This window comes from Pan paniscus, chromosome 19 (genome assembly GCF_029289425.2).
Source record: "Pan paniscus chromosome 19, NHGRI_mPanPan1-v2.0_pri, whole genome shotgun sequence".
Classification (NCBI taxonomy): domain Eukaryota; kingdom Metazoa; phylum Chordata; class Mammalia; order Primates; family Hominidae; genus Pan; species Pan paniscus.
The window spans coordinates 97,877,116-98,090,419 of NC_073268.2; the positions used below are offsets into that span (position 1 = coordinate 97,877,116).

Sequence of the window (213,304 nt, forward strand, 5' to 3'; positions counted from 1 at the left end):
CACTCTGAGTCTGCTGAATGAGCGCGTAGACCGAATGGCTGGGAAGCAGCAAGTGATTCCAGGCTGCTGGGGGAGGACGGCGGAGGAAAGGAGCCCGTGTCTGCAGCACCTGCAGGACCAGGTGTCTTAGAACAGAGGCCCGTTCCTCAGGCACTGGCAGTGCAGCCACCAAGTAAAGCTGTGCCCCACCTTCAGGAGAACAGGAGGAAATGCCTGGGGAAAGACTAATTAAATACGCAGGCAAAATCACAAATGCCTGCGTTCTTTTTTTTTTTTTCTTCAGTCAGAGTCTTGCTCTGTCGCCCAGGCTGTATATGCAGTGGTGTGATCTTGGCTCACTGCAACCTCCACCTCCCAGGTTCAAGCTATTCTCATGCCTCAGCCTCCCAAGTAGCTGGAATTACAGGCTCCCGCCACCACACCCGGCTAATTTTTGTATTTTTAGTAGAGACCAGGTTTCACCATGGTGGCCAGGCTGGTCTCAAACTCCCGACCTCAGGGGATCCGCCCACCTCAGCCTCCCAAAGTGCTGGGATTACAGGCATGAGCCACCGCACCCAGCCCATTTACTTTTATATAAATGAAATGGCATACACATTCCATAACCTCCTTTTTATTATGTAATTTTCATCAAATGTTATGCGTGCAAGGTAGGCTGGGAAACTTACATGTATGTTTTCACAAATAGCAAATACCATGGACCCGCTATTGAGCTTTAAGAACAAAATATTACCAAAGACTTAGATCCTCCCTTTCAGTTCCTCCCCAGTTCCAGCACCTTCTTCCCCTCTTCCCTGCTATCCTGAGACATCACGATCCAGATTCCATCAATTCATTACTTTTCTTTAAAGGTTTACCATATATGGATATATCCCTAAACAATTATGGGGAAGACTATTTGTCTCTTTTTTTTTTTTTTTTTTTTTTTTGTTGTTGAGACAGAGTCTCACTCTGTCACCCAGTCTGGAGTGCAGTGGCACAATCTCAGCTTGCTTCAGCCTTTCTCTCCTGGGCTAAAGTGATCCTCCCACTTCAGGCCCTCAGTAGCTGAAACTATAGGTGTGTGCCACCATGCCCAGCTAATTTTCACTTTTTTTGTAGAGATGGGATTTTGTCATGTTGTCCAGGCTGGTCTCAAACTCCTGGGTTCAATCGATCTGCTCACCTCGGCCTCCCAAAGTGCTGGGATTACAGGCGTGAGCCACCGCGCCCAGCTGACTGTCTCTTAATATTCGTTTATTCCATTTTCCAAATTAATAGGAATTGGCCTGCACGTATGACTACCTAGGATAAAAAAATACACTTCCAGCCGAGCATGGCGGCTCACACCTGTAATCCCAGCACTTTGAGAGGCCAAGGCAGGCAGATCACGAGGTCAGGAATTTGAGGCCAGCCTGGCAAACATGGTGAAACCCCATCTCTGCTAAAGATACAAAAAATTAGCCAGGCGTGGTGGCACGCACCTGTAATCCCAGGTTCTTGGGAGGCTGAGCCAAGAGAATCGCTTGAACCTGGGAGGCAGAGGTTGCCGTGAGCCAAGATCGTGCCATTGCACTCCAGTCTGGGCAACAGGGCAAGACTTTGTCTCAAAAAAAAAAAAAAAAGACTGGGCGCGGTGGCACACGCCTGTAATCCCAGCACTTTGGGAGGCCGAGGTGGGTGGATCACGAGGTCAGGAGATCGAGACCATCCTGGCCAATATGGTGAAACTCTGTCTACTAAAAATACAAAAATTAGCCGGGCGTGATGGTGTGTGCCTGTAATCCCAGCCACTCAGGAGGCTGAGGCAGGAGAATCGCTTGAACCAGGGAGTCGGAGGTTGCAGTGAGCCGAGATCACGCCACAGCACTCCAGCCTGGCGACAGAGTGAGACTCCGTCTCAAAAAAAAAAAAAAAGAATACACTTGCCAGTGTCCCTTGCAGGTAGGGCTGGCTATGTGACCAAGTTTTGGACAATAAGAAGCAGAAATGACAGGAGAAACTTCTAGGTCATTTCTTAGGAGGGGGTCTTTCGCTCCTTCATCATGCTGTTTGGAACCTAGACACGATGGTAGGAAGCCGTCTTGGACAGTGCAGACAAGGGTGATACCGTGGCAGAGTGGAGCACCAAGCTAGAAGGATTCTGGATCCCTGGACAACTCATGGAGCCAAGCCACCATGCCCATCCACGACTGCCTCCTCCCAGCTGCTCTGGGAGGGAGAGACAAACCTGCTCCTTGCACTCACCATGATTTTGGACTCTGTTTCATGAACCCAAAGCTGTAGCCTACCTAGTTCAATAGTGTATTGGGATGGGGCACCTTTGCATTTTGGACTATTGTAAGAATTGAATTACATATATGTGCTATTCTACAACTTTCTTTGTCATTCAACTTTGTCACACTTAAATTTCTTTTTTTGTCTTTTTTTTTTCCTTTTTGTGGAGAACGGGGTCTCGCTGTATTGCCCAGGCAGGTCTCAAACTCCTGGGCTCAAGCCGTCTTCCTGCCTCTGCCTCCCTGAGAGCTGGGATTACAGGCATGAGCCACCACACCCGGCCAATTCAACTTTGTTCACAAGAATTGCCATCATGTTGCATGTGCTCTGAGTCTCATTCTTGCTGCTCTGTGGAACTCCGTTACTTAAATAGCCCAGATCCGCATCCATTCTCCTGCCGAGGGCACCTGAGTTGTGTCCAGTCACTTGCCTCAGAGACAGTGATCCAGTGAACAGATTTGTCTCCTGAACGTGTGTTTGTTCAAGTCTCTCTAGGGTAAACACCTACAAGTGGAACTGCAGAGTATGCGTATGCATACCTAAATGACTTTACTAGATCTTGCCAAATTGCTCTTCAAAGTAGCTATAAGAGCTCTTCCTGGTTTACAGCAAAGGTTGGCAAACTTTCTATTAAGAGTCAGATAGTAAATATGTTTTGCTTTGCGGGCCTAATGGTCTCTCGCAAATATTCAGTTGTGTCATTAGTCTCTCGCAGTGCCAAATGGTCTCACAAATATTCAGTTCTGCCATTGCAGATCAGAAGCAGCCAGAGACAATATGTAAACAAGTGGGCCTCTCTGTGTTCCAATAAAACTTTATTTACAAAAAGAGCAGCTGGCCCAGTGCGGCCTCAGGGCTTAGCTTGTGGGCCTCTGCTCCAACATTTGGTTATTGTTAGTTTGGCTAGTCCGGTGAATGAAATGGAAGCTCTTTGTGGCTCTAATTTGTTCTTATTACAAATTAGGTGAATTATTTATTCATATTTTTATTGTCCATTTTTCTTCTGTGAAATGCTTACTCATTTTTGCTCGTTTTCCTATTTAGCTGTTCTGAGGAGTTTCGGTGCTCGATAATAACCAACTCTGTGTCCTTCGATGTGGGTTTGATGTCTCCTCATTGCTGTAGTTTTTCATTAAACAAATTACCACAAACTAAGCAGCTTCAACAACACAAATTCGTTACGCCTGGGCTCTGGAGGTCAGAAGTCCAGCACAGATCAAGGTGTCGGCAGGCTGCCTGCCTTCTGGAAGCTCCGGGAGACAGCTGGCTTCCTGCTCTTTGGTTGTTGGCTGAGTCCAGCTCCTTAGGGTCGCAGGACCAAGGTTCCTGTTTTCTTGCCGGCTGCCCCCTGAAGCTGTCCCCAGCTTCTGAAGGCCTCCGGTTCCCTGGCTCACAGCCCCTTTCCCTAACTTCCCCATGGAGAGGAGCCAGTCCTCCTGTCCCATCTCCGGCCCAGCTGAGGAAGGTTTTCCAACCCTAAGGTTTTGTGCGATTAGATGGAGCCCATCTGGATAATCTGGGATCATCTCCCATCTCAAGGTCTAACCTTAATCACATCTGCAAAGTCCCTTTTGCCAAGTGAGGTCACATTCACGGGTTCCGGTATGAGGGGTGCACACCTTAGGGGGCCGCAATGCTGCTGGCCACCGTCACGCTGAGATTCAGGCCATGTGTCCCTGTCACAGAAGTGAAGCCTTTTGGACACTGCATCCCATCTGTGGTGCACAGTGGCCGTGGGGCCCAGGGCTCCTGAGCTTCCCGTCGCCTGCTGGGCTAGGCTTCACCGCCGCAGCCACCTCTTCTGTGGACCTGGTGAGTGCTTTGTGGGGATGGGGGTGTCTTCCACGCTGAGTATCCTGGGCCTTAGTGAGCTTTCGGTCAGCCTCCAGCAGTATGGGCTCAGGGTTCCTATCTTATTCTGTGGGTCAGGACCCCTGACTCACTATTGAGATGCTCAGGGTATCCCAGGCTTGGCCTTGTGGGAGCCCTGTCGGCTGGCCCCTGGGTCCTTCCGTGTGTCCCTGATGTGATCCCAGCATTCTTGCTTCCCGGCTCCCTGGGATGTTCTTGTGCTTTTCCTGCCCAGGCTGGGCTCGCCATTTCCCCAGGAGCCCTGGTTTCTGGGAGAGGGATCCTCCTGAGGGAAGGGGAGTTAGCGGCCAAGATCTGGGTGCTGGGTATGCTTGTGGCGCCTGGGTTCCCTCTGGACAGAGCAAGAAGAGATGTTGGGGGTGTGTGTGTATGATGTGTGTGTGGTATGTGTGGGATGTGTTATGTCTGTGGTGTGTGTGTATGGTGCATGTGCCTGTGGTTGTGTGCATGTGTGTGTGGCATTTGTGGGGTATGTATAATGTGTGTGTGTCTATGTATAGTGTGTGTGGTGTGTATGGCTGTGTATGATTGTGTGGTGCGTGTGTGTGTTTAGTGTGTGTGTGGATGGTGTGTGTGGTGTGTGTGGGTGGATGGTGTGTTGCACGCGTGTGTGGTGTGTGTGGGTGGATGGTGTGTTACATGCGTGTGTGGTGCGTGTGTGGCTGGGTGGTGTTTGCACGCGTTGTGCGTGTGTGGGTGGACGGTGTGTTGCACGCGTGTGTGTGGTGCGTGTGTGGGTGGACGGTGTGTTGCACGCGTGTGTGTGGTGCGTGTGTGGGTGGACGGTGTGTTGCACGCATGTGTGTGGTGCGTGTGTGGGTGGACGGTGTTTTGCACGCATGTGTGGTGCGTGTGTGGGTGGACGGTGTGTTGCACGCATGTGTGTGGTGCGTGTGTGGGTGGACGGTGTGTTGCACGCATGTGTGGTGCGCGTGTGGGTGGACGGTGTGTTGCACGCGTGTGTGTGGTGCGCGTGTGGGTGGACGGTGTGTTGCACGCGTGTGTGGTGCGTGTGTGGGTGGATGGTGTGTTGCACGCGTGTGTGGTGCATGTGTGGGTGGATGGTGTGTTGCACGTGTGTGGTGCATGTGTGGGTGGTGTGTTGCACGTGTGTGGTGCATGTGTGGGTGGATGGTGTGTTGCACGCATGTGTGTGGTGCATGTGTGGGTGGATGGTGTGTTGCATGCGTGTGTGTGGTGCATGTGTGGGTGGATGGTGTGTTGCACGTGTGTGTGGTGCGTGTGTGGGTGGATGGTGTGTTGCACGCATGTGTGTGTGTTTACCACACATCCACCTCTAGCTCTGTAACTCTGCATCTGGCTACGTGCACCGAGGCTTCGCGCCAACACCTCCAAATACCCATAGAGGTCCCGGCACGGGGCTCCTCCTGGTGCTCCCCCTTCCTGGTTTGTAACTCCCTCGCTCCCACCTCCCTCGGGCTCCTGCACCCGACCCTGGGCTGCCCCCAACCCTGCCCAGCGTAAATGCTTTGGGATGAAGTGTGAGCAGGAGGAGGGGAGGAGAAAGGAAGCGCCGTGGCCGTCTTCCAGCCAGCACCTTCCAGCCTCAACCCACACGCGAGTGTGATCGCCAGAACTGACGGGATATCACTGTCCCACGGGAGCCGTGCTTGGCTTCCTGAGCACCAAGACTATGTCACCCAGGCATGCTACGGAACCTCCCTGAGCCCGCTCCGCGGCTCCCACCGCCGACATGGCTGCTGCAAGGGCAGCAACTTTCCATTAGCTCACAGGGGATGACAGCTCTGGGCACCGTCTGGGAAGAGGGATGGAGGGCTGGCTCGGACCTCTGCGGTCTCTGGGAACCTCAGTCTCCAAGAGCATGGGTCTGCTGCACCCGCTGCGCGTCTGTGGTGAGGCTCCTCCTCCTCCCACACCCGGCACGCAAGCACCCTCTGCCCCACAACTCCCACCAAAGAAATGCGGGGCCCCAGCTGCGGTGGAATCCCCTACAAGCCCTGGCCTGCTTCAGGAAAGAATGCCTGGGGGAGGTGGGCGGGCTCAGGAACGCCGAGGTGGGCAGAGCTTGGCCCACGGAGCCGCATGGCCCAGGTGCCCTCCACAGCCGAAGCCTGGTTTTTTTGTTTTGGTTTTTGGAGTTTTTTGGGGGTTTTTTTGTTTGTTTGTTTGTTTGTTTGTTTGAGATAGAGTCTCAATCTGTGTGTCCCAGGCTGGAGTGCAATGGCACGATCTCAGCTCACTGCAACCTCTACCTTCCAGGTTCAAGCAATTCTCCTGCCTCAGCCTCCCGAGTAGCTGGGATCACAGGCACCAGCCACCACACCCGGCTAATTTTGTGGGGTTTTTTAGTAGAGACGGGGTTTCACCATGTTGGCCGGGCTGGTCTTGAACTCCTCACCTCAAGTGATCTGCCCACCTTGGCCTACCAAAGTGCTGGGATTACAGGCATGAGCCACCTCGCCGGCTGGAAGCCTGTGTAACCCTGGTGTCTGCCGTGCAGTTTCTGGGAGGTCCTGTGTAGGGGCCCCAGTGAGGACTGGCCCCCCTCCTGAGCGCTGCTTACTGGGAAGTCCTACGCTCTCCCACCTGGGTCTCCAACTTCTAAGCTGGGGGCGTGAGCAAAGGCCAGGACGGCCCCTCGGAATCCAAATTGGGGCCCCAGTGGGCTTGGGGAGCTGGAGGAGCCTCAGGGGGGGCCTGGGCTTTCACCACCCCAGCAGGCAGGAGTTAAAAGTTCACCTGGGCTCGGGTGCCGAATTGTCTAGGAACTCTGGTTCCCATCTCCCTTTCTCAGCAGACTCCCCACCTTTAGAATCACCCAGGGTGGTATCCCATGGAGGGAGGGGAGGGCCCTACCTGGTGGCCTCTCGTCCAGCCCACCCTGCCTCCTGGGGGTCTCTTCCCCCTGTTTCTATAACCCCAGAGCCATAAAACTGACAACAGGTCCAGCAAAGAGACTGGATTTTATTTAGATCCATAGCCCTTCTTAACGCCACAGCTGGGGCACAGCCTGCGGCCGGGGCGCCACCATGTCACCTGACACAGAGGAATCCACCAGCGCCCGCCCATGTCTCATGGCCACACGGGGGCCATCTAGGCTCCCACAGAGGGCTGTGTTGGAGGGGCAGCTGAGGCTCCAGGAGGAGGGACAGACTTTGCAAGGGGCTTCAAGCTGTTCCTGACCCTGCCCCAGCCTGGTGCTCTGGGCCGGGCAGGGGTGTGCTCGGAGCCCATCCTTGGCCAGAGCTCCAGAAGCCGCTGCCCCAGGGCTTTTCTCCTCGATCTGCCGCATCTGCTCCCCGGCACCAGCCTGGCTCAGACACCCTCCAGCCCGTGTGTGTGTTCCCGTGGTGGCACCCATGCTAGGCCAAGGCTTGGGTGGGGCTGAGGCCCAGGGTGTGCTGAGCAGGCCGGGCACCCAGGCACTGCCTGTCATGACTGAAGAGGGCCTGGAGGAACCATGGGGGGCCGGTGGAGTCTGTGCGGGGCGGGGATAGGGGCGCCTTTGAGGCTTTCCCGGTAGGTTACCCCTTGCCTCCAGAGGCCTCTCCCTGGAGCCAGGCAGCCAAAAGACCCTTGTTGGAAACACCACCAGCTGCAGCCCCAGCTCCACAGACTGACGGTCCAGTCCCCTGGCGCCCACCACTGGGGTTTGGGGACTGGGGAGACGGCGCAGCTGAGAATCCTGGGAGGCCTGGAGACCACACCACCGGGCCGTGCATCAGGCTGGGGGACACCTGGCAAAGCCCAGCTGTTCTGTGCCAGCGCTGAGAGACCTGCAGCCAGCTGGCCAAGGTCGGGGGTTGAGCCTCCCCTCCCCAGGTGGCTCCGGGACCCAAGGAGAGAGCCCAGGAGGGCCGGCTCCGCCCACCCTCCCCCTTTCCTGGGAGGTGGGGAACAAGAACAAGGGGCTGGGTTGGGTCACCCGCATCTGCTCCCCGGCACCAGCCTGGCTCAGACACCCTCCAGCCCGTCACTCGCTCCAGATGAGGAGGGCCACAGAGTATTTTCCACGAGGAATTTAGAAACAGCTGTTGGCAGAGCCTTGGTAGGCAGGCTCCCTGTACCCAGGACCCTCACACCCACGTCCCAATTGCCCCACCAAGGGGGCCTGCGACTTCCCAAGGGACTTCCCGCTGAGGGGCTCCACGCCCCCCTTCTCTCTCTGCATGCCAGGGTAGAGTTGTGGCCCCCAAAATTCACATGTTGAAGTCCAGGACCTCAGAATGGGACCTTATTGGGAAATAGGATCACTGCCGACTATACTTAGTTACGACGAGGCCGTGTTGTGTGGTGGGCCCTATCCTCGACGACAGTTGCCCCACAGTAGAAAGGGCAGATCCAGACACCAACATACACACAGGGAGGACCCGTGTGGACATGAGGGCAGAGGTTGGGCGAGGCGGCCGCAGGCCAACAGACGCCAAGGATGGTCTCAGCCTGTGGAAGAGGGGGCGGCCCAGGACAGTCCTGGCTCACGGCCTCAGGGAGCCACCCCGATGGGCTCTGGCCTCGGGAACTGCGAGGCAGTTTCTGTTGTGTGAAGCTCCCCAGTCTGTGGACCTTGTTCCTGCAGCTCGGGAAACTCACACCACACATCCTGGCGCGCAGGCCAGGCCGCCGCCCGGGTTTGAGGCCTTGCTGCTCCCTTGCTGCCCCCAGCCACCCGCACACTCTCACGGAGCCCAGCTCACGACACCCATGTAATGTGCGACACTTTTCGAGAACCACAGGAATGTCCTTGATTAAAGCGTGCGCAGGGAGAAACGTGGCCTTGTTCCCACAGATGCCCACCAGGGTCCCTCACCTGCTCCCCCTTGGCGCTGGCCTTGGCCCCTTCCAGCCTGCCCCACCAGGCGGCCGCTCTGGTCCAGGGGCCTGGGCTTGGTCCCTTCCTTGGGCACTTGCAGGCGCTCTCCCTGGCCTGTCTGCCCTCTGCCCTCCCCTTTTCCTGGCCTGTCTGCCCTCTGCCGTCCCCTGCAGCATCCCCCAGCCCCAAGGGCGGTGGTCCCATGGCCAGACGGGATTCCTGTTGGGCTCCCGAGCTCTGGAAATGCGGCCGCTGCTCTGCAAATGTGCCTTCTCTGGGCCCTTCCGCCCTTCGAGTCCATCTCCCTCCCTGGCCTCCACGGTAGGTCCAGGTGAGCAGGGTCCCCTGTGGCCCCCACAGTCCCCTTGCGTCACCAGGCACCATCTGTCCCAGCCTAATTTCTGGAGCTGCTGACATCTGGGCCGGCCACAGTGCCTTAGAGGGCCTGGTTGGTCTCCGTGGCACGGCATCCTGCAGCTGAGGGCCTTCCCTGACGGCTGTGCCCTCCACCAGCCAGGACCCAGGCAGAGCCCCTGAGGCAGGGTGTACATCCCTGGAGGCTGCGGTTGGGGAGGTGGTTGGATGAGCTGCCCTGTACCGTGGCTGCATGTGGGAAACAGCAGGAGGCCGGGGGAGCAGTGAACAGAGCTGGGCCCGCTTCAGGGATCTCGGCCTAGGGCAGGGGGGTAGAATAAGGGAACAGAACCAAATTTGTCAGGGGGTGTGAAAGCTGCAAAGGGCTGGTCGGGCAGGGAAAGGGGTTCTGGAGGGGAGGGTTTCTTTGTGTAGTGGGTGGAATGGTGGCCTCCAATATGTGATGTCCAACCAGAATCTCAGAATCTCAGAATTGGAGCAAGGGTCTTTGCAGCTGTCATGGAGAGGTTATCTGGAGATGAGGTCATCCCGGATCATCCCAGGGGGCCCAAACCCAACAACCCTCATCCTTATAAGGGATGGAAGAGGAGGAGAAACTCACATGAGATGAAGGCAGAGGCCAGAGTGATGGGGCCACAGGCCGAGGAGCACGGGAACCAGGGGGAGCTGGAAAGGTGGAAGGGCTCTGCCCAGAGCCTCTGGGGGCAGCAGGGCCCTGTGGACACCTTGGTTTCAGGCTCCCGGCCCTGGGAGCTGTAGGAGGACGCCTGTGCTGTTGTGAGCCTGCCACCCTGGGGTCCTCCGTGTGGCAGCCCAGGACCCCAGTGTTCTTTGTTCAGTGGTTCTGGGGTCTCCGAGGTGCTGGGAAGCACAGGTGTGGGGGACCTCAAGACAGCTGGGGCTTTCCCAAAGGAGCAGAGGAGGCACCTGCAGAGGGGCCCAGAGAGCACACCCGGGTTCAGCAGATGGTGTAGAGGGCACCCGGGCAGAGGATGCACGGGCAAAGGCCCCGAGTTGTGCAGGGCGTTTATAGACGTGCATGGAGTCGGGGAGAGGAGGGCCGGCCCTGGGGGCCACCTGGGCAGGGCTCCTGCCCGCAGACCAGACCCAGAGCTGGCCAGTCCACTCTGGGAGAGTCAGGGTCGGGGGAGCAGGAGGGGGATCCGCAAGCTAGAAGGGTCTCGGGGCTGGCCAGGCTGAGGCCGCGCAGCCTGTGATGAAGGGGGCCGTGAGGGGCTTTCTTCTCCTGAGAGAATTCTAGAACCAGTGGGTGCCTCAGGCCCTGAGACTGGGCGTACTGGGGTGTGTCCATCTGGGACCCAACATGGCAGCCTCCCAGGCCTCAGGAGCTCTCTGGCCTGTGCCACGTGTCCCCAGTGCCCTGGTGGGCTCTGTCCCTACACAGCAGCTTCTTGGGTGGTAGGTGGGCTGCAAAGGGATGTCTGAGTTGGGGGTCAGGGGCTGCAGCGACTTGAGCTCAGCCCAGGTGCATGGTGTGAGGAAGCCGTCCCTCTAGACGGCTCGGGGCCCTGAGCTCAGTGCTCCAGGCCTGCCCCCATGGTCCCTAGAGGGAGGCGGGTGGACAGGACACGCCTGGACAGGACAGAGCCTGGGCTGGCAAACACTTGGAGGGGGCTGGGGCTCCCGCCTGCCTCTCCCCAGCACCGTCTCAGCACAGATGAGCAGAGAAACCAGCCCCTCCCCCTCAGCCTGTTGGAGGACAGAAGTGAACACCCCTGTCCCCCAAATCCCTGTCATGCTTTTTTGAGCCCCAGGAGGGGACACGGCATTGTCCTGGAGCCACAGCATTGGTCTGACTCTGACTCGCATTCGATGATGGTGGACCCGTGGGCAGGTCACGCTCCTCCCTGGGCCTCAGGAGCCGCCCAGTGCCAGAGCCGGGGGCACAGCATGGCAAATGTCATTCCCAGCCTGCCTGGCTGCCTGGCAGCTCTCGAGAGAAGCCCACAGCCCCGCTCCTGTCTCCCTGCTTCCTTTGAGTGAGGCCCGGCCTGGCCCTCTGCCGTGTTCAGGCCACCAGCACCGGCTGCACAGCCAGCGCCCACCAGAATTGACTCCTCGGGCCTCTGAGCACCTTCCCACTGCCTGGAGTGGCCGGCTGACCAGCGTCCATGCACTGCCTTCCCCACCCGGAGGCATCTCTCTGTCATTGTTGAGTGCGCAGTTCCCAGCTAGCAATCACCTCCCCATCCTCACGTGCACCGGGCATGGTCCTGTGACTACAACCTGAGCAATATAAGCAGAAGGGCTGGGCCGACTTCATGGCTTGCCAAAAGACCCTCCCCCTCCCCCTCCTCCTTCCCTTTCTCTTCCCCCTTCCCCTTCTCCCCCTTCCCCTTCCACTCCTCGTCCCCTCCCCCTCCCTTCCCCTTCCCCCTTCCTCTTTCCTTTCTCCTCCCCCTTCCCCTCCCCCTCCGCCTTCCCCTCCCCTTCCTCTCTCCCTTCCCCTTCCCTTTCTCCTTCCCCTCCCCCTTGCCCTTCCCCTTCCCCTTCTCCTCCCCCTTCCCCTCCCCTTCCCCTCCCCTTCCCCTCCCCCTCCCTCTTCCGCTTCCCTTTCTCCTTCCCCTCCCCCTCCCCTTCCCCTCCCCCTTCCCCTTCCCCTCCCCCTTCCCTTTCCCTTTCTCCTTCCCCTTCCCCTCCCCCTTCCCTCCCCTTCCCCTTCCCCTCCCCTTTCCCCTTCCCCTTCCCTTCCTCCTTCCCCTCCCCCTTCCCTTTCCCTTTCTCCTTCCCCTTCCCTTCCCCCTTCCATCCCCCTTCCCCTTCCCCTTCCTCTTCCCCTCCCCCTTCTCTGAATCAGGGTCTCACTCTGTCACCCAGGCTGAGGTACAGTGGTGAGATCATACCTGGGAGCACAGGTGCACATGGCTAATTCTTGTATTTTTTGTAGAGACAGGGTTTTGCCATGTTGGCCAGGCTGGTCTCAGACTCCTGGGCTCAAGTGATCCACCCGCCTCGGCTTCCCAAAGTGTTGGGATTACAGGTGTGAGCCTCCATGCCCAGCCCCAGCTGAAAGCTTTTCAGTAGTCTTTTACCTTCCCTCCTTTCTCCTTCCTGCTGCCTGGAATGCAGATGCAATGGCTGGAGCTCCTGCCGTTGCTATGGAACCATCCTTGACATCTCCCTTTCAGTCACACCCCTCATCCAATCTGTCAGGAAATTCTGTTGAGTCCATGTTCAGATATCCACAGCTTGGACCACTTCTCCCCACTTCCTGTGTCTCCACCACGATCCGGGTTATCTCTCTCCGGGATCGTCATGTTCTCCTCACTTCCGTCCTGGCCTCCCCATGGTCTGTTCCCACCCAGCAGCCAGAGGGTGAGACCATGTCAGCCTCTGCTCAAACCCACCCTCAGCCCAGGTTCTCACAGGCACCCTGCAGGATGCGCCCTGCCTCCCCTCGGGCCCTCCCAGCACCCCCTAGCTCACTGCCTGGCAACCCCACTCCTGCTGGTGGGCCTACAAAAGCTCTGTAGCATTTGCTGAAGAACAAATGAAACCTGGACCCCAGGGATGGAGGCCGTGGTGGGGGGGCACTATGGAGAGGGGGAGGCACCATAGAGGTGGGGACACCGTGGAGATGGGGGGGCGCCGCCCCAGCCCGGCTGCCTGCCCACCACCCATTGAGCAAGCCTCTGGTATTTAAGCCACTGTTTGATTTAGGGCCCAATGAACGAAGCCAGCCAATAGCAATCTCTCACTGTTACCCTCTCCATTTTATAGATGGAGAAACCGAGGCTCAGAGAGGCAACGCAGTGTGCTCAAGGCCACAAGACTTCTAGGTGTGGGCCTGGGCTGCATGCAGGGTGAAGGTTATCATGACCCCCAAGCTCAGGGCACCCCAGGGATGCAGCTCTGACCCCTGCCCTGAGGATGGGACACCCCAACCTTTTCTCTTTTTTTTTTTTTTTTTTTTGAGACGGAGTCTCACTTTGTTACCCAGGCTGGAATGCAATGGTGAGATCTCAGCTCACTGCAACCTCCGCCACCTGGGTTCAAGTGATTCTCCTGCTTCAGCCTGCGGAGTAGCTGGGATTACCGGCATCTGCCACCACACCCAGCTAATGTTTGTATTTTTAGTAGAGATGGGGTTTCGCCATGTTGACCAGGCTGGTCTCCAACTCCTGACCTCAGGTGATCCACCCGCCTCAGCCTCCCAAAGTGCTGGGATGACAGACGTGAGCCACCGCACCCGGCCAAACACCCCAACTCTTTCTGCTGCATTGAGTCCAGCAGTGTGCCCTGGGGGACTGGCCCCGGGGACATTTTCAGCCACTTTCCGGAAAAGAAGACGTAATGCTCACACTAACCACTCCACACCCAACTCCAGGCTGGCCTGGCACCTTGCCCTGGGGGTCTCCAAGAGAGGCAGGGCTGGTCCCCACCCACCACCTCCCCTCACCTTGGTCTTGGTGTGTGGAGCCCTTGGCCAGGTCCCAGGCACTGGTGGGTAACACCGCAGACGTGTGTTACGCAGGGCGGCGCCCCGGAGAGCTGCCCAAACACAGAGGTGGAGAGGAGCCTGTCCGGACACAGGGACACAGGCAGCTCCGGCAGTGACCACTTGGGCCTCAGAGAAACTCACAGGTGGCCACCACTCCTGTTTGGAGCTGGAGGCAGATCATCTGGGAAGCCTCGGGGTAGGGAGGAGCTGGTGGGCAGCACACCCCCTTCTTCCCCAGCCCCTCCAGGGGGAGCTGCCATTCCGCAGCTGGTCCACCCAGCCCCAGGAAGGGGGAGGCTCCCCAGGACAGTAGCCCAAAGAGCAGTGGGTCTCCCCGAGAAGGTGCACCCCAGGCAGGGCTTGTCCACATACCACTAGGCTGGGGGCCCTGCTCCGGGGGCTTGGGGTGGCTGGAACCTCAGATGGTCCCATCCTGTGGGGGGGCTTCCTGGGCCGCTTTGCTGCTCCCAACTGTGGAAGGTTCTCTCTTGCCTTCCCTTTCCTGCTGTTAGAAGCACCCGAGCCCCTCCAGGCAGCCCCCAGGGCCTGAGTGATGAATCACTGACTTCTTGCCAGGCTCTGGTCGTGATGCGGGGTGGCAGAGGGATGTGGGCAACGCAGCTGGGAGTCCCGGGGCACAGCCGGGCTCTCTCCAGGCTCCCCATCCAGCAGCTGCGCACCCCCCCAAACACACGCTGGGCTCCCTGCACCCGGAAGCTGCCCGCAACCGGCAGGACAGGTCGGTGGGCCCCGGGGAGGAATGCAGGAATGCTGCGTGCCCAGGCGAGGGGCCCTGCGCCCGCCCAAGGGGCTCTCCAGCTTCGCAGGAGCCGGGGCGGATGGAGCCGGGGTAATTAAAGCTGGTGACAGCTGAGGAGGGATAGAGACAGGAACACAGGTGGGGTCCCAGGCCCCTCCGCTTGCTCCCCAGGCAGAGGGCTGGAGCGGCCCCCAGGAGAGTGCCACCTTCGTGGGGCAGGAAGAGAAGGTTGCAGGGGCACTGGGTGTCAGTGGACATTGAGGTCTAGGAGAGGCCAGCTCTCAGCTGCAAAGGGCAGGCAGAGTCACCATGTGCTGGGCCTGGCCGGGCCCTCCCAGTTCCCATCCAGACACCCAGACACCCAGACACCCAGACACTGGTCTCGTCCAGGCCATCACGTGGTCAGGAATGGTGTCTGCCTTTGATAGGTGAGGACCCGGGTGCTGTAGGATCTGCTGCTCTAAATGAAGGCAGGCGGTGCTGCCCCAGCGGGAGGACAGCAGCTCCAGGCCTGACAAGGCTCTAGGCCTCAGCTTCCTTATCTCTCCCGAGCCCAGGTTGTCATCCCTTCCCCATCTTCCACAGCCAGAGGACTAGACAAGTGTCTTCACCGGAGCCTCGTTTCCTCATCTGAAATATAGCGCTAACCACCCCTCCCTCCCATGGCTGTGGCAATAAATTAAATGAAGCCCACAGAGGACCTAGCACACAGTAGGTGCTTAATCAATACAGAACCCCTCCCCCAGCACTGCCGGCCCTTCCCCTGGAAGCAGCCACGCTTACCTCCACCACCGCCTCTCCAGGGTCATCAAACACTCGTGACAGGCCGGCCTCCCCCTGCTGAGACCCTGAGAGGTCCAGGCCTCTGCTCCTCGTCTCTGCCACGCCTGGTGTCATGAGGGTGAAACAGGCCCTGGGGGGACGTTCGGACTGGCTTCCTGTGATGGCCGCCAGCATTAGTAGCGTTGTTACCGCTGCCTGGACACACACAGACGCCTCACAGAGCGATGCAACACGTGGGTGAAGTTTTCAGATAAAATCGGAGATTTCATAGAATTCCCGCAGGGTGCTGAGCTCCAAACCCAGGCCACGCGTGGCACACGCAGGGCTTGTCAGGGCTGGGGCTGATGACCAGGGCCAAGGGGATCCCAGGGCCCTCCAGCTCTCCCCCAGCTCCTGATGTGGAGGGGAGGGAACTCCCGCTCACCCCCAGAGAGAAGAGAGTCCGCACACTGCATCTGAGCTGGCGGTGGGCAGGGTACCCACCTCGGTGAGCAGCCTGGGGTGGGCCTGGGGTCAGGCTGAGGTCCCGGTGACAAAGGCTGGGGAGGTGGATGCAGACAGCCTCCACTTTCACCATGGCCTCCTTCCTCCGAGGCCAGGCCTGGGATGCTTCTGCCCCACGGCTCCGGCCCACCTGCCAGGCCTGTCCGTCCTTGGTTGAGGGCAGGGAGAGGTGGGGTGGCCACTGGCAAGTAGAGACTTCAAAAGTGCACGGTGGCCCTTCACGCCCTTTGCTTCTTAGCCCCCAACCCTCTGCCAGGTTTTCTCCCTTTTTCCCACGCCCCGCACAGACAGGTATCCTGCTGTCAGCATCTCACAGGGGTGAGTGGCAGCCAGGAGCAGCAGCAGATGCCTGTGGGGAGATGAGACGCCCTCAGCTCCCAGGTCCCGCTCCTGGGGAAAAACAGGGCCCCAGGAAGGTGCCCCAACCGTTCCTGGGGGCCCCAGCCCCGAACAGGGGGTCTTGAAAGGGAACTCTTGTGTGGTGAGTGCCCCCTGAGGGCTGAGCCACAAGGTCACCTTGATTTCTCAGCAGACGGAGGCTGAGCTGGCTAGAGTTCCAGGCTGGGTGTGGGAGGGTCACCCCAACAGGCGATGCCTAAGAGGTGTCCAGGCCTGGCTTTCCACGAGGAAGAACCAGTCCCCTGTGCCATCTGCAGGGCCTGCCACACAATCTGGGGACCCAGTGCAGGAGGAGAATTCCTGGCCACTTGTTTAGGAGGCAGGAAAAGGGCCGGGCGTGGTGGCTCACACCTGTAATCCCAGTGCTTTGAGAGGCCGAGGCGGGTGTATCAGGAGTTTGAGATCAGCCTGGCCGACATGGTGAAACCCCGTCTCTACTAAAAATACGAAAATTAACCGGGTGTGGTGGTGCACTTCTGTAGTCCCAGCTACTCGGGAGGCTGAGGCAGGAGAATCGCTTGAACCTGGGAGTCGGAAGTTGCAGTGAGCCGAGATCGCGCCACTGCACTCCAGCCTGGGTGACAGAGCAAGACTCTGCCTCAAAAAACAACAACAACAAAAAGCCGCAAGTTCAGAGGTAAAATGATTAAGAATTTCAGGACAGCCTTAGCCACAGATGCCAGGCCCTGGGCAACTGCCCTCCTCACCACCCATGCAGCCGGTCCGTTTCTCGGTAAAGACTTTTCTAGAAGTGTCAGCTATGGGTCAAGGCTTGGGAGAGGGGCCAAGAGAAGACCTAGCGGATGGCAGGAAGAGGCGCCTGCTGAGCTTTGGGAAGTTCCCTTAGGGCTGATGTGGGGGCTTCCCTGCTGGGCGGCAGAGACCACATAGCTGTGCGGGTCCTTCTTCAGCCAAGAATCATGCATGGCTCCTGCCACTGTGTGAGACGGAACCCCATGACCAGGGGTGGGGTCTCCTGGCAGGCAGCACACCCCACGATGCCCCCCAGGAAGCCGAGTTTGTAACTCCTCCTGTCAAGGGAGCCCTGTGGTCAGGGCCAGGACCCTCCCTCTTCTTGAAGATGCCAGCAGAGCCCTGGCTTGCAAGAACTTGATGTGTGCGTTCGCCTGACCGGGAGTCAGGCGACTGGTGTGTCCTGGACACCTGCGAACCAGGCAGACGCTTCTTCACCGGGAGCTCCGGCCCCGGTGGGGCTGGGGCTGGGGCTGGGGCTGGCCTCCCACCTGTTTGGTAGCGGTAGCATCATCTCAGCCAGCACTCAAGTACGTGACAAAGTCATGCAGAGCTGGCAGGGGAGGCACAGGAAGACCCTATGGTCCCAGGTTCCCAGAATTCTGTTTGAGGGATATGGGGTCGCTCCCGGCAGAGGTGGGGGGCATGAGAAGCTGAGCTGTTTTCCCTCGAACGTCTGCTGACAGTTTTCGGAACACTTCCATACCTCGTTATAAGATCAGAGCTTGCCAGCTGAAAATGAAGGACATTCACTGTTTCAGGAGGTGGCCGGGGTGGCTGCTGAGGCCTCCGACCTCCCTCCTGCAGAGGCCACAGGCTGAGTGGGTCCCCACATTGGCCCTGTCTGGCCCTGTCTGCACCGGTGATCTGAGGACCCTGCCACCGTCAGGAGAGAACTCTGAGTCCGAGAAACCAAAGTTGACTTAAGAGGTGAAAAACACGATGAAGAGGAAGAGATGGCAGTCACCTCCCTCTAATCCCTGCACCCCGGCCCCACAGCCCCTTCATCCTCACCACCCCGCAGGCTGCCGGCGAGAGGGAGGAGGGAACCAGGTGCAGCCCCCCTGCAAGAAAGCCAGACTGCCCCCAGGCAGGCCCTTCATGTCTTCGCCTCCTTATCTTCATCTCACAGAGGCAGCTGGGCTCAGCACAGTCCCCCCCAAGGAGACCGAGGTGGGGACGCCTGGGGAGACATCCTCGGGCCCTGCAGCAGGGTGGGGGGCCGGAGCCAGGCTGTGAACAAAGACCAGGTAAGGAGATAAATCAGCTGCCCGATCACATTTCCTGCCCTGAAAGCTCCTGTAAAACACGAGAGAAAATTGACCTGTCAGGGGGATAGATGGGCCCAGATAGTGGCCACCCGCCCCGGGCCAGCTTCCCTCCACCCATCCCACCTGCACAGAGCGCCCCTGCCCGGCCTGGGCAACCCCAGAGGGAACCCAGGCCCGGGGAGAGGTGGCCCCCATCCAGGCCTCCTGTGGGGGCTCTGCTCCCAGCCCCCACCCTTTGCATGCCCCTGACAGACGAGGCCCAGCTGCTCAAGCCCATCAGGCTATAAAACGGATGGAGACCAGGGGCGGTGTCAGCAGACAGCTAGAGTACCTTTTAAAAAATGTAATCTCTTTTTATTTCCCTCCCCTGCCCTCCCTCCTCCCTCCAGACCATAACCTCCCCGCCACCCCTCCCCTCTTCCTGCGCAGCCCTGACCTTGGTGCACAGACCTTGGTGTGGGGCGGCCGGAGGCTTCAAGGATGCCCTCCTCAGCTTGAGAAGCATCGGGCTCAGCCAAGCTAGCCTGTGGGGGCAGGGAGAGAGGGAAGCAGAGCTGATGTGGACAGGCTGTACCCCGTCCAAGGTGACCCCACCACCTGCAACTCCCCCAGCACCGGGGTGGCCTGGGAATGCCAGACGGGGCCCCTGCCTGAGGAACAGGATGGGAGGCCTCAGCAGTCGGCTCCTCCACGTGACGGAGGGGCACTTCTGGCCTCCCGGGGCCGCACAGAGCCAGGCCGGCCTCCAGCTCAAATGTACCTCACCCAATCCCGCCGCAGAGCCTCCACTCTCTCTCGGCCCATCTTACGGCTGAGGCCAGGGAGGTCGGCAGGCTCGGGAAACTACCTGGTGTCCTGTTAGTGGACACCATGCAGGGCCTGGGACCCCAGCTCTGCCTGGTCCCCACGCCCAGGCCCTGCCAGCCCTACAGTAGTACCACGTTAGAGCCCCGGCCTGCAGGGGCCATGCTGCGACGGCCGGTCCTCAAGCGGAGGGCTCCCAGCTGCCACCAGTCAGAGGCATCAGGCTGCCTCAGGGAAGTCCCTTCTCCAATGCCTCTTTGGCCGCACAGGGAGCCCCTGTGTGTCCCCCGCCCCCCAGGGTCTCTGCTGGACAAGAGGCTGCAGCAGCCGACAGGGGCCAAATGCATCTTCTTCATCCTCCCTCAGGCTCAGCTGGGAAGGAAGGTGCTGAGAGGAGGGGAGGTGGCCTCTGAGCTCACTCAGGCCTCCCCAGCCACCCAACACTGCCTCCAGGTCCCATGGGCTGCCCAGCTGGCCCCAGGGGACAGCCGAGTCCATCCACTGGCACACGCCGGAGTCTGACCAGTACCCAGGCCTGACCAGCCGGCCCTTCCCCTCCATCTCCTCCTGAACAATGGCTCTTTCAGCACATGGGCAAGAGGCCACTGGCCAGCAGGAGCAGGCAGATGACTGACAGGGCCAGAGGGAGTGGGAAAGAGGCTGGAGCTCCAGCCCAGGGGTGGCGGGCAGCCAGGGAGGGCAGCCACGCGCCATCCTTAGGGCTGGGGGCCGACAGAGGGTCCCTGAGGGTTGGGAGAGTAGGGAGGACCCAGGGCCTGGGGTGGTGACAAGGCACACATTGAGGAGCGTTGCGCAGGGCAGGGTTGGGTTGCACCCACGCTCTCCCCAGCACCTGGCAGCTCCCCGAGGCTGAGGCCTCTGGGGCCCCAGAGCTGCCCAGGTCTCCTCGGCTTCCCGGCCTCAGCCTCCCCTCACCCTGCCCCAGGCATCACTCCCTCTCCTGGGACCTCCCAGACCTTCCTCTGGGCCCCACACGTGGCACGGACTCTCCTGCCCCAGGATCCTCCCCAGGCGTTGCCTGGAGTGAGGACTGTTCTAAGCAGCCTCGCCATCCACCTGGGAGCACAGGCTGGGGTCCGGAGCCTCCCCTGAGGGTCTGGTGCGGGGGACAGTAAGAGTTGAGGGTATATCCTTGTCTCTTACATGTGTGTGTACACACGTACACACACGTACTCACACGCACACATCATGCACGTGGTCTTTTCCCACCTGCCCCCGTCAGTCTGCTGTCCCAGACCCTCACACTGGGGCTAAGGTTGTGCTTGGCTGCGAGGGGAAGCAGGGACTGTCTGGCAGCTGCATGGGCTCTGCCAGTCTGAGGCGCTGTGCGAGGGATGGAGGCTACAGGGGCTGGAGGACAGGCAAGTGGCAACGCGGAGCCATAGCCCTGCAGGAGCCGGCCAGAGGGGGTCCCTCTGCCTCGGCTGCCTTCTCCGTCCTCCCTCACTGCTGTTCCTATAGCCCCTGGCAGGGCCGGCGGCCTAGGGACCCTGAAGGGCAGCCCCGCAGGACTGGTCTTCACACTCTGCCCGGGGCAGCCCCACCCCCTGAGTCCTGTCCTGTGCAGTCCTCTTGCTGCGTTGGTGAGATGTCCCAGAAGGCAGAATGGGGCAGATTTGCTTTCTTCTGTTTTGTGGTTTAAGCTTCATCATGCCAGCCCTGGCTCCCTGGCCCTGAGCCCTGGAGGGGCCCTGGCTCCTGCCTCAGGGTCCCCCCAACCCCACTGCTCAGCCCAATTGTGTACTCTCTGTTCGTCCATCGCCGTTGGGTTTATAGTCTCTGGCCGCTGACCCTGGCCAGGTGGCCCTTGGCATTCTGTCCAGGACACCTGTCTGAGGGTCCCCTCCACACCCCAGCCCTTCCTCCACCTCCACTCTGCCTGAAATCCATGATATTAACTGCTCAGTCCCATGCGGCCCAGATGCAGACTTATGTAGGGCAGGCCTGGGCTCCCCAGGGCCCGGCTGACGGGGAAAAGCAGGTTACAGTCACCACACCTCAGGGCTGGGCACATTTATAGAAGCAGCCAGGAGCTGCGCATGGACTCTGGGATTTCAAGGCCTCCCTGGCATGGGCAGGGTGATCCGCACTTGAATAAGCGTCATGCCCAGTGTCACTTCAAAGCCCCGAGTTCCAGGGACTCACTCTATGCCTGCAAAGGGTGGTATGAAGAATAGGCATCAGGCCGGGCACGGTGGCTCACGCCTGTAATCCCAGCACTTTGGGAGGCTGAGGCAGGTGGATCACCTGAGGTCAAGAGTTCGAGACCAGCCTGACCAACATGGTGAAACCCTGTCTCTACTAAAAATACAAAAATTAGCCAGGCATGGTGGTGGGCGCCTGTAGTCCCAGCTACTCGGGAGGCACGAGAATGGTTTGAACCCAGGAGGCAGAGGTTGCAGCGAGCTGAAACTGTGCTACTGCACTCCAGCCTGGGTGACAGAGTGAGACTCCGTCTCAAAAAAAAAACAAAAAAAAAAGGATAGGCTTCAGACATACCCCTAGGTAGTCCCCCATTCTGATGTGTTTTCATACAACTTTATTTTTCCGTATCTCCAAAAAATTAAGTTTTCTAACTCTAATGGAACCAAGAAAAACTCATGAAGCCAGCAAGGTTAGGTGCCCACATGTGGACTGGCATATTCGGGGCCACCCGTCTGGGGGTGTGGATAGAGTAGGGAACCATCTGGAGATAAATATGTCATGGGGACTTAGGAGCTTGGGAACAACCAAGTCCCTTGCTGTCCCTGGCTGGGCCCTGGTCTTGCCACACCTGGGAGATCCATGGCTCCTCTCCCTCTCGCCCCTCAGGACTGGCTTGCCGGAGCCTGCCCCCTGCACAGGCCCTCGTGGGGGCTCCCTGCCTGCCTACGCCTGACCCCCGTCCCCCGAGTGGAGCCGGACAGGGCCGCCTGCAGCTCTGTCTTCCGAAACACACCTCTCTCTCCCACAAAATAATTTAATGCAATTTAATGCCTTGAAGTTGATGTAAAAATTACAGGCGTGTGCGGGTGGGGTGGGGTGGGGGCCTCGTAAGAAATCCTTTTGAAAATATAATTGAGTTAATGGAGCCATAACTATGTCTCATTTTGGGGGTAATTGGCCTGCTTTTTGTCACCCTGTCCATTTACATACTCCTGTTTTCTTTTTGCTATTGATTTTTTCTTTATAAAGTGGGCCACTTTACTGCAATTTTTAAAGCCCCGGTGATGAATAAAACCTCATCTTCCCACTCATTAAGACACAAGAATTAGCCGGGCTCAGGGCCCAGCCAGTCAATTTGTTTAACAATCCCAGGCTGGCCGTGTTTTGGTGGAGACCAGGGGCTGCCTGCCGCAAGAGGGGCTAGAGCCGCTGCCAGAAGGTGGCCCCAGGCGAGGGGTCCCCCTCAGGGGAGGAGTCTGCTGCCTCCGCCTGCCCCAGGACCTTGACCTTGGGACACCCCTCCCTCTCCCCATCTCCCTCCCTTGCTAAAGGCTTCAGCAGCCTTGGACCCCTCGGAGTTGGCTTCACTGCGGCTGTGATCCAGAGGCCCCACCCACCTGCCTCTCAATGCAGATCAAGGTCACACTTCCTATAGAAAATTTTTTTTTAATTATAAAATCCATGCACACACAAAGCAAATGAAGCCAATGGCACAATGAGATTTAAAGCAAAAAGTAGCAAACCCCTCCCCCTGCAGGCTCCAGAGAGACGCGTATGAATGGCTGGCTCCTTATTCCCCTCCCAGGCACTGTGCATGCGGAGAGGTCCATTCTACACGCATCAAATCCTCACACAGTTCGAATCCTGCCATACCTGCCACTCGCAACTTGGCGTTCCGTTTAATTTCATTTACTGTCACATGGACATCGTCCATAGTAGTACCGAGACCCACACGCCATGTTTCATGACTTTGTAGTATTTCTCTGCCTGTCCACTCTGTAGGGTATTTGGAGTCACCAGCTGCCTGAGGGCTGTAGGGGATTAAGGAGTTTCCCAGTGCCGGCCGGGCATGGTGGCGGGCGCCTGTAGTCCCAGCTACTCGGGAGGCTGAGGCAGGAGAATGGCGTGAACCCAGGAGGCGGAGCTTGCAGTGAGCCGAGATCGCGCCACTGCACTCCAGCCTGGGCGACAGAGACTCCGTCTCAAAAAAAAAAAGAAAAGTTTCCCACGGCCTGGGGTTTTCAGTGCTAATACCGGGATCGCCCTGGGCAAACTGGGATGGTTGACAGCTTATATGTATTTGGCCAGTTGTACTGTTGGACATTTAGGTTGCTTCTAATTTTTCAACATAACAAAATGTCACTGCAAAGCACACCTCTGTTCATGTAGCTTTGTGACCTTATGCAAGTATATCTGGAAGATAAAATTCCTAGAAGAACAAATTACCAGGTGAAAGCTACGCAGATTTCAAATTGTGATTGATGTTGCCAAATGGCCCAGCAAATGCGTGCCAATGTGCACATCCCTCCTGCCCAGGGATGAGAACCTGCCTGTTTCCCTGCATCTATGGCAAAGCAGGATATTGTAAGTCATTTTGATCCTTGTCATCTGATAGGTGACAAATAGAATGTTGGATTTTAATTTTAATCGGCTTTATTGAGATATACTTTATTTTTTAATTTTTAAATTTATTTTTATTTTTATTTTTTGACACGGAGTCTCGCTCTGTCACCCAGGCTGGAGTGCAATGGCACAACCTCGGCTCACTGCAACCTTTGCCTCCCGGGTTCAAGCAATTCTCCCTGCCTCAGCCTCCTGAGTAGCTGGGATTACAAGTGCCTGCCACCGTGCCCAGCTAATTTGTTGTATTTTTAGTAGAGATGGGGTTTTGCCATGTTGGCCAGGCTGATCTCCAACTCCTGACCTCAGGTAATCCACCCACCCCAGGCTCCAAAAGTGCTGGATGACAGGCGTGAGCCACTGTGCCCAGCCAAGATGACACTTTAGATACAAGAAAATGCATCCATTTTAAGTGTACAGTTGGATGAGTTTTGACGAATGTTTACATTTGTAGAACCACCACCACAATCAAAACACAGAACACTAGCTACTTGGGAGGCTGAGCAGGGAGAATCACTTGAGACCAGGAGTTTGAAGCTGCAGTGAGCTGTGATCGCACCATTGCACTCCAGCCTGGGTGACGGAGCAAGATCCCACCTCTAAAAAAAAATAAAAAATAAAAAGACACAGAACATACCCAGCACCTCAGAAAGTCAGAAAGTTCCTCCAGGCTCCTTTTCAATCTCCTACCGAGTTTCACTCCCAGGCAACCATGGGTCTACTTTCTGTCACTATAGGTTCGTTTTGCCCTTTCTAGAATTTCATAGAAATGGAGTCAGGCAGCACACTCTGGCTTCATTGGCTCAGCACTGCGATTTGAGATTCATCCGTGCCGTTTCATGTACCGACAGTTCTACCTCCCAGCTGCCAAGCAGCCCCCGCAGTCTGGGAGCCCCGCGTGTGGCAGCCCCCGCAGTCTGGGTGCCCCGCGTGTGGCAGCCCCCGCAGTCTGGGTGCCCCGCGTGTGGCAGCCCCCGCAGTCTGGGTGCCCCGCGTGTGGCAGCCCCCGCAGTCTGGGTGCCCGGCGTGTGGCAGCCCCCGCAGTCTGGGTGCCCCGCATGTGCACCCTCACCTGCTGGTGGGCATTTGGCTTGTTTCTTCCAGTTCATAACATAGAGCTGTTATGAACACTTGTGTATAAGGCCTTGTGTGAATCGTGTTTTCACTTTGGGGTAAACACCCAGGAGTGGAGTGGCTGGGTCACACGGTAGGTGGATGTTTAATTTTTTCTCTCACTGCCAAACTGCCTTCCAAAGTGGTTGCACCATTTACGTTCCCACCACAGTATGAGAGTTCCAGTTCCTCCACATCCTCACTAGAACCCGACAGTGTCTGCCCTACTGATGTTAGTTACACTGGAAGGGGTGCGGTGGTATCTCACTGTGATTCTAATTTGCATTTCCCTGATCAGTGTGTTGTGTTTTGACGTTTGCTAAGAGTGATCTCTTTTGGCAGGGTGCGTTGGCTCACACCTGTAATTCCAGCTCTTTGGGAGGCCAAGGTGGGCGGATCACCTGAGGTCAGGAGTTTGAGACCAGCCTGACCAACATGGTGAAACCCCATCTCGACTAACAATACAAAAAAGTTAGCTGGGCATGGTGGCATGCACCTGTAATCCCAGCTACTCAGGAGGCTGAGGCAGGAGAATCCCTTGAACCCGGAAAGCAGAGGTTGCTGTGAGCCGAGATCGCACCATTGCACTCCAGCCTGGGCGACAGAGCAAGACTCTGTCTCAAAAAATAAAAATAAAATAAAGGATGATGTCTTTATCATGCAGAAATGTCAAACATTTTGTGTAATACACTTATTTCTGGTTATGGCTTTTGGGTTTCATCAATTTCCTTTAGTACCCCAGTGACGGCCAGGCGCGGTGGCTCACGCCTGTAATCCCAGCACTTTGGGAGGCCGAGGCAGGTGGATCACGAGGTCAGGAGATCGAGACCATCCTGGCTAACACGGTGAAACGTCGTCTCTACTAAAAATACAAAAAAAAAAAAATTAGCCGGGTGTGGTGGCGGGCGCCTGTAGTCCCAGCTACTCGGGAGGCTGAGGTAGGAGAATGGCGTGAACCCGAGAGGCGGAGCTTTCAGTGAGCCGAGATGGCGCCACTGCACTCCAGCCTGGGTGACAGAGCGAGACTCTGTCTCAGGAAAAAAAAAAAAAATACCCCAGTAACAATGGCTTAAGTCCCCCACTTACTTTTAGGAGTTTCCAGTGCGATGGAGCCAGCGCCCAGGCTCATGACCCCCACCCCAGCTTTCTTCACTCTGGCCACATGGCTTGTCTTCAGAGCTTTGTGGAAAGCTGTGCAGACAGACACCTCTGTCCACCTGGGGCACCGATGCCATGCCAGGGCCTGTCCTGCAGCTACTGGGGTCACAGCCCTCCAGGAGTCTGGGCAGAAGACAGTGTTTATGCTGCACCTGAAACCGCTTTGCCTGTTTCTCACTCACAGAGCTCCCCTCCGGTCAAAAGCTCTGGAACCCAGGGCATGAGCCCACATGCAGGAAGCTAGGGCCCAAAGGGGAGAGAGCTGGCTGCGGGGAGAGGCCAAGGCCACCCAGCAGGGAGACAGAGCGACGTCTCACCCTGACCAGTGAGCCCAAGCTACTTGTCCCACCGGGGCTCAGGAGACCCCATTCGTTGTCCTTCTTCCTGGGTGCAGGGCTGCCTTTCCCAGCACTCCCTGTGGCCCAGTGCCTAAGTTATGGACAACGGATTGCAAACCAGTGTGGTGGGAAAGGGGACCACAGGAGCCATCTTGGAGGCTGCTTGAGCACCCGGCCAGCCTGGACCCCCAGGGACTGACAAAGGTGAGGGAAGGGCACCAGCAAAGCCAGGACACCATGGGCTTCTTGGAAATGATTTGATATTTGATGGTTCCAAACAGCATCAAAGTAATCAATGTGGGAGCAGCTCAGACCTGTGCCGAGGGGGTGGGCACCAGTCGGCACTCCCCACCACCCTTGCTGGGACCTCTCCCCGCAGCCTGGCTCCCGGTGCCCACCCACCCTCTGGAGGCCCCAGTCCCGCCTCGCTTCTGCCCATCGCTCTCAGCACAACCCTCCCCGCCCCGGTGTCTCACTCATGCCTCACACCCGGACTCTCCAGTGGGGCACACCTTAGAGGGTCTCACGTGGGAAGCCCCATGGCGGGCCCAGCCGGGTTCAGCACGTGGGCCTCCTGGGAGCCGCCCCACACCTGCGCTTCTCAGGGGCGCCCGCTGTGGGTCGTGCTGTGGGTCTGCAGACCACTTTGAGAGCAGGCTCCCCGGGTGGTGGCCGACGCCTGTCACCCGTGGCCCCGCTTAACCCACCTTTCACCGGCACTGAGTCCCCCCGCACAGACCGCGGGATCCCACCCCCACTATGCGGAAAGGGAAGCTGCACTTGGGGTGACAGGAGCAGCAGGTCAGGGGCCCTGCACCAGCTGCTGCCACCGGCCCCTCCACCTCATCCTAGCTGCCCATGGAGGGACTCCCCCGAATCCGGCCCTGACCCAGCCCCTGACCCTGACCCCCCATCCTCACCCCCATCCCCATCCCCACTGGACGCCCCAAAGATCACAGCGCCCTCTGCTGACACCGGAGTCCCAATGCTGAGAAGGCTGATTGGCCCAGCTCTGTCAAACCCAGTCACGTGATCAGAGCAGGGCCTCCTCTGATTGGCCATCCTGGGGGCACTGTGAGTGGCAGCCTGCCAGGCCTTGCTTTTGGGTGGGAGCCGGGTTCCTTCAGCCCCTGCATGCTAGGTGCAAGCCACGACTCCCGCTGCAAGGGATTCTGGGTGGTGCTGGTGCCCGGGCCTCAGGGGAGCCCTGGTCGGAGCCCTCGGTGGTTGAGCTGGGCCCAGAACACCTGGCCTTGGCAGTCCCCTCTCACTCTGGGGTCACCGGGTCAGGCTCTCCCTCCTACAGGATGCAGTGGACGCAGAGGGGGCTGTTGGCTGAGGAGGGGGTACTTGAGGGACTCTCCCTTGGGGGTAGAGACAGAGACATGCTGAGACTGTCTTGGGGGTCGTCTGTCCTCAAAATCCCACATGGGCCCCCCAGGTCGCCCCCTCCCCACCTGCCCTGGGAAATCTCCCAGCAGCTGTTTTCTGGAACAACTGACGGCTGAGGTCAGCTGGAGGTCAGAAGGAGGGTTTGGAGCCCGGGTGGGGGTGAGGATGGGGAGGCCCCAGGAGGGGTGGGGGTGGCCAGGCCATCCGGGAGCCACAAAGGGCAGAGAGAGTGCAGCGCCACGGCCAGCAGCCAACGGGGCCGCCAGCAATGTGGTTTCAATCTAATTGTCCCAAAATATTGTTACAACACAAACCACGTGCCATCCACTCACCTGCAACTAATCAGCAGCAAAGCTACCGAATAAATCGGTTCCACACCCTGGGGCCGGGCAGCCCAGCACGTGAACCCGGGTGCCCGGGCTCGGACGGAGGCCAGGCGGCTTTCTGCCGGGGCCTGTTTCCTGTTGGGGCAAGAATTGTCAGGACAAGTGTGGGTACGACAGGGGGCTCCTCCTCTCTTTGTGACGCCCCACTTCACGCTGGAGGCAGAGCCAGAAGGAACAGTTCCTCATGTCACAGCTGGCCCAGGCCCGAGAGGGTCAGCCAGGGAGTGGGGGGCCGCGCTGAGGGTCTGTCCAGGGTCTGACTGTCCAGGGTCTGACAGCCCAGGGAGTCCTCAGTGTCCTCTCTCCACCCTGATCATTCTGTCCTGAGATGGTGACCCCGAGGGTCTTCACCCGTGCAGGAACATTTGCACGTCCACCCGCAGTGACAGTAAGACCGGCTTCAAGGCCACCGAGGCCTTTGGTGATTATGATTTGAGTGATTCCTCCAACACTCAGAAGAGCTAAGGAGGAAATGGAAGCTGACTGAAGGCCCTGGAGCCTGGACCCCAGGCCTGGTGCTGGCAGGTGGGGCCTCCCACACTCTGGTCCCTGCCCGGCAGCCTGTACACCGAAGCCCAGCCGGGGTGGAAACAGGCCCTCCTCAGGGAGCTGGCAGCCGGGCCCAGGCCTCCAGGGACAGCAGACACTCCACCAGTAAGTGTGGGGGCAGCAGGCAGCCCTGACTTCTCCCGGAGCCTGGGGGCCCCCATGGCGGCCTTTCAGCTTGGCCTTATGGGTAAATGGGGTGCCCACGGGCAGGAAAGATGGCATAACACTGGTTCCACACCCACATGGGCTTCACATATGGTCACAGATAAACTCCTTGTGAGTTTGAGGATGGCCCAGCATCTCCCAGCATCCGCCATCAGCTGAGGTTGCAAGTGTGTGCTGGTGCCTACAACTTCAGCACAGTCGGGGGCGTGTCGGTGGCCGCTGCTGTGGAGGGGAAGCCAGTTCCAGGCTTTGGAGGGTGCACAGGCCCCTGCCGCCCTTCCCTACCTGGTGCCCGGGCCACCTGTTTAGTGAGTCTCTCTGAAGTCCCAGCACCCACTGGCCACTCAGCAGTGGTGACTCGAGTTCCCGCACCTGTGCCTGGTCCTGCAGCAGTGGTGCGGAGAGTGATCTGTGAGTGCCCTGAGGCTGCCATGACAAGTGGCCACCAACCCAGTAGCTTCAAGCAGCAGACCTTTATTGCCTCACAGGGCCACAGGCAGGATGGCACATAGCTGGTTCCTTCTGGAGGCTCGGAGGGAGATCTGCTCCTGACTGTCTCAGCTCCTGGGGGCGGCTGGTAGTTCTTGGTGATCACTGGCTTGCGGCGGCGTCACCCTGATCTCTGCTGTCCTCGAGAGACCTTCCTCCCTGATGTCTCTCCCCTCTCTTCTGAGGACACATGTCATTGGATTTAGGGCCTACAGTAATCCAGGATGATCTCAACTCGAGATCCTTAAGTGAGGATCAGAGATGTGAAGCAGCCTGCCCCGAGGAGGCTTAGCTGGGAAACAGCCGAACAGTAAAACCTGAAAGGCCACAACAGGTGCCTCATGACAGCGGTCAGATGCTTTGTGGCATGGCCAGGGACCTGTGCTCCAACCAGGAGCCGCCACAGTCTGAGACTCCCCTCTACAGCGGCCGGCCATGCTGCCCACCCGACTGTGCAGAGGTGGTAGGCACCAGGCACACCCCTGCAACCTTGGCTGATAAGGCCCCTGCCTTCTGGGGGACCCTGAGATGCTGGGGAGACTGAGACTCTGGGCCATCCCCAAACCACTGCTGTCACTTGAGGCTTAGCATCGCAATGCCTGGGCATCCCTGAGTGCCACCGTGAGCCTGTGTGTCTCGTGACATGTGTGCAGATGTTATTCCCGGCACAGATACTGAAGGGCAATGCATGCACTCAGCAGCCAGGAGGGTTGCAGGGCCGGTGGTGAGAGGACCAGGTTCTGGCTCAGGCTCACACTCTGAGGCCCCCAAAACCTAAACCACGAACCAGGCAAGGCTTCATCCTCAGCCACAGGGGAGGCCACGCCCACCAGCACCTGCCCGAGGCCGGGGTCCACCCCCAACAGGTTTCTGGCGGTGGGAAAAAGTGGAAGATGCAGGCCAGAGGAAGGATGCTGCCTGACCGACCACAGCCAGCTCTGCCTAGCAGCCCCGAGAGCAGGCAGAGGAGGGAGCAGGAAGAGACCACAGCTGATCCCAGCCTTCCTGGCCCTGACGATTTCACCTTCCCCATCCAACCTTTGAATGAGAAGCAAAGTGGGCCAGGCACCATGGCTCATGCCTGTAATCCCAGCGCTTTGGGAGGCTGAGGTGCGAAGATTGCTTGAGCCCAGGAGTTTGAGACCAGCCTGGGCAACACAGCAAGACTCCCGTCTCTACTAAAAATAAAAACATTAGCTATGTGTGGTGACACATGCCTGTGGTCCCAGCTACTTGGGAGGCTGAGATGGGAGGATCACTTGAGCCTGGCAGTTTGAGGCTACAGTGAGCCACGATTGTGCCATTGCACTCCAGCTTGAGCAACAGAGCAAGACTCTGTCTTTTAAAAAGAAAAAAGGCAAAGTACAGAGGCATTGCCTGTTATCCCTGCTGCCAACGGGTCTGGCCCTCAGAAGGGATGGGTTGCCAGATGACGCAGGTGGGCCCCTCCTGGCCTTGCACAGGGTCCCCCCTCCTTTTTTTTTTTTTTTTTTTGAGACGGAGTCTCACTCTGTCACCCAGGCTAGAGTGCAGTGGTGTGATCTCGGCTCATTGCAACCTCTGCCTCCCGGGTTCAAGCGATTCTCCTGCCTCAGCCTCCCGAGTAGCTGGGACTACAGGCGTGCACCACCACACCCAGCTAATTTTTGTATTTTTAGTAGATACAAGCCTCAGGCTTCAGGCCTCTAGAACCACAAGAAAACGAATTTCTGTTGTGGTTTTTTCGTTTTTTTGGAGACAGAGTCTCACTCTGTCACCCAGGCTGGAGTGCAATGGTGCAATCTTGGCTCACCGCAACTTCTGCTTCCCAGGTTCAAGCGATTCTCCTGCCTCAGCCTCCCAAGCAGCTGGGATTACAGGCGTGCACCACCATGCCCAGCTAATTTTTTGTATTTCTAGTAGAGGCGGGGTTTCACCATGTTGGTGAAACTGGTCTCGAACTCCTGACCTCAGGTGATCCACCTGCCTCAGCCTCCCAAAGTGCTGGGATTATAGGCGTGAGCCACCTCGCCCGGCCCCAAAGGACCCATCTTCAAGTGTGTAATTCAATGGCATCAAGTCCATTCACGATGTTGTGCAACTGTCACCTCTATTAATAGTTCCAGAACATTTCATCATCCCAAACAGAAACTCTGTACTCATTAAGCAATATCCCTCCCACCCTCCGCCCCCCCGCCAGTCCCTGGTGACCCCAGATCTTCTGTCTGTCTTTGTGAATGGCCTGTTCTAGACGTTGCACGGAAGTGGAAGCACACACCACGTCCCTTTCTGTCTGGAATTCCTCACTCAGCATAACATCCCTGAGGTCCATCCACGCAGTAGCAGGTGTCAGATTTCCTTCCTTTTCCAGGCTGAACCCTGTTCCGCACGTGGCTAGACCACAACTTGTGTGTCTGTCCACTCATGGGTCGACGACACTTGGACGCTTCCACCTCCTGCTGGCCGTGGCCAGGGCTGCTGTGGACTCTGGCGCTCTCGTGTCTGCACCGGCTGCTGCCTTCAGTTCTCTGGGGTCTGTAGCCGGAGTGGCATCGTTGAGTCATGTGGGAATCCTGTGCTCTGCTTTTTTTCTTTTCTTTTTTTTTTTCTTTTCTTCTTTTCTTGAGACAGAGTCTTGCTCTCTCGCCCAGGCTGGAGTGCAGTGGCGCGATCTTGGCTCCCTGCAACCTCCACCTCCCGGGTTCAAGCGATTCTCCTGCCTCAGCCTCCCGAGTAGCTGGGATTACAGGTGTTCACCACCACGCCTGGCTAACTTTTGTCTTTTTAGTAGAGATGGGGTTTCACCATGTTGGCCAGGCTGGTCTCAAACTTCTGACCTCAGGTGATCCGCCCACCTTGACCTCTCAAAGTGCTGGCGTTACAGGCGTGAGCCACCGCACCCGGCCTATGCTCCACTTTTTGAGAGGCCAACAAACCCCACTTGCTTTTTCAATCCAGATTTTAACCTTTGAGGGAAAAGAAAGATTTTTGTATCTATTCCTGGGCCGGGGTAGGGGGGCTGTTGGGTGAGGAACACCCAGGAACGGCTCAGGTGGGAGGGGTGGCCTCTAAGACCACATGGCCTGGACACAGCCTGGCAGGCAGACCGAAGCAGCCGGGGCTGCCTGGAGGGCCTCAGTTCTGCCCCTCCCCAGCTGCAGGATCTGAGCAGGAGGCCTCCTCACTCTGCGCCTCAGTTTCCTCATCTTTATCTGGGGACGGAGCAGCCTCTACCTCTCAGAGCTAGTTGCGATCATGGCGGCAGCTGAGGCCCAGCCCTGGTATGCAGTGAGGGTTCAACTGAGCCAGCCCCCACTCGCCACAGGCTTGCCTGGGGAAGACAGGCGCATCAGCCCCCGGGTCCATTTCGCAGCGGGGCTGATCCCAACCCACCCTCACCCGCCCGGGAGCCTCACCCTTCACCCCATGCATCTTTTCCCCTGAACCACCCCCAGGGTCTCCAGGGCAGGAGCAGGGCTGGCAAGGGCAGGGCTCACAGCCCCATAGGGAGGACACAGTGCCCGCAAGAGGGACTGGGCAAGAGGTGGACAGGCAGAGGGTGGGGGCATTCTGTGTGCCCCAGAGCCTGAGTTCGCAGGCTCTCAGCAGCCCGTGCTGGGCAGCAGTGTGGGCATCTCTCCCACAGGGCACCCTCTGCACTTTCCTGCAGACCTGCAGCAGCCCTTTCCTGAGGGACACCTGGCTCCGGGCCCGGGGTGGGGGCAGGGCCTCGCGTGTCTCCCCCTTGATTTGTAAGAGTCCAGGGCTGTCGGCCATGGCCACACTGAGCACCCCTGGGAGCCAAGGCAGCTTAAGGACAAGGTGTGTATGAGGACGGCGGGGCCCAGGGAGGAGAGGCTAGCCCAGGGCTACCCAGGTCCCCGGAGTAGGGGCAGGGGACTTGAAAATGAGCCCCCAAGGGGCTCTGATGGGGGCAATTCCAGGAGAGGCGTGGGCAGGTGTGGGGCTGGAGAGAGGCCTGTCCTTTTTCCCTTGCCCTGCACACTGTCTCCAGGGTGGCAGACCCAGGCTGCCTGGCGAGGCTGCTTCTGGAGGCCTGAGGAAGGCTGGGCTGAGGACTCTGCCTCTCCTCAAAGCCACAGCCTCCCTGCTCTGGGGCTGCATGTCGGGAAAATCCCGGCCTGGGTTACCCCAGCTGGGGACTCAGGCTCTCTTTGGACCCTACAGAAAGAGCTGGCCAGCCCCCAGGCCAGAAGGGCCGTCCGTGACCCACAGATGGCCCCAACACACTGTAAAACACGCATGATTTATTTTAGTGTGTGTTAGAAAAATAAAGCCAACACATCAAGCCTGCAATTTCGCAGATACTAACACTTCGGACCAGGAAAAAAGAAGCCCATGACATGGCACAGCGCTGTGGAGCGAGCGAGATCTGGGATGCGTAGGCCTGGACGGCTGAGGCTTGGAAACCCCTCCCCTCCCCAACCTTTCCCACCATGCAGGGGCCCAGCAGGCCCTCAGCCCACTCACCCCGCCAGAGGAGGGAGGAGGGAGGAGGGTCTGGGCCAGGTGGGAGCTTCTCCCCGGAGGCCTGAGGCAGCTTCCCTCCTCTCCCAGGAAGGGGCTGGCCCAGGCCCAGCTAGGATGCTCCCAGCCCAGCTCCTACCCGCCGGGTCTTTCCCGTTTGTCAGGCAGGCCGGCAGGCTGGGCTGGTGACTCATGACTGGCTGGGCCATCTGCCCTGCACCCCTGCCCCAGGCAAAGTGAGAAACCTGACCGGGCTCCAGCACAGACAGGAAACCCCACCCTAGGGCCTGCAGTGGGACAGGTGTGGCCGCCCTCCACCCCCACACAGGCCTCGGGGAGGGTGTCTGAGGCCGGCCTGGCCCTCTCTGCAGCACTGAAACACCAGCTGCCTCTCCCCAGCCCGGAACTGGGGATCCAGTGTCCTCCGCACTGACCCCAGGCTCTGCTCTCCCTGGGAAGCACCCGCTTTGACAGTGGGGCCAAGGACTGGGGTTCCCACCCTCCTCTGCCCAGTGGACTTTGTGGCCCCAGGCAGGTGGCATCAGCTCTCTGGGCCTAAGCTTCTCATCTCTGCAGGGTTCATCAGCTCAACAAGCATTTGTGGGTTCCTGAGACCTGAAGGCTCCACTCCCCCACCTGAGCACACAACAGCCCAGGCACCACCCACATCTCCCTCTTACCTGGAGCAGAGGGGCGGGTGTTCGGAGCCTTGGGGCCCAGGGTCATTTGCACTGGAGGGGGCCAGGAACGCTCCCAGGAGTGTGGCAGTCCCTTCCTAGGGGGCCCCTCCTGGAGCAGCTGCCTTGAGAGCCCAGCCTACAGCAGAGCCTGGTGGGGTGGCCGGGCCACTGCTACCTGGCTTCACTGCTTTCTTCTGCCATTCCTCCCAGGCTACCCAGGAGGACGGGAGGGGCAGGGTACTGGCGGCAGCAAGAGAGAACCCGCCCAGGAGGGCCCAGCACGGGAACTCCAGCCTCCAGAGCCAGCAGAGCCACGGGAACTCCTCCTCATGGAGGAGGCGCTGTTGGAGGGCCAGGAGCAAACTCCCAGCAGAGCAAAATGCAGAGGTGACCAGCCCAGGGCACACCAGCCACTGAAAAACCCAACAATGGGGGCTGCCGTGGGGATCCACGGTTGGGGGACTCTCAGACGGCCCCCCAGGCTCGTCCCCATGCGTATTCTTTGAGCTGATGGGGACGCAGTGTTCACAGTCCTGACAGGAGGCAGGCGTGACCCCGGTCGGGGAGTGGATTTGGCCCTCTTCAGACCCCCAGGGCAGAAAGCCCTGTTCAGAGGTACCAGGGAGCAGGCACAGGCCAGCATCCGAATTCGTAACAAGCATCCGGGACTCCACATGACGCAGGTCTGAGAATCAATCCCGGGTTCCAGCCCAGCCATCATTTTCAGAGAATATGGGCCCTGTCCCGAGCCGCCAGCCATTGCCAATGGCTGCCCAGAGGAAGGGAGGAAGGGGTGCCCCCAGCTTGTGGAACCAACAAGGGCTTGCTGGTGGGGCATGCCCAGGGGCAGACGCTAAGGAAGGAGAGGAGGGGGCGGGGGCTCCGGCCAGGGAAGCCCTGTCCTCTGAACCAGGCAGAACAGGGGGCTGGGCCGCCCTCAGCCTGGATCTGGCCAGGGCTGGGATGTGAGCTCTGGGAACAGGGCCCAGCCCTCACCTGCTTGGTTTGCCTCTTGCCAGGGGAAGGGGCTCAGGAAGGTTTCTGAGCTGCCCCATGCCCCTGCCTGGAGTTCCTGACCCTCAGGGGAAGCTGAGGCTACAGAGAGCACCAAGTGCAAAAGGCCTGGCGGTTGGACCCAGAGCCCCTGTCCCTGGGTCCCCGCTCCTCCCCACCAACCCGTCCCAGCTCTCCCACACTCCCACGAGGCCACATCATCTTCTGCTCCTGCTGAGTTCCCCTTCACGCATTTGAAAAGCAAATTACAGGAGGGAGAAGGCAAACCCGGGATGAACGGGGGCCTCCTGGGACTCCTTGGACCCGCGGGAGAGCCTGGGAGGGCTTCTATGGGCCGACTGGGATCTCAGGGGCAAGATAGGGGCCCCTAGCCCACAGCGGAGGGCGACTCTAATCAGCAGAGATCGCCCAGCATGCCTTATCCTCAGCAGCACAGGGCCACCTGTGGGGCAGGGGGAGGGGGCCTGGCCAGCTGGGTCGGCCGCCCCCGGCAAAGCCAGGGGACGCCAGGAGCGGGGCTGTGTGGTGCAGAGCAACTGTGTCCCAGGGGAGGGGTGGTCTGTCTCCGCTCCTCCCAGCTGCAGGCCCCGGGCAGCCGCAACCTCTCAGAGCCTGCCTGCCCCTCTCCTGAGGTCTGGATTTTGCCAGCACAGAGCAGGGACGTCAGCAATATGCCCAGCCTGGCGCAGACCCAGGGCAGGCCCTCTATCCGCAGGGCATCCTCTGGTCTACAAGTTCTGTGACGACGTGGCTGGCACCAGGGTCTGAGGGCTTTGATGCTGGGGAACGTCCTTGCGCCCCTGCAGTAGATGTGAAAGTCTGTGGAGCCCGGGGACCTGGAGCAGGTGGCCTGGGTGGGGCTGCTGCCTTCTGGGCCAGGACCAGATTCCACTCCCTGGCTGGACAGCCCTGGGCACAGCGTTTAAACACCCAACACTTCAACTCTGCTCTGTGAAACGGGGATGATTCTAACAGCGCTGGATCACGGCACGGTTGGGAGGCTTGGGTGAGGTCATGTGTTCCATGATCCTGTCCACACGAAGGTCATGCAGCCTTGGGGGGCACTGGAGCGGCAGGTGTGGTTTTGGGGACCTGCCATGGGCCACAGCCCTAGACCAAGCCGGACCATCGGGACTCTTTTCCTGGAATTTGAATGCTGAGCCGAGGGACACTGGGCTTGTGCTGGGGCCACTCCCGAGCCGCTGCTGTTGGGGCCTGAACAGCGCCTTCCCCCTGCCCTCCCTGCTGCAAGCTCCAACCAAATACCTGCTCCCGGCTTCAGTTAGTCAGAGTCCACTTCTGGCACCTGCAGTCAAATTTATTGATTGATTGATTTGAGAGAGTCTTGCTCTGTTGCCCAGGCTGCAGGGCAGTGGTGAGAATAAGGCTCACTGCAGCTTCGACCTCCTGGACTCAAGCGATCCTCGGCCTCCCAAGTAGCTGGGTCTACAGGCACACACCACCACGCCTGGCTAATTTTTGTGTTTTTTGCAGAGATGGGGTCTCACTATGTTGTCCAGCCTGGGCTCAAGCAATCCTCCTGCCTTGGCTTCCCAAAGTGCTAGAATTACAGGCATGAACCACCATGCCAGCCGAAAGTGTCTCTGCACATCTGCACAAATAAAATGTATTTCTGTACGTACACTGATTTGTACCCAGAAGCCCTTTTAAAAAATATTGTGTCACCTTGGCTTCCTCTCTTACTTCTTGCTCCCCCTTTATGTAAAACTGCTGAATCTTTTGAGTGTCAGTTGCAGACACCTTGACACTTCACCCTAAATACCTTAGCATCAAATGTCTAAGAACACCTGCCTGCCTCCAGCAGCACGCCTGGGGAAACGCAGTGCCACACAGAACGATGCACGGCCCCGTGGCCCCGCCTGCTGTGTGTAAACTTCCCAGTCAGCTCCACGGCCCGCCAGAGCAGTCCCACCCCAAGCCTCGTTCAGGATCCTATCCAGGGTCTCCCGTTAGCCTCCTCTCATCTATAACACGCACCGCACCCTTTTGCCTTTTTAAAAACATTGCCCTTTTCTGAGCATCCGGAGAGGTGATTCCGAGAATGCCTCCGGATCCGACTCCCCTGTGCTCAGTGCAGGTCAAGCGTCCCAGGCAGGAGCATCACTCAGGGGCTGCTGAGCCACCCGAGGGAAGGCAAGCCTGGGAGAGGCAGTCCCGCAGCCGTTGTCCTGCCACTCGGGGGCCTCTGATGGCCTCTCCTCTGGTGCCATCTCCCACCCCAGAGCTGGACAGCAGGCCTGGGGAGTGGCCTCTCAGATCTGTCCCTTTGGTGGTCTTGGGGCTCCTACGGGGGCACCTTCCTCTTGTTTCTCCCCTAAGCAGGCAGGAGGTGGCTGGCGGAGAGCAGAGGGGACCCCTGATGGCTAGAAGCGAGGGGGGCAATGCAGAGAGAGCACAGCTCGAGATGGAGAACTCTCCCTGGGCGTCTGGCCACTGCCTGACCCTCAAACCAAGGGGAGCGTCCGAGAGTCAGGCAGGAGGGCCAGGTGCAGAGGTGGGCCAGGTGCAGAGGCAGGCCAGGGAGGCATCCGGACGGGAACCAGCCCACCTTCTCCTGAGAAAAGGCTCACGGAGATGGCAAGCGTCCCAGCCGAGGCCCCTTGGGGCATGGGGCGGCCCTGTGGTCCAGTTGGGTACAGGAGGAAGGTGGGACCGGCCCTCAATCCCCCCCGGCAGCCAGGGGTGCTGGGAGACAGAGGGGGAGGCATCACCGAATCCCAGGGTGGACTCCCATCGGGGTGGGTGGAGGAGAGGGAACCCTTCCTCTGGCAGGGCCCTCTCATCTTGTCTTGGAGCCTCCGCGCGGGTGCGGGATCGCCACTTCGCAGCGGGCTCTGGCCATCAGGCGGTCCATGGTTTGGAGCTGTCAGGGCCCGAGGAGGTGCCCCAGCACGTGGCAACAGCAGGGGGCCGTCACCTCCTCAGGCAGGGGGTGAGGAGAGAAGGTGCTGCTGGAACTGGCGAGAGGGGCCTTGAGCATGGGGGCCCGAGGTGAACGTGCATGCCCTCCTCCCTCCCCCCTGCCCTCAGGCTTCCCTCGGGCCCCAGTGCCCAGAAGCCACCATTAGGCACAGGCACAGGGTCAGCCTCCAGGGTCTGAGCAGGGTGGGGACCTGGGCCATGGCCCCTGCCTCTCCAGCCCAGCAGCCACTCCAGCCTGGCCCCTTCACTCAGATCAATAAAAAGTGTAGGAATGAATTCCATTTCGGTGAAAGCATCAAGGAAGAGCAGATTCCCAAGCCCCAGGATTGGGTCCACGGCCAACTCTGCAGAGCTTAGGGCCCCCAGTGGTCCGGCTCTGGCACCTGTTAGGACCCGCCCAGGGGAAGGGGAGGAGCTGTGGGCCTCCGGCTGTCCACCCTGGCTCCCAGGTCACCCTGCAAGGCCAGCACCGCCCTTCCGATCCCCCCAGGGCTGTGGCCTGGGAATAGCCACCCCCAGCCTGGGACAGAGCAGGTAAGGCCCGGGAGGAGGGGACCGCTGACCTTCCCCAGGAGTTTGGGAACTGCTCATGGCTTGTCTCAGTTCTCCAGCTGGCTGTGGACCTAGGATGGATGAGAACAAGGAGGGAGCCAGCCAGGGGTCAGGGAGGCTGGGGACAGGGTGGAGCAGGAGCCCAGTGTGACACGAGAGACCTGGAGCTGGAGAAGCAGTGCCAGCGGCAGGCTCAGCAGGACTTGCTGAACCCCAAGGGTGGGGTGCGGACAGGGAGGCCACCCCGCTCGGGAGACAGCAGCCCCCCTCTGCCATCCACGCCCTCACTCCACATCCCACAGGACCCCTGCTGGAGTAGCTGTCTCTGCAAAATGCCCGTAAGTCCACAGAAACCGCCAAAGCTTTCCTGAGACCGGGGACATTATCTGCAGCAATGGGGACCACATCTGGTGTACCGAGGTCTCCAGTGCTCGAGGGGGGAGGCACGTGAGAGCAGAGGGGACGGGAGCCCTGAGTTCCTGAGCTAATGCTACAAAGTCAGCACTGGACTAGCACATCAGGTGGATCTAACCAGGCCCCAGCGAGGCTCTGCAGAACGTGGAAGGGGTCAGAACTCACTCTTCCCAGCAATGTCCTAGAGGCAGTGGCCCCGCTGCCCTGGCCTGATGTGGGCTCCAGAGCTGTGGGATGCAGTGTGAGCCCTTGGCCCTGAGAAGCTGCTCTCCCCAGTCTGCCTCGTCTGGGAAGCCAGGTCAGCTACCTGGCTGAGGGCCATGGGCACTATGCTGGGCAGGAGCAGGGATCTGCCATGTGCCCTGCGGCATGATGATTTTCATTAATCTGCAAAACTTTGTGTCTTAGATAAGGGTAGGCTTCTTAGTCAGACAAACCTAGTTCCAATCCTGCTGTGTGGCCTTGGGTAAATTACTGACCCTCTCTGTGCCTCATCTTTAATGTGATTTCCATGGCAGGGCAGTCATAGGGACCCCAAGTGCTAATGCTATAAACAGACCAAGTACAGGTGCTGGCCTGTGCCAACTTTCTCTTCCTTTTCCTCTCCCTTCCTACCCCATGTGCCTGTGGCCAAGGGACAAGGTGGTTGGCAGTCTCCATGAGGTGCCTGGGGCTGGCGCTCTTGGCCAGCATAAGCCCACCAGGCTCTGGGAAGGGTTAGCCCTGCTCAGAGTGGGCAGATGGGTAGGCATGGCCGAGGGCCCGAGGTGGTCACAGGTAAGCTGCCGGCAGCAAAGGGCAGCCTCTCACCTGGCCTTTGGGCAGAGAAGCCCCGCCCAGCTGTGGCAGTGAGCTGGGAGCGCATCTGTGGCCTTGCCCTGCTCTTTCCCCTAATGTGAGCTTCACCCCCGCCCTCCTTGAGCATGCCCAGCTCCTCCAGACTCACGCAGTCACATTTCACAAGTAGAGGAATGCTGGGGGGCCGGGGCCGGGCCAGGCTGCACCCAGGGCCACCCACATGCCCCCACCCATGAGAAGCAGCAGGAAGTCCCCTCCCCCTCGTCCACCCCTGTCTGTCCACCTTCAGGGTTTGGCTCTGATCTCTGGCTCTCCAGGGGAAATTTCCTTGTGGAGTTAGTGGAGTCAACTTTGCTGACAACAGTGGGGCCTAGAATGGGCTAAGGATATTATCTCTGCACTCCCCACCATTCACTAGTTATTCATCCATCCACCCACCCATCTATCTATCCACCCACCCACCCACCCATCTATCCACTCCCCAACCCACCCATCTATCCACCCCCCACCCACCCATCTATCCACCCCCCAACCCACCCATCTATCCACTCCCCACCCACCCATCTATCCACCCCCCACCCACCCATCTATCCACCCCCCAACCCACCCATCTATCCACTCCCCAACCCACCCATCTATCCACCCCCCACCCACCCATCTATCCACCCCCCACCCACCCATCTATCCACTCCCCAACCTACCCATCTATCCACCCCCCAACCCACCCATCTATCCACCCCCCACCCACCCATCCATCCACCCATCTATCCACCCCCCACCCACCCATCTATCCACCCCCCACCCACCCATCTATCCACCCCCCAACCCACCCATCTATCCACTCCCCAACCCACCCATCTATCCACCCCCCACCCACCCATCCATCCACCCCCCACCCACCCATGTATCCACTCCCCAATCCACCCATCTATCCACCCATCCACCCACCCATCTATCTATCCACCCATCCACCCACCCTGCTATCCACCCCCACCCATCCATCCATTCACCCTTCCATCCAAGAATTCACCCATCCATCCATCCACCCACCCACCTACCCATCTATCCACCCCATCCACCCCACCCATTCACCCACTCATCCACCCGCCCATCTATCCACCCACCCATCCATCCACCCATCCACCCATTCACCCCACACATCCATCCACTTACCCATCCACCCATCCACGACATCCACTCATCCATCCACCTGTCCACCTATCCATCCATCCACCTGTCCACCTATCCACCAATCCACCAATCCACCCATCCACCCATCCAACCATCCACCCATCCACCCATCCAACCATCCACCCATACACCCATCCAACCATCCAACCATCCAGCCAGCCATCCACCCATCCAAACATCCAGCCATCCAACCATCCACCCCATCCAACCATCCACCCATACACCCATCCAACCATCCAACCATCCAGCCAGCCATCCACCCATCCAAACATCCAGCCATCCAACCATCCACCCCATCCAACCATCCACCCATCCAACCATCCAACCATCCAGCCATCCACCCATCCACCCATCCACCCATCCACCCATCCACCCATCCAGCCATCCACCCATCCACCCATCCAACCATCCAGCCATCCACCCATCCAGCCATCCACCCATCCAGCCATCCACCCATCAAACCATCCACCCATCCACCCATCCACCCATCAAACCATCCACCCATCCACCCATCCACCCATCCAACCATCCACCCATCCACCCATCCACCTATCCACCCATCCACCCCATCCATCCTATCCATCCACCCATCTGTCCTTCCATTCAATAAACGCTTCATGAGAGAAGAGACCCACCCTCCAGAGCTGACCCTGTAGCCCAGCCCAGGCCTCCCGGCACGGTCGTTGGACTGCCTGGGTTAGACCACATGGGGTCCTGGTGGACACGTCGACTCTACTCTCCAGGCCTGGGCCCCGGCATCTGCATTTTCACCGAGGTCCTCTGAGGACCACATACTGATGCTTTTTTCCACAGGCTCTGAAGGCCCAGCCAAGGAGCTGACAAAGCAATGGACGGTGGCGAGGTTCTGCCAGGGGCCCGCCATGGCTCTGGGGGTGCAGAGACCTGAGCAGAGGCCTCTAAGCTCCGCCCGTTTCCCACCAGCCTGACACAAGGCCCGACAAGGCCAGAGTTCTGGAATGTAGGGGATTTGGGGCTACACTTCCTTATAGGACAAGGGAGTCCTGGGGACAGGGTCCCCAACACTGTGCACCCTTTGGTGGGCTGGCACTTGTCTCCAAAAGGAGGGCTCCAAAGTCGGGGCGGGTTGCCTGGGTCCCAGCTGGGCCCTGCTCTGGACTCCTGGCTCTCCTTTCAGGCCCCTTCCCCAAGGGCGCATCCCCCGCCTGGCCTGAGCTTCAGTCAGGGCTCACACCCTTCCCTGTCTCACTCAAGTGGGCCTTTCCAGGGTCAGTGAGAGACCCTGGGGACCCCATCCGGCCCAGGCCACACGGCAAGAGGGGAACTGCTTGCCTAGGCCCAGGTGTGGGTGTGAGAATGGCTGGAATCCTTCCAAGGTGCCCTTGCCTTCACCCTGTGCCCCCCGTGTTCCTGCACCTGGGCACTGGGGCTGCAGAGCTGCTGAATTGCAAGGGGGACCCCTCACCCTTAGATCTTGTTTGTGCTAATGGCTTTGCAGGGGTCCTCTGATGCACCCAGGCCCCCTCCTCCCAGCTGGCCTGATTAGCAATGAACGCAACTCCGAGAAAATTATTAATTTCTATCCCTCAAGTTTACTTCTGGGAAAGTTTGCCAATTAACTTGGCAAGCTGAGGCTCCCAAAATAAAAGGCAAAGGGAGGGAGAGGCACTGGGATGGTCCTTGGTGGGAGGGGCAGCAGGTGCAGACTCCATCCTCAGGAGCGGGGGTGGGGTGGCCTCGGACAGAGCCAGAGCCGGGGCCACTGGCTGGGAGTGGCCTGAAGTGGAACGAGGAGGTACCCTGCAGCGGCCCCGCCCACCATACCAAGGGTGGCCCCACAAGGGCTGCACCGCATCTGGTTGAAACTCGTGAGGTCTGGGGGGGGGGATGCAGGGGCGCCTGGGGGCCCTGGCTCTGACAGTGTCCACATCTGCACGCTGAACACACAGGCTATTGATGGGTCTGAAATAAAAGGGGCTGAGGGCAGCAGGCAGATCCTGGGACCACCACGGCTGGGCATCTTCCCATCCAACAGTCCCCAGCTCTGGTCCTTCTCACTTTCTTCTGGTTTTTTTGTTTGTTTGTTTGTTTTGTTTTGTTTTTTTGTTTTTATTTTTGCGACAAGTTCTTGCTCTGTCTCCCAGGCTGGAGTGCAGTGGCATGGTCACGGTTCACTGCAGCCTCAACTTCCTGGGCTCAAGCAATCCTCCTGCCTCAGCCTCCTGAGTAGCTGAGACCACAGGCATGTGCCACCAAGCCCAGCTAATTTTATTTTATTTTTTGTAGAGATGGGGGTCTCCCTATGTTGCCCAGGCTGGTCTCAAACTCTGGAACTCAAGTGATCCTCGATCCTTGGCCTCCCAAAGTGCTGGGATGACAGGCATGAGCCACCAGGCCCGGCCCCTTCTTTTGTGCAAAGCCAGCCCCCCCCCCCCCCGCCGATGCTGGGCTCCACACTCCCCCAGAAGGCCTTCCCCCTCTCTTCCCCCTCTCTGACCATGCATCTGATGCGGTTTGCTTTGGCTCAGTCACTGGCGGTGAAATGTTGCTGTCACAATCTCGGCTCCTGCCTTGCTCTGAGGTCTGTGTGTGGGTTGGGGAGGGGGCAGCAGGATGGCGCCCCTTCCCAGCCAAGCAGCCTCCGCACAGTGGGTGTGCAGCCTCAGGGAGGCAGATGCCAGGTGCAGAAGGAAGCCAAGGAGACCCACCTGGAGAGGCTTCTGGGCCCTCAGGCCTTGGCACTGACTACGGGGCCCTGGCTGGGCAGATAGCGCCAGAAGGGACACTGGACCCTCCCAAGGCTAGAAGAAATAACCAATCCCCACACAACGAGGCTGCTTCCTCTGTGGCCAGATCGAAGGCAGGGCTCCTGATGAGGGGGCCAGAGGCACTGGGCCAGCTGCTTTTGGACCCAAGGGACCTGCCCAGATGCCTGTGGGGGTGTGGGGAGTGAGGGGAGCCACCGTACCCAAGGTCGCAGCATCCCCGGGAAATGGTCCTGCCCAGCAGGCTTCCGGATGTCTGGTTCAGGAATGTTTCCCCAGGCCCACTCTGTAGTGGCCAGGGACAGAAGGGCAAGGCCACGGCTTTTTAAAAGGCAGCCAGAACATTCGTCTCCTGCCAGAGTAAGGCCATGGCTGTGCCCTCCATGTCCCCAGCACTTCCCGCCACCCCAGGCTCATCTCATCTCCGGTGCCTCCTAATGGAGGCGCTGTGGCCCAGCCCCTCCAGCAATGTCCCAACAGCCCCCATCAAGCCCCAGAAGTACTCAGAAACGTAAATTAAAACAAATTGCATTTAAAAATTACAAATAGGGGCCATTTTATCGTTTTTTATTACATAACAACCATTAATAAAGTGTAGTCCCTGCACCTTCATTGCCTGGAGACTAAAGTTCAATTCCTGTCCTCCATGCAGGCTGGGGATGCCATTGTCACAGCCACGTACCTGGGGTAATACAAGTGTAAATACATTTATGGGCAGGAAGAGGAGCTTAGGAGGAGGGCCCTGCCGCCCACAGGGCAGGGCGGGTCCTGGAGCTCTCCGCTGGGAGGAGCCACTGCCCTCCTCCCAGGATGATGATGGGTTAGGGGATCCTGGGACCAACTGGACATGAAGAGGCCACTCCCACTGGGGTAGAATGAGGTGGGGGCTGAGATCCTCCTGCCTCCCCTTCCTGATCAAGGAGGGCCCATGCAGGAGAAGGAGATGCAGGCGCAGGATTGGCTGTATGGCGCACACACACACACACACATACACACACCCTGGACCCCCGTGACAGGGAAGCAGAACAGGAGGCCAAGACCAGCCACACACTGCGAGACCGGCTGGCCAGGCTGCCCAGAGCCCTTCCTGGGCTCAGCCTCTTTCCTGGGCTTCTCGTCCCACTGGAGGAAGGGCCGGGAGGGCAGAGGTCCTTCCTCTTTCCACACTAAGCACCCACAGTCTGCAGGGATGTGTGAGCCAGAAGCTGGGGTCACCCCTGTGCTAAGCAGCCAGGGCTCCCCAGCTGCCCTTGCCAGACAGGTGGGCCCAGCAACTGCTTCCCACCTGAACCCACTGCACAGCCAGGCAGGTGGGGGCAGGCTGGAACGCGGGCAGCAGCACTGGGAGGGATGGGCTGTGTGCAGAGCCCAGCAGCCACTTGGCTGCCAGGGAGTGGCCCAGGAATCAGGCACCACTTGTGCGGCAGCCCCTTCCCCTCCCCTCCCCCTCCTCAGCCTCCTCTTCTACCCCAGGGCCCAGGCCGGTTAATCTTTAACGGCTTCTGGACTAGCACTGACCCCAAAAGCAAACACAGCAGGATTCCTGGGGAGGAGACATGTCTTCCAAGTACGGCTGGGCAGTGGTGTCTTTTTTTTTTTTTTCAGATGGAGTCTCACTTTGTCGCCCAGGCTTGAGTGCAGTAGTGTGATCTCGGCTCACTGCAACCTCCGCCTCCCCGGTTCAAGTCATTCTCTTGCCTCAGCCTCCCCAGCAGCTGGGACTGCAGGCGCCCGCCACCACTCCCGGCTAATTTTTTGTATTTTTAGTAGAGACGGGGTTTTACCGTGTTAGCTAGGATGGTCTCCATCTCCTGACCTCGTGATCCGCCCGCCTCGGCTTCCCAAAGTGCTGGGATTACAGGCGTGAGCTACGGCGCCCGGCCCTAATTTTTATATTTTTAGTAGAGATGGGGTTTCACCATATTGTCCAGGCTGGTCGCAAACTCCCGACCTAGTGATCCACCTGCCTCCCAAAGTGCTGGGATTACAGGCGTGAGCCACCGTACCCAGCCTGCAGTGGTATCTTAAAGGAGGCACTGGGTGAGGGTCACTGGCTCCGGGTGGGTGGGGTGTCCAGGCCTCTGCCTCGTGCCCCTCAAGCCTCATTCGTGCTGGAGACTATAAGCTTCTCCCCAGTTCAGAGCTGCAACCTTTCCCAGGCGTGACCAGGGGCAGGGACGGCAAGCAGAAGGGGCCCGCAGGACCCCAAGGCCACGTACTTAGGAGCCTGATGTAAGGCTCTGAAGGCCGGGGAGGGGGCTATAGGGCCAGAGCAGGGGAGGAGGTCCCCACTGCAGCTCGAGGGCAGAAGTGTCCCTGCAGAAAGCAGAGGAGGGGGCGCTTCCTCCAGAAATCCGCCAGGCCATTGTTACACTTTCTGAGGCCAGGGAATTTTTCCAGGAGGTTGTGACAACCAAAAATAATAATAACGCCCCTCCCCCAGCAGCAGGGATTCTGGAAAAAACAGCTGCTGCAGTTATCAGGGCCGAGGAAAAAACAAGGTCAGGCACTGCGAAGATTTAATTTCAAGCGCGTCCCCGCAGCCCGCCGGCCACGCACCGCACGCACGCGTCCTCCCCGCGCGGGGTGGCGGCCGGCGGGAGCCACGTGGAGCAGCCGCGGTCCCTCCGGCCACGCCTGGCTCCCGATGTCGCGAAGGGGGTCTTGGGGCAGGCCCCGCTCCCCGAGGCTGTCGCTGCGGCTCCTGCCAGCCGGGAGACGACGAGGGGAAGGGGTGGGCCGCGCTGGGCCTTCCGTCCATCCGTCCTTCCCCAGCTCTGCGGGGGCTAAATCCGTCTTCAACAAACCTCGCGAAAAAGCCGAGTTGGGGACGCGCCGTTGCTGGAGAATAGGTCAGAAGTGACAGCAGAATGGGCCGCTGAGATCCCCGTCCCCGCCCCGGTCCTCCGTCGGCCTGGCGGGCGGCGACGTGGGGAGGGCCGGCTCAGAAGCGGGGGTCGCCCGGGCCGGGGAACTTCCTCGCGCCGACGCCCACTCCCCACGGGCCGCACTCGCCGAGGGGCCGAAAGGGGCTCCAGTGGGGGACGCGGTGGGAGCTGGGTCCCGCTCTAGCTGCCGACGCCGGCGGTGCCCGGGTCTCCGGGAGCGCAGTTTTTGGCACAAAGTAGCGCCGAAGACCCTGCCGGGTGTCCCGCGGCGGCTGCCGCTGTGCCCGCGCAGGGCCGGCTCGTGAACGGGTGCGGGGGCTTTCGAGGGCGCTTCCTCTACCCTGCGCGCCCGGGGGAGCTGTCCGGTCACCGCTGGCAGGCAGAGGCTTCGGGCCCCATGGGTGCCCCCGAGACCCCGGATCGTGCGCTGAGAATGTCGACGTTTCAAACGAGCCAGCAGAGCGGGCCGGAGCCTTGGTCGGGAACCGGCGCCGCGTGCGCACTGGCCGGCGAGGCCTCTGGCCCGCCGGGGAAGGAGCCCAGAGCGCCTGTCTCCCCGGTAGAAACCAACACACACAAATAATTATCCGTATTTCCCACACTGGGGGATTGGGAGTAAGGAGCAAGGATAGGGGAGGGGACAGGGTCCAACCCGCTGGTTTTTTACTTTAAAAATTATATATTTTATGTCACGATCGCTTTTCGTTAAGACCACAAACATCCAATTTGGCTTGGCGTAATAAAATCAGCCGGAGCTCCCTTAAACGGAGCCATTCCGGTGAATTAAGTTGTGAAATCTAATCTATTATATCCATAAAGGAGAATGCTTTCATTGTAAATTCAGGTTATAAAGAAACTATACCTGGGCCGCCGGCCTCCCTTCCGGATTTACTACTTGAAGGCTTATCAAATTACTTCAAAATGCTGGGCTACCCCCTCCATATCTCATGGCAACAAAAATTAAACGTGGCAACATTTCTTTTAATAGTAGGAAAGGTCAAAAACAACCGCCACAACAAGGGGATATAATGTTTAAAAGACATCCTTCCCCACCCCGGGAAGTCTTCTCCGCGTTTGGAAGCGCCCTTCCTATTTTCCCAATTAATTCGAGTTTTTAAAATATCTAAACGCGCCACGACTTCCTTCAGGTTCTCCCCCGCTCCACGAGGCGTCTGAGGCGCAGCTCCCGGGTGGATCGCACGTGGGGCCGCAGACCCCGGGCGCCCGGACGTCAGCCGGAGGCGCGGGGATCTCGTGGCTCCGCTGCGAACCTGCGCCCCACCGCGGCCCGCACACCTGGGCCGAGCCGGGGCCGCCTCGGGAGCCCCTTGCTGGCTCCTGGGCGCCCCACTCGGCTCAGCAATGTCCGGGCCAGACAAAGGAGTCGCCAGGGAGGGGTTAATCCGCCCCTCACCCTTCTCCGTCCTTCCTGCCGCCCCCTTCTCAGGCGGCGCGGAGGAGAGAAGATGCGGCCCCTAATAATGTGTTTGGTTTAACCTACGGGGTGTGGGTATTTGCTGCGCTTTCTTGGGTGAGGGTTGGGCCCCTTCCCTTCCACCTTCCTCCACTCCTGTGCATGATACCCTGGCTGGGGCCTGGGGCGTCCTGCGCTGGCCAGAAGTCAGGGTCACCAGGGACTCTCCGCCCTCGCTCCCGAAGAGGGGAGTTGCGCGGACGGCGAGGAGGATCGATCCGTTCCTGAGTTCCCAGGGAAGCGAGGCCGCGGCTGTTGTCAGGTCGCGAGGAAGATTTATGAGGCGCGGGCCGAGCATGGCCCGGCCCGGCGGAGGCCGCCCGCGCACCCAGGCTAATCTTTGATTTCCATCTAATTATTTTTTTTTCCTGCCATCTCCAAGTCGGCGTCCGGAAAGACGAACAAAGGGAGGAGGATGGGGGATGGGGGCGCCAAGCGGTGGCGAGGGCTCGGTCCGGCAACCTTCCTCCTCAGTGGGGGCCCCTGGGCGCCCCAGGCTCGCGCCCAATGCGGGGCCCAGGAGGGCGCAGTTTGAAAGGTGACCGGGCTGGGGCTGTCGGAGACCCGCTCTGCGGGGTGGCCCTTCTAGCCGCTAGGCCCAAGACAGGACTTCTAGGGAGGGGTCCCTGCAAATGCCCTTGGGCGAAGAGAGGACGGAAAGAATATTCTCCCTTAAATTGCAATTAAGGGTGTGCGGGGCGGGGGTGCTTGGGGGGTGCTGCGGCAGGTCGGGTTCGCTCAACCGGAGGCAGCAGCTCAGCCCTGGGCCGATAAGGCCGAGGGAAACGGGATTTCTTTGCTTCCCGCACGGAAAAGATCCGTCCAAGCGGGTAAGAGGGAAGCGAAGCTTGCATTTTTTATGTTGAAAAAAAAATTCAAAATGGAAAATCATTTTATTGGTCACCACCCATAAGTAAACTAAAAACAGGGATAATTAGAGTGTGGGGATTTGGAGGGACCATAAATCTGCGGCGCCTTTTCCACTGGAATCAGGAGCCTTTATGGCTTGTTGAGTTTTATTTTGAGAGAAATGAGATCCCTGGCTTTGGTGCAGGCGGGTGTGCGCTCCGAGCGTCTTTCGGCGGGGGGGGGAGGGGGGAGCAGGAGGGGCGAGGAGACTTGCGCAGCCAGGGAGCCGCGAACCCCGAGTCTCGGTCCTCTAAGGCGGCAGGAGAAACCGCGCGCTGTGCCCCGACCTCTCTCGCCCCCAACCGCGACTTGGGACGAGCTTGGGGAACTTCCCCCGGGCTCCGGACGCCCGCGCCGAAAACCGGGCCATGGGTACCAAACCCGACTCTAGGCGGTCATTCACTTTGTCCCCACCCAAACTCTGATGAGCTATTTGGGAGTGCGCGGAGACTGGGAAGTGAGGGACTTTTATAACATTCTTCTTTCGACTCCGGCTTCCGAGCCCACTGCCCATCTTGCCTCCTTCGCCTCCGCCCTTTGTTCTAAACTGGGGAGGGGGGAGGGGGGAGAGAAAAGGACACGAAATCACCCCCGCCCCGTCAAATCCTTAAATTTCCAATCTTCCGCAAAATGGCCTGGAATCCATTTCACTCCATAGGGGTTCTATCCCCCACCGGGTGGAGGCCAGCTTTCCAATCTCCCACACAGACAGGATCCTTTCCCACTTCTGAAAGTCTTCAAACCCAGTCACCCCAAATGCAAACATCGTGTGAAACCCCATTAATCAGGTAAGAAAGTAGGGAGAGCTCTGACTCAGCTGCCTCTAATTTTGGGAGGAGAAAGAGAAAGTGAGTTTCTCTTTCATCAAGTACCCCAAAATAACAGCGCTCCTTCCCTTCAGTCCGCTCCAACCGCGGCCTTGCCTTTGTTGAAAGATCCTTGTCCTTCCTAGGAAGGGGGGCGGGGAGGACAGGCTCACATTCCGAGGAGTTCTGTCCCCAAAACTGTTCGAAGATTCTTTTGTTTGACGTGCACATGGGGGAGGGGAAGGAGCCCGCTCAGGCCACCCGGCCTCCTCGTACCCCGCTCAGGCCACCCGGCCTCCTCGTACCCCGCTCAGGCCACCCGGCCTCCTCGTACCCCGCTCAGGCCACCCGGTCTCGGACCCCGCAGAATACCCCCAAAGCCCATGGGCGTCTCCTAACCGTTTAAGTCCGGGGCTCCGGGGGCTAGGAGCGGCTGCTCCGGGGGCTAGGAGCGGCTGCTCCAAGACAAGGAAAGCTGCCCGCCAGATTGGGGCCAATATCGGGCTTTCCCAACCCAAGCTTCCTCCGAAAACAACCCCCTCAAAACTGAGCATCCCTACTAGAAAAAATCCGGATTTTCCAGGAGGACGGGGTGGGGAGGGCTGCGGGGAACAAAGCCCGGTCGTCCCAGCTCTGAGGCCGAGGCAGGGCGCACCTTCTCCCGGGCGAATTCAATCGGAGCTGCAGAAGAGACAAGCATTTCCAAACTGGCACCCGCTCCGAGCCCAAGGTGAGGGTGGAGAAGGGTCCCTGGTGGAAGCTGCAGGAACACCTTGGGCCGGGGTCTACCCCGCGTTCGGCGGCCCCCCGAATCCCGCAGAAAGACACGTTTGCAGCGAAAGGCTCTTACACACCAGCCGGGATTTTATTCGTTCCCTACCGAGAGTGCGCTCTGGGAGCGCGGGAAACAAGGAAAACGCACGTACCTGGCGGCGCTCCGAGGGCGGCCTCGCGGGCCCTCCGCTGGCGAAGGCCCCCAGAAGCCACTCCCCACCCGGCTGCTCGCCCCACGGCCAGTCCCTCCCTCCCCGGCGACGCACCCCGCCGAGCCAGCTCACAGGAAGCGCCAGGAGCCGGAGACCCGGCTCGCCTTTCCGGGCGCTGCGTCCGTCTTCGACCGCCAGGGCCCGCGTCCTCTCCCCGGCCACGGCCCGCCAGAGGGACCCCGCGGCGGGTCCTGGCTCGGGCGCGTCCTTCTGCGTCCGAGTTCCCACGTTCCCAGGTACCCGGCCGAGCTGCGGAGACGGACGCGGAGCCCTCGGGGAAGACGAGGCGGCGGCGGCCGCCGTCCGGGCAGGAGCCCCGGGGCGGGAGGGGTGCAGGGCGGAGAAGGCGGGCGGAGGAGCGGGCGGGATCCCAGCGCCCCGCGGCCGCCGCCCTCCGGGGCGCCCAGCCCCACCCACGTGGAACCGCCCCGCCCCCACGAGGGAAGGCACCCGAGCCCCGCCGCACACCCGCGTCTCCCGGTCCCGGGCCCGAAACACCGCGCCCCTCCCCCAGCGCCGTGCTCCCCGCCTCTCCAGCGCGCGGCTCCCGCCCGACCCGCGCGCCCGCCCCCAACCCCGCCCAATCACCGCCCGCCGCGGCTGCTCCCTTTGTCTGAGCCGCCGGCGCAGGCCAATGGAATCACGCGGAGGCGCGGGCGGCTTGGCCAATGGAAGGCCCAGGGGGCGTGGCTGGCGGGAGGGGCTGCGGGCGGCCGGGGTCTATGCGCTGAGACCCGAGACTGCGGCGCCGGCGGGTGCGCCCAGATCGCCCACCTAGAGCCGGCAGGATCCCGCCGCCGGGTTGTGGGTTTTTGACTCTCCCTCCGCTGTCGGGAGAAGCGCCTGAGTCGGGAGGGAGGTGGGAGGAGGTGACCCCGCGTCGGGGGTGCGGGGAGCGGGACGGCAGCTTGGATGGACACGGTCAGCCCCGGGCCGGAGAGGGTTCGGCTCAGAGCAGCCTGGGTTCGGTTCAGAGCCCTACTGTGCACGTTTCCGCGAGGATCTGCGGAGAGACGTGCAGGCGACGCAGGCCCCGGGAAGGAAGGAGGGTACCTGGGCTCGGACGAGCGATAACGCTGTGTTCTGTGACTCCGTACAAACGGATCCTGGAGTCCAGGGAAAGCGTCCCAGGCCCCCAGCCCGGGCAGGGTTCGTGGGATTGGCGTCCGCTGCCCCAGGCTTACCCCGAATGGAGGAGTGACCCCTGTCCCCTGAGCTGGGTCGCATTGAGGGGAAATGCCAGGACACCCGCACCAGGGCCCAGGCACTGAAATCTGGAGCGGAGCACAGCCAGGCGGCTTGGCCTGTGCCCCGCGCCCTCCCCAGAGGGGGTCTTCTTCCAGGCTGGAGCGCACATCTCCCCTGGAGCAGGGGTGAGGGAAGGGCCTCCTGTGCCCTCAGTCAGGCCCTGTAGGGCAGCACGGGTGGAGAATGCCTGGACCTTCTTATCTTGTTACCCCGATTGCCTTCACCACGGCAGGGGAAAAAGTGACAAAACTGCCTTTGGGATGCCAAAGAGCTGGTGAGTGTCGCCTTCTCTGTAACAGAAACATGTAAAGCGGGTTGTCTGTTTCTAGGTGGAGGACTTTGGTCCGCTGTGTCCTGCATCTTCTTTAAAAGTAACAAACACAGTCTTAATTCACTGAGAAGGAGGCACATATGGGTGTCAGCAGTCCCAGGCCTCAGGGAACGTGCTTTTCACATTTTCCTAAGTTTCCAAACCTTGTCAAAGTGAAATCACAAACTAGAATAAAAACAGAGGCAAAGCAGCCCCTGGCCGTGAGATTTCAAAGGGCCTCTCCCTGCAGGGTCCAGTCCATCCCTGCAGGGTAAGTGGAGCCCTGGGCATAAATAAGGCACAGCATGGCAGAGGAGCCAGCACCAGGGAACACAGTCTTGTCACAAACATCCCAGGATCTGCTGGAGTCCTGCCGGGCCAGCCTGGGCCTTCTCAGTCCCCATGTCCCTGGCACTGTTGTCACCAAAGCCACTAGACAGCAACTTTTAAGACTCCACCCTGGGGTTCCCCACTCCAGGGGTCACCAGAATTCTGAGGCAGGCACCCTGCTGTGTCCCCTGAGGCCCACAGCAGCCGCGGGGTCTGGGGGACTCAGGGAGGACCTCTTAGCATCCTGACCTCCTCCAGCCCTGGTTGCAGCCCACAGACCCAGATCAATATGGCCTTAATGGTGTGGCTCCCAGGGATTAAGCAGCCAAGGCCAGAGACCTGAATGGGTTTAGAGGCTGAGAAGGGATTTAATCAAGGTAGCCCTCCATACAGTTCCTCCTGACACCCTCCTCTCCTGTTTCCAGTCCCTAGAGATGACACAAAAAAAAAAAAAAAAAAAAAAAACTGAGGCCAGGCACAGTGGCTCATGCCTGTAATCCCAGCACAGCACTTTGGGAGTCTGAGGCAGGCAGATCACCTGAGGTCAGGAGTTCAAGACCAGCCTGACCAACATGGAGAAACCCCGTCTCTACTAAAAATACAAAATTAGCCAGCCTTGGTGGCGAATGCCTGTAGTCCCAACTATTCAGGAGGCTGACGCAGGAGAATCGCTTGAACCCAGGAGGTGGAGGCTGTGGTGAGCCGAGATTGCGCCATTGCACTCCAGCCTGGGCAACGAGAGTGAAACTCCATCTCCAAAAAAAAAAACTGTAAGTCCATTACAACCAAGAGGGACAAGATGGGTGCCCTCCGTGGCTCAGAAATCTGGAGGAGTCCTGGGGAGATGGGGGTGGGGACATTGCTCTGGCTGGAGGGAAGAAACGACAGCTTGGTGCCCAGAAGTGAAACCTGCTGGCAGGTGACGGCAGCTCCCCGGGGAGCCAAGGGGCCCTGGGACAGTGGTAGGGGGATGGCTGGGGTGTCTGTGGGAGGGCAGCCTCACCCTTGGCTGAGTACACTCAGCACAGGCGGTGGACAGAGAAGAGATCCCATTGTGGAATAACACCTGGAGGGAGCGGGGAGTCGTGGGCTCCGAGCCGTCAGCCACAGTTGAGGTGTCTGACCACGTGCTGATGGACAAGCAGGGATCCCACACAAAGCTGGGATCACCAACCCCAAGGATGCACCACAAACCGAAGAACTAACACGAGCGAACGAACTAGCGCAGAGCCGGCGCTGTCCAGCGAGATTGGGTGCCCCTCCTCCTTGGCCTGGGCTAGACTGAATCTGCCAGGTTCCCTGGCAAGGGGTGTGGCCGGGTGGCCACCTGCAGTGGAGGTGACAGCAGTGACGGGTGCCTCTCCTGTGACTGGCCCAAAAGGCCCTCCATTCACTTTTCCTTTCCCAGGGCCTGGCAACAACCAGGGTGACACAGGAAGTTTCGCTTGAGGACAGCAGAGTCACCCTCAGCCTGGGGCCCTGAGTGACTGCAAGAATCAAGGCCATTGTCAAACTGAAACCCTGCCATGGTTGTCAAGAGAGAAATCCACTTCTCTTTTGTTTAGGCATTTACACCAGCGTCTATGCCTCAGAGCAGTTTAACTTACAATTCAATTAGCAATTTAATCATTGGTTTTTCACTCCCCCGTAGCAGAATTTTACATCCATCTTCTTGCTGTGGTCTCTAGGTGGTGGGTGGGCTCTCCTCCCTTGACTTTGGGCTTGGCGAGTGACATGCTCTGGCTAGTGGGAAGGTAGCAGATTTGAAATGGGCAAAGGCTTGGAATGTGCCAGCAAGGGCAGCCTGGTCTTCCTGCGTGCCAGGGACCCACTACAAGCAGGCCGTGCCCCAGAGAAGAATGGAGAACGCAGATAACTGACGGGGGCTCCAAGAAGGAGCGAGAAACCTGGGCGGACCTCAGCCCAGCCCACATCCCAGAACCCGGAGGCCAGGGGCTCGGCCAGGTGGAGGTCGGCCCTAGCTCTGTGAGCGTGAGAATCGGCCACCAAGCTTTAAGGTCGTCGTTAAGCAGCACTGTTGTGGCAAAAGCCAACTGATACACCTGCCCTGACGTTTGGGTATACAGGGAAACGGATGTGGTGAATTGGAGATGATGCCACACGTCCCCTGGTGTGCCGAGGCAAAGGCTTGGGAATGCTGGGAAGAGGGAGGAAAGAGCCAGAAGGTTAGCGCAAGGCACTCATTCCCTGTAGCTTGACCACTGTTTCCAGAAAGTGAGGGCCGGTTTGCAATTAAGAGTTACCCCAGAAAGTTGGGACTCCCAGGTTGAAAAAGCCACTGTTTCTGCCTCAAACAGTAGGAGAAAAGATGGTGGCCATTGAAGCCCTGTCACTCAGGCAGCTCAGTCCAACAAAAGTGTGCAGGCCTGCGGCAAAGATCAGATGAAGGCTCAGGTTGCGGGGGAGGGGAGCAGATGGCTTAATGAATCATCTGTCAGTTGGACCCGGAAGACAGTCATCGGGACCCACGGAAAGGCTCTGCCCATCCTAGAGAGGCAGGCTTTGGGCTGAGTCTTCTCCCTGGAGATGATGGTGACTTTTTCTAACACGAGGGGTGGAAGGAAGGGTGGGTCTCACAGATGTCTGGAGGCCAAGGGCTTGCTGGCTGCCGTCCGGCTGTCCAACAGAAGCCGTTACCCCTTCTCACGGGGCCCCTGGCTGGTCTGCCTTCCCAGGCTCCCTCGCAGTAGGTGTGGCTGGGTAACCGGTGGTGTCCGACAGAATCTGGCAGAAGCAGCATGCACCAGTTTCAGGAGCAGGTCACCCTTCCAGGAGGCTTTTAGGGTTCCCCCTTCTGATAGCTGAAATGGGGACATCAGAGAGATTGTGGAAGACAAATGTGCAAGATGACAGGGCAGCCTTCAGCCTGGGGCCCAACCAGGCCCCACCCCGCAGGAGCACTTGCTTGGGCAGGTCAGGGACAAATAAGCCGCTGGCTGGCATGGGCAGCTACGTTTGGGGTCTGTTTGCTACAGTTGTGTAACTTGCACTGAGCAAGAGTTTCAGAACACACAGTGTTCAAAAACAACACCAGTAATAGCTTCAGAGAGAAAAGAGATTTTGTTCTTTAAAAAAAGAATCTGGGGAAGTGAACTCAGATTTTTGCTTCCTTCCTCATAATTTTGGGTATTATTCAAAAATTTACAAGAAGATTCAGAAATAATAACCAAGAAAACCGCATTCATGTGAACAAATAAAAATAAGCTTTGGGGCCGGGCACAGTGGCTCGCGCCTGTAATCCCAGCACTTTGGGAGGCCAAGGCGGGTGGATTGCTTGAGGTCAGGCATTTGAGACCAGCTTGACCAACATGGTGAAACCCTGTCCCTACTAAAAATACAAAAACGAGCTGGGCCTGGTGGCGGGTGCCTGTAATCCCAGCTACTCAGGAGGCTGAGGCAGGAGAATCACTTGAATCCGGGAGGCAGAGGTTGCAGTGAGCCAAGACTGCGTCATTGCACTCCAACCTGGACAACAAAGTAAGACTCTGTCTCAAAAATTATAAAAAATAAATAGAGGCCGGGCGCGGTGGCTCACACTTGTAATCCTGTATCCGGAATTGGTGGGTTCTTGGTCTCACTGACTTCAAGAATGAAGCCCGTGGACCGTCACGGTGAGTGTTACAGTTCTTAAAGGCGGCGTGTCTGGAGTTCGTTCCTTCTGATATTCAGATGTGTTCGGAGTTTCCTCCTTCTGGTGGGTTCATAGTCTCGCTGGCTCAGGAGTGAAGCTGCAGACCTTCACGGTGAGTGTTGCAGCTCACAAAGGCAGTGTGGACCCAAAGCGTGAGCAGTAGCAAGATTTATTGCAAAAAGCGAAAGAACAAAGCTCCCACGGCATGTAAGCGGACCAGAACAGATTGCCGCTGTTGGCTCGCGCAGCCTGCTTTTATTCTCTTACCTGGCCCCACCCACATCCTGCTGATTGGTAGAGCCCAGTGGTCTGTTTTGACAGGGCACTGATTGGTGCGTTTACAATCCCTGAGCTAGACACAAAGGTTCTCCACGTCCCCACCAGATTAGCTACAGAGTTTCCACACACAGGTTCTCCAAGGCCCCACTAGAGTAGCTAGATACAGAGTGTTGATTGGTGCATTCACCAACCCTGAGCTAGACACAGGGTGCTGATTGGTGTGTTTACAAAACTTGGACTAGATACAGAGTGCCGATTGGTGTATTTACAATCCCTTAGCTAGACATAAAGGTTCTTCAAGTTCCCACTAGACTCAGGAGCCTGGCTGGGTTCACCCAGTGGAGCTCACACTGGGGCTGCAGGTGGAGCTGCCTACCAATCCCGCGCCGTGCGCCCACACTCCTCAGCCCTTGGGTGGTCCATGGGACTGGGCGCCGTGGAGCAGGGGGTGGCGCTCGTCGGGGAGGCTCGGGCTGCACAGGAGCCCACGGGGCGGGGGGGCAGGGGGGCGGAGGGGGGAGGCTCAGGCATGGCGGGCTGTAGGTCCCAGCCCTGCCCCGCGGGAAGGCAGCTAAGGCCTGGCGAGAAATCGAGCGCAGCGCCGGTGCGCCGGCACTGCTGGGGGACCCAGCACATCCTCCGCAGCCGCTGGCCCGGGTGCTAAGCCCCTCATTGCCCGGGGCTGGCAGGGCCGGCTGGCGGCTCCGAGTGCGGGGCCCGCCAAGCCCACGCCCACCCGGAACTCCAGCTGGCCCGCAAGCGCCGCACGCAGCCCCGGTTCCCGCTCGCGCCTCTCCCTCCACACCTCCCCGCAAGCTGAGGGAGCCGGCTCCGACCGTGGCCAGCTCAGAAAGGGGCTCCCACAGTGCAGCGGCGGGCTGAAGGGCTCCTCAAGTGCCGCCAAAGTGGGAGCCCAGGCAGAGGAGGCGCCGAGAGCGAGCGAGGGCTGTGAGGACTGCCAGCACGCTGTCACCTCTCAGTCGCAGCACTTTGGGAGGCCGAGGCGGGTGGATCACGAGGTCAGGAGATCGAGACCATCCTGGCTAACACGGTGAAATCCCGCCTCCACTAAAAATATAAAAAATTAGCCGGGCGTGGTGGCGGGCGCCTGTGGTCCCAGCTACTCGGGAGGCTGAGGCAGGAGAATGGCGTGAACCCGGGAGGAGGAGCTTGCAGTGAGGCGAGATTGCGCCACTGCACTCCAGCCTGGGCGACAGAGGGGGACTCCGTCAAAAAATAAAATAAAATAAATAAATAGAAATAAGCTTAGGAAGATACTTTCCAAAACTCCACTAGATATCTTGGGAAATTAAAACTTGGGGCATTGAAACAGGAAATCCTCAGATCGATGGGTCTCAGCTGAGCCCGAGTGAGTGGGCTGGGAGGCCCAGCTGGAGAATTCAGTGGAACACAGGTCACAGGGCAGAAAGGTTATAATGTGTGAAGGAAAAGTTCAGAAACATGGAAAACAGGCCCAGAGTTTTCTCCATCCACTTAAATGGAATTCCAGGGGAGAGGGAACGGGAGGGAGAGAATGTTAAAGGAAGCGAAGAAAGAAAACTGCCCAGGGCCAAAAAGACACTGGAAGACATTTCAGGACACAGAGAAAAAAGAGAAAAGCGTCCAGTGGGGGAAAAAACCTGTGAGTTAAAAAATAAAAAAATTAAAAAGAGACAAGAAGAAGAAGGGGAGAAGGAGGAGGAAGAGGAAGAGGAGGAGGGGAAGGAGAGAGGAAGAAGCCTGTATCTGACATCATGCATTGGCAACCTGGGCTTCAGACACTGCGGAGGGGGCACCTTCACGGTTCGAAGGGAAGATATGGGGGCTCTAATTCGCTGCCAGGCCCAACAGCCATTCCGTGGGGAGGAAGAACAAACACTGTTTTTGGTCGTGCCAGGTGCTCAGAGAGTTTCTTTTCAACAAGTACTATCTGAAATCATTACTAGATGAGGTACCCTAGCAAAATAAAACACAATGCCAAGAGGGAGACGAGGGATACATGGGCCGGCGAGGGGCTTCATGTTGGAAACGCTCACAACTGTCTGCAAGAAGGCTCTGGATGATCCCAGCATAGGCTGCGGGAGGGGAGGAGGAGGGAGGGAAAACCGCACAGCTGCCGCGTCTTTTCAGAAGGAATCATGTAGGACTGAGGAACTCTGGACGGGGGTAGGAAGAGGGAAGTAAAGTGCACATGTTAAACATTTAAAATAACCGGCCGGGCGCGGTGGCTCACGCCTGTAATCCCAGCACTTTGAGAGCCCGAGGTGGGCGGATCACTTGAGGTCACGAGTTGGAGACCAGCCTGGCCAAGATGGTGAAATCTCGTCTCTACTAAAAATACAAAAATTAGCTGGGCGTGGTGTCGGACGCCTGTAATCCCAGCTACTCGGGAGGCTGAGGCAAGAGAATCATTTGAACTGAGGAGGCGGAGGTTGCAGTGAACCAAGATTGTGCCACTGCACTCCGGCCTGGACAAGAGTGAAACTCCATCTCAAGACAAAAAATAAAATAAAATAAAATAAATAAAAAATAAAAAAATTTAATGTCACCACTAGATGAATGGAAATATGTAAACCTTCCAAACCATTAGAGGAAAAAGGTTGAACAGGCCGGGCATGGTGGCTCACGCCTGTAATCCCAGCACTTGGGGAGGCCTAGGTGGGCGGATCACCTGAGGTCAGGAGTTCGAGACCAGCCTGGCCAACATGATGAAACCCTGTCTCTACTAAAAATACAAAAATTAGCCGGGCGTAGTGATATGCGCCTGTAATCCCAGCTGCTTGGGAGGCTGAGGCAGGAGAATCTCTTGAACCCAGTAGAGGTTGCAGTGAACCAAGATGGCGCCATTGCATTCCAGCCTGGGCAACAAGAGCAAGACTCTGTCTCAAAAAAAAAGAAAAAAAGAAAAAAATGGAACAAAGAAGACTTGATGAATCTAACAAAAGCAGGAAATGGGGGCTGTCAGGGGGACAGGAACAGCAAAAAAATGCAGCAACTAAAACCCCAGAGCTAAATGCCAGGAGCAGGCCCCATATGCAGTCATCACAACAAATGTGAGCAAATCAAAGTCATGCATGAAACAGCAGATACACACTGGTTAGATACAAATTCACAATCCACACGCCCACTGTCACTGAGGCTAACCCCAACCACTGCCCACCCCACATGCTGGCCCCGGCCCGGTGTCCCTAACCCCACAGAAAGACCTCAGGCGGGAAGTTCATGGGAGAGCCAGAGGGTACGTGGAATTGAATAGGACAACATTATCATTTTTAAAAAATTATTTGGGGTCTGGGCGCCGTGGCTCACGCCTGTAATCTCAGAACTTTGGGAGGCTGAGGCGGGTGGATCACTAGGTCAGGAGATTGAGACCATCCTGGCTAACACGGTAAAACCCTATCTCTACTAAAAATACAAAAAATTAGCTGGGCGTGGTGGCGGGCGCCTGTAGTCCCAGCTACTTGGGAGGCTGAGGCAGGACAATGGCGTGAACCCAGGAGGCGGAGCTTGCAGTGAGTGGAGATCACGCCACTGCACTCCAGCCTGGGTGACAGAGCAAGACTCCGGCTCAAAAAAAATAAATAAATAAATAAATAATTGGGCTCGTTTGGTTTTGTGGAGTGTTTTGAGACAGGGAGTACAGCAGCAGGGTCACTGTAGTACAGCACAGGAGTCACTGCAGCCTCCACCTCCCAGGGTCAAGCAATCCTCCCACCTCAGCCTCCCAAGTAGCTGGGACCAGAGGGTTTGAGCCACTACACCCAGCTAATTTTTCATGTTTGCTTTGTAGAGATGAGGTCTTGCTATGTTTTCCAGGCTGATCTGAAACTCCTGGCCTCAAGTGATCCTCCCTCCTTGACCTCCCAAAGTGCTGGGATTACAGACATGAGCCACCTCACCCCGCCCCACTTTCTTTTTTTTTTTTCTAATCAGCCCCAACTCATTATTTATTTTCACTGATCTCTAACCAAAATTTGACATTTCCTTCAGTGATGAATGTATGACGTAACTAAAATAACTAAAATGACTCAAATCATGCTGCGATTGTTGCAGATATCTTTTTTTGGAAACGGAGTCTCGCCCTGTCGCCTAGGCTGGAGTGCAGTGGCGCCATCTCGGCTCACTGCAACCTCTGCCTCCCGGGTTCAAGCGATTCTCCTGCCTCAGCCTCCCAAGGAGCTGGGACTATAGGCGCACGCCACCACGTCTGGCTTATTTTTGTATTTTTAGTAAAGACGGGATTTCACCATGTTGGCCAGGATGGTCTTGATCTCCTGACCTCATGGTCGGCCCACCTCGGCCTCCCAGAGTGCTGGGGTTACAGACGTGAGCCACCACGCCCAGCCAGCCAGGCTGGTCTTAAACTCCTGATCTCAAGTAATCCACCTGCCTCGGCCTCCAAAGTGCTGGAATTATAGGCGTCAGCCACTGCAGCTGGCCACAGATATCTCAAAATACTGTTTCTGTTCATCACAAACACATGTATCGCATGTACCAGAACTTTTGTGATGCATTAATATGTATAATTAATATGCATTAATGTGTACAAGTATAAAAAATATATGCAGGGGCAGGGCGTGGTAGCTCATGCTGTAATCCCAATGCTTTGGGAGGCTGCGGAAATAGGATTGCTTGAGTCCAGGAATTCAAGACCAGCGTGGGCAACATGGGGAGCCCCTGTGTCTCTACAAAAAATTTAAAAATTAGCTAGGCATGGTGGTGCCTGCCTGTAGTCCCAGATACTTAGGAGGCTGAGGCAGGAGGATTGCTTGAGGCAAGGAGTTCCAGGCTGCAGTGAGCCGTGATTGTGCCACTGCACTCCAGCCTGGGCAACAGAGCAAGACCTTGTCTCAAAAAAGAAATTAAGAAAGAAAGCAAGACAAGAAAAAAAAAAAAAAATATATATATATATGCAAACTCATATACATTTATTATTGTATTGCAGTGTAATTGGTTCTCTTTATAATCCTATATACTTTATTTTAAAAAACACTTTTCAGAAGGGGTCCATAGACTTCATCAGTGCCAAGTGGGGCCCGGGTCAATCACGGTGACCATGGTCACAGCCAGGATGGGTGGATGTGGGGCAACAGTTGCATGCTGGACACAAGGGCCGTGTGCCCCAGGGCTGCTGAAGGAGATGCTCTCCCCTTCCTCTGGATCCCCCAGGGGTAAGTGGGACGCCTGCCTCTGCCGCAGCGCCTGTCAGCTGACTTGCTCCTGTCCTGAGTCAGAGCTGAGAGGTGGAAGGACTCAGGACCAGGAGGCGCTGGGGCCTCTGAGTGCTGCCCCTGCACCTGCCCACCTCAGTCTTGTGAAACGTTCTGCTTCTTGATCATAGAGGCCCGTTTGAGGCAGAGGCTCTGTGACCCGCACACACCTCCCAGTAGAAGATACTGCAGAAACACTGAAACTGGAAAGAGGGAAAAAGTCACCCCACACAAAGGTCCTGTTTTTTGACCTAGGTGTAGGCTGCACGGGTGTGTTCATTATGTGAGCATTCACAGGGCAGTATATTGAAAATAGGCGTACTTTGATATATGTTTATTATCCTTCAATAAAAACAGACAAATGCTAGCAAAAAAAGAGTAGCTATCGTAATATTAATAAAAGACCCAAAGAAATAAAGACCAAAAACATGGGATGGGTAGAAACCTATATGATTTCCGCTACAACCCTCACAGAGATACGCCAGCTGGATGGGCTGCTTCTGTAATGGACCAGCTGCAAATGACAGAAAACTTCCCAGCGCACGGGTTTGTCTCACGCAGTGCAATGGAAGGGGGTAGTAGTCCAAGGTGAATGCAGCCACTGGTGACATCATCTCAGATAAGGGTTCTGTCTCTTGGTGGCTTTCGGCTTCTGTCCTCGTGGTTGCAGGATGGTTGCCGCCCCCCTAGTTATGATATCCTGTTCCAGAAGAAGAAGGAAGAGCTGAGGCAACAGGCCATCCCCACAAAGCTTCTCTCTTTCTGCCTACATCTCCTTGGCCAGAACCAGGTTATGTGGACACCCCTATCCGTGAGGGAGACCAGGAATCTGGGCATTTCCCTTGAGTAGAGAAGAGGAAGGCAAAGAGAAGGGTGGGAGTAGGTGACAAGCCTCTTTCTACAGAGTTGGCCACACCAATTGTGAACTACTGTGGACCAACCAACATATCTTCAAAACAGAGCAAAAAATTATAGAAGTACACTATTAATAAATCCACATTTGGTCTCAGACATTGAGACACCAAGTGGACCCAAAGCAATTAGGGATATAATAGATTTGAAAAGCACAAATAGGCCGGGCGCGGTGGCTCACGCCTGTAATCCCAGCACTTTAGGAGGCCAAGGCAGGCGGATCATGAGGTCAGGAGATGGACACCATCCTGGCTAACAGGGTGAAACCCCATCTCTACTAAAAAATACAAAAAAAAAATTAGCTAGGCATGGTGGCAGGCGCCTGTAGTCCCAGCTACTCAGGAGGCTGAGGCAGGAGAATGGCGTGAACCCAGGAGGCAGAGCTTGCGGTGAGCCAAGATTGTCCCACTGCACTCCAGCCTGGGCTGCAGAGCGAGACTCCATCTCAAAAAAAAAAAAAAAAAAAAAAAAAAGAAAAGAAAAAAAGAAAAACAAATAACAAACTTGATCCAACAGATCTATATAATGGAACTTTATAATCAGTGAACAGAGACTATATTATTTTCACACATAAATCAGTCCCCAGAATTGATCATTTATTGGACCACAAAAGAAATCTCAGGTCGGGTGTGGTGGCTCACACCTGTAATTCCAGCACTTTGGGAGGCCAAGGCTGATGGATCACCTGAGGTCAAGAGTTCGAGACCAGCCTGACCAACGTGGAGAAACCCCGTCTCTACTGAAAAGAAATACAAAATTAGCCAGGCTTGGTGGTGCATGCCTGTAATCCTAGCTACTCGGGAGGCTGAAGCAGAAGAATCGCTTGAATCCGGGAGGCGGAGGTTGCGGTGAGCCGAGATCGCGCCATTGCACTCCAGCCTGGGCAACAAGAGTGAAACTCTGTCTCAAAAAAAAAAAAAAAAAAAAAAAAAACAGATAAATCTCAATAGGTTACAAGCAGAAACCATACCGTTCACATTCTTTGACTATAATGAGATCACTTGGAAACTAAGAGTAAGAGCCAGGTGCAGTGGCTCACGCCTGTAATCCCTCCTAACACTTTGGGAGGGCGGGAGGACTGCTTGAGGCCAGGAGTTCAAGACCAGCCTGGTCGGCCGGGCGCGGTGGCTCACGCCTGTAATCCCAGCAATTTCGGAGGCAGAGGTGGGTGGATCACGAGGTCAGGAGATCGAGACCATCTTGGCTAACATGGTGAAACCCCATCTCTACTAAAAAACCAAAAAATTAGCCCAGTGCAGTGGCGGGCACCTGTAGTCCCAGCTGCTTGGCAGGCTGAGGACAGAGAATCACTTGAACCCGGGAGGCGGAGCTTGCAGTGAGCCAAGATCACGCCACGGCACACCAGCCTGGGCAACAGAGCGAGATTCCATCTCAAAAAAAAAAAAAAAATTCTTTGAGACCATGTGGGCCTGGTGGCGTTTTTTTGTTTTGTTTTGTTTTGTTTGATGCATGTGCCACCACGCCCAGCTAATTGTTTGTATTTTTATTTTTATTTTATTTTTTGAGATGGAGTCTCGCTCTGTCACCCAGGCTGGAGTGCAGCGACGCCATCTTGGCCCACTGCCAGCTCCACCTCCCGGGTTCACGCCACTCTCCTGCCTCAGCCTCCTGAGTAGCTGGGACTACAGGCGCCCGCCACCACACCCGGCTAATTTTTTGTATTTTTAGTAGAGACGGGGTTTCATCGTGTTAGCCAGGATGGTCTCAATCTCCTGACCTCGTGATCCGCCTGCCTCGGCCTCCCAAAGTGCTGGGACTACAGACGTGAGCCACCGCGCCCGGCCTGTTTGTATTTTTTTTTTTTTTAAGACGGAGTTTCGCTGTTACCCAGGCTGGAGTGCAATGGCGTGATCTCGGCTCACTGTAACCTCCATCTCCCGGGTTCAAGTGATTCTCCTGCCTCAGCCTCCCAAGTAGCTGGGACTACAGGCATGCACCACCAAGCCCAGCTAACTTTTGTATTTTTAGTAGAGATGCGGTTTCACCATGTTGGCCAGGCTGGTCTCGATCTCCTGACCTTGTGATCCGCCCGCCTTGGCCTCCCAAAGTGCTGGGATTACAAGTTTGTTTGTATTTTTAATAGAGACGGGGTTTCATCATGTTGGCCAGGCTGGTCTCGATCTGTTGACCTCGTGATCTGCCCGCCTCGGCCTCCCAAAGTACTGGGATTACACGCGAGAGTCACTGCGACTGGCCAATTATTTGTATTTTTAGTAGAGACGGGGTTTCACCATGTTGGCCAGGCTGGTCTCGATCTCCTGACCTCGTGATCCGCCCGCCTCGGCCTCCCACAGTGCTGGGGTTACAGGCGTGAGCCACTGTGGCAAGCCTGGTGAACATGTTTTGTTGTCAAATTGCTACATGAGGGAAACGTTTTCTGAATTTCTGTCACTCTGCGGCAGAGTCCAAAGCCCCAGGGGCGAGAGTCACGCTGCGGAGACTCCTGTCCACAGGTGGGATTCTTCTGGGAGAGCTCCTGTTAAATTCTGATTCCCAGCCAGGAAATTTGGTTTCTTCACTTGGGGCGGGGGCCCAGGAAGCTGGCAGAATAGGCTCCCTTAGTGATTCTGGTGCAGGTTCCTGGGGAACCTTACTCAGAGGCATCAGTGTAACTTTCTCCTGGTTTTCCCAGTGTGTGAGTGGTCAAGGCAGTGCGGGCTAAAGGGCAGCAGGGGCGTGGTGGAGGCAGTGGCGGACAAAGAGCCACTGCTCCACGCTCTGCTCCACGCGGGGCCACTGCTCGCCTGCTGTGCACTTGAGGTCCCTTCCTGGAGGTCCTCACACCAAGCCTTGGTAAGTGAGGGGTGAACAGGTGATGACTGGAAACTGGATCCCAGGTTCTGGCTGGGTGTGGGGTGATGATGAACTTGGTCTGAGCAGGGGTCCCATGAGAGTAAAAGACAGCCCCCTGCGGTTGTGGGTTGGGGGGGTTGCGAGGCATGGGGGATGGAAGCTGGGGCTGGGGGGACTGTGGTCCCTGGGAACTGGCCTTGCTTCCTGGACTGTCTTTGTGCACCAACCTCGTCTGCGTCCCTCCTAGCCTGGGAGCTGCACGTGACAGCAGGTCCCACCTGCTGTGTATTCCCGGCTCCAGCCCAGTGCCTGGCTCCCAGCACATTCTCAAATAACAGAAGTGGAATTGCAGTGGGAGGTCGTGGCCTAGTGGGGGTGGAGGACTTGGGAAGATACGCATCTTCATCTTCTCTGTAGACCCGGGAGTTCTCCTGAGCATTAAGTCTCAGAATCGACTTGGGAATTTGCCAATAGGCAGAGCCTTGGCCAACAATATGTAGCAATTATGTAAAATCGCACACGCACACACATGCACGTGAACACATGCACACACAAACACACCAGGATTTTTTTGGTAAGCTTTTTCATTTGGAATAATTGTAGATTCACATGCAGTTATCAGAAATAACACAGTAGGCTGGGCACGGTGGCTCATGCCTGTAATCCCAGCACTTTGGGAGGCCAAGGCGGGAGGATCACCTGAGGTCGAGAGTTTGAGACCAGCCTGACCAACATGGAGAAACCCCATCTCTACTGAAAATACAAAATTAGCTGGGCGTGGTGGCACGTGCCTCTAATCCCAGCTACTCGGGAGGCTGAGGCAGGAGAATCGCTTGAACCTGGGAGGCGGAGGTTGCGGTGAGCCGAGATTGCACCACTGCACTCCAGCCTGGGCAACAAGAGTGAAACTCCGTCTCAAAAAAAAAGAAAGAAAGAACTAACACAGTGATCCCACATACCCTTTTCCCCATTTCCCCCAATGGTAACATCTTGCAGAACTGTACTACAATGCCCCAGCAAGGATAGCGAGGATACTGGCATAGGGATCGCCAAGACACCCAGGCTTTCCATTGCCACAAGGGTCTCGGTGTCACCTGTTTACAGCCACACCCACCAGCCCCCCATCCTCTCCTGAGCCCCGTGGTGGGATGGGCTGTTTTCTCTTAGCATAATTCTCTGGAAATCCATCCGGGCTGCGGTGTCAAGAGGCCCGCCCTTCCTTCCTTCCTTCCTTCCTTCCTTCCTTCCTTCCTTCCTTCCTTCCTTCCTTCCTTCCCTCCCTCCCTCCCTCATTCCCTTCCTCTCTCTCTCTCTTTCTCTCTTTCCTTTTGAAACAGAGTCTCACTCTGTCACCCAGGCTGGAGTGCAGTGGCACTATCTCAGCTCACTGCAACCTCTGTCTCCCGGGTTCAAGTGATTCTCCTGCCTCAGCCTCCCAAGTAGCTGGGACTACAGGCACCCACCACCACACCCGGCTAATTTTTGTAGTTTTAGTAGAGATGGGGTTTTGCCATATTGGCCAGGCTGGTCTCGAACTCCTGACCTTAAATGAGCCGCCCGCCTCGGCCTCCCAAAGTGCTGGGATTACAGGCATGAGGCACCGTGCCTGGCCAATAGCTCATTCATTTCTTTGTTGAGTGATATTCCAGGGTGTGGAGGTACCACAGTGTCTTTGACCATTCCCCACTGAAAGGCATCTGGCTTCTTTCTGCTTTCAGCTCTTATGAACAGAGCTGCTGTGTACATTGATGTTCAGGATTTTGTGTGAACATAAATCTTTGCTCTGGGACAAATGCCTAGGAATGCAATTGCAGGGCTGTTTAGTAGTTACAAGTTTAATTTTTTTTTTTTTTTTTTTTTTTGAGATGAAGTCTCACTCCATCACCCAGGCTGCAGTGCAGTGGCGCGATCTCCACTCACTACAACCTTAGCCTCCCAAGTTCAAGTGATTCTCCTGTCTCAGCCTCCTGAGTAGCTGGGATTACAGGCGTGCGCCACCATGCCGTGCTAATTTTTGTATTTTTAGTAGAGATGGGGTTTCTCCAATATGTTTAATTTTTAAAGAAACTGCCAAACTATCTTCTGGAGAGGTTGTGTCATTTTACATTCCCACCAGTAACACACAAGTAATTCGGTTTCTCCACATCCTTGCCAGCATTTGGTTTCATGACTATTTTTTACTTTAACCATCCTGATAGGCATGTGCTGGTATCCCACTGTGTTTTTTAGTTTGCATTTTCCTGACCACTGATGATGTTGAACATCTTTTCATGTGCTGATTTGCCATCTGTATAACCTCTCTAGTGAAATGTCTGTTCATGTCTTTAGCTCACTTTCCAATTGAATTGTTTGTTTTTTCACCTTTGAGCTTTAAGCATTCTTTACATATTTTAGATACTAGCCCTTGGTTTGATATCTGTGGTTTACAGAAATCTTCTTCCAGTCTGTACTTTGTCTTTTCATACCTAAACAGGGTTTTGTTATTTGTAGCTTCATGCTTTTGAATGACTTCCAACTTACAAAAAAGTGGTTTGAATTGTACAAAGAGCTCCTAGATCCCAGTCACCCAGAATCGCCAAGCGTTCATATTTTACCACCTTTTAAAATTCTCTGTTTTTGTTTTTTTGCTTGTTTTGTTTTTTTTTTATGGAGTCTTGCTCTGTGGCCCAGGCTGGAGTGCAGTGGCGCGATCTCGGCTCACTGCAACCTCTGCCTCCTGGTTCAAGCGATTCTCCTGCCTCAGCCTTCTGAGTAGCTGGACTACAGGCGCCGTCACCACCCCCGGCTAATTTTTTGTATTTTTAGTAGAGACAGGGTTTCACCATGTTAGCCAGGCTGGTCTCTAACTCCTGACCTTGTAATCTGCCCACCTCTGCCTCCCAAAGTGCTGGGATTACAGGCGTGAGCCACCGTGCCAGGCCCACTTTTTTTTTTTTTGAGATGGACTTTCACTTTTGTCACCCAGGATGGAGTACAGTGGCATAATCTCGGCTCACTGCAACCTCTGCCTCCCGGGTTCAAGCGATTCTCCTGCCTCAGCCTCCTGAGCCGCTGGGATTACAGGTGCCTACCACCATGTCCAGCTAATTTTTTGTATTTTTAGTAGAGACAGGGTGTCACCATGTTAGCCAGGCTGGTCTCTAACTACTGACCTCAGCTGATCCCACCTGCCTCGGCCTCCAAAAGTGCTGGGATTACAGGTGTGAGCCACCATGCCCAGCCATGCCAAATGGAAGTTTCCTAATTCCATTATTCCTTCTGCTGCACCCCCCATTTATGTATAAATTTTTCTAGGTTTCGCCAGAGGGAAGCCCCTTGAGCCATCTCTTGCCTTTTAACACATCTCCATCTTTTATTTATTTATTTATTTTTATTTTTTGAGATGCGTTGCCCAGGCTGGAGTGCAGTGGCGCGATCTCGGCTCACTGCAAACTCCGCCTCCCGGATTCACACCATTCTCCTGCCTCAGCCTCCCGAGTAGCTGGGACTACAGGCACCCGTCACCACGCCTGGCTAATTTTTTATATTTTTAGTAGAGATGGGGTTTCACCGTGTTAGCCAGGATGGTCTCGATCTCCTGACTTCATGATCCGCCCGCCTTGGCATCCCAAAGTGCTGGGATTGCAGGCGTGAGCCACTGCACCCAGCCTCTTTTATTTATTTGTTTTAAGATGGTCTCACTCTGTTGCCCAGGCTGGAGTGCAGTGGTGCAGTCTTGGCTCATTGCAGCCTCGACTGCCCCAGCTCAAGCGATCCTCCTGCTTCAGCCTCCCGAGTACCTGGGACCACAGACATGTGACACTGATATGGTTTGGCTGTGTCCCCACGCAAATCTCATCTTGAATTGTAGTTCCCATAATTCCCCTGCATGGAGGGAAGGACCCAGTGGGAGGAATTGAATCATGGGGTTGGGTCTTTCCTGTGCTGTTTTCATGAGGTAGTAAATAAGTCTCACGAGATCTGATGGTTTTATAAAGGGGAGTTCCCCTACACACGCGCTCTGTCTGCTGCCATGTAAGACGTGACTTTGCTCCTCCTTCACCTTCCACCATGATTGTGAGGCCTCCCCAGCCACGTGGAACTGTGAGTTCATTAAACCTCTTTCCTTTATAAGTTACCCAGACTCAGGTATGTCTTTATTAGCAGCATAATAACAGACTAATACAGACCGTGCTCAGCTAATTTTGTGTGTGTGTTTGTTTCTAGAGACGGGGTTTTGCCATGTTGGCTAGGCTGTTCTCAAATTCCTGGGCTCAAGCAGTCTTCCCACCTTGGCCTCCCAAAGTGCTGGGATTACAGGCACGAGCCACCACGCCCTGCCTGTTTCCTTGGGTGCTTCCTGACTTTCTGGCACAACAGGATATCCCAGGCTCATCTCAAACATTCCCTGCCCCAGCCCTGGATGTAGCCTTCTCTCCAAAGAACCCCTGTTCCTGTTAGTGGGAAACTGAATTTAGATCTGGGCAGGGCACTGGGTGTGCACATGACTACTGAGACTTCATTGTTTCTGGGTCCTTCTGACAGGCAGAGCTAGGAACTGTGCACACACACACAAACACACACGCCTCTACCTCGCTATATCCATCTACTATATGAAAAAGCATGAAGCCGGGCATGGTGGCTCATGCTTGTAGTCCAACCTACTCAGGAGGCTGAGGAGGGAGGATCAGTTGAGCCCAGGAGTTCGAGGTTACAGTGAGCCTTGATCCTGCCACTGCACCCCAGCATGGGCAACAAGAGTGAGACCCTTAAAAAAAAGAGAGAGAGAGAGAGACTGGGTGCAGTGGCTCATGACTGTAATCCCAGCACTTTGGGAGGACGAGGCAGGCAGATCACAAGGTCAGGAGTTTGAGACCAGCCTGGCCAACGTGGTGAAACCCCGCCTCTACTAAAAAATCCAAAAATTAGCTGGGCGTGGTGGCGCATGCCTGTAATCCCAGCTACTCAGGAGACTGAGGCAGGAGAATCTCTTGAATCGGGAGGCGGAGGTTGCAGTGAGCTGAGATCGCGCCATTGCACTATAGCCTGAGTGACACAGTAAGACTCTGTCTCAAAAAAAAAAAAAGAAAAAGAAAAGCCACACGCATTCGCACCAATACTGTAATTGTAGTCCAGCACCAGAGAGCTGACTCCAGCCTCCTCCTTTCCATGTCTGATTAGGACCCTCATCCCCACTGACCAACACAGCCAGGCGCCTCCTCCTTTGTGACCCCCCTCGCCCATGGGAAGAAGCGGCTCCACCTCCCCAGGATGCCTCCTCCCTGCTCCCCTGATCGCATGCCTTGCTCCCCGACCTCCTATCTCTCCTCCCACCATGCAAGGTGCTAGCTGGTTCCTTGGCTCCTACTAAAGGGAAGGGAAGGGAAAACGGGAGGGGGTCGTATGCATGTCCTGCGGCTGCCATACCAAACCACCACAAACTGAGGGCTTCAAACAACAGAAATTTGGCTGGAGGAGGTGGCTCACGCCTATAATCCCAGCACTTTGGGAGGCCGAGGCGGGTGGATCACCTGAGGTCAAGAGTCCATGACCAGCCTGACCAACATGGAGAAACCCCATCTCTACTAGACATACAAAAAATGAGCTGCGCGTGGTGGCGCATGCCTGTAATCCCAGCTGCTCAGGAGGCCGAAGCAGGAGAATCACTTGAACCTGGGAAGGAGGTTGTGGTGAGCTGAGATTGCGCCATTGCACTCCAGCCTGGGTGACAGAGCGAGACTCCGTCTCCAAAAAAACAAAAAAACCACAACAGAAATTCATTTTCTTGTGGCTCTAGAGGCCTGAAGCCTGAGGCCAAGATGTCGGCAGGGCTGGTTCTGTCTGAGGCTCTGCAGGAGAACCTGGCCCAGGCCTCTCCCCCAGCTCCTGGTGGCTCCCGGCGACCCTTGTAGACGCCACTCCCATCTCTGACTCCGTCTTCACGCAGCCTTCTCTCCCCTCCACGTGTCCCTGTGTGAAAATGTCCCTCTATAAGGATGAGAGTCACTGGATCAGGGCCTTGGTAATAAAACGAAATTCTCTTCCAGTTCAGCTGCCAACACAGCCGCAGGCAGGTTCTCTCATCTTCACTCGGTCACATCTGCAAAGACCCTGTTTCCAAATAAGGCCGCAGTCTCAGGCGCTGGGGATCAGGACTTCAATGTACCTCTTGGGGGGACCCAGGGCCGGTCCACAGCGGGTGGAACCGCATCTGTAACAGGCCCAAGGTGCTTCCTCCTGCACCATCAATCCCAGACACCTGGGTGTGGTGTCTGAGTTCAACAGCCAGGGAGGGGCCTGGACCTGCACGGGGGCAGCCAGGACAGGGGCTGTGTTGGGGACAGGAGGGGCTGCTGGCAGCGCCACAGACACAGGACAGGGCAGGGGTGCAGGAGCCCTGCCCAAGGATGATGCCCCCTCACCTTGTGACAGCTAGGGGACACTGGCTTGGGGACCCTTTCACGACACCACCAGCCTCCAGCCTCAGCCCCAAGAGAGGCTCCTGTCTTGCTTCTTCTGACCTCAGCACCGCAGTGGCCTGAGGTCTCAGGTCCAACAGGCTGGGAAGGCCAGAGCGGCTCTTCCTGGGCTGCCCAGGAGGTCTGCGAGGGGGCTTCCCCCAGTCCCAGCGCTGCCCGCAGTGTGAGCTGAGTAACCCTGAGTGACAGCCAAGAGCTCCCAGGCTCAGTTCCTTCATATCCAGTGAAGGGGTTGACCAGAGGCCCCCACCTGAACGGGTACCCGCAGGCGCCCCTGCCTGGAGGCCGCCGTTCCAGCTCTGTCGCAGCATGGGGCCATTTAGAAACCTGTGCTGGGCTTACAACTTAAAGCAGCAGTCCCCAACCTTTTTGGCACCCAGGATGGGTTTCGTGAAAGGCAATTTTTCCATGGACAGTGAGGGTGGTGTGGTTTCGGGATGAAACTGTTTCACTTCAGATCATCAGGCATTAGAGTCTCATAAGAAGGGTGCAACCCAGATCCCTCACACACGCAGTTCACAATAGGGTTCTCAGGTTCCGCGCCTATGAGAATCCAACGCCACCGCTGATCTGACGGGAGGCGGAGCTCAGGCGGGGACGCTTACTCACCCGCAGCTCACTTGCTGACGTGCAATCCGGTTCCTAACAGGACACCAACAGGTCTGTGGCCCAGGGGTTGGGGACCCCTGACTTAAAGGACACTCCCCGGCCCGATAAGCACCATCGCTGAGCACAGGCTGGCAAGGAGGCCAGGGAGGGCTGCCCCCTGGGTGTTGCTAAGCATGCCGCCCCAGGAGAGCAGCTCTGGAAGCTGCTCTCACAGCAGGGTCAGCTGGGATGCTGTCGGGTTTTAGCAGGACTGGGTCAAAGCTGGCGTCTGGAACTCAGAAGGGAAATCAGACATTGCCGGGCCAATCATGGAAGCGGCCTCTCCCCAGAGAGCTGGGGAAATTGAGGCCCAGAGAGACGTGTGGAGTCACTGGTGGGACATGACCACCTGCCTGTGTCTGCTCCAGACCAGCCCCCGTCTCTGCCCCGGGCATGGTTCTGTTTGGGGCCAGAAAGACACGGGCCTGGAGCTCAGGGGAAAGGCTGGAAAGGGCCTTGGTCCTCCCAGCGGAGTGGACGCTTATCTCCACCGGAGCGCACAGAGGCTGGACGCACACCGCCCTCTGTGCTCACGGGTTCATTTGTTTGATGAATTTGTCATAACTTGAAAGGCTCTGGTTTATATGCTAACTTCCTGTTCCAGTTCAGTGCCAACATAACCACAGGCAGGTTAATTGCATGTCCATCAACACGCCTGGGGAGCGAGCCAAGCCCTCCCTCCCGCCTTCGTGGCCACAGAGTCCTGCTGCCAGAGTGCTCCGACCCGTGGGCAGGGGCTGTGGTGAGTGCCAGCCCCGCAGGAAGCCCCATGTGCCAGGTGCCACAGCCAGGCCTGCCCTGGGCTGCAGGCCCCCCGTCCTTCAGTCCTTCCTGTGAAGTAGTCCAGCTGGGGGTGGGAAGGGAGGTGCCTGTGACTGCTGGAAAGACTCATCCAGCCACCCTCAACCAATAAAATGCTCTTCACCCAGCAATTCTACTTCCAGGGATCTCTCCCACCACCGAGTCCCACCAGGGTGCCACGATGTAGAGGCAGGACATTTGTGGGAAGGTGCCGGTGGCTCCTGGGGTTGGACACATGCTAAATGCCTGGGAGGGGGCGGCTGGGTAAGGGAGAGGTGAGCCGAGGCCATGCAGCCTGGTAGCCATCGAGAAGAAGGAGATTACGTGGACAAGTGGTTAAAGACTTTCTAGGTGCTGCTCCGGGACAAAGGTGAGGTGCCACGCCCATGCTGTGTGTGGGACTTTGCTAAAACCAGATGGGAGGGGAACGGTGCCTGGAGGGTCCCTGCACTGTATAACCTTCTATGCCTTTGAGGTGTAAAAGCAGTGTTGTTTTACCTTCCTAAACTGCTGTCACAAATTTCTACAAAGTTGTTCATGTAAAACAACAAAATTCCATTCTCTCACTGATCTGGAGGCCGCAAGTCCAGAATTAAGGTGCCTGAGGGCCGTGTTCCCTCTGGAGGCGCCCGGGGAGGCGGGGTTGGGGGAATCCTTCCTGGTCTCTTCCAGTTTCTGGGGGCCACAGGTGCTCCTGGACTTGCAGCCCCGCATGGCTCCAGCCTCTGCCTCCACCTCCACGCGCCTTCTCCGCTCTGGGTCTCAGTCATCCTCTGGCTTTCCCTTTCTCCAACGCCTAAGTGTCATCGGATTTAGGGCCCAGCCGAAGTTCAGGATGACCTCATCTGGAAATTAGATGTCAATCAGGAGCTGGAGGTTCATGGGGCCCCCACTCTATGAATGCAGGGTCTATGTCCTGGAAGGAGGTGACAGTCCAAGCAGGACCTGGACGTCTGGACACCTGGGAACCCAGGTGTCTGAACACTTGGAGCCTGGACATCTGGATGCTAGGACACCTAGACACCCCCACAATGCCCCTTTCCCCAAGCACAGGCTTCCCCAACTGGCCTCGAGTCCAGGGCCCACAACGAGGAGGGGGTGGTGGTAAGAAGGAAGGTGGTGGAAACCACCACTGAGGCATCGATGTGTATTTGAGACCTCAGAACCGAGTGCAGCCGAGCGCGTGGACCATGCAGAGACCAGCCGGCCAGGCCATTTGTCCCAGACTGCACCCCTGGGGAGGCCCCGCCCACCTCGTGTGGCACTTTCCCACGTGGCAACCCCAAAGCCAGCAGGTGCAGTGTTTGAGTCAGGCTACCTGGGCTCTGTCCACAGCTGGGGGGCCTTGGACAAGGGACCTCTGGTGCTCATTTGGACAGCAGCATCATGGTGGCTGCCTCAGGGCTGGTGGGATTACCCAGGAGGACAGCCCAGGGCTCACCTTTCTTTCTTTTTTTTTTTTTTGAGACGGACTCACTCTGTCACCCAGGCTGGAGTGCAGTGGTGCGATCTCAGCTCACTGCAAGCTCCGCCTCCCAGGTTCATGCCATTCTCCTGCCTCAACCTCCTGAGTAGCTGGGACTACAGGCGCCCACCACCACACCCGACTAATTTTTTCTATTTTTAGTAGAGACGGGGTTTCGCCGTGTTAGCCAGGATGGTCTCCATCTCCTCACCTCATGATCTGCCTGCCTCAGCCTCCCAAAGTGCTGGGATTACAGGCGTGAGCCCCCGTGCCCAGTCTCTTTTTTTTTTTTTTTCTTTTTTTGAGATGGAATCTCGCTCTGTCACCCAGACTGGAATGCAGTGGCGCGATCTCGCCTCCCGGGTTTAAGCAATTCTGCTGCCTCAGCCTTCCTAGTAGCTGGGATTACAGGCGTGCACCACCACGCCTGGCTAATTTTTGTATTTTTAGTAGAGATGGGGTTTCACCATGTTGGCCAGGCTAGTCTCCAACTCCTGACCTCAAGTGATCCACCCTCCTTGGCCTCCTAAAGTGCTGGGATTACAGGCGTGAGCCACCACGCCCGTCCAGGCCACCTTTTAACAGACGGCCCCGGTGGCCGTTCTCGGGTGGGACTGATCTGGTCCTGCTGCTGCCTTCACTGAGCAGCATCGGGAGAACCAGGTGGCCGCTGTCCAGGCTCTGCGCTCCCGGCCCTGCTGGGTCTGCTCTGGAGTTCAGGGCTCGTGATGGTGTCCCTGTGTGTAGGTCTGCAGAACGAGGTGGTGCAGGAAGGGTGGGCCCTGGGTCCCACCGACCAAGGCTCTGGAACTTCCTTCTCCATGTTGGACACAGGCTCAGGCTGGAGCTCTGTGATGCACCGGTGCCCTGCTGGGGGTAGACAGGGAGCACAGAGCCCCAAGGTCCAGGGGCAGCTCTGCTCTCTGTGCCCAGTGGGCCCATGGCAGCCTTAGCAGGGAGGCAGGGTACAGAGGGGTGGCAGAGGACCCTCGCCAGAGCCCAGGGTCCCTTGCGCCCCCAGGCCTTCTCTGGGGAGACCAGGAGGCTTGGGGGTCCTGGGGCAGCTGTGAGCCCTTTCTGGGCTGGCTCTTCACATGCACAGCCTTGCTCTGGAGCTTCCCGGCCATGATCTGCCTTCACAGAAACCCTGGGGGGCCGGATGAGAAGGCTCCAGAGAAACGGGCCGTCGAGGAGCTCGCATCCAGATGGGAGTCCCTCGGCCGACTTGGCGAGGACACACAAAACACAAGAGAAATGCCCAGAGGGTGTGTCTTGTGGTCCCCAGCACGGGCCTGGTGGACCTCAGTCAGCCTTTCTTTGACCCTGGCGTGGTGGCCGCCAGTGCCTCCTCATGGCTGGCCCTGCTCCCGGTCACTGCTGGGCACCGATGACCCCCTCATTCTCCCAGGCACCCCCTGAGAGAGACTCGTGTGAGTCCAATTTTCTTCTTTCTTTCTTTTTTTGAGATAGGGTCTCACTCTGTTGTCCAGGCTGGACTGCTATGGTGAGATCAGCGTTTAATGCTGCCTCAACCTCCTGGGCTCAAGCGGTCCTCCCGCCTCAGCCTCTGGAATAGCTGGAACTACAGGTACGTGCCACCACACTCAGATAATTTTTTGTTTTTATTTTGTAGAGATGGGGGCATTACATTGCCCAAGCTGGTCTTGAACTTCTAAGCTCAAGCAATCCTCCTGCCTCGGTCTCTCAAAATGCTGGGATTACAGGCATGTGCCACCGTGCCCGGCTTAGTCTGATTTTGTTTTTTTTTTTGAGACAGTCTCACTCTGTCGCCCAGGCTGGAGTGCAATGGCGATCTCAGCTCACCACAACTTCCGCCACCCAGGTTCAGGTGATTCTTCTGCCTCAGCCTCCTGAGTAGCTGGGACTACAGGCACCTGCCACTACGCCTGGCTAATTTTTGTATTTTTAGTAGAGATAGGGTTTCACCATCTTGGCCAGGCTGGTCTTGAACTCCTGACCTCATGATCTGCCTGCTTTGGCCTCCACAGTGCTGGGATAACAGGCGTGAGCCACCCCTCCTGGCCAAGTCTGATTTTCAAATGAGGCTCAGCAGGGCTGGGAGCTACCTGGTCACCCAAGGGCACAGGCAGATCTGGGAGAAGGTGGTTTCCTGTGGGGTCCCGGGACCTGTTGCAGACAGAGCCTCTAGCCCTGCTCCTGGGGAGCCTCGCTCTAGATACCCGGGGAAGTCGCTGAGCCTCAGTTCCTGGGCCCCTGGTCCCTGACACCCCAGAGCCTGCCTGGCCTCCGACCCTCAAGCCTCTTACCCTTTCTTTTCCTCAAGGCTCCTCTCCTGTTTTCTAAACCTTCTCCTTCAAAACAAACCCTCTCAAGGCTGGGTCCCAGAGCAAAGATCCTCAGGGTTGGCCAGGCGCGGTGGCTCATGCCTGTAATCCCAGCACTTTGGGAGGCCAAGGTGGGTAGATCACCTGAGGTCAGGAGTTCAAGACCAGCCCGGCCAACATGGTGAAACCCCGTCTCTACTAAAAATACAAAAATTAGCCGGGGATGGTGGCACATACCTGTAGTCCCAGCTACTCGGGAGGCTGAGCAGGAGAATCACTTAAACCCGGGAAGCGGAGGTTGTGGTGAGCCGAGATTGTGCCACTGCACTCCAGCCTGGTGACAGAGTGAGACTCTATCTGAAAAGAAAAAAAAAAAATCCTCAGGGTGCCCAGGAACCTACTGGAGCCAGGGACAGACACATCTGGATGGAAACTGCAGTGCCCTATGGGGTCAGGCACATGCTAGAGGCAGCCAGGTCCTAGGGGAAGAGGAAGGAGGGGTGGTGCTGGCCTAGGGGGCAGGGGTGCGGGGGACAGGGCTAAGCCGGCCGTCTCTGCCGGAAGCAGGCAGCCCTTCCTGAAATGGACTTTGAGAGTTTGTGATACCATAATTGACGTCGCTGCCTGCCGGAGTCAGGAACCGGCCCAGAGTGTCATCCATCCCCTTCACTCCAGCCTGACTCAGAAGGTGGAATTGTGCCCCCCAAATATGTCCAAGTCCTGATGCCCTCATACCTGTGAATGTGACCTTATCTAGAAATAGGGTCAGCCGGGCGTGGTGGCTCACGCCTGTAATCCCAGCACTTTGGGAGGCTGAGACCGGCGGATCACCTGAGGTTGGGAGTCTGAGACCAGCTGGACCGACATGGAGAAACCCCCTCTCTACTAAAAATACAAAAAATTAGCTGGGCGTGGTGGCGCATGCCTGTAATCCCAGCTACTCGGGCTGAGGCAGGAGAATCACTTGAACCCAGGAGGCAGAGGTTGCGGTGAGCTGAGATCACGCCATTGCACTCCAGCCTGGGCAACAAGAGCAAAACTCCACCTCAAAAAAAAAAAAAAAAAAAAGAAAGAAAGAAAAAGAAATATGGTCTTTGCAGCTATAATCAAGCTAAGATGAAGTCAGACTGGAGTAGAGTGGGCCCTAATCCAGTGCCTGGTGTCCTTCTAAGAGTGAGACACTGAGGACGGACGCAGTGGATCACACCTGTAAATCCCAGCACTTTGGGAGGCCGAGGCGGGCGGATCACGAGGTCAAGAGATGGAGACCATCCTGGCCAACATGGTGAAACCCCGTCTCTACTAAAAATACAAAAATTAGCTGGGCATGGTGGTGTGCACCTGCAGTCCCAGTTATTAAGGGGACTGAGGCAGGAGAATCACTTGAACCCTGCAGGCGGAGATTGCAGTGAGCCGAGATCATGCCACTGCACTCCAGCCTGGGCGACAGAGCAAGGCTCCATCTTAAAAAAAAAAAAAAAAAGACACTGAGACAGTCCCAATGCCAATGAGCCGTGCACTTAAAAATTGTTAAAATGGTAGATTATATATATAACCACAATTTTAAAAATAACCACATAAAATTTTAGGGGCCTGAAGTTATGGGGCGTGTATACAGTGAGGGACCGCACCGCCCGCCGGCAGCTTTCATCTGTCAACTCCTAGTGAGAAGAACACTCACCCACCAAAAAAAGGAAAAATTGAAAATGGTTCTGATTTCGAGGGTAAGTGCTAGCTTGCTTGCAGGGCATTTGAGTATATGAAGTCAAATGGACAAATTCAAACCTGGGCCTTGTTACCAGGCAAGTTACTGAAATACTTCATTCAGTTTCGCACCTGACAATATACAATTTTAGAAAGAATATGTATACAAAAAAAGAGTGAGGCAGAGATTGGAGACCACCTGAAGCTGGGACAGAGGCCGCGACAGGCCTCCCCACAGAGCCTCCAGAAGGATCCACACCACCGCACGTTGGTGGCCAGCTTCTGGCCTCTCAATCCATAAGAAAAGAGCTTCCTGCCATTGAAGCGCCCAGTCTGTGGCCATTTGTTGCATAGTCAAGGACACCAAGGCCCGGACCCAGCTGTGTGTGCGCCCTGGGGAGGCACAGGGTGAGGGGGACTCTCTGCTCCCAGGGTCGGTGCTTGGGGGGGTCTCCCAGGAGCAGGATGGGGGCAGGGCTCCTCCAGTGCAGGTTGGGAGGCCTCAGAGGATCCACCTGCCAGGAATGCCCATGGGCCCAGAAGGCACAGGGTGGGGTTCCCTAAAATCTCTGGAGGCTGGGGCTGGGGGAAACAGGCTGTTCCAGGAAGGGGCCCTGAGGCTGTGGCCACACACGGGCTGGGAGGGATCCGGCCTGTGCCTGGGCACTTAGCCTGAGTGTGGGGGGGGACCAGGGCCTGTGCAGGTCACGTGGCCTCCACGGTGTCAGCTCCAAGGGACACTGCTCGGCCTCCTCTTAGTCAACCCGGGGACGACTCCTTCCTGGTGGGACCTCCCTTCTTGAGGCTTCCAGGAGGCGCTCCTGTGTCTCTGGTCTCCGCTTCCCGGCCCCTCCTCCCTCCTGAAGCTCCATCCTGTCCCCAGCGTCCCTGAGATGACCTCACCCACGCCAGTTTCCCATTCCATGCTCTGCGGCAGGCTCCGGAGTCCACATCTCCAAGCCGAGTAGGCGTCCCTCACATGCTCCTGCTCGAACCGGCCGCCTGACCTCCTTGAGCCCAGCAGATGGCCACGCAGAGCCCTGAGTTGCCGTGGAACCTGCTGGCCCTCTGGCACCCATCTCAGTGAGGGGCCCCCCCACCCCAGGAGTACAGGCCTGTGGCTGTGTTCCTATGTGGCTTTGCTCCCCACACCCACAAGAACACCCACAACAGATCCTGGGCGTCTTCGAAATTCAGGCAATGTCCAGCTCGGGCCTTCCCAGCCACTCGGCTCCCTCCCCAACCCAGCACCTCCTCCCTGGCCCTGCATCCCCTCCACTGGGACCTCCTCTGGTTCCCTCCCTGCAAGCAGCCCAGGCTCCAAGCCCTCCACGGGCCCCCCAAGGCACAGTCCCAGAGCCAAAGCCTTCCCCTCGGCCTTCCAGGACCTCTGGAATCCAGCCACTGGCTCGAACCCTCTGACCCCATCTCTCCTCCCCTCCCCATTTCCTGCCCCCACTGAAGGCCCAGTGGCCTCCTTTCCTTCCTGGAAGCCCCAGGGCCTTTGTACCTGACAGTCTCCCAGTCAGAAATTTCCCCCAGTCAGGGCGCGGTGGCTCACACCTGTAATCCCAGCACTTTGGGAGGCTGAAGTAGGTGGATCACGAGGTCAGGAGATAGAGACCATCCTGGCTAACACGGTGAAACCCCGTCTCTACTAAAAATGCAAAAATTAGCTGGGCGTGGTGGCCGGCGCCTGTAATCCCAGCTACTCAGGAGGCTGAGGCAGGAGAATTGCTTGAACCTGGGAGGCGGAGGTTGCAGTGAGCCGAGATTGCGCCACTGCACTCCAGCCTGGGCAACAGAGAGAGACTCCGTCTCAAAAAAAAAAAAAAAGAAAAGAAAAGAAAAAGAAATGCCCCCAGCTGTATGCCTCCTCCTCGCCCGCAGTACTGTACTCCAAGGTCACCTTGGCTGCCCCGTTGAACACTGCAGCCCCTCGAGCCGCTATGCGCACCCTCAACAACGTAGGCGCCAGCGCTTGGCTCCATGCCGTGTCCCAGCTCCTGTGCACCCATGCTGGCCCTGTGTGCCCATGTGGTGACTGAACCAGGCGGCCAGCTGACCCATGGGGTGCCCCTTCCCTGAGAGCTGCTTCCTTCCTCATCCACAGGTTACTTGGAGACTGGCCCCGGGCTGGGCCCCTGTCTGGAGCGCCGAGGCCTGCCTGTCGGCCTGGGATGACTGCAGAGGCTGCTGTCAAGGAAGCTGTGCTCCGTGGCCAGGACAAGCCAGCTGACCTAGGGGCCCAAGAGACCAAGATGAGCTCTCCAGCCCCACAGCCCGGCCCTGAGCCTCCTCTGCTGAAGCCAGCCCGTGCGCTGACAGCGGTATGGGGCCTGCATGATTGGCGCAGGAATAAGCAAAGAGACCCTGGACCCAAGGGCGGGTCCAGAAAGCGGCCCCTTCCCCACGCCGATTTATAACAAAGGCCCCTGCAGAGCAGGGGGAAGAGGTGGCCTTTCCCTGCCACGTGTCCAGTATCAGTTGGACACTGACAGAAGAAAGTGACCCCATCCCCACAATTAATTTAAAATGAGTCACAGAGCAGGCTGGGCACAGTGGCTCACACCTGTAATCCCAGCACTTTGGGAGGCTGAGGCGGGCGGATCACTTCAGGCCAGGAGTTCAAGACCAGCCTGGCCAACATGGTGACACCCTGTCTCTACTAAAAATACATAACTTAGCCAGGCGTGGTGGCACACTCCTGTAAGCCCAGCTACTCGGGAGGCTGAAGCACAAGAACTGTTTGAACCCGGGAGGCAGAGGGTGCAGTGAGCTGAAATTGCACCACCGCACTCCAGCCTGGGTGACAGAGGGAGACTCTGTCTCAAAAAATAATACTAATAAATGAAATAAGTCATAGAACAAAGTGTGAAAAATAAGCCCCAAAGCTTCTAGAATAAAACATAGCAAAATCTCTTCAAGACACTGTGGTCAGGCCAGGCACAGTGGCTCACACCTGTAATCCCAGCACTTTGGGAGGCCGAGGTGGGCGGATCACCTGAGGTCAGGAGTTTGAGACCAGCCTGGCCAACATGGTGAAACCCTGTCTCTACTAAAAATATAAAAATTAGCTGGGTATGGTGGCGCATGCCTGTAATCCCAGCTACTCGGGAGGCTGAGGCAGGAGAATCACCTGAACCTGGGAGGCGGAGGTTGCAGTGAGCTGAGATGGCGCCACTGCACTCCAGCCTGGGCGGCAAAGCGAGACTCCGTCTCAAAAGAAAAAGAAGAAGACACTGTGGTCAGCAAAGATTTCTAACGTAGAACACAAAGGGACTCGACATAAAAGACTGGGCTTCCTTAAAATCAACAACTTTGAGACACCATCAAGAGAGTCAAAAGGTAAGTTGCAGACGAATGTACCGTTTGCCTCGGTGTGTCTTAATAGATTCTACACTGAGGCCTTCTGCCCAGAATATATCAAGAACTCCTATAAATTGATAAGAAAAAGATAAACAAACCAATTTTTAAAATGGGCAATACACTTGAACAAGTACTTCACAGACCCGAAGTGCATTGAAAGGGCTAAATGCAGTGAAAAACTGGTCAGCCTCATTAGTCACCAGCGAAATAAGCATTTAAACCATAATGAGATGCCACTTCATGCCTTCACAAAGGCTAAAACTACAGAATGACTTTTATTTATTTATTTTTTCTTTTTTTGGAGACAGAGTCTCATTCTGTTGCCCAGGCTGGAGTGCAGTGGCACGATCTCGGCTCGCTGCAAACTCTGCCTCCTGGGTTCAAACGATTCTCCTGCCTCAGCCCCCAAGTAGCTGGAATTACAGGCACGCACCACCACGCCTGGCTAATTTTTGCATTTTTAATAGAGACGGGGTTTAACCATGTTGGCCAGGCTGGTCTTGAACTCTTGATCTCAGGTAATCCACCCACTATGGCCTCCCAGAGTGCTGGGGTTACAGGTTTGAACCACTGTGCCCGGCCCGGCCAAAGACTGCCTATTCTAAACGTTGCTGAGGATGTGGAACAATCACAGCTCTCCTCTCTTTCCAGTGGGAGTTTAACATGGCACAACCGCCTGAAAACCATTTGGTGATTTCTGTGAATTCCTATGCCTTCTCTATGACCCAGTAATTCCACTCCTGGATAGAGTTAACCTGTGATGGTTAATTTTCTGTGTCAACTTGTCTGGGGCACGGGGTGCCCAGATATTTGGTCAGCATAATTTGGGCTATTTCTTCGAGGGTGTTTCTGCAGGAGATGACCCGGTGCTCTGAGTGAAGCTGACTGCCCTCCCCAGTGTGGGCTGGCCCCATGCACTCAGCTGAGGAAATACTAGGATAGAATAAGAAGTCCCAGGAGTCAGAGGGCCAGCTCTCCCTGGGTCTCAAGCCTGCCAGCTTTCAGCCTGGAGTGGTGGTATCACCCTCCGGGGTCTCCAGGGTGCCAACCGTGGCTCTCGGGACTTGTCAGCCTCCATCATCACAGGAGCAGATTCCTTCTCATCGATCTTTTTCTCCAGATACAGAGACGGGTGTGTCTCCTGCTGGCTCTGGTTCTTTGGAGACCCCGGCTAATACACACCTGAGACGGAGAAGGGCTTCTGTGACCGAGGGACACAAACAGGAACCTGCCGAGCAGAGTTCCTCATCACAGCCCGTGTGTGTTTCTTTAGGGATGCCGTAACAAAGTTCCCCAGTCAGGTGGCCTAAAGCAACACCATTGCATTCTCTCACAGTCTGTAAAGCCAAGGCCTGGAATCAAGGCGTGGGCAGGATTGGCTCCTTCTGAAAGCTCTGAGGGAAAATCCTTCCGGCACCTCTCCCCAGCTTCTGGGGACAGCAGCAACGCCCCCCGGGTATCTGTGTCTAGTCTCCCTCCACCTCGCTCTTCTAAGGACACCTGTCATTGGATTTAGGACCCACCCAACTCCAAGATAATCTTTGTAAATGTCATTAATTAATTTGTAAATGTCACCTGAGATCAAGAGTTCACGACCAGCCTGGCCAACATGGTAAAACCCCGTCTCTACTAAAAATGCAAAAATTAGCCTGGCATGGTGGTGCATGCCTGTAATTCCAGCTACTTGGGAGCCTGAGGCAGGAGAATCGTTTGAACCCAGGAGGCAGAGTTTGCAGTGTGCTGAGATCGTGCCACTGCACTCCAGCCTGGGCAACAGAGTGAGACTCTGTCTCCAAAAAAAGAAAAAATAAATAAATAATAGTCTGTAATTAAATGTCATTAATTAATGACATTTACAAAGATTATTTTTCCAAAGAAGTTCCCTTTCATAGGATCTGGGTGGACACATATTTTGGATGCCACCATTCAACAAGCCCCAAACCAGAAATAACCCAAATGTCCATCAGTGGCAGGCTGGGTCAGCGTGCGTGGTTTATTCCTACGACGGAATATAATTCAGCAACAAAGAGGAGCCACTGATGCACGTGGCAACTCGGATGAATCTCCCAGGCATGACGCCGAACTCAAGCAGCAAGATAGGACCAAGGACTGAGGAAGGCGAAGCTGCCAGGTGGGCCTCAGCAGCGGACCCTGGTCAGGGCTTGGAGTGCTGGTTGAAGACCCAAGGGCTGCACGAGAATCTCATGGGTGAGAACGCGTTGAGCTGCAGCCCAAAGATGGGAGCATTTATTTATTTATTTATTTATTTATTTTCGAGATGGAGTCTTGCTCTGTCACCCAGGCTGGAGTGCAGTGGCACAATCTCGGCTCACTGCAACCTCCGCCTCCTGGGTTCAAGCAATTCTCCTGCCTCAGCCTCCTGACTAGCTGGGATTACAGGCATGTGCCACCACGGCCAGCTAATTTTTTTCACCATATTGGCCAGGCTGGTCTTGAACTCCTGACCTTGTGATCCGCCCGCCTTGGCCTCCCAAAGTACTGGATTACCGGCGTGAGCCACTGCGCCAGTAAGTGGCTGAGGGGAGCATTTTACCGCCTGGATGTTGTACCTTGACTGAAAAGGGAACCCCAACCAAGCCCTGAAGCTGGGGCGGGTGCAATTTGAGTTTGGGGAGGGTGGTGAGCAGGTGCTGGTGGGGCTGGGGGAGTTGGGGGGGCTGGGGGAGTCGGGGGATCTGGGAGAGTCGGTGGGGCTGGGGGATTCGGGGGGCGCTGGGGGAGTCGGGGGCTCTGCCTTTTGCAGCTTGGCCTCAGGCACTCACTCCACATCTCTAAGCATCAGTTTCTCCATCTGTCAAATGGGCGAGTGAGCCCCGCCTCAGATACTGCAGAGAGTGCCAAGCCAGGCAACTTCTGGGGGGCTTAACGAGTGTTCGTCTTAGTCCATCTGCCCCGTGGGCAGAGCCCACTCCACAGGGAGGGAGCCGGGCCGGCCTCGTGGCAGGAGGCTGGAAGCAGCACTTGCAGGTGTGTGCGTGAGCAGGCCAGTGTGTGCTGATGCACGTGTGTGTTCACATGAGCACATGCATAAATATCTCAGGTGAAATTAACATCGGGAAGAGTCCACCAGAAATGAGATAATGCACATGGACTGGCTCAGTATTTTTTTTTTTTCAGATGGAGTTTTGTTCTTGTTGCCCAGGCTGGAGTGCAATGGTGTGGTCTCGGCTCACCGCAGCCTCTGCCTCCCTGGTTCAAGTGATTCTCCTGCCTCGGCCACCCAAGTAGCTGGGATTACAGGTGCCCACAATCACATCCAGCTAATTTTTTGTATTTTTAGTAGAGATGGGGTTTCTCCATGTTGGTCAGGCTGGTCTCAAACTCCTGACCTCAGGTGATCCGCCCACCTCGGCCTCCCAAAGTACTGGGATTACAGGCGCCCACCACCATGCCTGACTAATTTTTGTATTTTGGGGTTTCACCATGTTGGCCAGGCTGATCTCGAACTCCTGACCTCAGGTGATCCACCTGCCTCGGCCTCCCAAAGTACTGGGATTACAAGTGTGAGCCACCGTGCCCTGCCAAGACTGTTTTGATGTCAGAAAAAATACTGAATGCCACAATCTGGGCTCATGGTGTGTGGGCGGCTACACATCAGGGTTCAGCATGTATGTTGAGGGGTCTGCCTTGGCCCCTCCATTCCTGGGCCCAAGCAGATGGGGTAGCAGGTGGGGAGGGGTCTCAGTTGTCTGGGTGGGCTTTCTGGCCCACCCCACTCTCCCCCTCACCCAGGAAGAGGCATCCTGCTGGGTCAGGGAGTCTCAGGGCTCCCAGGCAGTCTGAACGCTGGAACTTGGGCATCACTGCACTGGGTCCCCTCCCCAGGGCGCAGCAGGCCCTACATCATAGGGCACACCCACCCTACCTCCCCCTCAACCCCACTCAGTCAGGCCAGGCCCTGCCCAGGCCCCTTGGGGCTGCAGTTTCTCAAGGAACAGCACTGCCCAGAGCGCCTCCCCTGCGGCAGCCACTGCCCACCCCGCCCTAGGCATCCCTCTCTGCGGCCCCGCAGGGGCATGAGAGTGGCAGCATGGCGGCAGGCTCCCCGTGCAGTGTGCTTCCTGCCAGGGAACTCGTCGGCCTCCTGCTGGCGTCACACATCCCTGACCCTCCCTGAGGGTCCTCCCAGGTTTCCCAGGCCCGGGGCAGGGGGCAGAGCAGCAGGAGACAGGAGTGGTGATCCACCAGGCAAGGGGCTGGGCTGGTGAAGGCATCCTCTGGGATCCCTGGCCAGGCTGGGGCCAGGAATGGGAGAGGCTCGGGGGAATGCTGGGGCAGAGCCCAGGAGCTGGAGGGGAAGCAGGCGGGGAGACAGCAGAGCCCCGCTGAAGGGAGCCACAGTGAGCCCTGGGCACAGGTGGGACAGGCCTCGAGTCCTCCTTGGCCAGGAGACTCCCAGGAAGGATGGCACGAAGGCAGGGGTGGGCCACCAGGAGCCTGCGGAGCCCGTCCACATCTGCCAGGCACCGCCCGTACGACAGGCCAGCTCCCAGCGTGGCTGAGGTCCCAGGTCCCTCTGGCGCCCAGCAATGCCCGGGTCCCAGACAGGACAGGTTCCTGCCTCCCTCTTACCAGCAGGACCTGCCGGGCATCTGAGCTGCCTGGGGTGTCACAGGTGAGCCAGCAGTGGCGGGTGGGAAGTGACGTGTCATGGGTGAACAGCAGTGGAGGGTGGAGCTGTTGAGCCAGTCCTGGGCGGCGTATGGCTGGATAGGAGGTGTCCCAGGCCACACTTTGAAAAGGACAAATGGACTGGGTCGCTGCCCTGGACCCATAACATGCACCTGGCTATGCCCCCCGCTCCCCCCACACCCCGCTCCCTACCCCTCCACCCCCCTGCTCCCCCCACTCCCCACCCCCCACCCCCCTGCTCCCCCCACCCCTCCGCTCCCCCCCGCCTCCCCTCACATCCTCCCCACTAGCCCCCATCCCCCTGGCTCCCCCCAGCTCCCCCTACCCCCACCGCCGCCTCCCGTCCTCCCGCTCCACCCCACCCCCCCGCTCCCCCCCACTCCCCCATCCCCCCCACTCTCCCCCCACTCCCACTACTCCCCACCCCCACCCCTCCACTCCCTCCCCCCCTCCCCTCACATCCTCCCCACTAGCCCCCATCCCCCTGGTTCCCCCCCCGCTCCCCCCACCCCCACCGCCGCCTCCCATCCTCCCGCTCCACCCCCCCGCTCCCCCCCATCCCCTCCGCTCTCCTCCCACTCCCACTACTCCCCACCCCCACTCCCCACCCGCCCCGCCCCAGGCAAGCCTCAGGGGTGGTGGCTGTTGACTGCAGGAGCAGAGCCAGAACAGCTGGCGGAGACCAAACCTGGTCATCCTTCACAGGCTGTGTGGCCATGGGCAAGTCACTCTACCTCTCTGGGTCCTGGTCTCCGCATTTTCAGAGTGAGGGCAGTTTCTCTGTGCCCTGAAAGTGGCTGGGAGTCTAGGCCAGGTGACAGCTCAGGGCAAGTTCTCAAGGGCCCCAGAAGCATCTGGGGTGCAGGGGAGGTTCCAGGATCCCCAGTTCCCACCTTTAAATAAGGTGACTCGAGACCCTGTAAGATGAAGGGACCCTGAACGTTGATCATTTTGACCTCCCATCTCTAGGAGCATGTCCAGAGTCTGCCATTCCTTCCAGAAAGGAAAAAGGAGAACTCACATCAAGATCTCCCTTGTTTAGCCAGGGAGGTGGGAGTGGGGTCGGGGGGCAGCCAGGAAACATGAGCACGTTCGTCATGGAGGGCAGGGGCTGCAAGGGCGGCCAGGCAGTGTGAGCCCATGGTCAGCACCAGCGGCGAGCTGTCATCTCCCTGTGCCTCAGTTCCCTTCCCTGTAAAACAGAACTCTGCACCGCCCCCCACCCCATGCCGAGGTGCTGGGCAAAGCTGCGAAGGTGCTGGTGCCCGGCCACCCTCAGTCAAGGCGGCAAGAACCCCTCGGTGAGTGGACATGGCCCCGCAGGGATGTAGAGGATGAGGCAGAACCCAGGGCTCCCCGAGTTCCAAGTCCACGCTCCCCTGCACACGGGCCCACCGCCGCCCTTTCCAGAGAGAAAAAGAAATTTCTGTCTAAAGCCAGTCAGAACACCCCCAGACTCCACACTGGTGACGTCTGAATCCCCCCGGACACCGGTGTGGCCTCAGTCCTTCCTCCCAGCCGGTTTGCTCAGCCCTTGCTCCCTGCCGGCCCCCAGGTCCTGGTCCTTCTGCCACAGGCTAGCAGGCTCCCACAGCCCGATGGCGGCTCAGATGGAGACTGGGGTACTGGATCTCCTGGGGGTAACATCACAGCCACACCCTCCGCCAGGCTGGGGACAGCTGCCCATGGGCCGGGCCAGGCCAGTGCTGGGATTATGTCTGGGGCCACCCAACAAAAGACCACAAATGGGGCAGCTGCAAACAACAGAAGTTTATTCTCTCCCAGTCCTGGTGGCTGGAACCAAAATCAAGCTATCGGCAGGACTGTCCTCTCTCTGCAGGCTGCAGGGGAGGTTCTTCCCGCCTCTTCTAGCATTTGGTGGCCCCAGGTGTCCCGTGGACATGGCCGTGTCATTCCCATCTCTGCCTCATCTTCACGTGGCCTCTGTCGCTTCCCTCTCAAATCTCCCCCGACCTCTGTCTTCTAAGGGCCTTTGTCTCTGGACAAAGACCCTTTTCCCAAATAAGCCTGTCGTGTTCACAGGCTCCAGGTAGACCGATCATTTGGGGGCCACCACTGTGCCCACTGCAGTGGAGTCGGGGACGGGGCCACTCATGGCCATGAGGCCACAAACGGGTGTGGGGTCTGAGAGCAGCAGGCAGGTCACCCAACACCAGACAGGAGCAAGCCCAAGCAGGAGTGGCCGAGAGAGCCGGGAGGGTGATCGGGTGAAACGCCTGCCGTCAGAGGAAGAGACGGGACATGGCCCACGGCGGGGTCTCACCTGCGGCCTCTGGTTCTCCCCATGCTTTGGCGCCACTCCCGCTCCATCCTGTCCCTTCACTCCCCTGTTGGAGAGGGTTTTCCCACAATGGCCTGGACATGGAGGGCTCGGGAGGTGGGTGACCTTCCCGGTGTGCCCAGCTGGAACTGGTCGACTTGGGCCCAGGTCCATGTGAGTCCCGGGCCCCGCTGCCTCCTGAGACCAAGGAGCATTTCCCTCTCTGGCGATGGGCACGGGAGCTCCTGGCAGGACGGCGACCGTCCGGTGGGCCCGGAGAGGAGGCAGCTGCTGCACCCTCGGCGCTGGCTCTCAGGGATGGCTGGGCTGTTAGGCCCGAAATAGACCTGCTGCCGCCGTGTGGAGAAGAGGTGGCCCCAGGAGCCCACTGTCTTGGGTGTGGGCCATCTCCATGCCTGTTCCTGTCCCCATCACACACCAGGCAGTCCCCACCAGTGCCCACATCCTCACCAGGGCTCTCCACGTCCCCTCCTCTGGTCCCCACCCATGTGTCAGCTCCTCACAGTTCCAAGGGGCCACCCAGCATCCCCGGGGCCCAAGCCCTTAGAGGATGTGGTCTGGGAGGGTGGGACAGACACTTCTTCCCCAAGTCTGCCTCTGATGTGTCACCCAAACCTTTAAACTTTGCACCTCAGTTTTATTTATTTATTTTTTTTTATTTTTTTGAGACAGACTCGCTCTGTCGCCCAGGCTGCAGGCTGTGGGGTGTGGCGTGATCTCAGCTCACTGCAAACTCCGCCTCCCAGGTTCAAGCGATTCTCCTGCCTCAGCCTCCTGAGTAGCTGGGATTACAGGTGTGTGGCACCACATCCAGCTAATTTTTGTATTTTTAGTAGAGATGGGGTTTCACCACGTTGGCCAGGCTGGCCTCGAACTCCTGACCTCAACTCATACACCCACCTCAGCCTCCCGAAGTGCTGGGATTATAGGCATGAGCCAACGCACCTGGTGGGACCTCAGGTCTATAATGATCTAAATCACCCAACAGGAGGAGGCAGCAAGACCTGGCAGCGAGGGCCAAGCAGGAAGGCCATCTGCCTGCCCCCTGCCTGTCCCCTCCCCACCCCCAGCTCTCCCAGGCACTACAGCCTGGGGCAGCCCCTCCCCCAGGGCCCCACCCTCAGCCTCCTGTGCAGGTGAGCAGGAGCGGGCAGCCTCACTAGGGCCCAGATGACGGAGCCGGAGCCCCTGCCCCACCCCACCTGCATTTGAGGGGTGGGCTCTGCTTCTGGCCAGGAGGGAGGACAGACCCCCACACTGTACAAAGCCTGCCCCTTGGCTGCTTGGCTGTCTGGGCCAATTCTGGTTGTCCTGAACCAGAGGCCACCAACGGGCCCTGTGGAGGCTCAGAACCAAAATCCCACATTCTCGGAGGTTCTTGGGGTCCTCAGGGTTGGGTAGTGCAGCAGCGTGCAGGCTGGGAGGGAAGCCTGGGATCAAATCCTGGCTCCCCTTCTTCCCGTTTGGTGGCCTTGACGGGGAGTGAGGGCTTCCTGGTGACTGAGCCTCGCTTTCCTCGTGTGTCCTGGGCTCGGAGAAGTCCTTTCTGGAGGAAGGAGGGTCCCTTCCTCTTGGTCAGGGCGGGAAGAAATGTGCCCCAAGGAGGGATGGCAGCGCCCACTGCGCCCCTTTCCTCCTCCCCCCACCCCGGGCTCCTCCTCTGATTCCGTTTTGGGGACTCTTTCCTGCCCCTCAGAGTCTGAGGCTTCTAGGCCTGCGCTGTTCATACCTTGACCCCACCCCAGCCCCCATGTTCGCAAGCCTGTGTCCCCTGGAGCCTCTTGTCACAGAGGATCCTCTCCTGTGGAGTCCCGGGGCTCCACTCGCCCCCATGGGGTTTCCAGCTTGCAGCCTGGGGTCCTGGGACGGGTGCAGGGAGGCAAGTGGCCCCCAGCCCACGGAGCCCCATCATGCAGAAAATTCGGCAAAACCCAGCTTCCTCCGAGTGAGGCGGCTGTCCCAGGGCAAGCTCGGGGAGGGCACTGTTGCCCCGCTGTCCCTTGGCCACGGCAGGGTTAGGCTGTAGCATGGGCAAGACTCAGGGGCACAGAAATCGGAAGGGGAGTCCAAAAGGGGGTCCAGCCCTGCCCAGCAGCCTCACCACCTGGTGGCATCACCCCCACGCTGGGCGAGCTGCCCCCTCTCCAGGGCAGGGCTCCAAACCGCTCTGGGGGAGGCTGGCCTCAGCTGGGTGTCGGGGGGCCTGGGCCCATTTGCCTGGACGCTGCGGGCACCCTGCCCCTCTGGCTCCCCGGGGTCCTGGGCCTCTCGCGGGCAGGAATGCCATCTGTGCCATCTGGCCAGGGCTCCCCTCACTGTGCACCCTGGCGTTTTGGGGCGTGGGAAGGCATTCAAGGCTGGTTTCTGTTTCCCCGTCAAGCCCTGAGTGGAGTGTGACCGGAGGCTGGCCAGTGGCTCCCCGGGCACCTAGGGGAGGCTGGGGGCAAACTGAGGCAGTCTAGAGCCTACAATCACTCCAGGGGCCTGTGGGGCAGGGACAGGGCTGAGGGGGCCTGGCACCCTGTGGGTTCCCCAGCAGTGTGGCTGGGGACATGGGGACAGAGCCCACCTTGCAGCCTCTGATCTCTGGGCCTGGACATTTGTTTGGAGTAGTGTTCACTGGCTTGTTTTGTTTTCTTTTTTTTGAGACGGAGTCTCTCTCTGTTGCCCAGGCTGGAGTGCAGTGGCGCGATCTCAGCTCACTGCAAGCTCCGCCTCCTGGGTTCGAGCGATTCTCGTGCTTCAGCCTCCCAAGTAGCTGGGGCTACAGGTGCCCACCACCACGCCTGGCTAATTTTTGTATTCTTAGTAGAGACGGGGTTTCACCAAGTTGGCCAGGCTGGTCTTGGACTCCTGGCCTCAGGTGATCCACCCGCCTCAGCCTCCCAAAGTGCTGGGATTACAGGTGTGAACCACCATGCCTGGCCTGTTTTGTTTTCTGATTGCAAAATGAATACATTTCAAAAGGGAAATTTGAAAAATACAGAAAATCCTTAAAAAGAGAATAAAACCCACCTATCAACCCATCATGCTATACCCAGGAACACTACCTCCAGCTTCCAGGTCCCCCAACCTCAGCCAAGGGTCTCCACATACTTCTTCCTTCTGTAATTGGGTCTTCCCGCGGGGGCTGGGGCCTGAGCAGATGGATGCCCAGGGTGGGGGCTACCTCCTCTGGACTACCGAGACCTCCCCAGCAATGAGGTGCCAGACCAGGACCGGGGTGAACTCACCATGAGCTTCTGTTGCCGTCTGGGCCTGGGCTGGGAGCAGGAATCTCTGGGGAAGGCCAAGCATGTTTCAGAGTCATCGGGATCAAGGCCACCCTCTCCCTCCCCCAGTGTCTGCAGCCATTTTCATAGGAAAAAAACTGGGTTTAATAAAGCTGTTCCAGACCTCCTGACCTGAAACTGATTTCTACCCTTCCGTGTGGCCCTAAGGCTCCCAGGCACGAGGTGCATAGCTAGGGGAAGACAGTGCCTCTGACACCCATTTAAGAGTTAACTGAGGCCAAAAAGCCGCTCTGCACGCCCCTCTTGTTCAGAGGCCCACTGATCCCCTGGTCCCGTGGTCACCACGGGGTATGGGTGCAGACAAAGCCGTGTTCATGGAAGCTCCGGGCCTGATGACAGTGGCACAAGGACCCCATTCTCTGCTGTCTCCAGCTGCATCCCCTCCCCCAGCTGGCCTGACATCAGAGACAGCGGGTCAGACATCCCGGGATCCCCCACTCCCACCCCAGGGCGCAGGCTCAGCTGCTGGGGCTCAGGGAAATTCACAAGAGGGCCTGTGCTGGGGAGACAGGGGGTGGATGAACTGCCTGAGTGGTGCAGACAGCTGCAGCTTGGCCCAGCAAGTCTTCAGTGGGAAGCTGCCTGCATTTTTACAACTGATTTTTGAACCTGAAAGTGGAGGTTCACATCCAGCCTGTTCAACGTAATCTTGTTGGTTCCAGTCCAAGGTGACCTTTTGGAATCTGGTTTCCAGACTCTTGCCATATATTAGCAGTTCCTCCCGGCTGCAGGCTGCGATCTGCCTTGCTGGGGCCTCATCCCAGAGAAACAGGCTGGCCAGGAGCATTCGGAGGGGCTTCCCAGGAAGAGCTGGACCCTGACACATCTTTCCGTGCGTGCTGTGGCCAAGACGCCCAATGGCTGGTCATGAGGCCCATTTTGTTCTGCTCCTGGTCTACAAGGCAGAAGTCGGGACGCATCATGCCTGCCCCAGCCAGGAGTCTTAGGGTTGTCCCAGGCCCAAAAGTCAGCCAACCCAAGTACTAGTTTTCCAGAAGAATCCAGAGCCTACGCACCCAGGCCCTCAGTGTGAACAAGGGCACGTTATTTGCTCTCACAGTCTCCTTCTGCTCATCTGTAAAATGGGCGTGGCCACCATGCCCTCTGTGTCCCAGGCTGTCTAGAGGGTTGAGCAGGCAGGGTAGGATCTGGTACCCACCATGCCCCCGATGCCCACGCAGGCCAGAGAGGGGAGAAATGGAGTTAGCTGAGGCCTGGCCCTCCAATGCTCTCTCTGGGCTCTGAACCTGGGCTCCGTCCGTCCCCTGGGGCTGCCTCCCGCAGGTCAGGGCTCCTTTATCCTCCCCGTTGAGCACCTGGGGCGCGGGGATGACAGCCTCATTTCCCCAAGCAGCCCCCACAGGGCTCCCTGGATTCCTCTCTGACAAGCACATGCGCCGGCTCTGGTCTTGGCTCTGTGTACCCCAGCACGACAGAACAAGTGCGACAAGACCCAGGCCTGCAGGGCGGCGGCAAGTGCCCGGAGGGGCGGAGGAGGGGGTAGGGGGTATGCCGGCGCCCGGCAGTGTCGCTGTCCCCGCGCCACCGACACCACCCCGGCGGGACCTTCCCTGCCGCGCGGCCAAAGGCCAGCAAAGCAGGCGGCGCTTTTAAGGACGCGGCGGCGCGGCGGGTTCGGTGCCAGGAGGCGCCGGGGGGCGGAGGGAGGGGGCGCTCGAGGCCAGAGGAGCGACCCCGGCAGCCACCCAGGCGCGCCCCGCTCGTCACTCGCTCTCTTCTCCCACTTGCGCCGGCCGGGGGCGGGGCGCGGCGGCGAGGGTGGGGGCTGGGCAGCCGGGGTCCTCCCTCCCCCGCTGTGCTGGAGGCAGCGGGGCGCTCCCTGGAGCTGGGGCGCGGAGGGACGGCCGAGGGCGCGTCGGAGCCTCATCCGGCCTGGGCCCTCCGAGCGGGAGCGACCCGGGTGCGGGGCCTCACTCTGCCTGGTCGCCCCGGGCGCGTGGAACGGGAGCCGAGGTTCCGCCCGAAATGCGGCCGGCGAAGGGGTGCGGTCCGGGCGGGGTCGCGCGCCCCCAGCACGCTGCCTGGGCTGTGGAATCTGGGAGAAGCCTCCAGCACGGGCTCCCGAGCGCACAAACTCAGGGACGCCCTTCCTCCCGTCCCTGGTCCCCTCCCCGAAAAGCGAGGGGGATGGACCTGGAGAGAAAGGGATTCAGTTTCGCTCCGCTCTCGTCAATTTTCTGTTTAATGTCACCGGGCCCCACTGTGGGAGTAGGAAGCGCGTCATCCGGGCCATAAATTTGCGGTGATGGCGCCTCCGGCCGCCTCCCCAGACGGAGGGACAGGGCCGACTCCGGAGCAGGTGGGGCCGCCAAGACCCGACCCCCGCGGTAGGCGCTGCGCGGCTTCTCCCGACGCGGGTCCGGGGCGCGCTCGGCCGCCCCTCCCGCCGCATCCGCCCGCGCCCGGCCCCGCCGCGGGATTTCCAAAGGGCTTTTGTTCCGGGCTTGGATGTAGAGGCTTTGATTTTTTTTTACCACCCGCCTCAGGAGACTTTTTGCTTGGAAAAGTCCTGCTATTAAAACAAAAACAAAAACCAACCAATTCCGGAGGGAAGAAAATGCCTCCAGTGTGTGTCTGCGCTTCCCCCGGGCCGAGGACGGTGGTCGGGGCTGCGTATTGCCCGGACCCCGCGTAGGGGAGGCGCAGAGACCCGGCCCTAATGGACTTCGCTCGGAAAGGCCCCGGCGGAAGTGGCCGGGAGAGCGGGCGGCTGCGTGGGTCTGGGCCCTGGCCCGGGGCAGGCTCCTCTGGCCTGCCTGCCTTGGCTGCTTGGAAAGGGATTTCTGGGGAGTCTCTCTTTAGGGGCACTTTCCCCGAAACTCCTCTCCCGCCTGGGGAATTACCCCTGCAGCGGGTACTGATGCTTCATGAATTGAGATGGAATACGTATTTGTTCAGGCCAGAAAAAAAAATGAATCTATTGAATGATTTTTAATTTAATGGATCAACTGTCCTGTTAACAAAAGAGGCGGTGGCCGTGTTTGGCGCCAGGCGGGAGGCAGCAGTCAGGTGGTCCAGGGGCTGGAGGTGAGGGCTTTGCCGCAGGCGCATGCTGCTCTGTGAGAACTCCGAGGAATAACTCACTGGAGGGCTATAAATGCTGAAGGTAACCAGGCCAAGGACTCCAGTGCCCCCAGAAGTCGCAGGGGAGAGACAGTCTGTCCCCTCTGGTCCAGCCCAGGGAGGGCCTGCAGCCTCCCCATGGGAGCCATGGCCAAGGGGGAGAAAGGTCTCCAGGGCTGGAGGGCAGGTGGGCGGTGGGGCTCATCTCAGGGGCAGGGCGTGGGGGTTTGTGGGCCAGGACCCACCCGAGGGCTGGGTCTGGGAGGTGCTTGGGGAGCCCAGGGCGACCTGGTGTGTGCCCTGCGGGATGCCCCGAGGCCTCCTGCTTGTGTTGCCAGCACCTGCCCTTGGGAGCCCTCAGCTGGGGCCACGATGCTGGCAGGGTGAGGCCTGGCAGGGTCTGGGGCTTTTGGAGGGTGGGGGCTAAGGGAACCCCTGGTGGAAGCTGCCTTCAGGGTTCCTGCCTGCCTTGAGGATGGGTGATAAGGGGCTGGGCTCTGCCCTCCTGCTGCCTGGGCTCTGTAACTGATGCTCAGAGGACTGGTTGGAGTTGGGTGGGAGACCTAAATGCTCCACGGTCCTGTAGGTCTCAGCTGGCCTGGCCCCGCCACCCAGCCCACACCCTTCCCCTAGGGCCCTCACACCAGTGTGAGAATAGGCCTGGGGAACTCTGGGCCCGGGAGGCCCCCTGACCCCCGCTGTCCAGACACCCTGACAGCGACACGTGTAAACACTGCCAAACAGTGGAGACAGGCAGCCCTGCCGCCCCTCCGCCTCTGCAGCCAGGCCTGGTCTGGCAGGGAGTGGAGGCAGGTGTCCTTGCAGGGAGGGCCCGAAGCCAGGCTCTGCCTTGGAGGGTGCTCCCGGAAGGACCACATAAGCAGTGCCCTCATTTGGATTGGTCCTGCCTGAGCATTGTCCCCAAGCAGGGCAGTTTCAGCCACTAGGCCCTCCCAACCCCCATCTGTCTGATCTGGGCTTTCTCTCCTGGGTCTGGCTTCCTGTCCTCATCCTCATGGGCAGGAAGACGGAGGGCTGTTTGGGGTCAACCTCCTGCGAGGAAAACTGATTACTCTTTATTCCAGCGGATCCCCAAAGCGCATCCCTTGGCCAGAGATTCCCAGAGAACCCTGCCCCTCCAGGTCCACCCCCAGACTGGCTGCCTGTGGGGAAGGAGCCGGCCTTTAGGGAAGGCAGCCTGGCATGGTGGAGGTTCCCTGGGCTCCTGGGCCTTTCTCCAGCCCTCCAGCCGCAGAGGTGACAGTGACCAGGAGGCTGGAGGGGCAGCAGGACAATGGTGAGTGGAGGGGGGCTGGGAGGCTCCCTCCTCAGCCTGGGAGTCCCTGGCAACTCCCACCTTCCTTGATCCCCTCTAATAATTGCAACAATAACACTGTCACTAATAAAAAGGCAGGGGAAACCAGGCAAAGGGGCGCTTCTGCCCTTTATGAAAATCACTTTAATGTAACCCAGATGGGTCTCGTTGATAACCTCATACAACGAGCACCCTGAATTATACTCTCCGTGAGAACACACTAGTTATATTTAGCCACAAATTACGACTCTGTGTTTAACAAGCAACTTTGAGAGTGGGGAGGGGGCCGGGCAGCCTCCTGACCTGGTTGGACAAAACCGGCAACTGCAGCAATGGAGACCCCCTCGCTGGAGGGGACACCCAGAAAGCCGTGCCACGGGCTTCTGAGTCTCTCTTCTCTGCTGCTCTGGTTTCTTTAAAACACTTACAACCTCGTCCGAGGTCTGTCGAGGAGACTGTGGCCTGCAGGTACAACCTGAGCCTCCCCCAGGATCCCTGGGACCTCTGCCTTCCCACACCCCCAACCTGGCTCCCTGCTTGGGCTGGAGCCGGGGACCTTCTGGGAGAGCCCAGTTCGACAGGCTGGGGGCCGTGTGTGCCTGGAGGACAATCCTCCTACCCAGGTCTGGCCCCTGACAAGTCTTGCTCCTCTGTGGCCTGCCTCAGCCCCCTTACCCTGGGCCTCAGCCCAGGCCTGGTCGGGAGGGGGCAGGCGCTGGGGACGAGGGTGCGGGCACTCCCTCCATGCAGCCCCCTCCCCTGCCACCTCATCCCCTGGGTCCTGATAAATAATGAAGGGGCTGTGACTGGAAGCTTCGTTTTCAGTGGGGGCAGCCCCCTTCCCTTCGGAACCTTCGCCGTCCTCTTCCCCTCCACAACAGTTCTGCTCCTAGGAAGGGTAAGCCCCCAAAGGCAGAAGCTGTGGCAGAGAAAAGGCTGTCCCCCCACTCCAAGGCACGGACCCTGGGGCTTCCCGATCCTCCCCAGAGCCAGAGGCCACACCGCTGAGCAGGGGAGGTGAGGGGGGAACACACAGACCTTTCCCCCACACCCTGTTCCCTCCAGGCACCAGGCAAGGCCCTCATGAAAAGAACTCGCCCCAGTCGATAGCAGAGGGGCCAATACAGGCAGATGGGTGGGGTGGGGGTCAGGACCTCTTCTGGGAGGGAGTGGGATTGTTCCTAACCCCCTGCCCCCAGCTGTCCTCTGGAACACTGATTCTGGGGTGGGGGTGAGCTGCTGCTGCCCTCCAGTTGAGGGAGGTCTCTGTGCTGTGAACCATCTTAGATCCCCCACCTCTACCCCACCTACCCCTCCTGCCGCCAGCCCCAGCCTCAGGCCTGGCCTCTGGACTTCTCCCCCTGCGCCTCTGGTGGGAAGAATTAAGAGTCAATTTTTGTCGTCAAGAAATTGTTTCTAATTTGCCCTTTGACTAATGGCCCAGGGAACAATGGAGATACCCAACACACGATTACTGGGGGCGCAGCGGGCGAGAGCCGGCTGCTCTCGGGCCGAAGGAGGCATTTATTTGGAGCAGCGGCTAATTCACAATTTCATGGAACTTGCCTGACACCCCCACCCCCTTGTATTAAAAAATGATTATTTATATGATGATTTCAGACAGAGCAGCATCTCAGAGGTTTGGGAGCCGGGAGACCTACATCTGCTGCTCTTTGGGAGCGTGGGGGTGGGAGAGGAGTGCTGGAGGGGGCTCCAGGGCTGGGCCCGGTTGTGGGGGAACAGGGGCCCCTAGGCTGGAAGGGAGAAGGCGGTTCTCGGGAGTGCTTCTGCGTGTGTGATATGCCTCTGCACGCATGTCTTGTGCATGTGGGAGTGTGACATGCTGCACGGGGCTCACCTGTCTGCCCATCTGTGCTGTGGGTTTGGGTGTGTGTACACTTCCAAGTGATTCACATGTGGGCACATGAGTGTGTGCAGGCAGATGTGTGTGCACACATTCAAGACTGCACAAGTGTGTGTGTGAATATAGTGTGCGTTAAAGGGTGATGTGTGAGCCGGCCTGCCAGGTGTAGGAGCGCAGCTGGTTATGTGGGGCGGGGGGTTATCTGCTCCCCAGGCCAGAGGGCAAATCTGGAGTGGTGTCTGCCAGGCCCATGGAAGTGACCCCAGATCCTGCTGGAGAGGGATCGAGGTGGGGTTCAAGGCCACTCCTGGCACTGTTCCAGGCCCCACTGGGTGTCCACAGGCCTAGCCTCACTTGCAGCCCGCTCATCTGCAAAGCTGCAGGAACTTCAGAGACCTGGGCCCTCCAGCATCAACACTGACCTCAGGTCTATTATCCCCTCTCCTTTCCTCCCCCTCTGTCCCCTCGCTGGCCCTCTCCCCAGTGGAAGGCGAGTCTGCAGATCCCCACACCATGTTCCTCTGAAATTAAAAACATTTGTTAGCTCTGGACAGCAGGAAGAGTAAAAAAGGAAAGTAGGGAGGTTTCCTCCGAGCAGATCACCAGCCCGAGCTCCCGGCGGCCCAAGTCTTCCAGGGGAACTCGGGAGCTTATTTTGGTATTGCGGGAGCTGCCCAGCGGCCAGGCGCCTGTGCTGGGCAGCTGCCAGCCCCTCTCCACCGCGTCCAGCAGACCCGTCTGCAGTTATTTGCTGTAACAACTGTTTTGAAACAGTATTGAGAAAAAAAAAAAGCCCACTAGAATTTGCTTTAAGTGAACACTGGGGGAGGAGGAGGCAGAAGCGGGGAGGAAGGAGGAGGGCAGGGAGCTTCCGCACTGTCCTGGAATGCGCACTCGTCGCCTCGGGGCCTTTGCCCACGCGAGCAGCCTCTTTCGGGGACACGAAGGGACCAGCACTTGGGGGATTTGAAGCCAGTGCTCATCCTAGGAATCTGGTGAGGCTGAGCCAGAAGGGTCTAAACCAGCTTAAGGAGATAGGGGCCACACACCCGGGAGCTACCCTCTGCCCTCCCATGTCCCTGGCAGTGGGCATTTCTCAAATGGTGATTGATGACTGGGGATGGGGGTGGGCAAGCCGAGGGCCCATCATTCAGGCTCCAGGACCCTCGAACAATCTGCCCACGGGGGAGGGGAGGCTGGTTTAGGGGCTCTGAGGGGCCTTTCCAGCGGCTGTCCTTCCAACACACTCTGGAGGGGACCAGGACTCCCAGGGGCTTGGGGCCTCCCGTTCCCCCACAGGGCGGTTAGAGGTGGAGCACCTGCCCTGACGCGAGGAGCTCAGAGCAACTTCTGGGACACCACGGGTGGCCACGGTGTTCTTTTTGTTGCATCCAAGATTTTTCTCATATACGTATTTTCCTATATTAAAAAATTCAAATGAGGCTTTAAAAATTAACTTGAAAAAGGTTCCTGATCCGGAAACAGGCTCATCGGAGGCAGTGATGGGAACTCGGTTCCTTAGGAGAGTAGGAAACGCGCCGTCTGCGAGGGGCGCCCTGCGTGGACCCGGGGCCTCGGGGCGCGTCCACTTACCCGAGCCAGGAGAGACTGGGCCCCACGGTGTTAGCCCCGCGCTCGGGCTCGCGCGCCGCTTCCAGCTCGCGCCTCCTCCATCCCCGGAGGGCTCCGCGGGTCCCCGGCGACCGGTCCCTGCCCAGGGTCCGGGAACCTTCCCTTCCCCTCCTTTCTCAAGCGCCATTTCTCCGGAGCCGGGCCGGCCGTCCTCGGTGTACGCGGGAAGCGGGCAGCCTCCGCCTGTACCCGCGGGGCCGGGACCCGGAGGCACCCGCTTCCCCGACACACTCGCTGGGGCCGCTGCTCGCGGCTCCAGCCTCCCGAGGCCACGGCAAGAGCCCGGGGGTCGGCGCCACAAACCCCCAGCCGGCGACCGCGCCCAGGGACCTAATTCAATCGCCCCCAGCCTAATGAATAGCCGCGCGCTAATCGGATCTCCGCGCGCTTCGGGGATTTACGCTTCCCGGCTCTCCCCCTCGGGCCCCGCGGCCCGCCAGACGTCGCTTCCGAAGGCGCCGGCCTGGGGCCTGGCCCGGGGCTCGGCCGCGGGGGGTCCCGGCCGCCGGAGCCGGGAGACGCCGGAGCCGGGACCCGGGCCCGCGCGACCGCCACTCCCGAGCCAGCCGGGGTGGGCCCCGCGCCTTGTCCTGCGTCCCCGGCCCGGCCCGCGGAGCGCCGGCGCTTACCTGCGAGCCCCGGGCTCTCCGGAGCTCCCCTCCCGGCCGCGCCGCCCGAAGCGGGCGCCGGCGTAGGCCCCGACTCAGGCAGGCGGGAAATCCCGGAGTCCCCGCCCGCGGCCCGCAGCCCCCCACCCCAGGTCGGCGTGGCCTGCGCGGGGGAAGGCCGGCCGGGGCCGGCCGCCCGCTTCCCCTTTCTCTCCAGATTCCTTTGATCCGCGGGCTCTCCGCCGCACCTCGGCTCCCGGGCTGCCCCGGTCGGCCCGCGGGGATCCTGGAAACGGTCCCCAGCTTATCTCCTTTCATCAAGCGGCCTTGGGCCGCCTTGAAACCGCGGAGCCAGTAATTGCTTTTTTCAGGAGGCCCAGTGCGGACTGGACAACAGCCAATCAGCGCCTTGTTTACACTCGGTGATGGACAGTCCGCTGGCGGAGTGCCAACCAATCCCAGCGGTCCCGCGGGAGCGGGAGTGGGGGCGGGGAAACAGAGAGACAACAGGCTTTGAGTTTAACTCTTTCGTGTCCCTGCCGGAATGAGACGGTGGAGAATTTCGAATGCGTGTGAATCTGTCAGTTGGCTCCCAGTTTAAATATCCTTTTTTCCCCCCGAGGGGGAGGCAGAGATTCACATGGAGAAAGAGGAGCAAAAATAAATGTATCCATCGCCACTAAGACATCACCTCGACTCCCTGAGAATAAATAGCATTTGGGTGGGAAACCAAATTCTAACAGAAATATTTGTTTGCGGAATATTTTAGAAGTGGTTTGCATCTGATTACGATAAAAATTGTTCAGTGGCTTGCTTTAGTTGGAGTGAGGATTTAGCAGATAGGCAGACAGGGAGCAGCATTGAGAAATACTATACATGGTTTACCACACCATACCCGCTTCCCCCATTACCAAACTGAAAATATTTTCTAAATCTAGGTGTAGATGAAGAAAGGGCAATCCTTGTCTTCTCAATAAATCCCTGATTTTCATTTTAGTAGCTGCTCTGTTGCAAAGTGTGGCAGAGGGAGATAAAATTGAGAGCCAGTAATGTAGACGGCTGGAGACTCAGAACTCACTTCCCAGGGTCTGATCCCCAGGTGATGGGGAGGAGAGAGCCGGACGGGCTATTCAAAGCTTTTGCTGCCCAAGCAGCGGGCGTGCGTGCGTGCATCCGCGAACTCGGGTCCGGGCAGGCAGCAGCCTCAGAGCGGTAGATGGGCCAGGCAACCTGGGGAGGCCTCTGGGCTTGGAGGTCTGGCCTACCTGCCACCTGCCAGACAGATTCCAGGGAGAAAAAGCAGCTACTTTTAAGGGGTGGTGGTGTTTCTTCCCTTGGCCTTCTGTGCAGCAGAAGCCAAACGTTAGACCTGCTGGATTAAACATATATGTGTGTGTGTGTCTGTGTCTGTGTCTACGCCTCCCCCTCCGCCGGGACGCGCGCACTCGCTCGCTCCAGCTCCCTCTCCCGCCCTGCGCCACCACATTCCCATTCAGCAGCAATGATCTGCGCAGAGGAGCTGCGCAGTCGCCGGGCTTGAATTAGGCGCCATCGGGCTTGGTAGTAGCCCCGCTGCTTCCTGATTGGCAGTTCCCTGGCCCGGCGCCAGCCTATTGGGAGGCCTGTTTACGCCGAATGAGTGGCACGAGCTCCCGGCCGTGGAGGGCTGCGCGGCCAATCAGCGCGCTGGCTGTTCCGGGCTGAGTGGCACGAGCTTATTAGTATGCAGGGCCCGTGGCTCGCCGCGCCAGGCTGCAGGTTTGAGAGCCGCTCTGGATGGGCTCGCTAGAGTCGTTGTTGTGGAAGCGGTGCATTTACAGTGCAACAGTCAGCACATTGAAAATACCAATAGGAATACAAAACAAAGTCACATTTACTGATTTAATTGTATTGCATTCAGTTGTATCCAGGAAACAGCCTCCAGTAAGTAACTGAAATTGCTTTCATTTTTTTTTGTTTTTGTATTTTTATTATTATTTTATTTTTTATTCTGGCTTTGGGGTTTTACATTTTTTTAGCAAAAGAAATTCAGGATTGTGATGTTAAGAAGTATATATCTTCCCTTTTAACAAAATCCGTTAAAATGTTGAGGCTTTTTTTTTTCTTAAAAAATATGGACTATGAGCGATTTTTTTTCTCTGAAAAATCTTATCGATCGGTTTAAAATTACCCCCGTAATGCATCCTTGCTTTGCTCTGAGCGCTTGTTGTCTCGATCGACACCCAGCATTAAAAACAAATAGTCGAGACAGGACAGGGACCGCCAGGCTGCGTCTGGCGCGAGCCGCGCGGGTGGCACCGGGCGGACAGTCGGCGAAGTCCGGGCGCCGCCAGCGTGCGCCCAGTTCTGGGTGACCCACGAACGGACCCCAACATTCGCTCCCCTACCCTGCTCCCCTCCCCGGAACAGTCCTGGGTTGGCCCTGCCCGGTCGGTCCGCGGCGAGGGGAACTGGCCGGGTCGTGGTACCCACGGCCGCTGCCCTGAGGGGCCTTCCGGGCCGAAGCTAGGGGCCGGGGAGGGGAATGGTCATGGCGAGTTTTTCGGGTCTTCGTTCCCAATTCAGAATTTTTTTTTTTTCCGGAGAAGTGGGGGTGGAGGAGGGGGACCGAGCAAGGCCGGCGCAGCGGGGCGTTTTCACCGCGCGCGTTCGGGACGGCGCGCGGGGCTCGGGTCACGGCCCGTGTGGCGGGGTCCACGGGCTGGTTTTCTTCGGGCGCGGGGGTCAGGCGCGACCCCAGTTCTCATGACTCTCCCAGGGAGCGGGTGCGGCTGTTTCGCAGGGAGCGGGTTCTGCGGCGACGGCCGAGCCACTCGCGCCCCAGGGCGCGCCTGGTCCCAGCCCGGCCTGCAGGCCCCACCGCGCCCGCGCTCCCGGAGACGACGCCGGAGGGAGGCAGACGGGCCAGAGTCCTGGTCTCCGGCAGGCGGGCGAGGAGAGAGCGGGTTTTTAGATGCAAAAGCAGGAAACAAAGCAAACTTGTAGAAGCTCCAGATCCTGGAGCGCGCCAGCCACGCCTGGGGCCGCGGCAAGAGGGACCGGCGGCTCCGGGGTCACGCCCTGCCTTCCCGGGAGGGAGCCCTGTGCTCCTAGGTTCAGTTCCTCCCGAAATGCCCTCGTCAGCGATTCTCCGCCCGCCCGGGGCCTTCTGCCCGCCGCCACTTTTCGCTCCATTTCCTCCCTTAGCTCAGCCCGACCTGGCGCTGCGGCGCCGTCCTCGCGGTCCTCCGGCGCGGCCTCTCCTGGAGCTGGGCTGGGAGTGGGCCCCGGGCCTCGGCACTCGGCGGGTGGCGGCGTCGCCGCTGCGGGACTGTGGGGCTCCCAGCTCGGGCCGTGTGGCCGCCCTTCCTCGCCCCGCTTCCTGGCCGCCTCAGGCTCCCCAGGCCCCCGAAGCCCGGCGCGGGCAGACCCGGAGGCGCGGCGCGGCCTCTCCCCGGGAGGAGAGAACACAAAGAAAAGCTCTCTCCAATCCGGTCAGAGCCGTGGCGGCGCAGGCAGGCGACAGTAATCCACCTCCTGTTTGCTTAAAAAGTCGAGCAGGCTGGTGAGAAAGGAACAATCGGGCCTGCGATCCGCCCGCAGGGGGTGGGAGATTAAAATTGTTGCTTCGTAGCCGAGCCCGCGTCCCGAGAATCGCCGGCAGCTCGCGCTTTCTCAACGTTGAAATTTCTCATTGGAGAGAAGAAAAAAAAAAAAAAAACAACCACAAAACAAAAGCACAGCACACACGACTCCCTGGAGGCCGCCAGGAAGCCTGGCACCCCCGCGTGCGCAGCCCCCGGCCCCTCTCCGGCCTTCGGCGCCTTTGAAGCTGCAGGTTTCTGACCTCCCTCCCTTTCCTTCTTTCCCTTTGTCCCGCCCGGCGCCCTCCGGGGCTCGGGAGGCGCCGGCCGGGGCTGGGGGCCCCCACGTCCCTAGTCCAGGCCGGGCAGCCCCTCCCCTGACCCCGGCGCTCGCAGCCCCCTCGCCAGAGCACTCTCCGGGCCCTGGCGGCCGGGCGCTCGCTTTGCAGGCCGGGATCGGGGCTTGGGAGCCGAACTATTTGTTAGACCCGGGGAGAGAGCTGGCGATCCCCAGAGGGAAGGGAGCCCCAAACGCCTTTGTATGTAGTTGCCAGACAAAGAGAACTCTTTGTGTAGACCCATTTATTTACAATGCAAAAGCTCTCCGAATAAATATTAAAAAAGCTTATCAGTTGAGCAAATATGTATTCACTTAATACATTATGTTTTCGGTTATAGATTAAATCAGACACAAAATAGTCTGCAAATAAGACGTTTTAGAACCCGGACCATAAAATATCGCAATTTAAAAAGGTATTCAGTAGATGGAAAACATCTTAATCGCTTTGTTGTCATGGTGGAATGGCTACAAAAACACAAGGTTTTCCGCAAAGTTCCTAATTAGGAATATCAAGCCTATCCATCTCCCTTTTGTTGGAGGTGATAAACATTAAAACAATACGTATTTAGAAGATGAGGAGTAATACGTGAAGTGCGTCCAGGGAGCGCCTTCGGAGGGATGCCTGGGAGCACGATGGTGCACGCAGCTTCTATCACTGGCTCCGACCCTCCGCACCCAGAGTCTGAAATTGTCCCCAATTTCGCCTGAGTGGATGCTCCGCGTTGGGTGGGGGTGGAAGAAAATGGAGGTGAGGGTTATTTTAGGTGGCCGGAGGTCCGGGCAGGGTCTGCTGGCAGAAGGTTGTGCTGGGCCGGGCCCACCTTCCCCGGCTAGAGGGCCGAGTTGGGCGCCGCAGACCCCGCGTACCCAGGCCGCCCGGCCATGCAGAGACCGGCCTCTGCTCGCGGTCCCCGGCAGGCGCTGAAGGAAGAAATCCCAGGGCCGATTTGGGCCGTTGAGAGAGAGCATTCTGACTCTGAAAGCATCCCCCCCTACACACCCCCAAGCCCCCAATCCGCAGAGGAAGATCCTGGGCGAATTTGATTGGGGGGCGGGGTGATTGTTACAGCCTCAACAGGAAGCTCCCGGCTCCGGGACAGCAGGCCGGGCACTGCGGCGTGGCGGCCCAGGTGATGCCGGTGGCGGTTGCGGGCCCCCGGGGCTCTGAGGAGCCGGCCTGGGGTCCTAGCGCGATGCTAGGGACAGGAGCTGGTCCCGCTGGGGCTGGGGAGAGGGGACCACGGTGGATTCAGAAGAATGGGCCGAAAGATGCATGAGGGGGATGGGAGTGGGGAGAAAAGGAAGGTTATTAAAAAAAAAAAACAACTCTTGAGTTACAATCAATAAAATTACTCGCTTAATTAGCATGGTTATTCGGTTAAGCGGAATGCAGTAAAAGCTGGACCTCGGCATGAGGTGGGGAGAGGGGGAGAGCTAGTGTGGACCCCAGGCCTTTTCCTCCGAGACACCTTTGGGCAGCGGGGGAGGGGAGAGGGTGTGCGTGTGAGTGTGTGTGTGTGTGTGTGTGTGCGAGTGTGCGTGATGGCTTCGCAGATTTGGGTTTTTATCACCCAGCAGAGCCAGCAGCCTCTTCGCCGCGGCGCCCTAGCTGCAGGGACCCGCGGGGACGAGAACGGGAGGCGGCGAGCAGTGCGGCTGGGTTCCCCCGGCTGCCCCGGGCCAAGCGTGGCCGGGACGGTGCGTGCGCGCGCGGGGCCCCGGGTGCTGGGCTGCGCGCGCGTGCGGCGGGGAGACACCGAGCGCCCCGGCCCCGCCACCCGGCCTGGCCGCCGCTCGCTCGGGCCGGCGGGGGTGGGGGGTGGGGGGAGTGGGTGAGCGGGCGGGGCGGGGACCCCCGGGCGAGCCGAGCCCCCCAGTCACCCGTGTCTCCTCTGCTTTTGCCTCCACAGACCATGGACCCGCACAGCGGCCGCTGGCTCGGTGCGCGGCCGCCCGCCGAGAAGCCCAGTCCTCCCGCGTGCTGACCGGCCCCGCCGCCACCACCGCCTGTGACCCCGGACGCCGCTGCCTCTGCGCCGCCCGCGCGCCGAGCCGCCCCCGGGCCCCGGCCGCGCTGCTCCGAGGAAGCGGCGGCGGACCGGGGCCGGGGCCCGGCATGGATGGCCGCGACTTTGCGCCGCCGCCGCATCTGCTGTCGGAGCGCGGGAGCCTGGGCCACCGCAGCGCCGCTGCCGCCGCGCGTCTCGCCCCGGCTGGGCCCGCCGCGCAGCCCCCCGCACACTTCCAGCCGGGAAAGTACTTCCCGTCGCCGTTGCCCATGGCTTCGCACACAGGTCAGTGCTCGGCCGGGGCGGGCGCGGGACGGGAGCGTTCGAGAGCGGAACAGGGCGCCCACCCCTCCGCTCCCGGGAGCAGAGAAGCTTTGGTTTCATTTCCCGGCCCCGGCCGCGTTGGCTGCCTGGGCGCTGAGCGGGGCCGCGCGTCCCGCCAGCCCCCCAAGCTGCGTCGCCGCGGCTTAGAGAGGCCCTTCCCTGGCCACCCTCCCCCGGGGGTCTCGGAGGGGCAGCCCCGGAGCCGGCTGAAATTAAAGCCTTTCCGCGCCTCGCCACCCTCCCCCGCCCCCTCCTGCAGATCTAAATTCCACGGAAACCTCTTTTCTGCATTCTGCATTCACCTCCCTAAGACGTTCCGGGGCTGGGACAACGAGGCGCTTTCTGCGGAAACAAAACGGCTGTTGTGGCGGGGGGAGGGGACCAGGGTACGCCGCGGCCTCGCGGATTAGAGTGGTGTGTGCGCCGGGCGAGCGTTAATAGGGACTGCTGGTGTAAGACGAGCAAATCCTGTTTCTATATAAAGCCTTGAAGTGTCAGGGCGAGAATGGGTTTGCAGGGATGCATTTGCCTTAACGAGTGCCTCTGGTATCCCGCTAAAGCCGGACAAAGCGTGGCCAGAGTGCGGCCCAGCCTCTCAGCCTGCGGCCCGGGGAGGAGGGCAGCGCGGGCGCGGGCTGGGGGTGGCGCGGGGCGGCGCTCAGGATTTCGGTGCAGGCGAGAGTGCGGCGGATTTGCTCCAAGAGGAGAGCGAGGTGGATTTGCTCCAAGAGGAGAGCGTGGGGCGCCCGTGCTGGGCCTCGCAGGGACGGATCCTCTCGGGCGGTCCCCTCGGACTCCCTGCCCGAGAGGATCAGTCCTTGGCAGAGCGGGCCCAGGCCTCCAGGGCAGCCCTCTTCCCGGTGGCTTTGATATGAGTGTCGAGGGAGGTCAGGGAAGGGGCAGCTACCACGCCTGAAGCCCTGGAGGTCACCAGGCGGCGCGGGTAGATTCGGGGGAAGCGCGCAGGGCTGCGCTAGGGACCCGCCGGGTCACCCTGGTACATGGGTGGCTTTTGTTTACAGTTTGTTCTAAACATCAGAAATGTTTGTCGCTTTAAAAAAAAAAAATTGGCAGTAACAGTTATTATTGGTAGCTTGATGAACTGTGAATACTAATAAAATTATATCTGCTTTAATGGGATTACAATTAGTGTGTGGATTAAAACGGATGGCAGAGACGGGGCTAGAAAGGAAAACGTCGGAAGAAGGGAGAGCACTCAAAGAAAAACGTACATTTCCTAGAAAAAAACAAACTGGAAATTGCTTAATTGCTAACGGGCTTCCAGCATTTGCAGCGCCAGGAGATTGGAATGGGGGAGCCGCCCAGTGGAGGGGTCTCCCCAGCACTTCCCGGGTTGGCCCACACCCGCTTCCCTCCCTGCCTGGGCTTTTGGCGAGGCTGCCCTTTTCTCTCTGTTGCCCTTCCTTCTTTTTCTTCCTTTCTTTTTTCTCCTCTAGATTTGTAACTGGAAAGAGAAGGAGAAAAAGCACTTGCCTGAGCGATGGGTGATTTAAAAATATCTGTTCTGCTGTCCCTGTGGTTATCAAGCTTGTCTTCCTGCCCCTGCATGGGAGCTGCTGCCCACCCGGCTCAGGTGCACGGGGCGCTGAGGCTGGGGCCGCCCTGGCAGAAGGGACAGCTCGCCAGCCTCCCCACCAGCCCCTTTTCTGGCTGAAGGCTGGTGGCCCCCACTGGGGGTAGGGGGATTGTGTGCACCCCACCTCCACTGTACCGTGCCCTCCAGCCTGGCAAGTAACAGCACGACAGAGACAGGGGCCCCTGACACTGAGGCTTGCATGTTGGTGCACAGGCAGGCTGGGGCTGTCCCCTCCGGGAGGCCAGGCCAAATTCCCCATCAGGTCAGGTCAGCACTCTCTCCCTGACCCCATGCCCCAGCTCACATCCTGGCCAGGTCCAGGCCAGCTGCATTCTCCTCCTTCTGCCCTTACTTCCAGGTCTAGGCAGCACCCGGGTAGGTGGGCGCCTGGTCGGGTGGCCTAGCCCTTTGTCTTGCTCATTCTAAGTTTGGCCACGTGGTTCTTGGCGTGTAGGCCCCGGAGGGCTGTGAGGAACGGCTCTGGGCTCTGGCCTGGCCTGTGTCCTCCCTGCTGCTTCTTGATCCCAGGTCCTCCCAGCCTCCCCAAGCGCAGGGTGCTCTAGAGGGCGCTGGAGGCCCCTCGGGGCTGCCTCTTTCAGGGTCTGAAGGGTCATGTGTCCCCTGTCCCTGGAGGCCCCATTTCCTCCCCCCTGCGGACCGAAGAGACCGCTTGTGCTCGGAGATGTTCAACCCATTTGTGATGGGCAACTTGGTCATGCAGACATCCAGCTAGAAGCATCTGTAGCTGAAAGGAAGCCTTTTGAAATTAAGAGCCAGAATATTGTATTGGTTTTTAAAATTTAGCTGCATGTATTTTTTTAAAAAAAGAATTATACCCCAGATCACTTTGCTTTGGTCTGTGTCTATATATGATCTAGTTTAGAGAGAAAAAAGCATAATTACGTTAAACAATTTTTTTGCGTCTTGTGTGCGGACTTCCAAATGGCCGGTTTGGCTGCCTTGCTTCCCATTTTCCTGGATGGCCTCAGTCCGCAGGCCACAGCTGCAGCCAGCCCGCCCCTCCCTCTGCTGACTGCCCCTTGGAAAGGAAAATTGACCCGGATTCTTCCCGCCTGTCTGGGAGTAGAATCCAACCATCGGGGATAGAGGCCCTGGCCTCCATGAGGCTGCCTCTTTTTGCTGGGCTGCTCTTCCTGTGCCTGTCTAGCCTGGCACTGCCACCCCGGCTGGACTGAGGCTGTTCCTGCTGGCTGCCTGGGCTGCCTTTCCCCAACCCCACCCAACACTTTCAGAATGTCAGTCTGAGGGGCCCTTATGGGTGGGGACATGGGGCTCCCAGGCTTCTTCCATTGTTTTTCTAAAAATGAAAGTGCTGGGAGCTTTAGACTCGGCCGTAGGTTTTATGGTAAAGTGCTGTTCCAGTAACCTTGTCACCAAAAGGTGCAATTAAAATGTTTGGAATCATTATTTTTAGTTCAGTGTTAGATTTTGTCTCTAATACAGATGGTCCGGAGGCAAAGCTGTGAAATCTAGGGGGGAAAAAAGAGAAATCAACAAGAACCAACCCAAGATTTTTCATCAGTGCTACTGCCTGGAGCCACTGGGGCTGGCGCCTCTGCTGGGAGTGTGTGTGTGATCCGAGGCAGCCCCGGCCTGGGGAGAGGCCCACATAGACAGCCCCCCGTCCTGGCTTCTGGCTGGGCCCGCTCCTGTCCTGGTCTGTACGCCTCCCCTCTCCAGGGGCCAGGGCTCCACCAAGGCACTATTTCTCATCTTGGTTTCAATAATCTGCTCAGATTCCCCTCCCGCCCCTTCTCTTGTCTTCTTTGGGGTGTAAATTGCTGGAGCCTGGGAAACCAGGTGCTCTGAGCCTGGGGTTGTTGTGGGAGAAAGGCGAAGGCTCCTTCTGGTGGGAGAACTGCAAACTACTTCTTTCCTGCTGAAAAAGTGCTTCCTACCGCCAATCTCAAAAAAAAAAAGAAAAAGAAAACACCAAAAAACACAACCAAAAAATACCCCCAACTTGGCAGAGGAAAAAAAAAGATAATTTCCTAGTGTGAAAAGACCCCATCACAGGCTCCTCTCCCTCATCATGTGATATTTTTTTGTAAAGAAAAAAATACATTTTCTTAAATACCTCATTAACTCCATGACACGATGGAGTGTTTCTGCAACAGTTACCAACATTAAGTAGGTGTGAAAAGAGTTACTTTCCGAAGACGTCACCCGTCCTGCTCCATAAGTGACAGAGCTAGACATCAAAGTTGCCGCGAGCCCAAAGGAGCTACGGGAATCCGGGAATGTGGGGCCACGTGGACCGGCGGCGGTGGCCCGCCACGCGGTGGCCCGCCACACCCGCCCCGCCGAAGCCCTGTTTGGAATGTGGGTTTCCCCCAGTGGGGCTCGTGCTGCCACCACGTCTGATTATCCCGGTACGGAGCCGCCGTGCTTTCTGTAGGAATATCCAGGTCACGTGAGTAATAAGGCAAATTAGTGAGCCAGGCAGAGAACGGCGTTGTGCAAATAGCACATCTCCCCTGGAAAACGCGCGTCCCCCCAAACGTTCCCCGGTTATTCTTAGAAATCTTCCCTCATCTCCCTGTGAGACAGGGTTCAACAGCCCCCACAGACAGGACAAAATGCATAGGAGGCTGTTAGAATAACATGGATGAGGCTAAAAATACCCCTCAGAAACACACATAAAAAAGCCAAATCCAACAACAGAACGAGCTAAAAATATTCCAGGCTTTGGCAAAGAGCACAGAGTTAAATAAATTATACAAGAGCCATTCATGGGAGCAAGTTGACTTTCTCTCTTACGGGAACTTGGTTCAAGCTAATAAAAATAATAATTTACTAGCCACTGAGCTTTGCATGAGTTTAAATTTAATTGGTGGGGCTTCTGGCGTTTGTCACTTCTTGGTGATTAGTGGTCTTGCCCTGGCCTGGGCCACAGTGGGGAGGGGATGCCGAGGCTGGGGCTCCTGGCAGCAGGGTCATTGTCCCCTGAGGAGCAGGGCCTGGGTGCAAGGGCAGATTACCCAGGAGGCTGGAGGAGGATGGAGACTATTGGGGGTTCCATCCAGGAAGGCAGAAAAAGAACTGGCAAGGCACGGCTATTTTAATTTGATAAATGATTGTACACCTTTAAGAGTGTTTTAACAATCAGGATACACTCCAGCAAGTTGATAGGATGTTCGCTGTCAACTTACATATGTCATCAGAGCTGGCTGTGAGCATAAATAATGTGCGAGCGCTTGGGACAGCTGCAGTCTCTCCTGGAGGCTGAGGCGTGGCAGGTAGCACCTCTGTCCCCTGGCGGGCACCTTTGTTCTCCTTCTCTCTGTGTGTCTGGAGGCAGGGGCCGGAGGAGAACAGTCGTGGGGAATCACTGAATGCTGCTTTCATCCTGGGTGGTTTGGCTGGGGTGCCTCCTCTCTGCGGACTTTTTAGGTCTCCCCACGAAAATAAGAGTCCCCAGAACTACTTGACCAGAAAAGCCACTGTGGATATGATCTGAAGCTAGAATAGTAGCATCGTCTGGTGTGTTTTGTTTTTGTTTTTGTTTTGTTTTTGTTTTTTGAGACAGTCTGGCTCTGTCTGCCAGGCTGGAGTGCAGTGGCACAATCTCGGCTCACTGCCTCACTGCAACCTCTGCCTCCCTGGTTCAAGCCATTCTCGTGCCTCAGTCTCCCAAGTAGCTGGAATTACAGGCATGTACCACCACACCCTAATTTTTTGTATTTTTAGTAGAGACGGGGTTTCACCATGTTTCCCATGCTGGTCTTGAACTCCTGACCTCAAGCAATCTGCCCACCTTGGCCTCCCAAAGTGCTAGGATTACAGGTGTGAGCCACCGTGCCCGGCCTCTGGTGTCTTTTGAGGCAGCAGATGTTTATATATAGCCACTTCCCAGGAGTTTTAAACATCCACCCTGGGGTTGGAGTAAGGGTAATCCCTTTACTCCCTCCTCTTCCTTGGCTGTTTCTTAACTCAATCTGCCTCCCCCGCCCCCAATCCTGGCAGGGCCTTCTAACTCCCAAAGGACTACATTTCCCAGAATACCCTGATCTAGCTCCAGGGTCTGAGCCCGAGACTGTCCATGTCCCTGGGCTGGGAATTCCCAAGCACAGATAGAGTTCAGCCAGGGCCGCTGGGAATAAATACTTTCCTGGTGGAAGAAAGCCTTGCTCCATCGTGTCCCCCTGCCCTTCCTTCTGGAAGAGGCTTCTGGGCTCCCCGGTCTGGCTTCCTCCCTACCAAAAATACCTGAATATAGGCCCATAACAAATGGGACCTGTCCTCTGTCCTCTGCCCTCTGGATCCTGTGAGGCAGCTACTGTGATTGTCCTGGCCAACGCCCCACCGGAGGGTCTCCCCCAACCCCCTGAGCTCAGTACATGGCATATGCCCTCTTTTGGAGTGGCCTTCTCAGAGGGGCCGGGTTGCCCATCAGCTGCTGTGGAAGCGATACAGGGACTCCTCCTGGGTAGCAGCGGGGCCAGCCTCTGCCTAGGGAGTCCCTCGAGAAAATACCGCCCAGCCTTTGGGGTGCCCCCTTGCCCTCCTGACACCCTCAAACAACAGAAGCTGCCTGCCTTCTTAATGGGTTCATCCTGAATGAGAGGTTTCCAAAAAGAAGCCCTTCCTCAAGACAGGCACTGCCTTGTTCCCCTGAGGAGGGAGGCAGGCTCGTCCTGGCCTGTCCAGGGAACAGTCCAAAACCCTTGGCTCCTGGACAGCCTCCTTGAGGGGAGATGGCCTCCCCTTGTGTCCCCCACCTCGCAGACGTGCTGTGAATGGGCTTGGACTCAGAGCACGCCCCTGTCTGTTGGGTAGGTGGGTTACTTGCTCTGCATTCCCCCTCCCAGCCCCCGCTCCCCGCCCACCTCGGAACGGCTTCCCTGGGGTTCCCCGGTCCCCATTAACCTCTGGGACCTCATTTCCCCTCACCGAAGGCACAGTGTAACAAGCAAAAAAAACAACATCAGAGCCAGCGTGCAGTGTCTGGAAAATCACCCGCAGCCCAGGCCCTTCTGCAAAGGATGGGGCCTGGAAGGGCCTCGGGCGTGGGACCGCACTCCGCTCGGGCTCCGCCGCTCCGCCCGCTGACGTTTTTATGGGATAATATACCGTTTCGCTCACGCAGGCCTATTTGTCAGTGGGCTGCCCCTGTTTGTTGTAATCTATAATATTACTGCCTCCCGTGGCCCCAGAGCAGCTGCCGCCGTAGAATCCAGGGATGGTGGGCGCTAGGTGTGCGCTGAGGGGATGTGGTGGCAGGCGCTGGGGGCAGGTGGCGCCCAGGTCCTGGTTATGAGGTCGGCGCAGGGTTTGCAGCGAGCCTCGGGTCTGGTGGGGAGGCGTCCAGCGCCCAAGCTGGGAGCCAGCCGGGCTGGCATGCTGCAGCTGTCCACACGATTAGGTTCCCGATCGGATCAGCCAGGAAGTGGGTTTTTTTCATTCTGACCTGCTGTGGCGAGGAAGGGAGGGACAAACAGGTGGGCTGGGTTCCTGCCTTCCCTTCTCTCCCCTAGGATCCCCCAAGAAAAAGTCCAGTGTCTTGAGATGCGGGGACTCTGAGGCTGGCCGGAAGTGCTGCCCCTCTCCGGGGTCTGTGGGAGACCCACTGTCACTTGCAACTGTGAGGAACGGCAGAGCAGCCCCTTGCCCCAGCTCAGTGCAGGGACATGGCTTTCCAGTGGAAATTTCCAGAAATGGGGGATGGGTGTGCTTCCAATAGGGTCCTCTGAGCAGCAGGCTGGGCTCCCTGAAGCGGAGGGTGACATTGGGGGGCAGTGCCTTCTTGGGGTACCCCACCAAAAAAGAGAAGCCTTAGCCATATTAAGTAAGAAAGAAACCAGCCTGCTGGCGTCTTCAAGGGAAGTCAGGTCTCAGTGCGACTCCCTCTCCCTCTGGTCCTTGGAGCACAGTTGAAGCTTTGCTTTCTTCCCCTGAGACTTCTGCAACCAGGGGCGCCTCCTGTTCTTACACATGGCATGGGTGAGAGTGAGCAGATCCAGGGAAGAAGAGATGGGGGATGCCCAGACCGGAGACCCAAGAGACCTGAGCCCAGGAGGGGGTGCCATGGTGGGTGGGAGAAGGGGCTGCGCTGTGGGGCAGGTCCCCTCTCAGGCATGAACAGACATTGCCGCCTGGCAGGGGTTTCCTGGCTCTGTGGACGTAGAGTTGTGGCCCCCTCTTGGGTGAGGCCCACTCTGCAGACCCCAGTAAGGATATCCCAGCGGGGTCTAGCCACAGGTTCACTGACCAAGCTCACAGCTGCTCACACTCACAGATGTGGCAACATACACCTGCTCCTGTGTGCTCACACCATGAGGCAGGTGTTCACCTGCACACTCACACACTCACACTGTTCACAACTGGCCCACAAGGAGTCCCACTCCAGTGGCCCCTGGGAAAGCCAGGCTGCTTAGTGACTGGCACAGGCACCTGTCTGCCCCCTACGTCCTCCCCACCTGCTCCATCCTCCGTCTCCTGGCTCCTGGTTCCTGGCCACCTGCAGGAGGGAGCAGAGCCCCAGATCCACATGACCCTCTGTGGCTCAGCCTCCCTTCAGCGCCTTCCCCGGCCCCCTTCCTCCTGCTGCCCCTGTGTGGCTGTGGACCCTGTCCTCGGGCTCCAGCTGAACTTGGCCTTGCCCTTTCCTGAGCTCTTGCTCGGCAGGAGGAGGACATTCCCGTCAAGATCAATTCCAGTGCATGGCGAATGCCTCGGGGCCAGGTCTGGTCCCGGGCCTGCCCTGAGGCTGTCTGGTTGTCCTGGAAGCCGCTGCCTGCATGGGGCACTGCTTCCTGTCCTGTGTGGCCGCCTCCACCCCAGGCCTCTGCGCCTGGGGTCCTAGAGGTTCCTAGATGCTCGGCTACCCCAGGCCCCACCTGCCTCCCACCCCCCAGGCTCCCACCCTGCACCCCCACCTCTCAGCTGCCCTCAGTACCGTCTCTGCCCACCGTGCCCTGCCCCTCCTGGGGCCTACCCCTGCCTGGCCCTTTACTTGGGCAGCTTCTACAATCCCCCGTGCCTGCCCCTGCCACCCTGGAGTTCTGATCCCGGCGTCACATCCTCTCAGAGCCCCCGTGTGACTCTGCCTAAGTGGAGAGGGGTCCCCGACTGCTCCATGCCCACCTCTCCTTTCCTCCATGCCCCACACCAGCTGAGCTGTTCTTGGCCTGCAGCCCTTCTTGTCCCCTTCTATGACCTCCCAGCCCTGACCACCCACCTGGGTCTGTCCCACAGAGCCTGGCAGCAGCCCGTGCCCAGCCCCCCTGGCTGGCTTGTTTGGGGCCAGTGCCTTTCCCCTGACATCAGCCACCTTTCCTGGGAGACTGCAGGCTCCTGAGTCTGGGGGTGGAAATGTCCTTCTGTCCCTTCCTATCCCCAGAGGTGGGCTGAGCCACACTGGCCTCCGTCTCCTGCCCCAGTGCATAAGTGCCCATCCACGCTCAGGTGACGCGCACAGGCACGCGTGTGTGAGTGTGAAGAGCTCTGCTTTTCCCCTAGGATTTCACCCCCACACTGGAAAAGATGAACGATTAACTCTGGGAAAAGTAAGTTAGGAGGTGGCAGTGGTGAGAGGCCCAGCCAGGGTCTCTGGTCTCTTTATTAAAAATCAAGGTGTTCCCCCCACACTGGACCATGGCGTGGGGCCACAGGCTGCGTGGGCACCTGCCTGGGGGACATGGCAGCATCCCCTGGCCTTCGTGTAGCATCTTCAGTTGTCATGGCGGCCCCTGAGGCTGTGTGCGCTACACCTCAAAGGGTGTCAGAGCCCAGGGGATTGGCAGATGGCGCTGTCCTCTCCTGATTAGCGCCACACGAGGTGGTGGGAGACAGAAGTGGGGGTGGGGCTCCTGTATCCCGAAGGCTGGAGCTGCGCCGGCTGAGTGGCCTGGGGAAGGGGGGAAGTGCGTGTGAATGGAGGGAGGCAGCCCACAGCTGTGGAGGAGGATTCTGGAGGGCCAGGAGCGGGCTCAGGGTGGGGGCCAGTTCCTTTTCATCTCGTGGCCCTGGCTGGGGCTGTGAGGCGACTCCCTGATTGTCCACGCGGGGTTGTGGGGGTGCAGCTAGGATTGGGAGCAAGAGCCAGTGGCTTCATCTGGGTCATAGAGCACTAGTGGGTGAGGAGGGACACCTGGGGAGGGCTGCCTCTCCCCACCCAAGGGCCTGCTCCCCTTCCCACTGACCAGAGGGAAATCAGGCCCAGGGAGAAGGCCGGGTGCGAATCAGCTGCCTCACCCTCTGCGACGTCTCCATCCACAGGCCAGCCCTGCAAGCACCTCCCCAGCAGGCTGGGCTGTGCCAGCGAGGGGGAGACCATGGCCCTGGGACTCATGTCACCAGGCAACAGCACTGCCTCAGGCCCTTCACATTGTGGGTTTTGCCTTCCAGTCTTCAGGCCCGGGAGAGCACCTGGCCTCAGCGCCTGCCCGAGCTGAGGGGAGCATGCGTGATGGGGCCCTGCCAAGCCACCTTGGCTGCAGCTGCCCTGGCCTAAGGTGGGGATCGGTGGCCCCTGCTCTTCCCTCCCTGAGTCTAGGCCTCCCACCTCTAAAATGGGCAGTTGCCCTGCCCTGCTGGAGGGTTGAGTGGGACTGGGGGATGCAGTTGTGGCCCTGGTGCCCTCCCAGGAGCACTGTGGCCGTCCGTGTCACCTGTGGGGGTCCTAGGAGCCTGCACGAGCCGCCGGAGGCACATGGCCTGTGCACGCCCCTTCCCTGGCGGAGACTCAGAGGCCTGGGGAGGAGGCGGCTGTGCCTGGGACCCTTGGTGGGGCCTCCCCCCTGGGCAGCAGGCAGCGAGACTCCTGAGGGCCCACCTCATGCCTCAGGCCCAGGCCCTCTCCTCTGTGTCCGTCGAGGGATTCTGTGGCCTTGAGGCCTTAGTCTGGCCGTAGAACTAGGAAACCTGGGCCCTTGGCTCCTGTGCCCTGGCACGGGGGTCCAGCTGCCCCACTTACCCCTACCTGTGCAGGGGCTTGCATGGGCTTGGTGTGAAGGTGGACGCCCACCCTCCAGCATGTCCTGGGGCATTGGATGTGACTGGGATGGGCAGATGTGGACCTGCTCTGAGGCACCACGGGTCGAGGCACCACGGGTCCTGGCACCACGGGCAGTGCAGACGCTCTGGATCCCCAGGTGGGGCCCGGGTGCTGGGGGGCCTTCGTGGCCTTCCGGGTCTACTGGGCTCTGGGACTTCAGAGAGCTTCCCAGTGGCAGAGGGGGACTGGCCCAGGGGAGACACCAGCAGATCATGTGGGATGGGACCACAGAGCTGGAAGAGCAAAGATGTCCCCGTATCCCCCCAGTCTCGGGGCGGGGGTGGGGGCTCTCTGCCTGGGGTTGGGGGACAATGAAGCAGGCTATGCTTCCCCGGAGTCCAGGGGTGGGGATGGCCGCTCATCAAACACTCTGCTCTCCCGGGGCAGGTCTCAGATCTCTCTAGGTCCCTCCCATGGAAGGAGGGCTTCGGAGCCGCACCTGGGTCTTTGTTCTCCATATGTCTGTGTGAAGGCCTGGGGCCCCCGTGCGCCTCCCCTCGGGCCTGAGGGGTCCCTCTCTCTGGGGTCACGCTCCCTTGTTCTCAGTCCCGCAGCCGTCCTTTGCGTGAGCCCATTCATCACGTGCCTGCAGGTGCCTGTGTCCTGTCTCTGCCCCAGGCTGAGGCCGAGGGTCTGCACCACCTGGGCATGCCCAGTGGGGCCCCAGGAGGACTCGCCACCCCCAGTTGAGCAGCTCCCCTTCTCGGCAGCTCCCAAACCCTGACCCCAGACAGGCAGCAGGAGCTGGACCTGCAGTCAGCCCAGGCCCCTGAGAGTGAGGCTGGGGAGACGGGAGGCACCAGTGCCCTGTGGGTGGGAGCACTGCTGGCTCCATCCTCCACTGCATTCAAATTGATCAGGGAGGGTGGGGTTGGGGGGGAACAGGGTCCTTGAGGTCGTCAGCCAGCCCCACCCCTGCCTGCCTGCCTGCCTGCCTGCCTGCCTGCCTTCCTGCCTTCCTGCCTTCCTGCCTTCCTGCCTTCCTGCCTTCCTTCCTTCCTTCCTTCCTTCCTTCCTTCCTTGAGAGGCCTCTCTACCCAGCACCCACGAAGACGGGTGAGCTGCTGGCCACCCGAAGAGGGTGTGGGGTGGTCCAGGGTGTAGGTTTGGGGCATTCCAGACCTGAGGCCCTCCAGGCAGCTCCCCTTCCACTCTGCCCAGCCCACCCTGCCAGGGAGGCCTCAGCATAGTCCTTGAGCTCTGGGGGCCCCAACCCAGCCTCCCTGGGTCTCTGGGCCTTTGCCTCTACCCACACCTGCAGGCCTCAGCAAGGCCGTTCCCGACAAGCCCCTCACCGCCCCGGCCCCCGCCCCTCCACACCCTGGTCACTCTTCCCTCCAGCTCAGCGCTCACCATCGTATCCCTGCATCCGAGGGTAGCTTTGCCACATTCAGCGAGACACACAGGCGCACAGGGACTCAAGTGTGGCCACGATTAGGGCAGGACCAGGGCCCCGTGGCCTCCTGGTTTCTGGCTTCAGCTGGTGACCCCCAGGAGGCCTGATGGCAGGTCCCCCGTCCCTGGCCGGTGAGCTGGCTGTGGAGTGGCAGGAAAGAGCCCAGCTCTGTGGTCCCCCAGGATCCTCCGGATCTCCGTAGTGGGACAGCTACCCCATCCGGCCAGCCCTGCCGTGGGCCCTGGTCACTCCAGGCCAGCAGGTCGCCTTGTGGGCAGTTTTCCTGGAAGCCAGTCCCCTCTCTGAGAGTTTTCATATCCCTTTGGGTATCCTAAAAATAAACTTTTAATTTATTTTAATTGAATACCAAAATTAAATTAAATTGTAATGCATTTTTGGGCTAACTCTTAAAAAGCCCTTAGTGTGTGTAAATACAGATAAAATCAAAGAAAATTCAAAAAGTGTATGTGAGGCCATGCCATCCTTCTAACAAGTTGAGAGTTTGATGGTAAATACTTAGCAGAAATCCAAAGTGCCTAAGTCTGGAGGGCCTCAGGTGGGAGGCGGCTGGGGGTCAGAGACCCCTTGGGGCCCGTCGGCCAGGGCAGGGAGCAGCCACCACGCTTCAGCCTGCGTTGCTGACTCGTGCACGAGGCAGGTCTGTCTGGAGTCACCGACTCTCCCTCCTGGCCCTTCCCGTACCTTCCCGGGGGCTCTTTCCCCGTCTGCGCCCCCCGCCCCACCCTGTGGCTCTGTCTCTTCCCTGCATGAGTAGCTGGGGCTCTCTCCCACATGATCTCACAACTGGGTAGCTTAAAACAGTGAACATTGATTATTTCACAGCTTCTGTGAGTCGGGAATCTGACTCAGGGCCAGGTGTTGGCTGGGGCCTCGGACATATCCAGACCCAGCTGTGGGGAGTCCCCTCCAGAGGCCACCCTCCGGCTGTCGTGGGTGTGGGAGTGTTGCCGGCTGCTGGCTGGAAGGAGAGAGTGAGAGAGCGCAGGACGGAAGCTCGGTGCGGGTGCGGCCTCACCTTGCGGGGGCAGTGGGTGGGTGTCACTTCCTCCACATCCTCTTTCTAGAAACGAGTCCAGGTCCCGCCCACACCAAGTGCCGATTACATAAAGGTGAACACCAGGGTCCAGGGTTATCAGGGCCTTCTCTGAGGCCCCCCACAGCAGCCATACCCTCCCCAACCCCAGAGTGGGCCGTCGGGACCCCACCTGTGGCTGTGGCTGCCTCCCCTGTGCTGACCGTGCCCTCCCCGGGCTCTCGCTGCTGGCTGGGGCAGACCTGCCCTCGGGGGTTTGTGCCTTTCCTCTGCCCCATGCCCTCGGCCTCCTTCCATGTGACTTGGCCAAGTGTAAGCCCCGGGCTCACTGGAAGCTCGCTCCTTCTCAGCCTCTGTACCCCCGTGCCAGCCTGGTCCTGGACATCTGAGGCGAGGCTGGCCCTGTTCGTCCCTCACCACTCTTCCTCCCCGTTCTGTCTTCCCCCCATACCACACCACCGCCTCCACTCTGGGCTGTCCACACCACCGCCTCCACTCTGGGCTGTCCCCTCCGCAGCAGCGGGCCCCTGGATACCCGTGGACCGTCCCCACCCCAGCCAGGGCAGTGCTGTCCACGCAGGTGCAGTATCGTCTCAGCACCTGTGGGAGGTCCGTTCCCAGACGTCCTGCCTTGGTGGAGTGAGCAGACCCCGAAACAGCCACAAGGCCGCGGGGGGCTGCAGCAAGGTCCCAGGGCCCATGCGGGAGGCAGGCCGCTCGGACCACCTGTGGCTTCCCTGGACTCCAGGCTGGGCTCAGGGCACGGGTGCGTGACCCTGGCCTGTCATGGGCACTCAGCAACTGTTCGTGTACCAGCCGGGTTAGGGTGTCCTTCTCTGGATGGGGCGCAGGGCTCGCTATGGGGTGCTGGGGCGGCTGTGTCCTCTGGTCTGGGCAGCGCTTTCTCCTTCCGTTTCTGCATCAGCTGCCTGCCTGGGTGGGGTCCGCAGGTGCGTCAGCCACCCCGGGGGCTCCCCCAGCCCACCTTGAGCTGACGCTGGCAGCCCACCTGGGTGCCCTTGGGATGGGGAGCTGGCCCTGGACCTGGCCTGCTGGATCCATGTGGTCTGAGCGTGTCTCTAGACTCTCCTCTGAAGCTGTGGGGGTGCCTTCCGGGCCCTGACCCGTGCCAAGGAGCCCCCGCACAGCAGCCCAAGCCACCTGCCCAGGACCAGCCGTGGCCGCCTCGATGTCCCCCTTGGCAGCAGAGCGGCTCCTCCCAAGGCAGGACCTGTCCTGGGGCAGGGGCAACGGTGTGGGGGCACCTCCTTCAGCGAGGGCCAATGCCTGGCGCCCTGGCCTCTGGGGCAGGTCCTGTCTGGGCAGCAGAGGCTCAGGAGGGCGCTGGTTCTCCCAGTGGTCCGTGAGGCCGGCAGGGCATGCAGGCGGCCAGCATCACGGCCCGGACCCCACAGAGGCGGAGCTCGGGCTGTGGGTTTGGGTGCTGAGGGCACCAGGAGCTGCCGGACCTCACCAGGGCCTTTTCTCCCTCGGACCTCCCGTCCGGGCCCCACACCCCCTCGGCCAGCCCCATCTACCCCATCCCTGAGGTCTCTGCCTGAGCCACCCACCTCGCCCGCTCCCCTGCAGAGTTCCTAGGAACGCCGAGTTTTTACCTCAGAGGCTGAGGTGAAAACGAAGATGAATAAGATGAACGTGTGTGTCGTGAGGGCGTGGGTCTGTGTGGCAGGAGCGCTGGCCGTCGGGAGGGCCTGGTGTGGCCGTCGGGGGCAGGAGGGACCGAGGTTCCCCGGGGCTCGTCACAGCCTCACCACGTGTCCCCAACCCCAAGGCCCCGGGACGGGGTGAGGCTGGGGGCGGAGGCGGCAGGCACCCCCTGGGCCCAGCCGTGCCCACTCCCCTGATCGCTGCCACACTGCGCTGAGAAGTCCCGTGTGTTCCCTGGATCCCGGTGTGGTCTCCGTCTCCCACCCCGGCCTGTCGCGTCCCCACCCGACTGGCCATTACCTGCCCCGGCGTACTATCCTCGCCAGCAGCTGTTACCCGCCCCGGCGTACTGTCCTCGCCAGCAGCCGTGCACTCTGCACGTTTGCCCCCTGGTTCCCATTGGAGCTCTGCCCTTCCCGCCCCGGCCCTTCTTCCAGGGCCACCAGATGCTGCGCAGGGGGCTGGGGACGGGCCCGGGCGAGGGAGCTGGAGGAGGGCACCTGGCCGTGCGACCCCCACCCTCTGAGACCCGTCCGCTGGCAGCTTCCTGGTTCCTTCCTCTCCTCCACCCATCTTCCTGGACCCTGGGTTTGCCCATGCCTGGCTCGGTGCCACACAGCAGGGGACAGGTGTGCTCAGCCCCTTGGGGTCGCAGCAGGGTGCTGCCTGGAGGGGAGTTCCAAGGGGGACCTTCGTTGTGAAGGAGGGCAGGCTGGGCTTTTTGAAGGTGGCTGGGTGTGAACCAAGTCTTGAGAAACAGAGTTTGGCAGGGGGCATACGTCCCCCTGGAAGGGTAACGCGAGTGCGAGGCCCCATGTGGTTGGAGCCAGCCGTACCAAAAGCAGTTGGCTGGGAAATAACAGAAAATGGCACTTTAGTGGGGGCCGGTCCCTGCCCTTTCAGCCTGCAGTGACCTGTGCTGGCCCCAGCCCCTTCCTGGGATACTACAGCCTGAGCCAACCTCATTTTGGGAGTCGGGCTCTTGGCACCTGGTCCTTCTTAGCACCAGGGGCAGGAGTGACCTGAGTCCCCTCGGTGGGAGGTGGAGCTCTCCCGGCCAACACAGCCACCTCCATGCTGGATGTGGTGATCACAGCGTGCGAAGCTGTCCCTGCTCCCTGACCTACCCCCCAGCCCCGCTTAAGCTGACTGACACAGACCATAGTTTCTCTCGCCTGGGTACAGGGACCCCAGCTCTGGGGGCTGCAACTACCCACAGAACCATCGAGGATGGCCCAGGATGGCTGTGGGCAGAGCGCCCCACCCTGCCAGGGAGACCATGGGCCTCACACCTCCAGGCAGGCCAGGCTGGGAAACAATGTGTGCGTGTGTGTGTGTCCGTGAGGATGGGTGTATGCGCGTGTGTGCATGTGTGTGTCCGTGAGGATGGGTTATGCGCGTGTGTGCGTGTGTGTCCATGAGGATGGGTGTATGTGCATGTGTGCGTGTGTCCATGAGGATGGGTGTATGCGCGTGTGTGCGTGTATGTGTGTCCATGAGGGTGGATGTATGCGCGTGTGTGCGTGTGTGTGTCCATGAGGGTGGGTGTATGCGCGTGTGTGCGTGTGTGTGTCCATGAGGGTGGGTGTATGTGCGTATGTGTGTGTCCATGAGGGTGGGTGTATGCGCGTGTGTCCGTGAGGATGGGTGTGTGTGTGTCCATGAGGGTGGGTCTATGCGTGTGTCCATGAGGGTGGGTGTATGTGCGTGTGTGCGCGTGTGTCCATGAGGGTGGGTGTATGCGTGTGTGTGTGCATGTGTGTGTCCATGAGGGTGGGTGTATGCACGCGTGTGTGTGTCCATGAGGGTGGGTGTGTGCGCATGTGTGCGTGTGTGTCCATGAGGATGGGTGTGTGCCTAAGTGTTTGTGTGTCCATGAGGATGGGTGTATGTGCATGTATGTGTGTCCGTGAGGATGGTGTATGCACGTATGTACGTGTGTGTCCATGAGGATGGGTGTATGCACATGTACATGTTCACAAGGATGGGTGAGCACACAGGAGGGTGAGAGCCTGCCCCCCTGGCCATCCCGAGCCTGCACCTGCCTCCACCCACCTTTCTTCAGCTGCTCTGGCATGGAGCCTGTGTCATTGACGTCGCCTGTTTGGGCCAGGTGGCAGGAGTTAGGAGCACGCTAGCAGCCTGTGGCTGGTCCACTTGGAGAATGGGAGAGGCTGGCCAGCAGGGCCACATGGCTATGTGGACACAGGGCCAAGAGCACTAGAGTCTCCCTACAGCCCGGCTCTGTCGGGGCTCATCCTGTGGCTGCTGTGCCCAGGGAGGCCTTGCACCCCCATCCGTTGCCGTGTTGTCCCCTGCATGTCCACAGCTAGACTGGACATGTCCAGGGTCAGGGCAGGGGGTGGGGGCCCCGGTTGAGAGGCCGGAGTGTAGGAGGGGGCAGGTGGGTGTCCACGTGGCCTCCCTTGCTCTGCAGGGACCCGAGGGCCAGGGTGGATTCCTGGGCTGGGGTGTGCGTGCGTGTGCCCCTGACATCTTCACCGGGGTGTCCGTCTCCCCGCAACTGGCTGTCTCAAGATGGTGGGATGGGAAGCGTTCAGTTTGGGGCGAGGAGACTCATCCAGCTGCGGGGGGCGGCGCCGAGGGAGTGGCGCTGACCACCCTGGTTGCATTCCCACGCCCCTGGCCGGCCGCCCCACAGCCCTCCAGAGTGTCTTAGGGGCAAGGGGAGGTCCTGGCCACCCGCCTGCCCAGGAGAGCGGGTGAGAGACATGGGAGAAGGTGTGAAGAATTGGAGAAGCAGAGAGGGAGCCTGCCTGTGCCCCGCCCTCAGCCCCCACCATGGCTGCTCTGAGTCACTTGGCACAGAGCTCTCAGGGGAGGGAGACCGAGGAGGGACCCCATGGGGAGCGTCGGCCACCCCCCCCCCCACCCTAGCCAAAGGGCTAAATTTACCCTTTTAATAAGAACCAGACTTATATCCGATTTTCCTTTTCTTTTATTAGTTCTGGGCTGTCGGTGGCTGAGCCCATCCTGTCATCATCACCTCCCGGCCGTTTCCACACTGATTGGGTTGGGTACACAGCAACCACAGAGTTTTCCTATTAAGGCCTGAGAGACGCTGCCTCTGGGCCAGCGCAGGCTTCTGGAAGGTTCTCCTGAGCCAGCCAAGGGGCTTCCCGGGTGACGTGCTCCTGTTCCTGGGCGGGCGCCCCTCCCACAGGCTGCTGCAGGTCCTGGGCTGAGCCCATGGCTGCATGCTCTTGGCCTTCCGTGCAGCCCCTCCCTCGCTGCCCCCACACTGCTTCCCATCCTTTCGCACCTCGTTTTTCTCTGTTACTCCTTTCTCCCTGTGCCCGCCTCAGTCTCCACTTGTCCAGCTGCCTTCGTGGAGCCACGGGTGGTGGGGAGGTTTGGTGGCCCCAGGGGGCCAAGGCACCCTCAGACACTTCCAGGCTGTGGGGGCAGAAGAGGCAACAGTAAGCAGGGCGGGCCCCGTGTCCACCAGGTGTGGAGGGAGCAGTGCTGGACAGACGGACATCTGGTGGCAGCAGGTGTGCAGTCGGGACAGAGCGCCGCCCCGAATCTGGACAGTTTGCGGGCCCTGGAGAGGGCTTCAGATTGGAGAGGGTTCCAGGACAGCCCGAGAAACATTGGGTCCTGCTTCTCCACCACGGAGGGGAGCTGGGCCTGGCCACGTGACCTGTTGGCTGCCCGCCAGAATCTACAAGACTCCCAAGGGCCACTTTAGGGTCTGGGGTCTCACTGCCCCAGGAGACGCAGCTCAGAACTGAGCAGCTGTGCCAGGTCAGGGGTTGGTTCCCATGCAGCAGTGGGCTGGGGGGCTGGAGCTGCAACTTGATGGAGATCTGAGGCCCCCCTCTACCACCAGTGGGCCGGGACATGCCCCGACCCAGGGCAGCTGTTCATCCCGGTGCCCCTTCAATGCCACCTTTTGCACAGCGGAGGCCAAGAGCCCTTGCCAAGGTTCAGGTCAGTAAGTGGATAAGTCTGGTGGAGGCCTGAGCCCTGGGAAGCAGCATCTTTGAGGACTTGCCCAGCTGTGTGGCTCCCATGCCCGAGAACAGAGTCTGCCAAGGTGCGCACACCCACAGACGTGTGTGTGTGTGTGTGTGTGTATAGCCACTCATCCCAGACATGTGAGCACAGTCAGACCTTGTGTGCACACCCATAGTCACGTGCATACGCCCAGAGACAGGTTTGCACAGACACATCCCGTGAGTCTCACACACAGTCCCTCCCCTGCCTCTGTGCAAGTGTGAGTGTGTGCAAGTGTGAGGTGCACCCCACATCTCGAGTCTGGACCACTAGTGATTGCAGCCAGGGTGGGGGAAGCATCACTGGGTTGTATCTGGGGGTTGAGCCTGCAAACACCTGCACACCCAGCATGCACCTGCCTGTCTCCCAGCCACATCTGCACACTGGGGTGGCATGTGGCTGGGCCTCTAGCCCCTGCCACAGCAACTTCTGGTCTCCTGGTGCGGGCGGCGGTCCCAGAGTGGCCTCTCACCCCAGGCAGGGCCTGGTCTCCCCACCCCGTCCCTCATTCCTCTTTCTGGGCAGCCAAATGGTCAGATGCTACACCCCTGCCTCCAAGCAGGCTGCACCTCCCCTCTGCATCCACGCAGGAACCTGTGCAGGGCGGCTTCCTCCCCCCGCTTTCCCGGAATGAGGAATGTGGGGCAGGGCCAGCAGGGGGGCTGCTCCTCCTTCCTGCCTCCCCTCCCGTCCTGCACAGCTCCCTTGGGAGCCTGGCTCGTGGGAAGGGTGCTTGGGACCGCCCATCACTCCGTTCCCAGCCACTCCTGGTGTCCCCCGCCTGGGCGGGCCCTGTGGGGGGCGGGGAAGGTGTGGAGCGGAAGCCAGTGCCGAGGGAAGAGGGGAGCCTGAGTGGGTGTGGGTCGGGGGTGGGAGCTGACGCAGGCGGCGGGTGCAGCCGCCAGACTCGGAGCTGGGGAGGCCCATGCCAGCAGCCCGGCAGCTGGGCTTCCGGAAGCAGCGGGAGCTGGGAGCCTGGGAAGGGCCTCGCTGCTTCTCTGGAGCTGCCGCCATCTCAGCGAGGCTTTTTTTTTTTTTTTTTTTTACAACCCATTTCACAGTTTCCAGAAAAGGAGGATGCTGTCTCGGCGGCTCACTTAACTCAAAACAAATGCTCTGCCGGCTCCGCGCCCGCCTCTCCCGGCTCCCAGGCCCTGCCGTCCTCTTGTTCCGTCTGCCTTCAGTCTGGTGCCACAGGGCGGAGCAGGGTCAGCCTGGCAGGAGAGTGGGGTGGGGCACAGTGGGCACCTGGCCATCCGATTGCCCAGGCCCAGCCTCTGCTGTGTGGGTCCTCGGGACCCTGGATGGGGGCTGCTGGCACGGCTGCTGGACCGACCCTTACAGAGGGAGTGGCTCTCCGGGGAGTCCTGGGCTCCAGGGCCCCAGCATGCTCTGTACCCCTCAGGCTGCCCAGCATGTGTTGCCCTTCTTAGCCATCCATAGCAAGGAGCCTGGCAGACAGGTTGGCAGGAGGCAGGCTAGTTCCCATCGGCTGTCCTGGCCACTTAGGGCCACCTCTGCTGTAAGCCCATGTGGCCAGGTCTCACCTACTGTGTGCCGGCCTCCCCACACAGCACCCCTGGGCCGGGGCCAGGCTCATTGGGCACCGAGACTCCAGCCCAGCTGTTGTGCAGCTGTTCCCCAGTCCTCCCGCTGCTGGGCCACCCTGAGACAGCAGGTCCAGGCACAGCCTGCCTCCTGGTCTAGTTGGCTGGACCTTGGGCTCCGGGTCAGACTGGCCTCCCAGGGATGGGGCTGTGCCCGAGGACCTGAGCCACCTGGGGGTGGCCACAGCCCTCCTGGTGTTGCTGTCTCCCGAAACCATTTCCTCAGCTAGCCGGGCGCCCAAGCCAGGCCTCTACAGCATCTTGGGCAGAGCTGAGGTGGCCCTGGAGCTGGGGCCAGAGCCCGGTCTGGATCTAGAGCTGCAAACCCGGCCTGGGCCGGCTGGGCAGGGGGGGCAGCCGACTGGAGGCCAGTGTGCAGTCCTCGGTGGCCCCGCTGACACCGCGTCCCGCTTACTGTCCCTTCCCCAGGAACATCCTAAACTCATGCTGCCTCCTGTGATGACAGCTGATGGGAAGCCTGGCAGAGCGGCCCCAGGCAGGCTCTGTGTGGGGCCAGGGTGCCCTGACCATGCACGCGGGTGGGGATAGGCCGTGTTCGGCCCCCAGCGGAGCACTTGGGGCTATGGGCCTGGACCAGCAACTTAGACTTGGTCATGCTCCATCTCTTACCAGCCCCATGGCGGGCCCACGACCGACCTTGGGAGCATGATGGCACTACGTCACATGAGTCTGAAGCCCCAGGTAGGGGAGGTGCCACTGCAGGCAGTGCCAGGATGGGGCACTTGGTCTGAGGAGGTCTAGGTCAAGACCCCATCCCTGGCCCCCAACTGCCTCCGCCTGGGCTGGTAACCACAGCACTTGGTAGACAGGGACTTTGCCAAGAGGAAAGAGCCTTCAGCCCGGTTCCCGGCTGGCCTTGGCCCACGCGGTCTGGCCCTGGCTGGAGCCCAGGCTACATTCGGCTCCCAGGCAGCTGAGGCACAGGCTCTGTCTGGGGTTGGCCACTGGTCGGCGGGGGGTGCTGGGGAGGTGGCAGCCTGGTCTGCCCATGGCTCTGCTGGCCAGTCACGGTGCCATCCCCAAACACCGGGAGGCAGGGGTGACAGTAGAGGCGTGATGCTCTGTCCTGGGGTTTCCCGGGCTCCTCGGGAGCTGAGTGGGATAGGGAGGGCCTCAGGTGGCCGGCAGTCCCATCCCCCACACTCGCAGGGGTCACCACAGTAGTGACCACCTGGCAGGGCCTGCAGAATCTGCTTCCAAGTTTCAAGCCAAGGCCAGGACAGTGGGGGAGAAATCCACGCCTTTAGAGTAAGCATCTGAGAGCCCCCAGCCGTGTGCAGGGCCCGTGCTCACGGGGCAAGGGGGATGCCGGGCAGAGGCTCTTCCCCTGCCTGGTCCCGTCTCCGAGGTGCTGGCCTGCTGAGCAGCCATTGAGACGCCCTGGCAGCAGCTGCCGCCAGAGCCAGGATTTCCAGAAGCAAGAGGCCACCCCAGTCCCTTGGGGGGGATGGTAGGGTCTCTCATGGTAGGCTCAGTATGCAGGATGCCTGGGCACGGAATTGGGGTGCAGCATGTGACCCCGTGTGATACTGGAGAAGGGTATTTGTAGCTGTGCCCAGAAGTGGTCCCAGAACGCTCATGCGAGGGCCTCAGGGCCGGGGTCTCGGGTGACTCCGCTTCCTCTCGTGATTTTTTTTTTCTTGGAGGCGGAGTCGCACTTTGTCATCCAGGCGGGAGGGCAGTGGAACAATCTCTGCTCACTGCAACCCCTGCCTCCCAGTTTCAAGCAATTCTCCCGCCTCAGCCTCCCAAATAGCTGGGATTACAGGCGCGCACCACCATGCCCGGATAATTTCTGTATTTTTAGTAGAGACAGGGTTTCACCTTGTTGGCCAGGGTGGTCTTGAACTCCTCACCTCAAGTGATCCACCACCTTGGCCTCCCAAAGTGCTGGGATTACAGGCGTGAGCCACCGTGTCTGGTCTCTCTTGTGCTTTATTACCTGAGCTTATTATGGTGAAAATACAAAGACGTGATGTTTGTATGACAAGGAGACAGCAATCCAGGTGGCCCGTTTCCAGAATGAAAGGGAAAAAGAAGTGAAAGAGATCCCCAGATCAGCAGCCCTGCCTGACTCTGGGCACAGACAGCACTTTGGGACCCCCAGCTTAGTGAGGCTGGTCAGGTGCAGGGAGGGGCTAGGCTAGAGCCCCCATCCCCTTCCCTCTCATTCCCCAGACTGTGGGGCCGGGGACCCTTCCTCAGTGGGCTCAGATAAGGCAGCACAGCAGGGTCCCCCAAGTCCGGAGACAGGCTGGTTGCCCACTGAGGGCCCCGTGGGACACCGGGGTGTGTCCTGCCCCCGCCTGATGTGGTGTGGGAGAGCTCAAGGTACAGGGTTCTCAGGCCAGGATCCTGGAGAAATCCCTTCTCCAGACCCAACTTTTGGACTTAGTTGCTTCCCACCATCCCGAGGAGGAAAAGGCGGGAGGGACTTCCCCAGGAGGGTGTGGGGGTGGGAAGGCCTGGGGGACTCGAGGCGGGCCTGGGCGAGGCAGCGGCAAGCTTCCAACTCCGAGGGGAGCCCACACTCACCCCACAGGCATGCCCCAGTGTCCCCAAGCAGGGGAAGCCAGCACTTCCCTTCCCAACCCAGAGTCCCCTCCCTGGCCGCCGGGCCTGTGGTCTGGCCCCAGCCCATGGCAGTCCCAGCCTTGTGGTCCGGGAAGCCCCTGGCTCGCGGGCACCTTCGCCCCCTGCCCTGGGCCTGGGCCTGGCCCTGCTCCACAGTCCCTTGGGCCGGCTCTTCCTCTCCACCCGCCCACCCGCCGCAGAGGCCAGCTCACAGCCCATGTCCCCCACCAGCACTCACAGACCCCTCCTCTGCTGCCATGACCGGGAGAGGCCCCTTGAGTCCACGTGGCTGCGTTCGCACACGAGAGGGGAAGGGGCCTTGGGGGCCCTGGGCTGGGAACTGGCTCAGCACAGCAGGAGCCTGCCAGGGCCCTGCAGGGCAGCCCCCGCCGCCCCCCTTGCCCCGCCGCCTCTGCTGAGTCACCTCATGTCTGGGAAGTTCCCAGAGCCAAGCCAGGCTGGATGAGGCATCAGAAATTCACAAATTCCCCCTGCCTCCCGGGCAGGGGAATGGCTGTCCTGACTCACCTCGGGCTGGGCCCCCGCAGACCCCACTATCCCCACGCTCAGCCTCATTCCCCTCTTTCCCGAGGGGGCAGGCCCCCCGCCCCGGGTTCCTGGAATGGTCCCAGGCCAGGCTTGCTGCCCGTGGGATGGAGACGACAAGGTGCCAGGGTGCCTGGCTGGAGTGGGGGCCACTCAGTGACAGCCTCAGACCACCCATGGAGCAGCAGGGCCACCGTGTGCAGAAATCTGTGTGTGCTGTGTCCTCCGTGTGCAGGAGCCGATAGTCATGGCAACTCTGGGAGGCTCCCTCGGGCTGGCCTTGGCCACTGGACTTGGGCAGAGGGGGGCACAGCTGAGGGGCCACAGGCAAGCATGCAGGCGGGCCGATGGTCCGGGAGAGCTGGGCTGGGCGGGGCCTGGGGCCCTGGGGGCTCACCATTTCCCACACTCAGGCTGCCAGGAGAAGTGCGGGGTATCCTGGCGGTGCCCAGGAAGGAGCCTCTCGCGGCCTCCACCTGACCCAGAGGTGAGCGCCGTCCACAGCTCTGTGCCAGCCCGGTCGGGGCCCAGCCCCAGGAATCCTGAAGGGATTTTAGAAGCAGATCCGTCCTCAGCGCCACCCTTCCTTCCTCTGTCCCCCGCCCTCGGTCTTCCCCCTGGCTCAGTTTCTCCCTCTGCTTGCCTGAGACTGGGGCATTCCTGTCTGACAAGTCAGTTTACTGGGCCTGGGTAGAGGGATGAAGACCCCACTCAGGAGAGAGAACAGCTCCTCCCAGTGCTGCCTGGAGGGGCCGAGACTGTGGGGCCCGTGGAGCTGACACAGGGCCTATGGCTGGGGCCCCGCTGACCCTGGTGCCTCATGTATCACCTTGACCTTTTTGGCAAGTTCGCCAGTGTGTGAGAGGCCTTGGAGCTGCCCACAGCTGTGGGCTGGGAGAGTCAGGGTGCTCTCCCTGTGAAGAGGAGGCCCATCCACAGACCCTGAAAGTTGATTGGGCACAGTGCCCAGCACCCACCTGGGTGGTAGTGGTGGTGACAGTGATGGTGGTGGCGGCGAGTGATGTGGTTATTGATGGTGATTGGTGATTGATGGTGATATGGTTGTTGTGGTTGGTGATGGTGGTGGTGGTGTGGTTGTTGTTGAATGTGGTTGGTAATGGTGGTGGATGATGTGGTTGGTGGTAATGGTAGTGGTGATGTGGTTGGGGGCATGGTGGTGGAGGTGATGTGGTTGGTGATGATAATGTGGTTGGTGTTGTGTGGTGGTGGTGATGGTGATGTAGTTGGGGTGATGTTGATGTGGTTGGTGGTGGTGGGTGATGTGGTTTGTGGTGATAGTGCTGGGTGATGTGGTTGGTGATGATGATGTTGGTGACAGGTGATGTGGTTGGTGGTGATGTGGTTGGTGACAGGTGATGTGGTTGGTGGTGATGTGGTTGGTGTGATGTGGTTGGTGGTGATAGTGGTGGGTGATGTGGTTGGCGTGATGTGGTTGGTGTGATGTGGTTGGTGGTGATAGTGATGGGTGATGTGGTTGGTGATGATGTGGTTGGGGGTGATAGTGGTGGGTGATGTGGTTGGTGGTGATGTGGTTGGTGGGTGATGTGGTTGGGGGTGATAGTGGTGGGTGATGTGGTTGGGGGTGATGGTGGGTGTTGTGGTTGGTGGTGATAGTGGTGGGTGATGTGGTTGGTGGTGATAGTGGTGGGTGATGTGGTTGGTGGTGATAGTGGTGGGTGATGTGGTTGGGAGTGATGTGGTTGGTGGTGATGTGGTTGGGGGTGATAGTGGTGATGATGTGGTTGGGGGTGATAGTGGTGATGATGTGGTTGGGGGTGATAGTGGTGGGTGATGTGGTTGGGGGTGATAGTGGTGGGTGATGTGGGTGGTGGTGATAGTGGTGGATGATGTGGTTGGTGGTGATGTGGTTGGTGGTGATGTGGTTGGTGGTGATAGTGGTGGGTGATGTGGTTGGTGTGATGTGGTTGGTGGGTGATGTGGTTGGTGGTGATGTGGTTGGGGGTGATAGTGGCGGGTGATGTGGTTGGTGTGATGTGGTTGGTGGGTGATGTGGTTGGGGGTGATAGTGGTGGGTGATGTGGTTGGTGTGATGTGGTTGGTGGGTGATGTGGTTGGTGGTGATGTGGTTGGTGGTGATAGTGGTGGGTGATGTGGTTGGGGGTGATAGTGGTGGGTGATGTGGTTGGTGGTGATGTGGTTGGTGGTGATAGTGGTGGGTGATGTGGTTGGTGGTGATGTGGTTGGTGTTATGTGGTTGGTGGTGATGTGGTTGGTGGTGATAGTCGTGGGTGATGTGGTTGGTGATAGTCGTGGGTGATGTGGTTGGGGGTGATAGTGGTGGGTGATGTGGTTGGGGGTGATAGTGGTGGGTGATGTGGTTGGTGGTGATAGTGGTGGGTGATGTGGTTGGGGGTGATAGTGGTGGGTGATGTGGTTGGTGGCGATGTGGTTGGTGATGATGTGGTTGGTGGTGATAGTGGTGGGTGATGTGGTTGGGGGTGATAGTCGTGGGTGATGTGGTTGGGGGTGATAGTGGTGGGTGATGTGGCTCGTGGTGGTGGTGGTGGTGATGTGGTTGGGGGTGATAGTGGTGGGTGATGTGGTTGGGGGTGATAGTGGTGGGTGATGTGGTTGGGGGTGATAGTGGTGGGTGATGTGGCTCGTGGTGGTGGTGATGTGGTTGTGACAAAGATGTCGTTCTTGGGTTTGCAACAGCAGGAGAGTGTCAGTACCAGGACACCTGGGGCACCAAAAGACTCAGGACTCTGAGTGTGGCAGTGAAAGGCATACGGGGGTAGCCTTTCCCATCATCGGTTTCTTGGATATTGAAAGTCAAAGGCTCCGGGGGAGATTGGGGCCTGAGAGTCCCCTGTGGAGAAGGGCTGTGGTGTTGCCCCTGCCCTGCCTCAGGCCACACCCTGGGAGCTGCCCCCAGACTCACTCTTGCCCTGTGTCCACAGCCAGCAGCCGCCTGATGGGAAGTTCTCCGGCCTCCTCGTTCATGGGCAGTTTCCTCACCAGCAGCCTGGGCTCGGCAGCCTCCACGCACCCCAGCGGCCCCAGCTCCTCCCCCCCTGAGCAGGCCTACCGTGGCTCCCACCCCACCACCTCCCAGATCTGGTTCTCCCACTCCCACGAAGGTAAGTTGGCGGACTGGGCTCCCAGCGACGCCCTGGTGGCCAAGAGACTGACCCTGGTGCCCGGGCCAGGGGCAGGTGAGGGGCTCCCATCGTGGCCGTGGGAACCTGGCCGGTGGACGGTGACAAGCAGGCTCGGGTGAGGCTGCCTCCCTGCCGAGGAAGCCCTGGGGGAAGTGGTGATTGGTTGGAAACAAGGGCGGCCTGTTCGGCAGTGGTCCTGGCCAGATGTGTGCTCCAGATGGGCAGCAAGGGGAAACAGGGGGGCCAGGAGGGGCTCTGGGGAGCTGAGAAAATGTGGAGCACAGCTGGGCTGGCCGGGCTGGGCTCACCCTCACAGTGGCCGTGCCCCACCTCCCCAGACACTAGGAGGCGGGCTCCAAATGTGCCAGCTGGAGGAGGGGGCCGGGGCGGGGAGAGCTGTCAGCGCACACAGGCTGCCACCCAGGGGCCTGTCCCAGGACAAAGAGTTCCTCCCAGGCCACCTGCCTCCCCATGGGACACAGCCCTGGGCACACAGTAGGTGCCTCATGAATACTGGCTACTCTCAGGCTGCCTGGCCAGCAGGAGACTCCTGGAGGCCCCCCTGGCGTTTCCCTGGCAGGGCACCCCTGCCCGGATCCCTGTGCTTGCTCAGACCCCTTGCCCTGCAGCCTAGGAGGCGGCCCTGGGCCCCCATGTCCTTGGGCCCACAGTTGCTGGTATTCCCTCGGCCACCCCAACCCTACAGCGTGGGAAGGGTTAAGCTCCCCCCGCCCCCCGCGGCTGGCACGCAGAGAGGTAATTGCAGTTGGCAGCGGGCACACAGGGCTCTCCGCTCCTGGCACCCAGCACTGCCGTAACTCAATGACTGCTGAGCGGCGGGCGTCGTGTTTACAGAGCGCCGCGGACCCACACACCACGCCACCGCCCCGTTCCAGGCAGGGAGATTAGCACCCGGCACTGCTGGAAGCAGAGAAACCTCTCTTTGTGCAACAAGAAAGGGGCTGTTTTCCAAACAGAACAGGTGACGAGTGAGGGACAGTTGCTGAAATAATCTGGGCTTTCGGCTCAGGGCGCACATGTTGGGCAGGCGATAAGGAGTGGCCTCTTCCTGGGTGCAGGGGAGGCCGCTACCTTGGGACGCGGTGGGCAGCATGGGGTCCTCGGTCCAGACTACCCTGCCCAGACTCCCCTGCCCCTTCCTCCCACCCCTGCACTACTAGCGGCCTCCTGGAGGGGAGACCAGGCTGGCCATGGCTCCTGGGCTGGCTGTGGGGGCCCCGCCTTCCTGGCTTATACGCCCCACCCCGCCTCAGCCTTTTGTGTCTGTGGGCAAACGCCTCGGCCAGCCACAGCATCTGGCTCCCAGGATGTCTGTGGGAGGGAGGAGGGTGGCCTGGCACGGGGGGAGCAGGAAGGGGAGGCCTGCGGCAGCCGTGGTGAACCCCCCACAACAGACACAACGGCCACTGCCTGGTCCTGGCCCAGCCACAGGTGCACAGATCCACCTAAGACCACTGACTTGGTTTCCCCTCCTGGCAGTGGTGGTCCCTAGTCAGGGCCCAGAAGTGGCACCAGCCCATCCCCAATGCTCTCTGCACCAGGAGAGAGCTCCTACCCCACTCCCTCCACCCACCCTGGGGGACCCCAGCAGCAAGGAGGGCCGTTTGTGGGTAGCACCACCTGCCTTGGAGCCCCCGTCCCGCCCCTCTGGGGGCTGCTCAGAGGGTGGGTGTGTGGTGGCCCACAGGCAGACAGCACCCACAACGGCCTCTAGACACTCACTTCCCCTTGTGCCAACGGCTGCCTGGGCGGAGCTGCCCACATCCCACCCCGGGGACCCCCACCACTTCTCAGCCCCTCACATGGGGCCCGGCATCGGTGGGTTCCATCTGCTCCCGAGCCCTTGGGAGTCCCCCTGGCTGGGTGGGAAGCCAATGTCCTGCCACAAGTGTCGACGTGAGCCCCTGGCGTCTGGGCCTCTGAGCCCCTTCTGTCTGCCCAGGGAAGTAGCTCCTCCAGGCGGGGGTGGCCTGAGCCGGAGGAGAGGACAGTGCCCACAGTGGCCCTGGCTGTGTCACACCGAGGAGGTTCACCTGTCCACCCTGCTGGGCACCTGGCACCCTGGCTGGGCGAGATGCATCTCCCGCTGTCCGTGTCAGGTGGGGGTGGGCACGTGTGCGGGACAGTGGGCTGGGTGGACCAGCACGGGTGGAGGCGGGACAAGGGGGCGCAGGGCGTGGCCTCTGAGCCGCCTGCCTGGGCCCCAGAATGCAAGGCCCACCCGGGGCTGAGGATGGGTGTGGGTGCCCCCCGAGGGTGGCAGAGCCTCCAAGGCCACACACCTGCGAGGCCCGTGCTCCAGCTTGCTGTCCCCTGCTCTGCCTTCAGTTCAGTTGTCCCACCCCCCGGGATCCCCTCCCCTCCCTGCGGGGGTTCCCTGCCACGCAGCCGTGCTCCCCGACAGACCACATGGAGCTGCCGCGCCGTGAGCTGAGCGGCAGAGGCCAGGGCGGGCGGGCCAGGGTGAGAGGCTGGCTGGCTGCCCGGGCAACATGCCTGGCTGCTAGTTTGACAGGGTGCCAGCTGGCTCCCCGTGCGCCGGGCCTGTTTCTCTGCCGTGTGTGTTCATGGGGGAAGGGGAGCGAGATGGGTGGGGGGCACGCGACTCGGCCGGAGAGTGGGGGCCAGCAGGCACAGCGGGCTGCCTGGGCGGTCGGCCTTGCCCACGTTTCCTTCTAGTGGCCCAGGATGGGCAGGAGGCAGGTGCCCGGCCAAGCCAGCTTGCCACCCCCTCCCCAGCCCAGGGCTTTCGTTGAGGGTAGGTAGGCCAGGGTGGGGCAGGCCAGCAGGAACCCAGGTTGGGGTAGCCCCAGGAACCCCCCATGCCAAGCGGGGCCTCCTGTCTCCCCATCTGCAGGGCAGCCCCTCGAGCGGGCCAGGGCTCCCTGCTTCCCCGGGGGAGCAGCTGGGGGTGCAGCAGAGGCAGCCTGGAGCTGGAGGAGCTGCCCGGAACATCTGGCCTGGGCAGAGCCTGTCTGTTCAGCTCCTCCCGGCCCGCAGCTCACCCGAGGCTTGCACTCCCACCAGCGGTGGGCCTCTCTGGGGCTTGGGGTGGGGGTGGGAGGCAGAACTGGCCAGGGGCAGAGGTGAGCTCCTGCTGGGCAGCCTGTCCTGGGTGGATGAGGATGAGAGCAGGGGTGGGGGCACGCACAGCTGGCCCTATTGTCAGCAGGCCTGGTCCCCTCCCTCCCCACCGCGCCCCCCTGCTGCCTGGCCGGGACCACCCACAGGGCCAATGAAAGAGGATTCTGTTCCTGGGGGGCTCAGCTGGGAAGGGGTGGGGGCAGGGGCTGCTGAGCTCCCCACTGAGGCCACTCGTGGTCTCTTGTGCCACCTGGGGGGAGCCATGGGGGCGGCAGGCACACACACACGCGCTGGCTCTCCGCCTGGCCGGCCTCTTGGTCAGAACCACGCCCCACCAGCGGCCACTTCTCACTGGGCCTGGCCAGCTCCCGGGGGTCCGGGGCTACGCATGCCGAGCACTCCCTGCCAACGGAGCCCCGCAGCTTCCTGCATCCTGCCAGCTGCTCCTCTGTCCCCTTCGTCCCCTCTGAGGTCTCAGGACTCGCTGGTGCTGCTGGGAGTGAGCAGGAGCTGCGACCACATCTGTTTGAGGGACAGAGGTCCCACCAGCACCCACCCACCCCGAGTGTCCTCAGAGGTACTGGGGCCCCAGCTCCATCCTTCCTGTGATGCCTGCCAGGGACCTGCTGTTTCCTCCCAGACCCCTTCAGCTCCTCCTTCCTCTCCCGGCCTCAGTTTCCTCGGTGGCTAAAACAGCCTCTTGGTGTGTCTCCCACAGGCCCGCTGACCACCCCAGCACTGACGTTTCTACCTGGGCTCACTCCAGGACCCCCACATCTATGTGGGGGGTGTGGCCCTTGCCCTGCCTAGACCTGCTGTCCCTGCCCATGTGTGAGGGAGAGTTGGGCCAGTGGGGACAAGCTGGCTCTGCTGGGATGTGAGGGACAGTGTGGGGGTCCCGGCGTGGGGGTGGAGGGGACAGCGTGGGGGTCCCGGCGTGGGGGTGGAGGGGACAGCGTGGGGGTCCCGGCGTGGGGGTGGAGGGGACAGCGTGGGGGTCCCGGCGTGGGGGTGGAGGGGACAGCGTGGGGGTCCCGGCGTGGGGGTGGAGGGGACAGCGTGGGGGTCCCGGCGTGGGGGTGGAGGGGCTCTGCTGGGCCGGCTACCTCCCGCCAGCTTCTCTCAGCCAGAGGGCAGCTGCCCCATCCAGGCCTATGATCCCCCCTCCGGAGGTGTCCTGTGGCTTTCGGGAGCCAGCCCTCCCATACCCTCGGCCCCTCACCGTGGCCTGCCCTGGCCGGCCACCCTGCCAGGGTCCCAGCCTCCTGTCCCCACTGGAGTCTGCCCTCAGGCCCTGGCAGTTCCCGACCCCCAGCCCGCTGAGACTTTATGAGCCTCATGTTCACGGCCTGGCTGAGTGCTGCCAGTCACTGTTGAGTGCAGGGGTTTCATCCCATGGCCATGGTGACCAGCACCCAGGTCCACGCCTGGCAGAGGGCTGTATGGAGGTGGCTAGGGGAGACACAGACTTGGGGAAGCCAGGATAGGGACATCCCAGGTGGCAGAACCTGAGCCCCAGGGAGGTTGGGGAGAGGGCCACCCCTGGTTTGGATAAAGGGCCTGGTCCCTGCAGCTTCAGGGTTCCCAGGACCAGCCCTGGCTTGAGGTTGAGCAGGATGACTGCACTTCTGTTATGAGCCTGGCCCTGGGATGGCACCTGCCTCCCCCTGGCAATGCGGCACAGCACAGTGGTGCTTGCGCCCATTTTACAGCTGAGGAAACTGAGGCTGAGGATTGTGTGTGACTGAGAGCCTGTCCCCTCATCCCCTCCCTGCCCTCTGACCTGCCGTGCTTTGGAGTGGGTGTCCCCTCTGCCCGGCAAGTTCCTGCTCTCCAGGAGCCAGGGACTTAGCCAGGGACTTGGGCTAGAGGCTGCTCTGGGACCCAGGAGGCTGCACCCGAGCCCCTGCGTACACCCAGGCACCGCAGGACAGGGCAGGACTGTGGCAGATGCGGCACGGGCCCCTGCTATGTGCAGGGCAGGTGGGCAGGGCAGGGGTCTTTACAGACCCAGAGCTGCCTTAGCTTCAAGTTCATATGCCCAGCCTCAGTTTCTCTATCTGCCACACCCACGAGAACAGCTGTCCAGACCCCATGTGATACAGGCACAAAGAGCAACTTCCCTCCCGTGTCCTGCAGCTGCTGTCCACTGCTGGGGCCAGTGGCCTTGGTCACTGGGGATGGGGTGCGGCCTTCCTAGGCTGACATCCCTGGATCTAACCGATGGTGCAGCCGCCCCGGCAGGTGCACCGTCTCCTGTGTGCCTGTGTGTGGGCTGGCTGGTGTCGTGCCTGTGGCCCCGGTACAATGACCTATGTGTCAAGGACGCTGCCTGGGGAACGTGAGGAAGGTCCTGGTGGACAGGCGGAAGGGAGTTCCCTGGTAGCCAGAGCTGATGTCCAGGGTGCCGGCGAAGGTTTTGGGGGTCGTGTGGTTGCTTCTAGCTCCACGCTCCGAGAACTGTCCATTGCCCCCTGTGGCTTGAGGGCGGCCCCAGCCTCGGACCCACCCTCCCACCCTCCCATCACCAGGCCCACCCTCCCATCGCCGGGCCCACCCTCCCCTCCAGCCCTGGACCCAACCTCCGTCCCCAGCCCTGGACCCACCCTCCTGGGCCCACCCATTCCCCTGAGCCCCAGACCACCCTCCCTCCCATCCCCGGGCCCACCCTCCCCGGCATCCCCAGGCCCACCCTCCCCCCGAGCCCCAGTCCTACCCTCCCTCCCATCGCCGGGCCCCCCCTCCCTCCCATCGCCGGGCCCCCCCTCCCTCCCATCGCCGGGCCCCTCCAGCCCTGGACCCAACTTCCGTCCCCAGCCCTGGACCCACCCTCCCGGGCCCACCCGTTCCCCTGAGCCCCAGACCACCATCCCTCCCATCCCCCGGGCCCACCCTCCCCCGCATCCCCAGGCCCACCCTCCCCCCCATCCCCAGGCCCACCCTCCCCCCCATCCCCAGGCCCACCCTCCCCCCCATCCCCAGACCCACCCATTTCCCCGAGCCCCAGACCCACCCTCCCTCCCATCCCCAGGCCCACCCTCCCCCCCCATCCCCAGGCCCACCCTCCCCCCCATCCCCAGGAACGCTGTGCTCCTCCCTGTGGGGTTGGTGCCTGGATCCTGGGCAGGCTGCCCGCTGCGTTCATTCTGGAGGCTCCCATGGGAACCTGGCACCTGCTCCCGCTCTTAGCTACCTTGCTCAGCCTGGGAACAGATGGAGCTGGCCCGGCCCGCCCCTGAGGCAGCTGTGGGTCACCACTTGGGCCAGTTCCCTGCAGGCCTGTGGATGGGGAAGAGGCTGAGCTTCCGAAGCCTCAGGGGGCCCCAAGGATTGGGCACTCCAGCTCCAAGAACGAATCTCCTGCTGTGCCCCCCGGCAACCACTCATGTCCCGGGAGCTGCACTTTGAAACACAGCCTGGACACCCGGGGGCCTGCCCACCTGGGGTGAGGGGCCTGTGTGTGGGAGCAGGGGTGTATGGCAGAGAGCAGACAGGACTAGGGAAGGGGCCGCTGCAAGGCTGTAGGCCCTTCCGGCCCTAGAGTGGGAGTGGGAACTGCCCACAGCTGCCGTCACTGCTGAGGCCCCTCCTGTGCCCAGGGCAGGAGTCATCAGTCCACCGAGGCCCCTCCTGTGCCCAGGGCAGGAGTCATCAGTCCACCAAGGTCCCTGTGTGCCCAGGGCAGGTGTCATCAGTCCACCGAGGCCCCTCCTGTGCTTAGGGCAGGTGTCATCAGTCCACCGAGGTCCCCGTGTGCTCAGGGCAGGTGTCATCAGTCCACCGAGGCCCCTCCTGTGCCCAGGGCAGGAGTCATCAGTCCACCGAGGCCCCTGTGTGCCCCGGGCAGGTGTCGTCAGTCCACCGAGGTCCCTCCTGTGCCCAGGGCAGGTGTCGTCAGTCCACCGAGGTCCCTCCTGTGCCCAGGGCAGGTGTCGTCAGTCCACCGAGGTCCCCGTGTGCTCAGGGCAGCCATCATCCGTCAACTACAGCACTTTGTGTGCCGCATGCGGACAGGGTTTCAGAATCTGTGTCAGCCCAGCACTCGGGGCCTGGCGGTCATCGGGTAGACCCGTGCACTGCACCTGAAACCCACTGACACCCTGAGTGACGGGGGTGTCCCATGAAGAGCCAGTGCTGAGTCGCGGGCGGGTGGAGGCCAGGCTGAGCCTCGTGCGTGTGGCTGCACGGCAGGGACGTCCTGCATGACAGGGACGATGTGCAGAACCACAAGAGGAGCAGGGACCACTTGCCAGGCCAGGGGTCTCCCGGGACTCCCCTGGGGTCACTGTGGGGGGAGTAACAGGGGATCTGGCAGAGTTGGCAGGAGGTGGGGGAGGGGTGTCTGCTTCTGAGCCAGGAGGATGGGCCCTCGCTGGACAGTGGGTATTTGAGACAGTGCCCACAGCCTCCCACGTTCCCCAGGGCCTCCCAGGCTGGCTGCCCACGTGCACATTCCAGGCCCGGGGCCACGCCCAGCTGACTGCATGACCCACTGCCCGCCCAGCCAGGCGCATGTGGGAGCCGAGGTGGTACTGCAGTGTGAGACAGGCCGAGGCTCAGCCGTGGGAGGCCAGCGTGGCAAACACAGGTGCCCAGTCCTTCCCCCAGGGAGGAGGCACTGCCGTTTGTCAGGATGGTGGGGTGTCCGCTGCAGAAGGTTTTGTCCTCAAAGGCGTGCGGGCTGGGGCAGGGCGCTCGAGGTGTGCTTCAGCACCCCCAGAAGTTTGCTGAGCCTGCAGCATCCGGGCCCTGAGCTCTGTGGCCCCAAGTGGGGCTTCCTGGGTGACCCTGCAGTGGGAAGTCCCCTGACCCCCCAGGTGATCTTGGTCCTTCTGCTGGCTGGCGTCCCTCCCTCCTAGACCTGGCCGTGAAGATACCCCAAGTCCAGCATCCTGAGAGACCCAGGAGCAGCCCCTGGTTTTCCACGGCAGGGATGCTCCCTGGAAGGGCAGCCTGGGGGGTGGGTTGTGGCCACCTCCCCAGATCTGGCAAGAGGAGGAAGGCGCAGGGCTGGCCTGGAGAGGACAGGGCCTCGACGCGCGGGGCTGTTGGGAAAATGTGCTGTGTCAGAACACAGGAGGGATGAGGGGGATGAGGTACCTGGAGTGGGGGTGCCCGGCAGGCAGCCAGGGCTGGTGCACCCTGGGTGGGGGCTGCTCCTCCCTCCCCAGGGGTGAGAAGCCACCAGGCCTCCCTTCTCCAGGTGGGCAGGAGGAAAGGAAGGGTCCCCTCACCCCTGGCTGTCCCCAGCCCCCATTTCTCTGCACTGTGCCCTCCCACTCCTCTGTCCTTCAGCCCTGCCCCAGGGGCACCCCCGACCCCCACTGACTGCCCACTCTCTCTCCTCCTGCCCACACCACAGGCCTCCTGCCTGCAACCCTTGACCTCCCCAGACGTGGTGAGCTCAGGCCTGGGGGAGGTTGGGAGGGGTCTAGGGGTGTGGCCATTGTGTCCCCCGCCCAGCCCACGCGTGGCCCCCTGGCTTTACTAACCCATCAGGTGCCTGTGGCTTTGAGCCTCTGTCTCCTGCAGTCCGTCCCATCACGGGACTGAGTTTGGAGTCTCCTGCCCACCGCAGTAGCAGGGGCAGGATGTGGGGACCTCGGTGCAACCCCACTGCCCCCAGGGCTCTTCCCCACGCTCCGCCAGGCTCCGAGGGCACCAGCAGCCTGTGTCCTGCCCACCTCTCTGGCGGTTCGCTTAGCCCAGGGCTTGCCCTTGTCTGTTGGGGTGATCATAAAAGCTCCCGTCTCAAAGGGGTCTGGGAAGGGGAGGTTCTGGGGCCCCGACATTCTAGCAGGAGCTTGCAGTTGAGGACCTCTGGCTCTGGGTTCATATGGACCCAGGCCCTGCTGGCTGAGCCCTCTTGGTCTCTGGTCCCGGAATGTCCCCTCCCTGCCATCTGGGGCCTCTACTGTCCCCCTGGAGCCCTCCCCAGGACCACCACCCCCACTCCTCAGTGGCAGCCCCTTCCAGGATGCCTGTGTGTCCCCGGCCCGGCCACAGCAGCCCTGCCTTCCCCCACTCCTCAGTGGCAGCCCTGCCTTCTGGCTTCTGGCCTCAGAACAGCTGCTCTGATTCATAAAAATCATTTTTAAATTTTCTTTCTCAGGTTTGAGAGTATGGTCTTATTGGGAAAAAGAAAGGGGCTTTCTGTCGCTGGGCTGGGAGGACCTTTTCCCTTCCTCTCTCTGCCCCCTGCCCAAAGATGACCCCACCCTGCCGACTGGGCCTCTCCGGCACCCAGCCCCTCCCTCTCTGCTCCCCGCCCCTCCATCCCATCTCCCCACTCCCTCCTCCTCCCCTGGCTCCCTAACTTCCCCTCTGGGTCCTCAGAGGTGGGGACCCAAGCAGGCAAGGATGGGGGCACCAGCCAGGCCTTTGGTCTTCGGGCCCTGGCCAGCGCTGCCCTGCTCCCCAGCCCAGGGGCCACCAGCCAAGGCCCAGCAGCTGAGGGACACGCATAGCTGCCCACCCTCAGCTGCCCCCAGAGGGGACCGGCGGGAAGGAGCCCACTCCTCTGCCAGCTGACTGCCTGCTCCCCCCAGAGAGCGGATGGGCTGGAGGCCTGGACCTCCGGAGGGGGGACAGGGGCTCCGTGCCTGGGAAACGGTGTCTGGGAAGGAGGAATTTACAGACTTCTGTTTACCAAAATGAGGCCTCGTAAAACATTTAACAGCAGCCAATTAAAGGGGGACAGCTGTGGAGGTTTAACCAGTGCCCCCCAAGGCCCTGCCCCTTGCCCTGCCACTCCCCTACCCCCGCCCCAGGTCGCTCCCACCCCGTCCCTCTCAGCTTTGGTCGAATCTTCCAGGATTGGAGTTTAATCTGGTAAACAGCTGCTCCAGATGCAGCTCCCACACAGACCAGGCCAGTCGGCCAGGCTCGAGCCTCAGCCCCGTGTCCTCAGCTGGAGGGCAGCTGCAGGGCTGCACCAGGGCCAGGGCGCCCTCCCCAGGTTCCCAGACTTGGCCTGGGATGTGCGGCCTCACAGGGAGATGGGGCTTCACCCTGTCAAGCAGGCCTCCTTGTCGCAGGACTTCCCAGGGCCTTCCCTGTGCTCACGCCTTACACGACACCAAATGGGACGTGTGTGGGGTGCATTCTTGGAGCTGGTGACCCAGAGCTTGGGTTTCCTGGAGCATCTCCTGGGGCTCAAGCTCCACAGATTTCCCTGGGATCCACTGAGCCAGAGAGGATCGAACAGTGCCTGCCACTGCTGGGGGACCCACTGGGATTGCGGTGTGGGGTGCCCCAGTTGGACTAGGGGGCCTGTTTTCCAGGGAAGATTCAGAGCAGGAGTTTTAGAGGGTGAGGGCCCCCCGTCCTGCCCCGCCCAGCTGCGTTCATTCCGGCAGGTTGAAGCTGTGGGTTGCTGCCTCAAACGTCTTCTCCTCAGGCCTACAGAAGGCTGCCAGACCCCCAACCACAGCCAGCCGCTCGGCCCTCACGTTCAAGCAGCTGCTATGGCAGGCCGGCCGGCACTGGCACCACCTGCACTGCACGGAGGGCTGGGGCTGGGGCTGGGCGGGTCTGAGTCTCAGAGCTCTGCCCGTGGCCTGGGGTCTTGCTGGGGAACCAGAAGCCACACTCCTTGTGGCTGGTGTCCCTGGTGTCCAGCAGACATGCTCTCTGCAGCCCCTGGGCTGGGTTCTGGTGCCTGCAGGCCTCCCAGGCCATGCTCAGCCCTGTCCTGACCTGCCAGCTGTGCTTCATCCCTTGGGTGGGAGCAAGTGTGCCCCACACAGCCAGAGCTGTCCCAAGGCCCAGGGCCAGCCGCGTGGGTGGCTGGGTGTGGCTGGCTTTCCTGTGCTGGGCAGGGGCAGGCAGCTCAGAAATGTGGCTGCCTTGAGGGACAGACAGACCCCTTAGCCAAGAGAGGGGCCTGTCTGGCATGACTCGGAGTCACCGCCTGGGGTTTTGGGGCTGGGGCCTGTGCAAGGAACTCTTTGCCCCCGTCCCTTCCCCACCCTGTGCAGATCTCAGAGCCGGAAGAGGCCTGGCCATGGTGGGAACTCGGCGTCGGATGGACACACCTGTGACCTCCAGCCAGGGTCGGGGGAGGCTGGCCACACCCCAGCAGCACTGGCCCCTGGCCTGGGCTGTCCACTGGGCCCTGGGGCCTGCCTTGGGGAGGCCAAGTCCGGGCCTGGTTCTCCTTTGGCCAGGGCCTTGGTGCAGAGTCTGTCCACCGTGCCCCCTCCTCCCACAAAACCTCCCCAGAGTCCCTTTTGTTGCCCAGCCTGGGAGCTTCCGCGATCCTGAGTGCTGCTGGGAGGGAACAGAGGCCCCCTCGTCCGTCCTCCCCTCTCCCCAGCCCATCAGCAATTCAATTTGTGCCGCACCGGAGGGATGGCATTAGTCGAGTCAGAGTTAATATGATGTATTGATGGGTTGATTTCCCCCCGGCGGCTGCGTGCTGGGCTCTGCGGGACATCGCTCCTGGGCTGCCTGCCGGCTTCTTGCCTCCCTGGGGTCAGGGCGAGTGCGGGCCAGGGGGCTGGGAGTTGCCTCTGCAACTGGGTCTCTTGCTTCTCTAGCTCCGGGGTACCCCAGATTTTCGGGGAGTCTGGCATCCACCTTCCTACCCGTGAGCCACTTGGATCACCATGGAAACAGCAACGTTCTCTATGGGCAGCACCGTTTCTATGGAACCCAAAAAGGCAAGTGCAGCATGGGGCCGGCGTGGGGAGCAGGCATGCTGGAGGTGGGGAGGGGGCGCAGGAGCTTCTGGGGCACAAGGGAAAGGCCAGCCTAGGTGAGCCCTCCCACCAGGTGTCATGGAGGCCAGGGTGGGGGCTTGAGGAGAGGGTGGGCCTGCCCCTCAGGTTTGAAACCCAGGGGCCCAGGACCACCCCCAGGCGCAGGTTCAGTTCCCAGGTCACGCTGTCTCAAGACCTCTCACTGCTCAGGTGGGAGCAGCTGAGCTGGTGCCCACCTTCCTCATGACCCTAGCCCCACCGGCTTCCTCAGGACCTGGCCTTGCCCTGCAGCCCCCAGCAGCCCGGGGATGGGGGGGTGGCTCAGGAGGAGGATGCATCCTGTGGGGGCTGGAGGAAGCCCACAGAAGCCCGCACTTCCTGGCTTACACACTCGGTGGCCTGGGCTAGACCTGGGCTGCACGAGGCCCAGCCCCCAGCCCCCCAGCCCCGTGTCCTGGTGGACAGAGGGGCTGCTCACCCCATTGGCAGCAGGCATCCCTGAAGAAGGGATGCAGAGTTTGTCTTTGCTGAGAAGTCAGAGCCGGTGGGGCCTTGGGGAAGAGGAAGCTCAGGCCCAGCAGAGCCGAGTCCTGGTGCCAGCGAGTCCCCTCAGGGTACCCGAGAGGGCCTGGCTGGAGGTGGGATGGGTGTGGGTCCTTATCTCCAAGTTGGGTTTCCTCTGGTAGGGTGACATCTCATTTGCATTTTAAAAAGTTCTCCTTGGGGTGACACCAGGAGGCTGGAGCAGGAAGCCATCGGTTAGTTACCGTGTTCCAATGAGAAGCAATACAGGTGTGGGGCCCCTCAGAGGCCGGCATCGGTGATATCTAGGAGGGAGATTGGGGGCAGGGAGGGATAGAGGGGTCTAGGTGACCCCCGGTTTCTGGCCTGGGCTATGGGAGGGTGCACCTGGGGAGCAGCAGTTGGACGGTGGGATGAGTTCTGCTTCAGTGCAGAGGGGCTGGGGCGTCTCCCCAGGGGGATCCGAGAGGTGTCCGGACACACGGGGTGGGGTCAGTGGGGAGGGGTGGACTGGGAGGTTGTCCCGACTGTGGAGAGGGACGCCCAGGCTGCGGGGGATGAGAAGGGAGGTGGGGACAGATGGTTTCCGCACAGCTCCTGGGAGCCCGGGAGCCCAGGAGCCCTGGCGTTTAGGGCTGGAGCTCAGGGTGGGGGCAGAGGAGAGGCCCAGAAAGGCCCCCACAGGGCCTGGGAGGCGGACTAGACACCCTGAAGGGGGAACAGAGGGAGGGGACCCCAGTGAGCCTGTGCTCATGAGTGGCCATGATGACCCCAACTCTGAGTGTGAGCTGTGGGGTAGGGACCCGAGGCCAGTCTGCCCACCCTCTCTTGGCTGCCCCTCAGCCCCTTCTCCCCACCTCATACTCACTCCAGGACCTCTGTGTGGCCTGCACTTCCGCACCTGCAGGAGCCCGAGATTTGCTAAGGCTCAGGAGGGCCTTGGCCTTGCCCATGCCAGCCAGCTGCAGGGGAGCAGGCATGGGGGCCAGGAACTCACCTCCAGCCCCACCCAGGGGATTCAGCTCTCACCCAGGACAGGCACCCAAACCGGTCTCCTCACCCCACACCCTAGCTCCTGCGGACGGGCTCTGCTGCCCAGAGGACAGCCCCGCAGGCCCCGTTCCCCTAGACCCGCGTCAGCCCCAGCGCGTGCAGTTATTTTGACAGTGTTTGTCAGGGGCGGGCAGGTGGCGGGTCCCAACCCCAGAAACCCAACCCCTCCACCAGCACGGGGGACTCCCTCTGGGCAGTGGGCCGGCCAGGCCTCTCAGCTTTCACAATATTTTGGTGGAGCTGTGTCCAAGAACAGTATTTGGTTTTGGAAATGGAGCTAATTAGGTTTCGCTGGGGCTAGCCCCTTCCCGCTCCCCTTCCCCCTTGTTTCTAATTAGCAGGAAATTGACAAGGAATTTACATGCCTGAGGACAATTTTACAAGTTCCAAATGTTTCTTTTGTTTCTCCCCTTGTCAGCTCCCTCTGCTCTTGGCACCACCCTGCTGCCCACCCACCCAGCTGGGTGTGGAGAGGGACAGCACCCCCAGGGTCCCCAGAGGCGGTGGCCTGGCCCCCTCTGTGGGGCGATGGGTAACCCCAGGGCAGCCGGGAGTGTGGAGAGCTTGGGGCAGACCCTAGCCGGGAAGGGAGGGCCCAGACCGAGGGCCCAGGCTGGGCAACCGTTTCAGGGACCCCAGACACTCACCCCCCACCAGGCAGGGTAAGCACAGCTGCTGCTCTCTGCCCCTGGAGCCACTGGCCTTTCTGCATTTCAACACATTACCCTAGCCCCAGCAGCCTGAGACACCCAGATGAGAGGCCGAGGGGCTGGGAGCTCCCAGGGTGTCCAGCAGGTGGGTGAGCCCCTCCTCCACGACCCGCCCGTCCTTCCTTGCCTCTCCTCTGGGGGCGCCAGGAGCTGCGCCTGCCACCTGTCCCTGGTTTCCAAGGTCTTGGTGCCTGTTTGTAAAGACCCAGCAGAGATGCTCTGTAACACTCACTGCCTGCCCCGCATCCCCCGAAAATCCACTGCCTGCCCCGCGTCCCCCAAAAATCCCCACTGGCACTGGGCCAGGCAGGGGAGAGACTGGCCTCGGGTTTGCATCTCCCATCTCTGAGGTGTGGGGAGCTGAACATGGGGGCAGAGGGTGAGTGTTTCACGGGGACAGAACTTCGGTTCGGGGAGGTGAGAGGTTCTGGCCATGGATGCTCGTGACGGCTGCACGGCAGGGGCAGTGTGCCCAGTGCCCCTGAACTGTGCACCAAAAATGGGAAATTTTATGTTACCCATATTTCACTACAATTTTATAAAAACAAAAGCAAAAACCAGCCCGGCGCTGTGGCTCACGCCTGTAATCCCAGTACTTTGGGAGGCCAAGGCAGGTGGATCACGAGGTCAGGAGATCGAGACCATCCTGGCTAACATGGTGAAACCCCGTCTCTACTAAAAATACAAAAAGTTAGCTGGGCCTGGTGGCCGGCTCCTGTAGTCCCAGCTACTCGGGAGGCTGAGACAGGAGAATGGCATGAACCCGGGAGGTGGAGCTTGCAGTGAGCCGAGATCACGCCACCGCACTCCAGCCTGGGCGACAGAGGGCAGAGCGAGACTCCGTCTCAAAAAAAAAAAAAAAAAAAGAGCAAAAACCTTCCCTAGGCTGTAACCTGGAGTCACTGCCAGCTGGTGTCCGGGAGGCACCTGGAGCACCTGTCTCAGGGAGTCTTCCTCCAGCCTCGCCCCTAAGGCCTCCCATCGACCTTGGCTCTTTCCCACACAGATAACTTCTACCTGCGCAACCTGCCACCCCAGCCCACGCTGCTGCCGGCCAACCACAACTTCCCCAGCGTGGCCCGGGCCGCCCCTGCCCACCCCATGGGCTCCTGCAGCCGGGATCGAGACCGGGGTGAGGCAGGCTCGCTGCAGAAGGGCCCCAAGGACTTCGACCGCTTCCTCATGGGCAAAGAGCTGGGCAGAGAGAAGGCGGGCAAGGCCGCTGAGGGCAAGGAGCGGCCAGCGGCAGAGGAGGACGGTGGCAAGGAGCGACACAAGCTGGTGCTGCCCGTGCCAGCCGACGGGCACTGCAGGGAGGGCGGCCCCGCACCCCGAGGGGCCTGCGAGGGCCGCCCCAAGCACCTCACCTCCTGCCTCCTCAACTCCAAGGTGCTCAACGGCGAGATGGGCAGGGCTGCGCTAGCCAGCTGTGCAGGGGGCATGCTGGGGCGGCCTGGCGCGGGGGTGGTGACCTCCGGGCGCTGTGCAAAGGAGGCAGCAGGCCCCCCGGAGCCCGGGCCGGCCTTCAGCGAGTGCCTGGAGCGGCGGCAGATGCTACACCACACCGCATCCTACGCCGGGCCGCCCCCGCCCCTCAGCACAGCCGCTGGCTCCTTCCCCTGCCTGCAGCTGCACGGGGGCCCTGACGGGCTCTGCCCGCTGCAGGACAAAGCCCCCCGGGACCTAAAGGCCAGCGGGCCCACCTTCGTGCCTTCTGTGGGACACCTGGCCGACAAGGGCCGCCCCTTCCAGGCCGCCGAGGCCTGTGCCGTGGCAGGGGAGGGCAAGGACCGGCACCTGGAGGGAACCATGGCCCCTGACCACGCTGCACCCTATGGAGTCTCCTATGCCCACCTGAAGGCCGAGGGCAAGGGCGAGCGGCGGCCTGGGGGCTTTGAGGCGGCCCTCAACCCCCGGCTAAAGGGCCTCGACTATCTCAGCAGCGCAGGCCCCGAGGCCTCCTTCCCCGGACTCCCTAAAAGCGGTCTGGACAAAAGCGGCTACTTCGAGTTGCCCACCTCTTCACAGGACTGTGCCCGGCCTGGTCACCAGGACCCGCTGGGCGGGAAGGCCCCCCAGGCCTGCTGCACTTTAGATAAGACTATTGGCAAGGAAGCCCCGGCCGGCCCCCCAGGGGCACAGAAGGTGGCCCGCATCAGGCACCAGCAGCACTTGATGGCCGCCGAGGTGGAGCAGGGGGGCATTGGGGCTGAGGCCAAGCGCAAGTCCTTGGAGCTGGCATCCCTGGGCTACAGTGGGCCCCACCTGCCCCCATGGGGTGTCCAGGCAGGCCAGGGCACCGCCATGGCCATCAGCGAGGAGCGCAAGGCTGGCGCCTACCTGGACCCCTTTGGCAGCAGCCTGCAGCAGGCGGCTCTTCTGCCCCAGGAACTGCCTGCGCCGCCGGACGAGGTCTCAGCCATGAAGAACCTGCTCAAATACAGCAGCCAGGCCCTGGTGGTGGGCCAGAAAGCACCCTTGGTGGGCCTGGGTGGCCTCAAGGCCAGCTGCATCCAGCAGGAAGCAAAGTTCCTGTCCTCTAAGGGCCCAGGCCAGTCGGAGAGGCCGGACTGTGCCCGCAGCAGGGAGCACGACACCACGCATGGCGACGGGGAGGTGCGGCAGCCCCCTGTGGGCATTGCAGTGGCCTTGGCCCGGCAGAAGGACACAGCGAGCCGGTCTGAGGCAGCCTACGGCACCAACACTGCGCGGCAGGGCCGGGCCGCCCCCGCCTTCAAAGGTACAGGCCCTGCACAGAGAGGGAAGCAGGCCGGGATAGTCTAGGGGGCCCAGCTGGCCCTGCCCTGCGCCCCGGCTCCCCAGCTCCCACACCTGCCCTTGGCAGACCCTCCGAGGCCCCAGGACCAGGGGATCCTCCTCAGTGCATCAGGCCCCCCAGCTCGAAGCGGGGTCACTGCTTGCCTTAGCCAGTGGCTCCCTGGCCGCCCCAACCCTCTCCCGTCTGCTGTCTCGACCCTGTGCAGGTGGCGGTGGGCCCCGTTCCACACACGCGCTGGACCTGGAGGCTGAGGAGGAGAGGACGCGGCTATGTGATGACCGCCTGGGGCTTGCCAGCCGCGAGCTGCTGCTGCAGTGAGAGCTGGGCCTGTGGCCCTGGAGAGTGGGGCTAGGCCTGGGCTTGGGGCTCCCCACTCAGAGCCACGTGGAGAAAGAGGGGTGGTCATGGCTGGGGCAGCAGATTCTATGGCCGGCCGTGGGTGGGGTTCTCCCCACCCCTAGAGCCTTTCTGGGGTCTCACCCGGGGTTGGGGGTCTCAGCTAACCCCTTGCAGCGGTCAGGTTACCCACTTTCAGGGGCCAGGAGATGGCCCCCAGTCAGCCCTGCAGAGCACTGAGGCTGGAGCCTGGGGTTTTCCCTGAGCCTCCAGGTCCCGTTCTCCCTCCCAGGTTGATGGCAGGGGATGGGACAGGGAGTCAGACATTGGCACCGTTGGTGGGGCTGAGCCCCAGGTCTTACAGAGACAACAAAGGGCCGGGGGTGGGATAGGGAGCTGGGCATTGGCGCCGGCGGCAGGGCTGAGCCCCAGGTCTTACAGGGACAGCAAAGACCGCGTAGAGTTCGCCCGGATCCACCCACCGAGCAGCTGCCCTGGGGACCTGGCCCCCCACCTCATGATGCAGAGCGGCCAGCTGGGCGGGGACCCAGCCCCCCACACCCACCCCCATCCCCCCTGGCTGCCCCGCACCCGCAGCCCCTCCTTGTGGATGGGGGGGCACTCCTACGGTCAGTGATCCAAGGGCAGGGGCTGGCCTGGGGCTGATGAGGGTTCCCTCCTGGTCCCCGAGAGTGGGAGGCCTGACCACTGTGCTCTCTGCCTCCCAGGCCTGGGGCACCCTGCCCTGCACCAGAACCTGCCCCCCGGCTTCCCTGCCTCCGTGGCTGGCCCCGTGCCCTCTGTCTTCCCCCTCCCACAGGATGCCCCCACGCAGCTGGTCATCCTGCCCTCAGAGCCCACACCCCACAGCGCCCCCCACGCACTTGGTAAGGGCCCCTGGTCCAGGCTGCTGTACTTGGGGGGTGCTGTTGGAAGGAGGGGCAGCCGGGGGTGTGCTGGCCAGGGCTCAGGAGGGAGCGGTGGGCTTGGTGGGCTGAGGAAAGGGTGGCGGGGAAGCAGCCCCGGAGCTGTCCCCTCCCCAGCCGGGCTGACCCCTCCTGGGCCCTGCCCACAGCGGATGTCATGGACCAGGCCTCACTGTGGCCCCCCATGTACGGGGGCCGGGGCCCCGCCTCTCACATGCAGCACCCGGGCCAGCTCCCTGTGTACTCGAGGCCGCAGCTCCTCCGGCAGCAGGAGCTCTATGCTTTGCAGCAGCAGAGGGCCGCCCAGTTCCAGGTACCGCCCCTAGCCACGCTCACCTGGGCCGGGCACTTCTCCCCCACCCTGCCTGGCCGGACCTGGCTCCAGGAGACCCCTGCATGCCTGGCCTCTGGCAGGATGAACCCAAGCAGGGGGCCCACTGGGGTCAGGGGATCCTGAGCCTGACCGAGCTTGCCCCCATCCCTGACAGCGGAAGCCCGAAGACCAGCACCTGGATCTGGAGGAGCCTGCCCAGGAGAAGGCCCCAAAGTCCACCCACAAGCCAGTTGCCTTAACCCCCACGGCCCCGGGTGCCCCCTCACCCGCTGCAGGCCCCACCAAGCTGCCACCTTGCTGCCATCCACCCGACCCAAAGCCCCCCGCCAGCTGCCCCACCCCACCACCTCGGCCCAGCGCCCCGTGCACTTTAAATGTCTGCCCTGCCAGCAGCCCCGGGCCTGGCTCCCGGGTGCGCAGCGCCGAGGAAAAGAATGGGGAGGGTCAGCAGTCCACGGCCGACATCATCACATCCGAACCAGGTGAGAGTAGCCGCCTGGCCCGGCCCACTGTGCTCTGTTCCAAGCCCTCCCACCCCTGCCCGGCAGGGCTGCGCTGAATCCGGGCTGCCTGCAGGGAGGTGCCACACCTGCCCAGACCCAGGGCAGCATGGCTGTTCCCTTCCTCTCTCTTCCCTCTTCCCAGTCCTCCCAATGACCATGGGAGAAGCACACAGTGCCCCAGCCGCCCCCTTCCTGGCCGTGGGCTGATGAAGGCGGGAGGAAGACGGGGTCCCGCTGGCTGTCGTAGGGGCCCTCCAGCAATGAAGGCGGGGCCTGCTGGTGGTGGTACTGGCACCCTGGGGACACTGGGCATGGGACTTGACCAGGCTTCCATTCAGGGTCTCAGCAAAGCTGGGAGAGGGAGGGGCAGCGAGGCGGGGTGCCTGGGTGGGGGGTCTCGGGCCTGGCCTCGGCCCCTGCCACCCGCCCATCCACTCCCCACCAGCCTATTTGATTCTCTCTGAGTGGGACTGAGAGGTCACACTGGAAACCGTGTGGCGAACATAAAACCCGTCCTAGTTTCACAGTCAGGAGATGGAGCTAGCAGAGGGTTTTTCAGTTTTTTTCCCTTCGTTTTTTTTTTCTTTTTTTTTTGCAGTTAATGGGACATGATGCCTCTGACATGCTGCCGGCTTGTTCTGGTTCAGGGAAAACCCTGATTAAAGCATCATGTTTTACAAATTCCCCCTTTTCTGGTTACCCACAGCACACCATGCCAGAGATGGCTCCTGCGGCCACCCCCAGCCCAGGCAGCCAGGGTTGTTGGGGGGAGCTTCAAGGCCACTCTTTGGGGGAATGAGGGCCTGGCCTCAGGCTGCTCACACCTTTTTTTTTTTTTTGAGACAGGGTGTCTCCCTCTGTCGCCCAGTCTGGAGTGCAGTGACACGAACATGGTTCACTGCAGCCTCGGCCTCCTGGGCTCAAGCCATCCTCCCACCTCAGCCTCCTGTGCAGCTTGGACCACAGGCATGCACCACCACGCCCAGCTCATTGTTCTTTAATTTTTTTGTAGTGGCACGTGCTCACTCTGTTGCCCATGCTGGTCTCGAATTCCTGGCCTCAAATGATCCACCCACCTCAGCCTCCCAAAGTTTCGGGATTACAGGTGTGAGCTACTGCACCCAGCCAGGTTGCCCCCTTAATGAACGTAACACTTTCCCCGCCACCAGTCTTGCAGACCTGAAGCTAGCCCAGGACCCTTCCGCACGGGCTTGGGTCTGAGGGTTCGAGGCCACTGTCCTCCGTCCTAAGGCAGGACACCCCCTCACCACCACTCCCAGCTCCGTGCTGACCTGTCCCCTCCTTTGCAGACCTGCCTCCCGGATACCTGCGCCCCATGGCTGGCCTGGGCTTCTCCCTACCCTCAGACGTGCACTCTTCTAACCTCGAGGACCCTGAAACTATGCAAACCGCCGCCCCGGGGGCCCAGCCTGAGCCCACAAGGACATTCCTGCCTGGGGAGCCGCCTCCCTGCAGCCCCAGGAGCCTGGAGGAGCCCAGGCTGCTCTCAGGGGCCAGGGAGGCCACCCAGGACCTTGCCGCCACCCCCTACCCTGCCGAGCGGGGACCCCAGGGGAAGGCAGCGGACCCCAGCCCACTAGAGGGGCTACAAGAACTGCAATGTGGGGCCCTCCTCGAGGCAGGGGGCCCCGAGGCCACCGGCCAGGCTCATTCTACTCAGGGAGGGGCACGAGAAGAGAGGAGCAGGGAGGAGGGGGAGCAGGGGTCCTCGTCAGGGGCCTCCTCCCAAGTCCTCGAGCAGCGAGCAGGGAGTCCGGGTGCCCTTGAGGACGAGGGGGAGCAGCCGGCCCCTGAGGAGGACGAGCTGGAGGAAGACGAGCTGGGGCAGCAGAGCATGGAGGACTCAGAGGAGGACTGTGGCGGAGCTCCCGACAACAGCCACCCACCCAGGGCGCTACCAGGCCTGGATGCCTTGGTGGCCGCCACCATCAACCTGGGGGACCTGCCCAGCGACAGCCCACCGGACCCTCAGCCCCCAGCAGCCTCTGGGCCCCCCAGCACAGTCCCCCTGCCCCATAGCTCAGGGATTCATGGGATCGCTCTGCTCAGCGAGCTGGCTGACCTGGCAATCCAGCGGCAGAGGAGTGAGAGGACTGTGCCAGGTAAGCCCGGTGGTTGCCGCCACCCCCCAGAGTCCCAGCGGTGGGACCCACACGCCTGCCTCAGGGTCACCTGGCCAGACGGCAGCCTTGGGCCCCGCTCAGTTGTCCCCAAAGTGTGGTGGGTCCCCTGGAGAGTGTCCGCCTCCCCTTGCCGTCCCTCGTCCATGGAAGTCCGAGGCAGGTGTGCCATCTCCGAATCCCTCCGTCCCAGGTGGGTCCCTGGGAGCAGGACTAACCTCCATGGTGGTTTCAGAGGAAGGGCCTCTCGGGCGGCACCTCCTGTTGGAAGTGGCTGAACAGGGGCCCGCGTCCTGGCAAGCGGAGAGGAGAGCCTGCCGCCTGCCTCCTGCTCTGCCAGGCCTCCACCTCCTCAGCCTCCACGGCTGCTACCCTGGCCTGGGGGGTCCAGTTCAGGAACCATCGTCTCCCCGCTTCAGGCCCAGGGGAGGGGGCAGGAGGCTGGGGCTCCTGCTGCAGGGAGGCCTATGGGACTGGGAGCTCCTGGGCTCTTCCGCCCACCCAGGGGCCCCAAGGACAGCCGGACAACAGTGGGCGGGTCCAGAGCACCTGGGACATCCGAGGGCCAGGTGTCTGCTTAGTCCACCCTGGGCCTTGGTCTGGGCACTCCCTGCGGTCCAGTGCTCCCGGGAAAGCGCCCGCTTCCTGCCGTCTTCCCTGTGGACCCCAGAGAAAGCCCCGGGGTGGAGGGCGTCCCCCAGCCGGGCACGGTGCCGTGGTTGTTGATAGCACGAAGCTGACAGTCTTCAGGGCTCGGCCACTGCTTTCTGGATGCATAAAGCTCACCACCGCGATAAAGAGAATGTTCTCGAACAGTGCATTTCCCCAGGGGCCCGTGGTCACCCCGTGCTGGATGAGGCTGCTGGCCCGCACGCGGCAGGGGTGGTTCCGCAGTGCTGGGAGCTGCCTGCCCTCGGGGGTATCTGGCCCAGAGTCCCTGCTTCTGGGTGGGGCTGTGCAGAGGGTTTGAGGAAGCTTGGAGTCCTATCAGGGTGGGCTCCACCTGGACCCCCCAGAGGCCCTCCCTTGGGCCTCCAGCTGGCAGTGTATGAGAAGGCAGATAGGGCGAGGTGGAGGCACCTTGGGGCAGGGCCTGAGCTGCCAGGGACCCGCCGTGGGAAGGTCTCAGGGACCCTCACCTGGCAGCATGAGGAGGCGTCAGTAGATAGCAGGTCCCGTGTGTATGGCCAGAGTGGCCGGTCTGCCTGTGTGAATGCCTGCAGGACAGGAGCCCGTTCACTGCATGAATACTCATGTGTAGACCACGTGTCCCGGGCGGCAGGCCATGTGGCTTAACCCAGCATGGATGTCGTCACACTCCGGCCAGGCCAGGTGTCCCAATCCCCAGGGTGTGCAGAAGTGGAGTCAGGGCCAGCTCTGCCCTCCGGGTCTCCACCTCATGGTCCCCCCCTGGGCCCCCACCCCTGCCCCTGCCCTCCCCTTGTCCCCGTTAATGGGCAGGTCTGTGCAGCTGCTGGGCTCAGAGCTGATCCCTACAAGTGTAGCGATCACTTCGATTGAAATTAATTAGGAGGTTGGTTTTGTCCTGTGCCAGACAGCAGGATTTGCAGAGGGGAAAGTGGGGAAAAAGCCCCCACCATCGGGGCCGGGCAAGCATAGAGCCCCCAGGACTGGCAGAACCATCTGGGTGAGGCCACGTGGGAGCCACACGCCTGTAGCCTGCAAGGGCAGGGGAGGCACAGAGGGGCTTCTGGCCAACGGCAGTGACCCCAGGAGACCTGGGGCCTTCAGTGGAAGGGGCCTGCAGATGTGCCTCCCCGGCTGCTGATGGCAGCAGCTGCTCAGCCCACCCCCCCTCGGCCCTCTCTCCCCCTCCCATTCCCTGCGGATCCTGGACCCAGCAGCCTGAGTGTTCCCATGGTCCCCACCAGATCTGTGGTCTCGGTCCAGAGCTTTGCACCCCAGCATCTGCCCCTCCGAGCACCTCCTGGCTTCTTAGTAATGACTTCTGGGGATGGATCAACCCTTAGTCTGGGCTTGTGGCCCCCTGGCCCTCCCCATACTTGAGGAGGGAAGCGGCCACGCACCATGGAGTGCCCCAGCCTGGGCGCTCAGGTCAGTGCCTTTGGTGGAATCTCAGGTGCGTGCCCCAGCTGTCAGGCGCTGATTTGTCCCATCATGGATGGGGTTCTCCCGCGCTCCTGCCTCTGGCTGAGATGAGCCATGTCTCTGGGGAGCCCCGATCCGTTAAGTGGAGCGTGGGGTTCTGAGGCAGAGACTAGGTTTGGGGTGCTCGTTGCTGTGAGGTTATCGTTGCTCCTGGGCTTTCCCAGGGGATACCAGCACCTCTACTCACCCCACAGGGGTTCCGCAGTTCTCCTGCCTTCCTGGCCATCACCACCCACCCCCACCGCAAAGTGTCTGGCCCCTGTCTCCTGCTGGATGTCCTTGTGGGATCAGCCCATGGGGACCCCGTTCCTGGTCTCTGTGGTCAGCCCCCAGGGCTGGCTTCCCCTACTCAGGCCCTGAGTCCCCAACCTGGGCCCGACCCTGCATGGACGCCAGCCTCTGCTGGCCCATGCTCTGACCCCAAGATGGGCCGTCCCTTCCCCAGGCCACTGCCTGGGCTGTTGGGCTGCCGCTGTTCCTGCGGTCACTGTGAGGGTAGCTCCCCCGTCCCTGCCCCCAGGTTGAGGTCCCAGAGGATGCGGCCCTGGCAGCCCCTTCCTCCTGACCTGTGTTCAGCCCATGGCCCTCCTGCCTGCCCCAGGGCTGGAGCGTGCTGGAAAGGGCTTGGCAGAGCCCAGCACTGTGTTCAGAGACCGGGCAGGGGCAGGGATTTGGTGCTCTGAGGGAGGATGGAGGAATGGTGGCTGCTCCTCTGAGAAGGGTCACAGCAGATGAGACTGCATCCAGAAACCCCTGCCCGCTGCCCGCCTCACAGGGAATCGAGGGCCTGGGGTCCCAGCTACCCAGGAGGCTGAGGTGGGAGGGTACTGGAGCCCAGGAGTTCGAGGTTGCAGTGAGCCATGATGGAGCCACCACACTCCAGCCCAGGCAATAAAGCGAGACCCTGTCTCAAATTTAAAGGTATCGAGGGGACTTGTCCCCTCCCTCTGCACTGACCACTGGCCTCCCTGCAGCCATTGCTCTTTAGGTGTCCACACAGGCGAGTGGACGGAAGGACTGATGGGCAGGTGGACAGGCAATGGCAGGTCTTAGCTGCTGGGGGACGCCAGCCTCCACCACCTGGGTGGAGTGATGCCCAGGTGCTGAAGCCCCTGGTTCCAAAGCCATCTCTCCGCGTGACTTTGAACTTGGTCGAAGCCACGTAGACAGACGCCTGTTGGAACCGCAGGCTTGAGCCACAGCATTCAACTCGGTTGAACTTCGGCAGCTTCCGTGCGCGAGGCCTCAGTGGGCTCTCGTAGCACTGCCTGTGTCTCTGAGGGCCCCAGAGTATCCCTTCCCAGGGCTGCCATTCGAAGCAGGGCCCCCCCGGTGGGGGGACACACAGGCGTTTCTGTTAGAAGCTGTAACGAGCAGCTTGCTTTTACTTCAATGGTTTGGGGCCTGTCTTGCTCTGTGACGCAGAGGACCCTGCCCCGTGGGTCCTCCCAGCTGGCCCTGCCTTACCACCAAGGGAGTGTCTCCCCAGCATGCAGCAAAACAGGGGTGCTGGGTGTCAGCCCTGGCACCCACCTCACTCTTCCCGGTCTCCTGACCCTCATCCCGGTCTTCAAGGCTGGGTGGCTTCAGGGGGCCAGGGCTGACAATCAAGAGCCTGTGAGGGGCAGTGTGTGCCCAGTTATGCCCATGCTGACCTTCCCATGCCGCACAGAGGAGGAAGAGGACGTGCTAGCCTTCAACCTGCAGCACCTGGCCACGCTGGCCACAGCCTGGTCCCTGGTGGAGGCCGCTGGCCTGGACAGCTCCACTGCCCCAGCGCAGCCGCCCACGGCCAACCCCTGCAGCGGCCCCAGGCTCACCCCCCGCATGCAGATCCTGCAGCGCAAGGACACCTGGACCCCCAAGACCAAGCCTGTGAGTGGAGGTCCCAGTGCCCACGTCGCCCAGTGCGTTGCCACAGAGCCCCAGCCTGGGCCCTGGCCCGGCTCACAGGCCCCTGTGCCCCGCCCACCAGGTGTGCCCCCTGAAGGCCGCCATCGACCGGCTGGACACGCAGGAGGTGGGGATGCGCGTGCGGCTGGCGGAGCTGCAGCGGCGCTACAAGGAGAAGCAGCGGGAGCTGGCCCGCCTGCAGCGCAGGCATGACCATGAGTACGCCCGGCGTGGCGGGGGGGCCTGGGAGGGTCGCAGCACCCCCACCCCTGGGAGGCGCCCACGGTGCTGGGGCCGATGTGGGAACAGGCCAGGATTGGGCTCTGCCCCCTACCTGTGGGCAGACACCGGGGTCCATCAGGGAGGCCCCCCAGAGGCAGTGGGGCCCAAGGAGGGAGGCATTCGGCCAGCAGCGAGACCAAGCGGCAGGGCCAGGGGTCTGTGGAAGAGCCGCTTGTCAGAGCCTGGTGTGGCAGGAGGCTGGCCGCAGGGTGGCGGGTGAGGGGACAGTGGCAGAAGGGGGAGTAGGGAGGACTGGGGGTGCTGTGGGGCCAGGGCAGAAGTTGGGGGATTCTCTGGGGGAGGGGACACCCCGCAGTTGCAACAAGGGCAGGGGCACCACCTGACCAGTGTGTGTGGATGGTAGGAGGTGGGGGCGGCGGGGGCCCCTGGCTGGCTGGCCTTGCCCTCTGCGTGAGGGGTCAGGCTCCCCAGGCCGAGTCTGGGCCGCATCTTTCCCCACACCCAGTAGCCCCTCGAAGGCCAATGCCCTCGGCTGGAACCTTGTCGGGGAGCTGGGTTGTGCATGAGCCTCTGACCATCCCCCCTGCGGCCCCCAGGAGAGACGAGAGCTCACGGAGCCCTGCACGGCGGGGGCCTGGCCGGCCGAGGAAGCGCAAACACTCAAGCTCGCTGCCTGCCCCACGTCCCACGGGGCCGCTCCCCAGGAGCGATGGCAAGAAAGTCAAGTGAGTCCTGGGCACTGGCATGGCAGGGCGCGTGTGGCCGGCCCTGGGCCCTCGAGGCTGGGGAGCAGGGTCCAGGCTCCCCTGAGGCTTCCAGGCTGCTGGTGCCCCTTCACACCTACTCTGAAGGCCTGGCCCTGCCCTTCCTAGACCATCGAGAGTGACCAGCAGACAGAGCCCTGCTCCAGACAGGCTTTGCCCTTCTGGCAGCTCCCAGCACCACCCTGGCCCGGGTCCCCCTCTGGAAGTCACGGCCCCCAGACCCAGCCACGCCGGCTCTGCACACCTGGCTGTGGCATCGTCCCCGCCCGGCCCCCCTGGAGTGTGAGGCGGTGTTGCGTGCAGGCCTCTTTATCTGCACTGTATAAAGTCGTTGGTCACGCTGTGGAGCTGCTCACGGCTGCCGGCGCGATGTTATTATCCATTACCCGCCCGGCGCAGTCGTTGGCGCACTCCCGGGCCTGGTATAATTGTCCTTCTCGGCTACAAATTGCCTCTCCCGGCAGGCCCATTTGCATAAATCCTCCGAGCTCCTCCAAACACGATTGGCGCGTGCGTGTGCGCACTGCATCAATCCTGATGATTTGGTAATAATAGTTAAATCGGCACTAAATGGTTCCTTCAATTAAGACAGGCAAAAAATTAATCTCAGGGCTTTATGTCACAAAACATTAGCAAATGCAGAGAAGGTTACGGGGAGGGCCTGTGTGGCTGTGGGCAGTGGAGGGGTCACCATATGGCTGCCCCCCCCAGAGCTGCCCCTGCCCTGCCCAGGTGTCTCCTGGGGGGGTCTCCTGGGGTCTCCCTTTGAGAACCAGCCAGCACTGTGGGAACTGCTGGGCAGGACAGGGCCCCTGGAAGCCAGGATCTGGCTAGAAGGCAGCAGCCTCAGGACAGGGAGGGAAACTGAGTCCAGGACCCCTCTTCCCGAGGGTCAGGGCCCCACCTCACCCTTCCACCTCCTGCCCTCACTCATCCAGGCAGTGGTGGCAGAGGCAGTTGGCCCCGGGACGGGCCTTCTACCATGCAGGAAGTCGGGGAGCGGGGGCCCAGGGGTGCCTTGTGGCCCATGGCTTCCTGCCTGGCCCCTCAGGCCTCAGAAGCCCAGCCTCCTCTGTGAGCAGGAAGGTGGAAAGGGACATCCGGCCACGCCAGGCCAGGGCCAGGCAGGGCTCTTTGTCTCCATCTGGGATTCATTTTCATGAGCAGCTGGGTATCCCTTTGCACCTGTGGGCAGGGGGAGTTGAAAGGTGAGAGGCCAAGCCCCCAGCCCCTGTCTAGCCAAGAACAGGCAGAGAGACTTCCCAAGCCTTGGCTTCTCCATGTGAAATGGGGCAGTGAGAGGTTCTGGGGAGGGTGGGTCACCCACACAAGATGGGGAGCCCGGGATGTGGGGGGATCAGGTGGGACCTGTTTTGGGGCATCTGGAGGTAGCTGCTGGGCCCATGTAGGCTGGAGTTGACTTCTGCCCCAGCTCCCAGCCTAGGGGACAGCACAGCTCTGGGGCATGGGGAATGCTGAGGCTCAGCCTCCGCAGTGTCCAGGGCTCCATCTGGGAGGGGCCAGGGATGCAGAATTCCATCCTTAAGACCTGCGTGGAGGACAGAATGGGCTCCTGAGAGGGCCTGAGCCCGGCAACGGGGTCCCTGGGGACTCAGGGGAAAGCCCAGGCTTCTCTGGACACCGCCCCCACCCCACCCCACCCGCCTGCCCCTACCCCCGCCCCTGGTGGGACTCCGGTTGGCGCGTCCTCTTCCAGCTGTGGCAGAAATGTGGATGCAGTTCTCACAAACCTGCCTGGTGCCTGCCCCACTCCTAAGGGTGGTAGCATCAGGCCCTGAACACCCGCCAAGGGCCGGGCCCGGCCTGCATAAGCCCTGCCCCAGACTCAGACAGGCACATGTGTGGCTGTCCCTTGTTCCAGGTGCCAAGGCTGGGGCTGCAGCCCCACTCAGGCCCCAGTAGCAGCAGAGCCCTGGCTCCTGAGCACTGGGCGGCCCCTCAGAGCCCTCACCGGCCCCAGCCCCTGACACCTGGCCTCTGGGTCACTGTGGCTAGGACCAGACAGCACTGCCAGGGCGTTCCTTCCTATCAGGCTGGAAGGATGGGATTTGGGTAACAGAAGCGTGCCCACTTCCAGTATAGCCAAGTGGGGGATGGGGCGGATTTGAGGATATAGGGACTGCTGAGGGCCAGTGGTTGGCAGGCAGAGGGGCTGGCTGCAGGCAGGTGCTCAGGGGAGGTCAGAGCTGGCTCGGCCCCCGGGGCCCCTCACCCCCCGCTCTGTCTGCCCGAGACGTGGGGCCCTTGGAGGAGTGTGACCCACTACAGAGACAGTAGGGGGACAAGGCTGGGGCGGCCGGGCCTGCATCTGCCCTGCACCCACCACCCCATGCCCCCAGGGCGGTGCGGACAAGCCTGGGTCTGCTGTGCGCGGAGCTGCGAGGAGGCGGTGGGGGCGAGCCTGCGAAGAAGCGAAGCAAGCTGGAGAGGAGCGTCTACGCGGGCCTGCAGACCGCCTCCGTGGTGAGTGCCGAGGCGCCCGCCTTGCCCCAGGGCCCTTCGGGTCCCTTCCTGGCAGGTAGCAGACTCTCCCCAGCCCTGTGCCAAAACCCATTGCTCAGATGAGCGAACCAAGGCTGGGGAGCTCCGAGCGCCGACAGCAGGAGGAGGAGCGTGACCCTGCAGTGTAACGCAGGAAGGTCTGACCGGGTGGCCCTGCCGCCACTTGCCCACGTCACTCCACCCTCCTCGTCTCACTCCAGCAGGAAAGCAAATGCCCAGGCTACACTCTGCTCACAGAGACTCCCTGGAGCGAGGCCCTGCCTTTCTTCAGGTGGCCCAGGGCACACTTGGTGTGGCAGGGGCTCCTCCGGCTGCTGGCACCCTGTTTCTTCTTGGCGTGGTGGGGGCTCTCTCGGCTGCCGACACCCCTTCTTTCTTGGCACAACAGGTGCCTCCTGCCCCTCCTCTCTCCGTGGCCTCGGCGGGGCTGGTGAGACGTGGGCCCCAGCATACTTCACCTGTCTGCCCAGGGGGCTGATCCTTCTGCCCAGATGCTGTTTTATCCCTCCCTTTAGAAAAGCTAACAGCCTGGCCCCACAACCCACAGCCACTGGGCCCTCAGCCTCCTCCATGTCCCCTACGTGGGGTGGGCAGTTGGTGGGCAGTGGGGTGTGTGGGAAAGGCCGCAGCGTAGGCTCCAGGGGCAGGCCCTGTGTCTCTGGGCCAGACATCCCTTCAGCCCCTGTGGATCAAGGGCAGGGGCCTGGAGGTACCAGTTCTGAGCCGGGCATCAACAGAGAGGCACCTAACCGCCCAGGGGCTGTGGTTTGCAGAGGGCGCCCTGAGAGTGCAGCTGCCCCTCCCTGTTCACAGGAGAAGGCGCAGTGTAAGAAGAGCAGCTGTCAGGGCGGGCTGGCGCCCTCCGTGGCCCACAGGGTGGCCCAGCTGAAACCCAAGGTCAAGAGCAAAGGGCTGCCCACAGGCCTCAGCTCTTTCCAGCAGAAGGAGGCTACCCCCGGGGGGCGCATCCGGGAGAAGCTGTCCCGAGCCAAGAGTGCCAAGGTGTCTGGGGCCACACGGCACCCACAGCCCAAGGGCCACGGCAGCCGGGAGACACCCAGGTGCCCAGCCCAGCCCTCCGTGGCTGCGTCCCAGGAGGCAGGCAAGTTGCTGGCGTGAGTGGCCACTGCCAGGAGCCCCGGTCATGGTCACTCGGGGGCTGGAGGAGGGGGCGGCAGGTTCATGGCCGCCACCAGGGCTGGGTCATGGCTTGTGGGGTGTGACAGGTCCAAGGAGTCATTTTCACTGAACAGGCTGGGGAAGGAAATGAAGGTCTCACGGAAGGAGACCCCCATCCCCAGGCAGAGCTCAGTGGCTCTCAGCATGCCTCACCCCCATGTCAGGGCCGAAGGGGAAGGAAGGACCCCCCCTGGAAGCATCCAGGTTAAAAATAGCCCTCTCAACGGCCCCAGCCCCTGTGACTGTAGCATCCGGCTGAGCTGACCCCGAGGCGTTATCTGACCACCCCCCCAGCAAACATGTGTGTCCAGAAACAGGAGCCTAGAAAAATAGAAGTTTCCTTTCTCCTGCCAGCCCCTTCCCCCAAGGTCTCAGATGCCTGAGAAAGAACAAAGGGAGGGCCGCTGGGGGAGGGGCAGAGGGCCATCTGGGCGGAGGACAGCAGAAAAAGGGGAAGGGACTTTCTGGGGAGGGGGCCCTAGCCCTGCCAGGTGGGTGCCCTATTGCCCAGGGTATAAGAAAAAAACACCCCTCCCCACACCCATACAAATCCCTTCAGGCTGGAGGCCAGGACCTCAGGTGCCTGCCCCCAAAGCAGCCCCACAGAGCGGCCCAGAGGGTGACGGTGACCAGCTCCACTCACAGCCCCGCCATAACCGCATGCCCAGAGGGTCACCTCCCCCACCTCTCAATGGCACAGCTTACCATCAAGTCATCAGGACCCCTCTGCTTCTCTCCCAGGCAGTGGCTATGACAGTGAGGACTGCGAGGGTCTCCTGGGGACAGAGGCACCACCCAGGGAAGCAGGGCTGCTGCTGCACGCCGGGGCCAGTGTGGCCATGCTGGGGCCCTCACCCTCCTCTGTGGTCAAGATGGAGGCCAACCAGAAGGCCAAGAAGAAGAAGGAGAGGCAGGGGTTGCTAGGTAACCAGGAGGGAGGACGGGTTGCTAGGTAACCAGGAGGGAGGGCAGGGATTGCTAGATAACCAGGAAGGAGGGCAGGGGTTGCTGGGTAACCAGGAGGGAGGGCAGGGGTTGCTGGGTAACCAGGAGGGAGGGCAGGGGTTGCTGGGTAACCAGGAGGGAGGGCAGGGGTTGCTGGGTAACCAGGAGGGGGAGGGCAGGGGTTGCTGGGTAACCGGGGGGAGGGCAGGGGTTGCTAGGTAACCAGGAGGGAGGGCAGGGGTTGCTGGGTAACCAGGAGGGAGGGCAGGGGTTGCTGGGTAACCAGGAGGGGGAGGGCAGGGGTTGCTGGGTAACCAGGAGGGAGGGCAGGGGTTGCTGGGTAACCAGGAGGGAGGGCAGAGGTTGCTGGGTAACCAGGAGGGGGAGGGCAGAGGTTGCTGGGTAACCGGGGGGAGGGCAGGGGTTGCTGGGTAACCAGGAGGGAGGGCAGGGGTTGCTGGGTAACCAGGAGGGAGGGCAGGGGTTGCTGGGTAACCCGGGGGCGGGCAGGGGTTGCTAGGTAACCAGGAGGGAGGACCGGCACAGTCAGCCCAACCAGCCGGGTCTCCAGGATGGGGACCCCTGTGACAGCCTCCCCTCCTTCCCGCAGGGGCCTGCCGCCTGTCCAGCCCTGAGAGTGAGGTCAAGATCAAGAGGCGGTCGGTGAAGGCCAAGGTCGGCACCACGCTGGAGCGGGCCCCAGGGCAGAGGCCCCCAGGTGCGCCGGGCAAGAAGAAAGCCAAGGGCAAGGCCAAAGGCAGCCTGCGGGCAGCGCCGGGGGCCGCCCCCAGCAGGGACGCCCTCTTCAGCCCCTCTCGGGCCTTCGCCTGCCGTGAGGAGGGCAGCCGGCTGGCCAGTGAGCGCCTCAAGAGGGCCACGCGCAAGGGCACGGTGCTGCAGCCAGTGCTGCGGGTGAGGCTGGGCTCTGGGGTGCTGGGCGGAGAGGGTGGGTGCCTGTGAGGAAAGGCCTTCCCCGCCCTCCCCCGCCCTCCCCCGCACGCCGGCCCCTGAGCTCTGGGTCAGCCTGAGGCTGTCCCACCCTTGACTCAGCCCCTTCTCTGCCCACCCACGCACAGCGGAAGAACGGGGCCCTGTCCATCACACTGGCCACACGCAACGCCAAGGCCATCCTGGGGAAGGGCCGGAAGCTGAGCAAGGTGAAGCACAAGGCCGGCAAGCAGGTAGCAGCCCCCCACTCTGGGAGCCCACTGTGCACCCACCTGCACCCCGCCTGCACCCCACCCAAGCCTGACTCCTCTGGCCCCCAGGGCAAGGGCCGGGCCGTGAGCCGCCTGCTGGAAAGCTTCGCCGTGGAGGAAGACTTTGAGTTCGACGACAACAGCAGCTTCTCGGAAGAGGAGGAGGACGAGGAGGAAGAGGAGGAGGACAGCGGCCCCCTGAGCGCAGAGCAGAGCGCCGCCCTGGGTGAGCAGGGCCAGGAAGGGTGCCAGCCGCCTGGGGAGGGGCGGTGGGTAGGCCGTGCCGGCCGCTGACACCTTGTGCCCACAGCGCGCTCGTGTGCCATCCACAAGGAGGACCTGCGGGATGGGCTGCCCGTGCTCATCCCCAAGGAGGATAGCCTGCTGTACGCGGGCAGCGTCAGGACCCTGCAGCCACCCGACATGTGAGGCCTGGGCATGGTGGGGCAGGGCAGGGGCCTGGAGGGCAACCGAGACCTGTGGCACCTCACATTCCCCAATGCCCCCAGCTATAGCATCGTCATCGAGGGCGAGAGGGGCAACCGGCAGAGGATCTACTCACTGGAGCAGCTGCTGCAGGAAGCGGTGAGGACAGGGCCGGCCCGCCCCGGGGAGGGGCCTGGCTGGCTTGTCCCAGGACAAAGGAAGGCCTTGGCCTGGGCCGCAGCCACTCCCAGGCCCAGAGACCAGACTCTCAGGCAGCCCTGGGCCGGGCCCCACCTGCTCATGGGTCGTCGCCCGCGTTCCTGCAGGTTCTCGATGTGCGGCCACAGTCCAGCCGGTACCTCCCGCCCGGCACGCGGGTCTGCGCCTACTGGAGTCAGAAGTCTCGATGTCTGTACCCGGGCAACGTGGTCCGGGGTAAGTTGCACCCAAAGCAGGGGCTGGGGCAGGCCCCTCTGAGACCCACAGGAATCATATCTGCCCCCAACAGCCTGGCTTCCGAGGCTGGCGAGGGCAGAACCAGCTCTCCGCTTAGACAGACAATAAAATGAGCTCCCCAGGCGCCATGAAAAAGCACAGGGTGTGTGGGGAGGGAGGGTGGGGGCTCCGGCCTCCAGCCAAGCAGAGAGGGCCCAGCAGGAAGGGACCCTGAGCACTGCTGCTGGGGGTCACAGAGTACGTCAGGGGGCACCAGCTCCCCTGGGCAAAACCTCCTGACTACAGGCAGGGGCATGTAGGTCCCTAGGGCGAAAGGCTCAAGGGTCCCACAGGCAAGTGGCCAGGTGGGCGGGAGGCGCCTCCAGGCAGGACTCGGCTGGGAGGTGGGCACGTGGGCACGTGGGCGTCAGCACGTGTGGGGAGGTCTGGTTCTGGGCTGGGTGGGGTGACGGTGGCATCACATGGGAGGCACTGCAGGAGGTGGAGAGGAGGCCCCCGCTCCTGGGCTGCAGGGCGGCTCCACTGTCTGTGTGGTCAGGGAGCAGAACCCCAGAGCCCTCCCCTCACCCTCCCCACCGGCTTTGGCAGCCCCGCCTCCCTGTTTCGGGCGCCTACTGGGGGTTCCAGCTGCAAGCTCAGGTGTGCCGTCCACAGGGGCCTCCGGTGACGAAGATGAGGACCTGGACTCAGTAGTGGTGGAATTTGACGATGGGGATACCGGCCACATCGCCGTCTCCAACGTCAGGCTGCTGCCCCCTGACTTCAAGATCCAGTGTGAGCCTGGGAGCTGCACGGGGCAGGGCCCTGCCTGGGCTCCACTGTGTCCAGACGGGCTCCCAAGGAAGGGTTGGGGTGGCAGTCACCCCACAGCCATGGCACTGAAGCCCTTGGCCCATGCTATCCACAGGCACAGAGCCCTCTCCAGCCCTGCTAGTGTCTAGCAGCTGCCGGAGGACCAAGAAGGCATCCAGTGAGGCACCCCCGCCTAGTGAAGCCACCACCCCCAGCCTGTCCCCCAAAGCACAGGACGGCCCCGAAGCTTTGAAGACACCTGGGAAAAAATCCATTAGCAAAGACAAAGCTGGTATTTTACTGGACTTCCGAGAATCCGGATCGGGGAAGGCACCCTCTGGGGGCTGGGGGAGCCAGGAGGCCCGTGGGGTAGGCAGGGTCCGGGGAGGGGCAGGTGGAGGCAGCTTTGTGGGCCCAGCTGGGGCTGACTCTGCTGGGCTTTTGCCCTCAGGTAAAGCCGAACTCCTAACCTCAGGTGCCAAATCCCCCACGGGGGCCTCCGACCACTTCCTGGGCCGCCGTGGCAGCCCCTTGCTGAGCTGGTCCGCGGTGGCGCAGACCAAGCGGAAGGCGGTGGCAGCGGCCAGCAAGGGGCCGGGGGTGCTGCAGAACCTCTTCCAGCTCAACGGCAGCAGCAAGAAGCTGCGGGCCCGCGAGGCCCTGTTCCCCGTGCACAGCGTGGCCACACCCATATTTGGCAACGGCTTCCGCGCCGACTCCTTCAGCAGCCTGGCCAGCTCCTACGCGCCCTTCGTCGGGGGGACCGGGCCGGGCCTCCCCGGGGGAGCCCACAAGCTGCTGCGGGCTAAGAAGGCCGAGAGGGTGGAGGCCGAGAAGGGTGGGCGGCGGCGGGCGGGCGGTGAGTTCCTGGTCAAGCTGGACCACGAGGGTGTGACCTCCCCCAAGAACAAGACCTGCAAGGCGTTGCTCATGGGGGACAAGGACTTCAGCCCCAAGCTCGGGCGGCCCCTGCCCAGCCCCAGCTATGTGCACCCGGCCCTTGTGGGCAAGGACAAGAAGGGGCGGGCACCCATCCCCCCGCTGCCCATGGGGCTGGCGCTGCGCAAGTACGCGGGCCAGGCAGAGTTCCCACTGCCCTACGACAGCGACTGCCACAGCTCCTTCTCGGACGAGGACGAGGACGGGCCGGGGCTGGCGGCCGGCGTGCCCTCCCGCTTCCTCGCCCGCCTATCCGTGTCCTCCTCCTCCTCCGGCTCGTCCACCTCCTCCTCCTCAGGCTCCGTGTCCACCTCCAGCCTCTGCTCCTCCGACAACGAGGACTCGTCCTACAGCTCAGACGACGAGGACCCGGCTCTGCTGCTGCAGACCTGCCTCACCCACCCCGTGCCCAGCCTCCTGGCCCAGCCCGAGGCCCTGCGCTCCAAGGGCAGCGGCCCTCACGCGCATGCCCAGCGCTGCTTCCTGTCCAGGGCCACGGTGGCTGGCACCGGTGCGGGCTCAGGCCCCAGCAGCAGCAGCAAATCCAAGCTCAAGCGCAAAGAGGCCCTGAGCTTCTCCAAAGCCAAAGAGCTCTCCCGGAGGCAGCGGCCGCCCTCCGTGGAAAACCGGCCAAAGATCTCAGCCTTCCTGCCCGCCCGGCAGCTCTGGAAGTGGTCGGGGAATCCCACACAGGTAGGTCCAGCGGGAGGCGGGAAGAGCTCCTGGTTCCCAAGGAAACCAGGCGGGCTCATGCGCCCCTGCTGCCCTTCCCTCTCCTTTTTCATCTTCCTACTTGATTTCAAGTTAAAAAATGTGGAAAACTTAAGGGAAGAACAAAGACCCATCCATGACCCAGTGAGGCAGCCGCTTCCGCTGGCCCCTCGCTGGAGCCCGTGGCCTGTGTGACAGTAGAAATGGCTTCATGTCGGGCTGGGCCCGAGCTGCACTCCACATGGTGTGGCCTCACTTTTCCACGTCGATAAGTGGCGTGGCCAGCTGGAGAGCTGTGTATCCCCGCACTCAGATGCCTGCGTCTGTCCTCACCAGGGCACTGCTCGGGGGCGCATGTGGGGCCACTCGTGGGTCTTTTGCCTTCGTAAATAACACTGTGGTGAACGTCTTGTCCACATGTCCCTGTCCCAGATCCAGTGTCCAGACGTCATGATTCCATGTGCGGGCTCTGTGGAGGCGCGGCCCCTGCTCCAGATCCATGGCTGCCATGGCCTTAAGCCGCGGTGCTGCGGCTTCCTGCCCTTGTGGGCGCCCTGCACACTCACACTCAGACTCACACTCACACCCACGCCACACCCTCCATGCCTCCTGGCCGCCACCTGTCCCCACAGCCCCCCGGCCTCTCAGAGCCACCCTGCCCATGTCCCCCACAGCGGCGTGGCATGAAGGGGAAGGCCCGGAAGCTGTTCTACAAGGCCATCGTGCGGGGCGAGGAGACCCTGCGTGTCGGGGACTGTGCCGTCTTCCTGTCAGCTGGGCGGCCCAACCTCCCCTACATCGGCCGCATCGAGAGCATGTGGGAGTCGTGGGGCAGCAACATGGTGGTCAAGGTCAAGTGGTTCTACCACCCCGAGGAGACCAAGCTGGGCAAGAGGCAGTGTGACGGCAAGGTGAGGCCCGGGCAGGTGCGGGGCCCAGCCCCCCCTCGGGGCCCCAGGGAGGGGACACGACAGCAGCCAGCACTGTGCCCCAACACGGAGCACCTGGCCCCACCACACAGCCCCCGCTCAGCAGGTACCACGGCCCTGCAGGGAGCCGCACAGCCCATGGGCATGCCCTAGAGCAGGGCTCCCAGGTCCCTCCCCACAGTGGGGGGCTGTGGCCCACAGCAGTGCTCAGCATCCGGCAGGTCTAGTTCACTCCTGGGATGTGTGGCAGCCCCCACCCCGTGGGCCCTCCCTGCCTCCAGTGCCAGCCTGAGACAGAAATTGCACTCAGCACACCCTCTGCTCCTCTCTGAGAAGAAGCCATTTTCCAGACCATATGACACGTCCATCTTTCAGGGAAATTAGTATTTCTCTGACTCCGACAGCCCCCAGAGGGTCCCCGGCAGGTTCCTCGGCCTCTGGACAGACAGGGCTGCCTGGACCTGGTCCCTGGCAGGTTCCTCGGCCCCGTCTTCCGGCCACACAGAAGTCCATCCGGTGACCCTTACAGAGCATGGGTGGGCGGGTGGTCTTTCCTGGCTGGGCAGGGGCGCACCGGCCAAGGCCGGCCACTGATGCCCCACGCGCCTCGCCCCCAGAATGCGCTGTACCAGTCCTGCCACGAGGATGAGAACGACGTGCAGACCATCTCCCACAAGTGCCAGGTCGTGGCGCGCGAGCAGTACGAGCAGATGGCCCGCAGCCGCAAGTGCCAGGACCGGCAGGACCTCTACTACCTGGCGGGCACCTACGACCCCACCACCGGGCGCCTGGTGACGGCCGACGGCGTGCCCATCCTATGCTGAGCCGCCCACCGCAGATGCCTCCCACCTGCGCCAGGGACCCTGTGTGCGGAGCCTGGCGTCGGCCAAGCCACTGGGCGGGAGGCGGCCCCGGCCTCCCAAGGGCGCGTCTGAGCAAATATGCAAAAGCCCACAGGGCAAGACCCAGGCTTTCTTACGGTTTTCCCTGGAAAGAGCGCTCCAGGTGTCGGAATCCAGTCCCGTCCCATCCTCTGCGGAGGGTCGGGCTGTGGCCCTCATGGGTCCCCGGCCCGCCCCACCCACAGCGCCCTCCGTTTCCCGCACCGGCAGTTCACGGGAGATTTGAATCCAAGCCATATTCCCTAGTACCTCCGACTGTCTCCCACCAGGGAAAGCAGAAATCAGGTGTGTTGTCTATTTATTTCTCTATGTAAATATTGTATTTCTGCGGGGAAGTTTTATGGAAAAAAGTGGAAAAGGGTTTTTCCCCATCCGCGTGACAAGGTGTGTGTGAGCGTGTATGTGTGTGCGCGTGAGTGTCGATTTTTGTCCTGGGGTTTCCTTTGGAAATGCACTGTTCTCAGCCCAGCTGGGTTCCAACGGGGGGACCTGGGACAACAGAGGCAGCTCGGGGCAGGGGGCAGAGGCCACAGGAGGGTCAGGTGGGACCCTTGGCGGCACCCTCTGATCTCTTGGGGGGACGACCGTGTAAGATGAAAGTCGGTCAAGTTTATTTGCTTTCAGTGCATCTCCTAGAAAAGAAGTGTTGGCGCAGGGGGTGGTGGTGAGGGGCCCATGGGGAAAGGATTCAAGAGGCAAAGCCCAGACCAGGGAGTGTGACAACAGCCGTGAGCATCTCACCTGTGTTCAAAACAAGACAAAGACGAACAAATATTTTAAAGTTTGATAAGAAAAAGCAATGTTTGGATTGTATCTCCTGAATCATATTCCAACTTATATCTGATTTCTGTTTCCGGGGCCAGTTGGTCTGAGGCCAAGGAGTCTGGCCTCCACCCAGAGCAGGGAGGGGCTGGCCCCTCGCCCCCCTCACCCTCGCCGCCCTGGCACACTCGGGAAGCAGGGCCCAGCTCTGAGCCCCTCCTCACCCCTGGGGTCCTAACTTTCCTGAAAGTAGTAGGTGCCGTGAGAAGGGGCAGTTTGGCCGGGTTCCTGAACTGGGCAGGGCTCGGGGCCTATGAGGGCAGGTTCACAGTCCCACCAGATTCTCTCCTCACCCCCAAGCAGAGTGCATGCAAAAGACACCCCTTTTCCCACCCACCTTATTGGTGCCCCCAAACCCTTGGCCTGCTGGGTAGATGGTGGTGAGGCCAGGCCAGCAGTGCTGTGGCCAGGGGAGAAGAAAATAAAACGCAGGCCCTGCCCCACGGCCCACCCCAAGCAGGGGAAGGCCCCTTCCTGGGCCCCCTTTTCCACCAGCCAAATCTGCCTGGCCCTCGGACCCCTCTGCCTGCCCCAACCCCTTTGAAGGTTTCTCGGCCTTTTCTGTGCCACTTGGTGGGGCAGATGGCCTGATGGGCTAGTGCTTGGGGCATAGAATGAGGGTCCCCCTGACCACCTGAGCCCAAATCCTGGCCCCAGGTGCAAGCAGCACCCCTCGAGGGCTCTGCCCCAGTATCCCCAGAGAATTCACACCCCTCCCCTTCTCCCACAGCCAAGGACAGACAGGCTGCCTGGACCTGAGCCCAACAGCCTTCAGCCTCAGAAACGCATGGGGGGCCACACACTCCTTATGTCCTCCCACACTAAGGTTCCTCTGGCCCCACGGGAGCTTCAGGAAAGCCCCCCAAGTTAGCCACTGCTCTAGGACGAGCTCTGTGTCCCCCACACCACAGGCCTCGAAGCAGGGTGCTGGCGGGTGCCCTGTACCCCAATCCCAGGTCCCCTTGGCCCCCTATTTTTCTCGGGCCCATTGGGGCCTGTTTCTCACCTGCTGGCTGGACCCCCTGAAGGGCCGTTCCCAGAGGCTCCCCAGGAGGCTCAAGGCTGGGGGCTTATGTTGTGGTCGGGGGTCCCCGCCTCCAGCCCCCCGCTCCCACCCCCGAGCCTACCCTTTGTCTCGCATGAGTGCAATATTTCATTCCCGGTGGTTGTCTGGGGAGGTGGTTGGCCGAGGTCCTGCTTGAGGCTCGGGGATCAGAACGATGTCAAGTGAAGAAAAATGCACGGGGGCATGCTGAGCCACTGGAGTTCCAGAGAGGGCCGAGGAGGGTGCAGCCACGGAGGTTGGATCCTCTGCTCCGCCGCCTCGTCCTCATCCCGCTTCTGCTGGGTTCCGCTTTGTCCCTGGTTTTTTCCTTTTTTTTTCTTTCTGTGTGCGTGTGAATGGTGTGGCCCCTCCCCTCTCACCGTGGTTAACGTGACGAAGGCACGATTCCTGTAAATGTGTAAACTAAGGGGATGGTTGGATTTTTTTTTCAATGTAAACACTAAAAACAAAATGGACAAAAAAACACACAAAGGTTTTATGAACAGCAGACTCTATGTAAAGGCATTTTAGTATCAAATTTTTTATTGATAACTTGCTTAAGAATAAATATATGGACTATTGTACAGGTTTTCGGTGGTCCAGGGTCCTGTGTCCCACGGTACTCCTGGGGGGCCCCCAGGGCTCCGGGGGCTCAGCAGAAGCCTCTCGTTCCCAGAGCTGGGGCTTCTGGACCAGGCCTCCCCACCGCCCCCTGTGTTGGCCCAAGTGAAGCCCCTCAGGCCAGGAAAGGGTCATGTGACCGGAATGGGTTCAGAGTGGTCTTAGGGGTGGGGTCCCTCCAGGAGGAGGGTCCCTTTCCTGGTTGCTCTCACAGTCCCTGTCCAGCCTGAACCAGTCCAGGGCGAGAGTAGGTTCCACTGGAGAGGACGAAGGGCAAGAGCAGTCTCCGAGCCGCCACGCTGGGCAGGGTCTCCGACGTGAATGACCATCCTGGGAGGGGCGGCCCACGGCCCGGGTGTGGGAACACAGATGAGTGCACCCCCAGCTGGAGAGAGCCCTGTTCATGAGGCTGCAGACCCAGAGGAAGCCGGATGCTTGCAGGGGGTAGGGGACCCTCCTTGTTCCCCCTCTGCCGCCGGGATCTTGGGAAGCTGCATGAAGTTGGTGCACATCTGTCCCAGTGGGCCCTGAGTGCCTGGTCACAGCTGCGTCCAAGGCCAGGAAACATGGTCCTTGGAGGACGGAGTCCCTGAGTCAGCAGTGCCTTCCTGGGCCGGTGAGTGCGGAGAGAGGTGCTCAGGGACCAGCCGTGCCTCAGGCTGCTGCGAGGGCAGGGAGCAGATGAGGCCCTGGCCGGGCCGAGCGCTGAGTAAGGGGGCACTGCCGGACCGAGTGCTGAGTAAGGGGGAGCTGCTGGACCGAGTGCTGAGTAAGGGGGGGCTGCTGGACCAGGTTTCTGGGTCAGGGGTCCTCTATGGCAAGAAAGGAAAGACGGGTGAGGCCAGACACTCCCTGTGGGCTCAGGAGACCCTGACTTCAGTGATCTCAGTGACTTTTTTCGGGCAGAATCCAGCCCGGAACAGGGAGGAAGGCCTGCGGCTGTTGCCCCGGTTCCTGGAGCCCTGAGCCAGGACTTGCTGCCGCCTCCTGCCCACTCCAGGAGCTTGCCTGATGGAGCAGGTCGCACGGAGAGGCCGCAGGCAGCCGACAGGGACTCTGGGGCAAGAGAGCCGGATGAGGCCCAGGCCGGAGAGGTGACACCTGCCTGGGAAGCCCACAGGAAACCTCTGCCAGCAGGTCTCAGGTTCAAATCCTCCATTCACCCAGCACTGCCTGGTGCCAGCAGTGTACCAAGCAGTGAGCCACAGTGGAAGTGAGCGGCCCATGGCCCCACCTTCATGACAGGCAGATGGGAGAGACGAGAACAGTGGGGCCCAGCAGCTGCACCCGGGGCCACGCAGCTGAGATAACCTCACCCATGGAACCCCAAGGTCGGCCACCCCCATCTCAGCCAAGAGTGTGGTATCGGGGCTGAGCCAGGCCTGGTGGGGCAGCACTGCGGCTCCCCGCCCCCCACTGCATGTGGCAGCAGGATCAGCGGGGACTTCCGCACCTGGCAAAGCAGACAAAGAACTGACTGTCCCTGGGGTGGTCCAGGTGGGCTCCCTGGAAGAAGTAACACCTGGGCTGTCTTGGAAGAGCCCAGGGCAGGGCAGGGCAGACAGAGGGTAGTCAAGGAACAGCTGGGGTGGCCAGCAGGTGGTTAATGGGGGCAGGGGGAGGTAGGGGACTGATGTTAGAGCTAGAGGGTGGCAGAGGCCAAATCTCAAGCCCCTGAGAGCAGCGTGGAGCCTGTCTTCTCTCTCTCTGACAATGGGTGCCCCAAGGGCTCGAAGCAGAGTCTGCAGTCAAATTGAGGCGCTGGTTCTGCAGCCTGGGAGTCAGGGTTGAAGGTCCCAGGCCAGCCAGGCACCTGGGGGTCAGGGTTAGAGGGGCCAGGCCAGCCAGGCACCTGGGGGTCAGGGTTAGAGGGGGTCAGGGTTAGAGGGGCCAGGTCAACTAGACACCTGAGGGCCCAGGCCGGCACAGGTACCTGGGGGGAGGGGCTGGCACCAAGAGAAAGGCTTTAAGGGTGGCACAGGGCCAGACTAGGGGTCCAGGTGGGGCTGAGGGCCGGAAACGGCCAGAGGGGAGGGGGCCTGGCTGAAGGGGGTGCCACCAGTGGGCCCAGGAATGGTCTGGGTGAGCCCAGGAGGCAGGTGACCCAGGCTCAGCGAGTGGGGTTGACGGCAGGCTTAGGTGGGCCCCCGACCTCGAGGGTCTGACCTCCCCAGGAGCCCTGCAGGGCACACTGCTGAATCTAAGGGCAGGACTCACGCCTGGCTCTGGCCCCGCAACACCGCCGTCCTACTCTCCCCCTCCATCACCTCTCTGCCCCTCGTCCTCCCACCTTATCTCAGACAGGGCCATCCTTGCCTTCCAGAACTGCCTGCCCCCAGAACAGGCCCTGGGCAAAGGGCAGGGCGTTGTGGGAAGGACAGTCAGTGGGGCTGGGCATGCACAGCTGCGGAGCCCCAAGGGTTAAACATGCAAGACTACACTTTGATCAAGACAAACGGGCCATTATGTGAAATGCTGGAGCAAGATGAATGCTGGCGCTGGGTGAGTGAGATCAATAAAAGTGATGTTTTATCAGGTAGAAATGACAACCTGGCTGATCGCAATTCGTTTTTAATACCACAAACCAATTGGGGACCAGGGGGCTTTAATTGTTCGTCCCCGGCCTGGCGAGGTTGCTGGGGGTTGGCGGGGAGTGGGGGAGAGGCAGCCGCACCGCTCAGCCGTCGCGGGGTCACTGGGCACTGGAGCTGGCTGGACGCCCATGCTGGGTGGGCCCCTCAATGGTCTCCTGAGTCTGTACCAGGCAGGGTGAGGAGGGAACCGCCTCTGGCCCCTGGGTGTGGGCTAAGAAAACAAGCAGAGGCAGCACCCCAGGGGAATAACTTTGAACGGCCCCATCTCTCGCCAAGCCCCTACCAGGAACCTGGGCCCCTCGGCCTCCACTCTCGCCCCAACAGCCACCCTTTCCCGCTCCCCAGAAGTCCCAGTGAGAAGCCAGCACCTCCCTCCTTTAAGAGCCAGAGGACCCAGCCTTGAGCTTCCCGTGCCCTCCCTATCGGTGCAGCCTCTGTAACCCGCCTTAGGCTACCTGGAGCCATAATGGTGACGAGGACGCGTGTAGGGGAGTGAGCTTCCCAGGGACGGGCGGATGGGTTGTTCAAGGCCCAAGCACCACTCAGTGCCCACCTGGGACCACAGCACAGCTGCCAGGGGGACCAGGCCTGCCCCTGTCTCGGGTGGGGAGCTGGGCCGGGCAACGGGTCAGTGGGGTAGAGGTGCGGCCCCGGGGCCAGGCCTGCAGGTGCAGCCTGACTGCAGTGGCTCGGACCTCAGTGTCCGTGTCTGTGAAATACAGACCTTGAGTCTCTTTCCCCACCCATAAGACCAGGATGAGGCTCACAGGTGGCCCAAGGGATTTCTGGATGGATGCACAGGCAGAGCCCAGTCAGCATGGGGGTCTCAGCCCCTTTCCCTTGGCCTACAACCTCAAGCCCCAGGACTTGTGTCCCCACCCACACCCAAGGGAGGCTTGAGAGGCCCAGGTCAGGCAGAAAGAGGAGCAGGGCTGGCCTCCAAGCCTCCGCTCTGTCAGTGCCTCGTCACAGAGATCAGGTCCGCAGTCAACGCTTTTGGGCCACTTACATCACTTCCGAAGGCCAGACACACTTCCGCTTCCATTCAGCCCCCTGGACTCCTGAGGGCCTGAGCAAAGGCCTCCCAAAGCAGGAAGAAGCAGCAGACCAAGAGGAGACACTAAGGCTGGGCACGGTGGCTCACGCCTGTTATCCCAGCATGGGAGGCCGAGGCGGGTGGATCACAAGGTCAGATCGAGACCATCCTGGCTAACATGGTGAAACCCCGTCTCTACTTAAAATACAAAATTAGCCAGGCGTGGTGGTGCATGCCTGTAATCCCAGCTACTTGGGAGGCTGAGGCAGGAGAATCGCCTGAACCCGGGAGGCAGAGTTTGCAGTGAGCTGAGATCTCGCCATTGCACTCCAGCCTGGGCAGTAAGAGTGAAACTCTGTCTCAGAAAAAAAAAAAAAAAAAAAAAGACCAGACATGGACAGCCGCCACTCGGAGCCCAGAGCAGGGTTTGCCATGAGTATGCCACATGGTCTCGGGCCTGATGTCGCTGCGGAACTGGGAAAAGCATCTGTTTTCTTACATTCCACATCCCTCTGGTGTCTTTTGCTCCTTTCCTTTGCTGAGACTGAGTTCTCAGGCAGGCTCTATCCTGTGCTTTAGAGTCAGCGGGGCCCACTCTGATGGGCGTTTCCTGTCTGTTTTTTGGAGGTTCCTGAGACTGACTGCACCCATTTACAGAAAGGAAAGGCAGGGGATTGACACAGCACCCTAGGCTTCCTGGGCCAACACCTACTGTTCAGGGAAAATCTCCAGTCCTGTCTCCCTGGACAGAGAGGACAGCAGGGTCCCTCACGATACCCAGGGCTGGTGGGGAAACTCAACACCTCCAGCCTATCCCAGATATCCTAGAATCTGTCATCCTGCCAGAATAGGCCTGTGATGTCCCTGTCCCATCAAAGCAGGGGACGGTGCATGCTGGTTCTCAACCCCTGATGACGTGATCTGTTCTTGGCAAGGCCACATCTTGTTTCCTTCTCAGACAACCATTCCTGTGTCCATCTGCCCATCCATCTGTCCGTCATTTCAACAAGTATTAATACAAACTCAAGACCTACTGTGTGCCAGGCACCAGGATGCAGTGTTGAGAAGATTACACAAAGCCCACACCCCCAAGAAACTCAGAGCCCAGTAGGGAAGAAGGCCAGCACACAGAAGCCCTGGCACCCAGCACACCAGGAACTCCGAGAAGCCACACGAAGGGTACAGGACAGGGCCCTTCCTCAGTACAGAGCAGCTGCAAGCCAAAGAAGCTGGCTCCAGGCCCCCAGGGAGAGGAGCAGTCCTGCTGCCCTTCCAGGAAGCTCAGCCCCTAGTAGAATGCACTTCTGGGGGGCATCCACAGTTGCTTACTTTTAACTAGTTTAATCCGAAGACAAAAGTTGAGCTAAGGCAGCTTGCAGAGAAAGGAAGGACTAGGGGCTTGCTAGGTAGGACTCGTCTTCCACTGGTGTCACCTCAGAAAACAGTGACTCAGAGAACAGCCTCTAGGCCTGGGCCCTCAGCCCCAGGGCAGACTGGCTAGCAGGCCAGTGGGAACTCTGGTCTCACTGAGGCTGGGGCTAGGGGCTGGGACTTCACTGAGAAAAAGTGTTCCAGATGGCAGTGGGGTGGGCTAAACCAGACGCCTCCCAGAGCCCCTCTCCCCTAAGGTTCCCAGCAGTCAGGAGCCTCAGGCTCTCAAACCCTTCCTGCGGTGACGGAATGGTCTAGAAGCCTACTCACAATTTGGTTTGCTGAGAGGGAAAAGTTAAAACCACCCTTTTTATTTGGGAGCCTTTGAACAAGTTTATGATCTTGCCCCTTGTCAGGAAATCTGTTTTCACTTACAAGAAACAGGCTGGCTCAGGGGCCGGCGGTGAGCAGAGCAGTGAGGGAAGACTCCACACTGACAGGCTAATTATATTTTTCACCACTGGCCCGGTTAGTCCCCACTCTGGTCCTGGGCAAAGCACCCCCGGCCTGGTGCTCCTGGAAGCCCCCACTACGGCCCGTCTTTTTGGGGGATGGAGTTGGAAAGCCAATCTACAGCGAGGGTGCAGAAGGCCAGAGGTGATGTCGGGGGGCCCGGACAGGAAGGGGACGAGCGCCCACTGCTGCGCAACCAGAGCCCAGGCAGCCTCTGCTCTGGGCTGTGAGCACTGTGGAGCAGCCGGGGATTCTGAAGGATCAGCAGGCAAACAGTGCTGCCCCCAGACATGCAGGGCTCCAAAAAGCCAAAGCCCTCAGAGGGTGTCCGAGGCCACTGTCCCAGGGCCCCGGAAGCTGCAGGAAGAGCCTCCTCTGGGGCAGAGACACGCCATGCACGCACGTGGATCCGAGGACAGCCATGCCACTCTCCGGTCACATGACCCACGCCAGGCCAATCACAACACCTCTGCTTCCTCTGCCACCGTGATTGGCTTTGGGCCAGGCATGTGACCTAAGCTGAGCCAATCAGAGTTCACCACTGGGACCCAATGAGCGCACAGCTTTTCCTGCGGCCTCCTGCAGCCAACCCGCCACGTTCTCTTCTCCCAGCGCTGGGCTCTCACCGCGGCAGAACTTCGGAGTCCAGGATGGGGTTGTAGAGCCTGAGGTGTCATTCACATTGCTGGTGAAGAACAAGTAATTTGTAACAAAAGCATGTTCCATGCAATATCAGGGGTATGCTTATACTAAAAATTATTCATTCTTTATCTGAAATTTAAATTAACCTGACGTCCTGTTTTATTTGTTTAGAGACAGAGAGGGTTTCACTCTGTCGCCCAGGATGGGGTGCAGTGGTGGGATCTTGGCTCACTGCAGCCTCCACCTCCTGGGCTCAAGCCATCCTCCCACCTCAGCCTCCCAAGTCGCTGGGATTACAGGCACGTGCCAAGCCCAGCTAATTTTTTAATTTTATTTTTTTGTAGAGTTTGGCGGGGGAGGGTCTCGCTATTTTGCCCAGGCTAGCCTCGAACCCTGGATTCAGCCTCCCAGAGTGCTGGTATTACAGGCATGAGCCCCGCACCCAGCTTTGTATTTTATTCATTAAGTCTGGCAGCCCGCCTTCACAACGGCGGTTGACCTTGAAAGCCAGCTGTCCAACATAAAGTGGGTCTCCCCAGCCCACCTGGCTGCACACAGCTGCACCCAGTCATCCATCACGGGGCAGAAAGAGCCCATGCAGGCCCTTAAGGCTCAGGAAGCTGCTGGAGGCCACTCCTGCTACACTGACCCTCCCTCACCTCAAACCCATGGCCTCTGTGAAGCCTCATCACCTGTTGACCAAGGAGGCAGCAGCCTCCTTTACAGAGCCAGCCCCAGCCCCGAGTGGATGGCTGCACCCTCACAGCCCCACCTTGCAGGACAACCCTCCCAGAGTGCAGCACATTGAGTGGACGTCTCCATGTTCAAGGCCGAGGCCTACAGAGTCCTGGGCATCTGGCCAAACGTGAGGGACTTGGAAAAAACACAGGGCAAATCAGTCGGGGACAGGAGTTGGAGGAGTTCGAGGAAGAGGAGGGTCAGCAGGCATTTGGGCTGTGGCTGGAGGCTGAGCATGTGCAGGCCCGTGTGAGCCCACCAGAAGCCCCACTGCAGAAGAGTTTTTCAGAGTCAGGTGGGCACATGACCCACCCGGGGGTGCCCATCACCTCCCTCCCCGCAGCCAATCTGCAGCTCACCCCACGGGCTCGCAGTGTGCAGAGAGGAAGGTCAAGCACAGGCACTCCCTCTTGAAACGGCCCTCGCTGTGGCTGGTCTGGATTCCCACTGAGGAGGGCTCAATTGTAGAAGCCACAACGGACCTGAAATCCCAGCAGGGTGCCATGCTTCACGGGCACCTGGCAGTGCTGTGGGGCACATTGATGACTTTGGTCCCTTCCGTTATGGCATGGGCAGCAACTTGTCCTCATCAGGAATAAGCTCTGCTCTGGATGAGGTCGTGCCATGGGCCTAGAGAACCTCTAGACCTGCTCAGGGAACCCCACCCTGCCCCTGCAACCAAGGAACTCATTTCCAGGCACAAGCACAGCCAGGAGCTAAGTCACAGCCATTCCCCATCTCACCCTCTGTCCCTGGCATCTGCAGCCCAGGAGCCATGCAACCTGGTTGGTCTGAGGCAGGGCACTCCACAAGCCAGGAAAAGCTCCAGTCCTGGCTTCAGGAGGCAGGAGTTGGAGGAGGAGTTTCAGCCTCTCACTGTCACACTAGTGCCCTTAAGCTCTGCCTCCCGTCCCGACTCAGAGCTGCACTGGTCTGCCGTGCAGCACCCACGGGAAGACATCGTTACAGCCCAGGGATCTGGAGCCATTTCATGTTCCATGGGCCACAAGGTGAGTAGGAGAAAGAGGGTGTGTGGTTGCCATTCCGGCCTGCAGTTGGGCAAGGAGACGAGTGGAGCTGGGGACCTCAGAATGTACACCTACGACATGCTGATGCACTGGCGGGAGACCTCTGCAACCCCAAGAGGGCAAGAGCCACAGGGGCTCAGACACCCCAGGAATAAAACTGGGACCAGGCACAGTGGCTCCCGCCTGTAATCCCAGCACTTTGGGAGGCCAAGGTGGGCGGATCACGAGGTCAGGAGATTGAGACCATCCTGGCTGACATGGTGAAACCCCATCTCTACTAAAAAATAGAAAAAAATTAGCCGGGCCTGGTGGCTGGCGCCTGTAGTGCCAGCTACTCGGGAGGCTGAGGCAGGAGAATGGCGTGAACCCGGGAGACGGAGCTTGCAATGAGCCGAGATCATGCCACTGCACTCCAGCCTGGGCGACAGAGCGAGACTCCATCTCAAAGAAAAATTTTTTTAAAAAGTTCGGTCATCCCACCAGGGAAAGAAGCCACCTGTGAGAGGCTCCGGCTGGAGACGAGGGCAGCGGTGGTAAGGTCAGGAGTGAAGGCACTGCTGATACCAGTGGCAGCTTGGGGCCCCCAGAGGAAAAGGAGGGCGCCTCGACTTTCTTGCCTGGGGCTATGTGCTTTCTATTTTATTTTCTTTCCTCTTCTTCCCCTGCTGTTGGGTGTCAGGTAGGTTGGCAGTGGGTAGTTCCAGCGTCCACTCCACAGCTGCAGACGCCCGGCAGACCCTCACCCGAACTCAGGGAGGTGGACATCCCAGACAGCAGGCACAGCTGAGCCGCCCGGCTCATCTCCTGGGGGGAAAGGGAGTGTTTTTATTGATCATCAGATGGCTGCACGGTGCCCTGGAGTCGTGGGAGTGGGTCGGGGGAAATGTGTGGCTCCCACGGGGGCCGAGTGTGGCCCCCGCTGCCGTGTCTGCCCCAAGGCCTTCCTGCCACCTTCTCCTGGTAACAGATGCCCCTGTTTCGTGCTGGAACTGCCCTCACCTGACCCACGTGGTTCTAGTAGAGTTGTTACCCGACCCCCGGGCCTGGACGATCACACGGCCGTGTCCCCTGGCCCAGGGGAGCAAGCCCTTTCCTGGAATGAGGAAGGACCCTGCACTCCTACTCGGTAGCCACACTGGAAGCGAGCCGGCCTGGCCCTGTCTGAGTCATGCCCCCATTCTCCTCCCCTATTCCCCTTGAAGAATAGGGAAACACGTGTTTGCAGTGGAGAAGCAGAGGCCAACACACACAGAGAGAAAGAGCAAGGGACAGAAACACAGAGAAAAGTGGAAAGACAGACAGAACCCTGACGACAGCTGGGTCCTGGGAGGCTCAGAGGCCCAGAGGCCCAGAGGCCCACACCGCCCAGGCCTTTCCGGCCATAGCTTCCTTTTGTGCTGACGGCGTTTGAGCTGATTCCTTCAGTTAGAATCCTAAGGGTCTTGGTGCTCTCCGCCCCTGCCCTGCACAGAGTAGCGATGGATCCACTGCCCCTGGTGACAGTGTGTGCTCTGAGTGTCTCCGGGTTCCCGGGGCCCCACAAACACTGTGGTGGCAGGTGGGAACGACTGAGGCCTGACGAAGGGGGACGGGAGCCCTCCCTCCCGAGTACCCACAAGTACCCAACACAAAGACCTCCTCAAAAGACTGGACTGGACACTCCTCCATCAGCAGGGTCTACCTCACTGATCCAGTATGAATGACGGCCCAGCCACTCAGCCAGGGAGGTGAGCAGGCCAATAGCAGCACAAAACCCACATTCCGTCCTGTTCCATATGTGTGTGAGTGAATGCAGCCCTTGTGCGTGCATAGAAAACGCTCTGGGTCGGGTGCAGTCGTTCATACCCATAATCCCAACACTTTGGGAGGCCAAGGTGGGAGGATCACACCCAACTCTGGTGCTGGGGAGGACGCTATCCTTGGGCCCAAATGGGGCTGAGGCCAGGATAGAGGGCAGTGGCAGGTCCAGCCTCTTCTCTCCTCGGCCTGGGCTTCTGCGTGAGGCAGCGGGCTGCCAGTGTTGAGGGCACACCTGGCCATCCAGAGCGTGGCCACCCTGTGGTGGGTCCCTGCTGTGCCTGCTGTGCTCCAGGAAGATGGGAAGGGGTCTGTGGCCACACCTGTGTGCTGCTTAAGGTGGTGACGTCACAGCCTTTTTCATCCAGGGACCCGGAAAGAAGGAGTGTCTCGGGGAAGAGAGCAGTGGGGGCCTCATGGTCTGGAGCCCTCTCCCCACCAGATAGATGGAAGTTCTGGAATGTTCCTAGCCGGTTCTGCTTCTCTTGGCCTGCCTCTTGCTGTGGGCCCTGTCAGGCAGGCCACTGGCCTTCCTGAGACCTGATTTCCTTGTCCATGAAAATGACATGGAAGGTGACAGCAGCAGGATGGCTCATGGGAGACGTGGCTGAGCACTGGGCCTGCTGGCGCCTCTTCTCCAGCATCAGCTCTTCCTTTCCAGTTACTGGGGGTGGGGGGGAGCTATATTGCCCAGTACCTGTCCCCGCTTTTTCCTCAGTAACAGAGCCCCAACTCGTAACTGGGCACCTGGCCATTAAGAGTGAAAATTACATTTCCCAGCGTGCCTTGCAACTAGATGCAGCCATGTGTCTGAGTTCTGGGCAACGAGGGTGAACAGCAATGTCACGTGCAGCAGAAAGTATCCTTAAACATAAGGCTGTGCTCTTCCTTCCTGCTAGTTGGAATGTAGGTGTGATGGCTGGATCCTAAGCAGCTATTTTGGGTCATGAGAAAGAAGCCACAGTGAAGGATGGCAGAGCAACAAGCTAGAGGAGCCAGGGTTCCTGATGATCCCAGAGGCGTCAGAGTGGCCCTGGAGGCCTTAAGTAAAAGAATAAGAAACATCCCCCTTCCTTAAGTCAGTACGACTTCTGTGCTGTTTCTGTGGAGCCTGAATCTAATCCTGATGTCTATGTTGGTTACCCATCAGTCTACCCTCAGTCTCTTTGGCTCTTCTCTGTGACCAGCCCTGCTGGCCCACACCCAACATCCACTCTCCACTTCTCCCTGCTCTCGTTCTGCTGGGACCCCTCCTTGGAGGGTCCCACTCTCCACTTCTTCTCCCCACCTCCGTTCTGCTGGGACCCCCCTTTGAGACTCCCAGGGCCCTGTGGTCTCTGAGGTTGAGGTCCACTCTCAGCTTGATGTTGCTGCCAAGCCAGCCCCTCTCACAGCACAGAGCGCTCGGCACAGCCTGTAATTATGTATTTATTGTGGGTTTATTTGATTGCTGCCTCCCCGGGACTGTCACTAATGTGAGGGCAGGGCCCCTGCCTGGTATTCACATTATATCCTCAGCTCCCGGCTGGGGGTCTGGGCTCAAGCAGGTACCCAGTGAACCCTGGGCAGGTGAACCTCGTCCTGGTGAGTGCTGACTCCGTAACCCACCGCCCTCCCCACCCCTTCCTCGGCTACCCCGGCCCCAGCCACTCCTGTCCCTCTCTCTACCCTCCCCCAATGCCCAGAGTCCCCCTCCCAGCCCTTTTCTTCCACCCCATTGTCTTCTCTGCCCCCTTCCTGACCTTGCGTTGAGGCTGCAGGCTTCGGGGCCTTCCAGTGACCCACACCCAGCCACGTTTCATTTTCTGAACTCGGGTTTCAAACATGAGGAAGGAACTGAGGCTGGCGTTCCAGGAGCAGCCCCAGCGCTTGCTGGTGGCTGTGTGGGGGCACAGGCCCCCCAGTAAGTCTCCCATCCACAGGGGCATCAGAAGGATGGAGAGGTGGAGTGTCTCCCCCACCCCCCGATTGGCCTATAGGAAAGGACAGACAGTCCCCAGTGCTGGCACCATGTGGGGCAGTCAGAACCCACCCACACTGCGGGTGGGAGCAGCGGTCAGGACAGTGGCTTGCAGAGCTGGCAGTGTCTGCTAACATCCACCAGAAACCCCCACTGTCGGGCACAAGGAGACACACACTGGAATGTTTGTAGCAACACTATTCACAGACTTTGGAGATAACCTAAATGTCTGTCAACAAGAGACTTGGTAGATAAAGTGTTACATCCATACAATGGACTACGACACAGCAACGCAAGAGAACAACCACAGACACACGCAGGACGCAGCAATGCAGTGAGCACGGGGCAGCATTGTGTGGCGTGAAGGCGCCAGCCTCGGAGAGGACGGCTGTACAGCTCTGCTGGCGCGGACTAAGGATCAGGCAGAGCAGTCTCCGGGATGGGTGGCAGAGCGCTCCTGGGCTTGCATGGGAGGGGGCACGAGGGAGCCTCTGAGGGCTGGGAGTTCTCTGGACCAGGCTGGCGTTTGCACGGATGTGCACGAATGTGAAAGTCCAGTGATCTGCAGCTTAAGATTGGTGCACCTGGCCAGGCGCGGTGGCTCACGCCTGTAATCCCAGCACTTTGGGAGGCCGAGGCAGGCAGATCACGAGGTCAGGAGATCGAGACCATCCTGGCTAACACGGTGAAACCCCCTCTCTACTAAAAATACAACAAAAGATTAGCTGGGCGCGGTGGCGGGTGCCTGTGGTCCCAGCTACTCGGGAGGCTGAGGCGGGAGAATAGGGTGAACCCGGGAGGCAGAGCTTGCAGTGAGCCGAGATCGTGCCACTGCACTCTAGCCTGGGCGACAGAGCAAAACTCTGTCTCAAAAAAAAAAAAAGATTGGTGCACGTACTTCACTTTTTTTTTATTTTTTTATTTTTTTGGCAACAGAGTCTCACTCTGTTGCCCAGGCTGGAGTGCAGTGGCACGATCTTGGCTCACTGCAAGCTCTGCCTTCTGGGTTCACGCCATTCTCCTGCCTCAGCCTCCCGAGTAGCTGGAACTACAGGCACCCACCACCACGCCTGGCTAATTTTTTGTATTTTTAGTAGAGACGGGGTTTCGCCATGTTGGCCAAGCTGGTCTCGAACTCCTGGCCTCCAGTGATCTGCCTGCCTCGGCCCCCCAAAATGCTGGGATTACAGGCATGAGCCACCGCGCCTGCCCCACATTTTTAATAAGAATATAAAGATGGAGGAGGCATGGTGTGAGACTGCAGAGTGTGACTGCAGGACGCTGTCATCCCTGTAACCCCCGATTGTCACCTGCCCAACAATGCAGCCCTTGTTCCTCCTCCTCTGTCCCCTGTTCAGGGCAGCCTGGGCTTCCCTCCCTGAGGCTCAGGGCTCTGCACTGTCCCCAGGCCCAGCCCAGTGCTCCTGTACTCCAGCACCTCCTTCTGGTCCATTCTCTCGTGACCCTGACAGGTGCCATCCTGTTTCCCTCCCTGGCTTTGGGTCCGGGCTGTTCCGACAGCACCAATGGCACCTGCACATCCTGAAACTCAAGCCAGACACTCTTCTAGAGACAGGCTTCTGAACCCTCCAGGCTCTCTGCTCCTAAACAAGATCCCAGGCTGGGCGTGGTGGCTTGCACCTGTAATCCCAGCACATTTGGAGGCCGAGGCAGGCAGATTGCTGGAACTCAGGAGTTTGAGACTAGCCTGGGTAACAGAGCAAAACCCCACCTCTACAAAAAATACAGAAATTAGGCTGGGCGCGGTGGCTCACGCTTGTAATCCCAGCACTTTGGGAGGCCGAGGAGGGCGGATTACCTGAGGTCAGGAGTTCTCGACCAGCCTGGCCAACATGATGAGACCCTGTCTCTACTAAAACTACAAAAATTAGCCAGGTGTGGTGGCAGCACCTGTAGTCCCAGCTACTTGGGAGGCTGAGACAGAAGAATCGCTTGAACCTGGGATGCAGAGGTTGCAGTGATCCGAGATCGTGCCATTGGACTCCATCCTGGGCGACAGAGCAAGACTCTGTCTCCAAAATAAAATAGAATACAGAAATTAGCCGGGCATGGTGGCGCGTCTGTAGTCCCAGCTACTCGGTAGGCTAAGGTGGGAGGATCACTTGAGCCTGGGCGGCGGAGGTTGCGGTAAGCCAAGATCACGCCACTGCACTCCAGCCTAACAGAGTAAGACCCTGTCTCAAAAAAATAATAAAATCCCATCCACCAGCCCAGGACGCCCTTCCACATGGGAAACAGGCCCAGGGTTGGGGGGCAGTTCTGGTTCCCAGCCATTAATTCCCAACTTTTTCATTTTATGTTATTTATTTATTTTTTTTTATTATTATTTTTTTTTCTCGAGACGGAGTCTGGCTCTTTCGCCCAGGCCGTTCTGCAGTGGCGCGATCTCAGCTCACTGCAAGCTCCACCTCCTGGGTTCACGCCATTCTCCCACCACAGCCTCCCAAGTAGCAGGGACTACAGGCACCCGCCACCACGCCCGGCTAATCTTTTATATTTTTAATAGAGACAGGGTTTCACCGTGTTAGACAGGATGGTCTCGATCTCCTGACCTCGTGATCCACCTGCCTCAGCCTCCCAAAGTGCTGGGATTACAGGCGTGAGCCACCGCGCCCGGCCTTTTATTTTATTTTTTGAGACGGACTCCCTCTATTCCCCAGGGTGGAATGCAGTGGCGCAGTCATGGCTTACTGCAGCTTCTTCCTCCTTGGGCTCAAGCAGTCCGCCCACCTTGGCCTCCCAAAGTGTTGGGATTACAGGCATGATCCACCACCCCCAGCCCGGATCCCAGTTTTTGATGTCGGTGGAATTGGAGATGGCAGGCAGGGCCATCTGTGTGCCAGCTGTGATTGATTAGCAGGGGCTGCCTGGAGAATGAGCTGAGGGCCCGAGGCCACCGCTGGGCTCCGTGGGAGAGAGTGGCTGATGGATTAGTGATGTCTGCCACATGCGCTGCAGGAAGGAGAGGCAGCCTCCATGTCCCTGAAAGACGGCCATCCTCGCACTAACCTCACAGCCCCCCACAGGCAGCTCACTCCAGCCAAGCCCACCACCACCTCCTCAACTGCAACAAATGCTTATAATGACAGCTCATGTATATTTATCGAGCCTGTAATTACCAAGACACTGTGCTGCACGTCACCTACATCCCCTCACCCTGCCCAACAACCCTATCATCATCGCCATACCACAGGCGGAGAAGCCAGGGACAGGGGTGCCTCGCCCCAGCCTCCTGATGCCTGCGGCAGAGGCCCAGCTGTGCACAGCCACACTCCCCCGGACGCCACGTCCCTGATCCCCATGGTGGCACCTCCTTGCCCCCTGCTTTTCTTCAGCTTCTCCACCACTCCTACTCCTCCTTGCCCTTCAAAGCCACCTCAAGTGCCACCCCCTCTCTCCTCATTATCCAAGAGTCCTCCCCCTCCTGAGCCTCTCAGGGGACCTGGGCCCAAGCCACCTTATCAGGAACTTGTGCATGGCTGCACTGTTGGGTCACACATGTCTCCAAGTCTGAACTATATCCTTTCTTCCTTGGGCTCCTGGGGCTAAGCCCAACCTGGCAGACAAAGGCTCCCCTGAGAAGGTTTGATGAGTGAATACATGTCCCCTGCCTCAGAGGGAAGCCCCCATCTCAGGCCTCACACAGGCAGATTCATCCTCCTTCCAGATACAGGCCCCATGAAGGGGCAACAGCAAACAGGATCAGTCCCTGCCCCGGGGAATTACAGTCCCAGCAGTGGCTTGTGACAGCTGCCAAGATGGGCAAGCATTGGAGCATCCAGGAGAACCTCCAGGAAGAGGGCCTGAACAACACCGTGCACGTGCGCTGACACGGGGCATTCCTCGTCCTCAGTCCTGCCTCGTTTTGTGACTCATCACTTTCAGGATGGGAAACCCTCCAAGGAAGGTCCCCTTGGCTCTGGGGTGGCTCCTAGTGGATCTGCAAGAGGCGGGGCCCAGCCTGGTCGTGCCCCATCTTAGGCTGCCTCTGCGTGGGCTACACATCCACAAAACAAAGCAAAACAGCAACGTTTTCTACGATGCTTTTATTCACACTTCAAAACAGCTGCTGGACATCTTCCCATTGCCCCATGCCAGCCCCTGCTCTGTGCCCCGGGAAGCTGACCGTAGGTACAGGATCCATGGGGCCTCCTTGCTCCCTGGCCTCCACCTAGTTCAGCCAATGCGTAGCCAGTAGACAAGCCAAGCAGTCAGGAGGGGTGAGGTCAGTGTACAGCAGCAGCTCCTCCCTGCCGGGTCGCTGTGTCCCTCTCCAAGGTCAGGGCTCCTGGAGACGGCCTCTCCTGTGGCTCCAGCTGCCCTCCAGGTCTCAGGGGGTAACAGCTCCCCTTTGTTGCTGGCCCTGGGTACTGCACAGCTCTCCTTTAATTCACGTATTTTCCATTTATTCAACTCTCCTCAAATACCCTGTCTGAGGGTGCCATAAAAATGTAAGACTGTGTCAATTGCCCATATCAAAAAACATGCTTGTACGTTCCACTTGAAGTAGTTTGGAGGGGAGACTAATGGAAACTAGGGGGAGGCTAGCCCCCAAGCCTCCGCTGAGGCCACCGCTGTCTGTGTCCCGAGGGCCCTGGAGTAGGACGTGTCAATGACGGACTCAATGAATGAATGAATTGATCCCACCACCACCAGTGGCAGGCCCGCCTCTTCCTTCCACAGCCCACCTTGGCCTCCCCGCCTCGCCAGGTGGCAAGGCCTTCGCTCCTGGTCCCTGAGCGCCGCTCGCTTCCCTCCCGCGTGGGCAGGGGGCAGCCGCGACGCCGGCCCAGCGCCTCCGAGCCGGGAACCGCACAGCACCCGGCGATGGCCCCGAGCCCCGCGCGCCCGAAGCCACGGCGTCGCTCGCTGGGGGCCTCGGGACGGCAGGGACGGCTGGGGGTGGCGCGGACCGCGTCCCCGCGGCGCGCAGCGCGCGATCGAACCGCGCGCCCCGCCCGCTGCGGTCCTCTAACAGCAGCTCGCGCCGCCCCACGTGGGGCCGCACGGGCTGGCGGCCCCCTCACCCGATTGGCCGCCGCACAGCCAATCAGAGAGCGGAGGCGATAGCGGCCGCGCCGATTGGCTGTGGCGGGCCGGCCCGGGGGAGGGGGCGGGACCCCTTTTGTTCTCTCCGCACCTCCGGGTTCGCGCGACTGTGAGCGCCCCCGCCCCGGAGCAGGGGTCCGCGCTGGGGGTCCGGAGGGCGGGGGCGCGGCCCGACGCCCCACCCCCAGCTTGTTCACTGGCGCCCGGGCCCAGCGCCTGAAGCGCGGGTCCCTCGCTGGGACGAGCGCTTTTATCTCCGTCCCTCAGTTTCCCTCCCCTTGTCTTCTCCGTGTCCTGGGAGTTATGGAGAAGCTCAGCCCTTGGCAAATGAGCTTGGGACCTTCCTAAAACCTAAGCCAATGATAGGCCCGATCTTGCCTGAGAGGGGGCACGTGAGAGACCCCCAAGCTGGAGAGGCAGGTGTCCTGGTAACTCTAACCTGAGACCGTTTTCAGGGTGAGCCTTCTCCTAATCACGGCTGGGGCGTCTTCGTCCAAGGTGGGGCTGGATGGGGGTGGGCAGAGGCCCCCACAGTCACAGCCTGGCCAGCTGTGCAAATGCTCCCCTAAACCGTCCCCCGCTTCAGTCACTCAACCAACCAATCAATCAATCGCAGGGGCCTCCCTCTGGGGTGGAAAGTGGTGGCCCCAGGGACCAGGGACCTTCACAGGGAGAGAGGGCTGTGGTCCGCGCAGGGGCGTCAGGGGTTCAGCCTGGGTCTCCTGACCTCCAGGCCCACGTCTTCCCTTAGACAACACCTGAGCGCATCTCCCAGCGTGGCTGTGGCCACACACATCCCTGGGAGTAGGACGGGCCACCGCGCTGAAGCTGTGGACGCAGGGCTCCTAATCTGTAGGCGAGGGGCCTCTCCCCTGCAGGGGACAGGATCAGGACCCTGGGAGCCCTCAGTCCCCCTCCCAGCACTGATTACCTGGAAAACCCCCGAAGCCCAGGTTGATGAAGAAGGTGGGGCCCTGACAGTGAGTGGCCTGGGCCTGGGATGGTAGCTTGACCTCATCTCCAAGGTCATCCTCCCAGACCTGGGAGTCTAAAAACATTAAATCCTTCAGAAGGACACATTTGCATCAGATCACTGTTCAGAACGCCACTGGTGCCATTGACGGAGCAGTCCCTGGGCTGAAGTGGCTGCTCTGGTCTGGTGAGCGGGGGCACCCGCGCGAGCTCCCAGGCCCAGAGGCCTCCCCCAGATCCTGGTGTTAGTGGCCCATGGAAGGACTCCCAGCCCCAGAGGCTTGGCAGGTGTCTGCGGCTCCCCAGGGCTGGGGTGCTGGGAGGCTGACATCTGTGGAGTGTTTTTACTGTTGAACAAATTGAATCAATTAAACAGGCCCCATCGGGGTGGCTGGGAGCGGTGAACAGGAGGAAAGAGGGGAGCGGAGCCAAGAGGACAGCCTGAGGGCGTCTGTCTCCCCAGGCGGGGTTCAGACGCACCTCTTTCCCTGAATGTTCCAGGGCAGGAGACCCCCCGTGTTGACAAGAGGGAGATGAGTTAGTGGAGGTGGAGTGGGAGGAAAGTCAGTGGGGACTGTCCCTGTTGTGTGTCCCCTGAAAGCACGCCAAGGCCTGTGTCTCCTACCCAGCCACCTCTGGGCTTCTCAGCCCCCAGCCCTGTGATGACCCTTTGGACATCCCAGCCTCCTTTCAAAGGCATTTTATTGCTCTCACAAGGAGGCCTCCGGAAGCTGGGAGGCTCCAGCAGAGAAAGAGAGGAGGCTGCCTAGGGAGGCTGGAGGAGGCAGAGAGGAAAGAGGAAACATTGTGGGGGTAATAGCAAGGGCCCCGGGTCACCCACCTGGAGCGGAAGCCTCCCCCTCGGGCAGGCTGAGAATGACGCAGGCGCCGGCTGCTCTGTGACCCAGCTGACCGAGGGACAGCCCCTGCCTGGGAGCTCCAGCAGCTGCTGCAGCGTCCCTCCTGCCCAAGCAAGGGCCGCAGGGCCACCCCTCCAATCCGTCCCCGGAGGTCCACTGCCGCCGCCTCTCCTCCAGCTGCCGCTCAGGGGAGCGAGGTTTCCTGAGTCAGGCCACCGGCAGCGGGCGGCCAGCCCCTCTCAGCATGGCGCTTGCCCAGGGCCTGGGCTCCGTCACATGCCAGGACAGTGGTCACCGTCACCCTGGACAGACCATCTCTGTCCCTTCATGTCAAGTGACCATTATTGGGCCCCCTGAGGCAGACGAGCGTCTCACCAGTAAGCTCCCAGGGAGGACGGCGTGGTCAGGGCCTGCCCATCCGCCAGCACTCTGGCCTCTAGGCCCGCAGGCTGAGGGCACCGGCCGGCACCAGAACAGGGGCTGGTTTGGCCGAGGGACCTGCTTCTTGGGCAGCACCAGGAAACAGCCGGAGACCCTCCCAGCGCCCACATCCATGGCGTGAGCCCCGCGTGGGTGCAGCCCCTTCCGCTGCCCGAATTCCAGGCCAGCTGCTGCAGGAGGGACCGCCAGCCAGGGGCGCAGGGCAGAGCGTGGGGGAAGGCGTGGCGCTCGCGCTCTCGGCTCTTGCTTGGATGGCGCCGGCTGAGGACCCCCACACCTGCGCTGCGGTGCAGAGGTCTTAGGATCCGAGGGGGCTGCCGGTCTGGGCCGGCGCGTTCAGGCCCCGGGCGGTGGGGCGGCCTCGGCGTGCGTGGCTCGGTTGCCTGCAGGCAGGCACGCGGCGCTGTGAGAAACGAACGTCCGTGACTTAGTCCACGGGACCGTTTCTGCATTTTCACCCCAACCTGGAGAGCTGCAGCACAGCCGCGGGACAGGAAGTCGCCGCCAGGTGGGTCAGGACTGCGACCTGAACTCGGCTCTGCGGCCTCCCGCTCCGGCCGCCGGTTCGCAATCCTGGCGTGAACCAGCAGATCAACCTCCGGCGCCCGCCACAGGCGCCCTCCCGCGGGAACCGGCAGGCAGGAGCGGTGCGGGGGCGCCCTCCAGCGGCCGTGGCCGGGATGGCGGCCTCCTGCCAGGCTCCAAGCGTGGCCGCGTGGGCAGCGCGCGCAGCCCGCAGCGGAAAGACAGGCGCTCCTCCTGGGTGGGCCTTGGGACCCCTTCGCGCCCTGTGTGGCCGCCTCGTGGTGAGCACCCCCGCCCCTCCCTGCAAGGCCGGTGTTCCCAGCTGGAAGGGCCGGCAACCTGGGAACCAGAGGGAGCTGCTCTGGTTGGGAGGAAAAAGCCAGCTCGGTTCCCGCCTGAGCCCCGAAGGGGCGGGGCTGGGAAGGGGGCCTGGCCAGAGGGAAGGAGCACTCTGGGTTGGGGGTGCTGGGGGAGCACAAAGGCAGGAACTGGGGAGCATAAGGCCAGGAGATAGGGGAGAACCTAGGCAGGAGCTGGGGGAGCAGCCAGGCAGGAACTGGGGAGCATCGAGGCAGGAGCTGTGTCGCGTGTTATCCCCGTCACGTGGAGTTGTGTGTCCTGCGAGGAGCACAGCATTTCAGGGCCTAGAGCCCCTCTCTGTACTGGAGCCGCCTGTGTGTGTCCATTCCGAATGAGCCATACTTCCCTCGCAGCTCTCCCAGTGGGATTGAGAACTGTTAGGCACACACCCGGTGAAGCATTGCTGCCCTTTCTGTTGGGGAGAAGCGGCCTTCTAGCTCAGAGAATAGCTGCTTCCTGGAACTGAAATCCTGCCGCATCCAGACGAAGAGCATGCTTGGAGCAGGCATCAGTGCACACACTGCTTCCGAAATTACAGCTATAAATTTAAAAAAAATTTTTTTTTCAAGGCATGGTCTTGCTCTGTGGCCCAGGCTGGAGTGCAGTGGCACCACCATGGCTCATGGCAGACTCAACCTCCCTGGCTCAAGCCACGCTCCCACCTCAGCCTCCCAAGTGGCTGGGACTACAGACACATGCCACCACACCTGGCTAATTTTTTTTTTTTTTTTTTTTTTTTTTGAGACAGAGTCTCACTCTGTCACCCAGGCTGGAGTGCAGTGGCGCAAACTCTGCTCACTGCAAGCTCCGCCTCCCGGGTTCACGCCATTCTCCTGTCTCAGCCTCCCGAATAGATTGGACTACAGGTGCCCGCCACCACGCCCAGCTAATTTTCGTATTTTTAGTAGAGATGGGGTTTCACCGTGTTGGCCAGGATGGTCTCGATCTCCTGACCTCATGATCCACCCGCCTCGGCCTCCCAAAGTGCTGGGATTACAGGCGTGAGCCACCACGCCCGGCCTAGTTTGGGTAAGTTACATTTTTTTTTTTTTTTTCTTTTTTGAGACTGAGTCTTGCTCTGTTGCCCAGGCTAGAGTGCAGTGGTGTGATCTTGGCTCATTGCAACCTCCACCTCTCGAGTTCAAGGGATTCTCCTGCCTCAGCCTCCCAAGTAGCTGGGATTACAGGCACCCACTATCACACCTGGCTAATTTTCTTATATTTTTAGTAGAGACAGGGTTTCACCATGTTGGCCAGGCTGGTCTCGAACTCCTGACCTCAAGTGATCGGCCCACCTCGGCCTCCCAAAGTGCTGGGATTAGGGGCATGAGCCACCATGCCTGGCCCATAATTTTTTAAACTGTGATACATTTTGCCATTTTAACCATTTTTAAGTGTACACTTCAAAGGCATTGAGTACATTTACCTTGTTGTGAGACTCTCAACACTATCCGTTTGCAGAACTTTTTTGTCATTCCAGAGACTATCCATTAAGCACCAACTTCCTTTTCCCTCTCTCCCCAGCCCCTGGCCTTGCCCTCTCCCCCGAACCCCTGGCAACCTCTTACCTACTTTCTGTTTCTGTACTTGCCTATTCTAGATGTTTTATAAGTGGAATCAGACAGACGTTGTCCTTTGTGACTGGCTCATGTCACTTAGCATAATGTTTTCAGGCCATCTGTGCGTGGTGTGCGTCAGAATATCCTTCCTTTTTAACGTTAAATCATAGTCCATTGTATGGAGGGACCACATTTGTTTCTCTATTCATTTATGGATGGACACGTGGGTTGTTTCCACCTTTTCTCTGTGGTGAGTATCGTTGTGGTCAACATTTGGAATAACTCGTGTTGAGCACACTGTTCGTGTTCCTGCCCCTAGTTCTCTGGGTGTGTGGCTGCGCGGAACTGCTGGGTAATTCTACCCTTCGCTCTTTGAGAACCGCTAATGTGTTTTTCACGGCGCATGCATTGTATGAGAGCTCCAATTTCTCCACATCCTCACCAACACTTACTGTTTTTATTATTGTTCTTGTTATACAGCTTTCATTTTTATAAAAAGCAATTTTTCTTTTGAGACGGAGTCTCACACTGTCACCCAGGCTGGAGTGCAGTGGCACGATCTCGGCTCACTGCAATCTCCGCCTCCCAGGTGAAAGCGATTCTCCTGCCTCAGCCTCCCAAGTAACTGGGATCACAGGCACCCGCAACCACGCCTGGCTAATTTTTTGTATTTTTAGTAGAGGTGGGGTTTCACCGTGTTAGCCAGCATGGTCTCACTCCCCTGACCTCGTGATCCGCTCACTTCAGACTCCTAAAGTGCTGGGATTACAGGCGTGAGCCACAGCCCCCGGCCCAAAAGCAGTATTTTCGTACAAACAATATACTAACGCTAACTGAAATAATTAACAAATTACAGAGATTAAAAAAAATTTTTTTTTTCTTTTTTTGAGACAGGGTCTCACTCTGTCGCCCAGGCTGGAGTGCAGTGGCACCATCTCGGCTCACTGAAACCTCTGTCTTGCCCAGGCTCAAGTGATTCTCCTGCTTCAGCCTCCCGAGTAGCTGAGATTACAGGCGTGCACCAGCACGCCCGCCCGGCTAATTTTTTTTTTCTTTTTTTTTTTTGTAATTTCAGTAGAGACGAGGTTTCACCGTGTTGGCCAGGCTGGTCTCGAACTCCTGGCTGGGGTGCTGGGATTACAGCCGTGAGCCACTGTGCCCAGTCAAAATATTTTTTATTTACCTCCAACCCCACCACCTAGAGATGACCACTGCTCATTTTTATTGATGGTATTTGGCAACAGGCTTGTCTGCTTTCTAAGCACTGTTGTTTTGTTTAGAGACAGGGTCTCCGCTCTGTGGCCCAGGCTGGAGCGCAGCGGTGCAATCACGGCTCACTGTAGCCTCCACCTCCCAAGCTCAAGCGATCCTCCCGCCTCGGCCTCCCAAGTGGCTGGGACCACAGGCGCGGGCCCCCTCCAGCCAAGCATTGTTTTTCTGACCCGCAGGATGGGAGCAGGGAGAGCGTGGCTGGCCTGGGGTCCACGGGGAGGCCCTGCGAAGGGCAGGCCCCGGCCAGGCGGGGCGCGGCTCCGCGTCTCAGCCGGCGCTTCTGCGCACGGGCTCACTACTGGGGGCGGCCGGAATCACGGACTCGCTGGCCTCGTCTCCGGAGCGGAGGCGGGCAGCTTGAAGGAGCGACCCCGTGGGCCGGCGCGTCCCTCCCCAGGCCCCGAGACCCGGCGGGAGACGCACCCTCCCCATGCCTGGCCGCGGAGGCCCGCGCCGAGCCAGGAGCCGCGCATCCATTGGCCGAGAGCGCGGCCGCCCCGGCCAATCACAGGGCGGCCCCGGCGCCCCCGGGCGCGCCGTGGGGACAGAGTCAGGCGCGTGCGCACTCGGCCCTCCCCGGCGGCCTCCGGGCGGGACGCGGCGTCGGCATCTGAAGTTGGGGCTCCGTCCTGCCTCCCTGCGGGCCGGGAAAAGGGTCTCGCACTTGCGCCCCCCGCGGTCCGCGATCCCCAGCCGTCGGCCTAGCCCCAGGCGGGTAGATCCCGCTGTCCCCAGCCCCGGACCAGCCTCCTCCAGCTGCCGGGTGGAGAGGCTGGGGGGCTTTTCCCGAGGTCGGCGGCGAGGCTGAGAGAGCCCAGGCCCCGCCGCGCCCGAGGAGACAGCCCCTCGCGGGCTCTAAAGGCCCCGGGGCCTCCGGGGCCGAGTTGTGCTTGTTGCCGTTTCAGGCGCCGCTGCCCTCGGGCACCGTCCCCTCTGGCCCTGCCTTGGTCTGGGAGGGGTCGCTAAGGGGGCGGAGGGCGCTCCTAGGGGGCCCCCCGGATCTCCTGGCCTCGGCCCCCCCGGGTGGCCAGAGCGGGGCTCTGCACAAAGGCCTCAGGTAGCCGCGGCCTCGGTTCCGAGAAAGCCCCTCGCACTGAGCGGGCCTCAGCTGACCCGGGCAGCCTACTGACCCGACCCTGACGCCCGGGCCCTCCAGGCCTGTCAGAGCCTCCAGGAAAGGAAATGGGCTGCGGGGCGCAGCGAGGCTGGACAGCGGGCGCTGGCCCAGGACTCCCCTTGCCCAGAGGAGAAAATGGAGGCTGAGCCTCCGGAGAGCCCAGCTCGATGCCAGGAGCACTTTGCAGAGGGACACGGATGGGGGCTGGCAGCACTTCACCCCTGTGCGGTAACGGAGTAACCGGAGCGCACTGAAGTCAGCAGCACCCCCACCCACCCACCAAGGCCACCGCCACCTCCCACCATCCCGACCATCCTTTGCTCCCTCGACCCTTGTTGCTGTGGGGCTTGGGGATATGTTGGATTCTCACTGGCCCGGAACTTTGCTCCCCAAGGGCCGCCTGGCTGTAGAGCAGAACCCCCAAGTCCTGGAGAGAAGGGCGGAGGCCGGCCGACCAGGAGCTCTGCAGAGGAGCAAACTCTGGCCTGCGGACCCAGGGCTCTCACCGGCATGTAAACCTCTGTGGTTCACAAGGCTTGGCGCTCCATGCTCTCTGCAAACTGGGCCTCATACCACCTGTCTGCCCTGCAACTGGAGAACTGACAGCGTACCCGCCCAGCACTGGCAGCAGAAGCTAAAGCATTCCTGGAACCCACAGGCCCCCAGCTAGCCTGACCCCCTGCCCCAGCCCCCCACGGCCCTGGCCTGGCCTCCCTGCAGCTCCCGGAATGCACCCAGGCTGTGCTGGCCCCGGGGCCTCTGCGTGCCCATCCCTCTGAGGACTGCTCTTCTTCTTGCTCTAGGCGCCTCCATCTCCTCCCACAAATCTTTGCTCACGTGTCTTCTCAGACAGCCCCCACACCCCTGTCTAAATGTTCAGTCCCCCTCCCCCGCTCCTCGGCCCCCTCAAGGCCAATTCTTGCTTGGGTTCTGGTAGCTGGTGCCCCCTTCCCTCCTGCTGCGGACCTGAGCTCTTTCTGCCCCTCTGTTTCCTGCTGCATCCTGCCTGGCTCCCAGGAGGCCTCTCTCAGCATTTTCTGACAACAAAGCCGGGGCTGCAGATCCCTGGTAAGATTCCAGGCTAGCATCAGCCCTCCTCTCCCGCACGCACCACAGCTAAAGCACACAAGGGCACCGCTGAACGCCACCACTCCCAGCTGCCAGAGTGCCGCATCCGTCGGCAAGGAAAATGGGGACCCTTCCATAGAAAACAGGCAAAGACTGAACAGACATTCACAATGGCCCCAAACAAATGGAAAGAAGCTCACGCCCTCCAAAAACCAAAGAAATGCAAATTCACACAGCCAGGAAGTGTCATTTCTCACCTTCCGAACTGGCAAACGTGGACCAGGGTGGTCCTGGGTGTTGGTGGGGATGCTGGCAAGGTGCTCTCAGGGAGGGAGGGCACAGCCCTGGGGGGCCATCTGAGCTTGTGGGGCACCTGTTCATGCTAAGGAATCAGGAGCCACGGCCCCCTGGGGACCCCATTAGCCTCGCTGTGGCCAGGCCCGGAGAAGCCCCTCAGTGTGAGGACACAGGAGCACTCAGCCCCAGGCAGACCCACAACCTGTTCCAGGGCCAGGACTGTTCCTTCCTGCCCCTAGCTCCTTCCCTGTCTCTCTGTCCCAGTGCAGTTAATACTGGATGTTTCTGAGTCACCAGCTGGAGGGAGTGTGGCCCTTCAGCCTGGTCAGGGGCCCCCCAGTTGGGGTGGGTGGCTTGGCTCATGACCTCGGTGGAGGGGCCCCTGGGCACCCTGCTGGTGGCAGGAGGAAGCCAGAGTGGCCCCAGAAACACTCCTTGAAGAGCCAATAAATCACAAGCCCCCTCTGCCTACCCCCTCCACATCGCCGCCTGACGTTTTTTATATTGATGCATTAATTTATCTTTAAAAATGGGCAACACTGCTTGTTTGATTTCCACAGAGGCCATGTGGGGCAGAGAGTGACAAACTATTTCCTGACCCTCGAGTAGCTGATGTAATGAGTCCCCCACACTGAAAGCCCGTGTGTCCCCGGCTCCCAGACACTCCTCAGTTTGGCTTGGGGCCACTCCCTGGTACTGGGATGTCACTAGTGCTGTCCTTGACAGGTGACCCATTTGCCTGAAGCCCGGGATGCCCATCTGTCTGGGACCTGTTTCAGGACCGCATGACCTTGCCCCCTGGGTCTCTCTTCCATGCCTTAGAGGGGGCTGGGGGCCAGGTGGGGGTGGGGGCACTGGCCCTTCCTGGGGCCTGACGAGGCTGTGACCTCGGCTCATGGGGACAGTTTGGATGCTGCTCATTCGTTTGTCTACATCGCCAGGACAGGCAGGATCTGGGAGCATCACAAAAAAGGGAGTTATTCGCAGCAAATATGAGTGTGTTCAAAAAGAAATCTGAAGTCAGTTTCCACGAGAATTCTGTCTACTCTGGACAGGCAGAGGCCACCTGAGCTCGGGACCTCCCAAGAAGGGATTCAGAGGAGCCACATTCCACTTTCTAGGTGTGACCCTCAGTCTGCTCCAAGTGGACTTGAGACATCCCAATAACAACACTGACTAGGTACTAAAACAAACACAGACAGGAGCACGTGTGCACCCCGAACACACAGCAGGGCAGCAGCCATCCAGGGTGGGCAGCCTCCCAGATGGCCCCACAGGCCCGCACCCCTGCCCTCCTGTCGGCCACGCCCCACCAAGGGAGGGTCTGTGTAATCAGTAGAGCAGGGCAGAGGCAGCAGCAGGCCAGTTTAGAGAGACACAGCAGCTTCCGTCCTGGTTCTCTGTCTCTCTGTGTCTCTCTCCCTCTTTCTCTCTCTCTCTCTGCCTCTCTCCCTCTCTCCCTGCCTCTCTCCCTCTCTCCCTCCCTCCCTCTCCCCCTCCCTCTCTCTCTCCCTCTCTCCCCCTCCCTCTCTCTCTCCCTCTCCCCCTCTCTCTCCCTCTCTCCCTCCGTCTCCCCTTCTCCCCCTTCCCTCTCTCTCCCTCTCTCTCCCTCTCTCCTTCCCTGCCTCTCTCCCTCCCTCTCTCCCTCTATCCCCCTCTCCCTCTCTCCACCTCCACTCTCTCCCTCTCTTTCTGTTCCCCTCTCCCTCTCACTCCCTCTTCCTCCCTCCCCCTCCCTCTCTCACCCCCTCCTCCTCTCTCTCTGTCTGTCTCCCCCCCCCTCCCCCTCCCCCCTCCCCCCTTCCCTCTCTCCCTCCCTCTCTCGTTTCCCTTCCTCTACATGGGGAGGAACTCACTCCCTGCCAACAGCCAGGGGAACAAGCTTGGAAGTGGATTTTCCAGCCCAGCACGCAGCCTCGTGGAAGACCACCCAGGTGAGTTGCTTCCTGTGCCTCAGCTGCTGTGAGAGATGATAGATGCTTGCTGTAAGCCCCTGTGTTTTGGAGTAATTTGTTACACAGCTGTAGAGGGCCAACGCACTGCTAAAGCAGCAGCAGGAGCAGGTGTAGCCAGGCACCTAAGAGGAGCTGCTTATAAACGCCAGGGGGTGGCTCAGCCTGTAATCCCAGCGCTTTGGGGCCAAGGATGGAGCCGGCCTGGACAACATAGTGAAACCCCTTCTCTACAGAAAATTAAAAAAATAAAACATTAGCCAGGCATGGATCCGATGCTTCCGTAAGGACTTTGAATCTCCAGGCAGGGACAGAGAAGACATCAGAGACTCAGGATCAACAGCAGCTGCACTGAGAGCTGAGGTCCTCGCGCTGGGCTGCTCCCCCTCCCCCACTGAGCCACTCTGAGTGCGGGCGACGGTTCCCTGGGTTCCTTCTCGCCTTCTGAGAAGGCTTCTGTCGACCTGTGGCTTCAGTGGGACCTGAGCTCATCCCCGAGACCGCCTTTTTTCACTTCGTTACCAAGGGTTGAGCGTCTGGTTACTGAGGGTGGTGCGCGCCTGTAGTCTCCGCTATTCCAGAGGCTTGATGCAGGAGGATCACTTGGACGGTGGAGTTCCAGGCTGCAGTGAGCTATGATCACACCACTGCACTCCAGCCTGGGCAATAGAGAAAGACCCTGTCTCAAAAAAAAAGAAAAAAGAAAACAGAAGTGGGGAGGGGCCAGGCGCGGTGGTTCACACCTGTAATCCCAACACTTTGGGAGGCCTAGGGGGGCGAATCACGAGGTCAAGAGATTGAGACCATCCTGGTCAACATGGTGAAACCCCCTCTACTAAAAATACAAAAAATTAGCCAGGCTTGAAGAGAATCACTTGAAGTCGGGAGGCGGAGGTTGCAGTAAGCTGAGATTGCCCCACTGCACTCCAGCCTGGGGACAGAGAGAGACTGTCTCAAAAAAAAAAAAAAAAAGTAAAACACAGGGAAGAGGAGGGAGAGAGGAGACCTCAGAGTTGCGTGGCTTTCCTTTTCTGACCCAGGACAGCAGGGGAAGCCCCGCATTTGTGGCCAGAGCCCTGGGATGGATGGAGCCCAAACACCCTCCTCTGCATGTCTCCATTCCCTGGGGGCTGCAGGCCCGAGCTGTCTGGTCCTCCCTTCATCCATTGCACCTGGTGTTCCTTCTGCCCAGAAAATTGTTGGTCCTCCCATGTATCAGAAGCCACATGCTCACCTTCCAGGGCACTTCTGCCCACACAAGCATTTCCTCCAACATGGAAGGAGGGCCATCCCCTGCAGCAGGCAGTACTCCAGGCTTCAGGGAGCTGCCCTTCACCAGAGGGGCTGTCTGCAGACCCACGCACACACCTGGCATATACCACGGCACTTAGTAAATGTTTGCTGACTCAGGGCATGCAGGCCAACTCTCTGGTCTCTGTTATGAACCAGAAAGTGGGGGGTGTGGTGATAACAGGACTTATTTACACAGGTTAACAACCTGCCAATGAGGTAGGAAACTTCCACCACACTGATTAAGAAACTGAGGCACAAGGAGGTTGTATAACTCGACTCAGATTGCACAACTATTAAGTGGCAGAGCCAGGACACAATCCAGGTAGGCTGGCTCTGCATCTACACTCAACCACTGCACTTGCTGTTTTCCTGGAACAAAACCACCTGCTTGTCGGGTGCCTCCCTCCATCAGCGCCTGGACCAGGACATCAGCCATGTGCATGGTGGGCCTGGAGCTGCCCCACGCCCGCCAGCCAACCAGGTCAGTGCGGCCTCCCCTCCATCATGATTGGTTCAGGCAATCCAGGCCTCAGCCAATCAGAACAAAGCTCTGGTCCAGCTCTCCTGGAGCGCCTGACTTCTGCACTTTCCCAGCATGGTGGCCTGGAGATGTCTCACTCACTGTTGCCCAGGCTGGAGTGCAGTGGGGCAATCTCAGCTCACTGCAATCTCTGCGTCCCGGGTTCAAGTGGTTATCCTGCTTCAGCCTCCCAAGTAGCTGGGATTACAGTAGGTGGCTCACGCCTGTAATCCCAATGCTTTGGGAGGCCTAGGCGGGCGGATCACGAGGTCAGGAGTTCGAGACCAGCCTGGTCAATATGGTGAAACCTCGTCTCTACTAAAAATACAAAACTTAGCCGGGCGTGGTGGCGTATGCCTGTAATCCCAGCTACTTGGGAGGCTGAGGCAGGAGATTCACCTGAACCCGGGAGGCAGAGGTTGCAGTGAGCCGAGATCGTGCCACTGCACTCCAGCCTGGGTGACAGAGCGAGACTCCGTCTCAAAAAAAAAAAATAAATAAAGGAGAAGTGAGAACCTCTGTTTGCCATAGAGCTTCGTGCAAATACACGCATTGATCTGCAGAGGCAGGCCCACGGGGTATAGGTAAGAACGTGGTGCTAGTGAGGAAAAAATTCAGATGCAAGCAGCAGAATACCCAACTGACAGGCGGTTCAATGTGTGGAGGCTTTTCTTCTTTTTCATGTAACTAGAAATCTGGAGGTGGGAGTTATCCCCATCGCGACCCAGACTCTTTCAGTCTTTCTGCTCCAACATCCTTGGCAGGTGGGCTTTTGTATGTTGTTTGTAGGGCAGCTGCTGGAACTCCATATACCACACACACCTCTACAGTCAAGGCACAAAGAAAGGATGAAGAGACAGGGCCAGTCACATCTGTGCCCTTTTATAGGGAAAGACAAACCTGCCCTAGAAGCCCCTGCAGTGGATTCCCCCCAGGCCTCAACGGCCACCCATGATCGGGCATGCTATGAGGGATTCGGAGACGGCAGAGAGCCAGGTTGTCATGACAGCAATGGCCAAGCATGCTTCATTGCCAGGGTCTTGGTAGCCCTCCAAAAAGCAAAGTTCCATAGGCAGGAAAGAAGGGGAACAGATTTTGGTGGGCGGCAGGTCTGCCTGCCACAGGTGGGAAGACAAGACATGGGGAGGTTCACAGATTACCCAGGGGAGTGGGGATCAGATGAAGGGCTGCCTGGCTGGGTACAAAACCTGAGATCCTGCTGCACAGCTGGATGAGGGAAGAGCCCTGCTGCTGCTGCTGCTCCTGCTCCAGCCCCCTCAGCAACAGCATGGATGTCACAGATGCTAGCCACCAGATGTCCACTGGCCTCACTGCCAGAACCGGTTCTATGCTGCTCCTGCTTATGGTGTGAAGACACCACAGGCTTCCAACTGAAGGTTGGAGGTGGATGCACCTGACTGGTGGAGCCTGGGCCATGTGACTGAGTCCTGACAGCAAGGGATGCTGGGAAAGTTAGTATCTACCGTTTTTCAATTTATACAGAAAGATGAGTCCTGCTTTGCAAACTGGAGATTAACTTTAGGTGAGAAGGAGATTCTTTACACATGCAGGGAGCATAAGCTGGCACAACTTTTTGGAAAGTAATGTGGCAATACATATGAGCAGCCTAAAAAAGGCTATAGCCTGTCACCCAGTAATTTCATTTTAGATAATCTCTTAAAATCGTAGTAGGGGCTGCCGGGCAAGGTGGCTCACTCCTGTAATCCCAGCACATTGGGAGCCTGAGGCAGGCCGATCACCTGAGGTTGGGAGTTCGAGACCAGCCTGGCCACCATGGAGAAACCCTGTCTCTACTAAAAAATACAAAATTAGCCAGGCATGGTGGCACATGCCGGTAATCCCAGCTACTCGGGAGACTGAGGCAGGAGAATCGCTTGAACCTGGGAGGCGGAGGTTGCAGTAAGCCGAGATGGCACCATTGCACTCCAGCCTGGGGAAAAAGAGCGAAACTCCATCTCAAAAAAAAAAAAAAAAAAAAAAAAAAGATGGTGGTAGGGGCTAGGCGTGGTGGACGCCTGTAATCCCAGCATTTTGGGAGGCCGAGGCCAGTGGATCACTTGAACCCAGGTGTTCAAGACCAGCCTGGGCAACAGGGTGAAACCCTGTTTCTACAAAAAGTTTAAAAATTAGCCAGGCAGTGTGGATCATGCCTGCAGTCCCAGCTACTTGGGAGGCTGAGGTGGGAGGATGGCTTCAACCCTGGAGGTCAAAGCTGCAGTGAGCTATGATTGCACCACTGCACTCCAGCCTGGGCAACACACTGAGACCCCCATCTCTTAAAAAAAAAAAAAAAAAAAAAAAGGTAGTGGCTGGAGTGGTGGGAACCCTTTAACACTCATGTCATCATGACAGAGTTGATTATAACCCAATCATGTGGCAGCAACTGACTTGTCCAATGAGGAGAGTAAGTGAATCTCAGCCCAGCCATCCTACAATGAATATTTAATAACCCGGGGAAAAAAGCTTCAGTTCTAATGGCAAATGGAAAGATTAGGATATACCTGTAGTTGTCTTGGCAAAGTCTTACAAGGTATTATTTATTGAAAGCAACAAGCCAGTTGTGCAAACCTGCCTGATTTGAAATTACTTGGCAGGAATGTTTGGAAAATTCCTCATATTTAAAAAACTTCCCCTTGAAAATTAGGAAAAGCCTTAAAATGAAAATACCTGGGAGAAACCTAAAGATGGTTGGCTGAGAGGTTTGAAAATGTGGACATTCCCAGACAAGTTCATAATGATGCCATAAATAAGAATGCTTGCAGCCCGGCTCAATGGTTTATGCCTGTAATCCCAGCACTTTGGAAGACTGATGTGGGAGGACTGCTTGAGACCAAGAGTTCGAGGCCAGCCTGGGCAATATGGTGAGACCCCATCTCTACAAAAAAATTGAAAATTCACCGAGCATGGTGGCTCACACCTTTAGCCCCAGCTACATGGGGAGGCTTGAGCCCAGGAGGTCAAGGCTGCAGTAAACTATGATCATGCCACTGCACTACAGACTGGGTGACAGAGTGAGACCCTATCTCAAAAAGAAAAAAAAAAAATGGAGGCCGGGCATAGTGGCTCATGCCTGTAATCCCAGCACTTTGGAAGGCCAAGGTGGGCGAATCACTTGAGATCAAGAGTTGGAGACCAGCCTGGCCAAAATGGTGAAGCCCCATTTCTGCTAAAAATACAATAAAAATTAGCCAGTTGTGGTGCTACATGCCTGTAATCCCAGATACTCAGGAGGCTGAGGCAGGAGAATCGCTTGAAGCTGGGAGGCAGCTATGTCAGTGAGCCAAGATCGTGACACTGCACTCCAGCCTGGGCAACAGAGTGAGACTCCATCTCAAAAAAAAGAAAAGAAAAAAAAATGAACCATGGACATAAATGTAAAATGCAAAATTATAAAAGTTCTAGAACAAAACATAGGAGAAAATCTACATGACCTTAAATTAGGTCATGAGTTTTTTTGTTTGTTTTTTGTTTTTGTTTTTGTTTTTGAGATGGAGTCTCAATCTGTGTCCCAGGCTGGAGTGCAATGGCATGATCTCAGCTCACTGAAACCACCGCCTCCTGGGTTCAAGCAATTCTCCTGCCTCAGCCTCCCAAGTAGCTAGTATCACAGGCGCTCATCACCATACTCGGCTAATTTTTGTATTTTTAGTGGAGACGGCGTTTCACCGTGTTGGCCAGGCTGGTCTTGAACTCCTGACCTCAAGTGATCTACCCATCTCGGCCTCCCAAAGTGCTGGGATTACAGGCATGAGCCACTGCACCTGACCAGGTCGTGAGTTTTTACATACAGCACCAAAATCATTATCTATTAAAGAAAAAACTGAATTGATATTATTAAAATTTAAAACTTGGGCTGGGCACAGTGGCTCACATCTATATTCCCAGCACTTTGGGAGGCCGAGGCGGGTGGATCGCTTGAGGTCAAGAGTTTGAGACCAGCCTGGCCAATATGGTGAAACCCCATCTCTAATTTTAAAAAACACAAAAAGTAGCCGGGCGTGATGGTGCACACCTGTAGTCCCAGCTACTTGGGAGGTTGAGGCAGGAGAATTGCGTGAACCCAGGAGGCGGAGGTTGCAGTGAGCCGAGATCATGCCACTGCACTCCAGCCTGGCTGACAAGTGAAACTCCATCTCAAAAAAAAAAAAGAGAGCACGGAAATTCAAATTCCAACACACTCTGCACCACAGGTCCGCCTTGAGGACTGTGCGTTAAGTGAAATAGGCCAGTCACAAAAGACAAATCCTGTACAGTTCCACATGTAGGAGGGACCTAGAGCAGCTAAATTCATACAGACAGAAAGTGAAATGGTGGCTGCCGGGGGCTGGGTGGAGGAGAAGGAGTTGTTTGATGGGTACAGCTTTTCGGTTTTGCAAGATGAAAGTTCCAGAGATTTTGGCTGAACAACAGTGCCGATGCTCAGTGCCCAACTGTATGCTCAAAAGTGGATGGCTGGGAGCGGGGGCTCACTCCTGCAGTCCCAGCACTTTGGGAGGCGGAAGTGGGCAGATCACCTGAGGTCAGGAGTTCGAGACCAGCCTGGCCAACATGGTGAAACACTGTCTCTACTAAAAGTACAAAATTAGCCGGGCGTGGTGGTGTGTGCCTGTAATCCCAGCTACTTGGGAGGCTGAGGCAGGAGAATCGCTTGAACCTGAGAGGTGGAGGTTGCGGTTAGCCGAGATCATGCCACTGCACCCCAGCCTGGGCGACAGAGCGAGATTCTGTCAAAAAAAAAAAAAAAAAAAGAACCGGGTATGGTGGCATGTGCCTGTAGTTCCAGCTATTCAGGAGGCTGAGGTGGGAGGATCACTTGAGCTTGGGAGGTTGAGGCTGCAGTGAGCTGTGATCTTGCCACTGCACTCCAGGCTGGGCGACAGAGCAAGATCCTGTCTCAAAATTTGAAACAATTTCAAAGAAGGAAAGGAAGCTATGCCTGTTGCATACAAGCAGAATCTTCCTCGCGGCTCGGCCTGCTCCAGCCTCCCGGAGGATGAGCCTCTGACCAGGGCCGGCCCAGGTGCCACAGTCACAGCCAGTGGCCCGCAGTTCTGAGGCCCCTGGCACCGCTGAGGCGTCCCTGGAGCTTCCTCACCAGCCTCACGCATCCTGCCGGGGTGGCGGGGTCAGGGCCCACCTCTGGGCACGGGAGGCGTGGGCCTCACGGGCCACGGATGGGAGCCCAGGGCAGGGGGCTGGAGCCCTCGGGGGTCAGAGCCCGTGCGCATTCCAGGGCGGAGGCGGTCAGCCGATGGACCAGGCGGTGCCGCAGCGACAGAGGGGGTTGAGATCGGGGCTTTCCCCTGCGACCAGCTCGCAGCCTGACGTCGGCCTCGCTCTGGGGAAACCAAGGCACGGGCACGCGCGGGCGTGGCGCCAACGTCCTCGCTGCCGGCCCCGCCTCGCCCGGGAGAGCGCCCCGGCCCTGCTCCCCGCTCTACGGCCCCGCGCCCCGGCCATCTGCGGCTCCTCTTGCTTCGCGCCCGCGCCGCGCTCTGCCCACGCCCAGCCCCGCAGCTTCTCTGTGACCCCCGCCTGCCGCACCCCGGCTAGGGGCTTATTAGCGCCACGGAGCTGAGCTGGACGTGTCCAGGATCTGGGGAGGGAACAGCCCAGAGAGGGCAGGGCCTGGCCAGGCCTCCCCAGGCAGCCCTGCGGTCCTGCAGCCACCAGAGGAGGGGACGCCACAAATCCGGGTGCCGACCCCGGCCAGGAGAGTCGGGAAATGGGCCTTGGCTGGGACCCAGGCCGACTCTGATCCCGCGGGCCTCGTAGCCCCTCCAGCCCTCGGCCATGCAAAGTGGGGGTCCCACGGGATGAGCCCCAGTGTGGCAGCCCAGCTCGGACAGACATCACCCCTCAGTCCCCCGACCCTCCGCCGCAGGAGAGAAGCTGGACGCTTGCCTGGGCGACCAGGTCCAGGCCACCCTAGGCAGTGAGGAGCAGCAGGGGGCCGTGGCGAGAGGACAGGGAGGGCCTCTGTTGGGCCTCGGAGGTGGAGACCCCACTGCTGAGCCACAGCTGGGGCATGCATTGGCTTTCCTCTGAGCATCTGTCTGGGGAACCGCCGTGGGAGGAGCAGAGCCCCTCGGGCACTGGTAGGGAAGCCAGGCTGCCAACAGCCCTGCCACCCTGGCTGCAGGTTCTGGAGCCGGGGACCCTCTAGGCTGAAGTTCTCCAAGTGGGTTGAGCCCAGGTATCCGTTTATCCTAGGTAGGCCTCCATGCCTGAAGGTCCCGGGCTCCTCTGGACCACCCGTCCTGCCAGGGGGCAGACAGGCCTCCTGTCCCTTCCTGTTTCCGTTCTGCTCCCTAAACTCCAAGCTAAGTGTGTCCCTGGGCAGCTGGGTCTTAAGAGCCTGAAAGGCTGGACGGAGTCTGTTTGTTCGTTCAGAGGAATCTCAGCTATTTCCTGGGAGGCTCCATCTGAGCCTGGCAGGTCCCGGATGAGGGGTGGGTGGCCCAGTGAGCAGGTCAGCCCTGTCCTCAGGGGCTTGCAGCACACCCGCCAGGGTGGCAATTATCCAAAATATAGAAAACAAGTGCCACTGAGGATGTGAAGCAACTGGAACTCTTGTCCACTGCCGATGGGAATGCAAGATGAGGCAGCTGCTGTGGAGAACTGTTGGTTCCTCAGAAAGGTGCACAGAATGACCCTATGACCAGCAGCCCACGCCGGCCACAGACCCCAGAGAACTGCAGGCAGGCCCTGGAACACATACTTCACAAGCAGAATGTAGTATAGACATATACTGCAGTATTTCTCAGCTTTAAAAAGGAAGGGCCAGGCACGGTGGCTCACGCCTGTAATGCCAACCCAGAGGCTGAGGCAGGTGGATCACTTGAGGTCAGGAGTTGGAGACCAGCCTGGCCAACATGGTGAAACCCCGGCTCTTCTAAAAATACAAAAATTATCCAGATGTGGTGGTGGGCACCTGTAGTCCCCGCTACTCAGGAGGCTGAGGCAGGAGAATCACTTGAATCCAGGAGGCGGAGGTTGCAGTGAGCCGAGATCGTGCCACTGCACTCCAGCCTTGGCAACAGAGTGACACTCCATCTCAAAAAAAAATAAAATAAAATAAAAAACATGAGAGACAGAGGTTGCAGTGAGCCTGAGATCACGCCACTGCACTCCAGCCTGGATGATGGAGAATCTGTCTCAAAAAAAAAAAAAAAAAAAAGGAAGGAAGGTGTGGTGGCTCACCTCTGTAATCCCAACACCAACACTTTGGAAGGCAGAGGCAGAAGGACTGGTTGAGCCCAAGAGTTGGAGACCAGCCTGGGCAACATGGGAAGACCCCATCTCTATAAAATAAATAAATAAATAAAATTGGCCGGGCGCAGTGGCTCATGCCTGTAGTCTCAGCACTTTGGGAGTCCAAGGCAGGCAGATTGCTTGAGTTCAGGAGCTAGAGACCAGCCTGAGTGATACGGTGAAACCTCGTCTTTCCTAAAAATACCAAAAAATTAGCCGGGCTTGGTGGCATGCACCTGTATTCCCAGCTACTCAGGAGGCCGAGGTGGGAAGATCACCTGAGCCCAGCCAGTGACTGAGATTGCACCACTGCACTTCAGCATGGGCAACAAAGTGAGACCCTGTCTCTAAAAAATAAATAAATAAAAGTAAATAAATAAAATTAAATTAGCCAGGCGTGGTGGCACACGCCTGTGGTCCCAGCTACTCCAGAGGCTGAGATGGGCAGATTGCTGGAGTCAGGGAGGTTGAGGCTGTGGTCAGCTGTGATTATGCCAGTTCACTATGGCTTATGTTACACTGCAAGACCCTGTCCAAAAAAAGAAAAAAAAAAAAAAAGGAAGAAAATTGTTGTTTAATAGATATAGAGTTTCAGCCGGCATGGTGGCTCATGCCTGTAATTCCAGTACTTTGGGAGGCCGAGGTGGGAGGATTGCCTGAGGTCAGGAGTTTGAGACCAGCCTGGCCAACATGGTGAAACCCTGTCTCTACTAAAAATACAAAAAGTAGCCAGATGTGTTGGTGCATGCCTGTAGTCCCAGCTACTTGGGAGGCTGAGGCAGGAGAATCCCTTGAACCCGGGAGGCGGAGGTTGCAGTGAGCCGAGATCGTGCCACTGCACTGCAGCCTAGTGACAGAGCAAGACTCCGTCTCAAAAAAATAAAAGGAAATAGATGTAGAGTTTCAGTTTGGGAAGATGAAACAATTCTGAAGATGTGGTAATAGAGGCACACCTTTGTGATGTAATGACTGTACACTTCAACACCATTAAAATGATAAATTTTGTGTTATGCATGTTTTACCATAATCTAAAACAAATTTTTTGGGGGGCTGGGCGTGGTGGCTCACACCTGTAATCCTAGCACTTTGGGAGGCCAAGGAGGGTGGATCAGCTGAGGTCACGAGTTCAAGACCAGCCTGGCCAACATGGTGAAACCCCATCTCTACTAAAAATATAAAAATTAGCTGGGTGTGGTGGTGGATGCCTGTAATCCCAGCCACTTGGGAGGCTGAGGCAGGAGAATCGCTTGAACCCAGGAGGCAGAGGTTGCAGTGAGCTGAGACTGCACTATTGCATTCCAGCCTGGGCAACAGAGCAAAAACTCTGTCTCAAAAAAAAAAAAAAAGAAAGAAAGAAATTTTTTTTTAATCTTGCATATCGGGGAGGGAGATGGACGAGTAACAGAGGGTGGAAGTGGAGGAAGGCGTGCTTCCCAGGAGAGGACTGGGCTGTGTGGGGATGGTGTGGACGGCTGCACAGGTGGTGCACTGCACAACTGCAGGGGATGCCATTCACATAGACCATGATGCTGCATCATGTGGGAAGTATGCACCACGGCAGTCCTCTCTGGAGGGCACCCTGAGAAGGGCCGCCAGCAGGGAGCTGGACAGCACGGGGACACATCCTTTCCAGCAGGAAAGGATTCCAAACGACCACCAGCAGGCGGGCAGGCCAAGCATAGCTGAAGGGAGTCATGGGAGGCCACGAGGTGCTCTGTGTACAGCAGGCAGCCCCAGCACTTGGCAGCCCACGTGCTGCACAGAGGAAAACACCTGCCCACAGCTGTCTCTGGCTCTGATGTTTAGGACCCACCTCCAACCAAGCAAGGGTCCTGCAAGTCAGAAAATCTCTCAGTCATCGGAGCCAGGATTTGCCCACATGAACCATTGAACTTCCCCCTTGGTCTCCATCCTCTATGAAAACATGAAAGGGGTTTGAAATTGCATCCAATAAACACAATGTCCATCTCCTGCCGGGGAAAATTGGTCTGGGTAGAGGGATGCCGGTGGTGTGGACAGGCTCTGAAAGCTGCAGGAAGGCTCGGCTTGGAGAACATCCTCCACCTCTGCCTACCATCAGGACCCAGGGATCCTGGGGAAGGGGAGCCCTTTCAGGAGTGCCCTGAAGTCCCCCAGCATGTGTGACACTTCTCAGAGCAGGCATCCCTTCCAGAAGTTTCTGTTAACTAAGCTGAATGGCATTTAAGATATTGAAAACAGGCTGGGCGCGGTGGCTCACACCTGTAATCCCAGCACTCTGGGAGGCCGAGACAGGCAGATCACGAGGTCAGGAGATCGAGACCATCCTGGCTAACACTGTGAAACCCCATCTCTAGTAAAAATACAAAAAATTAGCCAGGCGTGGTGGCGGGCGCCTGTGGTCCCAGCTACTCGGGAGGCTGAGGCAGGAGAATGGTGTGAACCCAGGAGGCGGAACTTGCAGTGAGCCGAGATCGCGCCCCTGCACCCCAGCCTGGGCAACAGAGCGAGACTCCATCTCAAAAAGAAAAAAAAGGAAGGATAGAATTAGAAAACCATTAACCAGGCGTGCTGGTCCTAGCTACTAGGGAGACTGAGGTGGGAGGATTGCTTGAGCCCCTGAGGTCAAGGCTACAGTGAGCCCCTATTGCCACTGCACTCCAGCCAGGGTGACAGAGCAAGACCCTGGAAAGAAGAAAAGAAAGAAAGAAAGGAAAGAGGAAAGAAAGAAGGAAAGCAAGCAAGCAAGAAAGCAAGCAAGAAAGAAAGAGGAGAAAGAAAAGAAAGAAAGAGAGAAAAAAGGAAAGAAAGAAAAAAGAAAAAGAAAGGAGGGAGGGAGGGAAAGAAAGAAGGGAAGGAAGGAAGGAAGGAAGGAAGGGAGAAGAAAGGGAGGGAGAAAGGGAAAGAAAAGAAAAGGCCAGGTGTGGCGCCTCATGCCTGTAATCCCAGCACTTTGGAAGGCCAAGGTGGGCAGATCACCTGAGGTCAGAAGTTCAAGACCAGCCTGGCCAACCAACATGGTGAAACCCTGGCTCTACAGAAAATACAAAAATTAGCGGGGCATGGTGGCGGGCACCTATAATCCCAGCTACTTGGGAAGCTGAGGCAGGAGAATCACTTGAACCCAGAAGGTGGAGGTTACAGTGAGCCGAGATCACACCACTGGACTCCAGTCTGGGCAACAAGAGCAAAACTCCATTAAAAAAAAAGAAAGAAATAGGCCAGGCGCAGTGGCTCACACCTG

At 59.6% G+C, this 213,304-nt stretch overlaps 3 protein-coding genes, 1 long non-coding RNA gene and 2 pseudogenes across 10 annotated transcripts; 3 read left to right on the forward strand and 3 right to left on the reverse strand.

The window, feature by feature from the left end:
- Window positions 1-8,750: 8,750 nt before the first annotated feature.
- On the reverse strand, window positions 8,751-19,031 carry LOC103783757 (putative uncharacterized protein encoded by LINC00482). Its single transcript, XM_063598620.1, has 3 exons — window positions 18,993-19,031; window positions 18,678-18,751; window positions 8,751-9,593 (listed from the first exon to the last, which is right to left on the reverse strand). The coding sequence occupies exons 1-3, from the start codon at window positions 19,029-19,031 to the stop codon at window positions 8,801-8,803; spliced, it is 906 nt and encodes a 301-aa protein (XP_063454690.1). The 3' UTR covers window positions 8,751-8,800.
- Window positions 19,032-86,521: 67,490 nt separating this feature from the next.
- On the reverse strand, window positions 86,522-93,230 carry LOC117976461 (uncharacterized). The gene is made up of 4 exons (XM_063598621.1): window positions 93,153-93,230; window positions 92,919-92,931; window positions 92,748-92,793; window positions 86,522-87,312 (listed from the first exon to the last, which is right to left on the reverse strand). The coding sequence occupies exons 1-4, from the start codon at window positions 93,228-93,230 to the stop codon at window positions 86,565-86,567; spliced, it is 885 nt and encodes a 294-aa protein (XP_063454691.1). The 3' UTR covers window positions 86,522-86,564.
- A 9,789-nt stretch (window positions 93,231-103,019) lies between these two features.
- BAHCC1 (BAH domain and coiled-coil containing 1) lies at window positions 103,020-173,789 on the forward strand. Of its 7 annotated transcripts, none has more exons than XM_055101973.2 (29): window positions 103,020-103,233; window positions 107,124-107,507; window positions 133,991-134,170; window positions 145,837-145,959; window positions 149,290-151,023; window positions 151,268-151,376; window positions 151,840-152,027; window positions 152,127-152,285; window positions 152,474-152,637; window positions 152,813-153,140; window positions 154,174-154,266; window positions 154,472-155,284; window positions 159,105-159,307; window positions 159,408-159,544; window positions 160,165-160,293; window positions 162,693-162,816; window positions 163,669-163,961; window positions 164,780-164,958; window positions 165,590-165,891; window positions 166,056-166,160; window positions 166,248-166,404; window positions 166,489-166,603; window positions 166,688-166,763; window positions 166,931-167,039; window positions 167,715-167,834; window positions 167,968-168,144; window positions 168,304-169,484; window positions 170,177-170,413; window positions 171,049-173,789. In XM_055101973.2, the coding sequence occupies exons 2-29, from the start codon at window positions 107,330-107,332 to the stop codon at window positions 171,253-171,255; spliced, it is 7,920 nt and encodes a 2,639-aa protein (XP_054957948.2). In that variant the 5' UTR covers window positions 103,020-103,233; window positions 107,124-107,329; the 3' UTR covers window positions 171,256-173,789. The 7 variants fall into 7 exon arrangements, with proteins under 7 accessions (XP_054957948.2, XP_054957950.2, XP_054957947.2 ...); XM_055101975.2 differs by lacking the exon at window positions 103,020-103,233 and adding an exon at window positions 105,988-106,343; XM_055101972.2 differs by lacking the exon at window positions 103,020-103,233 and adding an exon at window positions 106,368-106,911.
- Window positions 171,491-173,789, forward strand: LOC103783756 (uncharacterized; annotated as a pseudogene).
- Window positions 173,790-189,215: 15,426 nt separating this feature from the next.
- Window positions 189,216-197,142, reverse strand: LOC134729473 (uncharacterized; annotated as a pseudogene).
- Window positions 193,520-199,521, forward strand: LOC117976646 (uncharacterized). Its single transcript, XR_004667419.3, has 2 exons — window positions 193,520-193,649; window positions 198,071-199,521. It is a non-coding gene; the product is annotated as an uncharacterized LOC117976646 (long non-coding RNA).
- Window positions 199,522-213,304: the final 13,783 nt, after the last annotated feature.

Excerpts from the sequence above, each read along its gene's own strand:
- LOC103783757 (XM_063598620.1), bottom strand. The coding sequence starts at position 19,031 with ATGGGCCGAGAGAGAGTGGAGGCTCTGCGGCGGGATTGG. Across the intron at positions 18,752-18,992 it reads AGGCTCTGCGGCGGGATTGG|GCTAGCTTGGCTGAGCCCGA; the intron begins GTGAGGTACATT and ends CTGCCCCCACAG. Across the intron at positions 9,594-18,677 it reads TCCGGCCGCCCCACACCAAG|GCCGAGATCCCTGAAGCGGG; the intron begins GTCTGTGCACCA and ends CCCCTGCCCTAG.
- LOC117976461 (XM_063598621.1), bottom strand. The coding sequence starts at position 93,230 with ATGTCTGACCCGCTGTCTCTGATGTCAGGCCAGCTGGGGGAGGGGATG. Across the intron at positions 87,313-92,747 it reads GACGGCAACAGAAGCTCATG|TGTGGCCTGGGACACCTCCT; the intron begins GTGAGTTCACCC and ends TCCTTTTCAAAG.
- BAHCC1 (XM_055101973.2), top strand. The coding sequence starts at position 107,330 with ATGGATGGCCGCGACTTTGCGCCGCCGCCGCATCTGCTGTCGGAGCGC. Across the intron at positions 151,024-151,267 it reads GGCCGCCCCCGCCTTCAAAG|GTGGCGGTGGGCCCCGTTCC; the intron begins GTACAGGCCCTG and ends GACCCTGTGCAG. Across the intron at positions 168,145-168,303 it reads CATTAGCAAAGACAAAGCTG|GTAAAGCCGAACTCCTAACC; the intron begins GTATTTTACTGG and ends TTTTGCCCTCAG.